The sequence below is a fragment of the Lingula anatina genome, chromosome 1 (genome assembly GCF_051362555.1).
Source record: "Lingula anatina isolate TDL-2025a chromosome 1, LinAna3.0, whole genome shotgun sequence".
NCBI classification, from domain to species: Eukaryota; Metazoa; Brachiopoda; class Lingulata; order Lingulida; family Lingulidae; genus Lingula; species Lingula anatina.
Window position 1 is genome coordinate 55,551,984 of NC_141767.1, and position 253,051 is coordinate 55,805,034.

At 34.7% G+C, this 253,051-nt stretch overlaps 6 protein-coding genes across 32 annotated transcripts; 3 read left to right on the plus strand and 3 right to left on the minus strand.

The window, feature by feature from the left end:
- The first annotated feature begins 680 nt into the window (after nt 1-680).
- On the plus strand, nt 681-96,846 carry LOC106155215 (inositol 1,4,5-triphosphate receptor associated 2). 10 transcript variants are annotated; one of them, XM_087002548.1, is made up of 43 exons: nt 681-699; nt 914-964; nt 3,593-4,255; nt 4,998-5,125; nt 5,358-5,440; nt 7,063-7,144; nt 8,574-8,732; nt 8,962-9,130; nt 14,216-14,293; nt 14,416-14,472; nt 16,259-16,318; nt 16,535-16,590; nt 28,253-28,406; nt 28,745-28,897; nt 32,768-32,964; nt 33,274-33,311; nt 33,451-33,602; nt 35,286-35,407; nt 36,967-37,007; nt 37,456-37,538; nt 46,353-46,427; nt 51,018-51,122; nt 53,031-53,121; nt 54,561-54,754; nt 55,031-55,197; nt 55,859-55,975; nt 57,806-57,908; nt 58,762-58,918; nt 63,589-63,686; nt 67,714-67,842; nt 73,012-73,253; nt 73,608-73,641; nt 75,905-76,045; nt 76,206-76,337; nt 77,286-77,383; nt 77,550-77,602; nt 77,768-77,805; nt 80,278-80,373; nt 80,795-80,830; nt 94,641-94,798; nt 94,950-95,051; nt 95,550-95,666; nt 95,991-96,846. In XM_087002548.1, exons 3-43 carry the CDS (start codon nt 4,004-4,006, stop codon nt 96,253-96,255), a joined length of 4,812 nt encoding a protein of 1,603 aa, XP_086858674.1. In that variant the 5' UTR covers nt 681-699; nt 914-964; nt 3,593-4,003; the 3' UTR covers nt 96,256-96,846. The 10 variants fall into 10 exon arrangements, with proteins under 10 accessions (XP_086858674.1, XP_086858664.1, XP_086858670.1 ...); XM_087002538.1 differs by having other exon boundaries at nt 54,561-55,197; XM_087002540.1 differs by lacking the exon at nt 681-699 and adding an exon at nt 2,068-2,256 and having other exon boundaries at nt 54,561-55,197.
- Nucleotides 96,847-115,862: 19,016 nt separating this feature from the next.
- LOC106167049 (uncharacterized) lies at nt 115,863-119,276 on the minus strand. Its single transcript, XM_013545725.2, has 3 exons — nt 119,088-119,276; nt 117,170-117,322; nt 115,863-116,173 (listed from the first exon to the last, which is right to left on the minus strand). The coding sequence occupies exons 1-3, from the start codon at nt 119,241-119,243 to the stop codon at nt 116,105-116,107; spliced, it is 378 nt and encodes a 125-aa protein (XP_013401179.1). The 5' UTR covers nt 119,244-119,276; the 3' UTR covers nt 115,863-116,104.
- A 35-nt stretch (nt 119,277-119,311) lies between these two features.
- On the plus strand, nt 119,312-137,530 carry LOC106167047 (polycomb protein SCMH1). Of its 3 annotated transcripts, none has more exons than XM_013545724.3 (13): nt 119,312-119,497; nt 121,353-121,488; nt 121,799-121,869; nt 122,115-122,349; nt 127,123-127,211; nt 128,161-128,404; nt 128,843-129,061; nt 129,353-129,553; nt 129,716-129,886; nt 130,376-130,528; nt 130,921-131,145; nt 131,430-131,563; nt 133,867-137,530. In XM_013545724.3, exons 2-13 carry the CDS (start codon nt 121,425-121,427, stop codon nt 133,987-133,989), a joined length of 1,929 nt encoding a protein of 642 aa, XP_013401178.1. In that variant the 5' UTR covers nt 119,312-119,497; nt 121,353-121,424; the 3' UTR covers nt 133,990-137,530. The 3 variants fall into 3 exon arrangements, with proteins under 3 accessions (XP_013401178.1, XP_013401177.1, XP_086872553.1); XM_013545723.3 differs by lacking the exon at nt 127,123-127,211 and adding an exon at nt 124,746-124,834 and having other exon boundaries at nt 119,313-119,497; XM_087016427.1 differs by lacking the exon at nt 127,123-127,211 and adding an exon at nt 124,746-124,834 and having other exon boundaries at nt 119,313-119,497; nt 128,912-129,061.
- Nucleotides 137,531-138,531: 1,001 nt separating this feature from the next.
- Nucleotides 138,532-188,417, plus strand: LOC106167059 (protein SSUH2 homolog). 10 transcript variants are annotated; one of them, XM_086999645.1, is made up of 16 exons: nt 138,532-138,680; nt 138,826-138,954; nt 139,181-139,301; nt 139,689-139,756; nt 159,197-159,278; nt 163,868-164,115; nt 175,082-175,096; nt 177,596-177,677; nt 178,016-178,145; nt 178,787-178,847; nt 180,884-181,008; nt 181,531-181,691; nt 183,010-183,102; nt 183,845-183,947; nt 184,202-184,312; nt 184,466-188,417. In XM_086999645.1, exons 6-16 carry the CDS (start codon nt 163,872-163,874, stop codon nt 184,610-184,612), a joined length of 1,272 nt encoding a protein of 423 aa, XP_086855771.1. In that variant the 5' UTR covers nt 138,532-138,680; nt 138,826-138,954; nt 139,181-139,301; nt 139,689-139,756; nt 159,197-159,278; nt 163,868-163,871; the 3' UTR covers nt 184,613-188,417. The 10 variants fall into 10 exon arrangements, with proteins under 10 accessions (XP_086855771.1, XP_013401209.1, XP_086855779.1 ...); XM_013545755.2 differs by lacking the exon at nt 159,197-159,278; XM_086999653.1 differs by lacking the exons at nt 159,197-159,278; nt 175,082-175,096 and having other exon boundaries at nt 138,533-138,680.
- Nucleotides 169,560-172,115, minus strand: LOC106154147 (modulator of apoptosis 1-like). Its single transcript, XM_086999654.1, has 2 exons — nt 170,381-172,115; nt 169,560-170,124 (listed from the first exon to the last, which is right to left on the minus strand). The coding sequence occupies exons 1-2, from the start codon at nt 171,370-171,372 to the stop codon at nt 170,106-170,108; spliced, it is 1,011 nt and encodes a 336-aa protein (XP_086855780.1). The 5' UTR covers nt 171,373-172,115; the 3' UTR covers nt 169,560-170,105.
- Nucleotides 188,418-189,399: 982 nt separating the features above from the next.
- Nucleotides 189,400-239,068, minus strand: LOC106167044 (four and a half LIM domains protein 2). 7 transcript variants are annotated; one of them, XM_013545717.2, is made up of 10 exons: nt 238,988-239,068; nt 226,917-227,002; nt 224,038-224,218; nt 221,504-221,740; nt 220,678-220,893; nt 197,789-197,989; nt 196,672-196,846; nt 195,552-195,721; nt 192,914-193,100; nt 189,400-191,581 (listed from the first exon to the last, which is right to left on the minus strand). In XM_013545717.2, the coding sequence occupies exons 1-10, from the start codon at nt 239,051-239,053 to the stop codon at nt 191,436-191,438; spliced, it is 1,665 nt and encodes a 554-aa protein (XP_013401171.2). In that variant the 5' UTR covers nt 239,054-239,068; the 3' UTR covers nt 189,400-191,435. The 7 variants fall into 7 exon arrangements, with proteins under 7 accessions (XP_013401171.2, XP_013401174.2, XP_013401172.2 ...); XM_013545720.2 differs by lacking the exon at nt 192,914-193,100 and adding an exon at nt 194,243-194,369; XM_013545718.2 differs by lacking the exon at nt 238,988-239,068 and adding an exon at nt 234,775-235,272.
- Nucleotides 239,069-253,051: the final 13,983 nt, after the last annotated feature.

The window sequence follows — 253,051 nt, forward strand, 5'->3', positions numbered from 1 at the left end:
ACCCCTGACCCCCAACCCCTTTTAAATCCGCCATTGCCTTGGTAATGCAAGTTGAAAATAATGAATCACAGAATGATTTTGTTGCAAGTAGGGCAAAAGGTCAAAAGTTGCATTCAAATTCTCAGAAACGGGGTGCTTCAAGGATCAGGCTTAATAATATAAACGTTTTAATCATCTCGGATAATAAAAAGTGGCTTTCAGGGGAACGAAAATAAGGCTACCCAATGAAACCCTCTTTCATAAATCTTACGATGAAATTGAGTTACCAACACACTGCTTACATTTTGCATCTTTAATATATATTGCCTACAATACGATAGAAACAAGTGAACTTGGAGTGCAGCGTTTATATAAACGGATTTAGTGCCCGTCATGTAAGGAGATGCGACTGAGTGTGTTTGCCGTATTTGTCTCAACTACCACAGCTGTTATGCGTGAGTAATACTTCACACACACGGCGCCAGATACAAAAAGTTACGAACACCAGTCTGCGAACACTCATTTTTTGCTTTAGCATCATTATTTAGTTCGAAGCATCTTTTTCAATTTTGTGCACAGATTTTTTAAATATAACACATCATAGATTCTACAAATCATGCAACCAATCACATAATGAGCGCAACAAATGGTTTTTGTGACTGTGTGCGCGCGTTACATACTATCTCGTGAAGTGTGGGTCTTTCAAAGAAAATGGGGGCGGTAGGTTGTACAATAGTAGCTGCTCTTCAGTTCTTGCCTTTTTTTTCTCGCATGCATGCATACTGGCTATGTATAACTGTTACAGTTTAACATCAGTTTGAAATGGAAATGAAAGGTTTGCGAATGCCGTTATACCAAATATTCCATTTAATATCTTTAGTTATGTTACAACCTTTTAAAATACCGGGATGAACTTGCCCCTTTTTTTTTGCAGATGATGGTATGCGGGAAATTTAGATCAGCCGGTGTCACGCAAGTCAAGAAGGTCTGTAAGTTAAAGGCAGTTAGGAATCCTTTATTTTGGTCCTTGTTGAAATGTGAGGGATGTAGATTTAAACTGCTTGAACAATTTTTGCTTACAACAGATATATTGACTTTTAAAATAAGGCTATAACAAGCAGGGGCATCGTGTCATGATGAATATGAGAGACAATTTTTCAGCATTCATATACGTTTGTCTTTGTTAACAGATTTAAGAAATCCTAAGCAATTTTTTTTGTATCAAGAAACGTTGGAAAGAAAAATCATGAGTTACTCTGTCCTTTGGTGAAATATCATTAATCAAAGGAGGTAGATCCTTTTTCTGGACAAGCTAAAATATTTAGCATCGACATTTATGTTGCAGTATCATATATGTTTTATGGATAATGATTAATGTTTTGTTTAATGGGTCATATTCAGGGTTGGGGGAAATAAATATCAGTATATTGACCTATATTACATGTACCTCTTTGGGATGTACTCTTTGGCACAGACTACTTATAAAAAATAGGAATATACAGAAAAAAATCTTGGGTCCATACATGGGCCATTATTACTTTATTATTTATTTTAGGTAAATGCATTAATTTGAAATGCCACACATGTAATGACTTAATGTAAGTAGGAAGTAAATTTACATTAAGAACATCCCCCACAAGTTTCATGCACCGTAGGTAGAAATTTTAGTTTCTCTCCTTGTTGTTAATGCTTCTTTTCATCTTAGAAATAAATCAATATGAATCCATTCTATCATTAATGTAATTTGCGGTTTTAAGTAGCTATTAGATACCAATAACAGCAATAGCTGGGCTCATGAAGGCATTTTTATCAAGTTAGAAAACCTGTTTGGTTGAGAAAAAAAAGATATTGTATCTGTGCTTGTTTCATCAGTATGTCATTGTTTTGATTCAAAATTTGGATCTGGCTGAGAAATAAAGCTATTTGGCTTAACAAATATGCTTTATGAGTCATGATCTATCTATCAGTTGTAGGCTGTGTGTAATACACCATATTAGCATGGCTTTACTCCATCTGTCTCTCAGGATTTCCATAAAATTAGAAAGGGATTGTGTACGTTTGTTGATATTATTTTCAACCGACTTATAGGTAGGATTCTACAGGGAAAACGTGTAGAGGATTTCATAGGAAACTGAAAAGGAATTTGTACAGCAGGGAATGAGAATCTTTGGAGATAGCCTAAAACAAGACCTTCGACACTGAATGAAGTCATATGAGAATATGAAATGTGTGAGAATAACTTTAGGGAAAAAAGTGCCATAAAAAGGATTTCCTGAGGTAAATGATAATTTTACTACACTTTCCAATAGCTAATGATTCTGTTCCAACATACAAAGTTAGGCGATTGTTTTTTAAAAGTTTTTTCTTTTTTTTCTGCAATAATCTCTTGTTCTGTTGGCTTTCATTCATTGATGCACTGAACTCTTTCAGTCTGCAATCTTCTATTATTTCTCCACTCTCCTCCAAATTCTGTGAAATCTGGCTTGATTTTTTGCTAATTGCAAGCCATTTGTCTGTCTCTGATGATTCTCATTCAAAATGGTATTTGCGCATAATAAATAATGTTTGTAGTGAAGTATTATTTGTCAACATAAATTTATAAAATGTTCTAGAAGGATGATATATGTAAACAGGCTGATAAGTGCACCATTATACAATATAGTGGTTTGCATCATAAAAGGTTCATGACAATACATATGGATTGGTATTAACATGCATCTATAATGAATATACAAGTGTAGAACAGGAGCTCACTATTATTAAGTCGTTTTTATCTGTGATATTTGTGTGAACTGTTTTGCTTGCCATGGTACAGATGTTTCAAGATGTTCAACTATAAAGTAAATACTTTATGTGTAGGTGCACAACAAAAGTAAGTTAAAAGAAATTGATTTTATTCAGTTTACATTGATCTTGCTTTCTTGTATGGTTCAGTAGTTGTCTTAGATAAGGCAGCTATTATAAATCTCAGTCTTAGTTTTCTGAGCCCTTTTTCATGATGTGAAGCAACAACCATGGTCTACATAGGAATTTGTGCAATTAACTGCACATCACTGTGGACAAATTCAGCATCTAGGCCCCATTCCCGTAACACCATCAGTCTATGTGGATCGACCCAACTCTGCAGGGACTGTTGCTGACTGCAATTAGCTTAATTGAATGACCCTTCCCTTCCTGGCATTAGGTAGAATACAGAAAAGCTGGTTATTATATGGAAGTACATTGGAAACGAGAGGAGGCGTGTCATTCATTTAAGCTGATTGCACTTACCAAAAGTCCTCACAGAGTTGGGTTGATCTACAAAGATCAATGGTGTCTATAGGAATGGGGTCCCATTTACAAATATGATTTGCTTGGACGGTGGTGATTCCTAACGTGACATGGTTTTACTTATTTTCAATTGGTAAAGTCAAGGATTACTGTGTTGGATGCCATGCATTTTACAAACCTGTACAACTAATGCCCAGGACAGGTAAAAGGTCTTGAAATGTATTAGAAAATGTGTAAACAAGTTTTTATAGATGTATTTGATGGCATTTAACCATTATTTACATGTTCATACATATTTGTATTAAGGTATATGCAACTGCCAAAATCTTTTTTTAATTTTTAGAACTCGAGAACATTCAATTTCATTTTGTTGCTGAAAAGGAATCACAAGGGAACTATTCACTTTCTAGTTTTCACTATCAACTTGAGGCACATGGTTCACAGCTCATTGTACTTATTCAAGCAATTTCATCTTGGCATAACATCATATGGACAACAACTTAATTGGAGTGTACCTTCTGGTGATATATAGATATAACTGACAGACAACCCTTTACATTGGTGTGAATTAAAATGTAACCCAGCACTTGTTGGTGTGAAATTTGGTAAAAGCAACTTGTTTAGTAATTTAAGACCAGTGATTTAGTGCATTAGATCGGAACTTCGAACAGTGTCTGCAAATACTAGCTCTTACTCTATAGATAACATTATATCACCAAGAGCACAAATCAGGGACTTTGTGAATTCTGAAAGCATGGCTGAAGAATCTGCATCAAGGGAGTCTCTGAGCCAACTGTTGAACAACAGCAATAGGTTTGAGTACAGTGCATGCTTTTTCTCAGATGAAGACACCAGCAGTACTGGCACAAATGTCAGCAGGTTGATAACTGAAGAGGATATAGTTGACACTATGTTTGACATGTGTGATACAAATAAAACTGGTACGGTGCCTGTGTCTACACTTATTGAGATGCTGAAGTCCACAACAGGGAGCTTGAGTGCAGAGGTGGGTCATCTGGTTAATTCTGAATTTTTGCAGTGTTCTGTACAGGGTTGACCTGAGTGGGGACTAATGACCCCAACAGCCTAAAAAAATGGGGTCAATCTGGAATTCAGTGGGGTCGATTATTTTACTTACATAATATCATTTTATTTTATTAACCTACATGCTGAATATTATGATAATATTATTTTATTAGAAAAGCACAGCAAAGAGTTAATGGCATACCAGGTGTATTACTGTTCCTTTTCTCCTCTTCCACTGTGTAGCCCAAAATGACACGCTGTCCAACTCCCTTGCTCAACTAGGCCTGTAGTTTGAAATGACTTCAACTGTTCTATCAGTTCTATTTACCGCTGCCAGTCATAAGATTTGTCAGAAATCAAATTCTTCATTTGTTTATTATTTTAATTTTATTCAGGCATGGCAAATCGAAATAAACACGGAGTTTTGTATTGCTCTAATTTAAGATGCAACAATTAATATACCATGGTCTGAATAAATGCTCATTTTTATGTCTAAGCAACTCTCGATTCCAGTGAATCCATATGACTACAACAGTGCACCTCACTGTCAGTGTAGAAAGTATTCTTGCTACTTAATAATTAAAAGCTAATCCATGGAGTGTCAAGCATGATGATTAATATAAATTACGTGCCTGATAATGAGTTTTGTTGGCCTAGAACGAGCAATGAACTAGCTTCACATTAGGAATGTTGCTGGAAAATTTGCTTTTATATCTTTTCAGAGCCAGCAGTATTTAGATGATTTGGCTCTGATATTTGACCCTGAGGGGAAGGATGTGTCAATTGAATTAGAAGTTTACAGAGAAGGGATGATGCAGTGGATTAAAGAGATAAAAGAAAGAAGTGCAGGGTAAGGTTTTTTCTAATTCTGAAAATCATCTGATTTGAAACGGAATTCAAGGGGAAACAATAAGAGATAGTAGTTGTATCTACAGACTTTGATTGTAAAATTTTTTACATTTATTTCTGTTTGAAAATTTCTGCATATTATGCATTGGGTAGCAGCCAATGGCAGATGACTGTGTATTGTCAATGAAGTGAGTGAATAAATATTGATTATCTATGGTTAATGAATATTCCAGTGTGGATGATGACAATTGTAAGTTGATCTCAGTTTCACCCGAAAAGTGCTCTTCTCCCCAGGTGAACACTTCACCACACCAACGTAAGTGCTTAACTCTTGTTCAAAGTATGAAATAAATAGGCAATTTTTGTCCTGGCCCCTGTTTCACAAAAAAATTTAAGTCAAGTTCCCTGGCTGAGAACTTGGTTACCAACATTATAAGTCCATAAGTGACTAAGTGGTATTTCATGGAGAATCTAAGGGCTGCTTACCCCCTTTTTTTTCTTAGCAGCTAGTCGACCAACCTAAGCCTCCTTGGAAGCTGCCTTTACTCTAAGTTACTCAGCAAAACTTTACAAAATTTTGATAGTACATATCTTCTTGAAGATATTTTGTCATAATATCTTTGAATGTTGCTGAATTTTTAAATGAAAAATTAAATGCAACATTGCTAAGCTGACTGCTGGGTTTGTAAAAGGTATTGTAACCCTTTATTATCATCCAGATATTGAAAATGAGGTATTTCCTGTATCTAATTATTAAATAATGCAATTATCTTTCCGCTGATTAAAAACAATAAAAAAACCCCTGGAAAATATAAAATATCAGTGTTTTTATTTCTCATTGCAATGTATAAGCACAGGCTACTCGAAGCTTTAACCGTCAATTAAACACCTTTCTATTTTGAGATGAGATAGCAATCCGTATTGGGTGGAACTTCATCCCTGAACAAGATTTTAACATGAAAATTGGCAGAGTTGATCTCAAGTGTATAGGGTACAATCTCGTGCCATCAATTGGTTTAAATGTTTTTGTTATAGAGTTATGAGTCCCTAATTACTGATTTTCATTAAACAGAGGCATTATTTTGCTTTATCAACGATAAATCTGAACTAAGGATTTTAAGAAAAATTGCTGGCAGGGTTTTAGAGTACTAAATGGTGTCATTAAATCAGCAGTAAAACAGGTAAAATAGAAAATTGAGGAACCAATTTTTCAGTTTTTACCCCAAAATTGCAATTATGATGCCACCTGTAAGATGACATGTGTAAATGTTAATTAATTCAGTCACTGAACACTAAAGATTTTATCTATTACACAAAAGGATGTATGTAAGGCAGTAAATAAGGATTTTGGGGCAAAGGGTGACAATATCCTTAAATTCTTTTTGGCCAATGGCACCATTCCAAGACAAGTTAATGTTTACTGTAAATTTGAACTGGTATTAAAGGTAAACTAATTAATAAAGTTTTCAAAAAATGTGTTTGTTTTATCTTATTTTATTGTTGATAAACACTCATTGACAGCCTAAAGACCCATGAAATGTCATGTGAAATTTCAGGGATTTTCCACTTCCTTTTCTTGAAGTGTTCATGTCGACTACCATAACCAAACCAAGTTAGGACTTTAAGATTCCTTGCGAAACACTCTTAGTCAGTAACAGGGTTGTTGACTTTGCCAGGTTGCTTAACTCAGGCTAGTCAACTACAGATTTATGATTCTTTGTGAAATGGGGGCCAATTTACCCTTTATAGTTATATGTTTCCATCTGCAAGTGTTGACATTTTTTTAGATTACACATATATGAAAATTAAATAAAAATTAAAAAAAAAGAAACAAAGTTCATCAAATCGTGGTTTGTTCTGTGTTGTAAGATTCAGACTTGCCCATAAAGTAATAGTCCAGTTTTACAGTATTACTCAGAGAGATATTGATTGTGATAGGTGTGCTAGAACATCTCAATGGAATCAGCTTTGGTAGTCTTGAAGCCTCGGGATGTGCTGGAGATGCATCTACACATGAATGGTAAGAAATATTTATTTATCTAAAAACAAAAGTCTTTGCTAGTATGTCATTTAAGGCAAACAATGCGGATGTCTCATTTAAAGGCGGATTAGACCTTTTTATAGGGAAAATAATTCCCTGGAAATTCCTAGCTTTCATCTCCATGTGTGGCTTGCAAAATGCATAATTTTTCGTCGAGTGAGCATTCTGCGACTTCTTAATTTTTCATGTTTTGCTTATTATCTCTTTTGGGCTTCTCGTCCGAGGGCGATGATTTTTTTCAGAGTATAGAGAGGGTTTCTTGCCCATGGGATGTGACAAAAGGATGGTTTTATTTGCTGCTTGTTGATTTATTTCTGCATTTGAACAATGTGGTATTGCTTTTCCTGAGCATGTGTATGGCCCTGAAAAGGGCTGTTTTTAACTTTTACTGCTGGTTCACTTGAGGCGCTTCAGGGTGGCAGCTGTACGCCGTTTTACTTTGGTTGATGTGAGGATTTTCTTCTTTTTAGCTTTCATCGTCAGAAGGTCTGGGTTGGCATTGGATGTAGGTTGGGGGCTGGCGTTGATCTCATAAGTCCCGTGTGTTTTGTAGAAGTCCTCTTCTTTGGCTTCATGGGCTAGGGCCTCTTCTACGTTATCGTTTGCTTTTTTCATGAATTCCTCCATATGGAGTTCGATTGTTTGCCTTATTGCTTCTGATGCCTCCTCCTGGATCTCAATCAGCTTTGTGGAGAGAGCTTCGTGGCCAGGGCATCCTTTAAAGTCTACCCTGGCCCTGACCTTGTGCATTCTCCTTTCTAGCTGTCTGTTTATGTGGTTCGCCCACTCTGTACATCCGGCGATGTACTGTTTAGTTTCCATCACCTGCTCGTAATGAGGGTTATTAGAGGCGGGTGGGGAGCTCAATGGTGAAGGGCGCTTTGGTATTTTGGCCTTCGGTGGTCCCGTTGTGTGCCACTTTTGAGATTAATGTTGTCTTGGTTTCGGCCAATAGTGGTTCTCTATACTTTGTCTGAGGTTGTTGTGTTTATAAGCGTTATTTCTGCTTTCTGGTAATTGGTAATTGATTGCTGTGAAGACAGACTTATGCTCGATCCCATGATTAATCTGATTATAAGTGCACGGACATTAACGACCTCCTCTATGTTTCTTAAATTTGATTGGTTTATGTGATAGGTGCTTTGTATGTAAGCACTTAATCCATTGATTACCTGATTGGTGGAATTCTTTTTTTAGGTCGGCTATTGGGTCTGTAATTGATTGGTCTCTGCTCTGAGATGAGAAGTGTGCATCAAAACTTTGATTTCTTGGGTTTTCATTTGTATAGTCATTGGGTATAGGTTGAACAAAATTAAGAAAATTTATACCTCATGTAGTTTTCTTTGCTAAATTTTTTTAGTGGCAGTTTTCCCAAAATGATTAATTCTTTATAATCTTAAAATTGTAGGGACATAATGGAATTGAGTAATAAGGTAGCTGACCTACAATATCATAATAAGAAACTGACTGATGAAAATATCAAACTACAAGTGCAGTTGGAAAATGCAGAGGAATCTTCCACATTGTCTGCACAAGAAATGGAAGGACTAAAGAAGCAGTTGAGAAAGTAAGTAGCTTTAGAACACTGCCATAGCATGCAAAGGATTTTTGGCAATAACGGAAGTTAAATGAAGTAAGTGATTTGTAGGTTGAATGCCATAACCTATGATTGCACAATGATCAAAATTTGGAAGAGTTATACCAACAAATATTTATTATTTGTAGTTCATTTGAATGTCATTACTATTGAGTTGTTTGTTGTAATATTATCTTTTATGCCTATATTATTCATGAAGCATGCAGCGAATTATGGAAAAGAACAGAGAACTTCAGCATGAGGTTACAGATGTAAAAAACAGCCTTGCTTTAAGTGAAGAGAATACTAAAGTACTACAAAAGAAGTTGGCTATTACGGAGAGAGAAAACAGCAACTTGGAGGCACAACTAGATCAGCTGCAGAAAGAGGTGCAAGGAAATTGATTTTAGATTTTTATGTACAGACGCAGTCTGTACATATAGCTGTCACCTGTGTCTGTCATCGCCGTTGTTGCCGTTGCCATTGCTGTCGCCGTGCATTCAGCAATAACACGATAAGTGGAATACTGTTTTACTTTTTGTATTCAAACTTACAGAACTGATGAATATTCATAATACGCAGGTCAAGCTCAAAAATCAGCATGATCGGGCCCTCCGGGCCCTCCGGAGGAAAAATTTTTATTATTTCATGCAAAAAGGGTGCAATCCCATGCAATCTGAAGCTGTCATTAAATTGTTACAACATAGCCCACGTGCAGGACCAAATTTTGCAGAAAAATCAGGGCTAGACACTAACTTTTATGAGCACCTGTCCGAATTTCAATCCAATTTTTTTTCTATTCATTCTATTAATTGAACTTTGTAAATAAATAATTGTAGTCATACATTTAATGCATTTATTACCAAGACATTCAATCAAATGAGTTGGACTTAAATGCACCTTAAAGTGGATTCATTTTCAGATAAAAGGTTTTTTTTCATACTTGTGAACTCCTGAAGATTTAATCTTGCATATAAGTATGATTTAACATAGTTTCAATCAGGGCTTCTCCTAGGATTTTGGGTACAGGGTCTACTAATTGTAAATCTGCAATTTGATAATAAATTCACATGAAGTTTAACCAAAGCTAAAAAAAAATACAGGTGGGGAGGGGGTACTGTCAGATTGATTTTATTAAAATATTCAAAATTTATAATATTTGAATAAAGTTCAATGAAAAATTAAAGAATATTCATTTTATAATACTTTACTTATATTTATGTTAACAATTCAACTTTTTATGGGTTATCATGTGTTTGATTTTTTTAATATATGAGTTAAATAAAAGCAGTATAACAAAAGTCGCCCTTTTTATTTAAATTCTCATATTTGTTATTACTAATATCTAACTTACATCAATATCACACTGGTATATGACAGCAATGTTAATTTATCATATTCCAGCACTAAATTTTTAACTGTAAATAATATAGGTGATGCTAAAGTCATTATAGAAAACATTATACAAAATTTCATGTTTTATTTTGGCAAATAAACAATATTTCAACAAGATCTTCAGTCCCAAAGATTTCACGTTCTATAGTAAGTAGATAGCATACAACGTATTTGATTGACAGGCAGTATGTTGCCTTGACAACGAACTAGATATATCTAGTTCATCCAGATCAATCTGGCTGTTGTACCCTGCACAGTACTTGTGTAGTTTCTGTTTTTGGAACGGTCTTTATCTCTAGAGCACGAAGATTTTTAACCAAATAAATATTCAGTAGTGAGCCTGTTATGTGAATAAATTTTGTCTTGTGAAGTTCTGGAGGGTGTTCACTTTCATAATTTGGCGGTAAGTTTGTTCACAATTCATTTTGCGACTGCATGTGTTTTGTGCCAAAAGTAGGTCACTCTTTTCAGTACCGTCTAGGAAGAGAAAAAGACGTTAGTATGCATCAAAAATGATTTTTAAAAAGATTTTTGCTCCAAATTTCTCATAAATCATGACCTGTCCGTCGGACAGCCAACCCTGCAACTTCACCGAACTGAATTTTTACCTTAAAGAAACGTGTCGGCAAAAAAAGAAGCGTATCGGCAAAAAGAAATGCGTATGGCTGCCGATACGCTATAAAGGCCTGGGGAGAACCCTGCTGATAACACGATAAGCGAAAAACCGCTTTACTTTTTGGCTTGAAAATTACAGAACTGATGAATATCCATAATACGCAGGTCAAGTTAGAAATTTGGCATTATCTTGCCATTTTATAAAAGTTTGCTGGTTTTTTTTTCACTTTTTTCAGCATTTATGCAACACCTATAACACATTTTAAGGAAAATCGATTGGCCAATTGTCTTGGAATTCACAGGAGTGATCATTGTTACTGAAATACAGATTAAGTTTTGAAAATGAGCTTGATCAGTTAAGTTTTGGTGAAGTTATGCCTTTTTTGTATATAAATGTTTTTTCCTCAAATTTAATTCTCAGGCATGTTAACAGTCTCATTTTTGAACTAATTAGATATGTAAAGCTGTTCTTTTGACGTTTTCTGCATCTTAACAATATTGTTAATTGATTATTTAAAAATGATGGTAAACCTGTTATTGTATATTGTGTAATAAAGTACCAAAAATAGGAAAAAGTCATATCTTTAGAGTTTGTCAGATTCAGTCATTCACTATGTTCAGAATCTCAGAATGGAGCAAATTGGAGATTTAAAATTGTTTTATTGATAAACATGAAAAGTCAGTCTGATGAAGGCCTTCGACCAGGTTGGCCGTAAGCTAACGGTATGGAAAGTTTTAGGCTTGTGTCTGAGAATTTTCATGTTTATCCAACAACCAAGCTAATGAACATTTTTGCTGTTTTATTGATGTTTTTCTTATGTCAACAATTTTTTAGTCGATCATTTGAAAATAACAGTAAATTGATTATTTTGTTTTATGTACCAAAAGGTGCTGAAAATGGAAAGAAAATCATTTCAGTACAATTATCTCTTGTTTACATTTTGGCATTTTGAAGGTGTGACTCTTAACTTCCATGGCCTTGAAGACCTTTTCATGTCACATTTTCTGAGTATCCATGATACTTTTATTTTATTATTAAAAATTGATGGTCATTATACTGTTAAGCATTATGTAATATTGCATCAAAATGAAAAAAAAAACTATTTTGGACACTGATGACCATCAAGGGAAAACCATGTTAGTATGTTACTTATGGTACTTACTGAAAAGTGCAGCTTGTGTTGGAAAATCAGTGTGATTGTTTTCTGTTTTGTAAGCAATGCAGTTCTATAGAGTGCTATATGATGGTATGATGGTTCTATAGAGTGCTGGATGGCGGCCAGTATGAAATTGTCCCTTGGGTAATCACTAATTAAATTAAGGTCTATAAAGTCACTTGAGATTACATAAAACACTTGTTGAGATTTCCGTGTAAAGTCCCATAGGTTTAGCTCTCTTAACTGTGTCTCATAATTAGGATTTGGTGATAATTATGTAGGTAAATGTTGTTTAATATTGCAAATAAATTTACAACAGAAAAAATTGTGTTATACCAACATCAATGCTATAGATGAATAACAGTGCCTTATTATTCTCAAACTCAGTGGGGTTATTCATATCATGTTAATACAGCTAGAAAGTTTGAATAGTAGCTTTTTTTTTGTTATGTTATGTTTTATTTTAAATTTTTTAAAAATAACTTTTCAAACACTAGCATCTTCAAGATGTAACTTTTAACTCCCATCCACCAGAAGTGCTGTGCATTTTCTGTATTTCCACATGAGCAATTGTATTGGTCTTTAAACATTATGTAATATTATTTTATGCACTATCATCATTTTTCACATATTGGGATTTTCATTATGTGAATTTGAACTCTCACATATGGTCCTGAAACTGTAATTTTTTTTCACCATGTTACCTCTTGTGGATGGTTAAATTTAAAGGGATAATATCTGTTTGTTTTGGACAAAAATTGAATTTTCCTGGAGTGAACAACAATTAATGAATGGTTGAACAATGGTTAATGAATCAATTTCTACATTCAAAGTCAGTCCCTGAATTTTTTCTAAGAAGGTTTTTTTCTTTTTTTTTGTAATTATCTCTTAAGAGATTATAACAGAGTATAGCCATCTATTGAGGTCTCATGGTCCGATGACAAGCTCAGATATCAGAATAATAGCCATAACTGCCGTTTTTGTGGTAAAACAGAATAAATTATATTTCTATGAGTTGTTTACAATGTCTTGTGAAATATAGATCTCATACAAAGAGTTATTATCCCTTTAAGTGTTGATTGTGCTGTTATAAACATTATTTATTATTGTATCAAAATTGACAAAATGACCTATTTTCTGTATCTTTTTAAGGTGTAACTTATGGGCCTGAAGACCTTTACTAGTCACATAATTTTCCCTTGGGTATAAGTTCATTGCTATAAAGTCAATTAAGATTCAAGTGGCCATTAAATGAGATTACGTAAAACACACTTGTTGATACTGTAAACTCCCATAGGTTAAGTTCTCTGCCAGATAAGTGTCCATAATAATGAAGCAGTGATAATTATGCAGGTAAATACTGTTTAATATTGCAAATAAGTTTTCAAAAAAAAAAAAAATATATATATATATATATATATATATTTTGTGTAGTGCCAACATAAATGCTATAGATGAATAACAGTGCCTTATCTATCCTCAAACTCTTAAAATGTTAATACAGAAAGATTGAAAGTTTGAATAGCAGCTTTATTGGAATATATATATATATTTTTTTTCAAACACTGGCATTTTCAAGATGTGACTTTTAACTCCCATCCATTTGAACCTCTGCACATTTTCTGTATTTCCACATAAGCAGTTGTATTGGTATTTATGTCTTTAAACATTATGCAATATTATTTTATGCACTGTCATCATTTTTCAGATATTGTGATTTTATTATGTGAATTTGAACTTTTGTGGTACTGAAACTGTAATCTTATTGCAGGGGCGGATTGAGACCGTCTTCTGGGCCTTCTGAAAGATGGTCAGATTTTAATGTTTACATTGACGGGTATCTATTTTTTTCTGTTGGAAGACCATCAAAAATGGAGGATGGATCAACAAAGATAATTTGGAATACTGTCAGAAAATATCTCTCCCATTCGCTTCTGTTATTGACCATGTTATCTGTTGTTCATGATAAAATTCAGTGTTGATTGACAGCATTATTTATTATTGCATCAAAATTGACAAAATGACCTATTTTTTGCATCTTTATTTTCTGTTTTTCGTCTGTACATTTAACAGCTTTGCTGCCTTGTTTAACATAAGTTAAGTTGTCTCTGATGCAGTGGCATGGACAGGACTTGAGGGGTAAGATTTGCTCGGTATATTTAGCTGATTATAACCAAAGTAATGGGTTGACAACTGACATGGAGAGATGAACACATTTTGACTGGAAACATGGCAGTAACTGTTATAAGCAATATGAAATTGGGCAGATATGGTAGATGCATATTTTTAAAGTCTACTTTTTTTCAGCTGATACAAACCAACTGTGACCTTGATGCTGCTAAGACTACACACAATGAACTTTTGGGTTCTCTCACAGATTTCAAGGTTAGATGCAATGAAATATTTTATTTCTTCAATCTATCCTGTTTAACTTCATGAGAGTCTTCTCTGAAAAATTTTCCATATGTCTTACCTTCATAAATGGTCACAATTCAGTGTTTTTTTAGCAACTAAAAGCCAAGTTTGAAGAAATGGGACGCGTTCAAGAAGTGCAGCTTTCTGAGGTAAAGTTTAAGAGTGCATTCCCAGAGATTAAGATCGATCCATCCCGATCAACCTAACTCCCTGTGGGTTCACGCTAAATTGCAGTTAGCCGAGCGCGCACGACAGTTAATTACCCTCTTACAGCTTTTAGTAGGCGGGACAGACGCTTAAGCCGGCTAAGCTGACAGTAATCTAGTGAGACTCCCCACAGGGATAGATTGATCTAAAATCTGTGGGAATAGGGTCTAAGTAATGCAGTGTGGTGTAATTTTGTGTTGCTATGCTTTGGCTTTGATTGTTATTGCTGTTCCACTTAGCAAAGGCCACCCTGCAGCTTGGGGAAAAAAAAAAAGAAAGTAAAGTGAAAGCAATCTAGGACCCAAGATACATCTATCTTTGATCCCAGGTGCAATAGAGGAAAAGAAAATGTGTTATTGTACCACAAGCGCAACGCTGGCAGTACACATTGTTTAAGTCCAGACCTGTAATGTCCGCCGGCTCTGCCAAGTCACTGTTCCCACTTCTCCTCCTAGACTACAAATTTATAGGAACTAAGGACTTGTTTGCTGTAAATGAACCTGGACCTGCATCTCCTTAAATCAAATCAAAACAAAACGTGGTCTTCTTGGAGTGTTTTTACTCTACTGTCATTCCTTTTCTCTGACTTAATAATTAATGAATTATTTAAGCAACACAGAAAATCCAGCATCTCTCCTTTTTCTTAGAAGTGACCAGCTGATTCAGTTGTAGGATACACTTACCATTTATTGTACCACCAGTGTAGGCACTGGCAGTACACATGGTTTTAGTCCCTACCAGCCCCATCTGCTGGCCCTGCCAGATCCACTGCTACGTTACCATTCCCGCTCATCCTCTTAGACTACAAGAGCCTGCTTACCCATCTCTTGAATTTAGGTCACATATAATCTCAAGTAGATCCATGTGAATTTTGGGCTTTGTCAGTGCACCAGTCTAGGTGTGGCCGTCGTCCCAATTCACCCTTGTCCAAAATTTGCAAAATTAAATGTTAAGTATCTCCCAAACCAAAGGAATTACGAGAAAAATGTCTATAGATGGCTGCGCGAAAGTCACATGTGGAGATTTCAAATATGTTCTTGGATATGATCATTGGCCTTGATTTCAAGGTCAAACAGGCCAAAATTTTCTAAAAACGGGAATTTTTTGCCAAAAAATTTCTTTCTGTCAATTTTCAGAAACTACACACACCTAATCTATAATATTACAAGCATATGTTACACTTAGGGTAATCTTTGATCTTCATGAGTTTGGGGTCAATCAGTGCATTATCACGGGAGAAGCAGCCTTTAGTTGCCGAAACTGAAAACTCTGCCTACCCAGGAAGTAGTATTATATCAGCTCACCTTATATTATGATAATATTATATATAATATTGATATTTTTTGTTTTGGTTTCCATACAAATGCGCTTTCTCCAGCTGATCCTCTAGTTTGAAAAATGCTATGAATTACCTTACTGACTGAGTCTTACAATTTATCTGGAAAATCATAATGTTCACCTTTTGTGTAGTCAAAAATGTGTAAAGTGTATGTAAATGGGGGTACAATACATGGAGGCGGTATCACCTCTCTGATTCTCTAGTTTAAAATATTTTCTTTGTTAAATCCTGAAAGATGGCCTTGAAATATAGTCATGCATGAACATCCATAAATGTTGGTCATTTTAATAGTTTGAGTTTTAAGGGTAATACAGATAAAAGATTAAAAGTAACTTATAAAGGGAAAAGCTCGTTGTAAAAAATTATTCTATCATTCTTCTATCTTTCAGCGATGTAAGGAAACTGAAGAAATGAAAGCAACTCTAGATCAGTGGAAGAGAATATCTGAGGTAAGATATTGTTATCATATTAAAGAAAAATTCAAGATCAAAACTTTAACCGATATCTTATACATATCTTAAAAATGTGAGTATAGTTAAGACCTTGAGTCTCTTATTAAAAAGGAATGTTTTATAAAAATTATTTTAGCTTTGCCCAAGTATGTTACATGCAGATGTCTTTATTTGGAAAATTCCTTTTTGAACAATGTTTTTTTTTTCTCCTAGGGTCTAAGACAAGAAAAGAATGAACTAGAACTTCAGTTGATACAGACACAGCACAGGTATGGATGTGATTTTCACTAATTTTACTTGTAAAAACAATTTTTTTTTGATTTAAAGATTTTTGTTTCAAATTTATTTTGTAGAGACAGAAGATGGACCGAAAATGAACTGATTTGGTTTTTAGTATGACGGGGTTAGGGTGATCCTTGCGGGGTTATTGATTCTTAATTCTTTTTACACTATAATATTTGTTATCTCCTCCTATACCAACAGAGTGATGCAATTTCATCATTGATAGAATTATAATCATGGATGTGCATGACTACTTGAATTTTTTTGTGTACCTTGGGGTTGGACTCTCCCTGGAGGTTGGTTGATTCTCATTTTTATGTACAGATGCAGATGTGTCTGTACATTCAGTCATCCCCTGCATCTGTCATTGCTGTCGCTGTTCACTTTCAGTCATAACATGATAAGTGGAAAAGCATTTTACTTTTTGTCTTTAAACTTACGGAACTGATGAATATTCATAAAATACAGGGCCAATTTCGAAAATCAGCCTGATCAGGCCATTTCTTCATAAGTCATGCTGTTTTTTTTTTTTCAGCTTATATGCAATACTGATAGCAAGGAAAACAAATGGCCAATCAGCTTCAAATCGTATAGGAGTGATCAATATTGATAAAATACAGGTTGAGTTTGAAGATCAGATCGATCGGACCATTCTTCCAGAAGTAATGCTTTTTTTCTTTTTCTTTCAGTATATATGCAATACAGACAACACATTTCAATAAAACCAATAGGCCAATTGTCTTCAAATTCACAGGCCTGACCAATACAGGTCGGGATCAAACCCAGCCTGATCGGATATTTTTTGGTGAAATTATGCTTTTTTTTTGGTCAAATAAACATTTTTCAGATATTGGCATTTTCAACTTTGTGACTTTGGACTTCCATGGGCCTTAAGACCTTTGCTAGTCACATTTTCCAAATATCTGCAGTGCATGATTAAAAATTGGTATTGATTATGCTGTTAATCATTACAGAATGTTGCATCAAACTTTAAGAAAAGCCTATTTTGGAAACTGTCGCCATAGTGACAATTTAAGTAATTCCATGTCTCTTATTATTCTCAAATTTCAACAAAGAAACCTAGGACTTAAGTACAGCTTGAGACTGAAAACCACTGTGATTGATTTCTTTATCTGAGGTTATACTGTTTTAGCAAAATGTAAATTTTTCACATATTGCCATTTTCAAGTATGATTTTGAACTTTTATGGGCTTGAAAACCTTTGTTAGTTGCATTTTCTGAATATCCATGATCATTTTATTTATAATTAAAAATTATGTTGTTAAGTACATATTATGCAATATTGCATCAAATTTGATGAAAATTTGGGCACTGCAAACATGTTGACCTTTGAATGAAAACCATGTCACTAATCAATTTCAAACTTACAGGAAAGAAATATTGAAATAAAGTGCAGGTTTAATTCTAAAACTAAACTGATTGGTGACAAAAAACCTACATTGTGCAATGTCACTACAAACATTATGAAATGAAAACTGTGCTATTAATTATTTTATAACTTACAAGAATGATTCTTAGGATTGACGCACAGCTCAAATTGGAAGACCAGCTTGATTGGATTATTATTTTTTCTTGAATTTATTCAGTTTTTTGTGAAATTTTTTTTTGTTCTGGCATTTTCAAAATACAGAGTGGTCTGCCTCAATTTTTGATATACAATTAATAAGGTATTTCCAACTTTCTTTCATCAGATCATGCTGTAAGGATGACCATTCTGCAGAAATTGGAAACGTTTAATGTTGTAAAATTTCAATAACTGATAATATGCTGGGCAATTCCAGCATTACGGATGTACATTTTGCACACTTTGGCAGTGCACTGCACAAAATCATGTACATTTGGGGCCAATTTCTTGTGGCCTATATGTGGGTCTTAGGTGGTTATATAACCATATAAACAGTGATGCATCCAGTGTGCGGCATTGGGGCATTGCCCCCTTTTCCCAATGAATGCCCCCAATTTTGAGAAACAGTACGCGAAAAATGCAGCAGATTTGAACTAATGAGCGCATATTCAGCAAATAAATGCACGCTTGAAAGTTTCTATAGCGATCTCGGTATCGCCGATCTAAGGGGAAATACTCCTGCAGCGAGAGGGAGTTTGAGGTAATGGTTTTTCCAATACGTCATAGATAGCTATTTATAGCGCTTATCTGATTTAATTGATTGGTTAATTATTACCTAATCGGGGTCATCACAGCGACCTCTGTATCACGTGTTAAAAAACAATGGCTGCCAAAAAAACGATTCTCGATTTCTTCTCAAAGAAAACCGTTGATAAGCCGGAGTCTGTCGAGTCGGAAGAACCGACAGACTTGGAAAAGGACACTTCGCAGGTTCCCGAGACTGTCTCGCTGAACGAAGGTTCGGAGAATGTGGAAACTGCACAGGAACCACAGAAAGAAAAACCGTCGAAGGAAAGCGGGTCGAAGCCTGATGCGGACAGATCAGAGAAAAAAGCAAAAATATTCATGGAAAACCAATCGTTCATGGCTGGTATTAAATGTAGAAACTGGAAAATCCAATTATTTGCGCAAGGAAATACAAACTACAGAACCTCTACATTGGATCGGCATTGCGAATTGCCGGGCCACAAACAGGCCATCTAGGACTTGTGCCAGCGCAATAATATGAACACTTTGTGTAAGAAAGATTTGGACGTGCTTATAAAAGCTTTTAAAGCTGTGTATTTCATGTGTTTGACAAACTTTGCTTATCAACATACAAGTACTAAAATAACTGAGGTGACATTGCACATTAAACCATCAAAATGGCTTCTGAATTTTGTGAAATCCCTATCACAGCTTCACCATGCACAAAACAACAATCAGGATACAGACAGTGAAAGTAAGTTTTCATATTAAACTTTATTTAACCATATGTTTATTCAAATGCATATCTTGATTTCCAGCTCTTTCCTTTTTTAGAGAAACGTGGACCTAAATATAATCATTTGAATAATAGTTGGTTTGATACAATGCCATGTTCTAAGCCAATTAACTCTTAATAACTCAGAAGCTTGCTCTTCATTTGCAAGCTTATGAGTGCTTAAGAATTAATGGCTTATAAACAAACAAAATGGCCATTTTTGTAATGCCCCCTTCTCAACTTCTCATGCCCCCTTTTTGCCAGATTAGGGGGGCATATGCCCCATATTTTGGAAATCCTGGATGCATCACTGTATAAAATAATATTATTCAACTCCTTTGCATGGCTGTGTAACATACTGAAAACACCCCTGTAACAAATGTATGTGTACAAATGAGATTTTTCAACTTGCTTTATTCATCTCAATAACTCTGTGAGCTTTGCAATCCAAAAATTTAAAAAAAAAAAAAATACAGTAATGTGCCATGAATTTCGTACTGCTCTTAAAATCGGCTGTCTGGAGTTTTTTTATGGACCATGAATTTCGGCCAGTAAGCAATTTTGCGTGATCTTGATTTCGTAAATTTTGTACACCTTAAAATTGGCCATCGGGCTATCTTCGCGCTCATAAAGATCTAACAGTCAGCAATATTGCCCCAGGGTACCTTTTCCTGAGTGCTACGTGTGCGGCCCAAGGTGCAAGATAATGATTGGTACTGTTAGCTTAGGAAGCTAAACAACATCGTCATCACCATTCATTCAGATAACAGTAGAATCAATTACTGTTGGGCTGTTGTTTCTTTACCGCAGTACTTAGTGTGAGATAGCGATTGGTAGTTTTGCTGAGGCACACAGTAGCATTGTTAACAGTAGAGGCTTCAGTAACAGAACAAAAGAAGCAATATTAAGAGCTGCAATAAAGATTATCATTATTGCTTTCTTGTCTCGCTCAGATCGTTCACGATCTCCCACTGACGATCTTCCGCTTATGAAGTCCCTTGAAATGTACAAATAAAATGAAAAAATATTTTTAAAAAATAGTAAATTTCAATGGGGAGGAAGGGTTAAAAACAATCGATAACGATCTTTTGCTAACGCTCTTTCTTGAACAAACTCCTTTGAATGAATATGAAAATTGCCTTCTTGTCTCGCTTAGATCGAGAACAATCTTCTGCAAACAAAAGTCATTGAACGAATATGAGCTTTCTTGTTTTGCTCGGATTGCGAACAATCTCCCGCTGAGGATACGAAAATTGTGTTCTGGTCTTGCCCTTTGGCTAACGAAGTCTTTTTAACAAATATGAAAATTGCCGACTTGTCTCTCTCGGATTGTGAACGATCTCTCGCTGAAAATTTGAAATTGCCTTTTTGTCAATCAGCTTTGTCAGTTGCTGTACATATGAAGGACCGGAATGTGTCCCCTTTCACAAATTGGCTGTTAGTTTGCTTAGAGTGTACCACATGAAGGTCACTTTTGTCACTGCTGCATACGGCGTTGAATGTGTATCTTAAAGTAAATAGAAACATTTTTTTTGCATTTTGTAAGCTTTAGGAAGTAGTTTTGTCTTGACTGAATATCAGCGTACACTACAAAGTAGTACCATTCATCTGTGACGCATCATAAAAGCTGGGTACATCAAATTACTCTTAAGAAAATTTCTTACAACGTCCACGGCTGCCCCGACAAGCCAAGACGTCATTTTTTCAAAAAAAAAAAAGTCGTAAGCCGTCTAGCCGTCTTTGAAAATATAGGCCGTTCGGTGATGTAAGCGGCCGTCCAAATGACGGCTGGACAGTTCGCTGGGAAAAGACTTGCTCATAACGGTATATTTATTTAACTATAGGGGCTTACTGACATAAACTTTGGGCACTTATATAGATTGTGCCTGCTTGTATCAAGTTAATTCTGAATAACAGTGCTGTACTGCTGTTCAATGTGGTTTGCTGTACTTATCCTGAGTTTTCAAAAAATAATCTGAAAAACAGAACGCTCGGATCGTTGTACTAATATGGGGCCTTCTTGCTATCCACTTCGTGATATCCACTTCATGATATCCACTTCATGGTCGGCTTCTCTAGGTTGAACTTACATATGACATCACCCACCTTACAAGCGGGTGCATGGCTCCCAAAATCAACCAATTATATTAAAGGATAAAGTTCTAATATATCTAAGTTTAATTGTTTGTGCATTTTGTAAAAAATGCCCATGCCACCCCGTTAGTTTGGAGGGTTAAGCTGGATCAAGTCCGTGCAAAATTCTTTGAAGCTTTGCAGGAAAAATCTATCTTTCTTTGTTTCTCTGGCTCCTTGTATAGCTCGATGATCAGATATATCCAGTGCCCCCAGGTCTGCTGGAGCAGCCCTTTGAAAATAATGCACAGGTAGATTTTTACCTGAAATAAATATCGCCAGCGAGAGTGCGTTTGATACACTCAAGACAAAGACTACATGTGAACTAAAGGGCATTTTACCATCTAATTAAGAGGTAAAGGAAGTTCCAGCTAGTTGGACGATTAAGATCGGACTTCTGATGGGAACTAGTATTGTTTACCTCAGTTCTGTGAAAGCAAACGAGAAGGGGTGTCAGAACAATGGTGCATATATAAATTATACAGAGGATTTGTACATTACCTTTAACTTACAATCGAAGGGGATTTTCGATAATATTCCTTGAAAAACAGTGATTGCGAAAGAGATTGAACACTTACCAGACATGTGGGCTGGAGCAAACTAAATTTTGTCAGCCCACACCTTTTTTTACCAGCCCACAATAAAATAATCAAGCTGTATATTTTCATTTCATTTTTGATGAATGTTATTGCCTGGCATTTTAAATCGGTGCTTTTTCAATTTTCAGGCCAGATATAATAGAATATTTGAGATTTAAGTTTAAACATCCTTCATTTTGGATGCTTTCTGGCATTTAAGTTTTATCCTTTTTACATCTGGGTTGCTTATCTTAATTTCTAATCTTTTAACACAAGATCATGTATCCTTTGTAAATTTCTATTCCAATTTTTGCCTAAAATTAAAATATAAGTCATAGTAAAGTGAAGCTTCCAACTTTTCTAACTTTTTTTTAGATTTTCACTATTGGAAAAATGCTTGTCTGTTAGCAGGGATCGTCCTGGGTCAAAATCTGGTTGGGCCATTTTGGCCCACTTGGTAAAAAAAGAAATTGGGCCATTTTTAAAAAATGTGTGCCGTGAATTATTTAGAGAAAATTCATTATATTTCAATATTTTTATATGATTAAAAACAATAAAAAACTTGATGCTTCTACTCTGAAGTCCTAAATAATTGTAGTGTATGGAAAAATCTTCCAAAATTAACAATATATTGTACTGTCCAAAAAATTGTACTTAATGGAAAAATCTTTCAGAATAAATAATTGCACTACATGGAAAAGGTAGACAATTCCCATTCTTATTGTAAAAAAAGCCATTGCTCTCATAGCAGGCCCGTAGTCGGCAATTTTAAAAGGGGGGGTCTTTTTTCCATAAAAACGTCATGTACCTAGATCAATTTTTACCAAGGGTGAACCTTTTGTCAGCAAAAGGGGCGATTCTTTCGAACTATTTTTTGTAATTGAACAATTCCTGGCTACGGGCCAGAGTCTGTAAATAATTTTTATTCAATATCTAAGGCTAAGCTAGTTCGTTTAGATGAATTAATAGACAGTTTTGCATCCTGACTGTGCCATTGCAAATTTTCCGCACTGAAAATGATGTTTTCCTTCATTTTGACATATAGCGCTGCTAAAGATGCAATATTACTTAAAATATCCATTAAAATTAGTTAAGAGCACCCATCTAAAAAGCAAATGAATATTTCTCTTTTTCACTTATCGGTTACTCAACATGCGGTGCGACGGAAGCCATATTTGTTTACCCAGCACATGTAGTTAGGTGTTCTCAGAGGTCCGTGCGCGGCCTGTCGTAAGCAGTTTGAGCGGCCTGTTTTCAGTGTCTTGAGCAGTACGTTTTTCATTGACCTGTAGTTGTTTCAGTTTCGATAATTTTTTTGTGAAACGGGTCACATGTCAGCCCTCACGGCATCTCTATGCGCACTTCGAGCGACATCATAATGTATGAAGATCTTTATTACAAAAAATAGTGTTTGCTACATGTATTTGTACGCTCCAGTATGGCGCAGGTTAAAATTTTACTTGCGCCTAGTGCGTACTCAGAGCTTTACGATAAATTCAGATATGAGTCGGTGTCTGTAAAAGAAATCAACTTTAGTCCGTCGGTCATGTGGGCCGATGAGTTATAAGGGTTTTCCAGCCCACAGAATTTTTGCCGGCATATGGCCGTGGTCCGACGGCTTTCGCAATCACTGGAAAAATACACTAAATTTATAGAGAATAATATCATGGTTGGCCAAAAAATTGTACGCACAATGAATCTGTGCGTACGCTCCTGTCGCAAACCATTTCCCACTGACTATATGAAAACTGCCTTCTAACATGGACAAAAAGTCCAAGCTTCTAGGCTTGCTTGGATCGCTGACGATCCATTGCTGACTACAGTAACAAAGGCCCTTGAACTAGTGTGGAAATTGCCTTATCGTCGCGCTCAGATCACTCATGATTTCCCATTGACGATCTTCCAGTCCCTTGAACGAATATGCAAAAAGGCCTTTCTGTCTCGCTCGAATTGCTAATAAATATGAAAACTGCCTTTTCGGTTTAGTCTAGATTACCGATCACTCGCGTGTTTGTTTGAAGATGGTTTAAATTACAAAATGTACACCATTTTTAAATGTGTACATTTGCACAACTATGTGCCAGGAAATTATTGCGTTGTTGAAAAGCTGCTGGTCAAGATTGGGTTGCCTGAGCGAAAAAAGTGGTCATCGAGCCCTGCACACCCCCCCCAACCTAGTATATTTGATCGCAGACAACAATCAGCGGTCATCTTGGTTGTAACGCACGGGGGAGAGAGACCGTAATACACAGTTCGGCTGCTGTGGTGAAGGATACACCGACCCGTGCATGGCGAGATGAGGACGCACTTGCGCGTAAAGCTCCGCCCGACTTCAACGGTAATCGCAGATAAAGGCTACTTGTACGTGCGACATAGACAACGATCGGCTGTCATGTCGGTTTCGGCGCACGGTAACACTAAGCTTCCACAGTAAAGATTATCTGGCCGTGGTAGACGCTAATCGGCTGCCGTCTCTCCCTCCGTCCACTCCTGTCTGAGCGCCAGGATCGTTTTCGAAAAACGACACTAGTTTCTGGCTGCCACAATCGCTTTTGAAAAACAACACTACTGATAACGATGCTGCTTTGCATCCCTAGCCAACAGTACCGCTCGTTATCTAGCACCTTGGGCCGTACACAGTGATTGGGTGAAAGTACGTGTATCCCTTTGGTCACAATTACCGACACTCACCCATCTTACATTATGGTAACTCTAAATAGATCGTCAGGACAACTTCCGGTCAAAATTGACAGAATTCCATGAAATTCGAACGTTTGGAAGTTCTGAGCACCTCCATTTCATGAATTTCGGCCAAAACAAACTTTTCCCAAATTTAATTATTTTCTACTGTTTGAAATTCATGGCACATTACCGTAATATATATATATATTTATATTTTTGATTTGATTTGATTTGAATGACTTTATTGGGTACAAGATTATATACAAGAATTTTAAAAGAGCATAATAAAACAACTTACAACTAATAGTACGACGTCACTTAAAATAATACAAAAATAAGATTGTACCCAAAAGGGTTTGCCTAAAGGGTCAATGACCCATGAATGGACACCCCCCAATGATATACAAATGATAAAAAATAAAAACTCTACTTTAGTACTAAAAACGACAATGTGTACAACTAAAAAAGGACAATGTGTACATCTGCAACGACCCACCCAAGTGCAAACGTTCTCGGGGTCAAAGCGCTCCACCAGAAGAGTACCATAGTGCTCTCTGACGGATCGTCTAAACATTGATCTGCCAACCCCTGAACGTGTGCAAATGGGAAGGGCGTTCCAGATGGGAACAACGCGATTGAAAAAAGACCGGCAAAACGTTTCGGTTCTACAGAAGTTGGCACTGTGGATGATAAAATGATCTCCCCTTCTTACTCTAAAGTACAAATACTTCGTATGATCAAGGACAGCCCTGCCAATAAAACAACTATGCAGGAAGGTAACGTCTAAAATTTCTCTTCTATAAGCTAAAGGCAGCAAGTTTAAAGCAACCAGTCTGTCTTTATAATTCATTTGGTTACCCAGAATATGTCTTGTGGCAGTTCGCTGCACCCTTTCTAGTTTTATTAAATTTTCTTTTGTAATGTGATCCCAAGATACAGAATTAAACTCAAGCTTTGAACGTACTAACGAATCAAAAAGAGGCTGCATTAACCTTGGGTTCCTATTTCTATCAAACACTCGCCTAATAGTTGCCCATGTCTGATTTGCACTCTTAACAATGTTATTTATATGTGAATTAAAAGTCAACTCACTGCTAACGGTAACTCCTAAATCCCTTACGTCATGTACCTTTATCAATACATGTCCAAAGATGTTATAATAAAATACAGTTGGATTGACCTTCCGCGTGACACTTAACAGCATACATTTTTTTGCATTCAATTTCATTCCCCACCTATTACACCACTCTACTACCCTCTCAAGATCCTCCTGGAGGGCCAAACAATCAGCCAAAGAACTAATTAATCTATGCATTTTTGAGTCATCAGCAAAAAGAGACATAGTTGTGAACCGGTCAACAACCTCAGGTAAGTCATTGACATAGAGTAAAAACATCAGTGGCCCCAAGATTGATCCTTGTGGAACTCCAGATGTTACATCACTAGTATATGAGATTTCACCATTTAAGCATACTCTTTGCTGTCTTCCGGTTAGATATCCGCTAAACCAGTTTAATAATCTACCATTTATCCCAAAACTACGCAATTTATGAACCAAAAGTCGATGAGGCACGACGTCGAACGCCTTACTAAAATCTAAATAAATGATATATATATATATATATATTGAACAAAAAATGTCAGGTCAGGTTAGGAGAATGATTGAAATGACAGAGCTAGAACACTTTGATGTAACAGATGTACAGTTTGGCTGTATCAGACATACTTGTACGACCACAAAGGACATATACAAAAATCAAATTGCATAATTTATGAAGTACATCAAGGTAATTTACTAATTATACTGCTCTTAATTTATAATTTTTGAAGTTTACATTTAAGCAACATAAGAGAAGTAGTTATGAATAATAACAATCTAAATCAAATACTATTTTACTATGAATAAAAATTTTTTTCTGCTTTTTGTCTGTATATTTGACAGTTTTGTTGCCTTGTTTTGTTTGGTTTTCAATGATTACTGTGGTAATTGTGGAGTAAAAAATTAGTAGCACAGACCTTGCCACCAAGTTTAATTCAAACTATCACCTACATTGTTATTTTTGAAAAAAAAGGAGTGCATCGCATCAGTGTGTGTTAAACGTCAGTAATGTCAGTTAAGGCAATTAAGATTACAGTATTACTGTATTCAGTAAATAGATGATTGTTGGTTAATATTTTTTAAATTAAATGTGCTATATTTGCAAGTCCTTGGTCTGTTAGCTGTTTTATTAAATTGTTGTCTTGATGTATGAATCTTTGAATTCCAAGATATGAAAGACACAAAAGACATTAAAGGCAGTCTCAGTTAGACCCTTCAAATAGCAAGAAAATGAATTTTCCTGGAAACCTCACCAGTTTTCCCATAATGGCCAAAATATCTCCTATCCAAAGCTGTTCAGAAAATGAAGCTACCTAAAATCATTTTTAAGTTCCATTAATTTATTTAAGACGACTCATCTTAAATACTCGGCTACCATCTCACAGTGCGGCTTCAGAACCCGCAATTTCTCGCCAAGTCTCGTGGTTTACTATGAGTAAAATACTACGGCTGAGACCAGGATCTTATTATTTGGTGCCAAGACAGCCAAGATTGAGACACGGGGAAAGTATTGCAACCGGGACAAAAGAGGCAGAAAAAATATATACATTAATGTTCAAACGAATGTTACATGTTACAATAGGAAAATAATAATGGCTTGTAGGCCTGAAGATATTTTCAAGTGTGAAGAATCTTCGAGGAATCAATCAACACAATGGAGTTCCTTTCCATTAACTTTGCCGTTTGCAAAGAAAACCCGACCAAAACACGCGATACATGCATTCTCAAAAGTTATTGTGATTTAAAATTACATTTATGTCAAATATATGCCAAAAAACACGGCACTTACTTTTCTGACAAGCTCGCCCTGCATCGTGACATCAGTATCGTCGCCTCTGTTATGACTGTACCCTGCTGTGATTGGTTGTGAGCGTGGGAAAATCCAGGTCATGACTTTGAGCCGGAAATACTTCCGGCAGTGCTCCGAAATCATGATAAATAGTTTACGTTTTCTAATTTTTTATTCTAGTTGTCTTAGCAGAACATTTGTGACCCAGACTGATTAAGATAATAATAAACAATCTCCCAAAACACAAATCTGATCAGAGTTTTACATAGAACCTGCTCCTATATATTAATCTAACTCTAACTGTACTTTAAGGTTTGGCATAACATGGTCATCTATTATTTCTCAAAATTAGAACTAATGCTGTGACATAAGGTTGTGCATTTTACAGAATAATATATAAATTATTTTTTTTTGGGGGGGGGGGAGGTCATTTTACTCATTATAATGTTACTTTCTTATCTTATCGTTATCTTATTTTAGTATGCATATGCAGTGTGATGAACTTGTTGGTGATGAATCCTCCATTGTCAGTGAGAATGAGAAGGAATTGATTACCAGGAGTCTGTTTCCCAGTGCCAGTAGTACTCCTTTCTCATCTAAATTACCCTCAATACACTTTGAATTAAAAAACCTGGTGAGTGAAAAAAATTTGTTCATTTAGTTTCTTGCTTGATTTATTTGGGCAAAGTAACTATCCAGGGTATTGACACTGTATACATTTGGAATTTTTTAATGAGCTGTTGTTCTTTGCAGCTTGTTCTCTATTGTAATTTAAAGGTAGAAGCAAGGAAAAAGACGTGTCTGTCTGTGCCCTAGTGTTTATGGTCACTTTCTGATATTTTTGTTATCTTTGTATCTGTGAAATGTGAATGCACTTTCTATACTAAGGTTTGGGCTAACAGATATGAAATAAGAACTTTTAGTTTAATTGTTTGTATTAACTGTTGTGATCTCTCTTCAATTATTTTGTAGATTCAAAGTGAGAAAGACCTTCCATCTCCATTTTGTGAAAAGGCTCTGATTGATGATGTCTTTAGTTCAGATATTGGAGATGACGAAGGAGAAACTGTGTTTGACAATCTGAAGCCATGTGATCTATTCAATGATATGAAATCTGTAGATTTGGTGAGATGTTTATCTAAAATATTTTGACCAAATTAATGTAATTATCAAACAGTAATGTGATGAGATATTTTTTACTATGTAGAACAGCTCAAAATAGTGGTAATGATTTTACAGACAGCATCTTTCTCTGCTTCAGTTATGTTACAAAATACCCAGTAAGCTTATCTAAAATACTTTTTAAATATAAGTTCAAAAAACTAGTAGATGGAGTGAAAAGCTTACCCCTAAGGTTAAAGAAAACTGTTATAAGAAAACTTGTCTGTATTATAAAGATTTAGAAGACATTTCTAATTGATGGTTTTTATTGGTAATGGTAAGTACGGTAATGTGCCATGAATTTCGAATGGCTCATAAATTTCGAATGATCTTAAAATTGGCAATCTGTAGTTTTTTATGGACCATGAATTTCTACCAGTAAGCAATTTTGCATGATCTTTATTTTCATGAATTTCGTACATCTTAAAATCAGCCATGGGGCTATTTTCATGCTCATAAAGCTCTAACAATCGGCAAGGTTGCCCTCAAGTACCTTTACCTGACTACTACATGTGCGGCCCAAGGTGCAATATAGCGATCGGTACGGTTAGCTTGAGACACTAAACAACATCGTCATAACCATTCATAAAGATAACAGGATAATCAATTAAGAGTTGCACTGTCATTTCTTTACCGGAGTACTCGGTTTGAGATAGCGATCGGTAGTTTTTCTGTGGTGCACAATAGCATTGTCTACAGTAGGGCCTTCAGTAACAGAACAAAGGAAGCAATTAAGAGCTGCAATAAAGATTACCATTATTGCTTTCTTGTCTCGCTGAGATCAATGAAAAATTATTTTAAAAAATAATAAATTTCATTGGGGAGAGATGGTTAAAAACAATCGATTACGATCTTCCACTGACGTTCTTTCGGGAACGAACTCCCTTAAATGAATATGAAAATTGCCTTCTTGTCTTGTTTAGATTGAGAATGATCTCCGGCTGACAATCTTCGCAAACTAAAGTCATTGAACGAATATGAGAATTGCTTTCTTGTTTCGCTCGGATTGCAAACGATCTCCCGCTGATGATATGAAAATTGCCTTTTTGTCTATCAGCTTTGTCTGGTGCCACATGTATGAAGGTACAGAAGGTGTCCCCTTTCATAATTTGGCGGTAAATTTGCTAACAGTTTGTTAGGGCCTACACGTGTTTTGTACCACATGAAGCTCACTCTTGTCACTGCTGGAATATGTATTTTAAAGTTAATGGAAACATTTTATTGTGTTTTGTAAGGTTTAGGAAGTAGTTTCGTCGAGACTGAAAAACAGCGTGCACTACAAAGTAGTACCATTCAACTGTGATGCATCATAAAAGCTGGGTATGTCAAATTAGTCTAAGAAAATTTTGTACAACATCCACGGCCGGCCCGACAAGCCAAGACGTCATTTTTCAAAAAAATTTGTAATCGTTGTATTATTATTATTATTATCATTACGCCTTCTTGCTATCCGCTTTGTGATATCCATGGTCTGCTTCTGTCAGTTGAACTTATATATGGTATCACCCAGCTTACACGCGGGTGCATGGCTCCCAATATCAACCAATTATATTACAGGATAAAGTTCTGATATATCTAAGTTTAATTATTTGTTTGTGATCGTAAAAATTGCCTGTGCCACCACCCTGTTAGTTTGGAGGCTTAAGCTGGATCAAGTCAAAATTATTTGAAGCTTTGCAGGAAAGATCAGCCTTCCTTTGTTTCTCTGGCTCCTTGTTTAGCCCGATGTTCAGATTTTATCTAGTGCCCCCAGGTCTGCTGGAGCTGCTCTTTGAAAATGATGCACAGGTAGATTTTTACCTGAGATAAATGTCGCCAGAAAGAGTGCGTTTGATACACTCAAGACAAAGATAGGCTACCTGAGAGCTGAAGGGCACTTAACCCTCCAATTAAGGTAAAGGAAATTCCAGCTAGATGGACGATTAAGATAGGATTTCTGATGTATAATATTGTTAACCTCAGTTCTGTGAAAGAAGGGGTGTCAGAACATGGTGCATATATAAATTATATAGAGGATTTGTACATTCAGGTGACAATAATTTACAACTGAAGGGGATTTTCGTTTATATACCTTGAAAAATACACTAAATTTATAGAGAATAATATAATGGTTGGCCCCAAAAATTGTACGCACAGTGCATCTGAGCGTATGCCTGGTTACGTCCCTATAGCTAACCATTTTCTGCTGACTATATGAAAATTGCCTTCTAGCATGGACAAAATGCCCAAGCTTCTAGGCTTGCTCGGATCGCTGACTATCTCCTGCTGACAAATATAGTAACGAAGTCCCTTGAACCAGTATAGAAATTGCCTTATCGTCGCGCTCAGATCACTCATGATTTCCCATTGACGATCTTCCAGTCCCTTGAACGAATATGAAAATGGCCTTTCTGCATCGCTCGGATTGCTAACGAATATGAAAACTGCCTTTTCGGTTTCGTTCCTCACTCGCGTGTTTGTTTGAAGATGATTTAAATGACAAAACGTACACACTTTTCGAATGTGTACATTTGCACAACTATGTGCCAGGAAATCAGGTGCGTTGTCGGACAGCTGCTGGTCAAGATTGCCTGAGCGAAAAAAGTGGTTGCAAATAGAACCACGCAACTGTGGATATCGAGCCCTGCACCCAGGGGCCCAACCCTCCCCCCGGTATATTTGATTGTAGACAACAATCAACGGTCATCTTGGTCGCAGCACACAACGGAGAGAGACCGTAACACACAGTTCAGCTGCCATGGTGAAGGCTACCTGTGTGCCGCACATACCGATCTGCGGTCGTAGTGGCCTCCCTGGAAGGCAGATAGGCCATAATACCGAGGCCGGCTTCTGCAGTTTAGGCTATGTATGCGTCGCAGACACCAACCCGCGCACAGCGAGATGATGACACACTTGCATGTAAAGCTCCGCCCAACTTCAATGGTAAAGGCAACGAACCTGGCTTTAGAAGACGCTAATTGCTGATGAAAGCTACCTGTACGTGCACCATAGACACCGATCGGCTGTCGTCTCGGTTTCAGTGGATGGAAAGGAGCAACGGTAACACTAGGCCCGGCTTCCACAATGAAGGCTAACTGGCCATGGTAGACACTAATCACGTACCGGCCATCTCTCCCTCCGTCCACTCCCGTTCTGAGCGCCAGGATCATTTTCGAAAAACGGCACTAGTTTCTGGCTGTCAGGTTCGCTTTTGAAAAACAATACTACTGATAATGATGCTGTTTTGTGTCCCTATAGCCAACACTACCTTAGGCTGTACATAGTGATCGGGTGACAGTACGTGTATCCCTTGGGTTGCAATTACCGACACTCACCTATCATACATTATGGTAACTCTAAATAGATCATTGGGAGAAAGTAACATAAGGCCTGGTGACGAACAGACAACTTCCAGATAAAATTGACAGAATTCCATGAAATTTGAACATTTGGAAATTCTGAGCACTTCCATTTCGTGAATTTCGACCAAACTTTTCCCAAATTTGATTATTTTCTACTGTATAGAAAGAAGCATAGCACAATACCGTATTTCAATAGTTGAATGAGGGATGCCCTTAGTATCTGGATAGATATTTCCTGTTGTGACTGACATTTAGCCTTTCCTTTCTTGTACTTAAATCTAATTAATTGTGTGTGTTGATGCTTAGGATTTGGTTGGTTTCCACAATTTGCTGCAGTGTGTTTAAAGCAACTATACTTATTTGAAACAAAAAATCTTGGACAAAAGGTAAATTCAGTGGTTTCTTGTTAATAACAGGGGGCCTTACTCTAACCCCTGTAGGAAAATGAATTTTCATTAGAGTTGCTAATTATAAATAGATTTCTGTCTTCTAGGTTGAAGAGTGTAGACACAATAAAGATCTTGTGTTAGAACAGTTGGATTTGTTGTCAAAACCCCAGGGGGCTCAGAAAACTGAAGATGAGCATTTGAATGTCACAGAAATTACAAGACAGCAGTTGCTACAAGAGACAGAAGATTTTTCTAAAGTAATTGTTGAACTTGCCAAAACCAAGCGAGCCTCTGATCTGAGGTACAATTTTAGTCATGCAGTTGATGTGATCTTAATTTCATGAATAGTAAAAACATGTCAACAGATATTAGAAGGCTTTCTTACAAAGTACTTTGTGGAGAAAAAAAAATTGTCTTTTAAAGGTATATATGATTTATCCATAATTTTATTTTTAGTTACAAACTGGAATAATGTGTCCCCTATTAAAGTACAAATTTCAAACATTTATTACATTATAAAAGGAAGTTATTCCATTGGCTATTACAATAGAAATTACAAACATGCAGTAAATATACTTTAAATGTGCCTTATTTTTGCCCTATATTACAGGGTCACAAAACTTGCAGGTGCTTTAAAAAGGTTAAAAGGTAAGCATGAACATTTATGTCATAGTAAAAAAAAAGTAAATTGGTGGTAAGGAGTAATTGCTTAATTATATAATGTTGGTTTGACTTTATTCCACAACTGTTTTAATTGTCTTTTTTTTTCTTCATTTTTTATTTCCAGATAAAAATATAGAGATAAAAAGGAAACACAAGGAAGCATTAAAGCAGATGCAGGATGATTCCATCAGTCTTAATCTCTCAGTTGAAGAGCTCACAGAGTTAAGGGAAAGATATGAAGTGGAGAAATCTAACAGAGAAAATATTGAAAAGCAGGTACATAATAATAATAATAATAATAATAATAATTGATTGTCATATTTATACAAGTATAAAATGAAAATAGTATGATCTGTCGATAAAATGTAATAAAATGGAATTATTAAAATACATTTTGTTCATTAAAAATACGTACTGCTGATGGATAAAAACAATATTTGTCATGCTTATGATATCTTTAAAGAGTTGTGTGTAAATCTGTGTGACATATTATGTTATTCTTAATTCTTTTCACATTGTAATTTCTCCTAACTCCTCCTAGACCATTAGAGTGAGGAAGTTGAAACTTTGGGAACTGATAGACCTATTATCAGGGATGTGCATGAGCACTTATGAATTTTAGTGCAACTGGGGGTTGGGCTGTTCCTGGGAAGTGGTTGATTCTGAATTCTTTTCACATTGTAATTTCTGCTAACTTCTCCGAGACCATTATGATGAGGAAGTTCACTTTTTAGGTTTTAGCAGACTTATCATCACATGCAGGCCTACCCAACTACCAGACTCGGCACCTAAGGATCCTGAATTAACCGGTATATCGGACCACACTACCCGTTTTCAAGGTGTGTGTCAGATCGCATTTTGGAGTATCAGTCACAACACCGACAGGATGAACCCACGCTCGGTTGTCACCTTGATTGGATAGTAAACGATTGTCGTAAAATGGCTACATGATTTTAAAACCGGGTGCATAAATTTGAAAACCACCTAGAACAACCTTAGACTGCCACATTAATCTAATACAATGCAAAAAAGCCCTATCAAAGGTGTTAAACATTCAAACCGAATGTCGTAAAGTGCCCATATACCCCCATAGAGACAATAAAATAGAGTACTCTAGATGAGAGTACAGTCTAAGGTTGTTCTAGGTGGCTTTCAAATTTATGCACCCGGTTTTAAAATCATATAGCGATTTTACGACAATCGTTTACTATCCAGTCAAGGTGACAGCCGAGCGTGGATGAGCCTGCAGTCGTCCTACAAAATTTGTTCTGGGGTATGATACTCCGAAATGCGATCTGACACACACCTTGAAAATGGGTAGTGTGGTGCGATATACCGGTTAATTCAGGATCCTTAGGTGCCGAGTCTGGTAGTTGGGTAGGCCTGACATGAGTCCCTTTGGGTTGGGCGCCCCCCCCCCCCCCCCCTCCTCAGGGGATGGGGGATGATTCTTATTATTTTACACACTGTTATTTCTGCTGTCTCCCACTAGACCATTAGAATGAGTAAGTTGAAACTCAAGTTATAAACATATCATCAAGGATTTGCATGGACATTTCGGAATATTAATGTGCCTTGGGGTAGTTCTGTCTCAGGGGGTGGATTGCTTTTTCTACATAGTAACTTCAGTTATCTCCTCCTAGGTCATAAGAGTGAGGAAGTTGAAAGTTTTTGGGATTGATAGACCTATTATCAGGGAGGTAGATGGACCAGTCATAATTTGTGTTGGTGGGGGTTGGGCTGTCTCTGACGGGGTAGGGGAGTGGATAATTCTTTTTACATTTTGCATTTTTTCACTGATACTTTTTATTCAGTTATTATGAAGATAATTTGCAATAATTTTACATACAGGACCCAGGCATTGTCATAGGGTGAGCTACTTATACACTTTAAAAAGTGTGAAAGAGCAGGGATATGTGATGGCAATCAATCAAAACCATCTAGTTACATTTTTTCCAGCTTGAAGACAAAGAAAAGCAGTTAACAGTTGCAAAAGAAGATGCAAAGGGACTTTCTCAAACTTTGGAAGAGATGCACACCAGAAAGACCTCCTTGGAAAACATCATTGCAGAATTAAAAAGGTTAAAAAATCAAATATTATGATAAATTATTTTAGTTATTTTCAAATGACCTACTGTTGACAGAAAATCGACACTGCTTGATTGCACTTTACACGCAGACATACAAGTTTAAAAGAGAAAAAGAAAAAAAATCTGTTGGCAAGTCCTTTGGGTACATCACTGAAAACTGCCAGACTATTAAAGATCAATAACACCTGCACTTAACTTTTTTCTTCTATAGCAGGCTATCTATGGTAGCATAATGATTGCCTGTGTGTTGTGAAATCAATCGATTTTTGTCTCCAGAATTGTCAGATTTTTCAGGAGAAATGAAATTAGCTTTGCCATGATCTAGAAATACTATTGAAATGAAATGGTAATGATGACACAGGCTAACTTAAGCACTTTAAATGAGTTGAGTTCATTTGACTTTATAATGGTTTTGATAATTTGACTGATTGCTTTGCATCAAATTAACTTTTTTATTGCTATATTTTTTTTCGGTTTGTTTTTGATATGCCTGGGTGCAGGCCGTGATGCTGCATGAACCTGAAATAACCTGCTGCTTTTATACATGGGTGAACATTTTTAGGATGATGCCTGATGTTCAGTGTTCATTTTGATGCCTTTTTTAATATGATCTAAATTCTCTGAGAAAGATATTTCAGGATTTTCAGTTTTTACAATTTTCACCCATGGGTTGATGAAATTTAACTTCTGTGCAAATTTGGGCAAAATTATATGATAAAAATGTAAATATTTTTGTTGAGAAAATATTTTTAAAAAACTGACAACTATTGGCATTTGCTGGACTAATCTCCATCTCATGCATGCACAGAAGTTGTGTTAGCCTTTTTTTCATGGGCTTCACATGCTAAGGTCTTTACGTGTTTGAAGTTTCATTAAAACCTAAATATAGATGGCAAGACAATTTGGATAATGCAAAAGTACAAATTTGATAAGGATGTGAAGAATTCAGAAAAAAATTCCCAGGCGTACAACTACATCTGAAGGGCTTCATGTTTATGAATTTATATTAGAAGATTTATAGAGAGTAGGAAAGGAGAGCTGGACAAGATTTGTCTAAATTTGTCCATACACAAACAAAGGTATACCAGATCATTGTTTGATATAATTGATTGTCATTTTTACTTCTCAGTATAATTACACAGGGGATGTAATCAAATGCATAGGCCCAGGCTAGAAAATACTGACATTTCCAACCTTCAGTCCTCTTGTGCACAGTCCATTAATCCTGAGTAATAGCATAGCTAGAACCAGGATACATATTGATTGTTCAAAGTGAATTAGAGGAGGTATAACTGCATTACCTTTCCAACAGTATTGAAGAAGAGATATCAGTTGATTCTGCTGTAAAGCCTGTGAAGTAATGTTGCAAGCAATGTGATGAAGGTGCATATGAAAAAGAAGACCATGGGGAACTGTGTACCACCAGTTAGAGGCATCACTCAGTCTAGGTGTAAATACAACACATTTTAAATTATCATATTTAATGTGCTTTTGAAATGCATTGAAAATAGTAACTTTTTAACTTGTCCTCCTTTCTCTGTCCTTTTTAGAACAAATAATGAACTTCAAGAGAAATGCAGGGTAAAAGAAGGTAGGTCTAGTTAATCCTCTAAATGTGGTTAGCAGTAAATCATTGTTTGGTTGATGTATTAAGTGCACATGACACTAATCTGTCTCTGATGGAATGGGATATCAAGGACAGATCTGTTTTGGGGATACTAAGAGATCTAAGTCTCTAATATCCTATACTTGCTTTCTATTGTTTTAAAAAAAGCAAATGTAGATAGTCTTGGACTGACTTGGATTGTTTGTCATTTCTCTAGTCTAAATGCTATACAAGTTATTCTATTAGTGATTGTACCTCCTAAGTCATAGAATGCTTTTATGCAGATGATACGTCTTTTATCTGATTCATCTTAATATACTTTGTTGTCATTGATGCTGATTGATGGTTGTACATAATCACTGAAAGCATTTACTTATTTATAGTTTACTTAGCAATTTGTTCCTTTACTTTTTGTTTTTATTTTTATGAAAAGGTCTAGTAAGTAGCTTGGAGGAGGAACTTGCCAAATCTGTCAATATTGCGAGAGAGGAAAAGGAAAAAACATTATCTTTGCAGGTAGGCTTTTTACTTGCATGAATTGTTTCAAGTTAATTTAGATAAAACTTGTTTATGTTTTATTTTATTATTTTTATGTACAGACACAGATGTGTAACCTTCACCCGGGTCTGTTGAAAATGTTCAAAAATGAACACCTCCCCTGCCATTTTTAAGAAAAGTTTTATTAAAAAAAAAAAAAAAAGGAAAAGTAAATTGAATACAGTACTAATTTACAATTCATATAAATTTAATTCCAATAGTGAAATTACCTAGGGGAATGCAGGATATGCAACTGTAACTGTTAAGCACAGTGGTGGGCCTAAATTCTTTCTCTAAGTAAACCTGGCGTAAAAGGGACTCACAGCCCTCTCCCATGAAAAGATAATACCCAGTAGGCTGCTTTATTTTGTGCAAAGTCGCGTCATCCATGAATGTGTTACACACACCAGTGCAAACAACTAATGGTGTAATGCACAGCCAAATCATCCCGAATCATCAGCATGTACGCATTGTGCCTCACCAATGAAGGGTACCGGAGGAGATCAGCATTGGTCAGAATTGTGCCGGAAGTGACTTGTAGTGGTGTAAGACATAAAGCTGAGTGGTCATTTTTAGCTGGAGATGAATGGGACTGAAGACGTAGGCTTGGAGAAAAAAGCAGTTATTCTAACAACACGTTAAGATAACATCTTTATGCATTTTGGGTGGAGAATACTTGTAGAAACAATAGGCACATGATATGAAAACATGTCACGGAACTTGAAGGTGCAAAATCGTGCTAAATTTGCAGTCAATTTGTTTTGAAATACATGCTGCATCGACCGCCAGCGCGACAAAGAGCATAAAGGGAAAAGAATTCCCAGGAGGCTAGAAATCTTTGTCATGTGGAATTTTGGCATTTATATAATCTGATATGTCCATATCTAAGTATTTTTAGGTGCTTTATGGTATTGGCGGCAATTATAACGATGTTTTAGGGTCTTTGAAGGACCTTGTGAAAACCAGGAAGTATTTCGTAACTGACAACTGATCCACAACTACTGCTGTGCAAAGATGTATCTATTTTTAAATATTTTGACGAATTTTTAGATCTTTATATGTCCATCTGACATGAAATTAAGCACGATTTTGCACCTTCAAGTTCCTTGTCACATTTTCATATCAAGTATTCTCTTCCCAAAATGTGTAAAGAAGAAATGTTATCTTACCAACTTGTTTGAAAAACTGCTTTTTTCTCCGAGTCCACATCTTCTCTCCCGTTCACCTCCAGCTAAAAATGACCACTCAGCTTCGCGTCTTACACCACTTGATGTCACACTTCCCACACAATATTTCTGACCAATGCTGATCTCCTCCAGTACCCCTTATTATCTCCATTATTTTAAAGCTTAGTGCCTCGTACTTTATCTTAACCTAAAAGTATGTAGGGGGATAGTTTTCAAGGAAAACCAATAGGCCTGTTATCTTGAAAATTGAAGAAATGATCAATGTTACTGTGAACATGCTGAAGGATGGTCTCGGGGTGGAATGACAAAGTCAGCTTGAGGGTTCAGTAGTTTATTTAGTCCGCATAACTAAGACCTAAAATGATAAGTTATAATACCCTTCAAACGTATGCACAGCTTATTGTTGACAAAATCTACTTATATAATTGCAATATATGTCAGTAAAATGTTATAAACACATTTGCAAAGTTATGTAAGAATATTATATTATTTCAGACACTAATTGTCTCTTACTATGCATACATACAAAATGAGTCGATTTGTTATTTAGAGCCCAACTATAAGACCACAACTGGACAGCTATGGCTTCTGCCAACTGTTTATGTGGGAAACCGGAAACCATCCGACATTTTTTCTTTCAATGCCCACTGAAACAGAAAATATCGTGATCTCTACGAATCTGTTGAAGATATACTTGGTGTAACTTATGCATATTTCAGAACCCTACTAGATAAGATATCCCTCTTCCTACATGGCCATAAAACACTAACATCTGGACAAAACGACAAAATTTTCGAAATAGTGTCGGATTTCTTAATCAAAAATGTCTGAATCATCTTCCATTTCTGTTCTGGCGTCTACCACTCTCTCCTGATGGCCTATTGCCCCCCCATAATTACCTTTCCCCCATGCCCTGCCCCTCACTCCCATCTAATGCCACTCATGTCCTCGTCACTGTCTTTTCCTTGAATATTATTATTATTATTATTATTATTATTATTATTATTATGTACAGACACAGATGTGTCTGTACATATAGCCATCATCTGCGTCTGTCGTCGCCGTCGTCGCTGTCGCCGTGCATTTTACCGATAACACGATAAGTGGAAAACCATTTTACCTTTTGACTTGAAACTTGCAGAACTGATGAATATTTATAATACGCAGGTCAAGTTCGAAAATCAGCATGATCGGGTCACTATTAGGGAATTTATGCTGTTTTTTCACTTTTTTCAGCATATATGCAGCACCGATAACACGATAAGTGGAAAACCATTTTACCTTTTGACTTGAAACTTACAGAACTGATGAATATTCATAATACGCAGGTCAAGTTCGAAAATCAGCATGATTGGGCCATTTTTAGGGAATTCTAGCTGTTTTTTCACTATTTTCAATATAAATGCAACACTGATAACACAATATAAGAAAAACGGATTGGCCAATTGTAATTATACTCACAGGAGTGGTCAATCTTACTAAAACGCAGGTTGAGTTCGAAAATCAGCATAATTGGGCCATTATTTTAGAAGTTATACTGTTTTTTCACATTTCCTCAGATTCAATTATTAGGCATGTTAACAGTCTCATTATTTAACTAATAGGATGCCTAAAAGTGTTTGTTTGATATTTCCTGCATCTTTACAACATTGTTAGTTGATTATGTAAAAAACATGGTAAACTTGTTATCATGTATTGTGTAATAAAGTGTCAACAAGGCAGCAAAGCTGTCAAATGTACAGACAAAGAACAGAAAATATAGATGCAAATAAGTGAAAAATTAAATTTTCACAAAAAACTGTTAAATTGACAGAAAAATTTACCAAACAGACTGCGTTGCCTATTGAAGCCGTATGTTAGACCCATGTTTCTTTCCTGTAAGTTTGAGAACAGTAAGTGACATGATTTCCCTTAAATGGTCATCATAGGAGCAGTGCCCAAAATAGGGATTTCTTCAAATTTTGATGCAACATTACATAATGTTTAACAGCATAATGACAATCAAATGTTATTAATAAAATATTAGTAACATGGACATTCAGAAAATGTGACAAGCAAAAGTCTTCAAGATCATGGAACTTTAAAGTCACACCTTGAAAATGCCAATATGTGAAAAATTAAATTTTCACAAAAAAATGTTTAACTGCAAAAAAAAAAAAAAACAAAAAAAAACAAACAAAAAAAAAAAAAACCAAACAGACTGCATTGCCTACTGAAGCTGTATTTTAGTCCCATGTTTCTATCCTGTATGTTTGAGAACAGTAAGTGACATGATTTTCCTTAAATGGTCATCATGGAAGCAGTGCCCAAAATGGGGCTTTCTTCAGATTTTGATGCAATATTACATAATGTTTAACAGCTTAATGACCATCAAATTTTAATTATAAAATATTTGTATCACAGATATTCAGAAAATGTGACTAGCAAAGGTCTTCAGGCCCATGGAACTTCAAAGTCACGCCTTGATAATGCCAAAATGTAAACAAGACAGCACTGTTCTGAAATGGGTTTATTTCCATTTTTAACACTTTTTTAACTTAAACAAAATAAACATTTTACTGCCATTTTTATATGTCCAACTAAGAAAATTGATGAGATGGGAAAAGTATCAATAGAACAGTGTTAAATGTCCAATTTCCTCCATTCTGAGATTCTAAACATAGTGGATGATTGAATATGACAAACTGCAATGATATGAGTTTATTTCCATTTTTGACAATACATGATAACAAGTTTACCATGTTTTTTACATAATCAACTAACAATGTTGTAAAGATGCAGGAAATATCAAACAAACACTTTTAGGCATCCTATTAGTTAAATAATGAGACTGTTAACATGCCTAATAATTGAATCTGAGGAAATGTGAAAAAACAGTATAACTTCTAAAATAATGGCCCGATTATGCTTATTTTCGAACTCAACCTGCGTTTTAGTAAGATTGACCACTCCTGTGAGTATAATTACAATTGGCCAATCCGTTTTTCTTATATTGTGTTATCAGTGTTGAATTTATATTGAAAATAGTGAAAAAACAGCATAAATTACCTAAAAGTGACCCGATCATGCTGATTTTCGAACTTGACCTGCGTATTATGAATATCCATCAGTTCTGTAAGTTTCAAGTCAAAAGGTAAAATTGTTTTCCACTTATCGTGTTATCGGTGCTGCATACATGCTGAAAAAAGTGAAAAAACAGCATAAATTCCCTATAAGTGACCCGATCATGCTGATTTTCGAACTTGACCTGCGTATTATGAATATTCATCAGTTCTGTAAGTTTCAAGTCAAAAGGTAAAATGGTTTTCCACTTATCGTGTTATCGGTGCTGCATATATGCTGAAAAAAGTGAAAAAACAGCATAAATTCCCTAAAAGTGACCCGATCATGCTGATTTTCGAACTTGACCTGCGTATTATGAATATTCATCAGTTCTGCAAGTTTCAAGTCAAAAGGTAAAATGGTTTTCCACTTATCGTGTTATCGGTAAAAGTGCACGGCGACGGCGACGACGACGACAGACGCAGATGATGGCTATATGTACAGACACATCTGTACATATAGCCATCATCTGCGTCTGTACATATAGCCATCATCTGTACATATATGTACAGACACATCTGTGTCTGTACATAAATATGGAAATAAACTCATATCATTGCAGTTTGTCAGATTCAATCATCCACTATGTTCAGAATCTCAGAATGGAGGAAATTGGACATTTAACACTGTTCTATTGATACTTTTCCCATCTCATCAATTTTTTTAGTTGGTCATATAAAAATGGCAGTAAAATGTTTATTTTGTTTTATGTTAAAAAAGTGTTAAATATGGAAAGAAACCCATTTCAGAACAGTGCTGTCTTGTTTACATTTTGGCATTTTCAAGGTGTGACTTTGAAGTTCCATGGGCCTGAAGACCTTTGCTCGTCGCATTTTCTGAATATCTGTGATACAAATATTTTATAATTATTTAAATATTGAGACTTTCATCATGTGAATTTGAACTCTCATGGTCCTGAAACTGTATTCTTATTGAAGGGGTACATTGAGACCATCTTCTGGGTCTTCCGGAAGACAGTCAAGTTATTAAGTTTATATTGACTGGTATCTATTTTTTTTTCTGTTGGAAGACCTTCAAAATGGAGGATGGATCAAAATAGATACTTTGGAATACTGTCAAAATATCTCTTGGTCCGCTCCTGTTATTGACAATGTTACCTGTTGTGCATGATTAAAATTCAGTGTTGACTGACAGTGCTATTATAAGCATTATTTATTATTGCATCAAAATTGACAAAATTACCTTTTTTGCATCTTTATTTTCTGTTTTTTGTCTGTACATTTGACAGCTTTGCTGCCTTGTTATTAAATTTCAAAGGTGAGCATATAATGCCTAGGCGAATTGCCACCTTTATTTATACTTCATCAATATTTAACCCTCTTGAGAATAAAGATGTTTGAAAAAAAAAAGTGATATATGTAACATCGTAGGTTGGATGCAACGATCTTCCCATTTTAATGTACAATCTCAACTACGGCATCCACTCACCCGCAGCGGAGGGTATGCACTGGTTTCGTCGCTTCAGCTCAATAACACATGGGGCTAGGCAAGTCCTAAATGTATACATAAGCGAGTCTTAACACCACTTACATAGCATTTTAACTTATATGTAACATAAAGAGGCTAGTCACAAGTCTCCCACTTATATTTAATGCGGGCTGAGCAATAAAAAAAAACTACAGCCATTATGATAAATTATTGCACTAAGATACAAGGAGCATGCCGCATATGTCAAGGCAATGTAAACCTAACCATAACTGTACTTGCGTCTGCTAGTGACCCATTACAAACATGACCTGAGAAGTATGACATAATATCCTGAGCACCTCAGGGGTTGAAAAAAAGTGTCGTCACTCGTAAATTCCAGATAGTGAAAGCACGGGGACGACCCATTGTGAAAGGTTACTAGTCCTTTCTGACGAGTGTCAGTTTTGATCCCAAACAGTGGTCACTGGTGCTACTTCACCATTTCTATCAATATTTTCGCATTTATTTTCAGTAAATCTTGTGAATTAGACATATTTTCTCACTTGTTTTTCCTTTAGAACGTGGGCCGCGCCATATTGGATATCACTGCACATGTGCGCATAGTAATACCACGGGAATCATTAGTTCTGCAAATTCCGTGCGTAAGCGTAAGGGGGTGATATTCTATGTAGTTTTGGAGATCGTTATTGGTCCGACCGATACAAAAGAACGGCTCTCATTGGTCTTAGATGATGTTATTAATAGAAACCCCACAAAAAAGTTACATGCGCTCTGCATTTGATAGCTTAGCCACCATTTTTAGGGTACTTGCATTAACCGCGATGTGGAATTTTTTGCACATATGCAAGCCAAAGCAACGAGATATTCTGAAGTACCAAGCACTAGTTCGTTTAGTCAAGAATCCAGCGCTGATTCAGAATGTAAAAAAGTCTAAAATGACTATCTTTAAGATTCACTTCTAAAATTAAGTCAGAGGGAGGCTGAAAACATTTATCATGAAAAGATGGGTTTTTAGTGAGGCTTTTAAACTATCGCTGTCACTTTCACTTCTGATATTTTAATGTTAATTAATTCTTTTAAAAAAGAATGAAGAACTGTGGGTAAAACTTATGATGTGTGAAAAATTAACTTTATTTGAATAAATAAAGTCATTTGAAAAAACAGTGTAATTTGTAATTGTTGAAATGCATACCACATCATGAGGACCACTAAAAATTAGCTGGTACTAGTAACACAGCAAAGTCACTAGTCCCTTAGGACCAGTGACCCAAAATTTCTGTTTCAACCCCTGGCACCTTTGTTCTGGCAAAAGTGAAGTTATTCATTGAAATATCAAATGAAATGTTAAATCATTCCCGTTTTCATCATTCCATGGCAAAAAAGGGAGAGGCTAACAGTGTGGTTGCACACAAATAAAATATGCTGGCCAATAAACTGATCAATAGACTCATCAAGGGGGATCAGCTAGGCCACCTTCGGCCTTTACAGGTCAAGCAACAAAACCATCAGCTGCCCTCTCCTTAAAACAAATGCTGATGGTCTACTAATATGTGCAAAGTTAAAACAAAATACTATCAGCCAACCTAAGTATGAAAAATTAAAATTTCGAAAATCCGCTTGATGGGACCATTTTTACAAAAATTATGCTGTTTTTTTTTTTTGCGTCTTTCGGCATATTATGAGAACTCGTTTATGGCATTTTGTAGAGCTTGTCAAGCACAACACTGGTGGTGGTGTCCCTTGTTTTGGTTTCCATACGAATGCACTTACTCCAGCTGGTGGTACAATATCTGGAGGTGGTATCGCCTCTCTGATCCTCTAGTTTAAAAAATGCCATGAATTACCTTACTGGCTGAGTCTTACATCTTTTATTTGAAAAATCATAATGTGCAGCTTAGGTGTAGTCAAAATTTGAAAAGTGTATATAAAGGGTGAGAATTGGCAAAACCAATAATTGAAATCTAAGGCACAAAAAAAAAAAAAAAAAAAAAGACATTTAGCAGAAATCAATGTTTAACATTAAGAATCACTGAGTTTGATTTAGTTTTAACAGAATATGGTGTAGTTAGTTGGAGGTCAGACAAACTAATGTTATTTGGCACAGATTCTGGCATTATTAAGACTAAATTGAAGTCAAATCAAAAGTGCATGTTTTAGTCAAATCATGATTTACACTTTGCATAACTTTCACAGTGGAATGCTGGTCAGTCAAAAAATCGTGACATTTGTATGCAGTGATGTAGTCCCTAAATCAATATACTGGTATGCTAAAAGTACACAGTGTCAGTTTAACTGTTTATATAAGCATACGAAGGTGCTACTTGTTTATAATTAATTTATGAATTAAAGAAAAACATCTTTTTCCACAGAGTCGAGTATTTGTTAACCTTGTAGATTTCTCATGGGTTTTCTGTGTTCAAGAATGGCAAGCTTAGTGACACCATGTTAAGATAGAATTTAGTGAATAATTTGGAATAATGGTAAGTGTTGACTGAAGACTCTTGTCAAACAGCCTGTTCATTGGAACCAATTTTCTCTCTCATGATTCAGGTGAGAACTTTGCCACGACCCTCCAATAATGTGCACACGTACAAGCGTGTGTGTGTGTGTTCAGCACACACACACACACACACACGCACATATATAATATAGTTTTTAACTGATTGTACTGAAGTCAAATGCAATGATCAGTTTGGGGGAAAAAAAACAGTAAAATATTTTAAATTTTCTTCTGCTTAATAGGTAAGCATGTGGCTAAAAAAATTATATAGTGAGCCCAGACACAAAATGAACTAGTATGTATACAATAACTGGATTTTTCCCATCATTCCTGTTTATCATTTACTCTTCAACAAAGATGTACAACAGAGCCTAGTGTTAACACTCATCTGCCAGCAGAAATTGTTTTGATCTATGAAAAACAATTGTTTCATGTATCTTGATCATTGATTGATTGTAAAAAAAATGTACCTTGAAGGTTGGTACTTGTTTACAAGACAGTCAAACTGGAGTGTAGGTGTTTAATTTCAGAAATAGTGTCTATCATTTTTTCCAGAAGTCCAATGTAGAAGAAATCCAAGGCATTTGGAACACACTGCAATCTCACCTGAATCCTGAGAGAGAAAATTCAGTGAGTCCATTTTTAATCTTTGGAATCAAGAAAAAGAAAGCGAGAGACTGATACCAGCATGTTGAAAGTTTCAAAATGCATTTCTTCGTGGTTTTGTTTTTGTACTTTTCTGTACATAATATTATTAGGAATTAGGCTTCCTGTATTTACAATGTATGTGGCACTAAAATCGGAGTCCCTTCTGAAGGTAAATTGCTTCAGCTGTTTTTTTTTTTCTGTTCATTTGATTTTTTGTATTATTCATATTTTCAAGGAATGGCTTACATGATAGGTATAAAGTCAAAAACATGTTTATGACAGAGGTATTCACAGTATTTCCTTTACACCTGAAAATGTCTAAGAAACATACATACTTCAGTGCATTCAATCAGTGCAACAGGATTTTCCAAGTGACTATCTGCTGTTGCACATACTTCTAGCACCTGTGCAAATTGACAGAACGTGATAGGCATGCTCTAACCTCATAGAAAGCATCTTTTCTATTCTTTTAGACTCTTCCTCATTTGTTGATTTAAATTTGTTCAGTTGAAGGATAAGAAGGAAAAGGCTGAGTAATTTATCAAAATTAAAGATGCTGGATTGTGAAAGACTGGCTCTAGGGATTCAAGGTACCCAATGAGTGTAAAACTGTCCAGATGGATGCACATTTTATCTTGTAAGAAGATCTGGTAGGTTTATTGTTATGCACATTTGGGCTGGTGACAAAAGTTAAAATTGCACAAGTCAACAATTGTTGACAACAGTTATCTTATTTTACTCTAGTCAGATGTACATCTTTGGTCAGACATTATTTAATAATATCATTTCTCTTTCTGCTCTAAAAAAATTTGATAATGTTATCTTTTAGATAATTTTGTTCAATAACTATAATTTCAAGAGTTTTACCTAATTAATTAAGGCAACATCTGCAGAGCTGAGATGTGTTGTTACATAAATATGATAGATTAAACATACCTGTAAAATTGGCTATAAAAATCAGCCAATCTCATTTTATCTGTCTTTAATGTTTGGGCGTATTGCAATAGAATGCAAAAGAGCATACAAATCTTCTAAAGGGCTGTGTTATGAAACTTTATAAAGCCAAGTGTTTATGACATTTACAGATAGGTGGATACTTTTATGTTACGAGAAGTTTTTATAGCTAGGTAATCTGGCAGTACTTAAGGGCCACCATGCAAGTGTTTATAAATGAACTCTACTTTCCCGATTTTATAGTCAGCATTACATTGTGACAGCATGGAATTTGTATGTTAGGCAATTTTGCTTTGATTCAGTGAAATAGCGGAGGATTTCAGACAGGTCTTGCATGTAAAATCTTCACAAAGTTTTAGGTCTCTAAGTGACTTTTTATGGATCACCACGGCTTTCCTAATGCAGATGATGACAAAATTGATTTTGGGATTGGCTCTGTGTGGAACATATTCTCATAGCATCCATTTCTATATGAATGCATCTCTTCAATCTTGATTGATTTTCGTTACCAGAAATTCACCTTATTTCCAATTTGCCTAATGGTTTGAAACCATGGAGTTTCATATACAATAATATATAAGACAAATAAAAAACTTCTTTTTCTAAAAGGAGAAATGAAATCAAATTAAAAAAAATGGAGACTTGAAGGGATGCAGGTTATGTTTGACCTGACACAATAATATGGTGATTTTCTTTCAAAAATACTTTTAGTTTGGAAAAAGAATTGTAGTGCCTTTTTTAGTGTGTGTATGTGGGAATTCTTGCAAATTACGGTAATGTGCCATGAATTTCGCACAGAAAAAATTAATTAAAATAAGGAAAAGATTATTTGGTTGAAATTCATGAGATGGGAGGTGCTCAGAAATTGCAGATGGTCGAATTTCATGAAATTCTGTCATTTCGGACCGGAAGTTGTCTGTCCCTCACTAGGCCTTATGTTATCTTTTCCCAACGATCTCTGTGTCCATTACGATATTGTATAAAAGGTGATTGTTGGTAATTGCGACCCAAGGGATACACCTACTTTCACCTGATCGCTGTGTATGGCCCAAGGTGCTAGATAACGAGTGGTTCTATTAGCTAGGGATGCAAAACAGCATCATTATCAGTAGTGTCATTTTTCAAAAGCCAGAAACTAGTGTCGTTTTTCGAAAACGATCCTGGTGCTCAGAACAGGAGTGTATGGAGGGAGAGACGGCCAGCCATTAGCGTCTACCCCAGCCAGATAACCTTCATTGTGGAAACCGGGCTTAGTGTTACCGTTGCTCCTTTCCATGCGCTGAAGTTGAGACAACAGCCGATTGGTGTCTTTGGGGCACTTCATCGACGATTAGCGTCTTCTGCGACTGCAGTTCGGCGTACAGGTAGCCTTCACCACGGCAGCCGAACTGTGTATTACAGTCTCTCTCCGCTATGCGCTTTGACCAAGATGATTGCTGATTGTTGTCTACAATCAAATAAACTAGGTCGAGGGGGGTATGGCTCCTGGGTGCAGGGCTCAATATCAACGGTTGCATTTTGCAGCCATTTTTTTTGCTCAGGCAACCCAATCTTGACCAGCAGTTTTCTGACAACTCAACTGATTTCCTGGCACATAGTGGCACCAATGTACACAATTGAAAAGGCAATTTTCACATTTGTTAGTGATCAGATCGAGACAGAAAGGGAGCTAGAAGATCGTCAAACGAGAGGGCAGTTTTCATATTTGTTCAAGGGACTTCATTAGCAGAAGATCGTCAGCGAGAGATCATGAACGTTCTGAACGAGACAAGAAAGCAATAATGGCTATCTTTATTGCAGCTATTAATTGCTTCTCTTGTTCTGTCACTGAAGTCTCTGTTGTTGATGATGCTATTGTACGCCTCAGCAAAACTACCTGTAATGAACCTTTTACATATGCCTATGACGAATGTCCTAAACTTATATAATTTTGAACGCTTAATTCAAGCGTGGGCTCGAAATAGGACATAACGTTTTCGTCTAACTTAGTGGATAACGCAATCCAAAGACTCCACGGTTCGTGTCAGAATACGTAAGGTCGCGCAAAGAAAACCCAAGTCCACATAATGACCAGTTAAATGATTTATTCGTTGACGCTCGGTAACTACATGATATTCTAAGTGAAGTCTCCAAATCCTAACTACGTCTCGCTCCGTACATCGTCGCTTCCAATCTCCTCCTCCGCTGCTTCCTTCTACATCACTCCAGTATATCTCCCCGTATCCCTCTCCTCACTCACTTTAAATACTATTTTGTTATCTTTACATGGATCCAGTGCTGCACTAGTATGAGATGTACGTCAAACATAATTACCTTTAATTGTATAATTAATTTCTTTACTTCGGCGTCATACATAGAGACCGCCGCGTTACTCAAAAGCTATTGCACAATAACGCATTACGTCTGATCTTTATGTCGCACCTGACATATTCCTTCCATTTTTTCCAGAAAAAAAAAACTTTTTTTTTTTTTCATTACTCATGTTGGAGACTTTCACTCTAATAATATTTACAATATTTACAAAGATAACGAAAATTACACATTTAATTACGTTTTAGTGTACGCCCGGGGGAAAACCAGAGATAAAACCCTTTAATTTATATTTTTCTTTATCAATATAGGGAAAAATAGCTCTGGAAACCGGGCAGTTCAGCGTCTTATATAACAAAGTCTTTTCATGACGATGACAGTAAATACTATTTTGTTATCTTTACATGGATCCAGTGCTGCACTAGTATGAGATGTACGTCAAACATAATTACCTTTAATTGTATAATTAATTTCTTTACTTCGGCGTCATACATAGAGACCGCCGCGTTACTCAAAAGCTATTGCACAATAACGCATTACGTCTGATCTTTATGTCGCACCTGACATACCGATCGCTGTCTCACACGGACTACATTAAAAAAACGATAGGAAGACATTGCAGCTTTTAATTGTTTCTCCTGTTATCTTAATGAATGCATGGTGATGACGATGTTGTTTAGCGTCCTAAGCTAACTGTAACAATTGTTATTTTACATTTTGGGGCACACACGTAGTATTCAGGTCAAGGTACGCTAGAGCAACATTGCCAACTGTTAGATCTTTATGAGCACGAAAATAGCACGATGGCCAATTTTAAGGTGTATGAAATTCACGAAAATCGAGATCGGGCAAAATTGCTTATTTGACGAAATTCATTGTCTATTAAAAACCCCAGATGACCAATTTTGAAATAGTTTGAAATTTAAGGGCCGTTTGAAATTCATGGCACATTACCGTAGCTGCAAGTTTGCTGCTAATTTGCAAGTACTTGAATACTTTCTTGCAAACCTGCTGCAAACTTAAGTTGTTATTGCAAAGTTGCTGCAAATTAGCAGCAATACAAATTTTTCTTTCAAACTCCTGCAAACTAGTTGCTTCAAACGTTTGGTTTGCAGCAAGTATACTGCAGTTTTGCCACAGTATTGCTGCAAACTTTTCATTTTGCTAAGGGTTATGATTTCTAATTTTCAGCACACTTGCTGATATTGAATACATTTGACAGAGGGGAAGCATCGTTAAATTATAATTGGCAGATAGGTTATGTTAAGGTCAACTATGGCCAATAATCCATCACTTTTTCAATTTTAGGCCCAATTACCTGTTGGTGTTGAAGCTGTGAAAAACCAAGCGTGCCAGGACATTCAGAAATTGAGAAATCAGCTAAAGAAGACTAAGGGGATTTTGGCCTGTGTGGTAATTTTCTTGATATTATTACTTGTGAAATTCATATCTTATACATATATCTGCTGCGCATTTAATCAGAATGGTGGCACGGGATAATACCTTAGGGACTGGGTTCAATTGGCTAAATCAGGAGGTTTGATCAAGTTGAAATTTGTGATTAAGCTGATAGAAGGAAAGAGATCCTATTTGATCTAAATTTAGTACAAAATGATACCAGGCATGAAAAATATGTACATGGTATTTGGAGTAAATTTGGATATGCTATGCCATACAATACAATTGACCTACTGACTTCATTGAAAGGCAACACCAGTAGAATATTCAGTGTGATAATCTGAACAGGATAATCATCACAGCTTGCATTCTTCAGAGTATTACTTATGATTTTGTTTATTGGCTGCTTTCTGTTCATGATTGGATTTATTTACAACCCCCAACTGATAATGACTTCGTTTGCCCATCTGTGCACAGCACTTCATTTTCATTCATTAGATATCCAGACAGAGTGAAAAATTTAGTCTGGACATCACTGAAAAAAGATCAGATGTGATTCAGGACCAAGAGTATCAACTCCCTAAATGTAATCAAATTATTTTATCTCCATGGTTTGAAGTGGCCTATTTGACCTCAGGCATGTGTAGTATACAGAAAAGAAATGAAAATGTAATGAGTTTACGTTGGTGCACCATGGTATAGATGACAGAAACGTATCATTGACACTTTAAAATTGGATATCTGTTAAATTATTTTTATGATATAAAATATGTGAAAGGTGAGCAAGCAATTAAGCAAGATGTTATGCATACATATATATTTTTCAATTAATGACTGCCATTTAGGCAGAACAGAATGTTTCATCGCCCGGCAGCCCTAAATTCCAAGGGTCCACCATTCCGAGGGTCTGTTATTCTGAAAAACTAAAGGAGCCTTGAACGGAAAATACTGCTATTCTGAAGATCTGCTATTCCAAAGGTTTAAGGTCTGCTATTCTGAAGGCCTCTATTTGGAAATATTTCATCAATGCAATAGTTGAGCTGAAATGAATTGTATAAGTTGTATAATCTAGGCACTGACCTCCTTGTCGAAGAAGCTCATTATATTTGCTTTGTTTTTGCTTTTTGCACTCTATCTGTACTTTCAGAATAGCAGACCTTCGGAATAGTGGGCCCTCAGAATAGCAGGCCCTCAGAATATTAGGCTCCGTTCACATGAACAATCTATTTTCTGAAAATCTAAAAAATCTATTTGCGGTATCTTGTGATCACAGTCTGTGCCCTGAATACCCCACGGCGTAATTACGGGCAGCGCGAGCCAGTTACTGTGAAATTTTCATTTTTCACATATTGGCATTTTCACTGTGACATAGAACTCCCACAGGCATTAAATCGAATGATAATCAAATTTTCTAAATGTCCATGTTATTTATAGTGGATAATTAAAAATTGGTAGTAATAATGTGGTTAATCATTGTGGTTAATCAAAATTGACAAAAAAACCTACTTTATGCACTGTCACCACAAATGTTATGAAAAGAAAACTGTATTATTTTTTAACTTACAAGAATTATTCTAAGGATCGACATACGGCTCATATTAGAAAACCAGTGCTATTGGATTATCATTGGATTATAAATTTATGCCATTTTTTGTGATATTTTCATTTTTCTCGTTCTGACATTTTCAAAATGTGAACTTGAACTCTCCTTATGCTTGTTACTCATTTTACTGACATCGGTATTACTTGTCTTGCATAATTAAAATTTTGTGCAGTTAAGCATAATTTATTATTGCATCAGAATTGACAGTAGCCTATTTTGTGCATTATTATTTTCTGCTTTTTGTCTGTACATTTGACAGCTTTGCTGCCTTGTTTTTGAGTGTCATTAAGATCAGTGTTTATATTTTTATTTTAATACAGAAATCAAAGACGTTCCTTCAACCAGGGTTGACAACAACAGTGCAATTGGAGAGTACATCAGAGACTGATGTTCAAACTTCCCAACTTATTGGTAGGTAACCAGAGACAATTTGTTCAATGTGGCTTGTTATTTATGGGCGGCCAAAAGGGCAAAAATTCATGTTGTCGATTCAGTTATGTTTCATCGATTCACTGCCTTCCCATCGATTCAGTTTCAAGTTTAAACGATCCTGTCATAAATTCAACATCTACTTTCGTCAATTCTATTGTCAAACATTTATCATCTACGGTGTATTAAAACCAATGCTCTCATGATTTTCGTCGATCGTCTAACTATTCTCGTCAATCGTGTAATCTCGTCGATCGTCCAACTAATCTCGTCAATCGTGTAACTATTCTCGTCGATCGTCTAACTATTCTCGTTGATCGTCTCATCGATCGATCGCCAGAGGGCACTGCGGTAGCAACACGTGCTTCTGTCTGTCAATCACGCGGTAATTTTTAACTCGGCCAGCCATGGTCAGAGTTGAAAACAACTAGAAAATAATGTCCCTACAACCGAATAGATTTTAATTATTAACAATTAAAATTGAAATTGTTGAGAAAATTTTCTTATTTCACTAGCAATCATTTTGTTGTCTGCCATTTTGATAGTCATGTGATAGGCCAATGTGCTACCGCAGCGCCCTCTGGCGATCGATCGATGAATGATGAGGTGACGTTACAGGATCGACGAGAATAGTTTGACGATCGACGAGAATAGTTACACGATCGACGAAAATAGTGACAGCATCAGTTTTAATACACCGTTGACGAGAAATGTTTGACAATTGAATTGAGGATAATAGATGCTGAATTTATGACAGGGTCTTTTAAACTTGAAACTGAATCGATGGGAAGGCAGTGAATCGACGAAACATAACTGAATTGACGACATGAATTTTTGCCCTTTTGGCTGCCCATAGTTATTCTATGAGATAATAATTGATAAGATTTTCTGATTTGTTTTATAAGTCCACTGAGAATTTTGCTCTGTCACATAAATTTTTGTAGCTTAGGAAATTGGGTAATTTATGAATGGGTACTTGTGTGTATATAATTTCCATAGCTTGTGCATGATTTGTCCGTAAACATTTGCCATGTCTTAAAAGGGGTAGATATAATGCTTATGTTCTAGATATTACCAGTTTAATGTAAAAAACTGATATTCACATATTGTTAGGAAAGTTGATTAACTTAGAAAGATTAGAAGTAGTACTTATTAATTCATTGTGCAATTTTTTTTGTCAAATTGATAGTTTATTTTTAGCACATGTACTTTTTTTTTTTTCAAAGTCCTGTTGTCAACATAAGATTTCTTTTGACATATATAGGCAGACAAAAAATGTATGGAGATATATATATACAAATATAATTCAAGTATTTATGGTTATTCATAAAATAATTGGTATTTACTGGTAAATGCTTGTTAAGAGACATTAAAACATATTCAGAACTGCGGATATCTATATTAAACATGATCTGTTTCAGATGCTCTTGATTTAGAGTCCAGCTTTCAAAAGAGAATAAGTAGTCTATGCAATTTTTGTTCTGGAAGAGGGTCATCTCAGTCACAATGCTTGGTGAAGTCTTGTCAACAATTATCTATACAAGGGAGACGACCATTTTTCACTGGAACACAGAACAAGAGGAAACCTCCATTGCTACAGGATTTTGGTTGCCAGGTAAATACTGCAGAGGACAATGCTGCATTACCAAGTCATTACAGAGAAAGTTGCTATGAATTGCTTCCAGAAGAGGGTACTTTTTTTTCAGTGAAAGTTAAACCTGATGACCATTCATATGAATTCAGACAATGCAAGAAAAGTGTTTTAAGGAGAGAAAATTTTAAAGACTGCAAGCAGGAGTCATATGAGAGTGTTGAAGCCAATGATCTAAGTTCAAGCACTGAATCAAGCCCTGACACCAAAGCACATAATGGATCACCTCTTATCCTGCAGGGCTCTGAAGGAAATACAGGTGAAGATGTGAAAGAAATTTTGGATTTGAGGAGTAAAATTAACTCTGCTGCAGGCTTTAAATCAGAGAATTACAAAGGCCTTGTGGACATCATGGCCCACTGTAGTTCCCGAATTTGTGGTCAATTGTTTCCAGATGACAGGTCCAGGTGAGTGAACTTTATTTTGCTCCAAGCTTGTTATTTTTCTTGAATTATGGTAGTATTGCATTGAATCTTTTTTTTTTTTTTGTACATTTTATGTAAAATTGCTATATTGATAAAAAATTTAAAAAGGATGAATATAGACTTTTACACTCTACGTGTTTTTTCAGTTACACAAATACCGAATCAGATTTCTTTTCTATTTTCTTTATAGTCATTTTTAGATTAAAAAAATCCTGATTCTTATTTGGATAAATAAAACTTAAAAGTGTTTTTTTCCTCGCTGATGTAGTGATTAAAATTAAATGAACAGAGTTTTACTTCCGATACATGTAATTTTGGGATGAATATGGCACTGATTGAAATCAGTTGTGTAAATAACAGTTCATGAATGGTTTTATCATGAATGAATACAGTGTATCTATTTTTGAGTTACTGCATAGTGTATCACCTGTACTTCAGGATTGCTGTCTGACATTGGACATCATCAGACAGTTGTAGAGGGCGTTAAACAATTTATTTCATGTTTGTTTAATTTGGTATAATTTGGTATAATTTAGTGAGCTCCTATAAAATGTGCATGCTAAAGTTTACCTGGAGAAATTGTGTTATTTTTTCAAGCAGGCTTACATTTGAAATATTACTATCAGATTTGTGCATTTTTCAGCCGCCCTCTACTGCATTCCTCATCAAGACTCAGTGCACTGATGGAAGAGGAACTGTCAGACACAGAAGCAGATTCAACACCTGTCAAGATGGAGCCTTCTGGGAGTTCTTTACCAGGGTAAGTGTGAATGTTCTTGATTATCGTCCCATATGGTTTAGAATATTGTATATCTGTTATTTAAACTAAGGAGAACAGATCCCTTTAAAGATTGGAGTGGCTATGCAAGTTGGATGCTATAAAAGAAAGTGCTACAATCAGACAGCAGCCAATATTGATGTAGAAAATCCACTGTTTGCAAGGAGTTTGAAATGACATGTATAGCTATTCAAGCTTAACCTGTGTATAATTTTGTCTGGTTGATGCCGATTTCAGTTATCTTATGTTTTGGTGATTTTTAATGTTATGACAAACATCATGACAAGCAAGCAACATAAGTTTGAATTTGTTTAGAAATTTAGTCTTAGTGTTTATATTGATTATACTCCTAGTTGTCAAAAACTTAAAGTATAATACCTGTGCAACAGGCACACAGTCATTTTTGCTGTATTTCTTTGCACATGTATGGTTATAAGAAAACTAAGTGATGCCAGTTTGCTATGGAACCTTATTTGTTGCTGACTTTGCTATATGACAAAACCTGTAGGTAATTCTCATGATACTGCTGCCCTACTGACTTAGGCTGTTCATGTTACAAATGATTTATAAGATTACATATTAAAGACAGTTGATTCTTTTTGATATTTCAGAAGTAAACAGGCCCCCGTTTCACAAAGAATCTTAAATCCGTAGTTGACTAGCTCGAGCTTAGTGACCTAGCTAGGTCGACTACGCTACAGTCGACTAGGAGTGTTTCACAAAGAATCTGATGTCTTAGCTTGGCGTGCTTACCGTAGTCAACGTGCACGAGAAACTCTTCAAGAAAAGGAGGTGTAAAATTTCTAAAGTTTCACAAGACATGACATTTCATGACCTCTTTCGGCCGAGAATGATCGTTTATCAACAATAAAGATCAGTCAAAACATAAGCGAAGTTTGTTTTTGAACTTTATTGATTAGTTTAATTTTAATGCAACTTCAAAGCAATAGTAAAACATTAGTTTGTCTTGGAACATTGCTGTCGCACATCTAGCGGTCAAAAACATAAACAAACCCGCGATCGGCTGGGTGAAGGTGTATTTTATTTTTTATTTAAATATTCAATAAATGTCAGTGCTATTCAAGGACATTATAACACTATATCTTGAAGGAGGTATGTTCTTTCCAATTTTTTGTTGTTTATGCTGTAATTTACCGACTTTTAGTTGAGTTTGCTGACTTAAGTCTCCTTCCGAGGACATCATCGACTAACAGCTAAGAAAAAAGCAGTGTAAGCGACCTTTTAGATTCTTTGTGAAACGGGACTTATAGTGACGTAACGACTTAATTACCTTGGTAACCCAAGCTCTTAGTCAGGGAAACCGACTTAAGTTTTTTTGTGAAATGGGGGCCAGGTCTTTTACTTGCCAATTTTCTGTAACAGTTTATCTGTTATAACCTAGTCAGTTTTGTTTTATGCTAAACATGCGTTCCATTCAACTTTACTATCGTGATACAATATCCAATGGGGACAAATGGTGTTCTTTTTAAAAGATAATTTTGAAATCAATATGAAGTGGATTTATGATTTGCTTAAATGAACAAAAATGTACTTGAAATTAGATTGTATCATGCTCTTTGTAGAAATATTAATCACTTCCATTCCCAAAAACCATATTCAAAAATCAGAGGAAACATTATTGTTGAACATATCTATAGATGTTTACTCATAAAAGGTTGTAGATGTTTAACACAACTGGGATATTTTCATGAACTTTTTTCCACCACCCAACCTAAAGTATTGGTTTACATAACAGAGGTCCTTGTCAACAGAAGGCTTATTTGTAAATATTTTCTTTTAATTATTTTGAAGACCTTCAAGATTGGGCAGCAGTGATGGAGATTTGTCCTCAGCAAGAAGGAAAAGATTGGCAATGAAGGACAGAGAAAAAAGAGAGACTTTAGGGTCATCAATGGTGAGCTTTTAAGCTTATGCTTGCATGATTGTGCAGACGTGCACATTCATTTAAATACGTTTTGGTGGAAATTATTCAACTTTGTCGTAACCTACATTTTCCTTGTGAAAGGTGTGGCTTATGGCTGATAAAAGAAAAAATGCTCATTTCAAATATTCACAAAACTGTTTTGTAGCTGAGGTTTGAGAAAAGATTTGACAAACAGGTATGGCTATCAGTTTTAGATTATCCTTTGGCTAATCTTTGAAGATGACCTATCCTAAAACCAAACCATCAAAGATGTTAACAGTATTTGCATAATTTGTCTTGAAACTGTGATGGTCAGTCTAGATAAGGAAATTTGATAAACAACAAGATAAAGTAGTTTATTGCATAACACAGTACCTCTTGACAGTAGAAAAAAGTAAAATGTGCTCTTGAGCGCTACTTGACAGTTATGAGCTAATTCCAAAAGCTTAAAGGGGCATCCATGTATAGCTAGCATTTGTGACTGCTTTTCATTTTGCCAGTCATGAAGTGCCAGCTTGCATTACATAGTTCTTGAGATGTAGCAGCCAAGCTGAAAAGAAACTGGTCAAGATCAAGAGCATCTAAGTGATAAATATTTTGGCAGATACTCTAGAATTATCATTTGAAAATACCTTTTTTTGGGGGGCAAAAGAAGTCGTATCGTAATGATCCAAGATATACACATTTGCCTATTAGTGGCATGTAAAGAGAAGTTAGTAAATCTTTAAACTGATTAATGGCATTCTTGATTTCAGAGCATAGAAGCAAAATGTACTTACCTGCCTATTGGTGAAGAAAATGAAAAATGTAAATGTAATAATCAGATAATGTTGAATTCCTTCAGGAGGACAAAACTTTTAAATTAGTTAATGGAAAAGTTGAAGAGATGGAACTTACAGAGGCAGACAGAAAAGTAAATGCACAACTCCTTGAGGAAGCAGCCAAAGCCTCTCAGGCTTCAAGTTTAAGGAGGAGAAGAAGCTCTGACCCAGACCGTAAATGTAAGTAAAAGAGATTTGAATGTTATTTTGTCTCCTTTTCCTTCTTCTGTTTTCAAACACAGGACGTTACTGTAAATCTTTTACTAATTTTTTTTTTCTCAGAATTTTAACCCAGATTTGACTATAAACGTTCAGTCCCTGTACCCAGCAATTCAACTTTTTTCTCTTTTTTGGGGGGTGGGGGGAGTTCTCAACTTATAACCTTAATGTCTGCATTAGAAAGCTCTCATGTCTTTGGCAATTTACAGACTTTTAGAATTACTTGTCATAATATTTCCACCTACCAATGGGCGGTATTTTAATTACTGCATATCTTTGAGGATAATATCTATTTTAAGATATTGTTACACAGTCAGTCTGAAAATAAAAATCCCATATCCTGGTCATGTTTACAAAGAGCATTACTTTTTTTGTACCATGAAAGCTTTGAAGGGACTTACATTTAAAGCAGTGCAGGATGGAAGTTTAATATTACCAATACTGTATCCTCATGCAATGCTGTCCTGGATTGATTGCCCAGATTTTGAAAAGAATAAATAAGCCTTTATATTTTCAACAATGTGTTGTTTGTTCAAACATGAACAAACTGTTTTGCTCAAAATTTATAATTGGACTTCAGTGACAGTAATGTTATATGTTTATTTAAGATTCGATATCTAAAATACCTAAATGTGGTGATTATATACATCCAGATATTTGGGTGTTGTATATATCCCCCCAAACTCCTCATATTGAGCTGCATGCCTTCCTGCATTTAAAGATTTTTAGTCCAACTTTAAGTTTCAACTCTCTTTCTCTCTCTCTCTCTCTCTCTCTCTCTCTCTCTCTCAAGGCACACAAGCTTTGGATTTATTATTTGCGAATTAATTGCTGTTTACAAAGATTTTATGATTAGTATTTTATGTGTTAGGTGCAAAAATAATTAATTTTTCATCCTATGTAATTTGAACTGATGAAAGGATGCTGCAAATTGAGCAGTAATTAGACAGCTGTTCATCCACCTTACAAGTCAATTTTATAAATTGAAGGGACGCCCATCCGGCGGTATAGTCATATATTACAGAAAACAATTTAGTGGTGCTCTTCATGTAATGTCTAGCAAAAGTGAGAATACCTTATGGATAAGGCTACCAGGACAGTGTTTCGGTCTCCAAAAAGACTTATTCGTGTGTGCAGTATATATTAAGCCAAAGAATGGGAGATTTGATGAAGCTACCTTTGACATCCTTGAAGAGGAAATAGCTCAGTATCAATCAGATGGCATGATATGCCTCATGGGTGATTTTAACGCTAGAACTGGTACACTCCCAGATTATATCAAAAATGATAACACACACGGTATCCCAGTGCCTGGTAGCCACCCCACAGATATGCTCACTCCTGCTCGGAACAACTTAGACAGTATCATAAACTCTCAGGGAAGAACCCTTGTAGAATTATGCATTAGCAGCAATTTGAGAATACTGAATGGAAGAGTGTTAGGAAATTCATTAGGGTACTACACATGTTACAATCAAAATGGCTGTAGTGCAGTGGATTATGCAGTTTTGAGTGATAAGTTAGTTGATAGTGTAAAGTATTTCACTGTTCACCCAATTGACTATATCTCAGATCACTGTCTTCTAGATCTCACAATTGCAAGTAAGGGTTTCAAGGAGTCACCAAAAATTATTCCGCTTCAAAAATTCAAAGATCAGTACATCTGGGGCAATGACTCTGCAGATAAATTTCTTTGTGAACTGGAAAGTGAAAAAAACATAGAAGCCATATGTGAATTTCAAACTACCACCTTCCCAACTACTAAAGAGGGAGTAAATAAGGCATGTCAGTCTTTTAATAAAATCCTAGATAGCGCGGCTAGTGCATCACTGCGTACAAAAAGAATGTCAAAGAAAAATAGTAATCCAAGAAAAGGGAATAAAAAACAGCCCTGGTTTGACAATCAATGCATCGAAGTAAAACGGAATGTTAAACACCTTGGGAGACTACTCCACAAAAACCCGAATAATCACTTTATCTCTCACACTTATCATCAAGCTTGCAAAAAGTACAAACAACTTCTGAAAAAGAAAAAACAAGAACATAAAGACAACCTCCTTGAAAAGCTTTTGAACATTGAAGAAAAGAACCCCAAAGAATTTTGGCAAATTATCAAAAAACTTAAAAAAGAAGAGGATCAGAACAACCTTATTGCCCCTGATGTATGGCACAATTACTTCCAACAACTGTGTGGTATCCCGCCTCCAGGTGACAATGATATTGATGATGAATTGAAAAAATATGAAGATTGCCCTGGGAATCCCAAACTAGATGACCCTATAACCATTCTGGAGGTCCAAAAAGCACTCAGAAAGCTAAAAAATGGCAAAGCACCTGGGGCAGATAGCATACGAAATGAAATGCTTAAGACTGGGCGACCATACCTAACTGGTGCGATGACTAAAATTTTTAACCTGGTCTTAAACTCTGGTGAGATCCCTGATGCTTGGAATTTAGGCATAGTCATACCACTCTATAAGTCTGGTGAGTGTCTGGATCCCTCAAATTACAGGGGTCTTTGCATTACAAGCTGTTTGGGTAAGTTATTTAATTCTATTCTGGCAAATAGGCTAACTGACTTGATTGAAAAGGAAGGCAAACTCAGCGAAGAACAGGGTGGGTTCAGACCAAGTTACAGAACAACTGATCACATTTTCACACTTAAATCAATTATTAACAGATATACAAATCAAAATAGGAAGGTCTATGCATGTTTTATTGATTTTAAAAAGGCATTTGATTCGGTATGGCACAAAGGTCTATTACTCAAATTACAGAAACTTGGAATAGGAGGAAAATTTTACAATCTGATTAAACATATGTACAAAAATACTAAATTAGGAATCTCCACAGGCAACAGCTATACCAAACCTTTTTTTGCTAAGATTGGAATCCGCCAAGGGGATAATCTAAGCCCAACACTCTTTAATATATTTATAGACGACATAAAAGAATCCTTCCACACATGCAAAGCCACAGACAAGGTAGATGGCATCAATCACATACTCTATGCCGATGATCTGGTCCTACTGTCAAGAACAAAGGATGGACTGCAAAATCTACTGAACAAATTAGAACAGTACTGTCAAAAGTGGAAGTTACACATTAATACAAAGAAAACAAAAATAATGGTGTTTAGGAAGAAGGGCAAACTTGACCATCAAACAAAATTTTACATAAATGATGAACCCATAGAAGAAGTAAAACAATACCCATATTTGGGAATAGTTTTCTCCAATACTGGCTCATTAAAGGAAGCAATTGAAAATTTAAAGAAAAAGGCCCTAAAAGCCCTGTTTTCCCTTAAAGGAGCACTTGCCTCTCAAAACATCTCCAAACCTCTTTTGTGCATGAACTTATTTGACAAACTCATCAAACCAATTTTGCTTTATGGTAGTGAGGTCTGGTCACAGGAGATACTAAAACAGAAAAACATGTCTCTGAAAAAGATTAATAAAATGCCATTCGAACAGGTACACTTGAAATTTTGCAAATGGATTTTAGGTCTAAGAAAGCAGGCTAGCAATACCATGTCTAGAGCCGAACTCGGCAGGTACCCTATTTTTCCAACTATAGCTAAACTTGTCCAAAGATATAGTCTTAGACTGGAACAACTACCAGATAATAGAATTGTAAAACAGGTGTACAATCTTGAGCAAGACACAAAGGGAAACACATGGACAGAATCCATCCAATCTTTTCACAATTGTTGGGGTTTCTCAGAAGATAACAACCCACCAAAGAAATTACATCAAATAGAAAACCTAGTAGAAAAATTGAACATAAAAATCGAAAAACTCTTTTGGCAGGAATTAAATAGTTCGACCTCAAACAAATTAAGGACATACAAAACAATTAAAAAATCTTATGAATGTGAAAATTACATCAAAATGAGTGTCTCACCCTTAGATATCAAAACACTAGCAAAAATTAGACTAAGTGACCACGACCTAGCAATAGAAAGGGGCCGATACACAAACCCTAAAACTCCACTTGATGAGAGAAAATGTAAAGCTTGCAACTGTGTAGAGGATGAAAAACATTTCCTCACAGAATGCACAAGATACACTGTTGAGAGGCAACGAATGCATGATGAACTACTGAAAATCAGTGTAGTGGGTCTAGATGACAGTGATCAGATATTGTCAATTCTCCTTAATCCACCCTGTCATAAAAGTCTCAAAGTAATAGCAGAATTTGTAAAGACTGCTGTTAAAATACATAGTTCACCTGAAATCTAGTATATCACAGCCACTTATTGTCAATAATGCTGTGAATAGCTTAATTAATTAATATTATAGCATAATTTGCATTAACACATGTATGATTTAACATACTACATATGTAAACATATATAATTGTATACCCATATATATATTATGTAAATATTGTAGTCTAGAGAGCCTGCAAATGTATTCACATCATTTAGTGCTCAATAAACTTATTATTATTATAAATTGGTTATACCTTAGAAAGAAACCTGTACCCGTGCAGCTGTTGAGAGCAAATCCAATATTGTGTGTTAAACATTTTTAATCTTCTACCATGTTCCCTGGCATAGATCCTACTGTATGATCAGGTATGCTACCCAGAACAGTAAAATAAACTTTTAACTTGTTTGTATGTTGCAGCTTTACATCCTGCACGAGTTCCACAGGTCATTCATAGCTCTTCCAGCAGCACACAGAGGGCAGATAAACCAGTAGGACGAGATAGGTCACCAGAGCAGGTAAACTGGTTCTTTCCTATGGTCTTGTTTCTTATGCATTTTTCTAAACAAACACTTTTTCTTCCTTGCTACCTCTGAAGACAGCTGCCACTTGTCTTTGAAGATTTATTTTAAATGTAAGAGTTCCTTTTTATAGCTTGCAACTTAACCTATAGTAAGGCTGGTACGATGCAGAATTTATTTACTGGCACAAGAACACCATACTTGCTAACATGCTTTGATCTTGGGTGTTAGCCAATATTTTACCAAACAAGATAAGAATTTAGATTCAGAGATGCTAATTTGTGTAAGAAATAATGAAGTATGAAGGGGTGCTGAGCTCAAACAGGGCAAATGCTTCAGTAGCCTCACCTGCCAATGGAAAGAATTAAATGGGGAAAAAACTGCAGACAGTCTCTTAGTGTTAAATGGTATTGTAACCCTTTATTTTTATCCAGATACCGAAAATGATGCATTTACATTTATCTTTGTGGCAATTTAAAACAATTAAAAATACCCTCAAAAATATAAAATATCTGTTTATATTTCTCCTTGCAATTTATAATCATAGGAAACTCAAAGCTTTAATTGTCAATTCAACACCTTTCTATTTTGAGGTAAGATAGCAATCAGGATGGGGCGTAATTTCATCCCTGAACATGATTTTATCATGAAAATTGATAAAGTTGACCAGGAGCGTATAGGCATCATCTCATGCCATCATTTTGGTTGAAATGTTTTTGTTATGGAGTTACGAGCCCCCGATTACAGATTTTCATTGATCAAAGGCATTTTGCTTTATAAATGATAAAATCAGAACTAAGACTTAGAAAAATCTCTGGCAGGGTTTTGGAGTACTAAATGATGTCATTAAATGGGCATTGAAACAGAGATCATGAGTGCTCAGGTAACAGATAAATTTGAGAAACAGATTTTTCAGTTTTCATCCCAAAATCGCAATTATGATGTCACCCGTAAGATGACATGTGTAAATGTTAATTTATTTAGTTACTGAACACTGAAGATTTATCTATTACCAAGAAAAAAATGTGTGTAAGGCAGAAAATAAGGAGTTTTGGGCGAAGGGTTACAATATCTTAATGTTTTTAAATATTACGGGTTGTGTTATTTAGTCAAGCAGCTAACACTCGGTGTGAAACTTGTCTGATGTAATGAAGCCTGACAAAGAGCTGGGTTATATAGGTAATATAATATTTGTCATGCAGTTAATTTAACTGTTTCAAATATACTTTGTGAATTGTTTGTGTTCATCATGAATCTTTTTGGTGTGTTTGAAAATGCAAGTAGTATTTTGCCATTTACAATAGTTTACATTTTCAAGATAAGTTCCTAAACCAGTTATGCTCATTTGCTTATGTTGATTTATAATTCTTGCAAAAGGGCACAAAATTTTATTTAGTTTAGAAATTATAAAGGAATCTTGTCACGTAAAAATAATAAACAGTACGGCATTATTGTACTACCAGTGTAGGCGCTGGTGGTACCCATGGTTTTGGTCCCAACCCGCATGTTCCACCGGCTCTTCCAGCTCCTGTGGCTCTGCCGCCAAGTTATCGTTACTGCTTCTCCTCCTAGACTACAAGAACCTGCATTCCCATCTCTTTGATTTGGGTCACATATAATCTCAACTCGATCCACATAAATTTCGGGCTTTGTCGGTTCTGCAGTCCAGGTGTGGCACTGAAATGCACCCTTGTCCAAAATTTGCAAAATTAAATGCTAAATATCTCCCAAACTGAAGGAATATAGGAAAATTTCTACAGATGGCTAACCGAAAGTCATATGTGGAGATTTCAAATATGCCCTTGGAATTGACGTTTGACTTTTATTTCAAGGTCAAAAGGGCCAAAATTTACTAAAAATGGGATTTTTTTTTGCAAAAAAAAAAAAAAAAAAAATATTTCTGTCGATTTTCAGAAACTACACAGACTTAACCTATAATATTATGGGCAGGTGTTAACCTTAGGGTCATCTTTCATATTCTTGAGTTTGGGATTGATCAGTGCATTTTCACGGGAGTAGCAGCCATAAGATGCCAAAACTGAAAACCTTCTCTAACACCCCATTTCCATAGATTTTTAGATCGATCTATCCCTGTGGGGAGTCTCACTAGATTACTGTCAGCTTGGCCAGCTTAAGCGTCTGTCCCGCCTACTAAAAGCTGTAAGGGGGTAATTAACTATGGTGTCCGCTCGGCTGACTGCAATTTAGCCTGAACCCCCAGGGAGTTAGGTCGATCTAAAACTTAATCTTTAGATCGATCTAAATCTCTGGGAAAGCACCCTAATTCAGGAACCATAAATGCTAGAAACCTTGTTTTTTGCATTTTGTAGTGCATGTCCAGCCCAACATTAAAGGTGGTGTCCGTTTTTCTTTGTTCTCCATATGGTTTACGAGTTACACTGTATCAAAAAGTACATAGTGGTGGTGAAAGTAAAATGTGCAATACCGTAATATGCATAAAATTTTAAATGTCTGGAAAAGATAACATAAGAAGGCTTAGCGAGGCAGACAACTTCTAGTCAAAAATGACATTTCATGAAATTTGAACATCTGGAATTTCTGAGCACCTCCCATTTCATCAATTTCAACCAAAATGACCTTTTTTATTTTAATTAATTTCTTCTGTACTTATTAATTTATGGCACATTACTGTAACTCTAAAATTGCAGAATTTAGTCCCTTATATCTCCAAAACTGGCAGAGATAAGCCCATAGTTACTATTGAAGTTGAATAGAAAGTCATATACTGGCAACTTAACTGTGACCTTGAAATTGACCTTTGACCTACTTTTTACAACGAACTGAATTTTACAACATTTTAGTCCCTTATATCGCCAAAACTGGCAGAGATAGGGCCATAGTTGAATAGCAAGTCATATGCTGGCAATCTAATTGTGACCATCAAATTGACCTTTGACCTGCTTTTCACCATGAACTGAACTTTGCAACATTTTTGCCCCTTATATCTCCAAAACTGGCACAGATAGGGCCATATTTACTATTGAAGTTGAATAGGAAGTCATATATTGGCAATCTAACTGTGACCTTCAAATTGATCTTTGACCTACTTTTCGCCATGTATCGCACTTTACAAATTTGCAATAAAACTATTTTTACCCATGATTTTGTTATAAATGATAATTTTCAGCAAAAAAAATTAAGAACTTTTGTTTACTGCATTTTTAGAGTTTGTCAAGCACAACACTGGAGGTGGTATTCCTTTTATTGTTTTTCCATATGAATGCACTTACTCCAGCTTGTGGTACAATACCCAGAGGGGGTATCGCCTCTCTGATCCTCTAGTTATTAATTAATTCACCTATTAGTGCCTCTTTGAGAGTATTTTTTTATACTAAATAACATACCAGTTGATATTGTATTGAAATTGTAATGTATAGATTATGCAATTATAATTTACTGCAACAATTGCCTTTACTACATGCAATTTATTGTGCATGTTATATCGAGAGGGCATATGACATGACATAGCTCATTTTCCATTTTATAATTCAGTGTACTTTGAAATTGTATTCACCTGAAGAGTCTTTGGGCGTAACAGCCATAGGAAATAAAAAAGGAGGAAGTTTTTTTTTTTGTCTTATTATGAGCTCTCCAGCAATGGTTAGAGCACTTTTTTCACTTGAACAGACAATTGTATATAGTACTAGTATCATGCCTGCAGTCTCAAATTTTAAGGGGTGGGGATCTTTAAAAAAATAGTTCTTTTTACCCTTCTTTAACCCAGCTTGGCAAATAACATATAGAATCTACTTAAAATTTGGATTCAGAAAGGACCTTTTCTTGTCCATGAGGCTGTTCTTTTAAACCTGGAAACCCCCTGCCTGTATCATGTGTATTCATGAATAACCTTATACAGAAAACTTGGTTGCAGATTAAATATTTTGATATAATGCTATAGCTGTCTTGTTTAACATAAAGAAGGTCTGCATTGCCATTTCTCTTTTAACAGTATGTGACAGTTCATTTGCCAAGTTTATTTTTTACTTATTGCCAAACCATGCAGGGCTCTGAACACAAACCAAATATCCAAAGTGACCAGCCCAAGCCTCATGAAGAATACAATGGAATGGATCATGAAGTGCCACCTTTGGTGAAGATTGTTGTCAGTGATACCAATGTTCCAAAGAGGGAGGTAAGATGAGGACCATCTGTGTGCTGTCATGTCCTTCTTATACATTAATAAAATTTCTAAGCTGATGGCCATTAATGTAATGAACAAGAATTAGTCTTTTATATCAGATGAAAAAATGTTGGCAATGCTTTGTCAGTTGGCTCTCCCCACCCCTCCCCACTCAGTAAGTACTCATTTAAGAGTGGGACCGATGCATTATACTGGTTCTAATTGCACTGTTTGTTTTTAAAAAAATGGGAGGTTTCATGTAAACAAGCACATGTGATGTTTCTTGTTGCGATCTTCTCTTACTTGTTCTTAAAGATGTATCAGTTATGTTACTGCAATTTTGGTTATTTTGATCTTAATGATCTCTTAGGTGAATTGAAATAACATGTAACACTGTCCAATAATTTAAATCATTAGGGCATAGAATCATAAATATTTGCAATGCTGTTTCCGTTTGTGAGGCAGGTAGCACAGTATAAGGTGCATGAAGAAAGTTGTAAGAGAGCTTTAAATCTTGTCGGGGTAGAAGATATCCAAAAACACAGCTGCTCATTGCTGCTGGTTACTGCAAAGGGGAATGGTACTCAGAATTAAGACATGTTAAAGAAATCCAGCTGAATTAACTCAAAGTCAGGTGTTAGGTGGAGACAACTTGACCACAGATGTATTTTGTTTATACTCATATTTGCTTTGTTCATGGTACACATCTGGTTGAAAGGCCTATACACCTATTTAACCTGCATCCTTCTTTAACTGACCATAGAGGTGTAACTGATAGGATTGAGAGTGGCTGTTTTGTACTTAACAGTATTCTTGAGTTTGTTTCTTATTACCTTGTTTTAATGCCTAAGGCTTATAGGACTGCTGCAGAAGCATAATGCTTTACATCCCATCACTCAACTCTGCTTTGGCTAATGAAATGCATTAAGTTGCCCTAAGTGATGCATGCGGTTCCTACATGTACAGACCATTGTTGTCAATAATATGATGATCATGTTGTTTATGGCAACAAGTCATGTTATCTTTGTACATAAGTTTGTGTCTGGGTGTTAGGGCTATTAATGGTCTAGGTCAAAGTAATGAGTAGAAGTGATAACAACCTTGGAAAAATAAAATCTTCATATTTTAGTTAGATGTAACTTAAGTTTTCTTGTTAACAAACATTCATTTAGACTAATGTGAAAGGACTTTATCATAATTAACCTAAAAGTCTTGATACTAAATGAAGAAAAATAAATGATGATTAGTGCTGCCTTTGACTAGTCGAATAGAATGTGGCTGAAGCTTGCTGTATGAGACAAGTGAAGATTTATAGATTCCATGCACACTTAGTGCCTAAGAAGTAAATGATTGATCAATTTTATGGAGAATTAAGCTGTTTAGATATCAAGTGACAAAAGTGAAATACCGCAGTCTGCCTGGAAAAGGCAGTGTATGTGAGGTTGGCTTAATTTTTGTAAAAGAAGGTACAGAATATGTCTGCTATGTTTTATTGTACCACCAGGCTGATCGTTCCGGATCGTTCCGCCGGCTCTGCCCCCATGTTACCATTACCGCTTCTCTTCCTAGATGGTAAGGGCCTCCATACCCATCTCTTGGATTTAGGTCACCTATAATCTCAACTCGTTCCACGAAAAATTTGGGCTTTGTGGGTGCTGGGGTCTAGGTGTGGCACTCATTGCAATGCACCCTTGTCCAAAAATGGCAAAATTAAATGCTAATTATCTACCCTACGGAAGGAATTATGGGAAAAATTTCTATAGATGGCTGACTGAAAGTCATATGTGGAGATTTTAAATATGCCCTTGAATTTGACCTTTGACCTTTATTTCAAGGTAAAACGGGCCAAAATTTTCAAAAAACCAAATTTTTTACAAAAAAAAAAAAAAAACATTGCACTGATATTCAGAAACTACACAGACCTAACCAATAATAATATTGGAAAGTGTTACCCTCAGGGTCATCTTTCATCTCCGTGAATTTGGGGTCAATCAGTGCATTTTCACGGGAGTAGTGACCATAAGATACCGAAAGTGAAAACTGTCTCTAATTTGGGAACCGTTAATGCTAGAGACCCATTCCTTTTTTGCATTTTGTAGAGCATGTCAAGCCCAACACTGGAAGTGGTCTCCGTTTTTTTTTTTTTTTTGTATTCCATACGGTTTTCGAGTTATGCTGTATCAAAAAGTAAACTGTGGTGGTGAAAGCAAAATGTGCAGTACGGTAATGTATTATAAATTTTGAACCTCGGGGGAAAATAAAACATAAGGCTTGGCAAGGCAGACAACTTCTGGTCAAAAATGACATTATTTCATGAAATTTGAACATCTGGAACTTCTGAGCACATCCCATTTCAAGAATTTCAACCAAAATGACCTTTTCTTTATTTTAATTAATTTTTTCTGTAGGAAATTTATGGCACATTATTGTAACTCCAAAATTGTAACATTTAGTCCCTTATATCTCCAAAACTGGCAGAGATAGGTCCATAGTTGCTATTAAAGTTGAATAGGAAGTCACATACTGGCAATTTAACTGTGGCCTTGAAATTGACCTTTGACCTACTTTTCACCATGAACTGAACTTTGCAAATTTTCATTCCCTTTTATCTCCAAAACTGGCAGAGATAGGTCCATAGTTACTATTAAACTTGAATAGGAAGTCATATACTGGCAATCTAATTGTGACCTTTATATTGCCCTTTGACCTACTTTTCATCATGAATTGAACTTTCCAATTTTTCATTCCCTTTTATCTCCAAAACTGGCAGAGATAGGTCCATAGTTACTATTAAACTTGAGTAGGAAGTCATATACTGGCAATCTTAGTGTGACCTTGAATTGACCTTTGACCTACTTTTTATCATGAACTGAACTTTGCTAATTTCTTTCCCTTTTAACTCCAAACCTGGCAGAGATAGGTCCATAGTTACTATTGAAGTTGAATAGGAAGTCATATTAGTTTTCTTACTCTGACCTTGAAATTGACCTTTGACCTACATTTTACCATAAACTGAACTTTGCAACTTTTTTAATGCTTATACTTTCAAAACTGGCAAAGATATGCCCATAGTTACTATTGAATTTGAATAGAAAGTCATTAGAGGCAATTTACTGTGACCTTAAAATTGACCTTTGACCTACTTTTCACCATGAACTGAACTTTGCAAATTTTGGTTCCCTTTTATCTCCAAAACTGGCAGAGATAGGTCCATAGTTACTATTGAACTTGAATAGGAAGTCATATACTGGCAATCTAAGTGTGACCTTGAAATTGACCTTTGACCTACTTTTTATCATGAATTGAACTTTGCAAATTTTGGTTCTCTTTTATCTCCAAAACTGACAGAGATAGGTCTATGTTTACTATTGAACTTGAATAGGAAGTAATACACTGGCAATCTTTGACCTTGAAATTGACCTTTAACTTTCTTTTTATGATGAACTGCTTTTTACGTTTTCTTTAAATCTGCAAAATTGGCAAAGAAATGCCCATGGTTACTATTGAACTTGAATAGAAATTCATATACTATGATATTGAAATTGAACTTTGAACTACTTTTTACACCATGAACTGAGCTTTGCATATTTTTTTGCCCCTCATAGCTTCAAAACTAGCAGAGATGTGAAAGTTGTTGCCCCTAGGTTTTTTTTTTGTCAGCATATATGCACCACTGACAACACATTTCAAGGAAAACCAATAGGCCTATTGTCTAGAGAATCACAGGAGTGATCAGTGGTAGGAAAATGCAAGTCAGTTCAAAAATCTGCTTGATTGTACAATTTTTAGTTATATTTTTTTTGCATATTTTGAGAACTCTTGTTGATTGCATTTCATAGAGCTTGTCAAGCACAAGACTGGTGGTGGTGTCCCTTTTTTTTTTTGGGGGGGGGGGGGGGGTTCCATACAAATGCGCTTACTCCAGCTGGTGGTACAATATCTGGAGGCGGTATCGCCTCTCTGATCCTCTTGATTCACATGGACTTTAACTTTGCGGAGTATCTGACAGGCATCACAGCCATTTTAAGGGTTCTTGGTTTTGAACAGCAGTCATGTAATATTTCAATATTTCATAATTTCATTTTACACTGAATCATCAATTAATAACCTCTTTGTCAATGAACCTTATTATAAACTTTTGATTATAGTGAATGGACCTAATCAATAAATGCTTTGAAGTTGTTTTTTGGAAGGGTGTAATAAATTTTCCCTTTCACTCCCCTCTCTTTTATGCTGAATAACTTTTATTGTATGTTTCTTTTTTTTCATGAATTCATTTAATGATTCGTTTTTTCATACATGTAGCAGGGTAAGTGTAAAAATAGTTTTCAGATAAATACATTTTCTTTTCCCCATATGGTATAAGGGTCACACAGGAGGAAGATCAGTTCAAAGTATATTACTTGTATAATTTTTTTCAATGATTTATGGTATGGATTGTTATGAGTGAACACTTCCCATGCTGAGATGATGGATCTTGATGCTCTACCTGGGGTTTTGTAGAGTTTGTAATATGCTATTTTTAAGACCCTTCCCTGATCTAGCATGTTTTAACACTAATGAAATAGATCATGTTGGTATGAAGTTTTGTAGAAATTGTTTTTTGAAGGTAAATTAGTTACCATTAATATTGAGGTTTCATTTTCATGTGCAAAAGTTTGAAAGAAAATGTAAAATTATCTCTTATTTACCTTTTTAGTTTAGACATGTCAGAAGAGAATGTTGATAAGAAACTTAAAACTGAAATGCTTTCTTTAACTGCATAAACATCATTTTATGATGAGAAGTAGGTGAAGTATATACTTATTGCCATATCATTTCTCAAAATATGAATGAAAAATACTCTTATATTGGTAAGGAACTCCTTTTTGTTTTGAATGTAAGGTTAATTAAGGTGATGTGTGGCAGCATTAGATTTGATCTTGTGTGGCACTATCTTGAAGTACCAGACTGAATTTACATCAGCTGTTTTAGAAAGTGAAATAGTCAGCTTAGTGAAAGCAAGACAAAGTTGCAATAATATTAGTGTTTTCAAAGAAAATGGAACAACAGGATTGAAACATCTTGGAGTTAAGTGTTGGTCACAGCTGTTGAACAGTAGAATATATTCAGAAGTCATTATGATCAATGCATGACATGCATCCAATACATGTGAATTAGCTACATGTTTAACTTTTGCAGTCTTCTCCACGAAGATTCTTGCTGCACCCAAGCATGCCAGCTGTACCAGAGACTGATGCCATCAGTATGGAAAGCAGTCAACAGATTAAGAAGAATGAACAACAAACCAATGGAGAAGTGCAACTGAATGGTGGAGTTCATGACAATGTAGAGACTACTCCTGTCACACCCAATCTTCCAGACTCTGTCCTAAAGAAGTTTGGGCTGTTGGCATTTTCTTCAAAGGGAAAGAAAGGAGAAGGGTAAGCTTGAAACTTGTTAATAGTAACATTAATTCACTTTGTTTGTATTCAACAGCATTATTAAATGTTAACTCTGATGTGAGATTTATATATCATTGTTGCTCTGCTAAATACTGGCCAAAGAACAGTTTAGAGATTGACCTCCTCTGAATCAAATTGCTCATCCTTGAAAACGATAGAATTTAATTGCCATTTACTAAGATATTTTAAAAGAATGCCAAATTAGTTTTAAAAGATGCAGATAGAAAAAAAATATTGTGATGAATTTTAAGTGGGACATACTGTAGCAGAAAAATTTTCCAAGGGACACACTATATACTCTGATGTAGGAAACTAATTAAATGTTTGTTTTAGGAAAAATAATGAAGCTACAGATAAAGAACTAGAGGTAAGTGACATATGATGAACTTTGTTATTTGTAACATGCTTGTTTCTTAGTAGTGAACATGCAAAAAATGACATTTTTAAAAAAACTTTTATTGATTTAACTTTAAAAGGAGCTGATTCACATTGACAACATTTCAACTGGCTTTGTAAGAACAAAACAGCCTAATAAAAGTTAAGTTTTTCAGTTTTGCCAAAAATTGATTAGTTTCAAATTTTTCTTGGACATGTTTGAGATATATATATATATATATATATATACCGTAATGTGCCAAGCATTTCGACGGGCCCAGTCAATCGGACCACAAAAATTATTTTATAAAATTAATTTTTCTGGGCTCAAACATTTAGTCCATACGTCAAAATCATGCTCCAGAATTTTTTTCTTGTTCCGATTGTTCGACCACATCGTCGGCAAGACTCGGTAAATTTTCAAGCCAGTGAAATAGATGCTGCATGCCTCGGCCCTTTGTCAATTGTTGTCCTTTCAATAGCTCTCGTCAATGAGGAGGAAACAATTAATTGAAGATCTAATCTGGAAGCATGACGTACCTGTCATTATCTTTGTCCCCGATGACAATAATAGAGCTTTTAGACATACAATTTTTGCTAATTAAGCAGACTTGCCCTCGCTGACTGATTTATCACGCCTGTAACTGGGGAGGGGGGGGGGGTTAAAAAAAGGTCTATTCTGGATGAAACCAAATATTGACAGTGGGTAGAATACGTCGTAAACACCTTCATATAGACCATATATAGCGTTTGCTAGCAATAAAAAGTTTGGGAAGAATAAGCAATTTATTTTCAAGTTCGATTGAAATATATATGCAGATGGGGAAACGTTCTTGAAGTCAACACCGCAAGATCTTACATTTACTACAATCGACCGAAAGATCAGCGGGATCGACCGCCCAGACTTCTTGGCGCCAAATACCACGCGCTGTCAAAATCTGACGAACACGTGTAGCTGTTCACCTACATGGATAACTGATTTGTCAGCAATAAAAATGACGTCTTCCTTAACTCCATGGGAGCTTCATAGAGAGTTCCACTGGGTATTCACGTTACCTGTGATTCACTTTCTATTTCCCCAGATGCATGAAATGATATTGATAATATTTAGCGTAATCCACGAAGAACTCTATTACTGTGACCCCCCTTCCCCAAAAAGGGACCGTGTTCACTAACATGTGGTTTGCGCTATGCTGGAGCAGACCAGATAAGACCAGTCTCTCATTTCTGCATGTGCTCAATTCTCACGTCAAATTATAAATGCACCTGTTTTGTGAAAATTATGGCAATTAAATGCTTTTTTTACGTTCGGGTTGTATCAGTGGGGTTTTCAATATGCACCGTGGTTTGTGCACAGCGAGAGTATGTAAGTAAGAAAGTCGGAAGAGTGCCAACAAGATACTGTATGTCTATCGGCACAGGTAGGCTCCGTATTTTGCCTTTTTTCAATACGTTTTAATATGACATGCTTTTTAAATAAAATACTTAAAAGTAATTTGAAGTTACACTGATTTCCGTTTGAGTACCAGTTGGTATTCTTTGATACGGGTGATTGAATTTTCTTCGTAAGTACGTACATCTACGCCTCGATACTGAGCAAGCCTTGCGGGTTGAAAACAACTGATCTCAGACTGGTAAAAAAATTCAATTCTGTTAATTTCTGTTGTCATATTAAAATTCAAATAGGGCATACGTAGATCACATAACTAGTTTAAGTCCACTAAAGCTACCAGTTTCAAATATAAGTGACCGGCCTTTGTTTACAACACCTATTTCTCCGGGGAAATAGGCCTACTCGTCCCACTTGTGAAGCGCATCATGAAAATGATCATAGGTGAGGGAAATATATAATTAGAAATTATAATTGCTGTCTTTTTTAATGTTAAGTTATGTTAGCACATATTGTACACAGCAAAATAGGATTTCAGAAGGGGGATAAAACATGCCTGAAACACGTGTTAGGCAAAAATTGCGGCTTATCTTGCGTAACACTTCCTGTAAAATGCAATACTTCCGGAAAGATGGACGTTTTGGCAGATGCCCCTAACAATCCAACGATATCAAAGGTTTCCATTTGCTGTATTTCAATCAATTCGACCAAACTGACATTTCCATGAAATTAATTAATTAATCATGGTCGAATTGTTTGGCATATTACTGTATATATATATATATATATATATATATATATATATATATATATATATATATATATATATATAACCATTAACTGACAGCTAATTTTTGCAATGTAGGCCAAATTTAATCAACTAGCCTTAGCATTCAAAACTGACAAAACAACAGTGGAAAAAAGGTTAGAACTTCAGGAGCACATCAGAAGTGTGGCAGAAGACAGTATTCTCAATGAAATAGGGGACATGAAGAATTCCATTGAGGTAAAAATAAATAGTCTTCTGTAAAGAATCACTTAATTAAGTGTTTTAAATATTACTCTGAGTTCACAGTAACCATGAAAATAATAATACCTGTTGACCAATAGCATTATGTTTATTGCATTGTATATTATTATTTTTATATTATGCATAAAATTTGCAGATGCTTGGCCTATTGTGTACTGATCAGGAAAGTAGAGATCTGTACAATGCAGTACAGAAGCATGTTGAAGTGGTAGAATATTCCACTCTTCGTATGTCAGGACATGCAGAGCTTCATGGTGCTGTAAAGCAGGTAACTTAGTGAGGATTACAAATTTAATCATTGCTTTGGATATATGATAGATACAAAAACATCTAATTTTTATACCTGTTGCAGACCAAGGGGATTGTTTAAAGTACATTGAAAATATTCTGATATTTATACCAAATACAAGTCTTCACTGTGTTTTTGAATAAGAATTTACACACATCTGTCTCCATTTTATATATAGCACATGTGTCAAACATATGAAAACATATGTGAAAATCGCACTTTTTGAAATTAACAAAATGACAAAATTGACAGCCTGCCAGTGTTTACTCTCTGGTTGTTTTGGTTGATCATGAAAATGTATTTTAAATCCTAGGATGGTTCATTTCAGATAATGTATAATAGTATGAGAAAACCCTTCTGTTTTGGCAAAATTGGCTGACAAAACATTTTAAACTTCTACTTCTGCAATTTCTCAAAAGCAGAGCATTGGCAATCCACTATAGGAGACAGTTTGTAGCCTCGTAAAAAATGGAACTTTGTTATAAATTGGCAAGCCATTAATCAAAATGCTTCTTGTTTATCATCTTCAGTAATAAAAAATATAATAACATACTATAAAAATATCTTGAGGCTTCTGTTTGGCCCGTTAATTAGCTAAATTGATATTTTGTAGAAACTACATGCTAAAACGCCCCAAAGTCATCTGATGACCTTGTTCTCATATTGAGGCATATGGTTTTGTTCCTGTGCTGGTATATAATTGGTAATAACCATAGATGTGAGATGGAGTGGGATCTGAGCTGCTTCTAACTGTAGAAACTGGTGATTAGCAGTGGTCAGATAATTCCTGTTGGATTGACCCTATTTGAGTAGAAGTCATCATTTATGGTGTGAAAAAAGAGAAATGTTTATTGTTTTCATATTAAGAATGATTGTTTTGAGAAAGTAAATGCCTTTGTAATTACTGTAAATGTCTGATCTTTCCAGGAATGCAGGCTGAGCAAGGCAGTAGACAGCATGGTGCAATATGTAGAAAACCTGAAGAGGCTGCACGAAAAACTATCCACAGAATTGGATGAAACAAAGTACACTTCCTATCTTTCTCGCATATTTTGATTACATTAACATTATTTCAATTATATGAACTATATTATATAGGATAATATGGTTTGTTTGTCTATTAAGCCATTTTGAGTTATGCTACACATGATATATCACACCTATTTAATTACACTAATTTTTTATTTTTAGGAGAATTTTAAAAGACAACAAGATCATGTGTCCTAGTTTATCATCTGACTTGGGTTTGTATATAGCTCTTTTATCATAAGTATATCAAAAATCATTAAATTTGCTTGTAATCAATAAAAAATGTTCAGTAAATTTTGTTATCTGATCCAATGGATTGTCAGAAAGTACAGTTTACTGATTTGAATATCAAAGGAAATCCAATTTGCATCACATTTCAGGGGATTCAGTGTTACTAAGAAGAACGACAACACTGAAGGTAATTTTGATGTCTGTAATTCTGACTTTTTTAAGATCAATTAGATTTCAGAAGTTTAACAAATTAACAACAGCTTGAGTTTTTTTTACAATTAGATGCATTATTAGATGCATGATCTAACCACAAAGGAAATGCCTTGATAAAACGGACATCTTGTTTAAAATACTAATCTTCAATGGAAGTTTGAAACTTCTGCTCTCACTTTCTTGATTGAGTGGGACCATTTATTTGAACATGGTTAAAATTTGTTAACAATAGTATCAGTTGTAATTATATGAACCAATATATTGGTACACAGCTGAGGTAATTTCCAATAGTAAAATTAAATATTCATTAAAAAACTTATGATCTTATCAACTAAAAGAAAAAAAGTATAATCACTTAAAAAAGGAAGTGTGGGCATACGTGTATCTTGTTTTAATTACATTTGATTTAACCAAATGCCTCTTTGTTTCTATACAATGCTAGTTCACCCCGCCCACACACAGGACTAAGTCTTTGCCTTCATCACTTACTGCTGTTAATTACATACCTGTGACTGACAAAAAAGAGGTAGTAACTGCATGTTTGGTTTGTGTAGCTTCTTTGACCACTGGGTTCCCTTTTCATGCCTTTGCTGTTTTTCTTTTCTTTATATTTCGCATATATATGTACTAGAATATATTATGTAAAAATTTATGTAAAGATACTTCCTTCAAAATAATATAAAACAAAATTTGCAAATTTGAATATTTGGCTTCAGTTTTTATCAGTAAATTTAAGTATGTGTTGCACATAATGTTGGTCATAAAGTGTTTTAAAGAAATAATAGATGCTTAATCATTTAGTAAACAAGGTGGGAAACATATTATATATTGTGGAAGATGCTGGATATTTTTGCAACTATTAGTTTGTTACTGGTATAATGCATGATGTTTTTGGAGACATATTTTGACTACATAAAGCATATTTAGTGTTTGATAAAAATGAATCTTCATAGAAAACCAAGCTGCAAAGGACATATTACATTTTGTTAACAAGTAAATACTTCACAACAGTGATGTACAGTAGCTTTATATTCATGTTACACAGAAATCTAAAATAGAATAGAACAATATATGAAAACTAAAGCCCTGAAATCCTTGTGTACAACTTTATAGTAGTTCTCATTTGTTCCGTGTATATTTTGTAAAAAAAAAAAAAGTCTTAGTTGGATTAGTTGGATTATTCTGCATTACAGGTTGGTCTTTGTTAATTGCTTTCAGCACTGTTCTATTTAATAAAGGCATGCTTTGACATTAAATCTTTTAAAAAAATGTGAGAGTGACATTTGTAATGGGTGTTGGTATTTGTGTGTTTTGGGGCTATGGGTTAACTTTAATTGTTGTGTTATTTTGAATACTGATTATATTACCTTTGTTTTCAGTTGACAAGTTTGACAATTTCTTTGCTGTTGAACAGATACATGACATTAGTCCTCCATTATATAATGATAATATATATACTAGCTAAATAAAGAAATGCAAGTTTTTTTGACCACAATGCTTCAAAATATCCAAATATGCAGATGTTAGTATAGTCACTGTATTCATTGACAGAACACCATCTCAGCCCTGTCGTAGAGTACTGATAGACTTGAGTGATTCCAGACAATGGCTGGCTTAAAATTTTTTAGACATCTCATTTAAATACAAAGGCCCCATTCAGAGTGGGTGATCTGAGTATTTACTGATCCGCTGACTAAATATGGCCAACCGCAGATCAATAGCAATGCCGCTGATTCCTGATGGTCTCCCTGACTCCACACGTACCTTTAAATGGATTAAATCTTTGCTCCGAGGTTTAATTGCTAGGCCCCTGCAGCGATGGCGTGTGTGGAGGCAGGGAGACCATCAGGAATCAGCAGCATCACTTTTGATCTGTGGTCGGCCATATTTAGTCAGCGGATCAATAAGTACTCAGATCATCCATTCTGAATGCCCCCAAATTTGGACAAAAGTCTTGCAGAAATCAGTTGTCCAGAATCAATACTAGTGGACCCTGGAATCAGAAAAACCAGTTTAGGAGACTGAATTCCATGCTGACATCTCCTATTGAGCATAGTTGGGATGAACTGGGCAGATGATTTCATAATAACCGCTAGTCACAGCCTACCACCATCATAGAGTAAAGAGCTGGACTGGTGGAAGAATGGAAAAGGATGACTCATATAACCATAGACAAAACAAAACTTGCATTTTCTTTTTTTTTTTTTTTTTTTTTTTATTATTATTTTTTTTTTTTGGCTGGTATATTTTCTATTACATGATCATGTATTTTCTAGTTCACAAAAGTTAACAATAGTTAACTGAAGATTCTGTAAAAGGTAAAAGTGTTCAGTCAGAGCACTGTTTCCTATAATCCTTTTGATTGACATGAAAAAATTGGTGCATATTTCTGATATGCCACATTTCCAATTTTTCTTCTTTTTTTTTTTTTTTTTTTTTTTTTTAGGTGAATGGGCCAAATGCCAGAAGGAGAGCCAGTGTGGCAGCTTTGCCGAGAATGCTGGGTGGTACTGGGGGAGTAGGTTTTTCTGCATCATCCCCAGTAAGTAAATGAAAAACTCCTTTGATATTTGGATACTTTTGCTTGTATAATGTGACATAAAAGAGTATAATTGTCATTCATAGAATATTTTATTTATAAGTCTTGTATTGATTCTAAACATTGAATGTTCTGATGTGCTTGCACAATTGCTTATGTGAATGCACCGTGCCTTGTGTTCTGTTTAAACAGATAGATTTACTCTTTTTAAGTATGCCCTTTAAGTTTATACATTGGTTGGCAGTTCAGAATATTTTGCAGCACTTAATGATAATACAACTATCTGACAAAATAATGTTTTAAATATAGATCCATTCCATATGGAAATATTCGTGTTTTGCTTTATTCCCTTTTGCATAGTCATTTGTTTAGATATATCACCAGTAGTCAATGTGAATGTTGTTTATTTTGTGTTTTTTTCAAGTTAGAGGAAAAGTTGGTAGTAGATCCAAATAATGAGGTAAGGTATTGGGCTGGATTTTTTGGGGGACTGACTTGTACAAGTCATATGATGTTTTTACACTAAGGGTTGCATGCCTTTACTAATACCATCAGGTTTTTGCCAGTGCCTTTGTAGGACATCTGGTAGTACATGTAAGAGTTAGATTTAACATTTTCTAAGATGTTGGAATTTTAACTAACAGTGTTAATTGGCTCGTTGATAAAAATATTCTAGATGATTGCAGGCTGTATTATGTTAATTTATGCTAAATGATAAAAACAATGTCTGTTTAAGTATATGTGATATGAAAAGGTCACTGGTTGATTTGAACATGCTTTATGCCAGTATTGCTCAAATTGCTGTCAAGTTTCTGAAGTTATAACATGTTAAGCACTTTTTATGTACAGACACAGATGTGTCTGTACATATTGCCATCACCTGCGTCTGTCGTCGCCGTCGCCGTCGCCGATGCCGATGCCGGCGCCGTGCACTTTCCTTGTAAACACGATAAGTGGAGGGCAGTTTTACTTTTTGGCTTTATATTTACAGAGCTGATGAATATTCATAAAACGCAGGTCAAGTTCGAAAATCAGCATGATCGGGCCATTATTGTAGAAGTTATGCTGTTTTTTCACTTTTCAGCATATATGCAACCTTGTAAACACATTTTAAGGAAAACCGTTAGGCCTGTTGTCATGAAACTCACAGGAGTAATCAATCTTACTAAAACGCAGGTCAAGTTCGAAAATCGGCATGATCAGGCCACTATTTTAGTAGTTATGCTGTTTTTTCATTTTTCAGCATATATGCAACACTGTAAACACAATATAAGAAAAACAGATAGGCCAATTGTCATTAAACTCCCAGGAGTGGTCAATCTTACTAAAACGCAGGTTGAGTTCAAAAATCAGCATAATTGGGCCATTATTTTAGAAGTAATGCTGTTTTTTCACATTTCCTCAGATTCAATTCTTAGGCATGTTAACAGTCTTATTATTTTACTAATAAGATACATAAAAGTGTTTGTTTGACATTTCCTGCATCTTTACAACATTGTTAGTTGATTATGTAAAAATGATGGTAAACTTGTAATCGTGTATTGTGTAATAAAGTGTCAAAAATGGAAATAAACTCATATCATTGCAGTTTGTCAGATTCAATCATCTACTATCTTCAGAATCTCAGAATGGAGGAAATTGGACATTTAACACTGTTCTATTGATATTTTTCCCATCTCATCAATTTTCTTAGTTGATCTTATAAAAATGGCAGTAAAACGTTTATTTTGTTTTATGTTAAAAAAATTGTTAAAAATGAAAAAAAAAAAAAAAAATTCAGAACAGTGCTGTCTTTGTTTACATTTTGGCATTTTCAAGTTGTGACTTTGAAGTTCCATGGGCCTGAAGACCTTTGCTAGTCACATTTTCTGAATATCCATCATACTAATATTTTATTATTAAAATCGATGGTCATTATGCTGTTAAACATTATGTAATATTGCATTAAAATTTGAAAAAAAAACTATTTTGGGCACTGCTCCCATGATGACCATTTAAGAAAAACCATGTCACTTACTGTTCTCAAACTTACAGGAAAGAAATATGGGACTAAAATACAGCTTCAGTAGGCAATGCAGTCTGTTTGGTAATTCTTACTGCCAGTTAAACGTGTTTTTTTTTGTGAAAATTTAATTTTTCACATATTGGCATTTTCAAGGTGTGACTTTGAAGTTCCACGGGCTTGAAGACCCATGCTAGTCACATTTTCTGAAAATCCATGATACGTATATTTTATTATTAAAAATTGACGGTCATTATGCTGTTAACCATTATGTAATATGGCATCAGAATAGAAGAAAACACAATTTTGGGTGCTGCTGCCATGATGACCATTATGGGAAAACCATGTTACTTATGATTGCCAAACTTTCAAAAAAGAAATACAGGACTAAAATGCAGCCTGAGTTGGAAAAGCAGTCTAATTGGCTTCTTTTTCTGGAAGTTATACATTTTCAAAGTGTGAACTTGTCACACATTTTACTTACATTGGTATTACCTGTTGAGCATAATTAAAATTTGATGTTGAATTTGCAGTTTAACATAATGTACTTTTGCATCAGAATTGACAGTAGCCTATTTTGTGCATAGTTATTTCCTGTTTTTTGTCTGTACATTTGACAGCTTTGCTGCCTTGTTTCAAGATAATCTAAAAGTACAATATAATCATTTGAATTTTTCATCTGTTGCACAGCATCATCTAATAAGATATGTTAGAGTAGTTAAAAAGGTAAAAAAAAAAAAGATTTTTGTATGAGGGTAATAAATGGTCATATATTTGCATGTAGCTCAAGGAGTGGTATCAGAAGTTTTGTACAGCACATATATGATGACAGCATTTCATGTACAAAAATGATAATCATAGCTGTTCAGAATTGCTGATAACTGTAAAAATTCAATAAGGGTATTTTTGCCATAAATGAATTATTTTTATTACTTCAATTTTAGAAAAAAATCATGTGATTAAACTAATTTTATAAATAAGATTATTTGGTATAATATTAAGAAACATTTGATACCATGCCTTTTAGTAACATGTTTCTTATACACTATTGTAAGCTTAGAAACACGTGAAGGTTATGGATATGCATGGGGTATTTGTGCTTATCTTGTAGTATTCCATCTCATTGTTATGTAAATGTACAATGGGTTTATGTGGTAGTACAGGCTTTATCTTGTAATGCAAAATATAATCATGTATACATCCATTCGTTACATTTACATTTGTTTATTGTAATGAACTTATACCAGTTTCTTACACAACTCAAATTAACATGGCTAAAGATTAACCAAATCAATCACTTGTTCAGCCCCTCCCCCCCCAAAAAAAATTGCATTTTCTTCTAATTTCTGTTAGAAAATTGTCCATCATGTTCCTAATATCAGCCAAATGATGTAGCTATGTATGAATCATTGTACATTTTTATGTACAGACACTGTATGACTTGTCATGTGTCCCTTTGGACCCCCCCCCCCATCCCCCCTTTATAAAGAATATAAATTTCAAATCTTCTCTTCCATTTATGAAACATATAAGGGTGATGATGCAACTCCAGGATAGATAATATTAATATCATTAAACATTATTTTATCCCGATTTCATTTTCATGGAGTACAAGTACAGATAATTTTAGAAAATAGAACTACAGAAAATTTTATTAAAAATCTGATCAAAGTATATCTCTAGTAATAATAATAATATGTATTTATTTGCAACTTAAAAAGTTGGATTTTACAATAAAAACAAATAGTCGTGAGATGCACAATCTTAAAATATACTTGTAAGTGTTAAAATGATTCGATACACATTAAAAATTCATAAAAAAACTCAGTTCTTAAAATTTGATAAAGCCCATGGGATAAAAGTTTTTGACGATCGTACAGTCCTCAATTTTGGCACAGTGTACTTATAAACCCGGCGCAAAGTGTAGGAACTTTCATTTATCTCTGGTAGCAAATGATGGATTTTGTGTCCTTCAGAGTACATGTTATGCAATAATGTTTTAGATAGTTCATCTCTTCTACAAGCAAGAGTGATAAGTTTACATGTTTCAAGTGCCCCATCGTAGGACAGCTCTGGGAATATAATCTTACATGCTCTAATCTGGATGGATTCAATTTTATCAATTTGTTGTTGTGTAAGACCTGGGTGCCACACCTGACATGCATATTCTAATGTAGGTCTGATTACTGATGTATAAAAGCTTGCAAGTTCATTGGTTGGAATACCCGCCCTTTTCAGAAGCTTAAGATTGTGTAGCCTTTTACTTGCTTTTTTATAAATATCACAGATGTGACCTTCCCAGCTCAAATTACTACTGATCCTAACCCCTAAGAAGACAGCAGACCCCACTCTCTCAATCCTTTGATTATCTACTAGCAGGGGTGTAGTTTTGTGTCCTTTTTTGGAGAAATCAAATATGATCTCTTTGGTCTTGGTAGTATTTATTGTTAGTTTATTAGCATGGGACCAGAGAGTGAGTTCTGTTGTTGCATCAGGGAGATTGTCCTGCAGTTTGGTATTCCCGTAGCTTAGAATTGCGGTGTCATCTACATATTTGAATGTGTCACATTTGGTGCTCAGATCGTTAATCATAATAACAAATAAAACTGGACCAAGTTTTGTGCCTTGTGGTACACCAGCATTAATGCGTTGCCAGTCTGATTTCACACTACCTATCTTCACACTTTGTTTCCTCTCAGTTAGGAAGCTGTAAATTCAGTTTGAAATAATTCCTGGGATACCTAATTCAAACAGTTTTTGATAAAGCAGGGTATAGTCTATTCTATCGAATGCTTTGGTATAATCGACCAAAAGCATTCTGGCATATTGTCCTAGAGTGTCAGTCTGCCTTGCAATAAGGTCAATAGCTTCGATCAGTGCGTATGTCGTACAGCTCCCTTTCATGCTGCCGAACTGCCTAAGGTCAATCTTATTGGTCACAATGTCCCAAATCCATTTAACAATAAAACCCTCCAATAACTTAGAGAGCACCGGGGTTAGAGATATGGGTCTAATGGTAAAGGTGGGGTAAACAGATGATCTCACCCTTTGATGAATTAACTGTTAATTGCTTGGTCAAGTTACCTGCCTTGAATCAAGGTGATTCTCTAGGGAGAGGTAGAGTAAACAGATTTTCTCACTTATCCAGGTATCCTTTTGATTATCTGCCACTTTTAATTGCTTGACTACTACCCACCTACCCACTACCCACCACACTTAATTAAGATATTCATAAAATATCTGTTTACCTGTTTATCCCACCTTTACCTGGAGGATAGGTGGTTATACTTTGACTAGATATATAATAAAACTTTCTGTACTTGTATCTGGAGGATAGGTCGTTATACTTTGATTAGATATTTAATAAAACTTCCTGTACTTGTACTCGATGAAAAAGGAATTTGTCATAAAATAATTTGTCTAATGATAGAGTTGCTTTATCATACTAAAAATATTTAGAATGGAATAAGATGTTTTAAACTTTACACCCCTTATATTTGTATATAAATATATGTTCTTGGCTTGGGGGGGGGGGGGGGAATCATCTGGGGTAAATTGTCCTAGAATCGTCCCTATGTTTGCCAACTTAACTGTCTAGTTTGAATACTAATGGTAAGGAATTGGCCAACTTTCAAAAAAGTTTGATTGCATATTTGATTTTTTTTTTTGTTTTTTTTTTGTTTTTTTGTTAAAGAGGCCCTGACAAACTGTTAAGGCTACTGTAAACATTTGCCAAAAACTCCTTATTTACTACCTTATATATATTCTTTTGGATAATAGATATATCTTCAGTGTTTAGTGATTGAACTAATTAAAATTTACACACATCCGGTCTTACAGGTGAAGTCATACTGTAAAAACTTTTTAGATTTGCAGCTTAAAAATTAATTAATATTTTAAATTGTGTAAATCCGACATTTTTTTAAATTACATCTCCCTGACTCCTGGGTATGATGAAATTTTCAAAACTCCGACCTTTGGGCTTTTATCCTTATTGGCTTTTATTCTTGTCCCTCATATGTTGTGGGATTTTTATCACTACTTCCTAAGTGACTTTCTGATGGTAAATAATAATCTATTTATTAGTGCATCTCTGTTGAAAACAACTGATCTCAGACTGGTAAAAAAATTTCAATTCGGTTGATTTCAGTTGTCATATTAAAATTCAAATAACTAGTTTAAGTCCACTAAAGCTACCGGTTTCAAATATAAGTGACTGGCCTTTGTTTACAACACCTGTCTCCGGGGAAATACTCGTCCCACTTGTACGTGAAGCGCATCATGAAAATGATTGTATGTGAGGGAAATATATAATTAGAAATTATAATTGTCGTCTTTTTTAATGTTAAGTAATGTTAGCACATATTGTACACAGCAAAATAAGATTTCAGAAGGAGGATAAAACATGCCTGAAACACGTGTTAGGCGAAAATTGCGGCTTACCTTGTGTAACACTTCCGGTAAAATGCAATACTTCCAGAAAGATGGACGTTTTGGCAGATGCCCCTAACAATCCGACGATATCAAAGGTTTCCATTTGCTGTATTTTAATCAATTCGACCAAACTGACATTTCCATGAAATTAATTAATTAATCTTTGTCGAATTGTTTGGCATATTACCGTATGAACTTATACGAAAAGTAAGTTGAGAATTGTCTTTCCCGGTAAGAAACATACCTCCAGATAGAGGAGAGGGATCAAGGTAAGCCTAATTGCAAAGTTACATTATAAACTGGACTCGGCATATATTTAACAAATTACACACATAAAAAGCAACATTTGTTGCATGCAGGGCTTTTCCCAGGATTAGGTGTCAGGCCTTCTAAAATTACCATCTGTAACTTCCTAAAAAATTTCAGGGAGTCCCAACTTCGACAAGTGCCGGTGTACCATGAAAATCTGACTCCCCTAAAATCTGACTCCCCCCATGAAATTTTGACTCCCCCCAAAAAAAACATTCATTAATCTCATTTTATTTGAGTAAATGACTATGATTTTGTAGTATGCATAATGGATGATACATTGGCACTTTTTTGTAGTTTGCAGGTGAAAATTTTCATAAAAAAAAAGAAAAATTAAAAATGTGCACATAATGAAAATGTGGTTCCCCTATGAAAATTTGACTCCCCTACAAAAAAACATTCATTAATCTCTAATTAATTTAGTATATGACTGTGATCTTGTAGTATGTAAAATGGTTGATACATTGGCACATTTTTTTGTAGTTTGCAGTGAGAATTTTAATGAACAAATAAGAAAATTAAAAATGAGCACATAATGAAAATCTGACTCCCCCATGAAAATTTGACTCCCCCTCCACAAAACTTCATAAAACTTATTTTATTTTGAGTATATGTCTGTGATCTTGTATTATGTAAAATGGTTGATACATTGGCACATTTTTTGTAGTTTGCAGTGAAAATTTTCATTATGTGCTCATTTTTAATTTTCTTATTTTTGTACCACCAGCGTTAGCGCTGGCGGTACACATGGTTTCGGTCCCGTCCGGATCGTTCCGCCGGCTCCGCCGGCTCCGCCGGCTCCGTTGGCTCCGCCGGACGGCTACCGTTACCGCTTCTCCTCCTAGACGGTAAGGGCCCCCGTACCCATCTCATGGATTTAGGTCACCTATAATCTCAACTCGTTCCACGTAAAATTTGGACTTTGTCGGTATTGGGGTCTGGGTGTGGCACTCATTGCAATGCACCCTTGTCTAAAAATGGCAAAATTAAATGCTAATTATCTACCCTACGGAAGGAGTTATGGGAAAAATTTCTATAGACGGCTTTCCAAAAGTCATATGTGTAGATTTCAAATATACCCTTGGATTTGACCTTTGACCTTTACTTCAAGGTCAAATGGGCCAAAATTTTCAAAAAAATGAAATTTTTTACGAAAAAAAATTTTTTTGCCCTGTTATTCAGACACCACACAGACTTAACCAATAATATTATTGGAAGGTGTTACCCTTCAGGTCATCTTTCATCTCCATGAATTTGGGGTCAATCGGTGCATTTTCACGGGAGTAGCGGCCATAAGATACCGAAACTGAAAACTGTCTCTAATTCGGGAACCGTTAATGCTAGAGACCCATTCTTTTTTGCATTTTGTAGAGCATGTAAAGCCCAACACTGGAGTTGGTCTCGGTTTTTTTGTATTCCATACGGTTTTCGAGTTACGCTGTATCAAAAAGTACATATTGGTGGTAAAAGCAAAATGTGCAGTACGGTAATGGATAATAAATTTTGAACTCTGGAAAAATAAAACATAAGGCTTGGCAAAGCAGACAACTTGTGTTCAAAAATGACATTATTTCATCAAATTTGAACTTCTGAAACTTCAGAGCACCTCCTATTTCAAGAATTTTGACCAAAATGACATTTTCTTTATTTTAATTAATTTTTTCTGTACGAAATTTAAGGCACATTATGGTAACTCCAAAATTATAACATTTAGTCCCTTATATCTCCAAAACTGGCAGAGATAGGTCCATAGTTACTATTGAAGTTGAATAGGAAGTCATATACTGGCAATCTTACTATGACCTTGAAAGTGACCTTTGACCTACTTTTCACCATGAACTGAACTTTGCAAATTTTTCTTCCCTTTTATCTCCAAAACTGGCAGAGATAGGTCCATAGTTACTATTGAAGTTGAATAGGAAGTCATATACTGGCAATCTTACTATGACCTTGAAAGTGACCTTTGACCTACTTTTCACCATGAACTGAACTTTGCAAATTTTTCTTCCCTTTTATCTCCAAAACTGGCTGAGATAGGTCCATAGTTACTATTGAACTTGAATAGGAAGTCATATACTGGCAATCTAAATGTGACCTTAAAATTGACCTTTGACCTACTTTTCCCCATAAACTGAACTTTGCAAAATTTGCTTCCCTTTTATCTCCAAAACTGGCAGAGATAGGTCTATAGTTACTATTGAACTTGAATAGGAAGTCATAAACTGGCAATCTAAATGTGACCTTAAAATTGACCTTTGACCTACTTTACACCATGAACTGAATTTTGCAAATTTTGCTTTCCTTTTATCTCCAAAACTGGCTGAGATAGGTCCGTAGTTACTATTGAACTTGAATAAGAAGTCATATACTGGCAATCTAAATGTGACCTTAAAATTGACCTTTGACCTACTTTACACCATGAACTGAATTTTGCAAATTTTGCTTTCCTTTTATCTCCAAAACTGGCTGAGATAGGTCCGTAGTTACTATTGAACTTGAATAGGAAGTCATATACTGGCAATCTAAATGTGACCTCAAAATTGACCTTTGACCTACTTTTCACCATAAACTGAACTTTGCAAATTTTGCTTCCCTTTTATTTCCAAAACTGGCAGAGATAGGTCCATAGTTACTGTTGAACTTGAATAGGAAGTCATATACTGGCAATCTAAATGTGACCTTGAAATTGACCTTTGACCTACTTTTCACCATGAACTGAATTTTGCAAATTTTGCTTCCCTTTTATCTCCAAAACTGGCTGAGATAGGTCCATAGTTACTATTGAAGTTGAATAGGAAGTCATATACTGGCAATCTTACTATGACCTTGAAAGTGACCTTTGACCTACTTTTCACCATGAACTGAACTTTGCAAATTTTTCTTCCCTTTTATCTCCAAAACTGGCAGAGATAGGTCCATAGTTACTATTGAACTTGAAAAGGAAGTCATATACTGGCAATCTAAATGTGACCTTAAAATTGACCTTTGACCTACTTTACACAATAAACTGAATTTTGCAAATTTTGCTTCCCTTTTATCTCCAAAACTGGCTGAGATAGGTCCGTAGTTACTATTGAACTTGAATAGGAAGTCATATACTGGCATTATAAATGTGACATTAAAATTGACCTTTGTCCTACTTTTCACCATAAACTGAACTTTGCAAATTTTGCTTCCCTTTTATCTCCAAAACTGGCAGAGATAGGTCCATAGTTACTATTGAACTTGAATAGAAAGGCATATACTGGCAATCTAAATGTGACCTTGAAATTGACCTTTGACCTACTTTTTATCATGAACTGAACTCTGCTAATTTCTTTCTCTTTTAACTTCAAACTTGACAGAGATAGGTCCATAGTTACTCTTGAACTTGAATAGGAAGTCATATACTGGCAATTTACTGTGACCTTGAAATTGACCCTTGACCTACCTTACGAAGAACTTAAATTTGATTGTACCATATATATTTTTTGCAGTAGTTTAAAAATTCTTGTTGATTGCATTTTTACAGCTTGTCAAGCACAAAACTGGTGGCTGTGTCCCTTATTTTGTGTATGTGGGGGTCTATACGAATGCGCTTGCTCCAGCTGGTGGTACAATATTCGGAGGCGGTATCGCCTCTCTGATCCTCTAGTTTCATTAAAATTTCCACTGCAAACTACAAAAAAATGTGCCAATCTATCCTCCTTTTTACATACTACAAGATTACAGTCATATACCCAAAATAAAATAAGATTTATGAAGTTTTATGATGGGGGAGTCAAATTTTCACGGGGGAGTCAGATTTTCATTATGTGCACATTTTTATCTTTCTTATTTTTTCATTTGAATTTTCACTGCAAACTACAAAAAAATGTGCCAATCTATCCTCCTTTTTACATACTACAAGATCACAGTCATATACTCAAATAAAATAAGATGTATGAAGTTTTGTGGAGGGGGAGTCAAATTATCATGGGGGGAGTCAGATTTTCATCATGAAAATCTGACTGGGGAGTCACATTTTCATAATGAAAATCTGACTGGGGAGTCACATTTTCATGAGAGTCAGATTTTCATGTTACACCGGGAGGGGGGTTTAAAGACAAAATGAAAATATACATATTTGAAAAATTCAAAGGGGGAGGAGTTAAAAATAATGATCTCCCGCTGATGATCTTCCGCGAATGAAGTTCTTGAGTACCTTGAACTAATATTAAAATTGCATGTTATTCTTGCTTACATTGCCTTTACGTTTTGCTCGGATCGCGAATGATCTGCTGTCGATATTTCACGAACGATTCTCGGCTAAAGATATGAACATTCCTATTCGGATCACGAACGATCTCCATATTCATGAGCTAGGTAATCGTTAAATGGTCTTAAATTGCGCAATGGACATAAATAGAAATGACGGGTACATTTTCCTTCAAGATAATATCTTGAATTTTTCCTTGTGTCTTCCTCATATAGGATAGCCATCGATAACCTTAACAGTGTAACAACTGACAAAGAGCCGCGGCCTGTGACTTCTATTTACCGGCTTAAAAACACACCTTGAGCCAGGTATAATGAAACTAAAGACAAAAGGCCGACGTTCCCACAATTGAGAACGGGAATTCATATCTAAACCATCTATATTGTGAGTAGCCACTCCCAGGGGCGCACTGTTGTTCCTATCTCCTATTGAGAGTGTTATTACCTGACGCATTACCTTCATGTTTGAGCTGGACAACGCGGCCATATTAGGTGACAAACTTTTCAAAAATCATTGAGAGGCCCATTTTAAAGTTCGATGAAATTTTCAAAGTGAAAAAAATTACATCTGTGAAAATGGGCTTCTGATGAAGGTGAAGTTTTTACCGTAATAGTGATTTTTTGGGTAAAAATGGAAAAATCGGTTTCTCAAATTTCTTTTATCTGAGCATCTACACAAACTTTCTATACCAATTTAACGGCACCATTTAATACTCCAAAACCCTACTAGGGATTTTTTTAAAAGCCATAGTTCAGATTTTATTGTTGATAAAGCAAAATAATGCCTTTGTTTAATGAAAATATGTAATTAGGGGCTCATAACTCCATAACAAAAACATTTTTACCAAAATGATGACATGGAATTGAAGCCCATACACTTGTGATCAACTATGCCAATTTTCATGATAAAATCTTGTTCAGGGATAAATTAACACCCCATACCGATTGCTATATCACCTCAAAATAAAAAGGTGTTAAATTGAGGATAAAAGCCTTGAGTTGCCTATGCTTATACAAAACAACTAGAACTATAAATGCTAATATTTTATATTTCTGAGTGGATTTTTTCTGTTTTATATCAGCACAAAGGTAGAGGTATTACTGAATAATTAGATATAGGAAAAATCTCATTTTCGGTATCTTGACGGATATAAACCCTTATGACCTATGTTGTAATACTGATGGTTTATAACGTACCCCATACTCAATATTTGTTTATATTATCAAAGTTCAAAATGTTGCATTTCTTTGTGACAAAACACCACAGTATCCCAATTCAGACTAGCAAGTAAATTGCAAAAGTAAAATAAACCTACCTTTTTCACACTATAGTAAAAGTAATAATGACAAAAAATTGGTCCTTGTCATATGCACATTTTTATGAGTAAGGTAGAAAGAATACACGTTTTTGATGTACTTAAGAAAAGTAATGTATTTACTTCCTAAAAATATCAAAAAAGCAAAAAAAAAAAAAACATCGTACAACGAGAAGGGCCAGCAGGTGTAACTTATTTCTACACATTTTACTGAAACACAGTACACATAAATTATCGAAAAAATAAAAGCCTTGAAGAAATATGATCAGTTGTCTACAGCCATTTCAACGTCGAGTAATACAGCTATCTTTATTACACTAGTTTGAGAGATTGACATCTTGATAGATTGTCTGTTATGTAAAGGCAGCTCCTACTGTATTTACATTAAAAAGGTAAATTGTTATAGAATCAGGCTGGTGTGAACTTTGTAAGTGATGCATTTTAGTTTCCAAACATCTCTGTTACTAAAGAAAATGAAGCAAGGATGCAATTTCAGTTTGATAGAAAGTGGAATGTGAAGAATGACTTTCAAGTCGACCAGATATATAGCCTAGAAACCTTTTTGCTGCATTTCAAAAAATACAATTACATGTGCGTTTTTTATTTTGTTTTATAGGATGTCTCATGTTTTATAATTCTGGGTTAAGCATTCTCTTAGGTGCTTTTTTGTTTGTTTGTTTGTTTGTTTTAAACAAAGACAGAAGTATTTAATTTTTTTTTGTTTGTTGCTTGCCCCAATTTATTCTTCAGTGATTTTTTTCAAAGAACATTCGTTATTTTTCATTTGTTATAGAATTGAAAGTGCTGAATGTTCTTTGCTCACTGGCAGTTATAGATATGCTTGAAGGCACTTTTACCCCATTCACACTACGCTCAGTTATCCGGATAAGTTGTGAATTAGGTCACAATTCAAATAAATGCAGTAGTGTGAACGCAAGGGGATTTCTGTAATGCGAATTTTCAAAATCCTGCAAGCGAGGTGGATTTCTAAGCACGATTTGAATAACTTACCAGAATCGACACCTGTACAGATCTTACTGCGCATGTGTGCAGATAAGTTAATTACTTTAACGATTGCACCAAACGTATTTGGAGGTCACCACTCACTACAACATGAGGAAACAAACTTATTTTGCCATCTTATACTTCTCAAGAATGCTGGAATGTCTTTTGAGTTGCATTTGTCGTCACAAATTTTGTTGGTATTTTAAGATTTCCTGTGCGGTGCATGCGCGAGTGATCAATACAGGAAGTTAAACCTGAAATTTTCAAGGTGTGATTCGGTTTCGCTTCGCGTGTGTGAACGCAATACCGAATCACTTTATAGAAATGCGCATTTTTGCAACTGTAGTGTGAATGGGGTATTTATCTTATTCAAACAAATCTCTTCATGTACAGTTTTCACAAGCAAGTTTAAATATATATAAGTTTTTATTCCTGATGAACAATTATTACAAATAAACAATTTTGCTGTTAGCCTAAAAGTATCTTTAAGGAATAATGCCAATTATTTACATAACTTAACCATCAGGGCCCAGTTTCATCAACACTGGATAATACTATCCATTGGATAAAATTGTTATCCTGAGGACAGCAGCCTTAACTTTTTATATACAGACACTCTAAGAGTCTGTATATATTCTGATTGGTGTGTCTGTCCGTGTCGTCACCGGCACTGTCACTGTACGACCCGGGAGGGGGGGGGGGGAATGTAACAGTTACAACACAAGGCCAGTGATTAGGGGCAATTGACCTGGATTTTCATTCCAGGTGAAATGACCCTAGTCATTTACTCCCTGTTGATGGTGACTGACAGTCACAGAAATATTGGAGGTAATACCCACATATTTTATAAGCTCTTGATAAAAAGAAAAACAATAATTTATAGCATTGTTGAATATTTTGTTCTTTTGGCAGATCAGTTGATCTCGCTGATTAAAACGAAATAGAAAGACATCTGTATTAATTTTCAGGATGCTCGCCTACGCTTCCAGAACCTGGTGGCAAATGCTACAGTGAAAAATGCAGTAACAGGGATATTGAGGAGAGCTTCCTTGGAGAGACACATGTTGGAGGGCACAGTTGGTAGCAGTGATTGTGGGCAGCAAGGGAATAAAGAAGAACAGTTAAAGTGTGTATCTGAATGGCATGCTTGTGATTTATCATTTGATGTTGCAGTTTTAAAGACCATAACAAGTTAATGCAGAAAGTATATCTGTGAAATTGTATAACAATTTACTTGGTTTAATACTGTGTAAATGAAAGTTGTATTGTCTTTGTAGAGAAACAAATGATGATGTTCCAAATAGCTCTGAAAGTCCTAGTCACACCCAGGAGCTGGAAGAACCTGAAGATAATGTTGAAAGGGAAGAGGAACCTGAAGAGTATGTTGCATTTTATCATAACTTATAAGAATTAAAATAGACCATGGACATATTTTGATCCATGTCCATGATATATTCAAATGTTTTTAAAAATATGTCTAACCAATTATAAGGCTTACTTATTTGTGAGAATTAACTTTTTGTGGAAGTTATTTTTATTGGATTGACTCCAAATGTGTCAATTGTCAGTTGATTTTTTAACTTTTGTTTTTGTGGACATACTGTATTTATGCAGCCTTTTAAAGGGGAGTTCCCCATAGACAGGTGCACAGCTTTGAGTAAAAACAATTTTCTTGGAGTCTACTTGACCTATAAAAGGCAAATGGACTTTATTTGAAATTTCTCCTGGAAATATGGGTTGTGTTAAGGAGGAAGGTAGTTAAGGCATATCAAACATGAATAATATGATGGATCTTACTAGCCATCATAGGAGCTGGTTGATTATACTATATATTTGTGTCTTTGTATTTTACTGAACCAAACATTTGGCTCATTTAGGTTACAGGAAGGACAAATAGGTATGGCTGTACCAGAACCCAAGAACAGTGGGGCTTTAAAGATGTATGCAAAACATGCAGTTTTCAAGTTAAGACAATTACCGTTCCGCAACATTGGGTAAGACAAAGTTGTTGTTTATTAAGGGTCCTTTGATAGCATTCCTTTGATCCAAATAAAAAATTAAAAAAGTTGGCCCATTGTTAAATTTTGTAATTTGAGGCAGTAATTTCAATTTGCTTAAAGAGCTTGCATAAGAAAGGTGCAGATGTTTTGTGTTATATAGTCTGATATTTGATATACCTTGTAACAACTTTTTTAAAAAGAAAACGAGAGTTAAATATCAGTACCAGATTGCACAAATTCTTACCAAAAAATCTTAGACTATGTAAAACAATTTTGGGATGTGACATCTTTGATTTGCTTTTTTTTTTTTTTTTCAAGCTTCAGTACATTAAGAGGAGTATCCTTTGTAAAAGATACGGTAGTAGAGAACATGTGGAATCGTTGGCCACATCAGGAGTCCTCTTTTAAGACTTTTAGGATGGCAGTGACAGGACTGGTTTTATTCATGGCACTTCTCAGTATCATTTTTACATTGCTTCCTTCATACACAACTGCCGACAGAGGGAGAGAAGTGTACACATCGCTAGAAGAATTGTTAAGACCATATATGGGTCTCAGGCACCATTTCAGACCACCAATATAAACAGGTTGTTAACAGTGAAGTGTTAAATTTGTAACGATGAAAAAAATTAATTGCAAATGTTATAGAAATCAATTAATGGTATTTAAATTTCTAACATGAAAATGTTCCTCTTTTATGCATTATGCACTTGTCCACAAGTTAAGGAGAGAGTAACCACTTTATTTTAGAAAGATAAATCATTTTAAATATCATGGAAGTATTGAATAACCTTTTTAGTATTAATAACATATGTAAGGTTAAGAAACTGCCTAGAGAATATCATTCTCTACAATCTAGTTATAAAAATGCTGCTAGAGGGTAATATCCTTTGAAACATTTTACTATAACAAACATCTGTATTGTAACATTAAATTTAGAAAAATTAGCAGTCGTAAGAAATGGAGACAAGTTCGTGTTTTAAAAATATAAATGTTAATGTATCTGAATAGCAATAAGCCATATTTAACAGAACTATATCTTATATATTTAACTTTTTATGTATACAGCTGCTGAAAAGTCTTTAAGAGATGGGTTTACAAAACTTTTATTGCAACTATTTATGGTGCTGTGAAAAAAAGTTACCTGTTATTTGCTAATAAATTTTAAAAGTTACTTGAACTGTTTCTTTTTTTTTTTTTTTTTTTGCACTTATGCCTTCAGAAGTTTAGAATAATTTCATTTTTCACCCTTTTTATGTACACAGATGTATCTGTTCATATAGTTGTTGCCTGTGTTTGGCAGCGTCAGCGCTGAGCACTTTCATTGTTATACAAATAAAATGAAAACCATTTTACTTTTTGTCTTCAAACTTCAGAACTGATGAAAATTCATAAAATACAGGTCAAGTTCGAAAATCAGCCTGCTTGGACCATTTTTCTAAAAGTTAAGCTGTTTTTTCGCTTTTTTTTTTTCATTTTGGTGGTGAAAACTGCTTTACCTTTTCTTCATAAATGAAAACCATTAAACACAAGCCAAAATACTTTTATACTGTTAGCTTGCAGCCAACCTGGATGTAGGCCTTCATCAGACTGAACTTATTACTAATGAAGTGCCAAAAGTGGGGAAAAAAAACTCAAATTTTTGCTGAAATGCATTCTTCAGGCCGAGAGAAGCATTGGTTGTTATTTCCGAGACCTTGAGCATTTTTCAGTATGGCCGTCAATTTATGAGGAAAAATAGAAAAACGACCAGAAGTCGCCAGGTAAACTTTATTGACAGTTTTTATTTAACGTGTATCCTATCAGGAGAGCACAACAGTACTAATGAATATGCTTAATCGCGTTCCACTTAGCAAAAAATCAAAATGGCCGTCATAAAAACATAAGGCAGAAAATAATAAAAGCTGCAGAATCAGTTTGTTTTTTGAATATTTAGTTTTATTAAAACCATATGTAATTTAATTTTAGTTTTGTCAAAATATTAACCTTATTATTTTTTTTTTTTCGTTTTTGTTTTTATATTGATCATACCTTAATATTTTGATTTTTTAGCTTTATCAAATCTTTTAGCATGTACATAAGATTTAGCTTTAAAACTTCCCATTCTTTTTATTGAGCTTGGCACATGTAGAATATTTCATCAGTATATAACAGCATTTCTAGTTTTTCTTATTACTGCACTTTTTTCACTTTAGATTTTAAACAAAACATCTTACAATCTTTTGGTTATATACTGACCGCCATTAAAATCTTTGAGGCCATATTTTTCAAAATAATTGTTATTAAACTGGATTATTTTCATATGAATCATTTGTTTAGGACATGATATACAGAACCAAAAATCTTAAGTTTCACGGATAGTTTCAAAACAAAAATGGCACCAGCCCAACACAAAGGTACAATGGTCAATAGCCGGTACGATCTCTGCTTGCTTCGATGGAGGCGCCGATCTGTTGGTGCATGCTCGGGCAATAAATGTGGATGGGATGGTGTCGTGCGGAATCCTATGCCAGCCTTGTAGTGCCTGGATCAGCTGCTGCCTTGGCCAACGGATGGCCAAGATATATCATACCCAGAGAATAGACAGGCCAGGGTAGGACATCCACCCTTGGGACTCCAGATACACTTGGATCATTTGTGCCGAATGTGAATGGGTCTTGTCCTGTTGGGAAACGATCACATCAGTTTTCTGCTGCATGAACGAGGTCATGTGAGGAATCTGATCTATGTAGTGATGAGCAGTTACTGGTATGTTGCCATCAACGACCACCATTGGTTGACTGCCAGCATGCGGTGACACACAGTGGGGCTGCTGCTCTGGTTGTTGTTCCTGCCGGGTGCTTCTTGTGCTGTACGACTGGCATGGCGAAATTGGTCCCGCAGCTGATGCAACCTGATGTAGCAATCCTGGTCTGGAGTTGACACTCTCTCGCCCTGGCTGCGGTATATCGCTAACAGAGCCTGGCATGTTGTGGCATTCAACCAGGTTCCTGATTGTGGGGTGGGAACAGCCCATACATTATAGCTCAAATCAGTCTACCCTCACACCCAGTGCCCAGAGATGTATGTTGTTCACATGATAGACATGGCATGATTCCGTTCACTAGACTAACAACATGGGTGGCCTTTTTTGGGCCTTTATAGGCCTCCAAAACCAATCAACAAAATGTGCAGATGCCCACTGAGTATTGCTCAATGTGTATTTGGTCCATTTTTGCAAAAACAAATAAAAGCTTTCCCATGTGCAATGAATCATGGCAACATGACAACTTATTATTTTATCTTAACTACCCGAGCACTAAGTCATCAATAAATCCACAATGAATAATTACATCTACCCTACAAGTAGAACAATGCACACATTCCTATCTGAAAGTTTCCATTATCTGTAAGTATATATTGGCAAAAACAACATTTCAAATACATGATGTCAATGGGTAGCCCTCATATATCCCCGAACTATGTCACATTGTCAAGAATAGCTGACCTCACGGGCCCTAACTGCTGGGTTTGTATACCCCCGCTTGGATCTTGATTATTTATAATAAAATTCATTATTAAACATCAAAAATGCCTTTACCCATAGGTGTTTAAATATTTTAAAAGTTAAAAAAAAAAGGAAAAGAATAATCCAACCTGAAGAAAAACGATTTGACGCCTTTTTTATTTCAAAATGATTTAGTTTACACATACCCCCAGCGGGCACTCAACGTTGACTCAACATTGAGGATAGGTTGAGATGATGTTGATCCATCAATATTGATAGATCAACAAGATCTCAACATTGAATCAACCTTTTCTTGTCAACCAATTGTCAATGTTGATAGATCAACAGGGTCTCAACATTGATTTAACATTTCTTTGTCAATCAATTTTCAATGTTGATAGATCAACAGGATTTCAACATTGGATCAACCTTTTCTTGTCAACCAATTGTCAATGTTGATATATCAACAGGGTCTCAACATTGATTTAACCTTTCTTTGTCAATCAATTTTCAATGTTGATAGATCAACAGGATTTCAACATTGAATCAACCTGTGTTTGAAAACCCTTTGTCAATGTTGACATATCAACTGGATCTCAACATTGGGTCAACCTAAACTTTATAACCTTAATCATAACCTTGATAATAGTTTTAAATGATTATCTTATTAGAGAGGTATGCATAGGGGTAATTACCCCTCATAATTTAACACTTGTTTTACCCCTTGTTTTTCCCCTTGTTTTACTTGTTTTTCATTAATATTAATTTTGTGAAAAAAAGCGGTCGTCAGTTTTTTTTTTAACTTTCCAGATTTGATGTTCAGGTTATCTTTAAGAAAAAGAAAAAAAACATAGGGTCACCAACCTTACTTTATGGCAAATTGACAAAATATTACACAAGATTGAAGAAAAAGCTTGAAAAAGCCAAAAATGCCTGTTTTTTTAGAAATTTAAGTTAGCTGTGAGAAAAAATTAGACTGGTGACCCTTTGTTTTTTGTATTCTTAAAATTATCTTTACTACCTGATGTGACGTTATAATCATTTTAGTAAAGCTAATATGTTGTTTAATTTTTATGAGTAATTACCGTATGTGCCTGCATACTTGTAAAATGTAAATGAAGTGCGGGACTGTTATTAAGTGCGAGACTCCAGATAACATGAACTGATGCAACACGTGAGTGTGGACAGTGTGTAACACTTTTACAGTACAAAAACTGTACTTAATTAACAGTACTTTGTGAGGCCACACTATCAGGAGGATCGTTCAACAGATAAGGACATGTAAAACGGTGACATTGCGTCTTCAAAACCCCACACTTTTAGGAGGATCGTTCAACAGATAAGGACATGGAAAACGGTGACATTGCATCTTCAAAACCCCACACTATCAGGAGGAACGTTCCACAGAAAAGGACTCGTCAAACTGTGACAATGCGTCTTCAGAACTTAACTGTCTACGTATCTGTTAGAATTTACATGTATTTGACAAATGTTAAAATGTTATGCAACGTGATAGTTTTACATGTAGTTAGTGTATGTAGTGTTTGTTCATTGTTTGTAATATATTATATTCATAGTTGAATTAGTTGTTGTTTATGTTTTTTATGTTCGGGCTGTTTTGGTCCGTAACACTGAGCATCAAACTGGAGAGATTAAAAAGAATCTGACAACCCATAAGTGGATACAGGGGCTGGTCCCGGGGTCTTGACCCCCCCCCCTTTTCTTCCGAAATTCCCTTTTTTTTTGTAGGTAATTTTCCTATTTCAATCGAATATCCTGATAGCCTAATTGATATCTCAACGTTAATTCAATTTTCAAATTCAACTTAATTTCAACATTGATTCAACATTGAGGTATCAATGTTGATTCAACATTGAGGTATCAATGTTGATTCAACATTGATACCTCAAAGTTGATTCAACCTTGATGGTTCAACGTTGAGTCAACTTTCATAGTCAATGTCATATCAACATAGTTTCAACGTTGACTGTCAACGTAAATTCTACATTGATACCTCAAGGTTGATTCAACCTTGATGGTTCAACATTGATTCAACTTTCATAGTCAACGTCATATCAACATAGTTTCAACATTGACCGTCAACGTTGATTCAACATTGATACCTCAAGGTTGATTCAACCTTGATGGTTCAACGTTGATTCAACTTTCATAGTCAACATCATATCAACATAGTTTCAATGTTGACCGTCAACGTTGATTCAACATTGATACCTCAAGGTTGATTCAAACTTGATGGTTCAACGTTGAGTCAACTTTCATAGTCAACGTCATATCAACATAGTTTCAACGTTGACTGTCAATGTTGATTCTACATTGATACCTCAAGGTTGATTCAACCTTGATGGTTCAACATTGATTCAACTTTCATAGTCAACGTCATATCAACATAGTTTCAACATTGACCGTCAACGTTGATTCAACATTGATACCTCAAGGTTGATTCAACCTTGATGGTTCAACGTTGAGTCAACTTTCATAGTCAACGTCATATCAACATAGTTTCAACGTTGACCATCAACGTTGATTCAACATTGATTCAATGTTGATTTGCCCGCTGGGACCAGAATGATAATGCCTTTCATTAAATCATCCACAATGTAATTTTTGATTTAGAATTAAAAACTAGTTGTCAGGACTGAGATATCTGCAATTAATGTTTGGTTTGATCATAGAGTAGCATTGACGGACATACTGGTTTTCATTTTTCGTATAATTTAAAATGTTTTATTGTGTGCTATGTCTTGAAAGCAGGTATATCGTTTTTTACTTTATATATGTATTTATATTTGTTCCAGTTAAAGTCTATTTCAGTTAAAAGCCTTGTAGTTTTACAGTTGTTTCTTTGCCCTTCCATTATGTTTTGGAGGCCATTTTTATTAAAATAACTTGAAATAAATGATCGCACTTTGCATGGATATCAACATAAATATGCAATGATGAACAATGGAGTGAAGCATTAGATTTTTTATTTGAATGTATGGCTCTCGCTATTCATATAACAAATTGACGGCCATCTTGAATACGTATCAACTGGCAAATAAAGTCAAGCTTATAAGCTTCTCTAAGTTTTGTAGAATAATTTCTTTTAAACAAGGCAGCAAAGCTGTCAAATGTACAGACAAAAAAATAAAGATGCAAAAAATAGGATACTGTCAATTCTGATGCAATAAATAATAATAACAATAATAATAATCTTTATTAGAAATCGCAACCTGAAGGTTGAAGTTATACAAATATGTAATTTATTTATTTATTTAAATGAAATTTTTTTATTTAAGTCATAGAAGCCTGGTCATTTTTGCACTAGTGTACTCAGTAGATTCTCTCACCTTCCTGGGGAGGATACAGCTCGGCTGCCATATATTACGCCTCAGAGCTAACATATCATTTCTGCACTGCCTGACCAGGCCCCTGCTTCAACCCCTTAGTGCTGAGTGCCAAGCGGGAAGACTGGTATGTCCCCGGACGGGTTTTGAACCCACATCCTCCCACTCTGGAGGCGGACACATATAATTTAATAGAGCTGTTTTTCTAATTTGGGCTGTATGTCAATCCTAAGAATCATTCTTGTTAAAAAAATATACAGAAAATGTTACAAAGTAACAGTACAGGGCTCCTGGTAGATGGGAGTGATAAGTCACATCTTGAAAATGCCAGTTTGAAAAATGAAAAATTAAAAAAAAAATTACAAAAATATTCCACTAAAGCTGCCATTCAGTCTAGCTGCATTACCATGATATGAATCATCCAACTTGATTTTAAACAGTGTAAACAACTCACAGAAATATATTTTGTTTTATCACAAAAAGGGCAGTCATAGCTATTATTCTGATATCTGAACTTGTCATCAGACCATGTGACCTCCATAGATGGCTATACTTTGTAGTAATTTCTTAAGAGATTATAACCAAAAAAAAAAAAAATGTTTTAGAAGAAAAATTATTTGCCAAAAAGAACAGTTATTATCCCTTTAACTGAAAATCAAGTTGCAAATATTGCACAACAGGTAGTATCAATAAAAGTGAACAGTCAGAACTGTTACGTGCCCTTTGGAGTTATAAGTCCCACAATGAAAATGCCAGTATGTGAAAGATAAAAAATTCACAAAATGCACAACAGAATAACATGGTCAATAAGATTACAGTTTCAGGACCATATGTGAGAGTTCATATTCACATAATGAAAATCCCAATATGTGAAAAATGATGACAGTGCATAAAATAATATTACACAATGTTTAAAGACATAAAAAACCAACACAACTGCTAATGTGGAAAAACAAAATGCACAGCGCTTCTGGTGAATGATAGTTGAAAGTGACATCTTGAAGATGCTAGTGTTTGAAAAATAATTAAAAGAAAATGTAAAATAAAACATAACAAAAAATTCCAATAAAGCTGCTATTCAAACTTTTAATCTAACATGATAAGAATAACAACACACTGTTATTCATCTTTAGCATTAATTTAAGCGTTACACAAAATTTTTCTTTTGTAAAATTATTAATTCAATATTAAATAACATTTACCTGCATAATAATCATCAATTCCTAATTATGTGACACAGTTAAGAGAGCTAAACCTATGGGATTTTACAATGAAATCTCAACGTGTGTGTTTTATGTAATCTCATTTAATGGCCACTTGAAAATTAAGCAAATTACTTTATAACCCTGAAATAACTTGAAAATTAATTAAGCAAATTACTTTATAACTTTGAATTAACATACTGCCTGCTATCCATATACATTTATTGCACCATATAGCACTCTATAGAACTGCATTGCTTCCAAAACAAAAAACAATCGCACTGGTTTTCCAACACAAGCTGCACTTCAGTCTTATGAAACTTTTCATGTTGACTATCATAAGTAACATGGTTTTCCCTTAATTGCTATCCTGGCAGCAGTGTCCAAAATAGGGTTTTCTTCAACTTTTATGCAATATAACATAATACTTAACAGCATAATGACCATCAGTTTTTTTATAAAAAAATAAAAGTATCATTGATATTCAGAAATTGTGATATGGAAAGGTCTCCAAGGCCATGGAAGTTCAGAGTCACACTTTCAAAATGCCAAAATGTAAACGAAATAACTGTACTGAAATGATTTTCTTTCCATTTGCAACACCTTTTTTACATAAAACAAAATAATCAATTTACTGTCATTTTTAAATGATCAACTAGGAAAATTGTTGACATAGGAAAAATATCAATAGAACAATTTTAAATGTCCAATTTGCTCCATTCGGAGATTCTGAACATAGTGAATGATTGAATCTGACAAACTGCAATGATGAGTTCCTTTCCATTTTTGATACTTTATTACACAATGCACGATAATAGGTTTACCGTCATTTTTATATAATCAACAATATTGTTAAGAAGCAAAAAATGTCAAAACAACACTTTTACATATCTAATTAGTTCAATAATGAGACTGTTAACATGCCTAAGAAAGAAATCTGAAGAAAAACCACTTATATACAAAAAGGCTAATAACTTCATCAAAACTCAACTGATCAAGCTTATTTTCAAACTTGATCTGTATACTGGTCAGATTGATCACTCCTGTGAGTTGCAAGACAAAAGGTGATTGGTTTTCCTTAAAATGCGTTATCAGTGTTGCATGTATGCTGAATAAAGGAAAAATCAGCATAACTTTTGTAAAAATAGTCCAATCAAGCCAATTTTCGAACTTGACCTGCGTATTATGAATATTCATCAGTTCTGTAAGTTTCAATCCAAAAGGAAAAACATTTTTACACTTATCATGTTATTGGTGTTATAAAAATGCTGAAAAAATTGAAAAAAAAAACAGGATAACTTCCATAAAAATTGCTCGATCATGCTGATTTTCAAACTTGACCTGCGTATTATGAATATTCATCAGTTTTGTAAGTTTCAAGCCAAAAGGTAAAATGGTTTTCCACCTATCGTGTTATCGCTGCTGCATATATGCTGAAAAAAGTGAAAAACAGCATAACTGCCCTAAAAATGGCCCGATCATGCTGATTTTCGAACTCGACCTGCAGATTATGAGTATTCATCAGTTCTGTTAAGTTTCAAGCCAAAAGGTAAAACGGTTCTTCACTTATCGTGTTATCGGTGTTGCATATATGTTGAAAAAAGTTCTATGGGCATATATGTTGCATATATGTTGAAAAAAGTTCTATGGGCCTCAAGACCTTTGCTAGTCACATTTTCTGAATATCCATGATACTAATATTTTATTATTAAAAATTGATGGTCATTATGCTGTTAAACATTATGTAATGTTGCATCAAAATTTGAATAAACCCCTATTTTGGGCACTGCTCCCATGATGACCATTTAAGGAAAACCATGTCACTTACTATTCTCAAACTTACAGGAAAGAAACATATGGGACTAAAAAACAGCATCAGTAGGCAATGCAGTCTGTTTGGTAAATTTTTCTGGCAGATAAACAGTTTTTTTGTTAAAATTAAATTTTTCACATATTGGCATTTTCAAGGTGTGACTTAGAACCTTCACGGGCTTGAAGACCCATGCTAGTCACATTTTCTGAAAATCCATGATACGTATATTTTATTATTAAAAATTGACAGTCATTATGCTGTTAACCATTATGTAATATTGCATCAAAATAGAAGAAAACACAATTTTAGGTGCTGCTGCCATGATGACCATTATGGGAAAACCATGTTACTTATGATTGTCAAACTTTCAAAAAAGAAACATGGGACTAAAATGCAGCCCGAGTTGGAAAAGCAGTCTAATTGGCTTCTTTTACTGGAAGTTAAACATTTTAGTGAAATATTCATTTATATCGTGTTGGCATATTCATTGTGGGACTCAGAGCTCCCATGGACATGAAGCCAAATGGTAATCAAATTTTCTACATGTGCATGCTATTTATAGTCAATAATCAAATATTGGTGATAATTATTCTGTAATTTATTATGAAATGTTACATTAAAATTGACAAATCTTTTTGCACTGTTACTACAAACATTATAAAAAGAAAAGTGTGTTACCTATTATTCTTTTAACTTACAAGTATGATTTTTAGGATTGGCATGCAGATCAAATTAGAAAGCCAGCTCAGTTGGGTTATCATTTATTATTGAATTTATGCAATTTGGTGTGAAATTTTCATTTTTCTCATTCTGGCATTTTCAAAGTGTGAACTTGAACCCCCATGGGCCTGAAGCCTTATGCTTGTTACACATTTTACTTACATCGATATTACCTGTTGAGCATACTTAAAATTTGATGTTGAAATTGCAGTTAAGCATAATGTACTTTTGCATCAGAATTGACAGTAGCCTATTTTGTGCATTATTTTCTGCTTTTTGTCTGTACATTTGACAGCTTTGCTGCCTTGTTTTAAAGGTACATATGAACCAAGCATCGATGGAGCATGGATTCCCAGTAACACATATAAACCACTTCTACTAGTTTCTTATATGACTCAAATTAAGTCGACATGCCACGGGACAAACTGAATAAATCTCTTGGTAAGCCGTAAAAGAGCTCCAAACTGCTCCTACCTTTAAATTTTTGGTCAGAAATTTCAAGGATTTGAGCCACATTAAAATCCATTTTTTTAAATTTTGTAGATTCAGCACTCAATCTATACACTAGAGATATGTTTGGATCGACCCCCACCATTTAAAAAGTTTAAAAACCATCTTTTAGTAGAAAAAAAAGCATTTTAGTAAACCTCACCTCAATATGCAAAAATGAAGCAACAGATCTGGGTAATGTGGTACTGCGACAACTTGGACGATAAAGGTCTATGACAATCAGCTGAGCTGCGCTGAATATACAGAGAAGTTTAGGAAAGTTGTGTTGAATGGAGTTACGCAATTTTCATTATGCCTAAGTGTGTTGCCGTGGGATGCACCAAAAAAGCAGCAAAAGATCTGGCATTTGCTGACAATCTTTTTTGTCTGTGATTTGTCCATGACTTTCTTACGAACTTCGGTGACAATAGATGTGATGCTCAAGATTATGGTTGCCTCAAGTGTTTTAGATCATATCAAAAGCTGACAGTCTGTCATCAGTTGACAAGCTTTCTAAATGTTGATGCATTTTAAATGTATGGTAGTTGACTAAGAGCTCATTGACAATAAAACTTGTTAAATATAATTATGCACTGTCACACTTCCCAAGCCTCGCTTGAGTAAAAGAATGGTGATATTTAAGAAAAAAAAAAGAATGGGGAACTGCTGTAATAAAGTTATTCGTAATCCTAATCCGTTACACGAAATAATGTGTTGTGTGCTTTGAGAATTTGTTTCTAAACAGTATTTCAACTGAAATATGAAAATTTGTATACTTTCATAATTTGAAACCCAAGTTATGCGTCTGTATGCAAAACTTTTTGCAAATTCATAAGTTTTGTCAAACCCAAAAATATATATTACCAGGCCTACCCAACTACCAGACTCGGCACCTAAGGATCCTGAATTAACCGGTATATCGGACCACATTACCCGTTTTCAAGGTGTATGTCAGATCGCATTTCGGAGTATCATACCCCAGAACAAATTTTGTAGCACGACTGCGGGCTCATCCACGCTCGGCTGAACAACCTCAAACTGTACTCTTACTTTAGAGTACTCCATTTTATTGTCTCTATGGGGATATATGGGGACTTTACGACATTCGGTTTGAATGTTTTAACCACTTTTGATAGGGCTTTTTTGCATTGTATTAGATTAATGTGGCAGTCTAAGGTTCATCTAGGTGGCTTTCAAAATTATGCACCCGGTTTTAAAATCATATAGCGATTTTACAACAATCGTTTACTATCCAATCAAGGTGACAGCCGGGCATGTCAGGGCTCATCCTGTCGGTGTTCTGGCTGATACTCCGAAATGCGATCTGACACACACCTTGAAAACGGGTAGTGTTGTCCGATATACCGGTTAATTCAGGATCCTTAGGTGCCGAGTCTGGTAGTTGGGTAGGCCTGTATTACAGAACAAGGTAAAAAAAAAAGCATTGTTTGCTATTAGTAGCATGTTTAAAAAATCATAACTTTAATGTGTCCAGTATTTGATACATGTACGCTTGCGCTCAGTCGCAAGGCGATCGGGGCCCAGATCTGCTTAAAAAATTTTGATTGGGTAATGTGAGTAAGGAATGGACTGGAGACACTTGGTTTGTCATTTATTTTTCACGAAAAAATGGCAGATCATTTTATACTGTCCTTGAAAGAGCAAAGAGTGAAAGATCATTTTTGACAAACATTGACCAGGGAAATATCCTAAAGGAGTAAAGGGCTAAAGTACCATCTTGTTGATAATTTTACAGTGCAATTTTATTTAAATAAGCCAATTTTACGAAAATATAAGGAATTAATTACCAAATTTAGACTTTCATCACATAATCTAACTGTATAAACTGGAAGGTAAGCAGACACCAATAAAAATTAAGAACCTGTATACTATGCATTTTAAAATGACATCAAGGATAAATTTAATTTTATTAATTCTTAAATGTCCTCACCGCTTGCTACAGAACGATTGGACAGAAATACATCAAAAATTTTATTATACAAGGCAAAGTGTTTTCAAGTTAATTGTTATCACTTAACAATATGTCACAATTAAATAACTTAGGAAAGTACTTAAAATGTGCATTGGAGTTAAGATTAACGTCAGTCTGATGACTTTTTATTATTACTATTAGTAGTTGTTGTATTGTTGTTTTTGTTATGACTTTATATTTTTACTGCATTTCATCTCAAGGGTTTAATAAATTGAATTGAATTGAATTTCACAAATAACATGGACCTTATACTGAATGATCAAAATACCCTCAAGTCATTTGAATGCAGTATTTTATACCTGTTGGGATAACTGTAATTAAATGCTAGTTAAATAATTGAATAGACAGGCACCTGGCTCCACCAGTATATACCCTTCAGGTAAGAGAGGTGAATGGGTATGAATTGTTATCAATAGTATGAAAAGTCATCTTACAGGTAGATAATGGTAGCTCAGTTTGACAGTTTACTAACAGGCAGGCTCTCTCCTCTGGTGGCACATATGTCGTCGCCGGACCACGTAGCTCATCAACTCCCAGACCTAGCTAACGGGGAGGTTTTTTGTAGCTCAAAATTTACTAATTTGTGTATTTTGATAAAGATTTCATTAGTTGGGCATGTTTTCTGAAAAAAATTCTCCGTTCAGGCCATTCTGACCATAAACCTTTTAACCTTTCTGCCCCATATATATATATATATATATATATATATATATATATATATATATACACACAGCATAGAAAACTAGCAGAAAAATCTGTTCAAGTATCATTTTCAGGTAATATTAAACGATGTCTCTTGGTAATTCTCTTAGTTATACTATTTGAAACTATATGCTGGCATTTGGTTGGTTTTTGTGGCGAAAAAAAATTGACTTCAAATGCAACTTTAACAAAATTGATCTCGATTAATATCATTTGATATTAATTTTCTGAACTGATTCATTTAAGGTATGCCTTAGTACTTGTGAGAAAATGGACAAAATTTCAATTTTTGCTGTATAATTTAAATTGGTAAGACCTGCTTTAACAATGACAATGTTTGAGGATAATGCAGAAATCACACCTGTCCAACAGTCATTTTCAGTTTTCATATAAGAGCAGATACAGAATTTGGGAACCATTAAAAATGATATTAATAGCATTTGCAGTGCTTTTACTGTGTAGAATAGAAATACAAGTTGGCCTGCTTTTCAATTCTGTAGCTTTCACTCACTGACAATAAGAATGTTCAAATTTTAAGAATTTATCATTAGAAAAAATTCATTATCTGTAAAATAAGCATTAAATATATCTATTCATCACTGTAGTTAAATATTTCACCCAAGAAAATTATGAAAAGGGCTGTTCAAACTGTTAAACCATAAACTGTTTGAATTACAATTTATAAGTTTTTGCTTTATATAGAAAATGTCATAGCACTTAAAGCTTTTCATTGACGTAATAATTTCATTAATAATTTAAAAGTTGTTAGTCATAGTTACTTTCATTTTCTTTTAGTTAAAGCAGTATACTTGTTAATATTGTGGAACTTCTTGGTTTTTTGATTCACCTTAAAGGGATAATAATTCTTTGTGTGAGATCTGTATTTCACAAAAAAAAAAAAAAAAGAAAAAAAAAACAAGGCAGCAAAGCTGTCAAATGTACAGACAAAAAACAGAAAATAAGGATGCAAAATAGGTCATTTTGTCAATTTTGATGCAATAATAAATAATGCTTATAATAGCACTGTCAGTCAACACTGAATTTTAATCATGCACAACAGGTAAAATGGTCAATAACATGAGCGGACCCAGAGATATTTTCTGACAGTATTCCAAAGTATCTATTTTGATCCATCCTCCATTTTGATAGTCTTCCAACAGAAGAAAAAATAGATACCAGGCAATATAAACTTAATAACCTGACTGTCTTCCAGAAGACCCAGAAGATGGTCTCAATCTACCCTTTCAATAAGATTACAGTTTCAGGACCATGAGTTTAAATTCACATGATGAAAGTCTCAATATTTGAACAAGGCAGCAAAGCTGTCAAATGTACAGACAAGGAACAGAAAATAAAGATGCAAATAAGTGAAAAATTAAATTTTCACAAAAAACTGTTAAATTGCCAGAAAAATTTACCAAACAGACTGCGTTGCCTATTGAAGCTGTATTTTAGTCCCATGTTTCTTTCCTATAAGTTTGAGAACAGTAAGTGACATGATTTCCCTTAAATGGTCATCATAGGAGCAGTGCCCAAAATAGGGGTTTCTTCAAATTTTGATACAACATTAAATAATGTTTAACAGCATAATGACAATCAAATGTTATTAATAAAATATTAGTAACATGGACATTCAGAAAATGTGACAAGCAAAAGTCTTCAAGATCATGGAACTTTAAAGTCACACCTTGAAAATGCCAATATGTGAAAAATTAAATTTTCACAAAAAACTGTTTAACTGCCAAAAAAAAAAAAAAAAAAAAAAAAAAAAAAAAAAAAACCAAACAGACTGCATTGCCTACTGAAGCTGTATTTTAGTCCCATGTTTCTTTCCTGTAAGTTTGAGAACAGTAAGTGACATGATTTTCCTTAAATGGTCATCATGGAAGCAGTGCCCAAAATAGGGGCTTCTTCAAATTTTGATGCAATATTACATAATGTTTAACAGCTTAATGACCATCAATTTTTAATTATTAAATATTTGTATCACAGATATTCAGAAAATGTGACTAGCAAAGGTCTTCAGGCCCATGGAACTTCAAAGTCACGCCTTGAAAATGCCAAAATGTAAACAAGACAGCACTGTTCTGAAATGGGTTTATTTCCATTTTTAACACTTTTTTAACATAAAACAAAATAAACATTTTACTGCCATTTTTATATGACCAACTAAAAAAATTGATGAGATGGGAAAAGTATCAATAGCACAGTGTTAAATGTCCAATTTCCTCCATTATGAGATTCTGAACATAGTGGATGATTGAATCTGACAAACTGCAATGATATGAGTTTATTTCCATTTTTGACACTTGATTACACAATACATGATAACAAGTTTACCATGTTTTTTACATAATCAACTAACAATGTTGTAAAGATGCAGGAAATATCAAACAAACACTTTTAGGCATCTTATTAGTTAAATAATGAGACTGTTAACATGCTTAAGAATTGAATCTGAGGAAATGTGAAAAAAACAGTATAACTTCTAAAATAATGGCCCGATTATGCTGATTTTCGAACTCAACCTGCGTTTTAGTAAGATTGACCACTCCTGTGAGTATAATTACAATTGGCCAATCCGTTTTTCTTATATTGTGTTATCAGTGTTGCATTTATATTGAAAATAGTGAAAAAACAGCATAAATTTCCTCAAAAGAGCCCAATCATGCTGATTTTCGAACTTGACCTGCTTATTATGAATATTCATCAGTTCTGTAAGTTTCAAGTCAAAAGGTAAAATGGTTTTCCACTTATCGTGTTATCGGTGCTGCATATATGCTGAAAAAAGTGAAAAAACAGCATAAATTCCCTAAAAGTGACCCGATCATGCTGATTTTCGAACTTGACCTGTGTATAATGAATATTCATCAGTTCTGTAAGTTTCAAGTCAAAAGGTAAAATGGTTTTCCACTTATCGTGTTATCGGTGCTGCATATATGCTGAAAAAAGTGAAAAAACAGCATAAATTCCCTAAAAGTGACCCGATCATGCTGATTTTCGAACTTGACCTGTGTATTATGAATATTCATCAGTTCTGTAAGTTTCAAGTCAAAAGGTAAAATGGTTTTCCACTTATCGTGTTATCGGTGCTGCATATATGCTGAAAAAAGTGAAAAAACAGCATAAATTCCCTAAAAGTGACCCGATCATGCTGATTTTCTAACTTGACCTGCGTATTATGAATATTCATCAGTTCTGTAAGTTTCAAGTCAAAAGGTAAAATGGTTTTCCACTTATCGTGTTATCGGTAAAAGTGCACGGCGACGGCGACGACAGACGCAGATGATGGCTATATGTACAGACACATCTGTGTCTGTACATAAAAATGATGACAGTGCATAAAATAATATTACATAAGTAACATAATGTTTAAAGACATAAAAAACAATATAACTGCTTATGTGGAAATACAGAAATGTCAGAGCCTCAGGCGGATGAGAGTTAAAAGTCACAAATGCAAGTGTTTGAGAAAAAATTATAAAGGAAAACATAACAAAACTAGAAAAGCGCTCCGAGAGTGCAGACCTCTGCCAAGGTAGCAATTGTTGATTATTATTGATTATTGTCCTCTTTGGCCCACTTCTGACAGTTCCTGAAAATTTCAGCAAAATCGGTCCATAACTTTTTGAGTTATGTTGATGACAAACAGGGGTGAAAATATAACCTCCTTGGCAGAGGTTAATATAATTCCAATGAAGCAGCTATTCAAACTTTTAATCTTTGAGTTTTATATATATATAAACTTATTTGCAATATTAAACAAAATTCACCTGCATAATTATCACTGCTTCCTTATTATTAATCTAGCAGAGAGTTTAACCTATGGGAGTTTACAGGGAAATATCAACAAGTGTGCTTTATGTAATCTCATTTAATGGCCGATTACTTAGGCAAATTACTTTATAACACTGAAATTAGCTAAGTGATACCCAAGGGAAATTTACAGACTGACCCTCTCAAAGGTCTTTCAGGCCCATAAGTCACAACTTAAGAAAAGCACAAAACAATAATTCACAAAATAGGAGACTACCAATTCTGATGCAATAATACATTATGTTTAACTGCACAGTCAACATCAAATTTTAATTTTGCACAACAGGTAACACCAACGAAAGTAAAAGCATAAGGCTTCAGGCCCATCAGAGTTCAAGTTTATACTTACAAAGTGCCAGAATGATAAAAATGAAATTTGACACAAAATTGCATAAAATTCAATAATAAATGATAACCCAATTGACCTGGCTTTCTAATTTGAACTGCATGCCAATCCTAAAAATCATACTCATAAGTTAAATATAATAATAAATAACACAGTTTTCTTTTCATAATGTTTGCAGTAGCAGTGCAAAAAGATTATTGTCAATTTTGATGTTACATTACATAATAAATTATAGAATAATTATCACCAATTTTTGATTATTGACTATAAATAGCATGAACATGTAGAAAATTTGATTACCATCCGGCTTCGTGTCCATGGGAGCTCCGAGCCCCACAATGAATATGCCAAAAAAATAATGAATATTTCACTAAAATGTATAACTTCCAGAAAAAGAAGCCAATTAGACTGCTTTTCCAACTCAGGCTGCATTTTAGTCCTGTGTTTCTTTTTTGAAAGTTTGACAATCATAAGTAACACGGTTTTCCCATAATGGTCATCATGGCAGAAGCACCAAAAATTGTGTTTTCTTCTATTTTGATGCAACATTACATAATGCTTAACAGCATAATACATCAATTTTTAATAATAAAATATATGTGTCATGGATTTTCAGAAAATGTGACTGGCATGGGTCTTCAAGCCCGTGGAGGTTCTAAGTCGCACCTTGAAAATGCCAAGAAGTGAAAAATTAAATTTTCACAAAAAACTGTTAAATTGCCAGAAAAATTTACCAGACAGACTGCATTGCCTATTGAAGCTGTTTGTTAGACCCATGTTTCTTTCCTGTAAGTTTGAGAACAGTAAGTGACATGATTTTCCTGAAATGGTCATCATGGGAGCAGTGCCCAAAATAGGTTTTTTTTTTCAAATTTTGAAGCAACATTACTTAATGTTTAACAGCATAATGACCATCAAATGTTATTAATAAAATATTAGTAACATGGACATTCAGAAAACATGACAAGCAAAGGTCTTCATGGAACTTCAAAGTCACACCTTAAAAATGCCAACATGTGAAAAATTAAATTTTCACAAAAAACTGTTTAACTGTTAGAAAAAGTTACCAAACAGACTGCATTGCCTACTGAAGCTGTATTTTAGTCCCATGTTTCTTTCCTGTAGGTTTGAGAACAGTAAGTGACATGATTTTTCTTAAATGGTCATCATGGGAGCAGTGCCCAAAATAGGGGTTTCTTCAAATTTTGATGCAATATTACATAATGTTTAACAGCATAATGACCATTAATTTTTAATTATAGAATATTTGTATCACAGATATTCAGAAAATGTGACCAGCAAAGGTCTTCAGGCCCATGGAACTTCAAAGTCACGCCTTGAAAATGCCAAAATGTAAACAAGACAGCACTGTTCTGAAATGGGTTTATTTCCATTTTTAACACTTTTTTAACATAAAACAAAATAAACATTTTACTGCCATTTTTATATGACCAACTAAAAAAATTGATGAGATGGGAAAAGTATCAATAGCACAGTGTTAAATGTCCAATTTCCTCCATTATGAGATTCTGAACATGGTGGATGATTGAATCTGACAAACTGCAATGATATGAGTTTATTTCCATTTTTGACACTTGATTACACAATACATGATAACAAGTTTACCATGTTTTTTACATAATCAACTAACATTGTAAAGATGCAGGAAATGTCAAACAAACACTTTTACGTATCTTATTACTTAAATAATAAGGCTATTAACATGCCTAAGAATTAAATCTGAGGAAATCTGAGGAAATGTGAAAAAACAGCATTACTTCTAATAGTGGCCCGATCATGCTGATTTTCGAACTTGACCTGCGTTTTAGTAAGATTGATTACTCCTGTGAGTTTTATGACAACATGCCTAACAGTTTTCCTTAAAATGTGTTTACAAGGTTGCATATATGCTGAAAAGTTAAAAAACAGCATAACTTCTACAATAATGGCCCGATCATGCTGATTTTCGAACTTGACCTGCGTTTTATGAATATTCATCAGCTCTGTAAATATAAAGGCAAAAAGTGAAACTGCCTTCCACTTATCGTGTTTACAAGGAAAGTGCACGGCGCCAGCGCCGGCATCGGCATCGGCGACGACAGACGCAGGTGATGGCAATATGTACAGACACATCTGTGTCTGTACATAGAAAAAGATATATAAAATATATTCTGTTTTACCACAAAAATGGCAGTTATAGTTATTATTCTGATATCTGAGCTTGTCATTGGCACACCATTAACTATTCTTATAGTCCTCCAAATGAAGCCAAGTATCTCTTTTTAATTTTTATTTGAACTATTTAATTTATACATATAGGTCACAATATCTGTGTATGGCAAAATAAATAAATACATAAAAAATAATAAAAATAATAAAATGAGGTGCAAAGAAAACAGCATCAATTTGGAGTTATTTCTAATGTCATATTCAACTGAACTCTGCAATTGTTCATTCTCAAGCTTAAGGCTAGATTGCGCACATTAAGTCAATCCCCAAGATTTTCTTCTAGATGCCTTAGTACGAATATTTCATATTTCTGGCATGGTAAGGTAATCCTTCTCTACATTGTTCATCAGCCTTTTTCTGTAAAATATAAGAGAGAAAACCAAATACAAAGAGTCAGCAGAATTATGCCAATGTACTGAGTTATTTGATTACATTATGCTCTTAAAAGACCAAAGGCTTACATTTCAAAAAACACTTTCAATTTCACAGTATATTATTACAGAAATTCATTCCTCTTATTGAAAATATTAATAATATCACTTTTAGTAACACATTCAGTCTATTTTAAGTTCACTTAGAACACTTAACACTTTTTATATACAGACACTGTAAGTGTCTATATATTCTGTCTGTGTTGTCACCGTTGCTGTCGCTGCCCAACACATGACGTTTGGCCCATAACTACCAAACCATATTTTTGTTTTACTTTAAATTTACCGAGTTCCTTTGTGTGGTAAAGAGGCCAGGTTGCATTCAAAAATCTGAATGATCAGTTTATATTTACAGTAATTATTGTTTTTTTTTCATAATTTTAGCGATGTTCACCCCATAACTTCCAAATCATATTTTTGTTTTTCATTAAATTTACTGAGTGGATTTGTTTGGCAAAGAATCAGGTATAATTGGTATAATTGGTTTACATTTCCGACAGTTTTTTTTTTCCCACAATTTAGGTGACATTTGCCCCATACTGCCAAACCTTATTTTTGTTTTACATTAAATTTACTGAGTGCTTTGTTTGGTAAAGAGGCAGATTGCTTTCGAAAATCCGTATGATTGGTTTACATCTACTGTAATTATTGTTTTTCTGATTTTTTTTTCACACATTAGCATTTTCAGTGGCTTTTATAGCCCATGAAACTGAATTACTTGGTAGTTTTTCAATTGCCATGTTACCTGTAGTATATAATGTAAGAATGTAAGAGTGATTAAGCTGTTTTAAAGCAAAAGGACAAAACATGATTTGGCTCACTCTTTTCTGCATCTGAATTTGTCAGCTTTGCTGCCTTGTTTCCTGTATGGTGTCTGTATATTTGTCAGCTTTGTTGTCTAGTTGTACTTTGTAATACTTACAATTGATATGGTATACCAATATGTTAATCCAACCAATGGTATGATGTTCCAAATCAGAAAATATGGGAAAAAGGACCTTCGAGAATTATAAAACCTGTCGAAACGGTTTAAACTTGCTCTTTGTTGCATGTATCTTTCCCAAGCAGGATTATACTGAAAATAATATAAATAAAACCGTTAATGATGGAGACTCAAAGCTACTAGTTTGTCTCTCATTTTCTGATGTCAATCTTTTATAATTATCAAAGGGCACTTTAATTTTTACTACAGCAGTGATTGGGAAGGTTCAAACCACCCATGGGACAATGGCCCCTCCTGGGTCACCCTTAATGGGCCATTTTGCATATCAATGGGCCATCGCTTGACATTTATGGGCCAAATATATTTGAAATATCTGTATCAATATTTTTGGGAATAATATGATAAGGTTTTGCAGTTAAACTTTGTTAATATATTTATTTAGTTAAGACTTTTATTTGTCTTTTTCAATAAAACCATTACAATGCCTTCTTTACTGAACTTATTTGAAGACTAAATGAAAAAACAAAATGATCAGAAAACATGTAACACTCATTAGTAATTGGTTTTTATTTGATGAAACCATCAACAAGAGGTAAACAATCTAGATCTCTGAAAACCTTGATTACTCAAAACTGAGAAAATGTAAATGAAATCATCTTCACATACTGTCTAGTACTTATTAATCAGTCTTACTGAAAAGAGATTTCATTACTTAATGAAGTAATCTCTTTTTCCTGTGCCACACATTCAGTGCATCCTCATAACTTATCTTACTCTCAAGAATCTTAACTCTTACACTGTTCGCAGTCGTACTGGAGCCAGGGCCATAGTTGAAGCCATCGGGGTTGGAAACCTTGTGCGACCTGAGAGTGAGAGGTGCTAGCACTAGCAGTAACACTACTGTCAGTGTCACTACTACTCGTCGTAGTGCAAGGAGCGCTGCTCTCAGAAGTTGGTACATTTTCTTCCCCCGTCTCCTTTGAGTTTTCTTCCTGAACATTGGACGGACCCTTAGACGAAGCGGTTGAAGTAAATAAACTTACTAATGTAGGCTGGTCTGGCGAGATTTTAAAAATCTTTTTCAGCGGCATTTTTCTTTTCACTTCAACAAAGTGCTGCTTGAAAAAATCCCATGTGCTTTCAGAACGAAAAGCAAGGTTACTTCTAATTGGATAAACATGACCTATAAACTGATTGGCCAATAAGATATCAGCTTTTATTTCATTAGCATATCTATTGGGACGATGTGCTCATTGCTCTCGGCAAACTTTGGCGATTGCGTTCGATAGCTTCCAAATTCGTTCCTGAGATGTCTTCAGGTATGAGAGGAAAATTACGCTAATCAGTTGACGAATAGTTTATTGACGAGTAGACTCTTTTTTAAAACACGAGGTATAACAAAATCACGCACCCTTATGGCGCACAAACAGGGCTTTTTATGCGCCCAGTTACGATTCTATGCGCGTATGGCGCAATGGCGCGTTCCTTCCCAATCACTGCTGACACATATGAAGAATATGAACAAATTGTTTACGGCAAAAATAATGTAAAAACTAAAGCCAGTAAAGCCAACAGATTTTCTCATGAAAACTGAAGTTAGAGAGCAGGAGCGGATCCAGGATTATTTGAAGGGGGGGGGGGGGGGTCCGTGGATTCAAACCGCCCCCCCCCCCCCTCCAAGCGTGGGGTTCGGGGGCCACTGAAGGCCCCGAAAATTTTGGTATTTTAGAGGCATAACGGTGCCATTTGGTATGGTTTAGAACTATGATTCAGCTAGTCAAAATTCTTTCTTATTTCAAGAAGAGACTATTGGTGTGATTTTTTTTCAGAAATCGAATTGGGGTGGACCCCCCTGAATACTGACAACCCCCAAAACCCGCCACTGGAGAGTACATACCAAGGAAGTGTTAGAAGGTCCGAACGGATTTGTCTTTTTCATCATGAATTCTGCTTTTCTTTCTGCTCGCATTTCTGTTCTTTTTTGTCGGGCTTGAATTTCCTGCGGGGAAATGTTGTAGCTCGTTCGGGCATCCCAGCCATTTTGGTCGGCCATTTTTAATAGTAAACGAAAACGAGATTTGTCTATACAAGACAACCCCAACCGTAGAATTGTGTATTTGTCACAGCACAGCGGATTGTCTCCGGTGTATTTTTTTAAAATTTTAATTAACAAGTGTATTCAAATATTTTTTAATAAATTTTAGAAAACATAAATTCATTTAATTGGAATGAGTGCATAAGTTTTTCTACGTTGAGGGCGCCTGAGAGTGCCATCAATGGCCGCCGCTAGACAGAGTTGGACAAGATGTAAGTGGTGAAGTTTATATAATATCAAGGGATCCTCTTACAGGATATCTTTATTCACTTAAAAAGGATTATTATGATATATGTTTGTTATCAGTTAAACCTAGAGTATTATTATGATTAACTGGGCGTGGTACGAGCAGCAGCAGCTGCGACCATTTAAGCTATGCAACGCCAGCGTCCCATCTGACCCCTGTGACTGGCCGTTGGTTTGACACTTCAAAGCCAATTCGTAAGTCCAAATCTAGTACGGTTGTGCTGTTAACTACCCAAGCATTGATTTAAGATATTTTGTTGGCTGCAACTATATATCGGTATAGTTAAAATAGCTAGAAATGCGGAGGTTAATAGTTATCTATTATATCAATCTAATCCCACGGGAATAAACCGAAATAGCCTAAGATCGCATTCACAACGAGTTGAGCCATGGCTTTACAAATCCTGGAACTAATTAAATATGGCAGACGTACATGAAAGAAAAACCGCCTAATCTTTTAATAGTCTCTCCGCCTCTCACACGCCTCCCCATGCGTCATCCCTGCCGGGGTACAGTCATTAAATCTCGGTTCCATTGGGACGACACATGGGGAGGCGTGTGAGAGGCGGAGAGACTATTAAAAGATTAGGCAGTTTTTCTTTCATGTACCTCCGCCATATTTAGTTCCAGGATTTGTAAAGCCATGGCTCAACTCGTTGTGAATGCGATCTAAGTCTTGCAGCTTAGTGTTGAAAAAAATGAAGGAGAGTGGGGTGAGAAATAACAGCAGGGACAAAGAATAAAGGCTAACAAAATTTATTTCTGGTGGCTTTCTCATTAACACAAAATTTTGTGTGTTAGCAGATTTGTGTCAATTCATGAAAGATAGAGGTGCCTTTAACTTAAAATAACAGCCAGTTAACATAACCACCCTGGGAGCTCTAGAAACGTATTGCTCACCTCTCACTTCCACAACTCCCACATATCCGAAAAGCCAGTCAGTCTTGCAATCAACAGCACTATGAGTAAGGTTAGATTCATCTGTTCATCTGCTAGTTAGGCTGCCATGAAATTAAAAAAACAGCTGTAGACCCCCACTGACTGATCATGAATTCTGAGAGCAAAAAGGCTGGGAATGGTTAGAGCTAATGGCACCTCTATCTTTCAGGTGTTAGCACATGTTGAATAGTACATATCAGGGACCATAAACTGGAGTGCTTTCTCATGGTTATAGTCTATTGCATAATAATATAATTTCACCATCTTTTACATAACACTTATGAATTGCTTTCTAAAATGATACCCTTGGTGCATAGTGTTTCATTCTCAGTGCATAGAGCCCCACTGGACATGGATTCTTGCACATTTTTTGTCTCATATGATGTCATAATTTGACCCTATTAGCACTAGCAGACTGTTATAAGTTGTAATTATAGATCAAAGGTGCATATGTGAAATACTGGAAATTTCGGCATGTGGCATGCATGATCTCAAACTTATTGGCAGTTCACATGGAAGAGGTTGCCTCTTATTTCAGTCTCTTTGTAGTGTCAGTCTTTGCAACATGTAGAAGGAATGCCATAGTAATCCACAATGTTTACAGCTATGGATTTTTTTTTTTAGTAATGAATAAGTAGGAACTGTGGGACTGTATTTTTTGTAACAAAGAACAAAGTTTAGATGTTCTGTGTCTTCACTGTTGATGAGTAAGGATGTTTCATAGTGATTCACTCTAAAATGAACAATGTTTCATAAATGACCATTTTTCATTTATTAATGCAATTAGTTTTATGTTTATGTGCAGTTGGCTGAGGATGGTTTATAATATGAATATAGGTCCCTCATAAATACTGTTGCATATCAGTTTTATTTTTTCTTCAGATGTTCCTGGTATTATAGAATCTGGAAATTATACACAATTGTCAACCAAAATATTTGTGAAGCTGTCCTAAGATGGCTGGAAGGGGGAAGGCTGGAAGAGGACCAGGTTCTATTGCTTATCAGTATGAATTTTGGGGTGAGAGTTTTAACTTCTGCCAGAGCTTGAGGTTATGATTATATAGTTATGCTTTTAGTTTCATATTTATAGAAATGTTGAAAAATTTATGTTTGTAGTGGTAAATGTAGAAATTTGAAAGAAAGAAAAAAAATAATGAATAAAGTACTGATGTAGTTTATTTTGTCTAAGGTGAAGGCTCTTTTAGATACTTTTCACGAAGAGGATTTTGGCATGTTTTTTGAAAAGCCAAGTCATGTTAGTCATTATAACGGTACTTGACTGTGTAGTTAACAAACTCTAAAGTTTAAGATTATTTAATGCATTTCAGGGAATTTTTCATGGGAAGAGTACTTGAAAGAGACAGGAGATACACCTGCCCCACATTCATGTTTCAAACAGGTCCTCACCTAAGATAATCTTATGATTGATAGCATAACGAAAGTGAAATGTTTAGAATAATGGGTGCTGTTAAATAAAGATATGTTCTTTCATCTTTGTACAAGTATTCACTCCTGAAATATATCAGCACTAAGCTTTTATGAGAAATTGTAAAAAAAAAAAAAAATCAGTGCAGTGTGCATTTTACAAATTACAGAAAAAATTTAACTTAACATTAAGATATCACTTATAATGTGTGGTTTCAGTCACCCATTCCTCCTAAAAATGAGTTCAAGTTGAATATGAAATTGGAAGCAAACGATCCAAGGAACCTTACATCCACATGCATTGCAACTGTAGTTGGAATACAAGGACCTCGACTGAGGTTGAGATTAGACGGAAGTGATAATAAGAATGACTTTTGGCGCCTTGTGGACTCCAGTGACCTGCATCCTGTTGGCTTCTGTGAAAAAAATGGTGGTCTTCTACAGCCCCCTTTAGGTAGCTAATTATATACAGTCGAGTTGATGCCCTGAAGGCAATAAAGTCATTTTCTGTTTGATTTTAAAATGCAGTGGGTATTTTCAGTAAAAACAAAATTTATTATTTGCTTGAAGTTAATTTAGATTTACTTCAATTAAACATGTGCAAAAATTTGAAATGTAAATGCTAAATATTGCAAGGTAAATTACATTTAATTACAAATTTTGAGTTATGTCTACATACCTAATGGAAACTTCCTACATTAAAGATAGAAGGACTTGGATGTATTAACATCCACAAACAAGTGGTAACTTTTTCCCAAAATATAAATGTCAATATTGTATCAAGGGTGGGGAGGGGGGGGGGGATCAAAGTTTAGGGTTTTTTGGCTGCTTCAAGATATCCATGTCCTTTTACTGTTGATAAATGCATGCACTTTGGTAGCTTTTTTCCATCACAACTAGGTAGTATAACTGTTTCCTTTGATAACTTAAAGAAATTGTTTTCTGTGGTTTTTGAGAATATTTATCAGTTTTGCAGTGTAATATTGACAATATTGTGCTAATAAATACATTTCAATAAAAGCAAACAATGAGGTAAGTAAATAAAAAGAACATTTACACCTGTTATCATAATCAACAATAATAGTTGTTCTGAAAATCATTCAGAGTTGTCACAAAAAATGAGAAGAACAGATAAGGTGTTTTAAATGGAATTTTGATGATGGTATTGATAACATTTTAAACAATGAAATTTTGATGATGGTATTGATAACATTTAAAACAATGACAACTCTTCATGTGAAAATCGAAATTTGTGATTTCATTCAAATTCGATAAACTACAAAATATACACTCCCTTAATTATCAGCATTGACCAATCACCACAAAATTTTCTGATTTTATTCACAGACCCAGCAGGTACTTGGAAATTTGCTGATCAGACAATTTAAGGGCTGACTTGACCTAGTGCCTTCTTACAATATCTGCTAAAGAAACACTTTGCACATCATTTTCATAGTTCTTTTTTTTTTTTTTTTTTTGAAGGGGGGGATCTGTTCTTTTGAGTTCAGATGTGATTTTTTTTTTCTTTTCTTAGTTTTTGTAGAGGGTACTGGATCCTGTTCCACCATTATCTTTATCATGCTCTGTTGTCTTTGTCTTTCCACTGTTTTAAAAAGAGGTCATCCATCATCTCGCTGGATATTGACAGTCATGCTCACTTTTTGTAGTAATCCCTTAAGTGATTTTTATAAAATTCATACTTTTATATATATATATATTTTAAAAATCAGCAAACTTTGAATGTTGGAACTTAATTATTGTACCACCAGCGTAGGCTCTGGCGTACCCATGGTTTTAGGCCCGCCCACGTTCCGCGGGCTCTTGTGGCTCCGCCACCAAGTCACCGTTACCGCTTCTCCTCCTAGACTACAAGTACCTGCATACCGATCTCTTGGATTTAGGTCACATATAATCTCAACTCAATCCATGTAAATTGGTCTTTGTCAGTCCTGGGGTCTAGGTGTGGCACTTGTTGCAATGCACCCTTGTCCAAAATTTGCAAAATTAAATGCTCAATATCTACCAAACCAAAGAAATTATGGGAAAAATTCCTACAGATGGCTGACCAAACGTCATATGTGGAGATTTCAAATATGCCCTACGATTTGACCTTTGACCTTTATTCAAGGTCAAATTGGCCAAAATTTTCTAAAATTGAAGAATTTTTTGCAAAAAAAAAAAAAAAAATATATATATATATATCTTTGACCTACTTTTTACCATGAACTGAACTTTGTAACTTTTCTATCCTTTATATCTCCAAAACTGGCAATCTAACTGTGACCTTGATATTGACCTTTGACCTTCTTTTCACTATGGGCAGCACTTCTCAAATTTTTACGCATAATTTTGTTTAAATGGTAATTTTCATCAAAGATATTGAGAACTTTTGTTTACAACACTGGAGGTGGTTTCCCTTTTTTTTTTTTTTCATACCAATGCGTTTACTCCAGCTGGTGGTACAATACCTGGAGGTGGTATTGCCTCTCTGATTCTCTAGTTAACCATTGGTACACAGGAAAATTTATTTTATGGTATGTTTCCTGCTGAAGTGAAGAGTTGTCATATCTTTAAGAATTCAGATTCATTTTTCAGTCAGTTTTTAAATTGTTCTTTATGATAGATTCTGAATGATAAGGTTTGAACATGCAAAAAGTTGCAAATTGAAGATTGCATAAAGAAATATATCCCCTCTTTAATGCAAGGCAACAAATTGTGATTTGAAAATAAATGTTCAGGCGTAATTCTACCTTAGCTTGTGTGATAATTTTAAAGTTTTTGCACTTTTGGTAGTTATTAGATGCATGCTTGTTGTGGGATTTCTGGTTGGTATGCTACCCAATTTTTTAGGTTTCCGTATGAATGCTAGCTCCTGGCCTTCCTTCCTGATCAAATGCTTGGATGGAGCCATCATTACCCCTCCAGACCTGCTAAAACCCGTAAGTTTTCAGCCAAAATGTCAAACTGAACATATGTTTATAAAAACTTTGTTCCTGGCTTAAGTAGGTAAATGGTTAAAATAACTTTATCAACTTATTTATTATTTTTATGTACAGACACAGATGTGTCTGTACATATTGCCATCACCTGCGTCTGTCATCGCCGTCGTTGCCGATCCTGGCGCCGTGCACTTTCAGTGTAAACACGATACGTGGAAGACAGTTTTACTTTTTGGCTTTATATTTACAAAGCTGATGAATATTCATAAAATGCAGGTCAAGTTCGAAAATCGGCATGATCGGGCCATTATTGTAGAAGTTATGCTGTTTTTTCACTTGGCATGTTAACAGTCTTATTATTTAACTAATAAGACACATAAAAGTGTTTGTTTGACTTTTCCTGCATCTTTACAACATTGTTAGTTGATTTTGTAAAAATGATGGTAAACTTGTTATTGTGTATTGTGTAATTAAGTGTCAGAAATGGAAATAAACTCATATCATTGCAGTTTGTCAGATTCAATCATTCCCTATGCTCAGAATGGAAGAAATTGGACATTTAACACTGCTCTATTTATATTTTTCCCATCTCATGGCAGTAAACTGTTAATTTTGTTTTATGTTCAAAATTGTTAAAAATGAAAAAAAAAAAAACATTTCAGAACAGGGCTGTCTTGTTTACATTTTGGCATTTTCAAGTTGTGACTTTGAAGTTCCATGGGCCTGAAGACCTTTGCTAGTCACATTTTCTGAATATCCATGATACTAATATTTTATTATTAAAAATTGATGGTCATTATGCTGTTAAACATTATGTAATATTGCATCAAAATTTGAAAAAAACCTATTTTGGGCACTGCTCCCATGATGACCATTTAAGAAAAACCGTGTCACTTCAGAATCTCAGAATGGAAGAAATTGGACATTTAACACTGCCCTATTGATATTTTTCCCATCTCATCAATTTTTTTGGTTGATCATATAAAAATGGCAGTAAACTGTTAATTTTGTTTTATGTTTAAAATTGTTAAAAATGAAAAAAATGTAATATGTAATATTGCATCAAAATTTGAAAAAAAACTTTTTTGGGCACTGCTCCCATGATGACCATTTAAGAAAAACCATGTCACTTACTGTTCTCAAACTTACAGGAAAGAAACATATGGGACTAAAATATAGCTTCAGTAGGCAATGCAATCTGCCAGTTAAACAGTTTTTTTTTTTTTTTTTTTTTTGTGAAAATTTAATTTTTCACATATTGGCATTTTCAAGGTGTGACTTTGAAGTTCCACAGGCTTGAAGACCCATGCTAGTCACATTTTCTGAAAATCCATAATACGTATATTTTATAATTAAAAATTGATTGTCATTATGCTGTTAAACATTATGCTTGTTACACATTTTACTTACATTGGTATTACCTGTTGAGCATTATTAAAATTTGATGTTGAATTTGCAGTTTAACATAATGTACTTTTGCATCAGAATTGACAGTAGCTTTTTTTTTGTTATTTCCTGATTTTTGTCTGTACATTTGACAGCTTTGCTGCCTTGTTTTCTTATGTTATGAATTGCGCAGATTTTGAAACACGTTTGTAGAAAATTTAAAACTAAACCCTTCAAATTTTGTCTTCTCAGTCAGGGCAGAAATGAATCTTTCTATTACTAGTTGCTTAACTTCACAGTGAAGGAATGTCCTTATAAGCTAGCAGTAATAAGAACATTTGGTGCTGAGTTTGGCATTGGTAAATGTGAAACATCACCTTGAGTTGACACACAACTACAAAGTAACTCCTTGCACTGTAACTGAATGACAACCTATTTGTAATGGTCATGCGTTGTGGTATAGGTTTATAGTTTAAAATGTTCTTACTGTGCATACCTTTCTCTCCGTGTCCAGTGATTTCTGTAGACAAAAAGGTTGTCAAATAACCTTACCAATTAAACATTTAATGTCCAGAAGCTAGCTGTTTTTCCTATATGTACACAAGAAATGTGCTTTGTTTTCTAGTGGCCTTTTAAAAGGTTGTTAATGTTAGAACAAAAATGTTTTAGATGGCAGCTGTACAAGAAATTTAGTGCATGTGGTAGTGGTGGTTTTTAGTTATGTATTACTGCTTTTTACTTGCATTGTTGGTGAGTATTTAGCATGCTAAGTTTTCTACCCAACTGGTTTTTTTCAAGCACATCTTAGTGTGACTGTTTATCCAAAAGGGGAAGTGTTTATCCTATTAAAGCTTTCATTTGTGAAAAGTTATCTAATGTGGAAAATTGTACACACACACTAGGTTTTCGTGTCAACCCTTCCTCTTGGCCATTGTTTTTGCAAAAGACCCTAAGTGGTGCCGAGTTAGCAGGGGAACACTGTTTTAGAAGGGTATGTACATGACCTATTCAGATGAAGACCCAAACATTCCTTATTAAAAGGTTTGTGCAGTTTTATTGGTTTAGGTAAATTAGAAGGACTATTCTTTATATTTATGGTATGGAAAAACCTTAAAAAAGCAACTGAAAAGTTAAGGGTGAACAACATGAAGATCCAGGATATTATGAAGGGTGGTTTAATTAAGGGCTTCTGCATTGCATAGTTTTTGAAACCTACTACTGTTGGCTTCAACTAGGTCTTTTCTTCCTTTTTGGGCAGGGAATGGAACTTAGTCTGCACAGTGTGATTGAGGTTTATGCTTATTTCACTCAGGGTAATGTTTTTTTAATCTATAGTGATATGGATTGTCAATGCATAAGTGCATTTGATAAAGAAAACAAACAATGAAGAAACATATCCATTGAAAAATATGTGCCTCTGCACTGAAGGAAGTGGAGGTTTTATCTATAGGATCTGTTATCATGAATAGCAATAAAGAGTTGTGGTATTGTACATTGGGCTGAAAGGAAGGTTTCCCGTAAGCAAACACTTGTATCATTATAGAATAAAGAATAATTTAGTACTATTTGCCAACTAGAGAGGTATATTGCAATGAAATTTTATTAATTAAAAAAAGAAAAATGTTAAATATAAATAGCACAGAAAAATAATAACTAGAACCAATGCTTCTCACCATCAACACTGATATAGTGTATTTTGTTGAATAATAGTCGCTAAAATTAGTGTTTTAGAAAAATATAATTTACATGAAGTGCTAAACATGTAAAGAACTTCTAATTTTGTTACTTCATCCTATCTTGAGTTCTGCTGTAAATGAAAGTTCATCATCTGTTTGTTCACATTGAGCAAGATGTATTTCTGATATTTTGATAACCAGTTGTACATTTATGACCAGGTATTTACTGTTGTCTTCTACTTACACTGAGACTTGCTTTCTTAGGAACCTCCAACCCCTTCCAGTAATGGCTTTAAAGTGGGCATGAAGCTGGAGGCTGTGGATAGGAAGAATCCCCACCTGATATGTCCTGCTACAATTGGTGCTGTCAACAAGGACCAGGTGTTCATCACCTTTGATGGCTGGAAAGGGGCATTTGACTATTGGTGCCCATACTTCTCCAGAGATATATTTGCAGTAGGATGGTGCTCCCTAAGTGGGCATCCTTTACAGCCTCCAGGACAAAAGGGTACTGAATGTTTTATTCCTTATTCTTTGACTTTAGCTGGAGTTCTGTAAATTGTCATGTAGTTTGATTTGATTGAGACATGTCATGTTATTGGAAATTTAGAATTGATGATTATATGGAATCAAATGTTTTACAGCATATGTGAATAACTTGTGTTGTTGCAGTATGGAAATACAAGTGATGTCTTAAGCCCCAGTCTTTTAAGTAACTTATTTCATTAGTTTCAGTCACGTATAAAGTGAATTAATGGGAAAACATTTGTGTTATGTTAATGAATATAAGATTACATTTTAGTCACAACAAATTTTCTTAAGTCTTGATGGTACATTGAAATGCTTAATCCACTACAATGTCACACCAACTGTTATATGAAGATGTCAACCTCAACTAGCATAACTCTGCTCAGTTATATATATTAAATATGACTTTTGGATATAGGTCTTGCACAGTACCAGCTGAATAAACTGATGAAAAATCCTTCTCTTCTGTTGACCATCCCACCGTCAGTCAATGTAGCCAACCATGGAGGCGGTCGGCCAAGTTCCCAAAGTCAGGTGTCTGAGACAGAACCAAGTCCAGGTGGAGCTGGGTCACAGCTGTCTGCAGAGTACACTCTGGCTGAGCCTGATACTAGTAGTCCAAATAACAGCACATCAGGTAGGCTAAAATAAGATGGTAAAAGGAATTCAGTGAAATAAAAATTTCAAAAAAATGGAACTTGGATAAAAATGATTGTAGAAAGTTAGAAAGGGGAGGTAGAAAAGATGATGAAAATTCTGTAATATTTGGTTAAAGAATCAAAGGACATAATCAAAACTGCAGATTGATATAATACTTGAGACTAAAAGACAAAATATTAGTTTATAATATGCAAAACATTTGGTCATTTCTATTTTTTTAAGGATAAGGAAACGTGCATTCAAGATTTGTTACTTTTGTTGTTTCCAGTCTGCGTTTACGTGAACCAAAGTTGTAAATGTGGTCCCCACCTGAATAGTAAAAAGATTTCTCAGCTTCCTGCCTACTTTGGCCCTGGCTCAATCAAAAGAGTGCTCCGTGAAGCTGTACAAGCAGTAGTTGACTGTGCCAATAACGAGAAAACGGTCTTTAACACAATTCAAGGGGGAAGTGGCAATATGGTTGTTACAGGTAATAAAGACGGAGTTAAGTCAGCTTTCTGGAGGCATTTTATATGTAACATATACTGAAGATGTATTCATATGAACCAAACTTATATAAATTATAAAACTATCAGAACTTTGAATGATACATTTTGAGTATAAAATGTAATTCTGCTTATTATTATTTCAGCAATCTTTAGTGGTAGTACTCACACAAAGAGGCTTCCTGTTATTGAGAAGGCCTCTGCAGTTTGGAGCTACTTAGAGATCCTACTGGAGGATTTGTTTTGTTGTGAAAACTTTTATTCAAGTCATCCTTTAACTGGCTGCCCAAAGTGCAGTATTACCGGTGCTATAAAAGGTAATTAGAAATGTTGAAACAAAGGGATTCCTCATTGTTTTTAAAATAGTGAAGTATTTTTGATTCAGGGATTCATTATTAGAAATATGCAATTGTTTCCATATAATTAAATTGCTTTTATTCTATTTAACATTTTGACACAACAATGTGCAGATGCCATCAATATATAGAGTAGTCAGCATTTGGGAAAAAGTGTCACACCATCCCCAAAATTCTTCTTTAGAGGCTCTTAAGTCACATAACAGTGGCTAGTTTATTTTGACACTGTGGAAGATGATATAATCCCCCCTAAATTATATATTCTATTTTTTCTTTCAAAAAACTTGTTAAATTTAGGCTCATTAATGCTATAGTTAATTTGTTTACATATATAGTTTACATGTAATGAATTGGAATAATGTCAAAACAAAATGCATTGGTCAATAAGCTGTGGTGGTTTCTCTGGTTGAGCAAAATACTAAGACTAAAAATTATTATTTTTACTTTCAGAAGAAGAAATCTCACTGAGCCCCAATTCCTCCAAGCACAGACTGTACTCTGAGTCAATGGAGGGGCACACAATATCTCCTCTGCCTGAGAAGCGAGGCCCTGGACGCCCTGCCAAACACAGAAGATCATCCTCAACTGCAACCCTGGAGCAAAGTAAAAAATAACAGACTTATTAAATTGCATACCTATGATCCTTCTGAATATATACATAACATTTTAAATGTCAAGTTTTATTTCTGACCTAAGCATTTCACTGAAGAGTTAGTCCATATTTTTATAATAAAAAATATCTCACATCTCTCAAATCATAGCTTGACCTATCCCTGCACTTCAATGCAAAGTTTTATACCTATTTTAAATAAATAATTATGTTTTAAATGTTTCCCGTAAAGTTTAGACCGCCATGTCATTTCAGAGGTAGATTTCAACTTTGTTTATTTTAATTTGAGGGGTTTCTTTGTTTTTAGATTCTGAAATAGGGAAATAGACATACAAATTATCACTTTGATGCATTTTATATATTTCACATATTTGATATATTTCAGTGGAAAGCCCAGGTGCTGTGCCTCCAGTAAAAATGCCCCGGTTACAGAGAATGCCCTCTGGGCAACACTCCCTTGCCCAGTCCCCCATGCAGTCATCCAGTGCAGGACTGGAACAGGAGGGGCTGCTCACTGTGGACACTGTGGAAAGACCCCGACTTCTCAGTGCTTATAAGCTACCCATACAGAAAGTTATTAGAAGACCATCTGCTGCTTTTGAAGCAGAAGGTAAGATCGTGTAGAGCTTTGTTCTTGAACATTTTTTATTTATTGGAATCTTATTTTAAAAATTGGTAAATGTTTAGTAAAAGTATTTAACTAAATATAAAAACAACACGGTAAAATTGTGAGACCTTTGGACATTTTTTTCAAAGCTCATGAATAAGTGGTTATATATTTTGTAATAGATCCACAGTTTGAATGACAAATAATATTTATGTTTAGAGAAAAATATACTGTTACAGTGTAACTGTAAATGATTTAAAACAGAAATTATTACTTTGATTTAACAGCAAGCTCCACAACTGACCCTCGGTCACCTCATCCGAATAGTGATCCATCTGACTGGTCAATTGAAGAGGTCATACGGTACATTACTGACTCTGACTCTGCTATGGCACAGCACACTGAACTCTTCAGAAAACATGTAAGTTTACATTCAGTAGATGGTCCTGGAAATAAGTGGCTGGTGGTGGATTGTGTCTTTTGCATTAAATTCTACTTAATTGTTCTTTTTCATTTAATTTTTATGTACAGACGCAGATGTGTCTGTACATATTGCCATCACCTGCGTCTGTCGTCGCCGTCGCCGATCATGTCGCCGTGCACTTCCAGCGTTAACACCATAAGTGGAAGACAGTTTTACTTTTTGGCTTTATATTTACAGAGCTGATGAATATTCATAAAACGCAGGTCAAGTTCGAAAATCAGCATGATCGGGCCATTATTGTAGAATTTATGCTGTTTTTTCACTTTTCAGCATATATGCAACACTGTTAACACATTTCAAGGAAAACCCATAGGCCTGTTGTCACGAAACTCACAGGAGTAATCAATCTTACTAAAACGCAGGTCAAGTTCGAAAATCAGCATAATCGGACCATTATTTTATAAGTTACGCTGTTTTTTCACATTTCCTCAGATTCAATTCTTAGGCATGTTAACAGTCTCATTATTTAATTAATAAGATATGTAAAAGTGTTTGTTTGACATTTCCTGCATCTTTACAACATTGTTAGTTGATTACATAAAAATGATGGTAAACTTGTAATCGTGTATTGTGTAATAAGGTTTCAAAAATGGAAATAAACTCATATCATTGCAGTTTGTAAGATTCAATCATTCACTGTGTTCAGAAACTCAGAATGGAGGAAATTGGACATTTGGCACTGTTCTATTGATATTTTTCACATCTCATCAATTTTCTTAGTTGGTCATATAAAAATGGCAGTAAACTGTTAATTTTGTTTTATGTTAAAAAAGTGTTAAAAATGGAAATAAACCCATTTCAGAATAGTGCTGTCTTGTTTCACATTTCCTCAGATTCAATTTTTAGGCATGTTAACAGTTTCATTATTTAATTAATAAGATAAGTAAAAGTGTTTGTTTGACATTTCCTGCATCTTTACAACATTGTTAGTTGATTTTGTAAAAATGATGGTAAATTTGTTATCTTGTATTGTGTAATAAAGTTTCAAAAATGGAAATAAACTCATATCATTGCAGTTTGTAAGATTCAATCATTCACTATGTTCAGAAACTCAGAATGGAGGAAATTGGACATTTGACACAGTTCTATTGATATTTTTCACATCTCATCAATTTTCTTAGTTGATCATATAAAAATGGCAGTAAACTGTTAATTTTGTTTTATGTTAAGAAAAGTGTTAAAAATGGGAAAAAAAACATTTCAGAACAGTGCTGTCTTGTTTACATTTTGGCATTTTCAAGTTGTGACTTTGAAGTTCCATGGGCCTGAAGACCTTTGCCAGTCACATTTTCTGAATATCCATAATACTAATATTTTATTATTAAAAATTGATGGTCATTATGCTGTTAAACGTTATGTAATATTGCATCAAAACTTGGAAAAAAATATTTTGGGCACTGCTCCCATGATGACCATTTAAGAAAAATCATGTCATTTTCTGTTCTCAAACTTACAGGAAAGAAACAGGGGACTAAAATACAGCTTCAGTAGGCAATGCAGTCTGTTTGGTAATTCTTTCTGCTAGTTTAACAGTTTTTTTTTTTGTGAAAATTTAATTTTTCACATATTGGCATTTTCAAGGTGTGACTTTGAAGTTCCATGGGCTTGAAGACCCATGCTAGTCACATTTTCTGAAAATCCATGATACGTATATTTTATTATTAAAAATTGATTGTCATTATGCTGTTAACCATTATGTAATATTGCATCAGAATAGAAGAAAACACAATTTTGGGTGCTGCTGCCATGATGACCATTATGGGAAAACCATGTTACTGATGATTGCCAAACGTTCAAAAAAGAAATACAGGACTAAAATGCAGCCTGAGTTGGAAAAGCAGTCTAATTGGCTTCTTTTTCTGGAAGTTATACATTTTCAAAGTGTGAACTTGAACTGCCATGGGCCTGAAGCCTTATGCTTGTTACACATTTTACTTACATTGGTATTACCTGTTGAGCATAATTAAAATTTGATGTTGAATTTGCAGTTTAACATAATGTACTTTTGCATCAGAATTGACAGTAGCCTATTTTGTGCATAGTTATTTCCTGCTTTTTGTCTGTACATTTGACAGCTTTGCTGCCTTGTTAAAGATTGTGTTTTATATGTGTTTTGTATTTCTATTGAAAAATCTTAAACATAAGATATGACTGTTTAAAATTATTATTATTGAAACAAAACGGCTTTGAAACACTATGCTTAGTTAAGGAGATAAGATTGCTGTGATCATCTCTTTTAGGAAATAGATGGAAAAGCTTTGACCCTTCTGAACAGTGACATGATGATGAAGTACATGGGTCTGAAGTTGGGTCCTGCTCTCAAGCTGTGTCATATAATTGAGAAGATTAAGACCAGAAAGTAAGAGACTTATAAGGAAGTATGGTTACAATAGACATGGTGAAGAACAAACAGAAAAAGGGAAAAAATGCATGGGCTTGACAAGTATAGATAATAAAGATTAATGTGAAGATAACCTTACTTTTCTTCTTTTATACTTCAAGTGTGGCATATAACTGCATGATCCAATTTCTCTTCATTTTCACTCAATTAGCTTATAATAATAATAATAATAATAATAAACTTTATTTAAAGAGGGTAAAACATGTTAAGTGCACACACTTATCTTACACATGGCCCTCTAGGGGGTGAAAATGAAATTTTGTGCTAATGAATAAAAGATGTATACTGTGACAATATATTGAAATACTGAGATTTGGGGATTTTTTTTTTCTCTTGTGGCAAGCTACTTTGAATAGAGATAGATTGCAAGGAAATGTTTTTGCTGGTGTAACAGCTGGTTTAATGTGCCACTGTTATACCATCAGAACTTGATGTGAAGTATGCTCTATTTTTCTAATGGTGGGAGGGGGGTAGGGTGGATAAGTGTTTTGAATAAAATTATGCTATGTGAACATAATTAGTTTTAAAAACTGGTACATTGTAAAAACATTGCACTGCAGTGAAATGATCTTTCACAATTGCCCCTTTATTGTCTTGGGAGGTGCATCAAGCCTTTTTTATTAGTCTTAATAGAGAATTTTTGTATGGATTTTTCCTTTTTTGTACTGTATGGGAAATAATTCCATGCTCAGCAACTAAATGACACTGAAGAGAACAACTGCAAAGGTTTGAGCAGATGGAGTGGATTTAATTTCATAGATGACAGTGTATTTGTCTCCATGTTGTCACAAATGACAGATGCTGTTATAATGAATCTTTTTCACCTGCAGTTTCATCAATTAAGAAATGACACATCAACTGGCATGTATTATTGAAGTGCACCAGGCCCTTATGTACTAAGTTTACTTCTGTTAGAACATGAAATAGGGGTGTACCATCAGTATTTCTGTCAGTAATGTATTGGTTTTTAATGCACAGACTGTTGTGACTGTACATGTAGCCATCAGCAGGTTATTTGTTTCGATGTTCAAAATGTGCATAGTGTCAAGTAAGCTTCTTTTTATTTGCCATTATATTTTCTTGGAACAATTGTGTAGATGTGTAGAGTAAATATCTTGACATTTCTCATGGAATTGCTCTCACAATCTCTTAAACTTAAATTTCACATCTAGTGGCATCAGATATAAACAGCAGTTTTGTTCTTTCATGATTGTATGAAAACTGTTTACTTCTTTATTATTTCTGTACATGAATCGGCTTTTGCTGTCTAGTTTATGCTTGAATATTAGAAAATATACCTTTATTAGCCTTAAAGGCAGTAAGAAGTTGTGGTAGATTAAATGATGCGCGGGTGTCCTGTATGTAACAGATTGTGAATGATCTTGTACAGATAGTAGTACTGTATTATTGGTGCTAGGTTTAGACTGGTTTCAGAACCATTCCTTTAATCTCTGTGTATATAGGTATATGCAGGACATACAAAAGGCCATATATGCAAGTATGCATGCCATGGAAGGATATTAGATATTAAATGTGACACACCTACATATTATTTCAGACGTTCAACCACAAAGTTGAAATCTGACTCACCACACCACATTTGCCTTTGATTTGTCCAAGACAAAAAATGCAGGCAAAAGTTTATAAGTTGCAAAGAGGGAATTGCAAAGAGGGAAGGGGCTACAAGGGCGATGATGATGATGATGAAACTTTTAAAAATAGGTTATCATTTTTTGAGGTGCCATTTCCAGACACTTGAACGTATATAAAAGCACACACAGATCTTTACATTATGGATTATCACTAAGGCAAAGAGTAAAGCTCAAGGGAAAGTATGCATCACTATACAATGAGTTCAGCAGATTTTTGCTAAAAATATAACTTCTAGTGAAGGGAAAGCTGCAAAATAGTTTAATGGAAGTGTATTCATTTTTCTAAGAACTTCCCTTAAACCTTCAACTCATATGATTTGATCCTTGTTTTTTCTTCTTCTTAAAGAAATCAAAGACATGAAATGAGCTTGAAAAGAAATGTCATTATTACATTTAGTGCATCTTAACCAAATTTGAACACAATCTCATGGTCTTTAGAGATATTCTGCATGTAAAAAAATTGTACCAAAGATATGATATGGCAATATTTTCAGATTAGTTACTGCTGTAATTTTATATGAAGGCAAAGTGTTGTGATGTGAATTAGAGCAGATAGCAAAATTGTCTTTAAAGGCATATTGTTTTGTTTTGAATTGTTTTATATATATATATATACCTATGCTTCTTGTCTGATTCTCATTCACCAAAGGCCATTCCACAGCATTCTTATTGTTGCAGAGGCAAATTGAAACATGACCCTTTAAATTTTTCATGTGAATTTCCAAACTTTTATTGATTGCACTATGGGTATCCAATTATAATGCACTTGTGAGAAGGCAAAAAAAAAAAAAAAAAGAATCCAGGCATCTAGGTAATATTTTAGATGATAAACGAAGTGTTATGAAGAGAAAAGTAACAAACATTATGCTTCTGTTAAGTTGACCTTCAAATAAGAAAATGGCAGGTTTTACTTTATCTGCTCAATACCAGATAATTAACTGACTCACGTATTGCCATTTCCATTTTAACATGCATTTCTATTTCAATTTTTTGGAATCGTAAAAAAAAAAGAACTTGTCTCACATTTCCATAGTCTAGAAAACTCTTCACATGTAGTTATATCATGTTATATGTACATGCTTATCCTTGCTTTCAGTATTGATTTTCATCTCTGTAGAGACAAAGAATCAATATTTGAACATCACAAATTTGTTGTATTGATTTTAACTATAACTTGCTGGGTGCTCAGCTTTGCACATTTCACTTCATAATTTGATCAAGCATTTCTCAGAATGATGATGCAATGTGCAGCAATGTATGATTTTAGTGCAAAATTAAAACTTAATCAATTGTATCACTATACATAAATTTGCTGAAAAGATAAACTTTTGTAGAGCAATTATTACTGTATTGTCGTAGATGTTTGTCTTATGAACAACAGACAATAAAGTGAAAACATATTTGGTATTCTAGGTAAATTGTTTTTTTATTACACACCCATTGAATTATAAAAGCATTTTATTCACCCATATTTATCAAGCACTCTTGAAGATATTATAAAATAAGTATGACCAATGGAACTAAATATTACATATGATATTTCAAGATGCAGATTTAAATAAAAGTAGAATTACTTGGCTTTTACTGTCAGAGAGCTTTAGATAATTTTGACTTCTTGTTATAAAAAGTATGCTCTTAAAATGTTGTTTGTCAAAGTTTTTCTTTTTGGTGTAAACTCAGTGGTTCATTTGCATTTGTACCAAGATAATGCAACATCTAGGACTTTTTGTGCCCAGCTTGGCTTGGTTTTCATAAAATGTCAGTATTGTTGTACAAATTATTTACCATTTTGTAAATAAGTTGATCAAGTCTGTAAGTCTGTAGTTGTCAGAAATAAACAAGAGAACTGTATTTGTTGACTTGCCTCCTTATTTTATTTGCTTACTCAAACCGCCTGGTGAGTAAAGGCACCCTAATGATGTACTGTAAAAAAACAGCATTGCTGAAATAAACCTTTCACTTTAATATGACATGAAAGAGTCTGGGATAAAAGTACTCAAAGATGTTTAGTGAATCATACTGTAAGACCTTTTTACATGCAGATAGTCGATGGTTAATGTGAAATACTTCCTTGAAACTGATTCTGATAATGTTTCTGATACTTCCCCTTAATGGCTATTGTCAACTTCATCATTTCCGTTCATTCAAAATGCTGCATGTGAATGCCTCTTGGGGATCAATTTTTGAATTTGTTCAGCCTGGATGGTATTTATGGCCATCTTTCACCATTATGAATCTCCATGTAAGATCTCAAATTTCAATATGTTTTCCAACTTCTGCAGTTTATTTGTTTTTAACATGGCATGTTTGAGTGATAATATGCTCAGTAAATTAATAAGCCTTATAATGGGTGATTTTTTAAAAGAAAATAAATGAAAAAAATTATTATAATATATCCTTTTCTATATTCAGTTACAAAAAGACACCTTTGCACTTAAATATGTTAAAACTATTCAGTCACTGTCACTTCCAATGTGTTCTGCAGTTTTAACCAATCAGATTTCTCTTTGCAAATGGTAATTTTGCATGATACTGGTAGCATAACACTGCTGTGATTCTAGCATTTTATTCATATCGAGATTCTGTCAGACCATAGCTGCAAAGTAGGCACATTTAAATGCACTGGCAGTATTTTTGAAATAAAAAATCTTCTTGTCTAGGGTGTCTATATTCAAACTACACTTAAATTATACCCCTGGTAATATTGACAGATTCTAGCAGAGCACTGAAATGGACGCGTTGGGGACCACTGCACATTAGAGTGATATAATTATTTTCAGTAATTGCTCCAGTAGCACTGTTTCTCAACTTAATTGTCATTGGTTGTTGCCTCATTGTGCAGTGTGGTTAATTTTCTTTGCAGTTTGTCGTCACTGTGGTTTAGTTTCTTAAGTACCAACCAGCCAAGCTCTTGTAGAAAAGTGGAAAGTGTTTGTATTTGAATGAGTATCTGATTTTGTAATGAACATAATACACATACACTATTTGAAAATGTCACTTGGTAAGTATGAAGTTTAGCCTCCAATCCATAGTTTTTTATGTTTTCATCCTTTGTTGTAATTGCCCGTGTTACCAGAAGCTTTAATATAAATCATTTAAAATATATTCTGTTGAACATCTTTATTTTTATTTGTGGTGCTTGCTAGAATGGTAAATTCAAAGAAGATAGAATGAGACGGGAGTTGGAAGTACCTTGGGTCTTCCTTCGTGTAGAATAAATGGTTGGTGGCATCCTATTCTAGCATAATCAAGTGCTGTATGACTCACATGCTGTTGTAAGTGATACGCCTTTCATGGCAGGAAAGAACAATTATAGATTGCTTTGGTTACCTTCTCTAAAAACAGTTTAGGGATTGAATAGAGGAGAATTTAAGCTCTTAGTATATAATGATATTGTGGTATTTGAAATAAAATACTATCTTTTATATTTTTTATTTATACATGCAGCATTATGAAACCAAGGAATGCGAAGTTGCTTGTATTACCTTTGTTTTTATCTAGAGTGCCGACAGACAAGTCCAAGTATAGGTTGCTGATAAACAAGTGCATATTGTTAAGAAGAGAGATTGGCTGGGTAACAACAACAACAGTAGGTCCCTTGCTCACAGTAGCCATCCAACAGGTATGTGAAGAGCATTGCTTTCATTATGTCATTTGAGTATATGTGACATATACATTATTCACAAGTTAGGAGTACAGGAAATGTCAAGTTGTTCATTTTGTACAATGTCAATCTTTTCCAATATAAACTAAAGTGTACAGTACTTCTTTATGGTAACACACTTACAGATACATATCTTAAGAGAAGTGATTGTTTAAAAAAAGGATCTGTCTGGTAGTCAAAGTAAATTTTAGACCTTGCATGTGTATTGATCTCAGTGTGTTGACTTGGCGGTGCCCTTGGGTATTGCCTTATTAATCATTGGGTAGCTCATGGTTTGATGGCTCTATGGTGATTAATGAACTTAATTCAATACATTATGTTCTTGTATACAAATGTATTTTTCAGTTGGTTATAGAGCGGATGAGGATCAATTTCAAGGGAAAAAACATTTGAGAGGTTTCTTCATTATCCAGGTAAGGAATATGTATCTGTCACCCGGATATATGATTAAGATAACTGTTTTTTAATATTTCAAACAGGAATGCCAAACAAATGGAGAGTTGTGTTCACGGGGCTTTATGTTTAGGACATGATGGCATTTGTTCATTTAAAGATTTTTATCTTCATTGATATATGATGCTTTAAAAGGCTGGACAATAAGAAAGTAATATTTCAAGCCGTTAAAAGCAATTTTTTATATTAGTTGGTATCTGTTGGAGAAGCTTCAATGCTTCACCCTTTTTTGTACAGATATCTCTTTCTGCTTAGGTGAGGCTTAATTCAAAGTTGGTCTTGTTGTCATGTGAGACCTGGTGTCAAGGTTGCAGGAGAAATCAACTTAAGGTTGAAACTTAGTCATAAAGTTATTCATATTTTGTGAATAACTATTGAGTGTTCATTGGGAATGGAAAATAAGATTATGGGAATATGACACATTTGATGGGAGCAAGAATTAAGCACACATTCTTGTAATTTCTCCTCCACACATGTATTACAACAGAAGATATTGTTCTCAATTTCCCATGCTCCATTCCCTACCAAAATTTTGAAGTTTGAAATCTGCTTAAGCCCCCGTCACACTTATTCGGAATCAGCGGGAATCAAGCAGAACCAGCCAGAATGACTAAATTTAAAAATTCATACTACATTCGGGAAGAAATTTCAAATTGGCCTTAATTCTTGTAAGAATGCCGTTGGAATACTCAGAATGCGCTTGAATCCGCTTGGAATGATTCTTGCACATTTCGGCTGTATTAGCTCTCAAATGCAGCTCGAATGTAGTTGGAAAACTAGGAATATCAATAATGCTGTCAGAATGCAGTCAGAATATTTAAAATACACTTAGAATGCCGTACGGGTGTAGTTAGATTGCTGGCTGAAATAAGATCGAGATGCATTCGAGTTGTATTGTGGCTCATTCTAGCAGGATTTGAAGTGTCTTGCTATTTCGGTTCTCCCTCGAATGTGATCAGAAAGTTTAGAATGCTGTCAGAATGCTGTGAGAATATTTAGAATGCAGTCATAGTGCAGTTAGAATACTATTTAAATGCCATTTGATAATTTTCCACTTGGAATGCACTTCAGTTTTTAACATAAGCAAAACATTCGGGCCGGCCACAAGAATGGGTAAAAATATTTGGAATGCACTCGGAATTTTTAGAATGCTCTTCGAATATCCAAGACCACACAAATAATTGTCTTTCCAATGGCATTCTTGCTCATTCCGCCTCTAGTGTGACGGGAGTATTAGACTAGACAAATTGACAAGTTGGTTAATGAGTGCTGACTTTCTGAAAACAGGATCAGTAGAGGAAATTTAATTTTAATTCCTTTTAACATATGATGTTTAACTGGCATCAAAGCTAAATTTAAGGGTTGTTTTTTTTTAAGGGGCAGGGATGCAAATTCAAAAACAACGGCATAAAGGTTTTCCTTGGTCCTTCCTACCAAACCAGGGCCCAGTGCATTTTATCTGTTAAAATAGGCATAAAAATTTATTGCTTGAAAATTCGGGATGGGCATTATACAATTCTGTCTGACTTTATTTTATTTATCTTTCAGATATTAGTGACATTAGTTCAAGTTTTATCTGTTACCAACTCAAAACCAGTAATATCTAGTGAATGAATAATGGATGATCATTTGCGAAAAAAATTCAAAAATATGTATTTTTTCAACATCTATTTAGTGCAATTTTATTTGTTACATACAATGAGTCCAAACAAATATAATCCTACAGAAAAACACCTACTAAAATATTTAGTGATATGCATTTGATAGAGCTTTTTTTCTGTCAAATGACAATAGAATTCCATTAGATCAGAACTAAATTTATTACCAAAAAGTATTAAAAGATGTAACATATCCTCACAATCATTGATGTGTATCTGTCTATCTGTCCCAATGGTGATATTTGCTGATGAATTATAAATGAATAGCAGTATGGAGATTAACTGGCCAAAACACCTCTGCTTAGCACCTTCTGCAGCAAATGGCAATAAGCCATTAAGCACAAACCACATTAAGTCAGGATTGAGCACTGATAGTCATATTATGCTCAGATGCTCACTGGTTTAGTAGGTAGAATGTCTAAAAAAAAAAGATGTAATGGGGAAGGTTTTAGTTGGAGATGGAAAATATAGGGGGAAGTATGTTGACTTTTATTCCATTTTTCTCTCTCTTTGTTGTGTCTGTCTGTATGTCTCTCTGTTAATGTAGTAACTCTCAAATATTAAGCAGAAGTTGAAAGATAATATATAATAATGGGGTCATTGTATTTAATGGCTGGCTATGATTGGGCTAGGGGCAAATAAAACGTGGAATCCAGCAACCGGTGCTGATACTTAGGTAGATCAAAGATGAAATGTTTTAGGATCAGTGATATAACAACCTTTTTTTCATAAAACACTCGCCATTTCTTTCAGTATGGAGATTAACTCAATTTATGTCAATTGCATTGCCTTACTATTTCAATTACAGTGCTTAGAAAACACATGTAGTGATAGACGGTCAGTTTCAACATGTCTAATGTTACATAATCCTTTGGGTAAGATTCTATCTGCACGACCATGGTCAATCCTAGCAATGTATAAACCATGGAATGTGATTGGCTGGTGAGCTTTCCATCTTGGTGGAAAGCATCATAATTTAATAATTCAATTCCATGTGCAATTGTTTTGAGGAGCCTCATGAGGTTTTACCAATTGAAATGGGATGTATCAGCAAAACAGAAATTGGACCAGCTATTGTGATTAAACATAAGAGCAAGAATTAGGAACTGTTCAAATGAGTTATGTCAACCTAGCTTATTTGTACTAACTCCACCAGGACTCTTGCTTAATGCAATCAGATTAACACTGTACCTGCCTTCTGGGGTTCAGTAGAATACACAAGAGCTGGTGATTATACCAGTATGTTGGAAACAAGAGGAGGCGTTTCAGACTGTTAAAATGATTGCATTCATTGAGAGTCCTCATGTAGTTACAGTTTACACTATCTAGGTTGGCATATCTCATTCTGAACAGTCCCTTAGTCAAGTCCAATGAACACATATTCTCAGTGTGCATTTAGCATATATTTATTTATTTATTTATTTGTATAATGCAGTGATGATAATCTTTTTCATAAGTACCATTTAAAGCAATTTTAATGGCATGCTGAAACTGACATTCATTTACATGCTTTATGTGCATGGTTTACATATACTTCAAACAATGAACAGGCTTTTCAAAATAGCTATCTGGTTGTGAAACTGAATAGAGTGGTTTTGCCTAAGATGACTCTGATTAAAACCTTTTTATATTACATCAATCTCCATTCAATTCATCAGTAACATTTACAGTAACAAACAGTAATTAACAAGTCTCAGAGAATACAGATTTTACTTTTAAAAATTAAATTTTCTGTCAAACAAATCTCATAGCCGTATGAATCAGTTTTGTCTGTATTTGCCCTCAGACCACATTCTAAAAAAAGCTTCCCAGCTGTTATCATCAATGATGTATTCTGGTAGCCTGTGTCTAAAAAGAATGTTGCCATACCAACAGCTATGTAGACACTACACCATGATGGAACTGAATATAGTATTAAGGATGATCGAAGATGTTAGACATTGTATTAACATTAAGCCTGCTTGGATTCAGATTTGATCTGGTTTTAGACAGGCATCAACCATAGTAATAAGCAATTGATTCATTTAATCCAGCCTCTTTCTGCATGAGAAAATGTAATCGGATTATAAAGTGACCAGGAATATATGTTATGCCATTTGTGGGTGTGCTTATTAACCAATTAGTCTGATATTTTTATCCTTCTTGGAATTGCATTGCTTTAATTGTAACATACAGGAAACACCGCATATGTCTTCAAGTAGGCAGAATTGATTTACAAATTAAGGAACAAACCGCCAAGTAACAGGTAGACTCCTGTTTTATGGCTATTGTACCTGGTGTTTCCAACATTTAACATAATCTGCAGATGTTGAACATTAAGAAGCAATATGAGTTACTTAAGCATAGGTATGAAAACATTCTCTACTCTAGCTGTCCTTAAGTGTTGAGTTGGCCAAAGAAATTGTGCCATAGTGTTTCTAGTTATATACTAGGTTTCAGTGAAAGTATTCTGATAAAGTTGTTTTACCTGTAGATTTCAATATAACAACAGTGTTTTGACAAAGATGGCACAGGAGTTCATGGATCAATCAATAAAATGTTGACTAAAACAAATCAAACATGTTTTTGTTTGACTAGTATACAGTTTATGATGGAAAGCATTTGGAAAGATGGCAGCTATTTTTAAAACCAGCTTGGGTCTAAAACATCCACTAGACAATCTTTCTCCAAATTTATTTCAATGTCTCAGTTACATAGGCATAATGCTCTCTAAATAATGTACAGAAGGAATTCCCAATGTGTTTAACACAATAAAATCATTAGAAGATTCTCTTATCTGTCCAGTAACTTGTTCTAGGTCAAAGTCTGTCTGAGCCTGAATCTGCTTGCATCAAAAGACAAAGATTTCACAATATTAAAACTAGAATTCTGGTGTCCTATTTCCAAAGGGAATTAATAACACTTCACTGTTATTGTGTCTGTAGAGATGTCAGACAAACATTGTGGAAAATCAATAGTAAAGGAAAGAATGTGTTTGTAGTGCTTCAGGAGTCAGAATCGAATATCTTTCCATCTTGTTGAGCAGCTGAGTTCTCTGGAGCATAATTGCTGAATAAAATATGAGAAAATAAACTGGAAGTTAGATTATACTGATTACATTTTACTGTTTTTCAATTTCATTTATTCACAGTGAATGAATTTTAAATGAAACATAGAAACCTGTTGCTGATCTGTATAAATGTATGTATTCAGTGGATGCCAATAAGGATATATCCCGATAAAAAGGACCATGAACCTCAGAAGAGTTGTTATTTGAAACTACAATAAAATTGTTTGAGAAATATCTCACTGGGTGTTATTAGGATCACAAAACTATTTTATTGTAACAATAGTGTAATTATATGATGAAAGCTCAGGTTTTATGTCCGTTTATATGAGAATTGTTTTCTGCGAGGCTTCATTGGTAAGGCCAAAGAGGATTATGTTTCTCTTTGCCATGGGTTTCACTTAAACCTTTCGTAGCACTCCCTTTCTATTGGTTTTTAGTCAGAGCATGTTGTTTGGCCCAGAATGGGTCTTGAACACATTGGTGCAGCACTGGTGGTCCTATAGACTAGTAAAGATGTGCATGTCAGCCAAAGGTTTATTTTGAAGTCAATTTAAACAATAAACTTAAAGGTACATACGAACCGAGCATCGGTGGAGCGTGGATTCCCAGTAACACATGTAAACCACTTCTACTAGATTCTTATATGACTCAAGTAAATTTGACATGCCAAGGGATAAACTGAATAGATCACTTGATCAGCCATAAAAGACCTTTAGACTGCTACTTTTTTTAAATTTATGGTTGTAAATTTAACCTACTTCCGTGACCTACTTTCCTGCCCCATTGACATACAGCTTAGAATGCCAGCAGAAAAATCTGTTCAAACATCATTTTCGGGTAAAATTAAACAATGCCTTTTGGTAATTCTCTTAGTTATACTACTTGAACCTATATGCTGGCATTTGGTTGGTTTTTGTGACAAAAAATTGACTTTGTATGCATCTTTAAGGAATTCTCGGTGACATTCAGGTCTTTGGAAATGCACTATCCTGATACTGTCATCATACTGTGGCATGTAGTTTACAGAACAGAATAATTGGGCATCAAGCCATTTGATTTAAAAGCACACAATTTAAGTACACAGCTTTATGGATTGATTTTGATAGCTACAAGTATAACAGTTCCCCTGATGGTGTCTGTCCTTAAGGATAAGGCTGTTTGAATAAAAGACAGAAAGCTTTTGAAAATATCTTTCTTCCTTGAAAATATTAAACCCAACTTGTGCTTGCTTGGAAGGGATTTTAAAATTACTAGCACTTTTGAGTCTGATTAATGGAATCAAGTTTTGACCCTTGTTTTATGGTGCTCAGATACCAGTTTTTATGTACAGACACAGATGTATATAGCTTTCACCTGCATCTGTTATCGCCGTCATTGCCTTTGTCACCGTTGCTGTGCACTTTCAGTGATGATAAGTGGAAAACCATTTTACTCTTTGTCTTGTAACTTACAGATTTAATTTATATTCATAAAATACAGTTTGAGTGTTAAAAAAACAGCTTATTATTTTGTAACTTACAAGAATGATTGACATACAGCTCAAATTGGCAAACCAGCTTGATTGCGCACACGAACAACATGTGGTGCCTCGATATGAAACCAGACAACTTTTGTGTTTTTAGCCTCCAAATACTAAAAAAATCAATTAAGCTAATAAATAGGCCAACGTTAAGAATGTATTATATCGTTTGTTTTATATTAATTATTATTAAAGATCATAATAATAAACAAGTCGCATTTCGATGTACTCCATGCTATGACCTTTATTTAATAATAGCAATTTTTATGAGATTACAAATTGTATCGCATTGTTTGGTTCCATTGCCTCGCTTTCAATAATTAGAACAGGCGGTCCAAAATCATAAAACAAAGTAAAAAATTTTATATTGGCCGTGTTCGCCCCCCGTTAAGAATATCCTCACAGCATTATCTGCAGTTAACCTTCCTATGATTTTCATTGTATTTTGCAATATAATTTTCATTCCTCCCGATGAAGAATTTTATTAATCAAGAGTGGGGGAGGGGTGGAAAATCCCCTTGGGGCCAAATATAACACTATAAATGCGAAAGGAATTCCCCTTACCATGAAAACAAAATAAATGTTAATCTTAGGAAAGTCCGATGGATTTGCTTTTTATGTACAGACACAGATGTGTCTGTACATATTGCCATCACCTGCGTCTGTCGTCGCCGATGCCGATGGCGATGGCGATGCCGATGCCGGCGCCGGCGCCGTGCACTTTCCTTGTAAACACGATAAGTGGAAGGCAGTTTCACTTTTTGGCTTTATATTTACAGAGCTGATGAATATTCATAAAATGCAGGTCAAGTTCGAAAATCAGCATGATCGGGCCATTATTGTAGAAGTTATGCTGTTTTTTCACTTTTCAGCATATATGCAACCTTGTAAACACATTTTAAAGAAAACCGTTAGGCCTGTTGTCATGAAACTCACAGGAGTAATCAATCTTACTAAAACGCAGGTCAAGTTCGAAAATCAGCATGATCGGGCCACTATTTTAGTAGTTATGTAGTATTTTAGTAGTTTTTTCATTGTTCAGTATATATGCAACACTGTAAACACAATATAAGAAAAACAGAAAGCCCAATTGTCATTAAACTCACAGGAATGGTCAGTCTTACTAAAACGCAGGTTGAGTTCGAAAATCAGCATAATCGGGGCATTATTTTAGAAGTTATGCTGTTTTTTCACATTTCCTCAGATTTCCTCAGATTTAATTCTTAGGCATGTTAATAGCCTTATTATTTAAGTAATAAGATAGGTAAAAGTGTTTGTTTGACATTTCCTGCATCTTTACAACATTGTTAGTTGATTATGTAAAAATGATGGTAAACTTGTTATCATGTATTGTGTAATCAAGTGTCAAAAACGGAAATAAACTCATATCATTGCAGTTTGTCAGATTCAATCATCCACTATGTTCAGAATCTCAGAATGGAGGAAATTGGACATTTAACACTGTTCTATTGATACTTTTCTCATCTCATCAATTTTCTTAGTTGGTCATAAAAAAATGGCAGTAAAATGTTTATTTTGTTTTATGTTAAAAAAGTGTTAAAAACGGAAATAAACCCATTTCAGAACAGTGCTGTCTTGTTTACATTTTGGCATTTTCAAGATGTGACTTTGAAGTTCCATGGGCCTGAAGACCTTTGCTAGTCACATTTTCTGAATATCTGTGATACTAATATTTTATAATTAAAAATTAATGGTCATTATGCTGTTAAACATTATGTAATATTGCATCAAAATTTGAAGAAACCCCTATTTTGGGCACTGCTCCCATGATGACCATTTAAGGAAAATCATGTCACTTACTGTTCTCAAACTTACAGGAAAGAAACATGGGACTAAAATACAGCTTCAGTAGGCAATGCAGTCTGTTTGGTAACTTTTTCTGGCAGTTAAACAGTTTTTTGTGAAAATTTAATTTTTCACATGTTGGCATTTTTAAGGTGTGACTTTGAAGTTCCATGATCGTGAAGACCTTTGCTTGTCATGTTTTCTGAAAATCCATGACACATATATTTTATTAATAAAAATTGATGTATTATGCTGTTAAGCATTATGTTATGTTGCATCAAAATAGAAGAAAACACAATTTTTGGTGCTTCTGCCATGATGACCATTATGGGAAAACAGTGTTACTTATGATTGTCAAACTTTCAAAAAAGAAACACAGGACTAAAATGCAGCCCGAGTTGGAAATGTAGTCTAATTGGCTTCTTTTTCTGGAAGTTATACATTTTAGTGAAATATTCATTATCTTTTTGGCATATTCATTGTGGGACTCGGAGCTCCCATGGACATGAAGCCAGATGGTAATCAAATTTTCTACATGTTCATGCTATTTATAGTCAATAATCAAAAATTGGTGATAATTATTCTATAATTTATTATGTAATGTTACATCAAAATTGACAATAATCTTTTTGCACTGCTACTGCAAACATTATGAAAAGAAAACTGTGTTATTTATTATTATATTAAACTTATGAGTATGATTTTTAGGATTGGCATGCAGTTCAAATTAGAAAGCCAGGTCAATTGGGTTATCATTTATTATTGAATTTTATGCAATTTTGTGTGAAATTTCATTTTTCTCATTCTGGCACTTTCTAAGTATAAACTTGAACTCTGATGGGCCTGAAGCCTTATGCTTTTACTTTCGTTGGTGTTACCTGTTATGAAAAATTAAAATTTGATGTTGACTGTGCAGTTAAACATAATGTATTATTGCATCAGAATTGGTAGTCTCCTATTTTGTGCATTATTATTTTGTGCTTTTCTTAAGTTGTGACTTATGGGCCTGAAAGACCTTTGAGAGGGTCAGTCTGTAAATTTCCCTTGGGTATCACTTAGCTAATTTCAGTGTTATAAAGTAATTTGCCTAATTAATCGGCCATTAAATGAGATTACATAAAGCACACTTGTTGATATTTCCCTGTAAACTCCCATAGGTTAAGCTCTCTGCTAGATTAATAATAAGGAAGCAGTGATAATTATGCAGGTGAATTTTGTTTAATATTGCAAATAAGTTTTTAATATATATATATATATATATATATATATATATATATATATATATATATATATATATATATATATATATATATATATATATATATATCAGACTCAAAGATTAAAAGTTTGAATAGCTGCTTCATTGGAATTATATTAACCTCTGCCAAGGAGGTTATATTTTCACCCCTGTTTATCATCAACATAACTCAAAAAGTTATGGACCGATTTTGCTGAAATTTTCAGGAACTGTCAGAAGTGGGCCAAAGAGGACAATAATCAATAATAATCAACAATTGCTACCTTGGCAGAGGTCTGCACTCTCGGAGCGCTTTTCTAATTTTGTTATGTTTTCCTTTATAATTTTTTCTCAAACACTTGCATTTGTGACTTTTAACTCTCATCCGCCTGAGGCTCTGACATTTCTGTATTTCCACATAAGCAGTTGTATTGTTTTTTATGTCTTTAAACATTATGTTACTTATGTAATATTATTTTATGCACTGTCATCATTTTTCAAATATTGAGCCTTTCATCATGTGAATTTAAACTCATGGTCCTGAAACTGTAATCTTATTGAAAGGGTAGATTGAGACCATCTTCTGGGTCTTCCGGAAGACAGTCAGGTTATTAAGTTTATATTGCCTGGTATCTATTTTTTCTTCTGTTGGAAGACCATCAAAATGGAGGATGGATCAAAATAGATACTTTGGAATACTGTCAGAAAATATCTCTGGGTCCGCTCATGTTATTGACCATTTTACCTGTTGTGCATTATTAAAATTCATTGTTGACTGACAGTGCTATTATAAGCATTATTTATTATTGCATCAAAATTGACAAAATGACCTATTTTGCATCTTTATTTTCTGTTTTTTGTCTGTACATTTGACAGCTTTGCTGCCTTGTTAATACATACAATCAACAGAATATTTCTAATATAATTTCTCAAAACAACACCAGAAAGCAAATTAAATCATATCAACCAGACGGTAAACACCAGCAGGCTTTGTCAATTTCACCATTTGTTTACTTCAAACAGAGTACTTTTCGCGCATGCGCAGTAGTTTGAGACCTGTGCTGCTTGATTGGATTATTTTTCTTTCTTGTTGTCTGTACATTTGACAGCTTTGCTGCTTTGTTTGTATATAAAAGATTTTTCCTCTGATTCAATTATTAGGCATGTTAACTTTCTCATTATTGAACTAATTAGATATGTAAAAGTGTTCTTTTGACATTTTCTGCATCTTGATAACATTATTAGTTGATTATGAAAAAACAGTATATTTGTTATCATGTTAGTTGATTATATGAAAATAATAGTGAATCTGTTATTGTGTATTGTGTAATAAAATGTCAAAAATGGAAATAAACACGTATCATTGCAGTTTGTCATATTCAATCCTTTACTATGTTCAGAATCTCATAGAGGAGCAAATTGGACATTTAAAATTATTCTAATGATATTTTACGCATCTCAGGAATTTTGCTAGTTGAAAAATGAGAGTAAATGGATTATTTTGTATTTTGTAAAAATATGTTAAAATTGGAAATAAACTCATTTCCTTACAGTTATCACTTGTTTACATTTTGGCATCTTTAAAGTGTGACTTGAAGATCCATGGGCCTGAAGACCTCTGCTAGTCACTTTTTCAAAATATCTATGTTACCTGCAGTGCATAATTAAAGATCAGTGGTGATTATGGCATTAAGTATTATGTTCTTTTGCATCAAAATTGAAGAAAACCCTACTTTGGGCACTGCCTTCATAGTGACCATTAGAGGAAAACCAAATCACTTACTATCCTCAAACTTACAACAAAGATCCATAGGACTGAAATGCAGCTTCAGTTGGGAAATCAGTATAATGGGTTTATTTTTCTGGAAGGTATACATTTTTTTGTGAAAATACAATTTTTCACATATTGGTATTTTCAAGGGCTTGAAGACCTTTGTTAGTCACATTTTCTGAATATCCATGAAACTTTTATTTTATTACTAAAAATTGATAGTAATTATGCTTTTAAGCATTATGTAATATTGCATCAGAATTGAAGAAAAGCCTATTTGGGGCACTGCCTCCATAGTTGACCATTAAAGGAAAACCATGTCACTTACTCTTCTCAAACTTACAAAAAAGAAACATGCATCTAACATACAGTTTCGATTGGAAAATCTGTCTTATTGGTTAACCTTTCTTGAAATTATGTAGTTTTTTGTTAGAATTAAAATTTTCACATATCGACATTTTCAAGGTGTGACTTTGCATTTCCATGGGCTATGAAGACCTTTCCTAGTCACATTTTCTTAATGTCCATGATACTTTTATTTTATTATTAAAAAATCCATGGTCATTATGTTATAAATCCGAATGGTATTTACATTTTCTGAATGTCAGTGTAATGTGCAGATGTTAAACATATTATGTAATACTGCATCAGAATTGTCAAAAAAAAAAAAAAAAAAAAAAAAACTACTTTGTACACTGCCACCACAAATGTTACAAGAGGGAAACTGTTAATTATTATTTTTAAAAGAATGGTTCATAGGATTAACATACAGGTCAAATTGGAAAACCAGCTTGATTGGTTTATTATTTTTTGTTGAATGCATGAAATTTTCATTTTCTATTTCCGGCAGAGTATGAACTTGAACTTTCATGAGCCTGAAGCCTTATGTTAGTTACACATTTTACTTACATCCATTCTACCTGTTTTGCATAATTAAAATTTGATGTTGACTTGGCTGTTAAGCATATTGTATTATTGCATCAGAATTGACAGTAACCTATTTTGTGCATCATTATTTTCTGCTTTTTGTCTGTACATTTGACAGCTTTGCTGCCTTGTTATTGACTAGTCTTTCAATCAGAAAGGCCATCAGTGTGACTAATGAAATCATATGCATCTCCTCTAATTCAATCATGCAAAATTGGGTGCATTCCAAAACTGGTGCGCTGATATTCAAAGACTTAAGGCAAAAAAGGTATTGTGTTTCTCACCAGAAAAGTATTTGAAAGTAGTGAGTGTTGCAATTTTTTCCCTTTCTTTATATCTTTTTAAAAATATATATTTCTAGATCATCATAATTTAGGGTACACCCCTAAGATGTTAAGCAAAGTGGTTAATCATTTAAACTTAAGCTTAGTAAAAAAATTCATGGAATAAAAATTAAGAAAAAATAGAAAAAAATAGTAAAATAAAGTAAAGATAAACATGCAAACGTATGAGCACCAACAAAATATTGGGAGCCACAAAATACTGGCATACATATTTGTAATGTTGTTCTGGATTGGTTTAACTAAGATGCACTATTGAATGACTATTTGGAGTCTTCACAGTATTGTACTAGAAATACAAGTATAACAAGTATACTATGTATAAGTAAGTATAACAAGTATAATATGTTTAAATGACAATCTGTCTTGCAGTTACCTAGAATCATTTCAAGATCATAAAAGCCATGTTCACCAGAAGAGCCTCAGTAGATTATTTTGCTAAATTTTATCGGTGGATTTCATTGAAGGTGGTGATTGTGGATTTCAAAATAGAACTAATGAAACAATAACACTAAGGCCTCAAGGGGCATATGAGGGTTATAGGGAAGCAAGGTGCTTTTATCAGTTTTTCTGGGCAAAGCAATTAGTGCTAAGAATACACATTGTTGTCTATCTGTACAGCATTAATCTTGTAACTGCAGGCCTGCAGTAGAGTTTCAAGGTAGGGCAGCTGGAAATGGTATTGATGAACTAACAGCATTAAATAACCCCTAACTGTTCATAGGGTTGTATGTAAGACTTGTTTGATGGCTTCAAAAATTAATCACGTACAACTGTGGTAGGAGAATAATTTTCAGGTAATTAAGGATTTTTTACATTTTATTTAAGGCAGAGGCTCTAAGAGGTTACATGGACATTTGCTTACATAATTAAGCGATCACATGGGTTTTAACCCAAGTTGCCAATAATTTTATACTGTATTTTGGCATAGTAGGTTTAAATGCAGGAAAGTCTCTGCTGGGGTAATACACTAGATTAAATTTCAACATCTTATTTCACATCTTTTACTTGATGTTGATTCTTGTTCTCTTTGTTCAGTTTTAGAACAAATTATTAACAAATGTAGAAAAAGATTTTAAGAAACTGACCCTCAGGTGCATGATGTTTTCCTTGTTCTCCCACACAGGAGTGTCCCATCAGCTTCCACCTATTGGTTTTTTGTAACACAGAAAATGAAATATATATGAAGTTATTGCTTTTTACTAAGTGCTTTGAATCAGAGTGTCTCATGGTAGAATTAGTCAATATAACTGAGGGCCCCATTACTTGGGTCGACTTGGAATTTCTAAAACAATGGTTTACTAAGGCTAATATGGTTGTTGTGTTTTAGTAGACATTGCCTTCCAAACATAATGGAATTTTAGTGTGTGCACCTGAGCCAATACCATAGGGGGATGACTGTGGGAGGGAAGTTAGTGAGGTCAATGGAAAATATGATTTTTACAATTAGCATCAGATGAAATAATAATCATATATACACTGTAGTAAATGATGCATGAAGGAGAAGAATAATTACGAAATTCGAGAATTTAAAAGCAGCAGTGTTCCCATTTAGGGTGTTAAGCTTGGGTTTAAGTATATAATAAAAATAATAAAGTGAGTAACTTTTAATTAAATTTCAATCATATTGATGATAAAGTGAACTAATTACTATTAAATGCATTGCATGTGTTGGTGCTAAAGTATATTCATGTCACATTAGAAACTGTTTTACCATGCATAGATCAATCATTAATTTGAACATGTTTTTACTTCATTCATGTTAAGGATGTTGTTAGTCTTTGGCTAAAACTTCCGATTTACCTTATTTACTTACATACATTCTTTTGGATGACAAATTAATCTTCAATTTTCAGTGACTTAATTAACATTTACACACATGTCATCTTATGGGTGACGTTATAATTTGCAATTTTGAGGTAAAAATTTTATTTAGTACTCCAAAACCCTGCCAGTGATTTTTCTTAAAATCCTTAATTCAGATTTTATCATTGATAAAGCAAAATAATGCCTTTGTTTAATGAAGTTCATAAGTCCATAACAAAACCATTTAAACCAAAATGACAGCACGGTATTGTAGTCCATTGACTTGTGGTCAACTATGCCAATTTTCTTGATAAAATCTTGTTCAGGGATGAAGTTATGTCCCATACTGATTGCTACCTCACCTCAAAATATGTAAAATTAACGATAAAAGCTTGAGTTGCCTATGCTGATACATTGCAATGATATATAAACACCAGTATTTTATATTTTCGAGGGGATTTTTATTGTTTTAAATCAGCACAAAGATAGGGGCCATTCAGAATGAGAACAGCCGAGTGCTAGCTGGTCCATGGCCTAAATATTGCAGACCTACATGAAAGGAAAACTACTTAATCCCATTTTGGTCTCTCCCCACGCCTCCCCACACATCATCCCTGTCGGGGCACAGTACTTAAATCTCGGCTCAGTTCGACCGGTCAAGGGACAATGTGTGGGGAGGCGTGTGAGAGGCAGAGAGACCATTCTAGGATTAAGATCGGCACAATGTTGAAATTTTGATCCCCACGTCCCTTTGTTGTTCCCAGTATCATGGACTTATAAAATACACATAATGAACATATAAAAGAAGCATAGACTTCCAGTAATGCATGAAAACCACTTCTACTAGTTTCTTATGCAACTAAAATAAAGTTGACCTGCCAAATGTTAAACCTAATTAATATCTCATTCAGCCAAAAAATAGCTTTTGACATGGTGTTTGGTCAGGTTTTGTGGAAAATTTTGACTTTAAATGCATCTTTAAGCTTACATAATTATATCAAGGGTAATCACCTTGTAGAAAATAACATAATATCAAATGTATTACCTAGATGGTAATACATTCTTTATTATATTTATAATAGCTTTGAAATGGGTATTTAAAAAGGATCATTTGAGGTATGTGGTATATGACAACACTTGCTGAAGTCATTTGTTGCAAGTGTCTGGAAATGTAAGCAACTCTACTCAAAAATTGTCATGAAAATCATACTTATAACAGTTGGTTAGTTTCATGGAAATCATGGTTTTATTTTCTGGAAACTTCATCTCTTATTATGCCCCAAACTTATTAAGAAAGTAAAAATTGCATTTTAATTCCCTTTTCCAGCAGGAATGATGAGAGGAAGAAACTGCTATCGACTAGAAATGCCATGAAAACCTTATTTTTATTTGTCAGTTAGATGTAAATAGTATTAGTTTCTGTTGCACGTTCATTCTTCTTGTATGACCAGACATTAGTAAAATGTACATATAATACATCTTAAGAAAAAAAAAACATTTGCTGCTGATGCCTCATGTGCATCTGACACATTAATAATAATAATAATAATAATACAATAAAATAAACATAATTTTAGCACACTATTCATGTTCACTTTTATTGATATTCATCTGTTTGATGTTGACAGTTTGATACAGTTTATGTACATATTCCATTTTCAACATCCATGTTATGGCATTAGTGCATTACAGGGTAGCCTGCACATTAGCAGGACAACTGAATGTACATGACCTATTTGCTGGTCAATACATCTGTAGGAGCTACAGTTTCTGCAGGCATCCGTGCTTTCTAATATTCCCCCGAGGAAGATGAGTTCTGTTAGTAAAGTAGCTGGTAGATCAATGTTAAAAGAGACTGGTGCATATATTGTGGGAAGGATGATAAGTTGCTCAATGCTCCATCTGAAAGCTGTAATCCTCCAGCGTTACAGGTACGTTTTGGTATCTATAGATGCTTTATCAATGTGTGATATTCAGTGTTATAAAATTTATTTGCTCCATTGTCAATCCATTCTAAATGTTGATGAATGGGGATCAAGATGGTCAAAATATCAATTATGTTTGTAAACATTCATCAATCCTCCAAAGAAAATAATATTCTGGCATTTGACTTGATGGGTTGTTCATTTTGGAAATGCATGTAAGTATATAAGTGCTAAATATGTGATTGATTTCCTTTTCATTTCAAAACAAAGAAATACCAAAACAGTGATCATTTATGATTTTGAGGAGTCAATAGAAATTCCGACTCTTTGGGAGCCTCAATTTTCATTTTGTGGTGGATGCATTTATTGTATGGAACAAACAAAAATAGAGCAAAACATTTTTAGTCAGATGATTACACAGCTCATACCAGCACCTGTTCCATGCAGAGCAAACAGAGGAAAAGTGTGTTCCCTATTTCTGGAGACTAGATGATTTATTCACAACAATGCATCATAGAGAGCACCTCTCCTTTTCTCGAGGCCTGGAGTGTGAGTGCTCCTGGAATAATATTCTTTAGCATTTCTTAGGGCCCAGAAGCTTCTTGTTGCAGCTCTCTTGGGAAAGCATTGGAAAGGCACTTCTCTGAAAGCATTCATGGTTTTCTCTTGGTGGCTCTGCTGGAGTGAGCTCTTAGATCAATCATCTTTATCCTGTGGAGTGCATGCAACAATGTAACAAAGTGACTGACTCACAGCATTTAGCTAAAGTGGATTGCATCAACACCTTAGCTTTAGATCCACATCCATGAACCAATGCTGTTTACAGGTAACATTTTTGGAAGACAGTTGCATCTTCTCATTTATTATGATGATGGGGATAATATGATAGATATTCACTTTATAGTCAAGTAAGTTTAAAAGGAACACTTTTAAAAATTGTTGGTAATTTTCAAAAAAATTTAAATTTCATTTTTTAAAGAATATATTATTGTTACATACTCAAAGTGGTGCTTTGTGTAATGCAGCAAATGCATATTTATTTATTAAAAACAGGCTTTATTTGCTCATATTAGTTTGTGCTCTCTGTCGTGAGTAACATAAGAATCTTGTAAAATGTATATAATTGGGAATGATATAACAAACTGTTTTATTTTTCTGCAAAAGATTAAAACAAACAAAGGTACATTTTAAGTGAGTTTCAGCAAGGAACTCCTTTTAATATATGGTGTTGACAGAAAAACTGGGTTAATGAATTATAATTTCAGGTCAGAACAATAATTTATATGTATTTTACAAGCAACTGCTTGGTTTATTGTACCTGTCATGAAAGATTTTGAGCATGACACCAAAAATATAAAATATTGACAAGAATCACAGTATGATTATACTTACTGAATGTGACAATGCAGACATATGAACACAATATGACAGAACTCACCATCTAGGAAGTTTTTCCTCAAATCCAAATATTGAAATGTCAGAGGAAACCATTTCATCTACTTGATTTCCTGAAGGAGACTTGATTTTATCTTTGGAAATATCAAATTAAATTTTTTTTAGAAGTAAGGCTTATGTAAGTATGTTGTTTGTAGAAGACAAAATGCATTTTGGCAGTTTTAAGGTAGCCAATATCTACATGTAGCAAAGTATGCTTTGAGCAATGGTTGTTTTCTCCAGTTATTTTGCTTTGTAAGCAGTTGTAAAATCCTAATGTAAGTGGTTTGAACTAAATGATTACTGTAAGGTACGGGTATTCTTGGTCTTATTCTAAGGAATGGGTATTCTGAATGCATGCCCATGAAAAATTGAGCTATGGCGAATGATACTTTGTTTCAGTGTGATATAACGTGATTTACATCAATTTAGACATCATTGGGTTTCTGAGCAGATCACTGTATTTGCCAAGTTTGTTGTAGCCTTTAAATAGGTGGTTATAGGAACATTCAAACAACAGGTTTAGGGATATCTTGCATATAGATAGATAAAAAAAAGTTACCAACTGGTCTAAAAATTTTTAAGTCACTAAACACACCCTTGATATGGGCATGGCTTATACATGCTGCATGTACAGAGCAAATTTCTGGAATATTGATAGAATAGCTTTCATGCAGTTACCATAGATATTGCACATTTTGTACACCATCCTAATAACTTGTTTCAGTCCTCAACTCATAATTAATACCATAAGAAATATTAAACAAGACAGCAACGTTAAACTTGTACTGGCATTCCTTTCTTCCTTTATTAGCTGCAGCAATGGGACTCTTTTGTTTTTCAGTTGTGATGGAAATCTAACAGCCGTTGGGACAAAACAGGTTGCATCTTGTTGTAGAAAATCCATCTGGAGAGGAAATTATGTAGATAATCATATTGACTCATGATCTGCTTCCAATGTATCCTAGATACTGTGCTGAACAGTGGTATTGCCCATATTTCTTTTCACCAGAATAGAAAGGCCTCAAGATTGCCTGAGCTATTCATTTGTAATATTCTGCTCATTTTTCATATTGGATGACTATTCTATTATTAGTTACATGTTGGGTAAACTATTTAACTATGTATGAGAAGAATTCTAAGTGTTGACAAATCTAAAACTAATGAAACTTGATAGCATAGCCTGTTGATTTTTTTAAAGGGGGGGGGGGGTATTATGATGATGCACACAATTGGGATACAATATGTTCTATACTTTTTTTATTTTCTCTTCAAGGGGTGGATATTTATGCTTGGCCTATAATTTTTTCTTCAGAAAAGTAAACAATTCTTCTTCTGACTTAGTATAAATTAAATGCTTTAGCATAATCAAAATTCTTATGCAAAATATCAGGCCTGCCACAAACTCTTCTCGCATATATTTGCTGCACATATGCTGCTAAAGGAAAATATGCAATCCTGCCACAACTTTGGTGTTTAAGGGGCTTTGAGTAATTCTCTCACATTTAGGAAAAATAAATTGGTACAAAATGTAATGGTTGCTCATGATGTAGATTTGGATGGTACCAAACCTTTTATTTGTACTGCCTATGATTTTAGACCAATTTTAATTTTACTTAAAAGTATTAAGTACAGAGAAAATTGTGATGTTCAAAAAGCAATAAGAGACAACTTATTTATTTATTTATTTTTTACTGATACAAGACCAGATAATAGAGAACATCAAGAAACTGAAAACAACAATTTCACCCCAAAGTGCTGACATCATCAACAAAATGACCATACTGTACCTCACACCTCCTCACGCATTGTCCCTCAACCGGTTGAATTGAGCCAAGATTTAATTACTGTGCCCTTGCAGGGACGACACGTGGGGAGGCGTGTGAGAGGTTGAGAGACAAGATTAAGTGGTCTTCCTTTCATGTAGGTCCGCCATGTTTAGGTTGCGGCCTTACTAGCACATAGGACTGATGTGACTGGAATGATAGTCCTAGAAATGGAAGCCTGGGGTAGGTACCCTATGATTAGTACAGGTTAGGGTTAGTCAGAGTACTGGGACAAATGTCACCTGTACAAAGTAGTGGGGAACAGTCTACGACTCCTAGTGGACTACCATTCTTGTGACACCAGGATTCTGAGCAAAATGTGAGGCTTAACATGATGCAATTTTCATTTTCCATTTTATCCTCCATGGGCCTCAACTTACACATTCAAACCCATTGGACTTTGACTGAAAGAAACTGCATATACACCTGGAAACATTTTGAAAAGGACATCATGAGGAGATAATTGACTGTAATTTGAATTATATTTATTTAAAAATGGTTTTCCTTTGGATTTGTCAACTTACAAATGTGGGACAGATTGTTGTGAAAAAAATTGGAAATTATTAGCAGTGTAACGACTGGAATTATTATGAGGTATAGAAATGTTAATGGTTTTTGGCATCAACAAAAATATAATTTCATTTTTATTTATGGGTGTTACATAACTATAAAGATAAGCACATTCCCATGCCATTCACTATCTCCTAGAAGTGGATCATACTGAGCATATGATGAGCATACTCATCATCTGCAGAGAAATCCCCTCTGTCAACCTCAGATTCATTGTTACTGTCATGGTTTTGACTGTTCATGTCACTTTCAAACTATGTGGATTCTAAGGTGTACTTTTGGCTCAAATTGCTAAGGAAAAATTTCTATATCCACGGCTATGTCTTCAAAAGCAAAAATCAAATGAAAAAAATGCTCTGAGGTTACCAGATCACAAGATTTTATGCTAGCGGGGTTAGTCATTAAGTCGTTAAGGATATTGTCGCCCTTCTCCCAAAACTCCTCATTTACTGCCTTACATATATTCTTTTGGGTAATAGTCCAGTGACTAAATTAATTAACATCTACACATATGTCATTTTATGGGTGATGTCATAATTGTGATTTTGGGGTAAAAACCAAAAAAAATGGTTTCTCAAATTTCTCTTTTACTTGATCACTCATGATCACAGTTATAATGCTGATTTAATGACACCACTTAGTACTCCAAAACCCTGCCAGTGATTTTTTAAGTCTTAGTTCAGATTTATCATTGATAAAGCAAAATAATGCCTTTGTTTAATGAAAATCTGTAATAAGGGTCTCATAACTCCATAACAAAAATATTTAAACCAAAATGACACCACGGATTGTAGCCCATACGCTCATGGTCAACTCTGCCAATTTTTGTGAAAAAAAACCTTGTTCTGGGATGAAGTTACACACATACTGATTGCTATCTCACCTCAAAACAGAAAGGTGTTAAATTGATGATTAAAGCTTTGAGTTGCCCATGCTTATACATTGCAACAAGAAATATAAATGCCAATATTTTATATTTTTGAATGTTTATTTATTGTTTTAAATCATCACAAAGATAGATGCATTACTGAATAATTTCATGCAGAAAAAATCTCATTTTTGGTATCTGGATAATAATAATAAAGGGTTACGATACCTATAAAGAATTGATTAGACAGGAAAATGGCTTCAGGAGGATTTGAACCCCTCAGGTAAGAAAAGTGAATGGCCATGGGTTGTTATCGGGAGTTTGGAAACTCATATTACAGGTAGATAATGACACCTCAGTTTGATAGCTTAACCTGTTTGTTCCCTCTGCCTGTGAGATGGTATGATCATGCACCTGTCATCCAACCATGTGACTGCATGGCTCATTAACTACCAGACCTAGCGAAAAGAACACATTTAAAGCTCGATATTTAAAAAAAGGAAATTCCAGTTTGAATATTTTGATAAAGAAATCATAAATTGGGCATGTTTTCTACATTATATGCAACATTCAAATCATTCATATAGTAGTCTGTTGCAAATTCTATAAATATGTTTTTATGAGAAAAGAATTATTTGGATTATTCAGGATACGCGACAGCAGGGAATATTTAATTTCACAGTTATGAAAAATGATTGTCACTTAAAACATTTAGATGCATGTATCATTCAGAGAAACAAAGTATGTCCATCAGAAAAAGCATGAAGTCTCTAATTCTCTAGGCACTTGAGTATTCTCTAGAAATTTCTTTGAATTGAGGCCCTGTAACTGTCAGAAGAACCTCTGCTGTTGTAGACGTTAAAGCAGTGCAGTCTAAAAATAATGTCTTCCTATTAAATAAGATATACTCCTGGAATATATTTTAACATTTAACTTTTTTATTTGAATGAATTATTTTTGCTGTACTATGCTAAAAGGCAAATGGTGCTTCATTATTACTATATGTAGGTATTTTGGAAAAGAGTATTCTAGAGAAATGATGAGGTATGTTCTATGTATTTTTCTTTACAAAACATTATATAACTCCTTATTTTTGACTGCCTGATCAACTTAATTTTTTGACACTATTGTTTTTAAGATAAAAACAAACATCAACTCACAAAGGATTATTTTATAGAACAAAGTAACATAAGTACAAGAGCTACATGTAGTATATCAATTTATTTCAATCATCCTTAACAGTTTTCTTTTTTTGAAGGACATCCAAAATGTTAGCTTTGAGACCGTCAAGAGTTTTAGATTCCCTTGCACCTTAAGGACTTTAAGATTCACTTTCACCATTTTGCAGTATAAGATTCATGTATCCACGCACAGTAACAGACATACTAATCAAAAAATTTTGAACCATAAGCTCCCAAGAGATCTGTGTGTTAATCTAATAGGTATTACTTACAGAAGAAAAGGTCTTGCAAATGACAGTTGCATTAGGTAACTACTCATTGAAATTGGTATTTTGCATGTTTTCTTCAGAAAATTATGACTTGTGTTGAAGTATATTTTCATGTCTATTGTTGATTACAGTTGTGGTGGATACATCATAGATATATGTTGTTTAATCACATAGAGTACAGATTACTGAATGTTTTATAAATTTATACAAAATTGTTTGAAATTATTTTTGTATGACTGGTGACCTTAATGATTTTGGTACAAAGTTTCTGATTGAAGTGAATTTTTTCTGCATTGAATCTAGCACTGTTTAGATATTATGCTTATAAGGGGTCCAGTTTTATACTTTTATACTTCTTTATAGTGAATTTTTCTGCATTGATGGATATGTGCATTAATGGTTGCATTTTAATTTCTCGTGTCTCTTATATTACTGTTAAATTTTGCTTCTGTCAAGTTGATCAAGAGTTACAGGGTTAATACACAAAAAAAGTCTTAAGAGTAGCTTTTGATAACTGGGAAATGGTTGATAACTGGTTTAGTATTGTAAGTTAGCTGGAGTATGGTGAACTGATTGATTATTTTTTCTCAAAGTGACCCATATTTTAGTGTAATGCAATGCCCTTGAAAAATGTATTATTTTAATTCCTTAGTAAATGGTGAGGTTATTTATATCATATCATCTTGTAATATTAGTAGGATATCCCTGATAATGGTCGTCTAACATCATTCAACTGTCTTTGATCCAACAGCTGCTTTGGTTAGATACATATGATGTCATCAGTAATGAATTACTCCCAAGCAGACAATAAACAATGGACTCAACTACCCATTGCTGTTTCCTTGATTCCAGACATTGTGTCATTTAGGTTGAAGCAAAGATCACACTTAATTTGAATGAACTGCATATCTGAAGTGTAATGATGTTGAAGGAAATCTAGGACTATTTTGGTCATTTTGGTCAATGAGGAGAGATGCAATCTATATGTCATATAATTTGAACATTTTGGATTGTCTTTTTCGACATGTACAAGCTACAATCTAGAGGAATTTCTTGTTATATTCATAATGCCTGTAAAATTTGTTTCTCCTCACATGATCTAATTACAGAGCTTTTAAAGGGGCATGACAAAGAAAAAAATTTTTCATTATTCGAACACAACTATATTAATTGGGAGGGAATGCAATGATTTTTACATTCATATGCAATTTTTGCAAGGTAACATAATGATTTTTAAGTTTGAACGCAATATTTATAAGGGAACACAATCATTTTTATCTTGGAAGACAATATTTGCAATGAGACACAATCATTTTTACATAAGAATGCGATCTTAATCTTTCACTCAAAGATGGTGACAACCTCGTCTTAATGTAACAATTACATTCAAAGGTTGAATGTTTTTTCTTTTGCATGTCCCTTTAAAAGCTCCGTATCTAATTACATGTGTCATTTCATTGGTGGCTGAAGCCCTGACTTAATTTCATTAGACATAATACCAAATATATTAGGGGTAATTTGGAAAGAAGAAGTTATGATCAGAGTCAGGCTAACTGCACATAATAAAATTAACAAACCTGTTATTATATAGGTATGTTGTTATTTATACAGCATGTCATCATATGGTGTAATAAAGTCAACTTGTTATTTTACTGACCTTTGGATTAGTGAATATAATGCTTTAAAAATTGCTCTTGGGGCAATCATGATATTCACAATGTGTTAAAGCTGATGTCAAGGTACGTATGCTTTGACAATTGGTAAATAGACATTTAAAATATTCTAAAATATAGGATGGGTTATTGAATGTACAGTATTTGTGCATTCACCTATGAGTTAAGTTTGATATGATTTGGTATAACTTATATTATCTGTTCTTTTCAGCTGAATGTCAAATTCATCAAGACAAGGCATAAGATATGTGCGATTGAGAATGGCTTCCAATAATGAGTTGGATGTTGACACAGATGGAGAGCCAAGTGGTTCTCACATTCTCTCACATGAAGAAGTAGAGATGACCCATTTGATGGCAGATGTTGAGACAAGCAAATCTGGCATTGATGCCAAGGGGAATAGTTTGGCCAGGCAGCGAGCCAAAGCACCGGAATCGGACCATGACTGGCACCAATATGGTATGAAATGTCTTATCTTTTTAGATTACGTTAAACCTAAAGTAGATAAGTATCTGTTGAACACATTTTTTAACTCTCAGAATTTCAAATTACAATAAAAACTTCACATGGGAATGGAGCCACTGTGAAGATTTGTTTGTAACATTTTGTTTGGCATTTGTATTTATCATGAAAAGGGTCTGCTGGAGGCTGATGGTACTCAACAAATAAGGGTTTTGTGTTATAAAATCGATCTTCTGCTGTGCTGGTCTTTCACCTCCATATCTGGGAGCAGCAGATAGCACTTAACTCCAGGTTATGAACTTCAATAAATGCAATTATCTTATTGGGTGGAACACATCGTGACCATGGTGACTTTTAAAGAGCACTGTTTGTGGGAAGCTTTATGTGCATATGCTGTCTTTTGAAGGAATTCTGAAGGAACACTTTAATGGACCAGGGAAAAAATAGAAACTAGATGACTGTAATACTCACACTGAAGCCATTGGAGTGCATTGTACACTGTGATGGGACTTGGATCAGACACTAGACTAGTGCAAGAGCTACATCAGCACTGTAGTGTCAAAGTAGGTCAATTGCCAGGCAGAAGACGAAGAACTAATTTGAAGTTTCGAAATTCAAAATGCTAATATTAATAGATGACAGTGTAACTGGATCCAACCTATTAAGCCATGTTGCATCACAACAGTCTAACAGTGTTTAGAAAAGATTGAATAGACTCTACAGAAGCACACTGTCCAGTACATGTATACCCCTGTATATGTGAGTCTGTCATGACAAGCCAGGTACAATTACCTTGCATACCCAAAACAAACTTTCATATGCCAAAAGTAGTTTTGTCAAAAAGCAGTACTCTCTATATAAGCATAAATGATTTATTTTTATAAGTGCTAAATGCAGATGTATTTTAGCTATTTTTGCTCACAAAATTTGCCTCTGACACCACATGTGACTGTGTACTGTTGGCTGCCGAAGGTGGATTATGATAAAACTTATGTTAATATATTAAAAATTATGTTTTCAAGCTTATTTTGATAACTTAAACACACCTCTGGTCTTTCATGTCTGATTTGATTGCAGGGCTAAATTTCATGTTTGTATCCCTAATGTTTTACGTTTCAAGAAGTGTACTAAAAGAGTCTGCTTCCTTTTTTTTTTTTTTTTTTTTTTTTTTTTGAGGGGGGAGGGGCGGATAACTTCACAAACATACTTAGAAAAAAGTCAGTTTCAATTATATGAAAATTAAATACCCAATGTAAATGCTATCCTGCCACATACTTTCATAAAGATTTTTATTTAAAGTTAAACTTTCAACTTTCCTTCTCAACAAGCTAAATAAAACTTTCGAAAGATAGGTACCAGGCTGTCAGGTTTGATGTAACCGAGGCACGACAAAAAATGTATTGTCCTTTTAGAAAAATCTTTATTCGTACTATCTACACAGCCGATCACTGGTGTATCTCACTTTGAATTACGCGCCAACCGCTTTTATAGTCCAGGGTCACATGACCCACGTGACATAAAAAGGGCGCTAACACCAGTATGCATATTCATATCACATATTTATATACAAGAGCTATTTATAATAAGGCACTTATATCAATGTACGCTACAATATACTATTACATATATATATATTTATACCTGTGAATACATGAAATACATGTACCCTATTACATGTGCCCCCCCAAAATTAAATGGCGTCCCGCCATTGATTATACTGTAAAATAACTGTGGATGAGAAAATTACAAAAAAAAATAATATTACAATTATAGTAAATTAAAACACATTACCCCCATCGTATGTGAGCACTCCAAGTTCACACAGTACAAACACACAAGCAAACGCAACCTTTCTCACAAGGAAACGCAATACTATTACTTGGGTTTATGGAGGAAAATGATTAAAATTACTCCCATCTTATGTGAGTACGCCGAGTTCACACAGTACAAACACACAAGTAAACGCAACCTTTCTCACAAGGAAAAGCAATAATATTACTTGGATTTAGGGAGGAAAATAATTAAAAACAGTGCAATTGCTGTAGCATTTTTATTTTCATCAATTAACATAAATCATAAAATACAAGTTATAATTTAAATTTCAACTTTCCTTCAATAATTCCACCATCTGTTTGAACATATTTTCACTAGATTGAATGAATGTACGGTAAATGTCAAGTAACCTAGACGCAGATGTGGACCGTCTTTCTGGTACAATCTGTGAAAACACATAATTCCCCTCTTCCATCCACTGCGGACGTCGTCTAGTGCGTGTGGACCGCCTAGGCTGGACTGGTGTATCATTTTCCTGCACATCTTCACCTTCGCTTTCCACTTGCGATTCTTGCTCACTGTCGTCCTCTCGATCCTCCTCCTCTACGCTAACCCTTTCATTACTACCGTCTTCATCAGGGATCATTTGTTCAGACCCATATCGTACAACATAATGTACCCCAGAAGAATCATCAGAGTCCTCTGTTATCTCTGAAAATTCATTCTCGTGTCTGGGTCTACAGGTACTTACCTTAGTGATCTTCTCTTCCCGCAAATCCATGGGGAAAATCAAAGGTAAAAGCAAATTCCTATGAACATTTTTTATGTCCCCTTTTCCATTTTCTTGTCTGATCATATACACTGGTATATTAGAGTCATTCTGGCCAACAATCACATATACCTCTTTTCTCCATTTGTTAGCCAATTTGTGTTTCCCTTTTAATCCTACATTTTTTAACAAAACTCGATCCCCTACCTCGGGTACTACCCCTCTACACCGATTGTCATACCTTTGCTTGTTTTTAGACCTTTTCCCTTTTGCTCTCTCATTAGCAATGCTGTATGCTGTTTCCAATCTCTCTTTCAACATACTTATATACCTTTCATAGTCCTTGTGCTCATCCTTCGTGTACAGACCAAAAATTACGTCTACTGCAAGCCGGGGGGCCCTCCCGAACATTAAGTAGAACGGACTAAAGCCTGTGGACTCGTGCACCGTGCAGTTGTAAGAGTGAACTAATGAAGGTACATACCTTTTCCAGTCAAGTTTTTGGTCATCATGGAGTGTACGCATCATACCTATTAAAGTTCTGTTAAAACGTTCCGTAACTCCGTTTCCCATGGGGTGATAGGGGGTCGTTCTGGATTTTTCTATTCCCAGTAATTTACACAACTCTTTGATTACCTTTGATTCGAAGTTGCGCCCCTGATCGCTGTGCAATCTTAAAGGAAATCCATAGGGAATCATGAAATTGTCAAATAAGACTCTAGCAGTTGTTAAGGCTGACTGATTTTTTGTAGGTATAGCCCATGCATATTTTGTGAAAACATCTGTGAGCACAAGTATGTTACTTACCCTACCTTTGGACTCTTCCAAACTAAGGAAATCCATACACACAATTTCCATGGGTTGAGATGCAACTAAATGCCCCATTGTTGCGCTCTCGGATAAGTGTGGACTTTTTCCCAATTTACATGGTCTACACATTTTTAATTTCTCGCTAACAAAGTGATCCATTCCTGGCCAGAAGAACCGTTGTTTTACAATTGACAGTGTACGATCCCTACCTTGATGTCCCATTTCATCATGAGTTAAAGTAAAAACTTTCTCTCTCCATGCACTAGGCACCACTAACCTCTTTCTGTCCGCATGATCGACATGATACAATACACCATCCACCACTTTCAGCTTCTTCCATGATCTCTTAAAAGGTTTCATATTGTCGGTTCGTGGTAGGTTTCTGAAATTGTCTGAATTTAATTTAACTTCTCTCACCTTTTGAATCACTGGATCCTGACTTTGCTCTTCCTGCCAATCAACTTTCAAATCTTCCCACTCTGCTACTTGGGGGAAACACTTAGGATGAAAAGGAAGATTTTCAGAATAACCAACATCCAAACCTACACTGTGATCATTACTACACATGTCTTTCACAATCTGTGAAGAACAATGACACTTTCTAGTAGGTAATCGTGACAGGGCATCCGCGTCAATATTGGACTTACCTGACAGATAGCTTAACTCAAAATCATACGCGGCTAAACTTGCCAACCACCGATGACCTGCAGCGTCTAACTTAGCTGTAGTAAGAATGTATGTTAGTGGATTATTGTCTGTAATAACCACAAATTTGTGCCCATACAAATAATCGTGAAATTTTTGAGTTACCGCCCACTTCAGCGCAAGAAATTCCAATTTGTTTGAGCAATAATTTTGCTCATTGCGATTTAATGCCCGACTAGCGTAAGCTACCACACGTGTGTTACCATCTTGCTTTTGACATAACACTGCCCCTAACCCACTAGAACTCGCATCAATGTGCAATTCAAAGGGGAGTGTATAATCAGGATAGCATAAAATGGGAGGATTAGTAAGTTTTTCTACAAGCGTTTCGAATGCTTTCTGGTGCTCCTCCTTCCATACCCAATGGGCGGCTCCCTTCTTTCGTTGTTCTTCTTTGGTCAGCTCGTAGAGAGGTTTTGCTATTTTCGCGAAGTCTTTCACAAATCTGCGGTAAAACCCAGCAAAACCTAAAAACCTTTGTGTCTCTTTAATGTTAGTAGGAGTTTTCCAGTGTCTCAAACAATTTATGTTTTCTGAATCACATTCAATGCCTGCACTTGAAACAACGTGCCCTAAATACTTTATTCTCTGTTGTAAAAATTGACACTTTGAAGGCTTAAGCTTCAACCCTGCTTTTTTTAATCGACACAATACTTCTCTGACTCGAGCAACGTGTTCGCTAATGGATTCTCCTGAAAAAATGATAATATCATCAAGATAAATCATACAGGTTTTTAAATTCAAATCACCAATCACACTTTCCATCAAATGCTGAAACGTTGCAGGACTATTGGTCAATCCCATCGCCATCCTGTTACACTCATAAAATCCAAGCGGTCCTACTGTGAATGCCGTCTTTGCTTTGTCTTCTTCTTTCAACTCGACTTGCCAATAGCCACTACACAAATCTAACGATGAAAACCAAACCGCCCCTTTTAGAGCATCTAGCGTCTCTTCAATCCGCGGTAATGGGTGAGCGTTTCGTACCGTGCGGTTGTTTAATTTTCTATAATCGATACAGAACCTTAAAGAACCGTCTTTCTTCCTGACCAGAACTACGTTCGATGCCCATGGACTAGTAGATTCTCGTATCACACCAGCAGTCTTCATCTCATCCAAGTACTCTCTCACTTCTTCATACAGTGCAGGAGGAATACGTCTCGACCGGTCTTTAAACGGAACGCTATCTGTTAATTCAATTCCATGTTTAACAACCGACGTTTTCCCAATATCCAACTTGTGTTGAGCAAACACCGATTTCTGCTCCAAAAGCAAATCTTTGATCAGGGAAATTCCTTCCCCGGATGCCGGTAAATTAAACTGGTTTATAAAACTTTCATCATCGAGTTCACTTGACGGATTCATCATGGTAACCTGAGAAATCCGGGCTACTGTGGTCCCAGGCTGCAATACCACCGATTTTGACTGATGGTTAGTAATCTCAATTTCAAAATTCCCATTACTTAAATCAATCACCCCTGGAGTCACGCGCAACCCGTCTTCGTGATGCACACCACACTCTGCCACTCCACAATCTTGAACCATTGCAATTGTTCGTGGAATTGGGATAACTATCTGTGACACACAACAAACAAATTTTGATTGGTTTGGACCAACTTCGATTTTCTCTTTATTTCTCAATAATCCATACACCCCTTGGGATTTTTCCAAATGTCTTTTTCTCAATTTCACAGTTTGTAACGCTAAACTGACTGATTTACAAATTTTATCATTTGGTATTCTACCCTGATATTTATTTTCCAGTTGTTTGTACAACCTATCGAGAACATTTGTTCCTATCAACATGGGAATTTGTTGGTTATATTCGGTATCAGGGGCCACCAGCACAGGGAATACACCTACCACGTGTGCTGTCCCATCCACTGGAATAGCTATCTCCAATTCTACATAACACGAGTAGGGCAGGTTTTCATCTTGGGGTCCCTTCACTAAAAGAAGTTGATCAACAGAATACCTAGGTAAATCAGGAAACTGCTGCTGAATAAAAGAATCACTTACACAAGTAACCATTGATCCAGAATCAACCAAAGCATATGTACAAATATTATTTACAATTGAAACGGACTCATTTGAGCTTCCCACTAAATTTTGTAATAACTTTTGAAATGAATCATCTGTTTGAATTGTATTCTTGGGATCCTCTTTCTTACTGGTCTCCAGTGATCCCTCCCTGGACACCTTTACCTGTTTAAAGTCTTCTGAAGGAGTTTCTTCTGAACTAACTCTGCATTCGCTGTTTTCTCACATCCATTTGCTACATGGCCATCCTCCCCACATTTAAAACAAAAAATACTCTTTTTACCACGTCGCTCCTTTCTCTCTACCTTAGTCTTTACCTCAGGCCGCGACGCTGTGGAAGGTGCACACACTTGACCTTTAGCCTCTAACTTGGCCACTCTGGCTTGTAACTCCTCCATCATCTTGACATTAGCTGCCTCAGATTCCTTTGAAACCGTCATGGAGTGGACTCTGGCTTCTTTCTTCTTTTCCAAACGTAACCTCTTCTCCGTTCGTCTGGCTTCTTCTCTTCTCACTAATAAAAGTAACTCGGCAAAACTAGGAGGATCTGTTAATTTTTCTAAATCAAGTTTATTTATTAACTCCTCATCAAAACTCCCACGAATAAATTGTCGTAAAAGATGCTCTGGGACTTCTCTAACTTCAATTCCACCCCTTTCTACAACCTGCATCACCTGTAAGTACAACCTCTGTAAATATTGTGATGGTGTTTCTTTTTCCTTTTGGTAATTAATAAAAAACTGCACTAAGAGTTCTTTACCATCGATTACTATCCCGTATACATTCTTTAAAATATCAACAACCTGTGTTGCAGTGGTAGCTTCTCTGACAGTGTCCAGAGCCGGCCTTAAAAGACTTTGCTTAAGTATTCTACAATTTTCAGTATCTGACCCTTCGTCCAATATAGATTCTAATTGCATTATCCACGTTTCAAAATCAACTTCTCCATGTGGAGTTGGACTTCTTCCCGAAAATAGCCGTAATTTACGCGAATACCCACCCACATGTGGAGCAGCGCGAGGTGGTTGAGAAACACTGTCGCGCTCATGGGAAGCATTAGATCTACTGCTTTCGGACTCGGGACTGAGTAACTGCAACACCGCAGCTTTGTCTTCTGGGCTTAGAGCCTGTAATTGCTCTCTTAAATGGGTATCCATGTTGAGATATCACCAATCAATGCAATCACACCACTCGCATTCACAAGTGCTCACCAAAAATCATGGGAAAATGCTCACAAAATAAAACAAAACAGTCAATGCAATTACACCACTCGCATTCACAAGTGCTCACCAAAAATCATGGGAAAATGCTCACAAAATAAAACAAAACAGTCAATTCAATTACACCACTCGCATTCACAAGTGCTCACCAAAAAATCATGGGAAAATGCTCACAAAAAAAAAAAAATAATAATAATAATTGATAAATAATTAAAAAAAATTAATACTCAATTAATTGAATAATTGACCTTGATTGATTAATTTAATAATCTACATCAATCAATTACTTCTAAAATCTAATTCACTACTGATTGAACTGCAATTAATATAGCCTTAAAGTAAGCTCAATTAATGAACAAAAATCTAACTTATTCAATTTAAAATTAATTATGCTTATCAAGAAACTATTTAATCAATCAATAATGATAACCCAATTTGAAGGAAGTTCCACAAAGGTAATGATTTAGTAACACTAGGTAAAACACAAGGAGGCTGGGGTCAAAAATGGGGTCAATGAAAAATTAAATGATCAAAATTTAAATAATAAGAAATTAGCACAAATGATCAAATTAAACAGATAATTAATGGGAAACAAACTTAAACTACTCAAATAGGGAATGCACAAACGAGCGTGAAAAGCTGTATTACCTCTATTAAAAAATAAAGGACCTCTCTCAAACCAAACCCTAATCAAGTTAGTATCAAATTAATTAAATAGAAGAAAGAAAAATATTATGATGGTAGTGGCTTATTGAACCAAAATATCGGGTATCAACTAAAACAAATCAAAAATTAACTTAATAATCCAAACTATGAGTGATTAACCAAAATGAAAAGAACTAAAAATCTACCTCTATTAAGATAACAAAACAAAAAAATGTAACCAATGTAATAAAAATGTCAAATGAAATCAATGAAAATGAAAATAAAATGCAACCGAACCAGTACTAAATGATAGATGCAGTTTAAACACAAAATAATTCACATCATTATAAGTAGGATGGTTGCTGTTAGGCTTGATTTAGTAATGCAAATAATTACAATCACTATATCCAAGTGTTATTCGGCCACTAATGCATTGTTATCACAATGACGTGTCACTGAAACACTACAACAAACAATGGACACCACTTCACAGGAATACTAACTGCACAATCACAATTATACAGGTAGAGCGGAAGCTTTGCACAAATTACACCCAATATTATGGTAGTGGTTAAACACACAAACAATCAATTATTGGGTGAGCAACTGTTACACACAGAAGCACAAATAAGGGCCAAGTCAATATAACATGAGACGGCACACACAAACACAATCACTAGACAGGAGGTAATACAATGAGCGAAACATATAAAGCAACACAATACATGGGGATAAAAAATGTGTATACTTATCACTTTCTGCTCGACCTCCTTTAATTCCGCCGTCCACTGCAATTAACTAATGCCTGTACACATCCAGAAATGAAAGAATTAAATGCGTAGAGTCCGATTTCAAAATAATATAGTGAACACAGTTACAATTGTCACTGTCCGTTTAGATCATGAAAGTCCTTGAATTCTGATTGACCACTGTCTCCGAATGAATACAAGGCCTCCGCTGTGGTGGATCTCATCACACGCAATAATGGACCGGTGAATTACGAAGATGTACTCGCACATCAGTAACACCAGGGGATCGCATCGGTAACACAAGGGGATCGCATCGGGAATCACCAGGGGATCGCATCGGAGAATCACATCTGGAATCACCAGGGAGTCACAACGGAGAATCGCACCTCGGAATCATCAGGGGATAACCCCGGGAAGTTGCACCTTGGAATCATCAGAGAATACTTCAGGAAAGTTTTACCTCAGAATCACCATGGATTACCTCACCAGAAAGTAATACCGGTAAATCGTATCTGAATCACCAATCTGTCGGAGATCAGTCTGTAAGTCAGTTTTCATTGTAGCTCCACACTATGGAGAAGCGGAGAAGGATATCGATGAACCTCCTCTCAGAACCACCTTTACTATTATAAGTCCGCAAAGTGGATATAATGGAGCTCAATTTCCGATACACCAAGATGTGATAATCTTAGATCGGCGAATAGTTAATTTAATGCTCAGAATATAATCGTATTTCTGACTTTGTCATAAGAAAGTCACGAGCTCACCTGTACAACTTTGTGCTTGATCGGAGCTCACAGCTTCATCAGAAAAGTGTATCCGATCTCAATGAAAGAAAAAACGATCCACATTTTAGTCCAGGAAAGTCACATTTGACTGCTGAGCATTTGGTAATCCTGTCGACTGCGCCATTTTTGTAACCGAGGCACGACAAAAAATGTATTGTCCTTTTAGAAAAATCTTTATTCGTACTATCTACACAGCCGATCACTGGTGTATCTCACTTTGAATTACGCGCCAACCGCTTTTATAGTCCAGGGTCACATGACCCACGTGACATAAAAAGGGCGCTAACACCAGTATGCATATTCATATCACATATTTATATACAAGAGCTATTTATAATAAGGCACTTATATCAATGTACGCTACAATATACTATTACATATATATATATTTATACCTGTGAATACATGAAATACATGTACCCTATTACATTGATAATAGGTAAACCTGTCTTGTTTAGTGTCAGATTGACATTTGTGAAATGTTTTGACTCCAAAGTTTGGTACGCTATATGGTCATCTAGTAAGATAAGACCAGGTAGGTAAAATTTTGAAATCAGAACTAGAATATTTTAACCTGGTCTTCCCCATAAGTGAACCAATAAGCAGTAGTTCTGAAGTCAGTTTTTGCCTGATGAAGGGCATAATCATGCATGTCCTGTACATAATCTGGGGTAGATTAAAAAGTGTGATCATGATAAAAGAAATAAATACATATACATACTGATAAATACTGTTTATTGCATTTTGTGTCAGTATTTAAAATTCTAAATAATAAATGATGTAATTGCTGTTTTTTCATCATTGTTCTGCCTCTGCTACTGTTAGCTGTTTGCACTCTCCTTCTCCATTTGCCCTGTCACCACTTGTGTGACAGTATTGTTAATTGGGGTGCTAATGTAAATAGCCCACCCATGCTCCCTTATTAATATGCCCCGAGTTTCCCCCTTTCAAAGTTACGTACCTTTGGCCATTTTAGTATCCTATGGATATGGAAGTCTATAAATATTGATTCCTAATTTGATTATTATTCACTCTTAGTTCATTGTGGCCTCTAACTTTTGTTATTGATTAAATATCAAAATGCTGCACATAAAGAGTCATTTCTTCTTACTAACGTTATTTCTGTCAAAGAAAGATATGACAATTAATGCCAAGCCTTAATTGCCATTAAGGTGTTGTCATGGAAACTCCTGTACATAATGTTTGATGTTATTAAAGCAGATAATATAAAGGTATACATCATTTAGATCAAAAACATGACTAGATATTAGATTGTACTTATGTTTCCTTGATGAAAGAAATGCAACCAAGCTAATTTTCAATTCATTTGTACCTTTTTTTACCTACAAAGCAGGTAATTATAATTGTAAAAGTGTTATCAATGTTGATTGGATTTTGGCCTAAAAGATATTGTTTCATTTTCCCCCCATTCCATCACATTTGTTTTCTTTTATTTTGCCTTAGTTGTTCCAAATGAAGGTAAGCCTTATGTTTGATGTAATCCCAACTGCTTTTATACTTGCTTCTAGATAACCACTAGCATACCAGCAGGTGTATATAGGCTCCATTGACATCAATTGTCACTTTTTTTTCAAATCAATTTTTGAATTTTCTTTCATGTTATTTTTTGTTATATTTTTCATTGTTTTCTTTTTCTAACTTTTGAAAACCAAAAATTAAATGGAATATTAGATTTACATAGATTATTATGAGTGCCACATTTTACTGTTAAAGCTCAAGTACTAACAATGCATGATATGGACTAAATTAGCCAAACAAAAAAAAATGCTTACAACCTTTTAGACGAAAAAACAAAAAATATACAATTTCACGATTAACAAAAACATTTTTTTTATTTTGGGGCATTCTTTGCCTGACATGATAATTTAACAGTGCAAACGTTGACAAATGATGTTCACTGTTGATACCTGTTCAACACTGCTGCTGTATCTTTTTAATACTTTATCTTGGTGTGTGTTTTAAGGTGCAGATGTATGTTTCTAAATGATCTTTCATGATGTTCATATATATGAAGAGTTTCCACTTAAAATGCTTATAGGATTAGAACGTGTTTGAATGTTTTAGATCAATATTCAAGTATATTGCGTGTTTGTGTTTGTGCCAACATACTTGCAATATTAGTATAACTATTAACTCTTTTAAAATGCATCCGATCCAAGAAATGATGACTAACAAATGGTGAATGGGCCAAAGATTATTATTTGTACACAGACATTTATTGTAGGAAACTCTACTCAGTCTGTCCAGTTTACTAGCTAGTACATGTAAGCTTCATGAAAATGTTTTGCTTGTGTACAAAATTGATCTTTGGACTATATCAATACCAGGCTGAGAGACATTTTGCTCAGTTGCTGAATGGTTTTGTTGTAAAGTGGAGTACTTATTCCATTGACAGTAATTCTTTTGTCTGTAAATCTTTTCATCAGACCTATCTAGACCTTTGACATTGTAAAGCATATGCCTAATTTTACAGTGGATAAGCTTGGGTTTTCAAATTTATGAGATGTGATTGCTTAGATTCATACTAATTAGATAAAACCACCAGCTAAAACAAGAGTGTCTTCTCCTTGGTATTCTAAAAAAGTGTAATGAAGGTGAAAGTATCAATCAAGTATACCAACACCTCTGGTTGGGTTGGCATGTCCTGTTTAATTGTGATTAGCAGCTAATTAGCTGTACCCAAGATAAGATAGATTTTTGTACTGTAAGTGCAGCCTGGTAGTTTACTACCCTCTTTCCTTGGAAATGTGGAAAATGTGCCTATACTAGCTACTTTGGTATTGTGAGAATCAGGTAGTCTAACAGTAGGTTGAACTTCTTGGTAGTTTCTTGAAATCCAAACCTTTATCTATTCTGTACCTGAATATACCACATTTTACTTGATGCAGAAACATTTGATTTTCTGCAGAAAATTGAATAATTCCTTTTCTTGTTTATTTTTGAATTTATCTCTTTATATTTATTCATTTATTTTTTTTAAACTTTATTTTGATCCTGTAAAATATTTTATATATTCTTAATTAAGAAACATTTTGGTGGATGAGATAAGGCAAACCCATCCTTTTTTTATTTTACATATGGTAGATTGTAATTTCGAAATAATAGTTGTGGACTATTGTGTTTTGTTTTATCAATCAATTGGAAACATTTATCATTTTAGAGTTGATACAGCTTAATTTAATCATTTCAACTTATAATTGGTCTCTTTGGCCATATTTATTTTGCATGAGGAAAGGTTCACTTCAGTTGACTGACCTTCTAGTCTGAACTTAAAGTTAATGCCCCTTGGGGGAATAGAGAAAAAATTGGTTTTGTGCAGACGTTCTTATGAGATCACCGTGAATAATTTGAAGTTTTACATGAGTGAAGTAGTTTACCAAATGACGTAAGAATGGTTATAATGACATAAAGGTTGCAAAGCAGTGGTACCAACAGCAGACATTGGTCTAATAAGTCAGCTATGATATTTAATGGAGCAAATAGATTTAATATGAAAGGGGACTATTTTGCTATGTAAATTAACAACAGTTTAACAACCCTATATATGGATCGGAATGGGTCTGTTTTAAAATAGGGTATTTGTGTATGGCTTATTAATGAGTATCTTGTTCTTGCACCTTTATAAGAACTGTTTTCTGTTATTTTAGATATCTAATGAGAAGTGTTTGTATTTCCTGCTTGATTATTTGCATTATATCATAGAATTTTTATAGACTTCATTTATTTATAAGATATAATGATCTCTTTTCAATTATGAAGAGGTTAATTTTCAATGTTATATTTAATTAATTTATTAAATTTATTCATTTATTTATTTAATTCTAAACATGTTGGAGAAAAGTTGATTTCCATTATTTCATTATATTTTGTTTTTCTCAATTATTGTTGGAAGGTTTGTTTTGTGGTTTATTTTTAAAATGAAAATCTTCATTTTTTGTTTTGTAATCATTGTTGTAGATGTCAAACCAGGATCAGTACCCCCACCACCTTACATTATGTTTACTGAAAAGAAGGACAAGCCAGGGGAAGAGCACATCAGGTAAAACCAAGTGTTTGGCAATTTTCCAGCTGGAAATAGATTTATCAATAAAAAAAGCTCTCTTGAAATGAATCTGAATTGCTCTATGCACTTAAAGTTATGAAATATTTTGTCATGGAATACTTGATTAAATTGGTTAAAGTCTAGACATGCTTGAAATAGAAGAAAATATATGTTTTAGATCACAGTACCCTTTCTTCTCTCTTTATTTCTGTTGTACACATTTTAGGCACAGCAATATAGATCATATATATATATGGTGTACTTTTATGCGATTTTTAGATTGGTGTTTTTCCTGTAAAAAATTAAGTGTTAAAGTCTGGTTTCTTGTTCCGTAGTGCTCCACAGCTGAATCCTGAAGATGCGCGCAAGGCACTTTTAGCATATGTCACCCAGCACTGCTGCTTTGGTAGTCAGGTAGCAAGAGAAATGCAGATTATAAATGTAACTCACACAAGTGCATTACAGGTGAATGTTTGAATAAGTTGATTACAATTTTTAATGAATTTTGTAGTAAAGCTAAGTAGGACTATTGAATATTATCAGATTAGACATTTCATTGAATTGAAAAGAAGACCTTGTGTTATACAAGGCAGTGATAATATTTTTTGTGATAATAATATTTTGTTCAGGATAATATTTTTTCTTTGATATTTATTTTATTAAATAATAACATATTTATGGCTTTTCTTAAAATCAGAGTACTTTTACAGGTCATATGGAGTCTCAATGAGTATTGTTACAGTAAATTAATTTCTGAAGGCAGCAGAACTTTAAAAGGACCTTCACCCATATTGATTTTTTGTAAAACCTGATATTTTCATATATCACTTTGGAGCCAAGTCTGAAAGTTCATTCATGGCAGAGCAAGCCCTTTGCCTCAATTTGCACATGGCCAACTAATAAAGTTTGAGTTTTGAATAAAAATTCAATTGAATCCTTTATTTTAAATTATTTTGATACTGTTAAAGTTCATGTTTCCAAAGATTGCAATGTTTTAAGCATGGCCAATGTTAGCAGTATCTACACTTGAATTATTAACTGTGGTGCTGTGGCAATGCAATGTTCTTCAGCCAAATGATAAACTTTTATTTGTTCTATTTTTACAGTACAAATTAGAAACTTTTACAGAATCTAGACACCTTAATTGGGATGAGGAGCCATACACAGGTATTGTTGAATGTCACAAACCAATAAAATAAATAATTTAAAAAACACTTGACAAACCTCAGGCAGAATGTATGATCTTGAGGGCAGTCATAGTATCATGCATTCATAGTTACTGTAATGATTTGATATTTAAAAATGGCAATTTAAATGAATTCTATATAAATATATTGAACATAACCAGTAGCTGCAGTAAAAAGTCTCACAATAATCAAAAGGCTAAATATTTAGTGTTGAAAAATTGATTGATGTTTTCAGAGTGATTTTATAAACGTCATGTTAATTCTTGCCACATTGTTTTGAAATATGGATCTAGATTGTATCTCACCACATCATATTGTGCTCATATTATGGGCTCTATTTTAGTCTGGATGACAGAATAAGATATTTATTTATCCATCCTGCAGCTCCATCTGACAAATAAATAACCCCAACTTGTCCTGTTTCCCACTTTTTTGTTACATGTTCTAAGAATAAATGGATATTTAGATATTGCCTAAAAGAAAAAAAAAGAAAACAAACATTCAAGTGGAAGAAAGACATAATATAAAAAACTAATGTGTTTTTGTATCTGTCTGTACTGTGTTTGTGGTTTGTTTTGTGCAATATTTTTTGTCTGTTTATTCCTATATGTTTAGATCTCTTGATCAATTAAACATTGCAAGTCATTGATATCCAAAAATGTTTTAGTAATCAGCAGTAATCTATAGAATATGGAGTGAAAAATACTTTACATTTAAATGCTTTTTAAAGCATAAATATACAGTTTTATGATGAGATCACATCTTTTTATTTATGTTAATATAAAATAGTTATTGCTATCTGAACATGTTAAGTCTGATGTTAACTTTTAGACTTTTAACCTTTTAGATATTCCTGCATGAAGCCAACTGGGTTTTTAAATTAATTTTCTTTCTTTGCATGTTTTTGTTTGAATATTTGCCTGTTGCCCCAGGAATGTTACAAAAATGTTTACCTGTGAAGGTGGTTTTTTCATTATCCATTTTTGATATATCACATTTATATCACATTCATTAATAAACAGAATGGCTTTTTATTTATCAGGCCTCTGAGAATTGACACGTGTCATCCATGTTTCCTAATTTGGATGAATTAAGTGAAATTTATAAAATGATGTCACAGATATTATGAAAAAGCTTCACTTCAGCATATTTTGTGGGGTTAGCTATGGTAATAACTTAAATCCAAAAGACATGGCAACATGATGAAGACATGTTCATTTTACAATAATAATTGGAATTAACATTTTTCAAAAAGAAAATTTAATTCTATCAAACAAACATATGATAAATGTTTCCAATGAATTGTGTTATGAATGAACACAATGAATTGTGTTATGTCTTTTAGATATGGTGAATTTCCATAGATTATTGTATTTTGATAAATGTTTGAAGTCTTACTTCTAATTGTTCTTTTTATTACATATTCTCCAGACCACAGTAAGTAGACCTCTTCAGGGAAGTATAGATGCTGCTTATCTTTCGATTCTATTAGTATCAACTAGTTACTCTCGCTACTTAATCTCTTGCTGCTTTTATTTTTTGTACACTGGATATTGTCACACTTGTGCCAAGGCCATGTTTTTATGCCTCTTACTTGTGAAACTCTCAGATATAAGCTTGTTTAAATTATTGCAATAACATTTTGCTTTAAAAATTTAATTAAGAATTCTCAACTTAAAAATAGATAAAAAAAATTGCTACAGCACTAGTCATGTAAGGACTTCTTTAGACCGACGATTTGTCTGTTTGTACATGTAGTCACCAGATGCCCATATACCTCACTGTCTCTTGTGCATCAAATGGCCAATTTTAGCCTTTGAGTATGCTGTTATCATAATGTATATGAAGTTAAACATGGGTTGTGCACAAGCTGTGGGAATGTTATTGCTAAAAAATTTATCAGTGTTTTATAACACCCATTCTTTAACATAGAACTCTAACCTTTATAAACAATGTACTGCAGTACCTTACAAGTGCCATAAGAATCTGCCTACAAACTTCACCATTACTTCTCAGGTGGCCCTCTTGATCACCCAGTTAATGGCCTTGTTCCTGCCCCCTGGTCCATTCCATGTGAACCCACAGATATGTTCAAAAATGAAACACAAGAGTATGTCCTGCCTCATTCAGAGACATTAGTGGTATGTACACAACCTGGAAATGGCCCATTTTTTAAGGGTTGCTAAGGAAATAAAATTCAAAATGCATTTTTCTGTGATTTATCAATATTTTCATTATTAATCACACTTTTATTGTTATTACTGAATGTTATTAGCAACAGTAGATATAGTGTTAGGAGTATATTTGTAAATGTTTAAGACTACATTCCCACAGATTTTTAGATTGATCTATCCCCCTGGGGAGTCTCACTAGATTGGTGTCAGCTTAACCGGCTTAAATGTCTGTCCCACCTACTAAAAGCTGTAAGGGGGTATAATTAACTAAAGTGTGCGCTCGGCTGACAGCAAGTTAGCGTGAACCCCCAGGGAGTTAGGTCGATCCAGATGGAATGATCTAAATCTCTGGGAATGCCCTCTAAGAGTGACAATCCAGCTTTTTATTGCTATTACAAATCTGTTGTTCACCAGTGCAGAAGAAAAACAGTTTTCAGTTTGATAAATTTTATTGGTTTGAAATATGTTTTTTGTTACTGTCCAAACCAGGTGTGCAACCTCTGTGATGGCACAGGGACTAATGAATGTCGTTGGTGTCATGGGAAGGGCTACAAGAAGTGTCCCAGCTGCAATGGTTCAGGGAAGAAGAAGATTGTGTATGGCAGATATGCCATCACATGCAAGCCTTGCAGTGGCCATGGTAGGGTCAGGTAAGCAAAAAAAAAAAAAAAAAAAAACAGTTTTTAAATGTTTTAAAGCTTCAACATCTCTGCACAATAGGGTCACGCAATTTTTTTTTTATCTTTCTCCACTTCTTTTTGTGGGTGGGGGGTGGGATGGTGATGAGGGAGGAGAGGGCATAACAGAAAATATGGAAAATATGGAAACGTTATTTTGCATTGCATTCAGTTTTTACAAATTTTGTCTCTGGGGCAGATAATAAAACTAAGTATCCAAGTTGGTAAATGCTCATTTATTAATTAAGGGATGGTTCTCCACTCCTTACATTAAGTATGTCTATTATTAGATCTGTTCAATTACTCATTAGCAAGAATCTTATGTACATGAAAATTCTCAAACACAAGACTAAAAATTTCCGTACCGTTAGCTTACTGCCAACCTGGTCGAAGGCCTTCATCAGACCAATGTGAGTAGTTGTTCACACTCACTGACTGCTAGGTGGTATAGCGGCCAGGACCCTCTTATAAATGTCAGGTAGATCAACCCCCCCCCCCTGTCCCTATTCATGGGTGGCTGGTGACAGCTGATGTTGATAGCCTCTTGTATTTTTCGCAGTACGGAAAGTTTTAGGCTTGTGTTTGAGAATTTTCATGTATATCCAACAACCAAGCTTATGAACATTTTTTGCTCAAGAATCTTATGTATTCACTTTTCTATTGACTCTGCTTTTAACACCGCTTTGCCAACTATTTTGTCTTCAAAATTTATGGTTCGAATATTTCTCTGTATCCATTTCCAATTGGTTCTAATATTGGCAACCGTAGAAAAACTTCTGACATATTTGGATGTGGGTTACAATCTTATTATTTCTGAATAAAGTTAATTATTATTACAACAATGCTGTTGTAGCATATTGCTCAGTTTCAATCATATACCCCATGAGCTATGGCATGTAACCCTTTAACTTGAGAAGTAAAATAATCCATTTTGGCAACTGGCTTTTTTTTCCACAGATACTTTTCTTGGGCAGACTTACTCATTTCCATAAATGAGATTTATGCACTGAATATGTACGATTCTAACATTGATATTCTTCTGGGGATGTGAACCACTCAGCATGGTGCATTAAACTAGTAGTGCACTACCCAGATCAATAACATTCAAAGTCTTTTATGTACTTATCTACGTTTCAGCAAGTTGGAGAAACCATTTGCTGGGTCCATATATATTTCCAAGCAGATTATAAAAAACTGTTTATCACTACATGTATGTAGTACATACAATTTTATTTCACTTTATAGGCAATTTAATGTTTTATTGCCATTGCCATTTTTTATTTTCTTTTAGTTGTGGAGTGTGTGACACTACTGGCACCCTCATATGCAAAAGTTGTGATGGTCTCAAGAAACTGAAGAGATTCCTTGTTTTGGCTGTAAAATTGTGAGTTGCACATAAAACACCATAGAGGTTCATAGTTAAGTTTTTCAGTTAGAAGGGTTTTTTTCTTAGAGGAATGTCTGGCTGAGACATAAATATAACAATACTGAAGGCATGGAATTGATTACTATTGATGAAAATATCAGATATCAGTTTGAACATCTTTTTTTTGTTTGCCAAGATTCCAGATGTGGAGGAAATTTTGTATCTTTTGTTAATTTTTTCTGTACCAATGAATCTGCATTTAATGTCAATATTCCCTATTTCCTGGACATTTTGTTTGACCTACCATTTTTCTGTCTCAAAAAATCTATAAACCAAGTTATTGAATAGATGAGCCCAGACTGTCTAGCCCACTCATTCAATTGTTTATGCATGATCTTTAACATCAAATACATTTAAGAAACAATTCTACTGGTGCATCATCATTGATTGAAACCCCATCAAGTCCATAGTTTTGATCTGACAGATAATATTTCAGTAGAAAAAATCGACAATGCTTTCCTCAGATAAAAGCATTAGGTCAGGCAGTAATGGACATTGGTCATTGCTGTATCTTGTGCATTATATGTACCTCCAGTAATAAATGAGCTTTTCTAATTGCCCCAAAACATAATATTGTTACATGTTGTTTGATTTTCATGATGTGGAATAAGTATCCTAGATTATGGAAGAAAATTCCTTTGACTAGTAATCTAAGATAAATGGAAACTCATCTATGCCCTGTGTTTTCAACATTTCTCAGTAAAACCCTGGTAAGTCGCCACATTGTGGAGAACACTGAATTTCCTAAGGAACTTGTCAAGGATGTTGGTGGACAGAAGGTATATGAGCAAACATTACCCAGGGTAAGTATAATCAATTATCATGGGGTCTCACTGTCAAACATCATTTGTGTATTTTAAGAGAGGTTTAATTGTTTTCCAAATCAGTGGGTTGGTTTCACCATCAATTGGTTTCCTTCAACCTAGTAGCAAATAAATCAGATATGATGTATGTTAAATGAAATATTCTTACCATGCTTATTTCATATGTACGGCAGTAATTTTTCAGAATGTTACATTGAGACATTTTTATCTTAAATTCTTTTCTTTTATACAAGGTTTGGGCCATGACTAGCTATCCAAATCAGGAACTGTGCAAAAAGTCCAAAGATTATTGTGAGGGACATGAAAAAAAAGCAGAAAAAGAACATGAGAAAATAATTATGCAGGTAATTAAGTTCGATTTAAAGGTAAACAGTGCAAACCATGTTAGCAATGTTCATGGTTAAGTCCATCAACCCCATCCCTCATAAGAGAAATTACTAAGAAAAGTTTCAATTGATTTGATTGGAAGTTGCCAAACCATATTATTTATATTACAGAGACACGAGTTAGTTGTGAAACCAGTTTGGGAATGCACTGTTTTGTGGAGACATGAAAACTGGAGATTCTGGGTTTATGGCAATGAACACATGGTTTATGCACCAAAGTACCCCCAGCGGTGCTGCTGGAGATGTAGTGTCATGTGATGTTGCCACGGAGTGAGGTCATGAGATCAGGGCCAGTGACCAGTCTCTACAGGGATTGACAGTCTAATATGAGACATTTTGCAAAGTAGAGAAGAAACATGAAGGGAAAGGAAAATAATTTACAGTTTATGTTACTTTGCAGTAGAGGAACACTGCATCAACCACCAGGAGTAAACTGCAATAGCAGGTATTTATGCCGATTTCAAAAGTATGTATCAGGTGATAATTTGGAAGATATACTACCAGAAGCAAAATGGCAGAGAAGATTGTGATGATTTTGAGACTTGATTCTTGTTTTTTAAATGGCATGAGACCAAACAAGATGTTTTTATTTGTATGGTGTAAGCAAATGACTGAATCAATCATATTGCCTGATGGCATTGATGCATGGATGGGCCAGTTGTAGGTAGATGGGTCATGTGTTTCTTTGTTATATATAGAGGTGAATTACACGCATGTGAAATACTGGATGAAATGGTTTTTGGTCCTTGTTGTGACATTTATCTCTAATTTCTAATGTCAACTTCATATCAATTTATTCATTCAAAGCACTACATTCAAATACCTTTTCCATATTTCTTTTTCTTATTTTAAACTTATTTGACAGAAGGATGTACAATGCTGTTTGTTGTCATTATGAGCTTTTGGATGTAGTTTCAAATATCAGTGTTTTTTATATATACTGGAGTCTTGCCAAAAAATATAGGAGTTGTATCAAATTAAGCAAATCAATAATAAAAAACTCTTCACTTTGATATAAGTCACAGTCAATGCATTTGCCCCTAAAAGAACATAAAAGTTATGTTGAAGATATTTATTTGTTTTTAAATCTATTTTGCAACACAAGGTATTAATGATTAATTCAGAATAACAATGAATTTATATTTACTGTTTAAGCCTAAGCTACTATGTTTCCCAGAAATTTTGTCTTAGATTTCATTGTTGGCATATTTTTAGAATTTCACACGTCCTCATATTTTCTTAAATTGAGATTTGCAGAAGACACACTTATTGTGTATTTTAGAATGTTAAGTCACTGATTAATTTAATTCCTTTACTGGGCCTATCCAGTTGCAAGAACTTTGTCATCACAATGTTAAACATGTAACAAGTCAATTGAGCATCCAGATTCAAATCCTTGAACATACAGTCCTACTGATCGAGAGAGTGAATATTCTAATTCATCCAAGTGAAATCTCATAAGAGGAAAAAATATATCCAGTACTGGACTTCTACAATGGCAATGCAGCAATCCAACATGTCAAACCTTGTATGTATGGGGTAGTGTGAAGTGGTAAAGACTATAGTCAGAAGTTTACATGTGAGAGTCCAAACAACCCCTGAAAGCCAAAGTAAGCTCAGCCTGAAGCCACAGGCCACAAGGTGAACAGTGAAGTCTTTACCATCCTGGATTGAGAAGAGAAGTGGCATAGAAAAGTAGTTAAAGAAGCCATCTGGCAGAGTGTAGAGGACCCTTCACTGAACCACAAAGGAGGACTGAGAGCTAATCTCTCCCACATCTGGGATCAGGCCCTCAGTCTCATACCTAGCCATATCTGACCAGTCATGACCAGCCCATCATGTCACTGACACTCATTTCCCTGCTAAAGATCAATGGTAATGATCTCAATGTCAGATCATTGTGTTATCATTCTGTAAGTCCAGTATTAGTGTTATTTTTTCCTTTTATGTAATATCTACTATTACTGTTGTTCCCACAAATTTAAGGAGCTCAAAGATTTTCTCTTGTGACTAATCAATATGGCCATCATGTGACTTACATGTAGATATTGCAAGAAAGTTTCCTTGAGGGAAAGAGAATTTCTTAAACAATGCCAAGACTGTTCCCAGACCCTGTATCTGAAGAACAATTAGAGCCTACTTGTAGAAAAGGAGTATTTGGACTTTTTTAGATTGTGGAACATTGACTCCTGTATTCAGTATATTTAACAGTTTGGTACATTTATTATCCTAAGTGTTGTACATTTGAAATTAATATCATACAAAGGCAGTTTAATAGATTACCTATTGTAGATTAATGCCAGGCAAGTTGATTTTGCAGTCAATATGTTGTCTGATAGGTGTTTGTGAAAGTTGATGAACATGTATAATATATCAAACCTGAACAGGATGTTGAAATCCAAAGACTGCAGAATGGTTTTACTTAAGGGAAGTGTTGGAACTGAAGGCATATATCTTAGCAAGAAAAGGAGATTTATTTGCCAATCCTCAGTAACATTTGTTAAAGTGCATAATGCAATTGGAAAAGATTGCCAGGAAAAAGTAATCACACGTAACAAGTTAATGCATTTTACAATTGATTTAAGTAGCATTTAGACATCCTATTATTAGTAATAATTATTGTGCATAATTTTTTCTTAAATGTTTGCAGCTTTTGATAGCTTTTAAAGAACTGTTGGTGTTCACATTATTTAATTGAAACAACTCATTGTACCATATATATAGGTATATATACAGGAAAAAATTGAAATAAGACATTTAATTTTGCCCCAATTTATGTAGATCTTCAGGGGATATATATATAACAGCTAAATTTTTTGGATAGCCTCATTTCCTGCAGAAGCTCAAGATATAGACATTGAAATATTGAGGTATACAACATGGTCAATATTAGCTGTTGATAGAACAAAAACACTGCTTTATTCTTAATGCATTACACAACTGATGAAATTCTTTGAATCATTCACCCATTCAGGGTTGTGGCATTATTCAATGCAGGCAAATGCTGAATTTAGTTGCTGATCACTTAAAAAAAAAGATTAGATTAGATTAGATTCCTATGGATCAATTCCACAGCTTTGATTTCAGTCTGAATTTTACGTGGTTTAAGATCAAACCTTAAGATTAACCTAGTTTTGACCTTAATTTAGTCAAGTCCATGTTAAAACTTACATATCAAATTGGTCACAATTTTTGTATAATACTGTAATGATGTGCAAGTCTAATTTGTAGTTAATAATTTCGAATGTAGTCAAGCATATAATATTAATCATTCATACTGCTTCCTGTGTGGATTTGTGATTGTATCAGGTATATTAACTGTGACAGTATATCAATAACACACACACGTATATATACATATATTCATGTCTGATGCATTTAAGTTTGTTGACATCTTAATAATCTGTCCAATTCAATTTTCATGTGTCATGTTTCATCTTGGAATTATAGATTTAGTGCATTTTAATAAAATTTATATAACCAAGTTTCTTTTCCTACTTTTAATTAGTGTTAGGATTATCCTTTTTTTTTCTATAATCTATTGGTAAAGTATATCAAAATGTTGTAGTTCACAGTCTAAATGTATGACAATAAGCATCAAAGTCTGTATTTATTCAGTTAATTTTAATAGATATGCTTGCAGTCATAAAATGTACACTGTGCAGCAGAGAACTAAGCATATTTGGGTATTTAAGAAATTCTCCCATGTGCTGGCTGAAGTAAATATATGTGCAGGTTTAAACATGTTTATCCATTGCATGAATATCAAAAGTTCTTTTATTCCAGATTCAGTACACCTGTTCATAGCAAAATGATAGAGTAGTTCAGCAAGTTGTAGTTGGCATAGTGCCAGGTTTGGCATGTGATTAGCATCTGATCTTGAATGCAAGATTTCTATTTGCATTGTGTCATTGACAGGCAGCAGACATGTTATCAAAGTAAATTTGTATATCATTCATTTTTATATCCTTGTTTATTTGTGGTGCTTTTTAACCATTTTGCCATTTCCATTGGTGTATAGTGTGCTAAGTGTGGTTAATAAATAACGATTCAAATTCTGAAAGTAGTTCTGTGTGAAGACTGACAAAATATTTTCATTTAATCATTAAACAAAACACAATGGACTTAATTTACAAAGTTTGGTCTTCACTAATTTCAAACACCTCATATACATATATTCAATTAATTTATTTTTCCTTTCGTCATTCCAAGTTTTTCATAGAACCATATTTTTTACATGAACCCAACTTACTTATCAAATCTTTTGAAACATGTTTAGATTATCACTTACAAAACATTGTTTTAGTTAGTATATTTATTTATTATATACCCATTAAGAGACAAAATGACTCATTGGTCAAATTTGGCAGGAAAAATATGTATAAAAATTCAGTCTCGGGGATTGTGCAGACACTGTATGCAAGTCAGCTAGGTGCATCAGAGAAGAAATGCTAAGATTTAACATCTTTGATTTTTTTTCTTTTTTTGCGAAAGAGAGGGAGGGGGTGAATGTAGTAAAACTAACAGTGCCTGCTTCAAAAGGATTATTTGGTGGATTTAAAATATCAAGGAATATATTTTTCAGCTACAATACCTTATAATAGCCCCTATTCCACATCGACTACAGATTCCACAAACCCTTGGGAATTGATTATATCCCAGGGCTCTTACTTTAATTGTGATAAATTCTTTAAGCTCTTAACTGATTCTTAATTATTCTCAGTCAGTTTTGTGTAATTCTAGAGATTGTGAAATTGAGTCAAAAGTTTTGAGCTCCCAAATACAAAAAATCTTGGTTTATTCATGACAAATCCGTGGTACATGCTCTTTATACTTTTCTTGAGGGAACATACTTCAAATTTCATTTCAACCTGGTGGTTCATGGCATTCATATTTGGTGTGGAATAGGGCTATTAGTAAGCCTAGGGATTCAACTGGTGGACATAACAATATTTGTACATAAGTGTCATTTTCATTTGATGACTTATTTCCGTAAATGTTGTCAGCACCCTTTTGATACACCATAAAACATAAAAATTAAAAAGTTTCCTATAGTATGAAAAAAGCAATTTTATTGCAAAAAATGTTAAATACATTTTCTCAGCAAACTTGCCAGGCACAAAACGACTAAAAACTATACAGAGTTGGGGGTCTTTACACTGACACATTGGCAACAGTTTAGCATGTCATGACACTGAGCCTAGTTTTCCCAGTAATGGGGGTGTCACCCAATAGCACAATATGGGTAATATAGAGATAAACAAGTCAAAATGTTATACAATAAACAAAGACAACATTAAAACAATCCGCTCTGGGAAGCTTCCATTTACATACTATATATGTACGGATTTAATCTTGCTAATTTTGTTAAAACCATTCTCTAACACACATTGTGCAAAAGAAGTTAACTCATATAGATGTAAATAGACTTAATTCAATCCTTAAGATGTATTTAATTATTATGTTTTTATGATATCAGTTTTAATATCAGAATAAAAGATCACTACAGACTATCAAAGAGATAACTGGTAGTCTTCGGTCATTTTTTCACTACAAAATCCAAGAGGTATATCCAGCTAGACGTTGGTATAAAATATTTTATCTTAAGGCACCCATGCATTTTAATTCAAAATTCCACAAAACATGACTTTTGGTAAAATATCCTATTGTGTAATTTGAAGTTATTCTACAATATCAAATAATAAGAGAACCATTTTCCTCAACTCTTTAAACAGAGTCTAAACTTTTTGTTAAGGTAAATGTCACGATATATAAAAAAGTCATTAAATATTTAAATCCTGGTATAGTAACCTGTATCTTTCACTACAAGCTGTCAGAAAGCATTATTTGCTCTATTTTACAAAGTATTGCACACATACTCTCAGTTCCTTGCTCAACAGTTCAAGACAAGGCTAGATACAAGTCATACATGATTACATAAATCTCATGCTAATATATAATGTGCTGTCCATACTACTATTTTAAAAACAGACTGACTTGTTGGCATGATAAATATAAAGAAATATCATCATTCAAAGTGAAATTTCTACAGCTTACAATAGCTCTGGGACAACTAAAAGACAATTCCTCTTGTCTAAGAGGCAAAAAGATGTAAAAAAAAGTTTAACAAATAAATAATATACTAAAACAATTAATTTTAACCACCATACACAGTAGCACCTCTGTCTTCTTTCTCTAAAGCATTATTTGATTAAAATGCTGCCTCAGTTTATCGGACTGATATATATATCTATATAAATATATATGCGTATCAAGCAGCACCATTGCAAACTATACTAGTAAGCAATCTTTAATGTAAGCCATATACATAAACAGATAGTATATTCATACTAACCTGCCCTCTGTGTATACTTCATACTGATAGCAAGTTAACACATTACTCTTAACACATATCCTTGGCTTTCCACATCAGTCTTCTGCAACAAACCCTGACATCCTCTGTAATCTACATTTGATATAAAAGTATTTGTCTTTATTTGTCTTCTTCAAAGATTCACCAGTAAAATGCATATGTGTAACAGACCCATGTGCAAAATCACGCTCATCTTCCAAGGGCTTTGAAGTAAGATTACTTTAAATAAATAAGAATAAGAGTAAAGTTTATGCCACCTTGTTGCATCCAGTTGGTGTGTGTGTGTGTGTGTGTGTGTGTGTGTGTGTGTGTGTGTGAGAGAGAGAGAGAGAGAGAGAGAGAGAAAGAGAAGAGGAGGTGCATAAAGACACTATAATAAACATTTTTATGTATGTTTGTATGTATATAGCATCTTGTATCAATTTTTTTTTCTTTTTAAATCATTGCATAAAATGAAATGTCATGTTTCTACTCAAAAATGGAAATAAATAGCTGCATGAGATACAAGATATATCTTGCACTATTCATCACATCTCCAGAAATTTCTCCAATTTAAGTCCACTTTTTGTATCAACATATTTAAAAAGTAAACGCTTAATTTTCCCTCTTGGTTGTATTCTACATTTGACATCCTACATCAACAGATGTGGCTGCATGGTTTGAAGGCACCTTAGGCCTCCCAAGAGTAGCCTGGGCTGGAGCAGGGACTTATCTGCCACACTGTGGGCACAGGATGTCCATCTCCTTGGTCAGGAAGCCACGGCCAACAAGTGATGTGTTACATTGGTAGCAGTTGAAGCAAGAGCTGTGCCAATGGCGATCCTCAAACGAAATAAACTTAGTTCCACCAATACCTGAAAATCATGAGAAAACGTTGCATATAACTAGAAAAATATGGGCATATTCTGATACTAGAAATATTAATTATGTTCTATCTGAAACTTAACAAATTATTGACTCTTCCTGCATGTATCACTCATTCAAATCATTACTTTTATTACTTGAATTAATCTTTATTTTTCAAACTTCAACCACTGAATGTTTGGGAAGGACTGCGAAGCAGCAGGGGCAACAAAGAGCTAAGACATGGTCAGGACAGAACAGGGTGGAGACTTATGTTACACATACCTTTACTGAAATAAAAATGAAAATGTACCAGACAATAGGGTGGGGCATAGGATGGAAATAGGATGGAAATAATGGTGTCACCTATGACAATTTAAGTACAGAAACAAATACCAAAGAAAATACTGCTAAGAAATTAATTCAAAAGCACTTTCTTAAACCAAGAAAATTATATATTGGGTGTTACCTGATTCCTTGTCAATTAAGGAAATAGAATTTCTAAGACTTAATGGAGAGAGGGAAGGGGCATGTATGCCTCAGAGTACTGACAGTCTGACTGTGAGTTACTCTAAGTTATGATTAAACAAAGTAAAGGAGACATTTTCTAGTTTTAGGCACACCTGTTCTAAACATGCAGCCCTGAGACAAAGGGTGAAGGATGGTCATGAAAGAAAACCTGTGTTAAAAAACCATGAAGATACAACTCAAATGTTTGCTTGATATTTGTTTATGAGTATTTTAAACACTTTTCTGTAACCTGCATAAATCATGCACATGAAAATATCAAAATATCAAAAATTGCATGGTACTTATAAGAAAGGGGTATGAGCCAAAGTATTTGCATAAAATATTCCAAAAAACTTTTCTGGTTATGATTTTTATACTTTTTCCCTTACTTTTTTTATCATAAAGTTAGTCTTCTTTTCTTAAGCACTATACATATATTCTTTTAAGAAGGTTTCACCTTCGATTTGAGTTTCCTTATGACATCACCACCTCTCATCATTTATTACATTTATAACTAAGTTTGAATTTGTTTAACATATTTTTTGTAATTCATTAAATGCTCCTCAGTCACAAATCTTACTTCAAAACAAAACTGCCCCCCTCCCCTATGCCTTCAAACTTCAAAAACATTGCACTCATCTAATGCAAATCTGTTCAAACATGGCTAAGCACAAAGGTTTTCTTCATTTGTAGTCAGCTCCTTATACATATGCTGGCAATAACCTGACATGCAACAGTTAATTTTGTGACAGACGCTGGTTCAGGTTTGGGTGCCACCATTAGCATCTACTTTCATACTTCAGGGCAAATCTTGACGAGTACATATAACAAACCTGTTATTGGCTTAGTACATCTACAACATTTCTTAGCAAAGAGTTCGCCAAAGCAGTCGGCACAGTATGGCTTGTCATCCTTGGACGTGAATTTCTGGCCGGCCAGCTGGGTGTCACAATTTGTGCATGTGAAACACTCACGATGCCATGGGTCCCCCTTGTAGGTTACACCACCCTTATTAATGGCCTAAATGAATATAAAAAGACATGCAACAAATAGTCTAAACATATAGCATAAAGTAAGAACAATGCAAGGAAGTGATACTTTGATACAGTGACAAAATTCAGCTTTCAAAAGTGCAAAACATCATTCTGATGCAGCATGGGCTGGAGTCAGGCCCCTCATGCTCACATGACATCTCAGTAACGCCACCTGGGGAAGAAAACAAGTCATGCTGTCAGTTGGTGAACAAAACTAATAGGCGAACAGATAAAGACAAAAAACAAAACATGGACAGAAGAAGACTAAAAGTGAAAAGGAGAGTTGTTCAAAAATTAGTTATCAAATTGAGTGAAAGACCTAATCTATAAGAACTATATAGATTCTGAGTGTAATAGTCCTATTTTAGAAAGCCATATCTAAAAGAATAATCTAGAAAATTTGAGAAGTTTAAATTTGCTATGAGAAGTTAAACCGTGATTGGTAAATCAAAAATTCCTAAAACGAAGCTCTCTGTTCTAATCTATAATACCAAAAATAAACTTGTTTTTGATTAACAAGAAACCATTTATCTGCAAAACAGAAACCAAGCTAGAAGCAATTTTCATACTAGTTCTGTTATCACTTTATAATTATTGTACTATTTTATACAGAACTGTACAGGTGAGTTGACGCTCAAGGGGGTTATGCTGGCTTTAAATGAAGTCAAATATGCATAAAAAGCCTAGGAGGCTGTTTAGAAAAAAAACCTCTGAATTGGGATCAACAAGTAGGGGATTCACAGCAAAAACCACAGGGGTAAATTTTTTTTCTAGCTTATAATTGCCTGATATGTCCATAATTCAAAAAACAGTTGTTATAACAGTCACAACAGGAATGCCAGATTCACCCAAATAATTAATTGACATAGGCTGTGGAAACTGAACACAAACATGGAGGGAGTTTCCAAGATGCACAACAGTGACATCCAATCAAAAAGGATGGGCCCATCATCATCAATACCATTATCAGTGAATTCATACGAAATGATATCCTGATGGTGTGTCATATCTGAAGCATCAAGGAGTAGCTTATCATACACAGCAATCCACACACACTACAAAAGGTCATAACATCTGAAAAAATATTGGACATGTGCTGGAAATGAAGGTGTAGCGGCTACCACATACATTAGATTGTCTTGTGACAGGTCCAGGTGGAGGTTTAAAATTCGGAGGAGGCTTGCCCCCTGTGGTCAATGATGCAGGCTTTGTGCCAGTAATTGCCCTGGGACTTAACACCATCCTTGTAAATCACCTGTGGGAGAAATGGAGAAAGAAAGGTAATCAGGGACAACACAAGATGGCACCACTATGCAATACCACACCACTCAAAAATTCAGCTGATATGACATAAAAAGTACTTGTGCAGTGAACAATTAATCCAGCATGAGTAAAATTAAGATAATAAACACTGATACTTTAAACTTTTGTGACTCACATGTATTCTGAAATCATATGATCATTAATCAATATCATTATTTCCTGAAGCAATGTTAAAATACCAGAATGCCACTTATACTTATTTAACAACCAAAATGTGCTCTCCTGCTCCAAGTGCTTAATGTCATCACATTTAGTTCAAACCCTATTTCTAAATCTGTCATTTTCCATGCCAATGACACTTTGCATGCATAATGTTTTTCTTTTTAAAAAAATGAAAAAAACACACACACCAAATTATAATTGACACAAAGGCCATTTTGTAATTACGGCGATGAAAAGACATTAAACTAGAAACACTTATTGTATTAAATGCACACAAAGAATCATTACAGGCAGCAGGTTGAACAGATTTATATTTCAAATTTTAGATTAAGAAAATATCCCATTTTTTGCTTTAGATGCATTAGTTGCATTTACTATGTTTTTTTGTAGGTGACAAATCATTTTAACCATACACATATTGGTTGGACTGACTGGAATAAGGCAAAACCTGAATGTAAAACTTAAGTAAAACTTAAGTAATTTTCACAGCTGATAAAATATGGCATGGTGTGTGAATTTCACATATACTTCCATCAACTGATACTCTAACAAAATATCAATGTACAACCACTATTATACATTGATTTTTAACATATTTAACTTTTTCTACAAATTTTTCCTTTGCCTCACAGCAAATTTTTTAAAAAAAAAGTTATTGCACTAAACCACATCATTAAAATAAAAAATGAGATACTTTTCCCTAACCTGATTACTCCAGCCTTTTTTCACACTTTTCAAATAACACTCCATTTTAATATTAAATCATTGTAAGGCTACAGCAACAAAAAGTAACACTGATATTATGTATGCAAAACAATGTTATTACTTAATTACTCTTAACTATACTTATTGTTTTTCCTTAATCAAATCCAATGAAGTAAAAATGAAACAAAACTATGAATTTACTATCTTAATATCATGTTCTCCCTTCTCTCTCTTTCTCTCTCCTTACCCCTTGGCACTTCATGCATCTCATGGCAAACTGATCTTCATAGCACTGGGTGCAGACAACATCGTCACCACGAGGGATAAAGCTCTTGTTGCCAATGGGCTGCTTGCAGCAAAGGCAGCAGAAGCAATGCTCATGCCACTGTTTGCCCTTGTACTCAAACTTCTTCATTCCTGGAGATTAAGAAAAAAGTACTTAGAGAATCCAAACTATAAGAATCCAATTCCAAAGTAGCTAGTAAAGACCAGTTAAATGCCATACACAATACTGAAAGTTATCTGTTGTTTCACAAGACTTTAAAATGTAAAACAAAGAAATCAAACAATATGTTACAATAAACAATTCCCTAATAATATGGCAAATTTAAAATGTAAGATCTACACTTTATATCTGCAACAAGAAAAAATTAATAGAAAGATAACTGAAGAAATAAACTATAGCAACATGCATGATATACAGCAAAGTATTTATCATTAGAGATTTTGAGTTTTACAATCAATCTTCTCATTTGGATCCTATGCAGAATGAAGAAGGTGCTGTGTTAGGTGGGTGTGTCTTGGTCTCAACTAGCACAGTTCAAAGGCACAACTGACTAAAATACACAACCCATCACAATGCCTTAAACAGTGCCATTGAAACTCCATTTTTCATAATAGATAAAATAGATACGGTTTGGAGATGAAGCAATATAATTATCACCAGCTATTTAAGGTTATTATACAAAAGAGCAGGAAAGTAAAAGAGGATATATTTAAAGTAATCCCAGGGGTTTAGGAAAAAGACTGACTTATATTCCAAGGGGCCATTCAGAATAGAAGATCCGAGTATCGACTGGTCCAAGGCTCAAATATGGGGGACCCTACAATGAAAGCAAGACCGCTTAATCCTGTAACACATGCCTCCCCATGCATCTGGTTGAATGGAGCAGAGATTTAATTACTGTGCCCCTGCAGGGATGATGTATGGAGAGGCATGTGAGAGGTGCAGAGACCATTACAGGATTAAGCAGTCTTCCTTTCATGTAGGGTCCACCATATTTGAGCCTTGGCCCAGTTGATACTCATATCTTCTATTCTGAATGGTCCCCAAGAGCTTCTATGGAAGTACAGATAGATTATCTCACCTGCTCTAAAGATGTCACTACAGCCATCGCAGCGGGCAGCAAAGTTGTTGTCATAGCAGTCAGCACAGTGGAGGCGCTCATCACGGGCAGCAAAGGGCTTGTCTACCAGAGAAGACTTGCAGTCACAGCAGAAGAAACACTTCTCATGCCAATGCTTGTCCTTGTAGGACAAATCCTAGAAGTAAACACAGGAAAAAATAACATATCCTTCTGATTCAAGCACAATAGACTGAAAATAAAAATCTAATTCAACTTTATTAGTCAATGTATAAAATGCAATTATCCCCAGGTTTGCAATAATAATAATTAGCATGTGTGAATCAAAGAAAAAGAGCATTTCTAAGCAAAGCAGCTCTGAAAAAATAGTGTGATGTTGATGTAACATAATTGGATGGTCCCAAAAAGGTGGACCTTTTTAGAATGAATGGAAACATGTTTAAAAAAAAACAAACCATCAAATATGCAGTTTTTGGTATCAATTTACAATGTTAAAACAATGCAACTCCCAACTTTAAAGCTAATATTTAACATCAGTTTATTGTGTAATTAACAACCCCTCCTTCTTAAGACTATCGGTTCAAAACTGGAATCCTTTCATTAAACAACCACAGCAATTCCCTTAGCTATCATTCTAAACCGATACATGTAAACGATAACTACTGATGACACTTGCTGATGAAAATTACAGCATCAAGCAGCATCAATCAATACACTATTGCCTTCTTCATCCGTAAACATTTTACATAAGCAGATTATGCATGGCAAGTAGAATTTCAAAGCTTGCTTTCAAGCATTAGGTATTGCTACAGTGTTGGATAAGAACTAAAAAATTCCCATATAGTTGAGAATACAACATAAAAATAGTCTTCAAGTCCCATTATCTTATGTTATCCCACCACACACTATTAGAACAGGATCATCCATATCATTTGTCCATTAACCTCAAAATCTCTTTTGGCAGGCATCTGATTCACTTTCTTTTTTTACTTCTCGCATATCCATTAACTTTATATAAAGAATGATACTCTCTGTATATCAGTTTAATTCTTAACTAAACAATAATCAGCATAGTTGACGATTGATGAGCAATTTCCATTATGATATTTGTTTCTTTTACCTTGGAATCAGTTCCAATCTTCTCCTTGCATTCTTCACAGGTGTTGGCAAATTTGTCAACATAGCACTTGATGCAGTAGGGTTTCTCCTCCTTGAGAATGTACCTCTGGCCTGTCAGAGAGTTGTCGCAGGTAGCGCATGCGAAGTGACCACTATGCCAGTCTTGTTCCATGGCTTTAGTATATTCTCCTGCAAATATCAGCTGAAATAAAAAAAAGATTTTAGTAAATTTTATTTTTAAACTCAAAAAAAAAAAAAAAAAAAAAAAAAAAGAAACTAAAAAGAAACTACATTCCTTTCTCAAATCATCACTGAAAGTTGCCAAGAAAAATCATACATAAATTTAGAGTAGATTCTGACAAGAATTGAAAATTTTACCCTACGCAAGGTAAAAATATATTTCAGACATAACACATACTTTAGCAGATTAACACTCCAAGTAGGTCACACAAAGTATGTCATTCATTTCCTTTAGCTCTACCCACATCCCACCAAACTATGGAATGATAATTTTCTCACGTACATGACTACATAGCGGGTAGACTAGAACAGTAATAAAATAATGTGTCCCAGCACAGTTAATATCAGTAGTTATTGAGCCATAGCAATTACAATATATGCTGCTGACAAGTAGGCTAAAATAAAATAACAAAAAAATACCTTGGGGGTCTGTATTGTGTAAAGGTGGACCGCCTCTATAAACACATCACACTGTATACACTGTAGTGCACAAAATGATAAAGAGTTGAACTTTTCTTGGAACAGACATATAACGGTGCTTATTATTAAATTTATTCTAAGGCAATTCTTTTGGGTAGTTAGTAATTTGATAGGTTTCTTCAAGAATTTTTAGCAACAAGAAAAAAGCCAAATCATGGGAAATCCGAAAAAAGTTGCTCTCTGTCAACCCCATGTCAAAGGCATTAATATACAGTATCTGTTAAAATACAGACAACTGCTCATACTATAAACAAATACTTATAACAATGAAATGAAAACAGACAGATCTATAAGTAGTACACTGTTTGTAGATTGTGCACATCACATGCCATGATGTCGACATCAGCTTGGTGCACACCTGTAGGCCGAACTGGTTGTCAAGTCGTTAAATATGCCACAGCTTTATGTTGCTGATACCTGTTTACAGCTTTTAATCACCTACCAGCACATATATATCACACACAGACAGATGATAAATATGTTAAACTAAAATATTGCTTGTGTTAATTTATGTCGGTAAAATTTAAAAACAAGCCTCAAACTGTTCCTTTTTTAAGCATCTTGGAGTTGTTTTCTTCTTTTTAACTTCAACTGATTTATTTTTTACCTGTCTAGTTTGCTTGTAATTAAGCTTTTCTAGAGGCTTTAAATGGTTTGAAAACTTTAAATTTGGACTCAACTTGGGTATAATACTTCTTGTGTATTACCCACCTTGATTTAACCTTGAAATCTGTTTTTCTTTCTTTAAGAAATATATCCTGAATTGTACAACTGCTCTGCTTTCTTTTTCCTATGTGCCACATGTATGAATCCCACTATATTTTTCCACAAGACTAATCCATTCACATGATATTTTCCTCATGATTCACTATACCCTTTGGATGTTTTTTCAAAACAACCAGTTCTTTTGTTTAGAAAACTAAAATAGGATGTAGACATATCCTAATCCACAGCTAGTGTTTCTCACTTGCCTTGATGCCCCTTCTATGATTCACAACTGAAATAGGATGGTGCAGTTTACCAGTGCACAGGGCTCAACATGGGTAAAACCACAACACAGTGCAACTGTAAACCAGGTAAACCACATGTTCCTAATGCTGCACACTATACCAAATGCCACAGAAAAGTATGCAAAACAGGAAATATATTTGTCCTCAATTGGACAAAAGTATAACCACAGGGTTACCATGCTCTAAATGCTTAGATCTTTAGCTTAATATGTTGTTAACAATATATCACCTCAAAGCAATGGGAGCAAAAGCCAGACCTGCACAGAATACATGTGTAGAGTTGGAAACTCTGTTACTGGTATAAGACATGACAGTTGGACTCATTTTTTACTCTAAAAGTTCTTTAAGAATAATGATCATCATTCATGTCCTGACATTTTAAAATAGTAAATTGCTTCTTTCCCTTGGAAAGTTTATCAATATTCTATATTCACTGTTGTTATATACATTAGTTCCATAAATACACCCCTGCTAATGATAATGTACAAATATATTCTGTTCTTTTCATTCAAATATATTCTTCAGGGGTAACACTAGCAACCATGTATAGGTGTTTATTTTGACAATGTCAAGTTACGGTTTTATACTCTTTCATAGGCAAACATTTTTGCATTTGATCAATTTGATGTAACTGATCATACTACCCACTTGTTATTCTTATCATGCCACACACCTTTTACCTCCTGTTCCGGCCCCAGCAGGCTCTTGTATAGTCTGACAGAAAGCTCAGTATCCTTATGCATAAGCATTATTTGTTAAGACATGAAGAGTAATGAATGTCATTTATGTTGCCTGGTATTCAATGAAAAGATGCTACTTGATGCCTAATGGATCTGATTTAATTATCAAAGATGGCTTAGTGTTCTCATTAAATTCAAATAACCATCTCTAGATCTCTTGACTTACAATGAGAACGTTGAATAAGATGGGGAGGATTTGCACAAACCACAGCAGTGTTTGATGAAAACACAATTATCCAGGCATGGTTCACATGAACAGGAATAAATCCTTGAACCAATGGTGTCTTGCGTGTACTCAAGCATTAATTATACATGTATATATTCCAATCAAGTCACCTGTCATACCCCATGAACAAATACTCTGCCTCCTTACATATCTTTTCTACCTGTATGCCACATGTTGCAAGTATACATGCACTTCCCTTAAAAAAAACTAAAATTCTGATCACAGATGGGAATTAAATGTTGTGCAAACAACCTCACCTATTAGTTCTTATGAGCTTCAACATTTGTAATATGAATTATTAGACATCTTGATGTCTTTCTAATGTCTATTGTTACTAAGGAGTCCCTGTTCATGCTAAAATATCTTTTAGGCACAAGTCGGCATCGCAAACAATCCTGTGTCTCAGCACCCTATTTCCCTTTATATCCATGCTGCATGTTGAGTTTTGCCATGTTCAGTAGAAATTTATAGACTAAGTATGCCAGCAGGGATGCTAATTTAATAGATATTGAAATCCCACTTAGCTCTGGAGAGCAGTTAGTAATTATTATGGAATATTGCATTATACAAAGTTATAGAGATGGGACAAGAGAAAGATCTAAGAGACCGATATTTGAAAGTAGCATGGGATTCATCACAGAAGAAATACATCTTCATTCAGCTTAAATCTAATTTGCAAGCTCTGAGCAGATAGAGTTTTATTTTGTTACTGTTCTGGGGCATAAACAAATTTGGATCTTAAAATCTAAGGGGCCATTCAGAATGGAATATCCAATTATCAACTGGTCCAAGGCTCAAATATGGTGGAACCTACATAAAAGGAAGACCGCTTAATCCTGCCTCTCACACGCATCATCCCTGCAGGGACACAGTAATTAAATCTTCGCTCCAATCGACCAGATGCGTGGGGAGGCGTGTGAGAGCCAGAGAGACCATTACAGGATTAAGCAGTCTTCCGTTCGTGTAGGGTCCACCATATTTGAGCCTTGGACCAGTTGATTCTCGGATCTTCTATTCTGAATAGCCCCTAAGACAGCTGGATTAATAAATGCAATTATAACTGATATCATCTCAAGAGACATGGTTTTAAATCCATATTTTGCTCAAAATTTGTCAATATGATGACATTTTCTTTTCTGCAACTTATATTTTATGCATTTTATTTGTTTCTGAACAAAAAGAGCACAATTTTCTTTTCTTTTTTTTTATTTTTGCAAATCAAACTGAAAATGTATGTTTCACTGCATAAACAAAAAAATTCTCACTTTGAATCCTGGTATCTCTCTATATCAACCAATCAAGAAATCAAAAGAGTAGAAGAAACATAACATGAAAAATGCAAACTGCAGCATTTTATGAGTGTCCACTGCACCCGCTACATCATAATACTAAAGATATTGGAAACCAGGAGACCTGAACTATGTTTGTTAAGAAATAAATCCCTTAAGTAATCAATATTAAGGTTTGGATGTCCATTTTATTAGCAAGAGATGGAATTTAATAGCCAAGAAAATGCTGGATGCCAATAATCTGCCTGCCATCTCTTGGTCGTTAGAACCCAGAAAGATCTATGGCCCTACCATTCTATTCAATGAAATGCATCAAGATGTGCAAAGAACTCACAAAGGAGATTTTTTCAGCAGTGGCATACAATAAAGAGAATTTGTTCTAAATCAATTCATGGTATAATATTAATATTACATTTCTCTTAATTGTGTGTTTTTTTTTTGTTTTTTTTTGAATATCATCTTTTCTTAAGTTTTTTTTAAACACTGCAAGGTGTTCTCTTTCTTTTTGAACTTTATACTTTAATTTAAACCTACTGTAGAATCCGAAAAACTTTATCTCAGAAAATGCAGTTGAAACCACACATCACTACTTCCTTGTGATATAAATTTCTGATTTCCTCTGCTTTAGGTGAAATCACAAGTCTATTTAAGCTGTTTAATTGCATGCACACTACTGTGAAACAATATATGCAGCTCAATGAGCTTTTTTAGTGGAGTTGGAGTCCAAAATGTAGATCCCCCATCCAAAGCCTTAGTAAATAATGTTGCTAAAAATACTCCAATTAAATGAATTTATCATTATAATTAAAAAACAATCTAAGCTTACATTCTTTTTATGTTCGCTCTACTCAAAACTGGATCATTCATTTCAACAGATTTATTGGTTAATCTACATCTGTCTAAATAAATAGCAGCATCAGATCTACAGTATGGTACTAAAGTGCATCATTGTAATGTGAAAATTTTGCATACTTACATCTAGGCAACAACATTAAAAAATAATCCTTAATTCACAGTATGAGTGAAAACTTATCCCAACCATCACCTGCAGTTGGACAGCTACATGCTAATCTATGTGCAAGCTTGCTACTGCATCCCCATTCCATTCAAAGCACTTTAATTTGAAAATGAAAACAAAAATAATGAGAACTACATGTAGCAACAGCAGACAGTCTCAGAACTCAACTCCTACAAGTGGTATTGGCCTACTGCACTTATTCAATATATCTCAGTAGTCTCCTGAATACTCTTCCCATCTGATAAAGGGAGAAATGCAACACGGACAGCTCTCAGAATTTATAAATTACAAATGTGATATTGAAAATCTGCCTCTCTCTTTTTTCACTGAAGTCTGCTCTGAGATAGCCAATCTGCTCACAAGTGTTCACTTCACTGATAAATCCCTGTCATACATTTGCCATAAGTGAACGATTTTCTCCTTGGGTGAATCAATAGGGAAAATCAATGAACAGTAAAAAAAAAACAATTCACATAAATCAAGGTCAATAAGTCAAATCAAGACAAAGAAGGTTATGTTATTTCCCTTTAAAGTAAATGTTGGAGAGGTAAAAAAATAGAATAGTGAACATTCCACGCAGTGATTTAGTCCATCATTTATATACATGTATTTGTGGTCTACGAAGATGTATTTTTCATTTGTGCACACTTTCATGAAACCCGACTACCAGTAGGTCTTAAAAGTAATATTTTCCATATCCCTCCCAGTATTGAGCTACAAACTACCCAGTTCAATTATCCAAACATTTTTCTTTTACCCTGCTGGCAAACATACCTGTATGCTCTCTGATATTTTGGAATACCTTTTATCTTCAACTCTTTCAATATATGATATAAAAGTAAATACACAAAAAAGTGAAAAGGATCTTTCTACACATATACCAAACCAGAACATATCCCTGTTCTGAAAAAAGATCATCATAACATTTCCAATAAGTATTTTAACTATTTTTAAGGTACTCTTGAAAAATACATTATAAGGAACGTCATTTTGATGAAAATGAAAGTTCATTGTATAAACACAATACCACATTGTCAATGTTAAATAAGAGTTAGATATAAAAAAGCAAATTTTTCAGTCACCACTTCCTGTAATTCGTGCCCAGTTATTAAAAAAAAAAACAGATAGAATAGCTAAGGTATTCTGTTACCTATAACAAAAGCTTCATTCATGTAAAATGACTTAAGGGCAAAAAGGATTTTGGGAGTTGCTGTTTGATTTTGCACTTCTTTGATAGGCAAATGCCCCACTCCCATTTTATATGCTCTATAAAGCAGAACACCACCTTTTCAATAACGATGCATTGGGCAAAGTCCACATAACTGGATCTTTAAAATTCCCGTTTTCCTAAGTATTTTGTCCGTCAAGTACACTATTTCAGGTATCAATTTCAGCCAATGGGTAAGGTGTCACAATTATATACCAGCACTACCTGAGATGTTGCAATATAGTCACACAAATGCCCTCTTTATCTCTGCATCATGTTGTGTAGTTCAAAGAACTTTACTTCTGCTTCAAAACTTGAATGAAATGTGTCAAAAATGAAAAAATATCACAAGGATTTAGCATTTCTAAGAATTGACAACATGTAGATTGGATGTACCGGTATCTATCTAACTGACAATGAGTGGGGAAACCTCACATTTTTGTTTCTCTTAAAAACACTTATTTCTTTACTACTAATAACTACAGAAATCTTCAATTTCAATATTATTGCAAAGGCCAGACTTTATAGGCTTTCTTTACAGCTGAAAAAATAACTTCTGTTTTGTCAGTGAGAAATGCATGTTTCGCATCACGTTCATAAAACATCCAAACTTTGGTTGATAAGCAACACTGAAGAAGTTTGCATACCACTCAATAATTTTATGAGCAACACTATCTCTATTTACCCAAGATTGCACACGTTCAAAGATTTGAGGGTTGATTATTTGAATGTTACTTTTATAAACCAGATTTTTGGCATGCCCTATTTCAATATTTAGTCATAGCATTTTTATTTTCCACCTTATATTACATTTTTCATTTATGTTTCATATTATTTTGGCAGATAATATGATTGGTTCAAATGGATTTAGTTTAGACAACTGGAGGACTCCAAATAACCAATAACAAGCTCTTGCATTGCAATTTTGTGTCATTTATACTTAATAAGTAATGCCATCAACCTATTCAAATTCCTTTATATAGACAAAAAAGGAGAAAAAATATGTATATATACATATTCTTACAGTTCAAATTTTGTTCATGGATTATAGCAAAAAATTTCTCAAATAAATAGGGGTAAAGAGGCATAAGAGACTGCAAAATAAGAACTAAAGGGCATATTTAACCGTGTTTGGCCATAATAAACATCACTTCCTACCTCATCAGGCTCATTAATTGCCACCTGATCAGCCTCCACCACCTTGGTGGGACTGAGAGGGATTTCACAAGCCATATGTGAAGATGTAGGCTTGATCTCTGAGGAATCATCCAACTCTGAAGACATAATGCTTCTTCTAAATATCTGCTCTTTTAATTTGTTCAAAAAGTCTGTTACTACAGGCTGTATTTCTGTCAGGAACTGTTTCCCAGTCACATCAATCAGCTTATTTCAAAATGAGAACAACCCTGGTAATAGTACACTGTACCACTGTATACCATAAATTTCAAGAGCTGCAACAGTCAATTCTCTCTGAGAGATCCTCACTGTTTTCTAACTGTTGTGAAAGTGTTGTCCAGCTGACCACACCCTGGGTTGTAAAAATTTGTTTCAACCTGTCACATACAACTTGCAAGTGTTCAATTCACAACAGCTGGATAAAACAGCTGGCAGAGGCACTGGTAAAAAAATTATCAAATAGTAGTATGTGACTGTGGCACAAGGTTAGAGGTTATACACCAACAAGTTGCCAACAAAGTTGAAACTATTCAATCTCCCACAGAGGACCCGATTTTTATACTTCTGATAAACTACCATCCACCCAATAATAAAATGTTATCTAGTGGCCTACTGTAAATTATTACATATTCAGAGAATATTTTACAACTTATTTTGTGAAATTCATTTGAACAAGATAACAAAGGAATGTCCAATAACTTGGAGACACTGACATTCAATCTGGTTAATCTCCAATCATAATTATCCAAATAAACTTAATGAAAGAAGAGGAGATAAGTAGAGAAATTTGCCAAACTTGTCAAGTACCCAAATTTGTGTTGCTTGGGGTACCCTAAAGCTGTAACATTATGACCCTGATACTGTCTGACTCATTCCATTGTCACAGGAATCTGAGGCTGGGCTATGTTTACGAGAGAAATAGTTGTGTACACAACAAACAGGTTGTGGGCCATTTTTCCGTAAGCTTTCAGTTTTATTATCATGTCTTTTGCAAGAGGGTCCGATCACCATCATAAATTTCTAGTTTTTTAATCTCATGAGGCACAGGAATGTTTGTACAAAGGTGATACAACTGCTCAAATGCCTCTCGATAAGGATTAATGGGCATTATCAAAAGTTTCTGCTTCTAGCTCCCCCCCCCCCAAAAAAAAAAAAAAAAATCAATGATGCATTTTCAATTGAAGTAGATACTGAGAAGTAAACCCAAAAATTCCCTCAGTTAGGTAAAATCTTTTTGCTACTTACTCCTGCACTTGCAAAGGTATTCAGTTCCCAAAGGGTCGTGCCTTACCAGACATCTGCATCTACTGCTGCTACTGGGGATTAATTGACCATATAATTAAACTGATTATAATCTCATCAGCTATTGGAGTACAGTTTCTGTTTGGTCCCTAGGACAGGAGTGACCAGTGAGAAAGACAGGTTTATATATTTTTTTTTTATTTTTTAAAATCCATTTCATTGCAATCTTTAGTTTCACACAGATATTTGTGATAGCCATGGATGGAATTTTTTCCTCTCTTTTTCCTACTCATAAAAGATTAATAAAAATATATATATACGATTCATTAAATATGTAACATTTTTAAATGTTTAAAGTGAAACCAACTCAAAAACTCCAAAAAAGCACAATGAAAAAAAAATAACAACAGTCATCAACTTGTCCATTTTTTTCTAAAGAAATCAATACATGGACATTCATAGAGCATGGACTTTATATTCACAAACTGTCTATGAAATTTTCTCATACAACATGAAATATGCAATTTGTAAAAAAGAAAAAAATATGGGATCTAAAGCTGACTGAGAAATTGCCCAACTCCTCAACTCTTGACCTTGATTTACCAGGTGGCAGGGTAAATAAGATATCAGTACAAGCCTTAACCACTTGGAGGAAAATAACTTCAACTTTCCCACCTATACACAGCACATACTGCTGAACAATTACAGATAACAGAGGTGAAAAAGTCAGAACTGATGGGTAGTGAAAAAAAAAACTTATCCTCAAGAAAAATTTGTATTATTTAATTAGGTACTTAACACTTTGGTCATTTTCTAACATTATGACCAATGAGGGATATACAGATTTTTTGAAAAATTACAAGCCAATTTGTAAAAATTAACTTAACAAAATCATTGGTTGTGCTGACTTTTTTAACATCTCAGCATAATGTATGTACCCATATCTTTCTGTTATATAGAACATCAAAAATGATGTATTGCACAATATAATGATGCCACAGAATACACATCAGAGTCCAATTTGCATTAGCAATCAAGTTAAAACAACTTAATTTATTCTATCTCAGAAGTAGAATATGATAAAACTTTTTTAAAAATGCTCACCATTGGGTACATCAAGGTTGGTTGAATGTACAATACAGATTAGACTGATTCAGTGTAAATAAGGTACTAAGTTAAATCATCTACATTTTCGTTGTAAATACACTTTTATATCATATCATATAGTAAAAGAACAATTCAGATTAGACTGATTCAGTGCAGATATGGCACTCAATTAAACCATCTACAACTTCATTGTAAATACACCTATACCATATCATATTGAGTGCCCTTTGAGGATTAAAATTTCGACATTTTTTTATAATGACATGCAGTTTATTTTTTAAAATAAAAATGGAAAATGGAATATAGAACACTATATACTTAGTATATACTGCATTTTTATATAAGATACAACATACTACTTAACTCAATTAAATGTTTGCAGTATGAGGCACATTGAATACCATGATGCAGGTCTTCAACAGCTGCTGTCATGTGTCAGGTGATTAGCCAGCAGTAGTTGGGTTAAAACATCATTACATGGGAGCAAATGTTTCAGACTGAGTTATGTCCCTCTGTTTTTAGTTATTAATGAGACACCTCATTCATCTTGTTTTTTTTTTCTTCTTCTTTCTTTTTTAGGGGTGAGTTGGAGAATGTAAATCAAATATGAATAGAAAGAATTCAGGGATTCAAAATGGTAGTCCAAGGAGTTTGGAACTCCTTGGGTAGTCTAACAAATCTATATATTTCTACCTTCCTTTTATTCTCAGGGGCTTATGGAAGCCGTCTTCTGGTTCTTCCAGAAGGCGATTAGAATTTTTCAAGTTCACATTGACATGGCATCTAATTTTTTTCAGATGAAAGACGGTCAAAAATGGAAGATGGATCAACAAAGATAAATTTGAAAGACAGTCAGGAAATATCTCTGGATCCACCCTTGATTCTTGATAGCCCTTGCTTATGTCCAATGCCATGTTACAAAATTTAAGAAATAAAGTTGATTTCCAGATTAATAACAATTTCATAAACTCTTATATACAAAACACGGCTGCAACGTATGTTTAGTTCTGTTGTGTAATGTTTAAGAGCTGTCAGTATCGAATTCTAGTGAGAGACCCCTTTACCTACCTACCTGTGCTCTGCCTATAGTTATCACAATATAATTTGTTGCTGCTTATCATCTGAAGTTTCGGCAAAAAAAAAAAAAAAAAAAACATTTAGAGGGCAGTGCTATTTAATTGAAAGTCTGGAAGTTGGTGTTTACCAAATTTAAGAGGTGTGTTCAAATTTGAAATGCCAAGATTAATTGCAACAGTAGCTGGATTCAATCTAACATGTTTAATTTAAGTTGAATATTATCAGAAAGTAAGGAAAATTGAATTTCTTTAGTTAATGGACCTATATAACTGCATACGTACACAAAAAACAAGTCAAATTCTGTTTTAGCTGCCTAATTAGATCAAAAATCATTTAAGAAAAATCTAGTCAATCAACCAAATGACCAATCATAAGCACTATAAGTGACCGTTCACATGCAAAATCTATTTTCTAAAAATCTATTTTCTATTCGCGGTATCTTGTGATCACGGTCTGTGCCCTGAATACCCCGCGGCGTAATTACTGGCAGCACTTCCAAAGCTGTAATTAATTTTCGGCTGCGCTCAGAGTGATCACAAGATACCGCGAATAGAAAATAGATTTTTAGAAAATAGATTTTGCATGTGAACGGAGTCTTACACTCATCAGCATTATTACAAAGACATGGAAATCACATCTTATATTCAATTAGTGGCACTAATAATTTTATAGTACTACCCTCCTCCCCCCAACCTGCCTCTGTGTATGCATATTACATGCAGTGATAGTATTCCTGACCTTACAACACTTGACATGTGCAGATGCTATGTTGATAACGTCTAGTCTGATCAACCATGAGATATGGGTAAACGGACCTTAGACTGCCTTTTTGAACATAAACCAAGTGTTTGCTGGGTTTTAAAATGATCAGAAATGATCTAAATTTGTTTAAAGCAAGCAAACACTAATAACAACTTGAAAAATGTAATGAAAGAACTTAAATTTGCCTTATGTATGTTTCAAATCCCTTTTCTTCACATTTTCATCTACTTTAACATTTAACTTACATTAGCTAATAACTACCTTGAAATACATAACTGCATGGCAGTTGAATGCAAACAAGGGGTAAGACTTAAAGCAAAGTTATGAACATCTGCTCATACAAAATTATATTTCATTAAAAAATATATTAATTTGGTGGACACTTCATGCAGGAGAGCCATTAACACATACATCTTTCGTCATGGAGATGAAGATGCATCAAAACATGTAACATTTCATTAAGTATTACAACAGTGAACTAAGCAAACTTTACAGGCCCTAGATGGTGACATTCAACCCAGGTGCAAGAGATAGGTGTGGAAATGTCAGTTATCTTATTTTAGAGTGCCATTTCCCTAATACCGTGTGTAAGCAAAGGTTGCCACTAACTGCATGAGCAGTTAGAAAAACGGTACGACATAATTGCCTAACATCCTCTTGATATGCTGTTAAGTTTTATTTTTTCCCTTTTTATTCAAGGAAACTAAGAAAATTATAAAAACAAATTATAATAATGTAAAACAGATTATAAATAAAATCAATGTATAAATATTTTTTTCAATTTTGCACATAAATGCTCTTAAAAATAAATTCACAAACAGCTTACAAAAATTCAAACTTTTAAGTTTAGAAATACCAGTAGAAAACAGACTGGAAAAACATTCTAATGAGACCAATTTGGCATAGATAAATTTAAAGAAAACTGGGGACAACAGAATTTTATTCACATGATGCATCTATTCTTGCCATTCAAATAACAAGTCTGCTTAGAACTAGCACTGCATGCTGACTCATGATATGAGAACCTTAAAATCCAAAATCTATTTCACAATTAGCTCTTCAAAAGGTGTAACAGACAGACTCTCTTTGTGGTATAAAAAGTCCTTATTCATATGACTAAAATGTTCACCCCCGATTTAATTCAGGGGCATTTTAGCAAAGCAGGTCGTCTTGCAGCCATGGGAGAAGTCAGTTTTACCAAGAGGGGTAACTATTACTCCGGCTTTGGTTGATATGAGAAGTTTTACCTGTTCAGGTGAGTAACCTTTAACACATATCCAGTTGTTATAGCACCTAAGAGTGTAATTTGTCAGATACAGGCATGCCAGGAGTTGGACAGTGAGGAAGAGGTAGTTCAGACAATGACAACATGGAATATTTGTCTCAGATAGATCTGAACAAAGATTTGTCTGAAGAGGAATTCAGGAAAGTAAGTGATTTTATTCAAGGTTATTCTGATATATTTTCTCAAAGTGATGAGGATGTCGGTTTCACCAGTTTGGTTAAACACAGGACAGTCTTGTCAAATCCAGAGCCTTTTATGCAGAGGCATAGTAGGATTCCACTCTCTATGTACCAAGAGGTAAGAAATCACATTAGACATCCCTTAAAATGTTCAAACCAATGAACCAATGAACTGAATACAACTGACCATCTATTTAATTTGCTAACTTAAAAGATACCACTAGGAAATTATCCTCCACCCCACCCCTGCAAGTTCAAAATACACTTTGGTTTCTCAGTACCCAATAAATCTGCACTAAATGGTGCTACACAAGAAAAAACTTTCCTGGAATAAAATGATTCGACATGGACATGTCCTGGTACTGAATGAGGTATTCTGAACCTGCACTTCCTACAGATGGAAGGAAAGAAAATAAAAGTATGTCAAACAACAAATGAAATCAGAATTTATATAAAAAACTTACCCAACAATGCCAAAAAGGATGCAATAAGGATGAGGAACCTTTTGGTCTTGCTATTAATTTTGCCCGCACTTCTTCCTCAGACAAGCCCCTTTAACTCGGTGGTAAAGCAAGCACCCCAAAAGCTACTGAGAAGTCCACGGAACTCTGGTACTAAATAAGGCAACTCCTTACTTTGGTGAAGTGTGCAAAATATTTTCCAAGGTGAAAGGAGTTAAAGTTGGTTGCTATGCACTCGGTTCCAAGATTTTTGCACACGGCATGCTACGTAACTTTCTAGGAGCCCACCTGGATTTGTAGGGGGATGAGCACCAGAAGAGATTTCCAGAAAAGTTGAGAAACTGAATCACTTTGCCCACACATTACTTTTTTTATCTTTCACAAAATCAAATTCAGTGTCAAAAAGTCCAGTTCTTTCTAAGCTCACCCACTCTGCATCAACGTGTCAATATCAAGCTGTGCATTTTGTCTCAAACTATAAAATGTGGTGGAAGTATGTTTTACAGATTATCCACAAAAAACAACCTTTTAAAGTTCAATGACTCATTTCACCAAGCACCAAAGTTTTAAAAGTTGTTTGTGATACATGTACATAAACTGAAACCAGGCATCCATATTTTAAAAAATCTTCATTCCAGCACATGCTAAACAATGCATCTCTTTTTTCACTTTAAAATTATGAAAGTTTTGCAAGGACCAAGAAAATTTGAACTAACTATTAAATAATCAGCTTGAAAAGAAGGTTTAGAATGAAGTCCTTAGTAAATGCAGTTCATATAAATTTTAGGTTACTCCATGTTACTGTCCTAATCACTCTCATGCACACTTACCCCCACACACTCTCACACAAGACAAAATAAATAACATATACCACATGGAAAATGCTGCAACACCAATCTTGTCCAATACCTTTCAACAACAGCCTGGCACATGGATACCAAATGTAACTGTTAAGGCAGAGATTCACATTTCTGTAGAGATCTGTTTCACATTTTTGGTGAATCCACCATGGTTACTGCACCTCAGTTTACTGGTCAATTTCCATATGTAAATCCTACATTTATTTATGTAAACAGTTTCAACCTAAATCATTCACATAGCCCATCATATATGATTTTTCTTAGATAAAACTTTTTCATTCTTTGCGTAAATTGTGTGAATTTTAGCCGCCACTGAGTGTGTGGTGTAAGATTTTCATACTGAAACTCAACTTCTCAGTTTTTCCCAAAACAAATTCTGACATAACCACATTAGTTGTTAGATGCCTTTTGCATGGCCTGCAGGTGCAAATAATCAGGGAAATCATTACAGCATACAATGCAAGCTGGGATGGCATCATCAATTGCCTGCTGTGAATACAGCATACAGTGCAAGCTGTGAATGATATACTAGATCCTGGGCTCCATGTCTCTCTGCAGTCTAGACATTCTTTGGCCCCACTGCATATTTTGGGTTCCTCTTTTATCATCAATCCTATGTGCATTCATAATTTTCTAAATCTAGGGACAACTGGTACTTAATACATCAGTACACAATTATTTATTTCCATTTAGAGAAGATATAAAAATATCCAAGAATTCTTTTACAAAATTATGCCTATTAAAATATTTTTACCAATGGTTTTAATTTGTTGTAAAAGTTGAATCAATCATCAAAAATTTAAGTAAAAACTGCATGCAAATGTGATAATCAATCAAGATCATATCTAGGTGAAAATGTACGTTTGCCACGCATATAAAAAGAAAAAGCTTTCACCTATCATTTGTGGTTTAATGAGTAAATTGTTCACATAAAATAGTAGCCTCCACAATTTGAGAAAAAAACCTAAATATCTAATCAAGAATCTGTGTCCAAGATAATTGATTCTTGATTTCATAGAACACTGACAATGTAACATGAACAACTCAATGTCGTTTCCCACCTGTTGCAATAAAAAACATTTGCAACAGACTGCATCCTACTTTATGTGCCATGCCATGCCAGCCTTTGCCATCATTTTCTGTCCTTATAAAAAAACTATATCTTTTTTTTCTAAAAATTACATGTACTGGTATCTCCTGCAGTGGAAGAACATATACTCATGTACATTCATGTGCATTTATTTTTGCTTTTTTTACCTTTCATTAAAAAATCTTATATAGATATTTTCCAGAGAAAAAGAAAAAATAACAAAAGGGAAACATATTATAACAAAAGGGAAACAATATTAGAAAACATTTTATGACATTTTCCACTAAAAACTTATAACTAGAGTTCAACGACTTTAATATTAGATCAATCAATTTCTTTAAAATAGTTCAATGCAACTAAGTTTATACATTAAAATTTTTGAGAGCTGTTCCGTGTTTTGGAATAAATTCTGTATGTGCCTTAGGGCATGTGAGTGTACCTTCACTTCTGGCAATAAGTGTTTCAGTTTTTGTCCTTCTATAAAACATTTCACAACATAGATCATCACACCTACTTTGTAAAGAAACAGAATTTGTCATTTGTAAGAGGTCTGCATAAGATAAGGATATAGTATCTTAAAAAACCTTTTCTGGACAGATTCTATTTTTTTGGTTTGGCTTTTTGTTAGTCCAGGATCCTACTCTTGCATAGCATATTCTAGGGCAAGTCCTAAAACAGACATGTATGTCTTCAGAAAGTCATGAAACAAGAAACCCACTCTCTTTAAAATTCTGATGAAATGTGTTATCTGGCCAACTTTTGTGTAAATCCTGGCTTATATTAAGGCCCAGGAATAAGGCAAAATTCACGCTATGATTTGATGCTAAGTCACAGGTCACTAGGTTATCTTGGATGAATTTCTTGGTACCAGATTGTATGATAGTATTTTATATATGGATTTTTTTCTTTTCACGCCATCCCAAAAATATATTTCAAGATGTGGTCATCATCTCTTTGCACTCTGAAGATATTCCATAAGACATTTTCTTTGACATCAAACCATCATTTAAATTATCTAACTCTCCAGCTGTGTTTGTTTGCTCAATGAAGTCTAATTTTACATCAATACCTAAGGTGGCCAGGTGGGGAGAGGTGAAACAAGACATTACATGCGGTGCAAGAGATTAATTGAATTGAAGGTTGAAAATGAGATTTATTGAAAGAAATAACTATGCTATGGAGAAGAAATATATTTAACAACAATACAGCAAAATGCTGCAGCTGGGGATTAAATGCTAATTCAGGGCTTACTTTGGATTGCTTGTCTACATTAGTCAACAAACAGCTAAAACACTTTCAAATAGGGGACTCAAAATATGGAAGTGTAACATATGTGATGGTGTAAGAGGGTTCCCATGGGACCTGGATATTGTGAGATGTGATGTACTATATGGCCCCATTCAGAATAGATGATCTGAGTACTAACTGATCCACCGACTAAATATGGCCGACAAAACTCCAAAAGAGATGCTGCTGATTCCTGATGGTCTCCCTGCCTCCACACGTGCCATTAAACGGATTAAATCTCAGCTCTGAGGTTTAATTGCTAAGCCCCTGCTGCGACAGCGTGATTAGAGGTGGGTAGACCATCGACAATCAGTTGCATCTCTTTTGAAGTGTGGTCCGCCATATTTAGTCAGCAGATCAGTTAGTACCCGGATCATCTATTATGAATGGGGCCTGTGTATGTTAGTCATCCAGTCGTATTTCACATAAGATATAATTTTAATCTGTTGCTGGATTTATTATTTTGTCTAGTTGACGATGTTGCATCTCCCTCTTGTAGACTCTCAGCGGGTCCACTGAGAATACAGATGAACTATTCTTGGTCTTGTTATGTAATCTGTGTGGAAGATTACAACTATTCATTGAGGTACATCATTTGACTTCAATACCTTGTTTCCGAAATTGTTTTTCAGACATGCATATATACTGCCCCAAGTCTTTTCCACAAGACTGTTGCTTCAATTATCTCCTGGAGATGAACGTCTATGACAAGTTGTAACATGATCACCATATCTGATACAGCCACTAACAATTGATGATCATTTAGGAGAAGTATGTTTGGTTAAACTTTGCAAAGCACTAAGAGGAAATATCGCTGATTGGTCAATTTCATACAGTGTCTGTCTCACACACACCTCCAATCAAACAAACAAACAAAAAGTGCTTAGGACATTATATCTAGGGAGGTGATGAGTTACTTTAAGTTTACATTTTTTTTTCAAGTTTTTTCAAGTGACCCTAGATCTGCATTTCAAACTTCCTGCAAGTATTTTACATCCATTACGCCTCCAAAGTTCTAGTTCTGTTTTTTTTTCCTATACATTACAACTCAGTTGGAATGAACAGACACTAATCCAATTCCTGACTATGATTCAGTCTCATTTATGGATTATGTTTTTGCACACGGGATGAATTTGGAAGGTGTACAAGCACACTCATTTGCTCAGCCAGATTTCCAGGTAACTTGAAATGTCAATTGGCCTGTGGGTTATTTTTGGTAATTCCCTGGATCAACCTATTCTAAATTGCCAGGAAAACCTGTCATATATTCTAAGTTGCATGATTTAAGAATATGTTAAACTTAATTTTCAAGAGAGATTAGCAACCTCAAACCTGACACTCATACATGCTTGTCTATGAAGATACATATACAGAATTTTATCTTTGATCTGCAATGAAGACCAGAAGTAATTTTCAAGGCACATCTAACATTTAAAGTGTATGTAAGGTATCTGGAAGTAAATCACTTGCTAATCATGCCCTTAGTTACATATGTCATGCTTGTTTGTGTTTATGTGTCTATGCAAAGTGGACTTCCATAGAGCACCTGCCTAATAATTAACAGAAATTAACATGAATATTTGATTTCTCTGAAAGTATAAAAACAAGCAAAGACATATACATGGGAGTGGAAATTTTATAAAGGAATATAAAAATTTTGTATGTGCATTATTAAGTGTCCCAACTGGGTGGTTGTCCTAGACATTCCCCAGGGGAGTATGCCTTGCCTAGGTGATATACATCTTATCTTAGTTCTGTGACATATAACAGTGTATTTACAGCCTTAGGAAAATAAGCCACCAAAGCTGTGAAAAACTTTTATCTTTTATGCTTTTTAGGACATATCCTTCAACCTATAAGAGCAAAACACTGATACTGTTCAGCTAGCACACATGTATATATGCGAGTAAGAAATACAAGATGATCAAACCAACATGCACACAAGCGCTTCTACTGACGTCATAAACACATCTTCCACATAACATACTTAGACACTAATGTGACTTTTCACCCTTTAACTTTGCTAAAGCAGCCATTTCCAGCATGGCTTAAATTTCCATATCCAAAACGGCCCACTCACTACTACAAATTTTGCACACGGCACTGTACTAGTGGGCTGTAGACACCACAGGTATCAGTTAAGGCTTAGACCTTTGGTAACAGTAAATTTTCACCTTTAATGAGTACTTCTGATCTGCTGTAGAGTGCAGAGCTCTATCAGCTGCCAGATTGAATAAAATCTCTGTAGTGGTATACCATGAACATTTAGTTTATGTACACAAGTAAAAATTACCCATTCAATTATATATAAGACTTTAAAAAATACAATTACATTGAATATGAAGCATCAATAATGAATAATACCAAGGCAATACATATGCACATTTATCCATTTCAAATGAAACCCAATTATACCCAAGACAAACAAAAATCATGTTTATTTTTCATAGGTAAAACTGCAGGTACATGTAATTTGTGTTCCAACAGTACAAAGTAACTACTTAGTAACTGCTATTTCAATCACCTCCAAAATAAATATATAATCTCCATTTTTCCCAATAAAAAAAAAAAAGGCAGCAAAGTCTCCACCCAATGCCGTTTCACCCCTAAATTTTCATTCTATAATGATTTAGTTTGTTGATTATTGATTATTGATTGATTAATGATCCGGATCACCACCAAAAACTAATCATCTGTTCCTTGGCCCACTTCTGACAGTTCCAGAAAATTCCATCAAAATCGATCCATAACTTTTTTAAAATTTTTGATTATTGATTGATTATTGATCCTGATCACCACCAAAAACTAATCATCTTTTCCTTGGCCCACTTCTGACAGTTTCTGAAAATTTCATCAAAATCAGTCCATAACTTTTTCTGTAATGTTGCTAACAGACAGACAGACAGACAGACAGATAGACATACAGACAAACTAACGGAACCAAAAACATAACCTCCTTGGCAGAGGTAATAATGAAGAATTATTACCATATCAATATAGCAATTTTTCAAGTTTTTACAAATGCAATTCCACTCTGCAAATTCTCTTCAAAAAAAAAGTTTGCTCCTGTGTAAATGAAACCCAAGATCTGTTTTTCCTACAATGCAATGATGGGTTGTACACCATCTAGTGCTAACAGACACTTTCCCAACTTTGCTAGACTCAAAACTAATTGTAATTTACAGGGAGAAGCTGTGCAGACATACCATCCAAGGAAAAGTATTTGTACAAATGCAATTTCCAGAGGAAACCAGAGTCTGAAATGTAACAGCAACCCTGATGTTGCTGGAAGAAATTTTTGACATTTGAATATACCTTGATTCTGGCACATCATACTGTATTGAGGTTAGATGTATTCAGGCTCCAAATATTAAGCTCAATCCACATATTATTAGAAAAGTCAAGGAAAAAAGGTCAAGGAAAAGAGGTTATGTCAGTTAAGCTAGAATTTTTTATGTGGTCTGATTCTAACCATTTTCAGGTCCTCCACAAGATGGTCAATTTTCTTAACTCCGGAAGAGTATCAAAAAAATATAACTAAATGGTCTAGAAAAGTTATACCACAATAAGCAGACATGGACTGCAATCTTGTGAAATATGTGTCATACAACTTAATAACAGACCAGCTTTTTAAGTTCCATCTCACATTTAGTGCACTTTAATAGAGGGAGAGAGGGGGAGAGGGGGAGAAAGAGAGTAATTAAATAGACTACCTAAGGTTATTACAAAACTTTTACCTGATATTTGATGTCATATCCTTAAAGGAAACACCAATTAAGGTAAGACATGGCTGAGGTCTAGGTCAGGTTATAATGATATACTTAATATGTATTATGACTGCCCATTTTTTTTACCTGCATTAAACCATAATCACAAATTTGAAATACCTCACTTATTCCATTATCCACCTTTTCAAGACATCTCACATTTAGTTACTTACAAAATCATACTTTCTGATATGAACCCAATAAATCAAATTAAAATGTTACTAATAAAATGTTATTTTGGGAAATTCATTGAGCATATTACTGGTGTATTGATTAATGAAGAGTGGTATGAGAAATGAAGTTATTGCATATAATGTCAAAACTACACAAATCAGGATTAATGCAACTTATGCCCACTGTGGTATGTCTTTTAACACCTAAACCTTCAACTTCTTCATTGCATCATACAGTATATCCCACTTCATTTTCAAACAAATAAAGGATCAAATGTATAGAGATAGGTAGATGGGTGCCAAGTGGGAGGGTAGGGATAACAGACAAAGAACAAAAGCAACCTCTGACTTCCAAACTTATGGTTAAAATAGAAATGTAGAAAGACAGACACTTTCAGTCTATATCAGCATCAGAAATAAAATGACAGCTTAATTGTGCAACAAGTGCTGCAGACACACATGAACAGAGAGAATCTGATTGACCTATCTTGTCAAAACTGCACCCCAGATGGAACTTACTTTATTTGTCTAACCTCTTCATGGTTTGGGGTTGGAATCTAAGTGTCAACTTAAACAGCTACACATCTAAATGAGTGCTACATGCTCAAAGTGGTGCATATGTATCTTCTTATATGAAGCACTACCAATGTTATCTGTAAGTGAGACATTCCAGGAAACATTCAAAAGTTTTTGGTTGATATATCATGTGCCAGCCTGCTTCAGCAAATGCCCAGTTCCCACCTACCCACATATGTTGAAATGTTAAACTTACATGTATGTGTGTGTGTGTGTGTGTGGTCTTCATTGCTTTTACCTTCGCTTTTATATCAATACTTGTCATCTCTGTTTATTTATTGGATAAATCTGATTTCACTTAGCATGCATTAATCATTCTTAGTACTTTCCATTTATAGAACAGGGTTTCATCTTCATTAAACTCTCTTGCACATATGACATGTCTTATAGTCCCTGTAAAATGTAAAATGTTCCTTAGGGTTCAATGGGAGACAAAATGATTTAATCTAAAAAAATGGTTCAAATGATGATTACTCTCAGGGTTTATTTCAGTAGTCCAACAGAATGTAAAAATGTTAGATATTGACCCTAGTTCACTCTATCTGTTTTCCATATAGGCAATGCTTCAACAATATGATTGCTATCAAACTTTCACACCAATGAAAGTCTGAACAAAAAAAAAAGCTTTAAACCAACAATCTTTCCATGAATTAACCTTTGGTTTAAAAAAACCTTTAAATTAAAGAACATTTGGTCTAAATGTGACCTACATCCACTCTCCAGCACGACATTAAATGAGATGATCAAAATAAAAATTCAGATCATAAATTTAACTTTATGTGACATTTTCACAAATGTTATAAAACTGTTTTACTGTCAAATAAATGGGATTCCCATCTTCTGGAAAAATACACATAAAATATGCACTGCCAAAAATAATTTTCTATAAAAATGCAAATAACAATGTAGACAATTTTGAAATATCACGTGAACCTAGTTCAAAGGTAGATGTGAAGCACATGATAAAAAAGAGGAAATACCACTGAAGTCCTTTCCCCTTATCATTAACTATTACATCCACCTAAAAATACTGTAAATTATCTCCAATAATCTGATTTTACACTTTCTTAGAGTACCTTTCCTGCTGTGCTCAATAGCAATTACTACAATCTCCGGTATTATGGACATATGTATAACCTTTACATAGCGGGGCTAGTCAATACTTCAACCATAAGAGAAATGGGAGTTACCTTTATCTAATTTATATTGCTGTGACTAAGCAAATTTTCCAGGTTTGGGACTATTACTAATGGCCAAGCAATATTAATTATTGAATCTGAAAAATCTGAAACAACCTTACTTGCCTTTAACATTAAATATCTTAGAGTCTATATAGTCTGCTATAAAATAAATATACTTTAAGCAATAAGGTTTTAAAATTCCTATTCACAGATAAACATTCACTTCAAAACTTGGAATAAAATTATTGATGAGAGTAAACTTAGTACAGAATTAGACTTGATCGTGCCACAACGAGGAACTTAGTTTAAAACACAAAGTTAATGTTCTTTTAATGGATTTGTAAGATATAGCAATACAATGTTATCACACAGATGCATTTTGTCAGCTTCTTTACCCATTCACACACAAACACGCAAACATACATGTACATGTACATTGACTATGACCCTTTCTTACCTCATCACAACCTTCACATCGAGGCTTATAAATTTCCGCAAAATGGCGCTGACAATATAGTTTCTCTTCCTTTTGACAGTAAACGAGATCAACAAGCAGTTCATCACATGTGTTGCATACAAAGCATGCAGGATGCCAGCAGACAGGGGCTTCCACCTTGGGTGCAAACACTGCCATGTCCCCCTTCTCTATCAAACCTTCACATTTGTGGCACACCTGTAATAAAAGGAGTATTATCATATAGTTTTGTCAAAATGATAAAGAAAAAATGTATCTTTATTGCTTTAGATCAAAATCTTAGTAAATTGAACCTTGACTCAATGGTCAAAAGGTGCAAACATTGCTTACCATTGGTTTGCAGATGTTTTCTAATTTATTACTTGGTATGTATATCAATGACTACTTTAATGACTATTTTAAACAAGAGAAGTGAAAATCAGCACCTGAACTTAAACCATAGCTGATCACATGACTAACATGTCATACAATGTAACGGAATTTTTTTCTAAAAATTCTGGAATCCAAAGAGATTGACATTAAAAGAAAGATCACAAGGCTATCAGCATCTGTTGTTATCAACAAATCAATCAACTAAACAGCTACAACAGTATCTTGGCCTTTACATCACCTATTGGTCAGTTAGCTGAAAATGGGTCTGAAGAAGGTCACTGACAGTGACACACAAACAAAGCATAATATCTTCATTGTATGTAATTTGAGAACTTCTCACTGACTAATTGCAACAGTTGATATTTAAAGCACAATGGCACAGCCAGCTGCAATCTCAATGAAGAAACTACACACATAATCAATTCAGTCCTCCTACCAGATCTTCCTTCACATAATCTTGCACAACTCCAAGCCCCATGGCTAATTCATTGCGTAGCTCGACAAAATCCCTGAAGTTCTTCTTTTCTGCAGCACTCTTAAGACTCCTGCAGTACTCTTGGCAGAGATCCTGCCGTGGAAGTTGGTAGGTGATTTGCTGGTCCCGATATTTTTCTCCCTGGCTACCTCGCCGTGGCACTTTATCATTTGGAAGTTGGTCCATATATTCATCTATCTGTTTCAGAGAGTATAAAATAAAGGATAAATTATCAATGCTCTCATGCTTTCAGCTAATAATTACTTTTGGACACAAAAGGGTAATATCTTCAACAAAAAAATATTCTCTTAGCTTATTCTGTCCTGAGATTGTCCAATTTTCTCACCCTTGGGAATTTATGGTCAAATCATTTTTCACTATAAAGCCATATTTCATTCATTTTCATTAAAAAAATTTAAAATGATTACTATAATCATACTGCCATTAAGGTTCAATGCACTAAGCAGATTATATTGGGAGAAACTATTTATTGTAATTTTTATCAAATGTTGTATCAGATATCATAATGATCATCTGAGTAGCAATTTTTATGACAGGCGATATGTATTATTTCAAAAGAAAACAGGATTCCTTGCTAAGGGAATAAGGATATCTCAAATGACCACTTTCACAGTATTGTACAGTACAGCTTTATCTAAAATGTATGTACACTTGTATTAATTACGTTATTATTAGAATCAAAGCACATATCTTTCTTTTTTGACAACCAATTGAAATTTAGTGCAATATGAACATATTTCAAAATGAGATAAAGTTAAATTCTCAGCCAGTAAAGAATAAACAGGTAAACAATTAACCTGCATTAAGAACGATAACTTTTCAATTTTGCATATGCTGTTTGAAACATATATTCAAGTAGATAAATATATAAATATATGATACAAATGACACAACTGAATGAATTTCTTTCTTACTCCAGGATAAATATATAATGCAACTTGTTCTTAGACTTTTTTTAATTGTCACATCCATTTTAGCATCAATTATACAAGTTAAGTAGAAGAATAATCTATATCCTTTTTATCAGATTAACATTTCACCATGCTCATTATAGATTTTTGAGGCTTACAGAACTGATTAAGCTAGGTGTTAATCTCATCCCTTCGCATGTTTTAATTACTTTCTGTGGACACTGTGGTTTTGTAAAAGGCAGGGTAAACCATAAAGCATATCTACATAGTGGCAGGTATCTAAGCTACAGTGTTTCAAAAATAACATGGTCCTTAATCAAATATAAAACAGGCCACACATCACATTAACGATATCAGTTTCCAACACAGTTTGAAATGACATCACTCAAATGGATGCCAATTTCCTAGAACTTCTGTTGGGAGGAAACTTTCAGTGCCATACGAAAGGGAAAAAAGCAGATACAATATCTCATATTCAATTCTCCACGACTTCCCAGGTTTAATTACTGAGTGAAGTATCCCCGAGCAATGATTAAAAAAGGTATCTGTACCATGAATCAAAAGCAACCAGTGTTCACTAAAGCCCTTTTTTATGACGTGTGCTTTTTCAAAGAAAGTATTATGCCTATTGTTCAGGAAAAAATTGTTTGAACTTTGTGGCAAACATCATAATTAATATCCTTGCCTTACTTATTGTCATTTGTCATTTATCTAATTACTTAATTTCCATCCCTTTTGTTGTGTTTATGTACGCAAATAAGCATTGTGGTTTTATTTTTCTAATTTTAGAACTGCTCAGGAAGCTTCTTGCCTTTCTTTTTTTTTTTTTTTTCTTATTTGTCTTTGTCCTTTGTATCCAATAAAATTTTCTGACATTAAATGTCTGGTTTTCTGAAACTCATGTAGGTAATTTAGCTAAAACAAATAACGTCCTGGAGCTACCCCAGAAGATTGTGTAAAATAATAATTTCACCTAAATTATCTCTAAACAGATTGAAAAATTATGGAAATTGTTTAAAACAATAAATGCCAGCCATACTTAAAGCATAATTCTGATTAATTTTGGGCAACTAAAGACAGTCACAAGAGGACAGTTCAGTCCATTTGGTCAATACAACAGTAGTCAGTGTGTCTGCCCGCCTGGTCCTGAGACGCATTATGTAGGCAAAACTCTAGTAAATAAACATCTATTTGTAAATTCCTGAGATACTCTTCCAGTGATAGATAAAGAAAAATTATCTGTAGATAGGGGTTCAAAGAAGTTAAATGGTAAAATTTACACTTTTGCAAAGCAAGCTGTTTATTGATGGCATACACTAACTAAACCCACAGAGTTGGTGAAATAGCATTAAAATCAAACCTCATCACATATAAATTATAACATGATTTCCAACAAGAAATGAAGGCTCAAATAATGTGGTTGTAAAGCCAAAGAGGTGTAAATGTTGAAAGTATTGTAATCCTTCACTTATTAAGTTTCAAATGTATGTAACCCACCTCTACATATGAGAACATGCAGATACCAACATTCAAAGCTCCTGCAAACAACAGGGACTGACTTACCCTGTCCATGGCCAGGCCGAGTGGTGCCCATGTATAACCCATCTTATATATCTTGTCCTTCCCTAAACTTTGAGCCGTTTCAGGAGAGCTCTGCCAGCCAATTCTGTCACTGATGTTGACAAAGCCATCATTATATATGTCATGGTCATATCTGGCACACTTGCAGTTTACACAACTTTTCCTGTAAAAAAAGCATAAAACAGTAAATGATTTTTATCAGTCTCTTTGAATCCAGACCTTTATGCAGTGTAGTCACTGTGCAGTTAAGTGTTTGAACTTTGAGTTCTACCTATAACATGCATTTTCAGAACAAGCACAGTGAGGTCAGATATATGCCAGATGTCAAAAATGATTTTTGTCTGTCATCTGAGAGAGAGAGAGAGAGAGAGAGAGAGAGAGAGAGAGAGTAATTTAAAAAAAAAGTTTTTTGGCAAAAAAAACTCATTCAACTCTTCAAAGCATAATACTGTATAAAATGCTACTCTCTGACAGCTAAAGATAGATATGCCACCAACATTTTCTAATGAGAATAATTGTAAGTGAAATTATATCTGCAAGTATATCAATCTTGCATTAGATTAATTTCCGCAGATCTGACTAGTTTTACCCACTCATCTGTTAGAGAAGATTTTAGGATATCAAACAGTAGCATAAAAACAGTTTAACATTTTTCCCTCCATGTCTGAGAAATAATTAAAGCACATTTTAAAACATTTAGATTATGTTTTCACGTATACTCCCCACAACTTATCCTCTATCAGGGTCACAATTTTTTTAGCAGATATTTCTCTGGTTTTCACTAGCTGAGCAAATTTCTGTGCTGAATTTTTTTTTTTTTTTTTTTTTTTTTTGGGGGGGGGGGGAGGCACAAAACTGATGTCATAACCCAGCTGGCCTCTGGTGGGGAGTACCCACACCTGTGTACCCAGCTGGTGAACAATTATACACACACACATTGGACTACTAGTATGTCATTATGGTGATCTGAATTTCAAATCTTTCAGTATCGCAATTTCATTGGGGGTCTACAAAATAAATACATTTCGTATTATGATGATTTAACGTGCACAATATCAGATCTCTGGAAGGAGGGAGGGGATGAGAGGTCAGGTGCATTTGCATCAAACTTTGAAATGGCCAAAAGGTATGTGTAATTCACTGTACCACTTAATCTCTGCACCAGAATCAAAACTGTGACACATCTTTAACAAGGGGAATTTCCAAGGTGCTTCCCTATGAAAGAATGTTTAATTTGAAACAAAACAAGACATTTTTTCAAAGATTAAAATTTGCTACACATTAAAAAAATGAATTTGAAAAGTAAAACATTGTATGTGATGGATGCAAATCCCGTTCTAGTTTAAAACAGTATAAACAGATATATAACAAACAGATATATAATTTTAAAAAACATACTAGATCTATTCCATCAATACCAGTACATTTTGAAAAAAAGAAATTAAGGTGTTACCTAAAAAAGCATCCAGCAGGAAATGCATAAATAAAGCACAAATGCATTCATGTGTTCATCATCTTCTACAAAACACTTAAAGATAACTAGAGAAATAAAAAGGCAAAATACCAGTTCATTTTCAGTCTGCCTTTGAAGAAGATGAATAACAAGCAAGATACCAAGAAATAATCTTTGCTGTAATCTGTCAAAAAGCCAACTGTTCCTGGAATATGGTCAAGCTCTTGAGCTCTTCAATTGTCTTTGTAAATCAATTGTTTCTATGCCAGAAGATTAATTGTTTTAAGCAGACCATATATCAGGGAGTTAATGGTAAATAAAGCACTTCACCTAAACCTCTGTTCTGATTGATTGCGCAAATCTGCTTTCACAACAGTGAACCAGCCAAGTTTTGTTTAAGCATTACCTTTAAATGTTTCTGATATTGCCAGATGGATGGGAGAACAAACAAGGAATGGATGAGGGACACGGGTATGAACTGGGGTTTACTTTATGACCAGAAACCACGTGTATCATTACAATGGAAAAAGAATAAATATGAAAGAAAAAGTAACCAATCTCAATGAATCTGTTTTGCTCAAATTTTCTGACACATTGAAGAAAATTAATATAAACAGTTGTTGAATAACTTTTCATTGAAGAGCTACCATGTAGCCAACTATGGCATCTTTGTCTCACAGGCCTAAAATCAACAATATCTACTGATTAAGAAGAAAATGTTGAATGGCGTATACAAAAACAAAATTGATCTTTATATAACAATATATTAAAAGTGTATAACAGAAAATGCATAGAGAAATTATGCTCATTTTCACCTGGTATTAACTACAAACTGTCCTAAATTATATCCACTCAAGGACAGGTAAATAAGAGACCATTCCCAGAGACTATCGTACTAACTTTGGATGGAACTATCTCTAAAGGGATTCTCACTTAATTGCAATTAACTTGGGCAGCTTAGATGTCTGTTATGCCTCCTGAAGCTGATAGGGGGTAACTATGGTTTAGCAGCTTTAGTAGGCGTACCAGATGTCTAAGCCACTTGAGCTGAAAGCAATTTAGACCCCGTGGAGATGGACCGATTCTGTTAGATCCATCTAGGGATGGGAACCCAGTCTAAGTCTCTATACAGCTGCAGTAACAATGCAATAAAATACTTTGTTTAATTGGGGAAAAAAGAAGACTTTTCAGAAGCACCAACAGATGATAAATGATTTTTTACATCCTGTTTAAGCTTTCAAAGATGGTAATATGTCTGTGCAGAGAAAGTGATATAACTGAACCTGGTACTATAAAATCCCTGACAAATTAATTGGTCAACACATTTTAGCTCATGAACCACTGAAATCTAAAACACGTCTTACTACATAGCTGATGTACACATTTATTTCCTATACCCAATTCTTACCTCCAAACATGAGGGATGAACCCAGGGCATCTTTCTTCACATATAAGGCAGGGCTGTCCTTCATCTACTTCATTGATGACAACTCCCTAGGGAAAAAGACAAGAAATAAAACTTTAAACACCACAGCACTATTAATGATTTCAGTAATGAGAAAGTTTCTACCTCACATTAGGCCAGGTGGGAGAACTGAATATTTGCTTGTCATGCTTGGAAAATCATCAAAATATTACTGAAATGAAGCTGTAGTTATATTTTGAAATGAAACAGTATTATCATTATTCAGTATATAATCAAATAATACCATGCAGTAATTTTTTTCAAGAAAAAAAGGAAAAGTTCTGGAAAAATAGGCAAAATAATTTTTTCTGTGTATTCAGCTTCTCATTTACAGCAAGATGTAACTAGAAGCACATACGAATGTTGACCTGGAATGACCAACCAGGACCTTATATCAGAGGGGATGGTAACCACTGTGTCAACATGTCTCTACGCTATCAACACATTTGATGGACATAACCTTGAACTAAAAAAAAAAAAGATGATGGGCCATGTTCAGGATGGTCCAAAAACATTGTTGGCTTCAAATGTGTTACAAGATGACAAATTTAAACTAATTTACAAAGAAACTGCATGACTTGAATTTCAGTCTCTCTCTCTCTCTCTCTCTCTCTCTGTACATCTTCATCAATCAGTAATTTAGACATCTAACTCACAGATGGATCCATGTGAGTTTATTGTAAAGCAATCTTTAAATATCTTATAACTATTGAAATGTTCAGCAAAAATTCTTAAACATGGCTTTACAGTTAACACAACACCACTCCATTTGCTTTTCTCCATTTGGGTCAGAAATATTCAGATCCTGGATCCAGTTTATCAGAAAACAAGGATAGCACACTTCAATAAAAAAAAAGTTAAAATCACATTAGAAATTCTTAAAATGTGACATTTCTGTATTCAAAAAATAAGAATCTGGCTTTTAACCATATTACATATGTTTTAAAAAGATTATGTTATTATTGGAACCAATTAGCAATTACCAAATTTGACTAAATAACATCACCACAAGCAAACTAGTTGCATTGACTGCATTCACATTCAAACATCATACCAGTTGGATTGATCCAATTCTGCAAGGGATTCTTGCTAAATTGCATTCAGTGTTATCAGTTTTATTGTCTGACACACCTCCCTGAGTAGCTAATTAAATAGTTAATTACCCCCTACCAACTTGAGAAGGCATGTCAGACATTTATAGTAAGCCAATTACAGTGATTGCACTTAGGGAGAATCTCCAGTAGAGTTGGATCGGTCCAGCTGGTATGATGGGTTTATCTGAACACTCCCATTGAAGTGGATAATCATTCTTAGTATTATTAGCATCACATTCAGTGGGTGCTTGCAAAAATACCACTAAGTGTGTGCTCTAGAAGTCTTCCACAGATAGGAACTGCCTTATCAGAACTAGACATTCATTGTATTTTCATGCAGCTCAATGTGCTATATAATGTAAACACTTCAGTGTACATGTACTATTTTCTGGATCCTCAGCCCACCTGTATGCTTTTGTGTACATTTGTTTTGTATATGTGAGTGAACAAAAACGGTTTCCACAATTAACTTCATATTTGTAGTGTAAAATAACATTTGTAAGTTCAAACTGCTTAATTTTTAGTAATCCATTCCAAAGAAAAAAAAATTTAATTGAATTTGGGATATTTCCAATATAACATCTGTAACTTTACATTGTACCTAAAGGAGTAAAAAAAATATTATTATGCAATTAAGAAAAGCAAAGTAAAGCTATTTTGCCCTACTCTATATTCATGCCTTTTTACAACAAAACAGTACAGTGCTTGGTGGAATTTCAGTACAATCTCAAATCTTTTCATCTAATAATAAAGATTAGATTAATATCTTATTGTTGTAAATGGCAAAGCAAGGAGTTACCAGTATAACACCTTGGGCAAACTGAACTGTTGATAGACCAATGCCCATTATGGTATACCTGACAAAGTTATAAGCAGAAAAATATAGCCGGCAAGAATGAAGTAAGGGAAAATTACAGGAAAGTCCTGAAAACCATCCACATCAAGACAGGGGGCCAGTCTCGGCAGAAGTGATGGTGCCATGTTCTGCTAGTGCTAGACATAGAAATATTGGAGGTAAAAACTTTTTCAATATTAAGCTGTTGACTGAAGAAAAAATTACTTCATTCTTATAACATAAAACAACTGATGAAATTCTTTTCTGATAGTTGACAAGAACAATTCACACAGAACTTTGAGAATCAGGGTACCTACATATGATACCATAATAACTGCAGGCAATTTTCTATTCTTCAGCTCAAGTGCAACTGAGAAGATAATTGGTAGGTTGATTGTATGGCACAATATCAATCACTTGTTCTAAAATGAGTGGAAAAATGACTTTGGTGTAAAAATATACTTTTAAAAATTAGGACATGTTATGTACGCAGAGCACATCTTATGAAGTCACAATGCAGGCATGATTCAGTTTTCAAACAGCATGTTTTCAGTCAACAGTCAAAAAAAAAAAAAAATCCTATCCTATCCTATGCAAACAAAAGTATCCAAACTTGGATTTGCCAAAAGCCATAAGGACTATGTTTCAACAAATTTCTGTGCCATTTTTATCATGACCTAAGTTTGTAATGAGGCCAAGGTGTTTCATGACTTGAACATTTTCTTTTTGAGAATTTTTTTTTTGCTCAGTTTTAAATGTCAGCTGTGGCAGGTAATCTGGGCAGTATGCAGGATGCATTTTAATGTTCAACTCCATACTATTTACTTCAATACATTTGCATACACAGATGCTAATAATTTGCCCATAAAAAATTAAGTAGTCAGGGGCATAAACCATACATGGTCATAAATTGTTAAAGATGTGAAAAATGATGAGATAATCTGGCCTTTCATCAAACCTTGACCATGTATTTATGACCAGAGAGAGGACACCATTATTAGAGTTCTTTGTTTCTAGTTCCCTACAACTAACAGCATTAATATATTAAATAATTTGGCACTATAAGCATTACCTATGTAAATAATCATGTTAGGACAGTAGTGAGAGAAGTCAACTGAGCAACTGTACAGTTTCTATCATAACTTACATTAGCACTTCAAATTTTGTTTTTTGTTTAATAAGGTCTCTTATAATGTATATAATCTAAAAATATCCACTTTAGTGGGATTTGAATCTTATCTGTAGACTATAATATATTTTTATAAACATAGTAAATTGTTTATGTACTGAGTATGTAAGTGACTCATGTTGTTCCTAGAAACATAATAAGATGACAAACTTCATGATTTTTTAAATACTGAAACCATTACTTGCAACACATACATGGCACCAATGTTCAAACCAATGGTCTCTGCAATTCTAGCTGTCTATTGTCGCATTTACGGAAAAAGAATGGATGATCTGCGGACTAACTGAACCGTTGACTAAATATGGCTGACCTCGCATAAAAGCAAGCCTCACAAATCCCCTGTTGGTCTCCCCACCCCCACACACATCATTAAACAGAATAAATCTCAACTTTAATTGCTATGCCCCTGCAGTGGGGGCATGAGTGGTGGCGGGAGACCATCAAGGAATTAGTTGGCATTGCTTTTAAGTGGGTCGGCTATATTTAGTCCACAGACCTGTTAGTCAGTGGATCAACTAGTTCTGAATGTGCTCTAGTAAGAGAATAACATAATGTGAGTGCATTTAGTTTCCTTAAAACTGTTTCCAACTCTCTTCAGATGGACAAATTAAACCTTTAAAAGTTTTTTTTAACTTTGTTAAATTTATGAGACTTTTAAAAATGAAAAACAGGCTGAATGCAATTTAAAATGTAAAAGACGTCTGGATTATACATAAATGATAAATGACTATCTGTGGCATTTGTGTTGAGGCCTAGATACTATAATCACTCATTTACCACTGAAAATGTCTTCACCTTTCTCAAAAAAATAATCACTTTATTTATCATATTATTCACAAGTAAGTTAAGATGTCCCCCACAGTCACTACAGTCTACATAGGCTTATCATGAGTCTGCATCTGCCTGCAAACTGTTGGGACTACTATTTATAGCTACAAAGGGATCTTGCTACTGTAAGTAAAAGTGCTTTTGGTTTTATTATACATGTTAATTTTGACGGTAACATTTATATATGTGTTTCATAGTAGGCGTTATTGGAAAACCATTATGTAAGGTCGCTGAAATCGATTTATAGATAAGATTTAAAGAAATAACTGACTTATGAATATCAGAAGCAACCTTGTTCCACAAGTTCGACTATTTTTTAATCATAAAATCCTTACTATGATAAGAAGTTACAATTTATTTCCTCAATTAGCATAAACTTCATGTTGTTTAAAACAACTGTGCACCCCAGCTGTACTTCACATCCTTAAATAATTACACTGACATAGGAACAATCATTTACACCTTAATGCATCCTATAATTAGTAATCAAATGGTCCAAAGACATCACTTCAGACTAACAAAAAGTTTTAATTTCAGCAAAAAAAAAAAAAAAATTCTCACCTGTCTTGCCATTACTTAACCTCCAATCTCTTTTCCACAACTCATAGGAGTAATTTTTTTCCTTTCTTCTTCATAAGGAGATAAGTCCAAAATCACCTTAAAGTTAACAAGGAACTACGTACACATTGGTAAGTGAACTATGTTATGGACTTAAATGTTTTCTAAGTGAAGGTCTGCCTTCCAACTGTGTTGATTCAACCAGGAAAGAACATATGACTACATGGAGAGGCCAACCATCACAAGTTCTCTAATCACACATGCGGTCCAACAACATTCACCACCCATATGTATGGGACCTCATCATTCTTAAAAACATGCGGTTAACAAATGAGGCCAACAAGAATTAAAAATTGATAAATCTTTGCTAGAAATAAGTCAAGTCCCTAGACAATCTAACTTGGTGTTGTTGCTTTTATGTATGCCTGAATATTTAGCATAAATCACCTGGAATTGGCAAAATAGCCCATAACTTGGAAGCAAAGTATCCCACAGGACTTGATTATTTTTTTTACTGTGACCTATCCCTTCCAATGCTGCACTTGCATTACCTAGCATGATAAGCAGCTTTATTATTACTGTCACTAAATCATTCTGCTACTTTACTATTCTGCTGGGAATTAAGAAAAAGAACAAATGGATTCCAATCTTTCGTCCAGACAAACCACCAATGACGTAGTCCTTCCTGTTTTAATGAAATTAAGAAGCAATTGATGGAGTCTGCAAGCAGATAATGTGGCGCATCATGCATTCTGCTTCTATGTCCTTCTAATGACCACAGATACCATCACATGTACTGGGAATATTGTATATATTGAATACTTTTTTCTAAAAGTAGGAGATTGCAACACTAATATTTAAGACACTAATTTAGCATTAACATCAATATAATTGGAGTCAGCTGCCATGCAAGCATGTTGTTTGATGGCCTGTGCAGTCTTATGCGCTTACATGTACTTAATGTGTTTTGCTGCTTGGTCACATTACAGGTCTGGACTAAAAATAGACATAAAAAAGAAAAACACTGTCTCGTTTTCTTGCAGCATGTCTTCTAGCTAAATACTTTCATGTATAATAATATAATGAAAATATCATACAAGTCACATAACAGAATAATTTGTTTTTTCACTACAAAAGATGGTAACTATGTTACTTTAATTTGTGCAAGTTCTATTGCTCTGGGTATTCATTGATGAGCAATTCAAAAAGAAAATGAGAAATGATTATTATATTTGGTTTGAAAATTATGCACCATCACTTGTATCCAAAGTTTCAATGAATGAACATTTAATGCTTTTGTAATACAGAAAACATAATTTGAAGGCGCTCTTCACTGACTACATGGAATTATTACTTATGAAGATACCAGTATGCTTTACTGATTGTAACTGTCACAATACAAAAAATTCAGATGATGGAGATTTTGTTATCCACATGAATGCCATGCAATCTGACTGGTATGTAAAACTTTCATGTAGACTTTATAATAGATCAATTGTAATGGGAAAAAAGAAATCCTCTTTATTGTCTGGGTGACACCTTTCTTTTCTGACTGACTTTGTTAAAGCTCAAACCAAAGAATTGCTTTGAAAAAATCATAACTCAGTAGGTAGTGTTATTATGTTGCACTGCATGTATTCTATTCACCAGTGATAAAATCTGTAATCTATTATCAATGAAATGACTTTAGATGCATGTTTTTATAGCCTACTCTGTTTTGCTAGTCTCACACATAATTGCTGCTAGTATAAATTTGATTCTCTTTACACATGTATTGAAAAGTGACATAAATGTGTAATGCAGCACAACGGTTTACCAAAGAACAGAAAAAAATGTCATACCATTAAAATTTGATCTTTTGGCAGTACATTGTATTTCAGGTGAAAGATCTTGATACAGGTTATATGCATGCACGTATATTGTCAAAGTCAGTTGAACTCTAAGGTTAAGTTGATAGCTTTGGTGTCATACCACAATGACAAAGTAAAATGAGTGTTGGTGAAAAACCAGGCCCTTCCTACTTCAATAAATCATCTCATCCCTAAAACCTTGTAGACTGTTGCCTATCCCTACAGCTTGCAAGAAATACTAGTAATTTGTCCACTTGTAGAACTATTGCTAATCTACTGTTTTTTCTTAGAAGTATACTAGTTAAAACTACGTATATTTCAACATTTCGAAATTGTAACATTTTCAAAATCTAAATCACTGTTTTAACAAATATACATTTCCCTGTTGAAAATTATAATTGTTTATGGTAATTACACATGCACGGCACTTTTTTGAGGTACTTTCACCAGCATGCTTTGTTCTGACTATATTCCTCACCCACCCCAAAATTCTCTTATGGTTACCTTTAAGATATCACCAAAAAATCGATACATAATTATGCCAATGGTTTCCTTAACAGTCTATTCATTATATTTGTATCAATCCTGTGAGCTATAAAAAGACTAAAGAACTAACATCAGGGCACTTCACAGAACTCACACGCGTTGTTTAAACACATGGGCAAATACAATTACACACATCTAACATATGTTAGCCACTTTGGCGTTACCAAGAAACACAGAAAATATCTCAAGTATGATACATATAATGAATTCCTACATCTATTAATAGGTCTACTAATGATTCTAAGCAATCGTGTCAAATTTTCATTTGCTTTATGATATCTATGTTTCAATAAAATGATGGAAGAGTTACAATGAAGCTGCCAAAGAAAACATATACTAGTACAATAAAATAATCATCACATTTGGTTTTAAAAATGATTTACATTTCTTTCTATTTCATCGAATTTACCTCAGCCATAAGTCGTGTAAAGCAAAAAACTTGAGATAAGTGCCTTGTTGTAACCCATATACCTGACAGCTCCAGGCAGTGGCTGTCAGTATGTCTTTTTAGCATTGACTCAACATCAAACTTGACATATATTACACAACTTAATGTAGTTATTTCTGCTTGTAGATAGAAATTACCAATGCTTTCTTTCTTTCTTTCCAACATACTCAAAAATACTGAACATGGAAAATTAAACCTGATATAATAAAGGGAGTATATGCATGAACAAAGTAGATGTAGCAATGATATTTACAATGAAAATTTCTTGAAAAACAAAAAAAAAAAAATTAATGGAATAAATATATATTGTTTCATCCAAACAAAATCTACTACATCAAACACTATGGGCATAAAACACTGCCCTTATCACTCAAAATCACTCTACACAACCATAAACATAATTCACATCTACCAGAAGTGCCCACATACACTGATATATAAACATGAATTTACCTGTATATGATTATTGTTATTTATAGAATATTTCCCGACATCACCCATTTCCAAAGTAGTCTGCTGCAGTGTTTTTATTTTATCTACTTTTCAAAATATTTTCTTTGGTACTGTTTCTGTCCTCAGCAGTATCAAATGTATCCTAATGTATTTACATGCAGGTAAATACTCCCTTCATCTTACTCGGTATAATCCATCAAAAAATCCACTCCTCTTTAAAAATCTTTAGTCACAAAATCCTTTGTAAAAAATGACTGTCATACAATCTTTGTCCATCAAAAGGCCTCTCCAACAGAATTAGTCAGATATGATACAGAGGGCACACTTCACTTCCAAAGCTCTGCTGGCTGTATTGATTGCACAAGGGTCCTCAAGCATGTAAATGTACTGTGTGTTGCCTGCCCAGTGGCAATTTTTTTTTAATGTCCAAAGCCGGCTTCTTATGGATGCACGTGCACCTACAAGTACAACTGGCACGTCCCTTCTTACCAGGGCAAAGAACAGGTCCTGTTGTCACACTGCTGAAGGCCTCAATAACTTATCTCTCTGCATGCTTGTCACACAAAGGCAGTCATCTGAGACAGCTCCTGCATATCAAATGACTCAACGCTGGCATTTAAATAGAGCTCGAGCTCATGTGTCTAATCTCATTCATGAAAAAAGCTACATCCCAGGTATGCTGGTTTTAGGGATAGGCAACCACAGCAATTGTGCACTTTTTGTTTTATACAAACCATGTTACAGATGGACCAACAAACTTAAATATAGAATATATCACTTGCTTTTTTTTTCTATTACTGAAAATTGGTATTAAGTTCAATTGCTTTGTCTTAGTTTTTTACCACATTTTTTTTCTCATTTCCTTTACTTACATTTTTATTACACAGGGTAGGTAACTTTTCCAAGAAAAATCAATGTTTTACTCCCAGTTAAGTCATCAGACACACTTATTCGTACATGAATAGTGTACAGGTTGAAGAGGACTTTTTATGACATTTTAATGGTCTCTGTGATTCTGGCTACATTGAAATTAGAAATAAAACAATAAATGTGAGCCAAAACAAAAACAAGAATTTTGGGAGAATTTTAAAAGTCTAACTGTGTAAACTGTTCATTAACCTTAAAATTTAGGAATGAATTTGATGAAGTTATACATATTGATATTTTAAAATTATGTATAAATTGTTTATCACTTTTTAGCACAATTTTTCTCAAAAAAAAAAAAAATAATAAAGAAGGGTAAGAGGATACAGCAAATTAATCAAGGTATATCAAAATTGTAATTAGATGAGTGAAATTATGCAGGCATACTAGAATTCTGATAACAATTGTTTTACTTTGGAGCTACTTCATGAACTAATATTAAGACAAAAAGTTAAACACTGATCTATTGTCAGTGCCCCTTGTTCCTTCTAATTGATGCTAACACACAGACTATATTTCATACTGTGACTTAAAGCATGATGTCTGGTAATAAGTATAGGTCAGACAGTAGAGCTACAATGGAAGATTGTTTTTTGTACTTTTTTTTTCACCTGAGGCATTTCTTAAAGTTCAATAAGGGGTAAAATAAATGTTTACACCTAAAGAAATATGCAGCGACCTGACACATTAGATAAGGCAATCCATATTATTTAGCTCAAGTGAAAATGTACAACAAACATCTATTCACAGCAACCCAATATAACGGAAAAATCAAGAAACATGATGCATTAAAATATGACTCATAGAATAAGAGATACTGAAGTGGTCTTTAATAATTATGTTTAAATTAAACTTCAATTCTTATTTAAATCCAAAGATAAGAGATTTTTGTAATATTCTGGATCACATTCTGCTCAGTCAATGGCTAACATGGTAATCTGCATTAACCACAAGTAAAATAAGCACAAGACTGCTATTGAGATTTTGGCTTTTTATGTTATCAGATTATCATGTTGGACAGAAATTGAGGCCAGTAAACATACTTTCTTGGTACACTTTAACATTATTATAGAGAGAAAAACAAGACCTTATTTCACCTCTGTACTTAGTGACACTATCACAACATTATCCCATGAGAAACAGCACTAGCTCATTAGATTGCCAACAACTCTCCAATCTTTTCTTCAATCTATAAGCTGCCTATATCAATGGAGTCTGAAAGCAATCATTCCCTGGAGATCTCATGGTGTGATTGTGACTTCATCTCCTCTACCACAATGCATAATGAATTCCAGCCCAACTGACCATGTCAAGACAAGTACAGAAGTCACACATATCCTAGAACACTATTTATAGACAACAGTTTCTCTTTTATATTTCAACATTTCATCAGTTTGGTAGGTGACAGAGATTGAAAACTCTTGTCACAAACTACTATAAAAATTATCACTAAATGAAATATTTCCCTTGGCATGTCCAATTATTCCATGGAAATGATAAGTTTTTGTTCAGTTTGTGACAAAAGAGTGTTTGACATAAGTCCCTCTTTTAATCCTCAAAAATTATATAGCCATCTCCAAGTCCACTCATGAAATGCATCACACACACACACACACATACACACAGGTTTGTGAGTGGAATTCTTTTAGAATTTTTACGTAACAAAATACTATCTAACAAGACTCAAAAGACTCCAAAGCTGTCATTTATCAGGATGATACAAAATAGTTGATAGCTTTGTACAATAAATGCATAGGCTTTTAAAATTGCAGTTTGATATATATCAACCACTGTGACACTATTTTATATCATGTAAAAAATATAAGAGGCCCAGAATTCTCCTTATAAAACAACTAAATTTTGGGCTTAGCTTTAATATCAGCTAAATTTGGATAACTGACGGTGTAAGGGGAATTTTTGGCTATTGGTCTGAGAATGTTTTTTTCACAAACCAGTGGTTGACAAATTGGTACGTCTTAAAACGGTTGCCATTACCACTGTGAGAAAAATTTAGACTGAAGATGCCTAGAATTTAATTTTAATGGCTTTGTTTCAAGCTGCCCCCCCCCCCCCCAAAAAAAAAAACTTTATGAAACACAATTCATCAGAACAAAGTGGAAAGTTGCTGATCTTGACTTTCAGACCTAAAATTTTGGTGAACTAACACATGAATGATAATAATGTAGTACCTGATCCAGTTTTTCAATGAAATAAACTAGAAAAGCACTCCGAGAGTGCAGACGTCAGCCAAGGCAGCGATTATTGATTATTATTGATTATTGATTGATTATTCATCTGAATCACCACTAAAAACTAATCACTTCTATGTTAACCCATTTCCCACCTACCCTTAAAAATTTCATCAAAATCGATCCATAACTTTTTGAGTTATGTTGATGACAAACAAACAAACAGACAGACAGGCAGAGGTGAAAACATAACCTCCTTGGTGGAAGTAATTAACTATCCATCTACAACATATATCTTGTATTATTATAATCTTTACATACTTCTTAACTAGAAAAGCACTCCGAGAGCGCAGACCTCCGCCAAGGCAGCAGTTTTTGATTATTATTGATTATTGATCTGGATCACCACCAAAAATAATCATATCTAAGTTAACCCATTTCTGACCTACCCTGAAAATTTCATCAAAATCTGTATATAACTTTTGAAGTAATGTTGATGATTGATTTTTGACTAATGATTAATGATTATTGATTGATTATTGATCCGGATCACCACCAAAAACTAATCACTTCTAAGTTAACCCATTTCTGATCTACCCTGAAAATTTCATCAAAATCTGGCCATAACTTCTGAAGTTATGTTGATGATTGATTTTTGATTATTGATTATTGATTGGTTATTGATCCGGATCACCACCAAAAACTAATCATCTCTTCCTTGGCCTACTTCTGACCTACCCTAAAAATTTCATCAAAATCGGTCCATTACTTTTTGAGTTATGTTGATGACAAACAAACAGATAGACAAACAGGGATGAAAACATAACCTCCTTGGTGGAGGTAATTAATTTGAAGATCAGGTATAAATTCTCATTTAAGTAGACTACTCATGATTTAGCTTGCATCAAAATGAACAGAAAGATTTGATTTCAAAATTAATACCAATTTTGACTTGTGGAAATCTTTGGTGAAACTTTTCCCTGGCTAAGTCTGCTATATCCTTATCAGGCATAGACTTAATTTTTTTTTTTTTTTTTTTTTTTTTTTTTTTTTTTTTTTTTTTTTTTTTTTGAAATAGGCCCCAGTTAAATATACTTTACCTCTGCATTTTGAACGATAATCTGAGGAATGTTGTAAGTATTCATGTCATGGCTTGTCCCAAACATAGTATTATCAGTTAGGAGGAAGTCAAGAGCTCCATTGTGTTTATTTGGCACAATTCCCAGGGACATTGTCATAGTGTTGATACAGTGAAGCAGTTACCCCTGAAGTCAAAACATAGAAATTAAATCAAATGTCTCTATAGCAACAGTAACTCCTTAATTTCCACATGCTGCACTAAACATACACTGCACATATTATGCAGATACTCTCGTTCTACTATTTTTTAAATTTTTTACCTCACCAACATGACATTAATAACAGGTACAGTACACATGCTCTCTATACATCTGAATCTGAAAGAATACATTCTTGATGAGTGAACTCTTCTGATAGTTCTAATTTGTATTGATGAACAGCGAAACGTAATTTAGGCTTTCAAGACTTACCTGATACCTAAAGTATACTGACATGCACAAGCTCATAAAGCTTTGGGATTATAAGTAATTACTCTTTCAAAATCATTTACCTAAAGTGTCAAATTTATGTCAGCAGTGTTCTACAAATAAATATACCCATAAACCCCATTTGACAATCTGCAGATAAATTCACATGACAAAACACAATTTGCTGTATTCATAACCATATGAACCAAAGGAGTGGGGCTGCCTATTTATCTGTTTTTCACTACTAGTACAGTAACATTATTTATTGTACATTTATTACCTGACGTCCTTTCCGTATTTTCTTTTGGACATATATCATATAGAATTCCCATTAGGTCAAGACCTAGATGACTCTTAATCCTATATAGCATCAGCGCATGTCTTAGGGACATAAACCGCAATATGGAAAAGACATCCCAAAGTATAGCTTAAAACTCTTGTCTCACTTATATTACCAAACTGCATTAAGGCAGAAACAGTTTTTCCGTCAATATGTCAACAACTGATAACAGCTATCAGCAACCACTTCTGTGATCCTTTTATCTGCTTTGAAATTAAGATCTTTTCTCTTGACATTCTGATAGAGATTTGTCAAGTGCATATTCCTTTGATAGACAATACTTACTATTCAATAAAAGTATACTAGTACATTGCAGTACAAAATCAATCTTAGCTTTTACAACCTATAAATACTTACAGATCTATACAAACATCCAGTACTAAGATCAGACTGATCTTGAATGTATCATCACTAAAGCACTATAAAAGTCCTCTGATTTAAGATGGAAAATAAAACATTGATTCTTTGCATTTAATAAGAGTGTTAAAATCAACATATATAAACTAGCGGATCAGAGAGGCGATACCGCCTCCGGATATAGTACCACCAGCTGGAGTAAGCGCATTCGTATGGAAAACCCCCCAAAAAAGGGACACCACCACCAGTCTTGTGCTTGACAAGCTCTATAAAATGCAATCAACAAGAGTTCTCAAAATATGCAAAAAAAATTAACTAAAAATGGTACAATCAAGCAGATTTTCAAATTGACCTGTATTTTCCTAACATTGATCACTCCTGTAATTCTCTAGACAATAGACCTATTGGTTTTCCTTGAAATGTGTTGTCAGTGCTGCAAATATGCTGACAAAAGAAAAAACCTAGGGGCAACACTGGGCATATCTCTGCTAGTTTTGAAGATATGAGGTACAAGAAAATATGCAAAGCTCAGTTCATGGTGAACAAGGCAGCAAAGCTGTCAAATGTACAGACAAAAAACAGGAAATAACTATGCACAAAATAGGCTACTGTCAATTCTGATGCAAAAGTACATTATGTTAAACTGCAAATTCAACATCAAATTCTAATTATGCTCAACAGGTAATACCAATGTAAGTAAAATGTGTAACAAGCATAAGGCTTCAGGCCCATGGGAGTTCAAGTTCACACTTTGAAAATGTATAACTTCCAGAAAAAGAAGCCAATTAGACTGCTTTTCCAACTCAGGCTGCATTTTAGTCCTGTATTTCGTTTTTGAAAGTATGGCAATTATAAGTAACACGGTTTTCCCATAATGGTCATCATGGCAGCAGCACCCAAAATTGTGTTTTCTTCTATTCTGATGCAATATTACATAATGGTTAACAGCATAATGACCATCAATTTTTAATAATAAAACATATGTATCATGGATTTTCAGAAAATATGACTAGCATGGGTCTTCAAGCCCGTGGAACTTCAAAATCACACCTTGAAAATGCCAATATGTGAAAAATTAAATTTTCACAAAAAAACTGTTTAACTGGCAGTAAGAATTACCAAACAGCCAAAAAGTAAAACTGCCTTCCACTTATCCCACTTACAATGAAAGTGCACAGCGCCGGCGACAGCGACGGCGATTACAGACGTAGGTGATGGCAATATGTACAGACACATCTGTACATATTTACTGTACTATTTGAGAACAGTAAGTGACATGGTTTTTCTTAAATGGTCATCATGGGAGCAGTGCCCAAAATAGGATTTTTTCAAATTTTGATGCAATATTACATAATGTTTAACAGCATAATGACCATCAATTTTTAATAATAAAATATTAGTATCATGGATATTCAGAAAATGTGACTAGCAAAGGTCTTCAGGCCCATGGAACTTCAAAGTCACAACTTGAAAATGCCAAAATGTAAACAAGACCACACTGTTCTGAAATGTTTTTTTCCCATTTTTAACAATTTTTAACATAAAACAAAATTAACAGTGTACTGCCATTTTTATATGATCAACTAAGAAAATTGATGAGATGGGAAAAATATCAATAGAGCAGTGTTAAATGTCCAATTTCTTCCATTCTGAGATTCTGAACATAGTGAATGATTGAATCTGACAAACTGCAATGATATGAGTTTATTTCCATTTTTGAAACTTTATTACACAATACACGATAACAAGTTTACCATCATTTTTACAACATCAACTAACAATGTTGTTAAGATGCAGGAAATGTCAAACAAACACTTTCATGTATCTTATTAATTAAATAATGAAACTGTTAACATGCCTACTAAGAATTGAATCTGAGGAAATGTGAAAAAACAGCATAACTTCTAAAATAATGGCCCGATTATGCTGATTTTTTAACTCAACCTGCGTTTTAGCAGGATTGATCACTCCTGTGAGTTTAATGACAATTGGCCTGTCTGTTTTTCTTATATTGTGTTTACAGTGTTGCATATATGCTGAAAAGTGAAAAAAAAAGCATAACTACTAAAATAGTGGCCCGATCATGCCGATTTTCGAACTTGACCTGCGTTTTAGTAAGATCAATTACTCCTGTGAGTTTCATGACAACAGGCCTATCGGTTTTCCTTGGAATGTGTTTACAGTGTTGCAAATATGCTGAAAAGTGAAAAAACAGCATAATTTCTACAAAAATGGCTCGATCATGCTGATTTTCGAACTTGACCCCGTTTTATGAATATTCATCAGCTCTGTAAATATATAGCCAAAAAGTAAAACTGCCTTCCACTTATCGTGTTTATAAGGAAAGTGCACAGCGCCGGCGACGGCAACGATATATATACCCCCCCCGCAGGTGATGGCAATATGTACAGACACATCTGTGTCTGTACATAAAAAGTAGGTCAAAGGTCAATTTCAATGTTGCAGTATATGACTTCCTATTCAAGGTCAATAGTAATCATGGGCATTTCTTTGCCAATTTTGGAGAATTAAAGGGCCAGAAAACATGCAAAATGCAGTTCATCATAAAATAAGGTCAAATTTCAGGGTCACAGTTAGATTGCCAGTATATATGACTTCCTAATCAAGTTCAATAGTAACTATTGAATATAGTTTATCTTTGCCAGTTTTCGAGATATAAAGATCAGAAAATTTGCAAAAAGCAGTTTATGGTGAAAAGTAGGTCAAAGGTCAATTTTAAGGTCACAGTTAGATTGCCAGTATATGATTTCCTGTTTAACTTTAATAGTAACTATGGACCTGTCTCTGCCAGTTTTGGAGACAAAAGGGAAGAAAAATTTGCAAAGTTCAGTTCATCATGAAAATTAGGTCAAAGGTCAATTTCAGGGTCACAGTTAGATAGCCAGTATATGACTTCCTATTCAAGTTAAATAGTAACTATGTGCACAGTTTTGAAAGTATAAGCATTAAAAAAGTTGCAAAGTTCATTTTATGGTTAATTGTAGGTCAAAGGTCAATTTTAAGGTCACAGTTACATTGCCAGTATATGATTTCCTGTTTAACTTTAATAGTAACTATGTACCTATCTCTGCCAGTTTTGGAGACAAAAGGGAAGGAAAATTTGTAAAGTTCAGTTCATCATGAAAATTAGGTCAAAGGTCAATTTCAGGGTCACAGTTAGATAGCCAGTATATGACTTCCTATTCAAGTTTAATAGTAACTATGTGCACATCTTTGCCAGTTTTGGAGATATAAAGATCAGAAAATTCGCAAAGTGCAGTTTATCATGAAAAAAGGTCAAAGGTCAATTTCAAGGTCACAGTAAGATTGCCAGTATATGACTTCCTAATCAAGTTCAATAGTAACTATATACATTTCTTTGCCAGTTTTGAGGATATAAGGGACTTAAATGTTGCAAAGTTCAGTTCATGGTGAAAAGTAGGTCAAAGGTCAATTCCAAGCTCACAGTTTAATTGCCAGTATATGACTTCCTATTCAATTTCAATAGTAACTATGGACCTATCTTTGCCAGTTTTGGAGATATAAAGGAATCAATGTTACAATTTTGGAGTTACCATAATGTGCTATAAATTTCCTGTAAAAAAATTAATTGAAATAAAGAAAAGGTCATTTCGGTTGAAATTCTTGAAATGGGAGGTGCTCAGAAGTTCCAGATATTCAAATTTCATAAAATAATGTCATTTTTGACCAGAAGTTGTCTGCCTCGCCAAGCCTTATGTTTAATTTTCCAGGGGTTCAAAATTTATTATACATTATCCGTATTGCACATTTTGCTTTTACCACCACAATTTTTGATACAGCATAACTCGTAAACAGTATGGAAATAAAAAAAAAACGGAGACCACGTACAGTGTTGGGCTTGACATGCTCTACAAAATGCAAAAAAGAATGGGTCTCTAACATTAACGGTTCCCGAATTAGAGACAGTTTTCAGTTTCGGTATCTTACGGCTGCTACTCCCGTGAAAATGCACTGATTGACCCCAAACTCACTGAGATGAAAGATGACCTGAAGGGTAACACCTTCCAATAATATTATAGGTTAGTTTCTGAACATCAGTGCAAAAAATTTTATTTCGTAAATAAAGGTCAAAGGTCAAATCCAAGGGTATATTTGAAATCTCCACATATGACTTTTGGTCAGCAGTCTGTAGAAATTTTTCCCATAATTCCTTCAGTAGGGTAGATAATTAGCATTTAATTTTGCCATTTTTGGACAAGGGTGCATTGCAATGAGGGCCACACCTAGACCCCAGCACTGACAAAGCCAAAATTTTACGTGGAACGAGTTGAGATTATAGGTGACCTAAATCCAAGAGATGGGCACGCAGGCCCTTACCGTCTAGGAGGAGAAGCGGTAACGGTAACATGGCAGCGGAGCCGGCGGAACGATCCGGACGGGACTAAAACCATGTGTACCGCCAGCGCCTACGCTGGTGGTACAATAATATATTTCCACATTTAATTTGCAAAGTGAAAACAAAACTCATCCTCTTACCATACTCTCTTGATATTTATGAAAGCTATCCACAGATAAAATCAATCTTAGTTGTTACAATTTATGTGTCCTTACAGATCTATACAAACATGCAATACTAATTCAAATTATCAGATTACATGAACCGGTACATACTGCTCATACACGGATGCCATTAATTAACACCTTATCATAAATCAAGGTAAAAATTATATGCACAAATAGTTCAAAATATTCCTTTACTTGAAAAAGTGTTAAATAGCCACTGTCAAAAATATATTGTGTATATTATTATCATATTGAAAATCATATTATTATTATTTGAAAATGTTCATACTTGTACACATTACATCAGCTGCATACAGGCAGACACATGTACATGACTAAATTTCCTCTATGTAGCAGACTTCCATTGAGCCATTATATCAAGGCTAGCACAAATAATATCTGACCAACATGGGCAAAGTTGTAATGATTTAGGTTCAAGCTAGGGTATGGGTGAAAAAAAATAATGAAGTATGACTTTCAAAACCATATTGGTGTCCATCCAGGCATACGGCAATACAGAGTATTGTAACGCATACTGCTATCTTATGAGTCAGCGTAAAAACTTTTTACATATGCCACAACTCAAGGTTTACATTGAAATATAACAAATTATCATAATGGCATCAAAAAGGCATCAAAAAGCCATCAAATGTTCCCCATATGCCTGGAGTCACAAAGAAATGCTTGCAAAGAGCATTTTCTGTAAAATGCTGTAGAAGATGAGGAATTACACTGTTGTGACTAGTTGTTATCAAAAACTAGCAAACATTCGGAAGCTAAGGTCATTCAAATTAGTTAAATTTGAATGACCTTAGCTTCCGAATTCTAGCCAATGAACAATTTGTTATCAAAAGGTTTGTCAGGAAGTGATAAATTAAAATTTGATTTTTGGTGACAAAAGTCCCATTCCCACACAGCATGGTAATTGGAATTCTAATGCGTGTATCTAAATTCATTTTTTTGGCTTCACAGACCAAGAAACAAAATCACAATTCACCTTGCCAGATCTCACTGGCAACTCTATTGACGCTTGCTTGGGGAGTCACAGTATGTCCTGGTGAACAGGGGCATTTGTTTCCAGTCTCTATACAAGTAACAATCATGCTTTTGCTTTTGCTTTCAATAATCACGATATTGCATATGCATCTATCAAACTATGGTGTAAAATTATTCAAATGTTTGATGATACATTAATGAAACAAGCATACATACATGAGATAAATAGTTACAAGTTGCTGACACCTTATGTTCCACCCACAGTATTGTAACGATTTTTCATAGCCTTAAAATTCATGGTAAAATTGCTGCAGTAAGCTGTAGCCTTTTGTTTACATTCTTGTGTGTGTTGAACTTTGAACCTTAAGTTGGAATGGCTTGTAAGTGGTATCAGTTTACTAAAGAGGTGATTGTGGTGTCCAGTAGAGGGGTTGGCGGTCAACCATTCAAGGCCGTCCACTTTTCCTCTGCCTGCCAGTCAAAGTAGCAGTGAACCATTCAAGGCCGTCCACTTTTGAAACGTATAAATACAGCTGCTCTACGCAGTGTTGGTCAGTTAGAGTTCAGTTAGAGTTACTGTAGAGTATAGTGGCAGTACTCAGTGAGAGTATAGTGTCAGACTTAGTTTCACAACTTAGTTTGAATCAGTTTCGCAATATAGTTCCAGTTAGTTTATTGTAGCTGAGTTGCAGTTGTTTAAATTAGAAGTACAGCAGTACAGCAAGAATAGAGACAGTGTTTAGTAAAAGATACAGAAACATGTACATTTGTGTTGAAAGTTATTCGTAGAAATAAAGTTTACAAAACAGAGACCTTGTTTTGTTGGTGGCAGCGAAGTAAGAGAACCGTACACTGGTGGCAGAAAAAGAAGACCTCTACACTGGTGGCAAGCGCTGGGATACAGACTTTAACACGCCAAGAGAAAAGCTCAAGAAATCAAGAAATTCAAAATGCCTCCTAAAAAGGACAACAGATCTGACCAGGAGGATGTGAGAAACCTGGAGGAACAATTAGAAGAAGCCTGCAGAGCTCTTGAAGCTGAAAAAGAAAATTCTACTCACAGATTACAAAATGCTGTAGAAGAAGCAGAGGCAGAGAAAGAAAGATTAATTAGAAAAGCAAAAGAAAATGCGGACATCTTAGAGGCACGTGCTGAGGCTGCAGAACAGAGAGTCAGAGCCCTAGAGCGACAGAAAGAGACAGAAATAGAACACAGAGCCCAGAATGAACGCATATCAGAAACAATAACCCCTACACTTACCCCATTTCACAGAATTAACGGCCGTAGTAACTTTGAAGTTCCTTTGCCCAGACAGACTCTCTTTAGTGGAAAAGAATCCTGGGAGGGTTTCATTGAACCATTCAAAGCACTAAGCCAGACTTGTGAATGGAGTGAGTCTGAGAAACTGTTTAGATTATGTAACAGTCTGCGTGGTGAGGCTGCTGATTTCGCCTTTGTGCAGTTGTCAGCAGAAGTGGTAAATTCCTACCCTCTGCTACAGAGGGCATTGCAAAACCGATTTCAAGAAAAGCGTACTACAAGCTCCTATCTATCAGAGCTAGAGAATAGAAAGCTTAGTTCAAGAGAGAAATTGCCAGAGTACATCTCCGATATTAGAAAGTTGGTGTTAAAAGGTTACCCCACGGCTGACTGCACCACCCGTGAGACCATTGCATTGCGCCATTTCATAAAAGGGTTGCCAGACCATCAAGCCGCCGTGGCAGTGGGCATGAAAACGCCCAAAAATCTAGACGAAGCAAGGGAGGCCCTTGAAATGTACAACAGTCTAAGAGAAGAGGCAGTGAAAAGACCAAGTGTTAGGGCAGCAAATCCTGAGGCTGTTGTAACAGAAAGTCAGCTACACCAGCTTGAAAAGAAGTTTGACAAGAAGTTAGATGAAATTAAAGACTTGATAATGAAAGAGAAAGCAAAAGACACGAAAAGTCCTCCACCACCCAAGTCAGAAAATTGGAAAAACAACATAGAGTGTTTCAAGTGCCATAGATATGGGCATCTGGCAAGAGAATGCAAGGCACCTGTGAAAGAGGCTCCGCATGTAAACAACCAGGGAAACTGAGAAGGGGCATTCCAGCCGGCCAGAATGAACCCCTAAAAACACCTGTTGACAGTGACATTGAAACCGTCAGTTGTAGAAATGCTAGTGTTTCTTGGCCAGTGAAGATTCAGGGCCAAGAAGTGAACTTTATTGTAGACACTGGTGCGTCAAAAACAATTATATCTACCCACATTTATGAACGAATTCCCCATGATTTTAGACCTGAACTGAAAAAGACTCATAGAAAATTGCAGTTGCAGGTTGCGGACAGTAGAAACATTGAAATTGAAGGCCATGTAGAAATAAGTTTTCAGTCTGGCGAAGAAATGTTTGTATGGGACATGCTTGTAGCAAAAATAAAGGACGATGGTTTGTTAGGAATGGACTTCCTGTGCTATCATGATTTTTCACTGGGTGTGAACGGACTGAAACTTAATGGGAAGAGAGTGCCCTGTTTGGTTGAGAGGGAACCAAAGCATGCCTTTAGAGTGACAGTGACTAATGACGTTATTATTCCTGCAAACAGTGAGTTGATCATAGAAGGGACAGTTGATTTTAGCAAAATAAAATCAGGATTGGGACTGGTAGAGGAAATTCCAGAGAAGTCAAGTGATTTTCTGATCGGACACGTGCTAGTTGATCCTTTCAGAAGAGACAATAAAATACCTTTGAGACTCCTTAACCCCTCTAATGAAGACATTTCACTTTTGAAAGACACCTGCGTTGCTCATTTACATGAAGTAGACCATGTGATTGGTGATAAACTTGAAGATAGCCTTTCTGTGCCCATCTTACGAGCAGACTTAACCCTTCATAGCCCAGAATTGCCTGAGTGCCTGGCTGACCTCTATAAACAGTCAGGTGAGAATTTGACTGACTTTGAAAGATGTGAATTAAAGAAACTCCTGCAGAAGCACAGTGATGTTTTTGCCAAGTCTTCCAGTGACATGGGTCACACATCTGTCGTAAAGCATAAGATTGTCACTGGTGATGCAAGACCCATAAAACAGCAGCCCAGAAGACCCCCTAGAGCGTTTGCTGGGGAAGAAGAGAAAATAATTCAGGAACAGCTCCAAAATGGTGTTATTAGAGAGTCCACCTCACCTTGGTCAGCTCCACTAGTTTATGTCAAGAAAAAGGATGGAACAACAAGACCCTGTGTTGACTATAGACGCTTAAATGATGTAACAGTGAAAGATGCTTACCCTCTTCCTCGAATAAATGACTGTTTAGACTCTCTTGGTGGCTCAATTTTCTTTTCAATAGCTGATTGCCAGAGCGGGTATTATCAAATCGAGGTAGCAGAAGAAGATAAGCCAAAGACTGCATTTGTGACCAGAAATGGTTTATACGAATACAATGTTATGCCTTTTGGTCTTTCCAACTCTCCTTCAACCTTCGAACGGTGCATGGAACTGATTTTCCGTGGTTTGCAGTGGCAGACAGTGTTGATTTACCTTGATGACATTATTGTGTTTGGTAAATCGTTTGAAGAGCACTATAAGAGACTTGACGAGGTTTTTAATCGTCTTGGAAAAGCAGGGCTAAAACTGAAGCCAAGCAAATGCAGGTTGTTTCAAACTGAAGTTCAGTTTTTGGGACATGTAGTGACTCAAGATGGCGTTAAACCAGATCCTGAGAAGGTAGACTGTATAAAGAAATGGCCAGTTCCCAGGAATCTGACTGATGTACGTAGTTTTCTAGGACTGTGTTCGTATTATCGTAGATTTATTAGAGGATTTTCAACAAGAGCTGCTCCAATTAATCATCTGCTCCAGGCCGGCCAGGCGTTTACTTGGACAGACTCTTGTCAGACAGCATTTGAGGACCTCAAAAGTGCCCTTACAGGTAATGAGGTAATGGCGTATCCGAGAGACGAAGGATTGTATATTCTCGACACTGATGCTTCAGCCACGGGCATTGGTGCCGTTTTATCTCAGTTACAGTGGTGTGAGAAGACCCAGAAAGAAATAGAGAAACCAGTCGCGTATGCAAGTAAGTCATTGACGAAAACTCAACGCCGTTACTGCGTGACTAGAAAAGAACTGCTTGCCGTTGTTACCTTTGTTCAACAATTCAGACACCATTTATTGGGTAGACAGTTTTTGGTACGAAGCGATCACAGTGCCCTCCGATGGGTTATGTCCTTTTAGGAGCCCAATGATCAGATGGCCAGATGGCTGGAAGTGCTATCACAGTTTGATTTTAAAATAGAACACCGAGCAGGGGCCAGACACGGTAACGCAGATGCAATATCGAGATTTCCATGCGACCCAGATGAGTGTACATGCTATGATGGGGAGTCCATTTTAAGCAAATTGCCATGCGAGGGTTGCGTACAGTGTAAGAAGAAACATGAACAATGGTCCAGATATCTGGAAGAAGAAGTCGTCCCTTTAGTAACCAGAAGAATGACAGAAAACCGAAAGAAAGAACCAAAATCAGACAATGGAGTCTGTGGCAGTGGTCAAGTATCGGGAAACCAAGGAAAATGTCCAGTAAAACGTGTGTATACAGCAGCTTGTTCAGTTTTATTGACAGGCCTTTACACCCTACTGACATTGTTCTTTGTAATCCTGAGCTGGGTGACCATGAAATTCAAGTGTATCTTTAAGGAAGTTAGAGCACTTTCTCTTCGAAGGATGAGAGTTTCCAAGAAAAGGGAAGTGCTGCCTAGAGAAAACTTGACATTCAAGGATCAAGATTTTTCTCATGGTGATGAAGATACAGATCTCAGTGAATCTGAGAGTGACAGAGATAGACTTCCAGCCGAGTGGCTGGGCAGTTACACTGTGAATGAATTGTTTAATTTGCAGTGTAAAGACCCTGAGTTGAAGACTGTGCTGGACTGGAAGGAACAGTCATCACAGAGACCAGAAAGAGATAAAGTGGCCGCAGAAAGTCCTGCAGTGCGACAGTTATGGTTGCTTTGGGACCAACTTGTGCTGCAGGAGGGCATTTTATATAAGAGATGGGAAACGTTAGATAAGACAGGTTCCTTTTTACAGATATTGGTTCCGAAAGAGATGAGGAATGAGGTGATGAAGGGCGTACATGACAAAGTCACGTCAGGTCACCTCGGTGTCAAGAAAACAGTGAGCAAGTTGAAAAGACACTTCTACTGGTACAAGATGAAAGAAAGTGTGAGAGATTACATAAGAAGATGTGCTATTTGTGGTGGGAGAAAAAGACCACGGTCGAGACCTAAGGCTCCTTTGATAAGATATGCTGTAGGCGCTCCCATGGACAGAGTGGCAACAGACATCTTAGGACCTTTTCCAGTCAGTGAAAGAGGCAATAAATATATTCTTTTAGCAATGGACCAGTTTTCCAAATGGGTGGAGTGCACATTTTGCTTTTACCACCACAATTTTTGATACAGCATAACTCGTAAACAGTATGGAAATAAAAAAAAAACGGAGACCACGTACAGTGTTGGGCTTGACATGCTCTACAAAATGCAAAAAAGAATGGGTCTCTAACATTAACGGTTCCCGAATTAGAGACAGTTTTCAGTTTCGGTATCTTACGGCTGCTACTCCCGTGAAAATGCACTGATTGACCCCAAACTCACTGAGATGAAAGATGACCTGAAGGGTAACACCTTCCAATAATATTATAGGTTAGTTTCTGAACATCAGTGCAAAAAATTTTATTTCGTAAATAAAGGTCAAAGGTCAAATCCAAGGGTATATTTGAAATCTCCACATATGACTTTTGGTCAGCAGTCTGTAGAAATTTTTCCCATAATTCCTTCAGTAGGGTAGATAATTAGCATTTAATTTTGCCATTTTTGGACAAGGGTGCATTGCAATGAGGGCCACACCTAGACCCCAGCACTGACAAAGCCAAAATTTTACGTGGAACGAGTTGAGATTATAGGTGACCTAAATCCAAGAGATGGGCACGCAGGCCCTTACCGTCTAGGAGGAGAAGCGGTAACGGTAACATGGCAGCGGAGCCGGCGGAACGATCCGGACGGGACTAAAACCATGTGTACCGCCAGCGCCTACGCTGGTGGTACAATAATATATTTCCACATTTAATTTGCAAAGTGAAAACAAAACTCATCCTCTTACCATACTCTCTTGATATTTATGAAAGCTATCCACAGATAAAATCAATCTTAGTTGTTACAATTTATGTGTCCTTACAGATCTATACAAACATGCAATACTAATTCAAATTATCAGATTACATGAACCGGTACATACTGCTCATACACGGATGCCATTAATTAACACCTTATCATAAATCAAGGTAAAAATTATATGCACAAATAGTTCAAAATATTCCTTTACTTGAAAAAGTGTTAAATAGCCACTGTCAAAAATATATTGTGTATATTATTATCATATTGAAAATCATATTATTATTATTTGAAAATGTTCATACTTGTACACATTACATCAGCTGCATACAGGCAGACACATGTACATGACTAAATTTCCTCTATGTAGCAGACTTCCATTGAGCCATTATATCAAGGCTAGCACAAATAATATCTGACCAACATGGGCAAAGTTGTAATGATTTAGGTTCAAGCTAGGGTATGGGTGAAAAAAAATAATGAAGTATGACTTTCAAAACCATATTGGTGTCCATCCAGGCATACGGCAATACAGAGTATTGTAACGCATACTGCTATCTTATGAGTCAGCGTAAAAACTTTTTACATATGCCACAACTCAAGGTTTACATTGAAATATAACAAATTATCATAATGGCATCAAAAAGGCATCAAAAAGCCATCAAATGTTCCCCATATGCCTGGAGTCACAAAGAAATGCTTGCAAAGAGCATTTTCTGTAAAATGCTGTAGAAGATGAGGAATTACACTGTTGTGACTAGTTGTTATCAAAAACTAGCAAACATTCGGAAGCTAAGGTCATTCAAATTAGTTAAATTTGAATGACCTTAGCTTCCGAATTCTAGCCAATGAACAATTTGTTATCAAAAGGTTTGTCAGGAAGTGATAAATTAAAATTTGATTTTTGGTGACAAAAGTCCCATTCCCACACAGCATGGTAATTGGAATTCTAATGCGTGTATCTAAATTCATTTTTTTGGCTTCACAGACCAAGAAACAAAATCACAATTCACCTTGCCAGATCTCACTGGCAACTCTATTGACGCTTGCTTGGGGAGTCACAGTATGTCCTGGTGAACAGGGGCATTTGTTTCCAGTCTCTATACAAGTAACAATCATGCTTTTGCTTTTGCTTTCAATAATCACGATATTGCATATGCATCTATCAAACTATGGTGTAAAATTATTCAAATGTTTGATGATACATTAATGAAACAAGCATACATACATGA

Bases quoted from the DNA above. Each gene is read 5' to 3' on its own strand.
- LOC106167044 (XM_013545717.2), bottom strand. From the start codon at position 239,053: ATGTTTGGGACAAGCCATGACATGAATACTTACAACATTCCTCAGATT. The intron at 227,003-238,987 runs GTAAAGTATATT...CTTTTTCCCTAG, and splicing joins TTATCGTTCAAAATGCAGAG to GGAGTTGTCATCAATGAAGT. The intron at 195,722-196,671 runs GTGAGATAATCT...CTTAATCTCCAG, and splicing joins TAGTGACATCTTTAGAGCAG to GAATGAAGAAGTTTGAGTAC.
- LOC106154147 (XM_086999654.1), bottom strand. From the start codon at position 171,372: ATGGATACCCATTTAAGAGAGCAATTACAGGCTCTAAGCCCAGAAGAC.
- LOC106167059 (XM_086999645.1), top strand. From the start codon at position 163,872: ATGTCAAATTCATCAAGACAAGGCATAAGATATGTGCGATTGAGAATG. The intron at 177,678-178,015 runs GTAAAACCAAGT...CTTGTTCCGTAG, and splicing joins CCAGGGGAAGAGCACATCAG to TGCTCCACAGCTGAATCCTG. The intron at 178,848-180,883 runs GTATTGTTGAAT...ATTACTTCTCAG, and splicing joins GGATGAGGAGCCATACACAG to GTGGCCCTCTTGATCACCCA.
- LOC106167049 (XM_013545725.2), bottom strand. From the start codon at position 119,243: ATGGCCGACCAAAATGGCTGGGATGCCCGAACGAGCTACAACATTTCC. The intron at 117,323-119,087 runs GTATGTACTCTC...TATTATTTTCAG, and splicing joins GACCTTCTAACACTTCCTTG to TATAATCCTGCTTGGGAAAG. The intron at 116,174-117,169 runs GTAAGTATTACA...TATATTTTACAG, and splicing joins ATTGGTATACCATATCAATT to AAAAAGGCTGATGAACAATG.
- LOC106167047 (XM_013545724.3), top strand. From the start codon at position 121,425: ATGGCTGGAAGGGGGAAGGCTGGAAGAGGACCAGGTTCTATTGCTTAT. The intron at 121,870-122,114 runs GTCCTCACCTAA...GTGTGGTTTCAG, and splicing joins CACATTCATGTTTCAAACAG to TCACCCATTCCTCCTAAAAA. The intron at 128,405-128,842 runs GTACTGAATGTT...TTTTGGATATAG, and splicing joins ACAGCCTCCAGGACAAAAGG to GTCTTGCACAGTACCAGCTG.
- LOC106155215 (XM_087002538.1), top strand. From the start codon at position 4,004: ATGGCTGAAGAATCTGCATCAAGGGAGTCTCTGAGCCAACTGTTGAAC. The intron at 73,642-75,904 runs GTAAGTGACATA...TTTGCAATGTAG, and splicing joins CTACAGATAAAGAACTAGAG to GCCAAATTTAATCAACTAGC. The intron at 77,603-77,767 runs GTTTGTATATAG...ATCACATTTCAG, and splicing joins TAGTTTATCATCTGACTTGG to GGGATTCAGTGTTACTAAGA.